This window comes from Coffea arabica, chromosome 1e, assembly GCF_036785885.1.
Source record: "Coffea arabica cultivar ET-39 chromosome 1e, Coffea Arabica ET-39 HiFi, whole genome shotgun sequence".
In the NCBI taxonomy this organism is placed as follows: Eukaryota; Viridiplantae; Streptophyta; class Magnoliopsida; order Gentianales; family Rubiaceae; genus Coffea; species Coffea arabica.
Genome location: NC_092311.1, coordinates 54,948,143 through 55,191,935, shown reverse-complemented (window position 1 = coordinate 55,191,935; position 243,793 = coordinate 54,948,143). Strand labels below are relative to the sequence as shown.

Below are 243,793 nucleotides of genomic sequence, written 5' to 3'. Positions count from 1 at the left end.
AATAGCATCGCACGATGTTGTCTCCACTGTAGTATTTCTCGTTTCCTTCATAAATCGAGTTTCCTGTTTCTGAACCATTTGATCCTTTGACGGTGTTAATAAATTGATCACTGGCTGAGCTTGAGGATGCTTTGTCCCAATTCTTTCTCGAATGCATTGAATTACAGTGCTTTTTCTACGCGGGTCTGCAAAAATTGGACAGCTCTCTTTGGTGCAAGAGAGGTAGTACCTAGATTTGGGCTTTACATCGATTTACTTTTTAATTGGAAAAGGCGCCAGAATGGAATTCCCTAAAATGCCCCTTTTGTATTGCACGATTATGAACCTAATGGAAATTATACGGTGGCGCCGCTGCAAAGATCCTTGATTGGAACCGATATATAGGTTTAGGGATCCAATTGGCTAGAAATAATATATAGGGACTAAATTGACGGAAAAAAAAAGTTTAGGGACTAAATTGGCGATTTTCCCAAAATAAACCCAGTGAACTTTTAGGAACAGTTGCTTCCGCAACTGCTCTTGCTCCTCCTCCCGTCGATTTTAAATTGGAACCGATGACTTGGGATCGGGACCATGTTTATTATTACTACCGTACTACTGTAGAAAAGGAAAGGAAGGAGTATGATTGGTGGTGGGACCGATGCGCTTGGATGGATCCCGTTCCCGTCTTCTTCTCTTCTCTTTGTTTTGTCTGTGTCTTGCTAAGGCTCTCCTTCCATGCATCTGATTTGCTGCTCTCCCTCTCTTGGTTGCAGTATCGTCACTCTCTCAAAGCAAATGTCTCCTACAGAATTATCCTTAAGCTGTTGATAGGGGTTAAATCCACTCCCTGTTGTATAGCTTTTTTTTATTACGAGAGGTGAAGTTAAATATATTCTAAAAATGTTAAACTAAATTACCTTCAAATGTATTGCTAGGGTTTTTTTTTTCTTTTGCTTCAAATTAATTTTACCTTTCAATTTGGAGGGATGAACACGGAGTCAACCATGAACACTTTCAAAACAAAACCTGGCACCATTCAATCCAAATTCTTCCTTTTCTCCTGGTTGGTTACGAAAGTCGTACTATACGAATACATTTTGTATCTCAGAAGTTTTCTTATTCGAACATCTCAACCAAATACTCGAAAATAAAAAAGAGAAAAGAAAAGAAGGGGGCCATCAACTCCAAGATCAGAAAACAGCCTCCATGAGAATGTGCTTTCGTTTGGGGTAGCCCAGCCCAAGTATGTGGTTCAGGTAAACCCTGCCGTCCTTGACGGTGGCTGCCGTGACAATACGATGAGTGGCACCTTTGGTCACGCCTGAGACCCTGGCGGTATCCCAGTCGTCGGTGGTCTCGACCAGTCTAGTCGGGTTGCCGGCGACAATAAGCTTTGTGGGAGACAACAACTCCAGCCCATCTCCGAATTTCAAACTACCCCCTTCAACAAGTTTTACCAACCTAACCACCGGGCCGGCCTCCTTCCCAGCGACAGCGTTAGTAGCAACCTTGTAGAGCTGGCCGGCCATGGTATGAACCACCAAGAAGTAGCCGTTGGGATGATAGATGATTCCTTTGATGCCAACAATTTGGTTCTGCCAGCCCGGGGGGGTAAAGAGGGGATTGCGTATGGTGGCCAGGAATTGGCCGGTCGCACCCACTTTCCAAATTTTGCCTCCTTTGGGGTCGGTCACGTACGAATTACCCTCCTCATCCACTGCCACGTCATCTGCAAATGCTTTCTCATCCTCTGCAGTAATAATAGTGCATGCAATATAACCATCATCGTCTTTCATTCATCATCAATCAAGAAGCCAAAAGGGAAAATTCATCAAAGGAGGGAAAAAAAAAAGAAGAAAGAAAAAGAAACGATTAACAAAGATGAAGCCCGTTACCAGCTTTAAGTTTTCGTTTTATTTAGGAATAATTTCAGAAACCTCCCCTGAGGTTTCTACCAATTTCATTTAACTCCCCTGAGATTTGAAAATTTTCACATAACTTTCTTATCATTTAAAATGACAATTTTACTTTTAAATATTTTAGTGAAATTCCCTTATTTGATATATTTATCCTTAGAATGAGTTTTAAAATTATTTTTTCATTATTTTTCCTTCTTATTCCTTTTTTATTTTTCACCAATAAAACTATAAAACTATCACTATTACCTCTAATTTCCATTATAACCAAATATCGAACTAGTGATTTTTTTGAAGAGTTAAATTTATACGATATCCAATACTTTTGCTAATTTTTGTTTTCTATTTTTTGATATTACAATTAACAATAAATTCAAAAGAAATAGCCTAAAAACACTACTAAATTATGATAATCTCACTACTTCAAAAATTCATAAATTCTAAATGAATTATTTCAATATTTTCTTTTCAATCTAATAAATCTAAATCTATAATAAAATACTATCAAAAGTATCATATCATATTGATAAAATTAGACATTTTCCTTGTAGAGATGAAAAATTTAACACATTTTCCTTATAATTATACTGAATAATCTTATAATTATATAGAGAAATAAATTAAAACTCATTACACAAGGGCATTTTTCAATATTCATTTAAAAAATTGACCAAATCAATATTATTTTAACATTTTATTACTAAAACTATCAAATCAAAGGAAATAAGTGTAATTTTCAAAACCATAAGGAAACTCAGTAAAATTATCAAAAACCTCAGAGGAGGTTTCTGAAATTATCTCTTTTATTTATTTAAGTGTTGTCGAGTACTTTTTTTTTTTTTTTGGTTGTAGGAGTACTTGTTTCGCATCATTAGTAAAATAAGACGCAAGTGAGAGAAATATTGTCCTAGGCATAGGAATCAAAAGCCGTCACCTTTCGTTGTTGACGTATTTTTTCAAGAAGGGAGTCAAGGGAGTATTTAGACCGGCATATTGATTATTAACGCCGTGCAAAAAGCGTAGGGTAATACTAATATATTCTCAAATTGGATACCCTCCACCCCCCCCCCCCCTCCCAAAAAAAACAAAAACAAAAAAAAAATTAAAAGTGAGCAGGCCCTTGAATTAAGTAATGTTTCAACTGTTTCCTGCTCATGTCATGGATAGGCAGTTGCGTAGTAACACTCTACAAATCTGTTAGTTATCACAACGCCGGACCAGGGAATTATGTGCATTTTGCACAGCGCATAATTTTATTTGCACATGACGTAATTTTATTTGCACAACGTATAATTTTAGAACAAATTTTTATAGGCCCCACACACGTTATTAAAAACGAGATACAAGAAAAGATCTGGATCATATATATATATTTTTGGGATAATTTCACAAACCTCCCCTGAGGTTATCTATTTAATATAAATTAAATATATATTACAGTAATATTCTCGCAAAAAGAAAATCAGTAGATTATCTATTTAATATAAATTAAATATTTTTAAAAAAAAGAAATGGCCCATAAAGTATTAATTTTTTTATGATTTTCATCCATTACATGAGTAAAGTATTAGCTCTTTATGAGTATTTTATCCTGAATCATTTAATTTATGCTAAATACATAAATATTTATAACTAAAATTGAAAAAATGTTATATTAATATTTCTATGGAAGAAAAACTGGTAGGTTTTTTATTTAACAAAAATTAAATATTTAAGAGTAAATACAAATATGTATTTGAGAATAAATATTTGTAATAAAGTAAATGTTTAAAAGTAAAATACCTGTAAAGAGCTGGTACTTTAAATAAGTAATACGTACTTGCCTATAAACTACGCTCCTTAAAGTTTATTAATTATTAATTAATTTGTAATACTTTGTCATTCATTGGACATGTAGCACAAAGGACAAATCAGGTACAAAATTCTAATTTCACTCTCTAAAACAATATTTTAATCATTTGGACTGAATTTGTAAAGGATTAGTAACCTCAGGGGAGGTTAGTGTAATTGTTCAAACCACAGGGGAGGTGAGTGTAAATGTCAGAAACCTCAGGGGAGGTTTCTGAAATTATCCCTATATTATTTTATCAAATCTTGACCATGAACAGCTCAGGACCGGTGAACCGTCCCTGCCCCATATCCCACAAAGCCCATTGAGGCCCAAACCTCAAAGTCAGATACAGATCAAACTTCCAGTTTAGAACTTAAGGTTATGACTTGAAAAGTTTTCTTTCTTTCAAAAAAATAAAATCTAAAAAACCACACAGGGCCGGGGAGTATAAAAGGTCAAAACAAAAAACAAAAAAAGGATGAAAAATGTTTTCACAGATCGGAATTAGTTAGAAGGGGAAAGAAAAAAAAAGCGATGAAAAGAAAAAAGAGTGTGACTAGCAACAACTTTTGGAGTGCCATTTATTAACACTTCTGTCATCTCAGTAATAATAGCAGACCAACTCCCCCTTCGATAAATAATAAATAATAATAATAAATAGACAAAACAAACCAACTACTGACGACTGACCAATCGCCGATCAAAATCGTCTCCAAGCTCCGACGTCCAACTATCCACCCACCCACGCACCACGTTTCACTCGCCAATGAACGCCACTTCACTTAACCCAATATTTACTTTTCTTTTTTCTTCTTTTTTTTCAAATAATAAAAAAAACACAAATTTTCGATTCCAAAATCATTTTATTATTTATGATATAATAAGAAGGGAAGAGAAGGAAATTGTTTTGGTTAAAGCAAAGACGTTGATTGATTGATTAATTGATTGGCCTGGCCCCTTCTAATAAACGTGAAAAAACAAACACACAACACAAATGCTACTACTGCTGTTCCTTCTTTTTTTTTTTTCACTAGAGATGAGAGTGAATGGCAATTTCAAAAAAAAGTATAACGGCACACTCAGAAACCGGTAATGAGATAACATCACAAAGAAAAAAGAAAAAGTTGTGTTAGATTATACTCCATACTAGTACTAGTAAAAAGTAGTAGCCGTAGAGGCTGACTAGTTAGTTGAAAGCATTGACTGAGTTTAAAATAAATTTTTTTTTTTTTTAAAAAAACGAATACCGGTTGCCGAGAAGAATAGAGGCGGGGGCAGCCTAACCTGGGCCACTGAGTTTGGTAAGAAAGAGGCGGTTCCAGGTGGTGATATCATAGGCCGCCAGGGCACTGTACCGGTTGCCCAAAATGTCAGCTATGCACACCACCACCCGATTCCGAGGGCGGTCGATGGTGAAGCCCAGAGTGGCGTTGCCGGCCAAGTCAGCGTCCTTTACCACCTGGATCTCCTCCAAGGCCGAGGCTTTGGGATGATGATGCTCGGGAAGAATCGGAACTACGCCCATACCCCCCTCGAACAACGATACGATGAATCGACTGTTGACGTCGTCCCACTTGCTGCACTCCCTCAGCCACCCAACACTCTGGTATTCGTACACTTGCCTGCCCGCCTTCCCAGCCGTCCCCAGCCTTATCACATATCCGATTGGCACGGCTGATATCAGGAACAACACCAACAAACACCTGGTGGAACAGCAAAGGGAGCGAGCCATGGCCGCCGTCTTACTCAGATTCAGATTTTCTCCCACCTCTTTCTCTATGCCTAAGCCCCGCCCTCTCCCTACTCTATATGTACGTATGGACTCTCTCTCTCTACCGTCTATATATATATATATACACATACACTACACACAGCAGGAGATATGCTACTGTCCTAGCCGTCTTAAGGGATAATTTCACAAATCTACCTGAAGTTTTTACAATTTAACTGAGCTTCCTTAAAGTTTTGAAAATTATATTTACCTCCCTTATCCACCTGAATTGATAATTTTAATCTTAACATTTTAATAAAATTTCCTTGTTGGGCGTGCATATACAAAGATATATATATAATAAAGTCACCTTTTAATGTCATCCAAATTTTATTTGTCAATCTTTTTTTCTTTAATCAAAAGGAACGCTAACCCAAAACTAAATGGTCAGAACTACGATGAAACTATATATGGTAATTCCAGCAATCTGAAAATTCACAAAACTCCAAAAGCAGTATGACGATACCGTCTTCTCCGGTTTAGAAAGAATATTTATCTCCTAAAGCACCACTAAAAGCATTCTATTATAATAATGTAGAACTATTGTCATAATTGCTCGTCAAACAATAAATATGGTGTTAAAAATTTGACACTCTTGTCTCATATTTGAGCTAACAATTGCTTTGAGAAGTAATTAAACTTATATTTTGGAGTATTAATTAAAATTGTTGATCAAGTCTAAGGTTTGATAATCACAAGTATCAAATCAAGAGAGATAGGTATAATTTTTGAAATCTTAAGAAAACTTAGTAAAATTATTACAAATTTTAGGGGAGTATTATGAAATTATCCCTAGTCTAAATATAAAAAGTTCTCTTTCCTCTTTCCTCTTTCCCCTCTCCTTCTAGATTAAGTCAAATTAAATGTCTTGGTACTGACAGCAAAAGAGGCTGTTGGCTGTGTCATGTATACTATGAGGACTGGGATTGGTAGCTTTGAACCACCGGGCCAATGGCTCAATGGCCACTAAGGTAGGAATTTAAGTCCCTTTTTGAGTCATAACACTCTTTTGATCTAGTTGGGTCTGTATACTCACTAGTCCCTACGACAGCCTCTTTAGGCTCCCTTTTCCCCTAAATTAGGATAGGATAGATTATACAAATGTATGGTTGCTGACAAAAAAAAAAAAAAAAAGGATTGATAGCTGGCTTTGTTTGGATCTCTTGTTTTTGGAGTGTTTTTCAAAAATTAGTTTTTCAAATACAATAAAAGTTACAACAAAGTACTCTAAAAGATAATCTAAAAATTAGTTTAAATTTTTTTAAAATTTTACCAAATATCTCATAATAAAGTGCCAATAAAAAATATTTCAAAATATTTTTTAAAAATATTTCAAAATATACTCTAAAAACTCTGCTACAGCAAAGTTTTTCAAAAATACCCTAAAAAACAGCTAATCCAAACGGCATTTGAACCAACCACGTAGACTAGCAAGCAAAAGACCAAAATCACAGCTCAGTTGAGCTGGCATTGGAAAATCCGAAGATTAAACACTAGGGGGTAGACGAGCCAGAGGGGCGGAGGCTACTTTTGAGTTTGGGTATCTGGCAACAAAGGACTCCACGGTCTGGTTCCTTCCTGTTTGCTTTTATTTTTTAATAATACTTTGATTCCGCGGTCCTTTTCTTTATTTATTGCTGGTATTTAAGCACACAAACGCACAAAAATTAGGGCCAGGCGCCAATGAAAATGCGGATCAGGACCTGATTACGTTCTATTATTATAATTTTTACAACTTTTGGTATAATTTTAGTGCAATTGTGAATTAGTTACATAAGTGCTTTTATTTTACATTAAATATTCTAAAAATTACGAGTTCATATGCATTAGGCGTTTTTTTTTTATATTTAAATGATCAGTTCCCATTAGATATTTTTGAAAATATAGTTTGAGTGCTTTTAGAATTTAAAATTTTGTTAGCATATTTTTAATTTTTTGTTAAATTTTGACCACTACCCCTCCCCTTCTCCACCGACACCAAATCTCCTCTCTCCTTCCCTCCGCTCCTATTTTCTCTCTTCCTTTTTTTGTTGCAGCTGACACAATTAGAGAGGAGGAAGGGAAGGGAGAGGTGTTGAAGGGGTGGGGGGAGAAGAGGGAATGGGATGGAAGAGGAAGAGGAAGAGATGAGGGAGGAGGAGTAAAATAGAGGAGGAGGGGGGAGGAGGATGGTGGTGAATGAAAGAAGAAAAAGGTGATAAATTTATTTTATTCAGTTTTTTATTTTTATTGTGTACTTGAAATTGCATGTATTTAATGTATTTTTAAGAGGCATTTTGAGAATATATTACTGTAGGTTCTAAAAATTAAAAATTTTATTTTTAAAGTACGCCTGGATCCAAGCGGAGGTAATTGGATGAAATTAGACAAAAGTTGGACTAGAGACGCCACGGCCCACGAGTCCGGTCCCCTACTCGTATATTGCAAACCAACCGGCTGCCACCAGATCTGCTGACTTGGGTCGGACACGCATTTCTGGTGGTGCATGCAGTTTTTGTTTTTCATTATTATACTCTTAATTCGCTCCAATAAAGTCCAATTGCGAACTGAATGGTCACTATAATACTAGCCTACCAGTATTACACGAGAGGGTATTTTCTTTTTTGCTTGTCAAATATTACGTGAGAGGGTAGGAAGTGGGACAATAAGCAATCAACCACCGAGGAAGTCAAAAAAACCAGTGTTAACTAGTAATTAATTATAAGAGCATGCCCTTCCAAGACAGCCAAGCTGGTCTCACTAAGAGTTAGTACACCCGAGATCCAGTGTTCGAGCCTTGTAACCAAAATGAGAAATAACCCAACAACCCGAATAAGAGTTGGGCTTGAAGTGGGGTCAAGTCCTTTTGTTTGTCAAAAAAAAAATTAATTATAAGAGCATAATTCCGGCAATCGATACGATAGCTTTTCTATTCTATTCCTATTTCTACTCTATAGTAAGGGGAAGGAGTGAATCCAAATGGACCAAGGAGAAATCAGAAGGGATTGAACTACCATCAAACTAAAAATAAATAAATAAATAGCTTTCCCGTGACAACAGCTTAGTTATGCGTCTCTTGTCATTCTTTTGTTTGTTTCCATAAATAAATAAATAAAATGTCACTTTTTCCTTCTCTTTTGCATGAACATGTGATAATCAATTTTTTTTTTTCTGTGATAAAATTTCTGTGCTACATTTTTGAATCCTAGTATTCGATTAAAGTCATCAACGTAAAGTTGAAGTTTATGCATTGGGTCACTAGAGGCCCACAGGCGTGTTCCCGAACCATTACCCCGAGCCCGAGTACGAGCGTCCCGCGAAAAACGAGGAGTATTAGAACCCAACCCAACCAACCACTCCTCATCTGATTCTGGCTTTTGTCACTCAACTCATATCACCGTCTATCGCCTCACGTCTGCCGTCAACCTCCTGAATCGCTGCTCAGGTCACTCCCTCAACCATAATTCCATTTTCCCCTCTGGTCGAAGACGCTTGATACATATGCGATTTAGTTTCTCTCTCTCTCTGTTTTTTTTTTTTGGGTATATGTCCTCGTTTATTCTCTTTCGGTAATAAAATTTGAAAAATGAAACAGTTTATATTAAGCTTGCATTTGCTTCTGGAGATTTCTGTATTCGAATATGAGATCCTTATTGGGTAGATCTGATACTCTTGGCCGTTTATTTTTCTTTTTCTTTTTTGTAGTTAAATTAGTCGGTTGAATCATACTAATATGGTCAACGTCTCGGGATGGGTTTTCGTCATATTTCTGGACGAGGGTTTAGAAGCCGAAGCCAAATGGTTTTTACTTTCTATCAGTGTAACAATTGTAAAGGCAGTTTTTTTTTTTTTCATAATTGTTTTGCTTTTTTCCCCATTTTTGACCTGTTATGTTCCTAATTCTGGAATTTAATTGCCATATCTTATGTATGTTGAAAAAGGGGGGAATTTTTGCCTTTTTGGATTACGTTGCAGCCATAGACTGGTCTGTTAGTTCTTTGGAAGAATCTTACTTTGATATCATTTTATTTTACTCGATTCATTGAATAAGTAGTTGAAAACCATTTGTTCAGCAGCATCCGAATTATAATATTTTTGGGCCCTTCCTGTACTGCTTGTGGTAACAGGCCAGTTTCCTTCCTTAAACTTGACATTTGATTTTTTACTAGAAGGGTAACCTATTATTCAGCTTTGGTCGACATTGGGTGGATGGTTAGCGGAATGATGAAATGATTGAATTGCAATACTTTTGGTTAAGAATAGACTAACAACAGATGGAGAAGATGAGAGAGTTTGAAGTTAGTCATGGATTTGGTTTTAACAATGTCGATTCACAAGTCAAGGGCTTTGATGTACTTCCCATTTTGTTTCCAATATATTCTCTTTCAGAGTTCTTTTTGAAGGGAACCTCCCTTTGCAAGGCAAGGCGGCCACCACATATCCTTACCAGTATGGAGTTCCATTCTAAGTGTAACTCCATTTTACTATATGTGGTAAACTTTATCTGCATATGTAACCAGATCATTGTGAGAGGGCTGGCCTATTTACATTACCTAAGTTAGTTGTTGGTGATTGAAGTTGGCTACATGACTAACTGACCTTGGAGGCCATTGCAAAACATAAGAGAAACTTGCCGAAAACATTTTTTTGTCTATTTGCAAAATGAGGGTTTTAAGAAATTGACCAAGACGAATTTATGGTAATGTCTGTGTTGGAGAAGACAAAGCTCAAGTGTTGTGCCACGGGGACTTGTCTAAATGAAAAGACACCAAGGATTTGTTAACCAGATGCTTGCTATTTTACTTGCGCATTCATGCTAAGTTACCAGTTTTCAAAATGCATTCATGCTAAGTTACCAATGTTAATTAGTTTTCAAATAGCATTCAGCAATTCCTTGTTAAACCACCCCCGCCCCCAAAAAAAAATGTAAATGAGTCTGGAGTGGTTTGCTAGCTTTTAACAACTAGAAGATAAGTTACAAATATTTTTGGTATTTGCAGGGACATTCTGCATTTAACTCAGAAGCTAAATGGCTGCCCATAAGGTCGCACATGCCACCTTGACAGGACCAAGTGTGGTGAAGGAGTTAATTTTTGGAGCTGTATTTGGACTAGCTGCTGGTACCTTGTGGAAGATGCATCACTGGAATGAGCAGAGAAAAGTTCGTGCATTTTATGACTTGCTGGAGAAAGGTGATATCAGTGTGGTCGCAGAAGAATAGTTTGTAACTTCTCTTAGTTTTACTATTGCAACTGCTGCTGGTGCTTCCACAACTTGTGATCTCATCAATTGGCTCTTGAAATGAGCCATGAGCATGCCAATTGTGGTTTCTAGAGAATAAGTTATTTTGTACTGAATTTTTCATGCAACATCATTGCTCAAGTTTTTTTTTAGTGTGTTTTCTGCCGTTGGATCAGTTTCTTACTTTTCTCTTATATATTCACACATCCATATGATAGAACACCAGATGGATAATTATGGTTCGTTAGTTTTCATTTTTAAAAAATCTGCAGAGTTTTTCTCCGTGCTTCCAATTGCTGCTGATGGTATTTGGGCTTGAACTGTTCCGCGTTCTGCTTGACCTTTGAGCTTACCTGACCTTGATTTCTGAATGCAGCTCTAAAATGCTGTTATATAAACATCTGTTCTGTGGACCGGATTCTTGCTAGATAGGAGTATTAACTTTGATTTCATGACACGAAATTAGAGTTCATGGTAGATGAAAATTCTGCTTACAAATGCCGATTGGTGGATGGTTCTAAGTGGAGTATTAGTAACCGAGGGCACAAGGGCTAATTGTCCTCTATTTCTCGTACTGTTTGCTATAGTCCTTGAATGCGTAATGGCTTGCACGAGAAGTGTAAACTTGGGCTTTTTCGCCTTCATTTCTGGAAAGACCGTTGAGTATTTTTTTTATTTTTTTTTTTAAAATTGTCAATCCGTTGTGTACGTCGAGTATCAGGAGATTTATTCTGAAGTTACAAGAAAATGTACAAGTACCACGTAATCAAGGGATGGGTAATTTAAATTCATAGAACTTTTTGGTTGTTCATAGAACTTTTTGGTTGTCCAGACACAAAAATGTGTAAGTGACACAAAAATGTGTAAGTAGCACATAGTTAACCGATGGATGGTTTAAATGCATAAACTTTCTGATAATGGTTGTCAGAAATGAATGGCAGTTAGTTACACTTATTCATTTTACACCACCAATCCTGTGGATTGCCTCGGAATGAAATGTCAATTTACTAGAGCGGCCTCCTGATGTTTGGGTGTTGAATAAATTGCTGCTATTGCGCAACACGAATACCTTGAATAGGGGTGGAGCTGAGTCAAGCTACTCGACTCGAGCTCGATATGTACTCGATCAGAAGCTCGAGCTCGAACTCGCTTCATCGAACTCGAGCTCGATCTCGAGCTGCTCGTTAGAGCTATCGAGTCGAGCTCGAGCTCAGAAATTTGATACTCGAGAGCTCGACGAGCTTTATCGAGTATCACATAAAAAAAATAAAAAAAAATTATATATAAAATTACTAATATAGGTAAATAAATTCTGAGAAATTACGGGTAAGTACCCTTATCGAGTCGAGCTCGAGCTTTTTAAGGACTCGATCGAGCTCGAGCTCGAGTTGTGATTCTCCGACTCGATCGAGCTCGAGTATAATTATATTATAGCCGAGTCGAGCTCGAGTATAGCGGTACTCGAGCTCGACTCGGCTCGAATACACCCCTAACCTTGAATGCTCCCCAGCTCCAGCTCCAAGCCCCAGCAGGGCAAAACCAAATACAGAAAAATGCAGAGCTTGCACGCTCTCCGAACACGATTCACAACTAAAAGTATTACCGTAGGGGTAGAATCATGCCCAGCAATATTAAATAAATTGGAGTACAGATCTGAGGGCAGGGACCCGAACCACAATCTGAAATCAAGGTTGCTGCTTTTATTCCTGCCGATTGACACCCAACCTCGGAACTCCATTAATAACAGGCTTTTAATGGGTTCTGCAAATCATGTAGTCGTTAACCAGGAAGCAATTTATTTCTTAAAAATTCATAGGGGAAGAAACAAAAGCAACCAGAGATGTTCGAATACTACAATCAGAAAACGGTAAAAAATCACATCTACAACTACACATATGCACAAACACAGCACGATCCAAACAAATCATGGAGGCAGCAAAATTGAGGCAAAACGGGAAATATCATGGGGGTTACGGCACATGTTATCTGGTTCACCCCTATCAGAACAAATTGTTGACATCTAGGCAAGGAAAGAAATAGTCGTTATAAGATCTAGTCATTGACAAATCAAGCAATTTCCATTCGATGATTAATGCTTTTCAAAAACTGGAAGGAAAGCTTCCCAAATTAAGTGGTTTAGGCAATTTAAATCGCATTCAATGAAGAAATCAGAAAATTTTATAGAGAGTAAAAACACGTTATTTATGTTTATTTTTGGCAGATATTCACGCATAATTTAGATCTCAATACAAAAGAATTAAAGCAAAGACCAAACTCAAGTACGGAACTCCTCCTTCCATCTTCCCTCTATAATTGATGTATAATGGACAAAGAAATTACCACAAGGATGATCTTTGGGAGTAATAAAGTGTAATCTTTTGTTGATCTTCTAGCTCTCTGACTCCTTCAGCTGCATCGACGACTTTGCTTTCTGAACCCTCTGTACCTTTAATGTTGTCTGTACAAGTAGTAGAATCAACACTACTATTCAGTACACAATATGTTTGCAGCCACCTGTCAGTCTCCCAGAGAACATGCATTATGCTTTCACGTGCAGCATAGCCATGACTCTCAAAGGGAAGAATAACCAGACGAGAAAGTGCACCATGTCCTTTCAAAGCATTGAAAAATCGATCGGACTGCATAACATAGAAGAAATCAAGAAAATCAAATTCTCTAACATTGGTGGTGAGGCCAACAGTTAAAACAAGAAAGCGGCTTTAGATTGCAAAAAAGTAGTACAAACTAACAGCAACAAGAAGAACAAAGGACACCGACTTATAAGAACACCGTGCAGATTAATCTTCAAAAGATATAAATATCTTTGGTAAAGAAAACTTTCAAATATAAAGTGGACTCGCACTTTTACCTGCATTGTTAAGGTTCCAGGATTGTTGTCCTCTTCGCCATGAATAAGCAAGATGGGCTTCTTAATTTTATGGGCTGACATGAATGGGCTCATCTCAACGTAGGTAGTTGTGGCCTCCCAAAGAGTTCGATCCTCATTCTGAGCCAAGAAAAAAGAAATAGGTGAATATACTGCCAAAACCTTTACTAGAAAAAAGTATGGAAACCACAGAGAAAGAAGTTCAAATCTTTCTCTTGCCCCCTAATTGAAATGAACCAAAAAGAGAAATACCATAAAATGGGAACAAAACCAACAATAGAATTAAAGCGTGGTGTAATGGAAGAACAAGGTAAACAACTAAAACCTCAACCTCTATTACCTCTATTAAGGACATCATTACCTGAAACCCAAAAGGTGTAAGAGTTCGGTTATAGGCTCCAGATCGAGCAATCCCACAACAGAAAAGATGCGGAGCATGTGCCAGGAGGTTAGCAGCCATGAATGCCCCGTAGGAATGACCGCCAATGGCAATTTTTTCTGCACGTGCCACCTTCAAAGGATAACAGTATGAAAATCAAACATATGTCCATGTCTCCAACTGAAATTGGCAAGGACAGTTCAAAAAACTTACACCCCTACATATAACTTCCTCAACAGCAGCCTCCGCACTTGCAACAAGTTGCTCCACATACCTAGTGAACATAGCTTTTAATTAAACTGACATTGACATTTAGGTTGGAAATGGTAATTTAAAGCTTTGTACTAATACTGCAAGCCAATATGTTCATGCATTCTATTGATGATAATAGAATATACAAGGTAACAAAGCCTGCACAAATAAAACATACTGAAGTGCAGAAAGGAGGAGTGCAAAAGGTGGATATTAAATTTAGCACAGGAAACATCCATCTGCATGACCTCCAGCAGGAAACATCACCCTTCGCCTCTTATTTCCTTTCACTAAAACTTTCATCAGCTAACCACTCTTTTCAAGTCTGTTATGTCTGATAAGCTAAGGATTCTATAAATCTTCCGTTTTCCAGAGGTTATGTTTGCACAGGTAGTAACCTTCACCAAATGACTAATTACGTAAAAACTTCTTCCACTAAAAGAGAATAGATTCTTATCCTTTTGAGTTTGAATGGAGAACCAACATGCAAAATCCGTATATATCATATACCTATCATTTGCCTCTTCATCTCCCTCACCAATGATGGGAATTGTCGGTCCAGACAAAACAGCGAACCTGCAAATCAGAGCAATCTTAGAGTTGTAAGATACAACAAATCTGATGACAAAAGTCTGCAGGTGCAGTATTGATATTCAATATACATAAATCATAAATAAAACCCAGCAAGTGAAGAGAAGAAACCCTGCCTCCTTGCCAACCAAAGTAGAGGGGACGTTGGTCCAATTCCAGCAAACTCATTAGGAGAACCACGGACTTGTCCAGCTGCATCTTTACTTTTAAACTCACCTGGATATGACCAAACCAGACATGGAAGGGGTCCATCTTTTGAGGGATCATAACCTGGTGGAAGGTACAGGGTTGCAGTAAGTTGAACTCCGTCCTTCCTTTGATATCTGATCATCTCCTTCTGTAATGATGCCAGCTGAGGGTATGGATGGGGGAAATTTGTAATCTGGCAGGGTTTCTTTTCTGGCCAACTTAGTATGAAATATTGGGTATTTTCAGTTTTAGATTCTTTAGAAGAAAGTATTTTCAATTGATTAAGATACAACTCCCCTTCATTCTGATCGGACATTAAAGCAACAATAGTTTCGTAGTATTTATCCTTATCACTTTGCCATATTCGTTCCTTGTTCCCTGTATTTCTGAAAATTCTCATTTCAGTATCCCAGTACATAAACAAAACATCGACGAAAAATCCATAGACGACACACAAACTCACATGTCAAACAAATCCAAAAATGGGATGTTCCCTTCTGGAGTAGCACCGATTCCACTCAACAGAACATAAATGCCTTCATCGTCAGAATTTTTCACCTTTGCAATCACATAAGTTCCAGCAGAAGTTCTCCGCAACATGGGAGAGCCAGGATCAGAGTAGACGTCTTCTGATGACCTATCAAATAGTATGCGTGGACTTATGTCCTCCCTGGACCCAGGAGAAATAACCCAGGTTCTTATCTTCCGTGTTTTGTACCAGGACTCGTACACCAAAGCAAGCGAATCATCGCACCAAGAAATCCCTCTGTTAAGATGAAAGGTCACAGATGTCGAGCAAGATTACGAGTTCTATCAAGCATGATTGCAATCAGCCAATAACAGAAATTATGTAGGATTGCCAGGAACTGAATTCAAGGAGCAATGCTTCGCTGTTCCAAAGTAAGCCGTCTCAAGAATTATCTGTTGTTTTTTATGCTTGCGAGTTTCCAAAATTCAGAAGACAATGCACAGGAGCATACACAAACCAAAGAAAGTTGACACAGACTGCAATTGATAGGAAATAGTGATCATACCCATAGCGAAGATCAAGTTTGTGTAATATAATTGGCTGTTCATTTTCAAGTGGCACAGCAGGTTGTGTATAGATAATGTCACGCGGAGACACTTCAACTTTGGCATCACCACCATCTTGCGTCTCAACCCTGATTTAATAACCAACACAAAAGCAAAATATCAAAACAGTACCGTACCACAACTGAAAAGCTACATATAGTAGCCAGTTTTTAGAAGTAGGCACAGACCAAGCAGCAGAGACTAGCAAGTATTCATAACTCTATAGTGTTAACAGGAAGAAAGGAAATTGTTAACCATACCTCTATAGCGTTTAGAATGTATTCATACCATTAATCACATAAAAAATTTGCCATCAATCAAAACATAAAAGCTTTCTACAGAGAGAGAAAGAGAGCGAATAGAAAAAGGAATTCAGTTAAAGACATAAACAGCAGCAATTTTTGGGTATACCAGTAGAGGGTGGAAGGTTTGTCAGCTCTCCAATTAATTGATCGCATCCCTTTCCGCACACTATTGAAAGTAATAGGAATGTCTTCAGCCAAGGGCAAATCACAAAGTTCTCTAACAAATTTCCCATTAGCTGTCCACACCTGGACCTTTTTGGGAAATCTTCCACAGGGTACAATAAAAGAAAATGGCCTATGAATTGAAGTACTCAAAATATATTGCTCATCTGGAGATGGTTCCATTGAAGTATATATGGCCGGTGGTCCAATTGGCTCCACTGACCCATCCAGAGAGGCCACAACAAGTTGTGTAGTAGCATAGTACTCAAATAAATCTTCATCATATTCGTCTTTGAGCAGATCTTGGAAGGTTCTCGTTTGAATAACATTTTTTTGCTCATTAGACTGAATCTTAGGACCAGAGGGAACAAAGCGCTTCTTTGGTGGCTCCCCACGAGATAAAGGGATTGTACAAACCAATAGAGTTGAGTTATTCACCCAGACAAAGCTGAGAAGGAAATCACTTAGTTACTAGAGAGAAGGAAATACAATTTTTTCAGTAAGTTGGCCCGACAGGAACAGTGAGTCATACTTATCAAAAACTGCATTAACATATACATCCGGCGAGTGGAACAATAGTCTAGCTTTCCCAGTCTCCACATCAGCAACCCAGACTTTGAGCTTACTGCCACTGTCATCATCCTGTACATAGCCAGAATCAGGAAGTCTAGCCAGTTACCAAAACAATAATTTACACGGGAAAAAGCATGCCGCCATAATATTGTGCCACTGATTTTGCAACCAAAGGAGGGAAAAAGAAGAGGAGAAACTGGTAGCTGCTAAAATTCTAGAGTGCCAAATTCAGGGAACCTTTGAAACTAGCAGTGCTTTTAGTTTGACCTTAAAGAAACGAGAATTCTCTACATGTTTGTCAACTCATGTGCTTTCAGTAAGTCAACCAAAGCAGGCAAAATGGTACAAGTCACCATTACGAGCATCCAAAGGTGTCGATGGAATAATTGAAGTAGCACAAGTTTAAATTACATCAACTACTTAAAATCCGAAAAGTACCTCATCAGCTCGAACACTGAAGGATAAATGCTGACCGTCCTTTGACCTTTTAGGAGCAAAATAACAAATCACAAATTAGGCAAAAGGTGCAGTATAAATTCACAGAAGGCTAAATGTCAACACTAGTCATCAACTTGAAAGAAAAAGAAGAGTCACACTAAAGGTCAGAATAGATCCCAAGTATAAAAACTGCAGCAGGTTGGCACAGAGCAAAAGACAAAATAGTAACAAATGCACCCCACTTTAGCAGTACCCTCAATGTCTTGTCCAAGCCCTCAGTAGATGCAGTCAAGTTATAATCTTCCATGAGCTCAACAAAATCATAAATTTTTTCTTTCGAGATGAGAAAGAATACATCACTAAGTGTAAGAAAGTAAACCTGGAAATTAACATTTCCTGGCAGAAGGTGATCTCTCTTCCCATGAGAAGTAGGCAAGCAGTGGATTATGTGGCATTTTGAGAAAAAGTGAAGAAAATGGACTCATGGCTTCAGAATACCCGAGTTTCATTACCAATCACAATAAGGTCAATCCTCTACGTGGTCTGAGAGTTAAGACTTAAATTAACGTAGATGATAACATCAAAGATGGATAAATTGAGTACATATTATCACAATACAGTAGAATGAGGGATATGGCCAACTGCCAGTCCGCACATAAAAATGAAATGAGAATGGGATAACAGCAATACTGAACTAGTTAAGGACTCCAAGAATCAGTGGGTTGTAAGTCTCAAGCTAAAAGTTGAAAGAGGGGGCGGGCATTACCAAGTAACAAAATTGATTTTAGCACCGTGTGGGAGGCCGGTGATCTCCTTCTCTGGACCTAAGGTACCATCAGCATTTAGCAAGTGGATCCCTATACCCGTGTAAAATGACCTGAGAAAAATGATGAGCGAAGCATATAGTATCATGCCATGTTAGACTTGCAAATACACGAGTTACTTGCAACATTTGGAGTCTAATTATATCCGTGATTGCATTAAGTGAGTGAAAGAAACAGCATGGAAGAATGCAGTAACAACAACAAAAGCGAAGGAAAAGACAGGAAAAATTCCAAATCACTCACATACGGCTTCGGGAATTACATTTTCCATCAATGCGAACACCAGCGAGCTTCTCCTCTGGCCTGGCTAATTCTGCCAAAGGAGGTAAAGATCTCCGCCTGAGGAAAAGTATTTTATCCCTCTGCGGAGAGAACGAGAGTGCAGGAAGAGGGGGAGCATCCACTATATCTCTAATTTCTGGGGGAGGAAATTGATATCCATTGGCGCCCAAATCTGTTGATTAAACGATAGAAGTGTAGGTAATGCAGCCAGCAAGTTTTTAAGCATTTCGTTGATTAGACTCATCCATAACTAATCGAAGTCTAGTAGTACTAAAGAAGAGGAGAGAGAGAGAGAGAAAGAAAACTAAAATCAACGTCCAGATTTTACATACCTATTAAGTAATTAGTACTAGTATAAATCGTTGTCTTAACCAAAAAAGAAAGAAAAAGAAAAGATTGGGCAACCCTTTTCCTTTATTGGTTTTTTTTTTTTTTTAATCTTAATAGTGGTATATTATGAAAAAGTTTATTTGAGAACAACCTTGGTTTTCAGGTGACGCAGAATGAGTGGGTTGATGAGGAGGATCGGATGCGTTGGAAGCAGCACCGTCCTCCACAGCGACGGCGTTTACGGGTACAAGATTGTGGATTCTGGAGGAGGGCATGGGGATGGGTTTGAGATGGGAGGAGGTATTATAACAGGTCCCGGAACTGGAAGTTGGTGAATGCAGGGCCGGAAATCTAAAGGGTAATGGGACGGCTTTGGGGAGAGGAGAACGGGAGGAGGAGGAGAGAGGCTTGGGGAGATGATGATGGTGAAGAAGAGAGAGGGGAGTGGGAAGGGAGTGGGAGGAGAATCGATGATAAACTTTGTGAAGCCGCATTTTCACTAGTTTGCTGCTGCTGCAATAATAACAACATTATCGTCCCAGCGCTACTGCCGCTCTACTGTTATCGCTAGTAAAAATGATTAGTAGTACACTGTAGGCTTGTTAACTACCACTACTGCTACTATTATCAGTAGCAGACTTGTTAGTCCCTTAAATAAATTTACACGTGAAGAAGTTATAAAAAGTGTTTACTTTCACCACAAAAAAAAAAAACATAAAAGGTCAATTTCCCCGGGAACGCAGAATATTTCGCGTTCGGAAATGGCCGAATCCTCTTTTTAAGTTGAGCGTATTTCACACGCTAGGTTGATATTTCCTTTTTTTTTTCTACGAATGGAGGAAAATTAGCCATCAATCATATGAATTGAGTACATTCGTTCACCTGTGCCTAACTTGATCCAAAATCATCATCATGACTCTCTGGTTTTTCCTCAACTAATTGAAAGCACAAAATCGATTCTCCAGTGCGAAACCAACCCGCAGATGAATATGTATATATTGACAGACGTAAGAATGAAATGCTGTGAAAATATCATCAAGAGCTGCACGTGGAAGGAAGGGAAAAAATAAAAATAAACTGCACAGATATTTCATGCCAACCGAATATATATAAAACAAAAGATATTTCCACAAAAGAAAAAAAAAAACAATTGGTAGTGGAATGACGTGGAAGATCTTGATAGGAAGACAAGTGATAAGAAATGTATGTTCAGGATTCATTTCACACTCCTGTTACTGTTAGTACTATATTATAGGAGCGAGCGTATGGCTTCTTACGTTATCTGGTATTATATAATAATTGCAAAGCTTACAGCCCCTACTGGACTGGAGCAATAAGAGCCGGGAGAGTATCAGAATTATAGCCATGGCAGCCATAGCTGGTGTGAGCCTCTCAACCCCACAAATATTGGCCAAGGCATCACACTCGACCCTCAAGTTCCCCTGCCTAAACCACCCGTGCAAGAGTTCCACCACCACCCATTTTGTGCACCGGGGACTCTGTGTCCGGCCCCTGGCTGCAGCACCGGAAAGGCTGTCGGACCAGGTGGCTGAGAGCGTCAAGCATGCTGAGGAAGCATGCGCCGGTGACCCAGAAAGCGGAGAGTGTGCTGCCGCGTGGGATGAAGTCGAGGAGCTGAGCGCAGCTGCAAGTGACGCCAGGGACCGCAAGAAAGAGACGGACGTCTTGGAGAACTATTGCAAAGACAATCCTGAGACTGAGGAGTGCCGTACCTATGACAACTGATTTCGGTCATGCTTGTTAGTTCCCAATCCCATGGCCCGTTATCTTTATCTTTTTTTATTTTTAGTAGTAAGTAATCATTTTCAAACCTCTGTACTGTTTGATTATGTTCGTTAAGAGTCGTTAAAATGGATGGATGGATGGATGATCACTTTTCATCATGTTTAAACGAGCATTATACCATATACTGTTGATCTTAGATTTGTTTGCAGAAATCTGTCGATTTAATTTGTTTCTATTCTTTCTTCTTCCTTTTTTTTTTTTTCAATCATTCTTGCAAAGTGCGAGTGTTTGGATTTGGATACATTCAGTGCTTGCTTTGAGAGGAAAATCATGCGGTTGCCAAAAAGAACCAACCAAAATATTTAAGCGAAACCAAGAATATCAAGCGTACAACTATACAGGAACGAGCGAGCTCGATTGGAGGTTAAAAGTCAGTGTGACAATAACTCATAATGTCAGGCCTAGCAGCCCAAGTTGCAGGAGGAGGAGGAGTCGTGTATAGAAAAAGTAACTTCATTGAGTTAGATTCCCTTTTGGAGTTGGGTTTCATATCTTGCCAAAAAAAATTTAGATTTGAATTTATTGACTAACCGTAGCCAATCAACTAATGTCAATTTAGATTAGATCTGCAAGCAACATCTACTCAAATTAATATGGACAAGCTAACAATCCAACATACTAATACTTGAAAGTGTATAAACAATCTCTAGCAATTACCATATCAGACACCCTAAAAAGCTGAAATAAGCATATCAAACAACTTCAAAAATATTACAATCAACTAGAAACTGACGACCAGACATTGACTCAACTAAGAAGTAACAAGTGCTTAACCCAAGATTTATTTCAGTCGAGGAAGTAATCAGCAGAGGCAGCAATTGGCTGATTCACACAGGAGAGATGCCATGGGTCTTGCAACAGTGGTAGTGGTTGAGGTAGAAAGGAATCCTGCTGCAATGGTTGAGGCAGAAATGGGTCCTGCAACATCGGCTGAGCCGGAAAGGGGAGCTGCCATGGTTTATGTGAGGTATCTGGAATTTCTTGAGTATCAATCGCCACACCATTGACTTCAGATGCAATGTGAATCACATCATTCATGGAACGCAAACGATCAGACAATTCATCAAACTGAGCCCTCAAAACCTTATTTTGAGAAGCCATGTTTTGATACATTTGATTGGTGCCATTGATTCTGTCCGAGTATGATTGATTTTCTTCCTTTAAGAGATTCACTTGACGGAGAAGCTCTTCAAGCTGCTGGTGCTTCTTATTTCGAGACCTCTGAGCAGATAAGCGATTGGATTCCTTTCTCTTCATCTTCTTCAAATCACACTTAGCATTACATGGATCCCCCTTTGACCCGAAATTCATAAATGATTTGTCTGGTGCCATCTTTTTTCGATGTATTTAATTGAAAGTTAAGTGAGCGTTTGGAGCGAATTTTTTGCTAAAGTTTAGACCAATTGCGAACCTGATGACTAATAGTTACAAAATTTTTGCCCGATGAAAATCAATTTGAGGGTTAGTTCATGAAAACACGTAAAACCAGTAGAGAAAAACTACTGAAAATGAGTGAAGAAGGCGAATCCGGCGCATGAGGACAGTGTGTGTCATGAAATTTTCTGAGGAAGAGGAAAACGTAGAAACATGATCGGTTCTTCGAAATTCCTTAATTCGCAAAACTTATTAATATTTAATTTTGTTAAATTTGAAACAAATTTTTTTGGGGTGGGGTGAGACAGCAATAGAGTAGATCTGCAAAAAAAGAAAGTAATCATGCAATTAAACAACTGTTCTGATTTCTGAATCAATCAATAAGCAAACAAACCAGCAAATCTAGGAATGCTGTAATCAGAAGCCAACGACATAGATTATTCCAAAAACATTAAAAAAAAAAGATAATATAAATGAAATCTATACTAGATGAATAAAAACAAAAAACAGAAAATAAACTATCTGAAACGAAACAAATAAAGAAAAAAAAAAAGAAAACAGCAATAAACAGTAAAGAAACTAAGGGAAAGGGAAAGGGAAATGAAAAGGGAAAACAACTAACCTGTGCGCAAACGAGGCGACGGGAGCGAAGAAGGTCGACAAGATCGTGGGGATGGGGTATTTATAGGAGAACATGGTGGCTTCAGCGTCTAAGATTAAGGGATTTAATAATAGAAAATTTGGAATATTCTAAAATAATTCGACCGAGTGGGGTCTCGTAGCCGTAGGTGCCTGCTGCAATATAACGACAGCAAAGCAATTGATGCCCATCGGTCATCTTTTAAGAGTTTTTTTTTTGTTTGGCCCATCGTTTTAGGTAAATGTTGGAAGGACCAATTACCCAACAAAATCTTCTTCGGTCAGAAAAAGGTCTTGTTTGGGTTGTATTTTTTTAGATTTTTTGTAAAAAAATTATTGCAACAATTTAATATATATGAGATAAAAATATGATTGAAAAATATATTTATCAAAAAGTAATAATTTTCCTTTGAAAAATTGTTATCCAAACAAGGCCTTGCCGATTTCTATCAACTTACCAAATTCCGTATCTGTGATACATAATTAACCAAATCCAGTTAAATTCAATACTTATTGTTTTGTTAGCAATACGAAATTGTTAAATAATAGGTGACATTGGGTGATTGATATCTTAAATTTTTCTTATGAACTATTTCTCTCTCTCTCTCTTTTTTTTTTTGGTTTACTATGTTCGTGTTATAATTTTTGTATTAATTTGGGTTCCTTTTATGATTTGTCATATTTCCTCCTATCCTCGCCTTTTCATACTAATCTTAAAACAAGTTTGAAATAAATTGATGGTGTTTGACGATGTCGAAAACCGGAAAGGTGTGCATGCTTTAGGAAAAGGTGCAGTCAATCCTCTAGTTACGATGCTGGCTGAATTCGCTGACCGTTTTTAAGGAAACAAAAAATACCAAATTGGAAAGTAAATCCACGTAAATTGATGCTCGCATCTTGGGACGCGTTTTGACAATCAATGTGAGGAGGAAAATAATTAAAAAAAAAAACTTAATCGTGAACTAGACAGCTTGCTTTGAAAGACCACCTAAAAAATTAGGGCCCATGTGGAAACTCTGAAGCCTTCTAGATGCTAATAGCTCTAGCCTGTAAGGTAAGGATACGGTGCAGAGACGGTATCAGACACCGGACAGTTCACGATTAAGATTTGGCCAAAAAAAATTATACGATTCAAATTTTATATTGTATCTCGATTTTAATAATATGTGTGGGATTTATAAAATTTTGTTCTAAAGTTACAAGTTATTGAAAGTAAATTACACTATGTGCAAACAAAGTTACGCTGTATGCAAAATGTACATAATTTTCAGTTGCAGTAAAGGAAAGTGCAATCGTTCCTGCCCGTGGTCCGTAAGGGAATTCGCTCTTGTGGAAACTCGGCAACGACTTCTAGCCTGCTAGGTACTAAAACACACTTTTTGATAATCTAATTCAATATTTATATTTAACAAATTCATATATGTTAATATATTCGAATGTATTTGATAATTAAAAATAAAATTTTAAATTAATTAAATGATACTAAATTTTTTAGGTAAACTTCATTTTAAAAAATAAGTGATAAATTATTCACTTATCACTAAATATAATATATACTCAAATGTATTTAATTTAATATTTAATAATTTAATGAATTCAAATTTAAATTTCACTTTTATCAAATGCATCTAAGAACTTTTGCCAGTAAATGAATTCTGATATGAATCATGTCCTGTCCGAACCCAAGGTGCAAAAGGTTATAAAAAAAAAAACTATTTGGGCAGGTCTTGTTCAATTCTACGACATGTAGTCTCATTTGTTCATATTGTAAATATAGAAGACAATTTTGTGAAAATGAGCCTCACACGCGATATTAAAACTGATATACAAGATCCGTTCTAATTCTTACATTGCCCAAATAATGACCGTGAACCATTTTAGACAGTGCTACCTAATCCTTGCCCCACGCGTCGCTGACTGTGGGCCCCACATAAATGAACGCCGCTGTTTTATGTGACACGCTTCAGTAGTTCACGCTACCATGCCGTCCAGAAAAGAATTTTGAGATAATTTTTTAACAGTCGTGGCTATTTCCACTGAAATTTACAAAATTACACTTACTTTCTTTTTGTTATGAAAAAAGAGATCATAACAGTTTTCACAAACCTTACAAATATTAAGTTAAAAAAAAGAGCTCAAAATGGAAAAAAGGAAAAGAAGATGATGATGAAGAAACCCTTTCCCACTGACTTTTTTTTTTTTTTTTTTATATCCAAAAGTTGTAATCCCATTTTATCTAGTACATTATTGTCTTCCAGTCCCAGTTCCACTGTATGGGCTTCTTGTTCAAAATTACAAAGAGTTGACCAAACAATAGAGACGTATTTGTTAAAATAAGTATCTTCACAAATTAATTAATTTTAAAATTTAAAAAAAATCCAAACACCAAAATAGGATGTCTTCAAAACATCTCGTTTTAGTTTCCGACAAATAACTTCATGAAAGTTTTATCATGTAAGTAATGATGATAATTGACTTCTTTTATTCATCTAATTTGTTCAATAGATCCAACAGGGGCAACATAATTAGATTTTTTGTACTTAAATTCCCAATTGTTCCCAGTATATACTTCTGAAATGGATTTTTTGTGGTATATTTAAACCCCTGGGAAGCTACTTCAACTGTCAAAAGCCTCGAGCAAAGGTTTCTAAATTATTCCAAGAATTTTCATGATAGTTAATGATTGATATGAAAATTAACTTGATCCTGTTCACAGTGTCAACTCAATTGTTCACAGTTTCCTTAAAAAAAAAAAAAAAAATCAATCATTCACGATATGAAAATTTAATAATAAAGTAAATACACGTGAACAAAAGTCGGGGTTACCATTCAACCGCTTTCCCATATTATTCTTTGAAATATTGCTTTCACTATGAGTTTTTACTTATATTATCCCTATAATAAATTATGAAGCGTAAAAATGAGATTACACAGGATGACAAAAAATGTTAACATTACACCATGCCTCGAGTTATTCCAAATATGAGTGTTTGGATATCAAAATTATTCCAAATGATATTTCGCTTGCATCACAAACACATTTCCCAACCTACCTTTTTATATTTTCAATCACCTTTTTATCTCACATACATCATATCACAAAAAGTGCTACAGTAATTATTCCAAATAATATTTCAAATAATACACTATCCAAACAAAATTTAGAAATTATTCCCCTTTCTTAGATAGACAGCTACAAAGAAAATAGTGCAAATTCGTAAAAATGGTAAAGCGTCTAGAATGGTAAGATTGGAAAAGTTTGTATAGCTTGGTGTTGTGAGTAGTGGGATGAATAATGTAATAGTTTGATTATATTTAAGTTTGTGTAGATAATTGTGCATATTAATTTTTCTTTTCAAGTACGTTATTGGGACCATTTTACTCTTCTAATACACGCACAAAAAATGAAATATAAAAAATGTACCACACAGTGATATTAAAACAAAAAATTCTCTAAAAAACTTATGCGTTTTTTAATTATTATGAATAAAAATGTAATCAACACGTGATAATTTCATTTCACTTCCTAATTCTAATAATATTTTAATGTTTGCTTTATTTTTCTTTAGAGTTTAATTCAAACAAAAAATGGATACAATCTGCCCTCATCTATTATTCTTTCCTTCCGTTTCACTCACCAGAGCCCTCCCTATTCCTTTCATTCCCTCAATCCAAATGGCGCCTTTGATTACTATCTTTTTTTTTTTTTTTGGGTGGGGGGGGGGGGGGGGGGGGAAATAACGGTGCCTTTAGAGTTTAGGCCGTACCCTTACCACCAGCGCCTGTTGTTGATTTTCAAGCAATCGCTCTATTTTACCTCTACTCTACTTAACCAGTTAACCGTGTGTTAATACTAGTATGAATTCAAGTCGGACTACGTCGTATTGGGGAAGTTGTTGGAATAAGACAGCTCGCTGACAATTTTCGCTTCGTACTACATAAAAATCTCACTCCGGCCTAACCCCCAGCACCGTCTCTCCCCGGAGAAGAACTTCCGGCGTCGAATTTATGCAGCTGTTGCGAGCACGACGAATCGATCTGTAGATTAAAAAAGACAAATGAAGAGATAGAGGAAGAAGATTAAAATAAAAACAGGTGCAAAAAATGGGGTCGGACGACGTGCCTTTGGACGACAAGGCGAAGAGAATGAGAGATCTGTTATCGAGTTTCTACTCTCCAGATCCTTCTTCGGCTTCGATGCCTGTCAACAACACTTCCTCAAGGTTTGCCACGCTGGACACCATTAATACCCCTTCCTTCGACGCCGATCAGTACATGAATCTTCTGGTATGCCTCTATCTTACTTCTCTTTCCATTTTCAATTCCCCTCGGATCACTGATTATTTGAGATTTTGATTTTGCTCGCTTTTGCGATAAGATAAAACTCTCTCCTGTTTATGATGCATGGTAAGCAGTACAGCTGAAAATTTTTGATACGCTATATGATTGCTAACGATATAGACAATCAGAGAGCTGTAAAGTTTTGATATAATTGCTATGTTCAAGGCAAACATCTGAATCAAATGACATTGAGATGGAAGCGAAAAACTTAAAAAAGAAAGTAACCACCAAAATGATTATAAAATGCTAGCCAGCACTGAAATTATTTCAAACTATGTTCTAATCCTTTGGAGGACAGTGCAGCTCCTCATCATAGTTGACTGTCTGAGAGTGGGTGGATGAGAGTTTTATACCATTGGTGCTCCGTCAAGTGAATTAACCTATGTGTGTGTCCTTCACTGGCGCTGAAAATTTACCTGTCTTCATTTCAATATTAGCGGTTTACATCTGCTGAAACTGGGCCTCGTAAAGTTGAACTGGTTCTTCAGTGGTTAAGGTCACTTGGCGTTGAACTCTTGAACTTTTTTGTTTGGCTTACTACATTTGTCATTCTGATGTTTGCTACCTTGGGTTCGCTGGAAGGTTGCATTGAGATGCCAAGAAGGAATGTTTGTTCTATCTTGCAGAAGAGTTGCTAAATGCTTTGGTATTAATTTTGTGTATAGCAATGTGCTGGCTAGTTATATTTTGGTTCTGGTTTGCCCTTTTCATATTAGCTTTTGGCATTATCTGATGTTTGCAGGAAAGCGTTTTAAAGGTAGACATCTTAGTAATGTAGCTTTTAAATAAATGGATTGCAGCAACAAATAATTCTCAAAGCTATTCCTCTGGTATTTTATATGATCACTTGACTTAGTAGTTTTCTCATATTGACTGTAGATTCAAAAGTCAAATTTGGAGGGCTTGCTTCAGAAGCATGTTGAAATGGCTGCTGAGATAAAAAATCTCGACACTGACTTGCAAATGTTAGTGTATGAAAATTACAACAAGTTTATTAGTGCAACAGATACAATTAAAAGGTAGAAACCTCTGGTCAATGATTTTTAGATGAGTTTGATGAACTCCTGTAGTTTCATGTTCCCAATTCAAAATCGAAATTTTGGTTGTTGATTCCTGTTATGTGTTTTAGCAGAGATAGTTTCTTTGTGCCATTGTTCAAGAACTTATGGGTGTCTATTAATTTGCAGAATGAATAACAATATTGTTGGTATGGAGGCCAACATGGAACAGCTTCTTGACAAGGTGCTGCATGTGCTATATTTCCTTTATTGGGCCTACTCAGCTTATGAAACATGAGAAGAAATAACTAATTAGAGCTTTTACAGATAATTTCTGTGCAATCTAGAAGTGATGGGGTCAATACTTCTCTCTTTGAAAAGAGAGAGCATATTGAAAAATTGCACCGCACTCGTAATCTTCTCCGAAAAGTTCAGGTATCAAAATATTTTTGGAAAATTTCAATTTCTGCACCTCTAGTGTTCCCTAATCAGACTCGTGTGACTTTTTAGTATTTTACTTTGGTATCATGCACTACTTGATTTTAAGGTCTGGTTTTAATGCAAGACCTGACAAATGGTTGAGAAGATGTGTAAATCATTCCTCATCTAGTCAATTTTTTTTTTTGGAGCAGTGATTGTTTTTCCCATGCATTACATAAGTCCACATTTTGACCATTATGAATCCAATTCATTTTCTTTGGAAAGTACAGTTCATTTATGACCTACCGACTAGACTTGGGAAATGTATCAGATCAGAAGCTTATGCTGATGCAGTGAGGTTCTACATAGGAGCCATGCCGATATTCAAGGTAATTGCTTTTTAAGAACCTTAGTTAATCATATGCTAGTTTGTGGACTCATGATTGTGAAGGAATGCCAGTTCAAGATCTCTACTTGACGAGTCTCACACTCTCTCCTTGCCTTTGTATTTCAAGGCCTACGGGGATTCATCATTCCAGGACTGTAAGCGAGCATCAGAAGAAGCAGTGGGCATTATTACCAAAAACCTGCAGGTACATTATCTTTTTTTGGTCAAACCTGTACATGTCTGAGAAGTCTGAAGAGTGAGTTAATTGAAATCTCTGTTTTCAATGCTAATACATGATGTAGCCAAAAAACTTATGAAATGTTTATTGGTTGATGTGTGGCAAGATATATCATAGGCATGATTTGCTTTAGATTACATTCCAAGTTGATTAGATGCTGATTGAAATTGATGACTGGCTTGTTGTAGCTGCATTTGGGATTTGATTTTTGAGCACATTAGTTGAAGTTCAATGGAGCAATTGCACTACATTTTATAATACTGAGGGAGGCTGAGTTTTACACACATGAATTTTGATGTTTTATTTTCTCTCCATATTTATGAATTGTGGGCATCTTTTCATTTTAGGTTCTCAAAAGTGATAAAAATTGTAATCTGTAACTCCTTTTGTTCTGCTATCTGGTGAGTCAAAGGATGGTGTTATCAAGATTTCAGCTGATATGAATAACCATTAGTAGTTAGGACTGTAGTCTATACAATTAGGCACTTATATCCATGGATGAACCTTAGAGTTATGCAGATGGTTTGATCTCCTTCCCTTGGTAAGTTTGTGAGTTGCTATAGAAGTAATGCATCATTAGGTTTTAGATTTTTTTGGTGAACTCCTGCCTGTAAGCGGGGCATCTGAATAAACAATTACAGTGGAATGATATACTTACTTACTATTACTTTCAGGGAAAAGTATTCTCAGATTCTGAATCTATACAAGCAAGGGCTGAGGCTGTGATGCTTCTTAAGCAGTTGAATTTTCCGGTTCGTATATGATTGTCATATCCATCGTTGCCACAAGAGCTTTTTAACATTAGCTTTGTCACCTTTAGTTTTATTAATCATTTCACAGTTTGGAACCATATATGATGTCTCGTTTAATGTCTTTGCTGCACAAGACTTTGTATACTACTTGATTCAGTGTGCGTGGTCCTGCTGTCATCTCCCTTCCCCAACCCCCGCCAACTACCCTTCTCACCCCCCCTCCTCCCTCATTTCCACCCTCCCTCTTCCTTCCTCCTCTTCCCCCTCCCTCTCCCCACCTGGCTCCCTTGCTTCTTGTGACCAGATATGGGGAGGGGAAGGAGCGGGGGATGCAGGGTGGGGGGAGGAGAGAAGGGTGAAGAAGGGGAGGGAATAGGAAGGAGGAAGGGGGGGTTGGAAGATGATGGAGGAGGGTGGGAGAGGGTGGCAGTGGGTGGGAGGTGGTGGTGGAGAAAGAAAGGTGGTGATTTTTTTAAAAATTTTTGGGTGTTTTTGTTAGGTGTGTCTAGGATGTTTTTGGGGTGTGTTTCTGTAGACTTGTATTTGACAAACTAGTTTTGGCGAACAAACTCTTACCCATACAGAGCCTAAGTTTCTATACAAACTCTTCATATGGTTCCCACGATATTACACCTGATGCTATTAAATAATGGTCATTGAAAACCTTCTCTTGCCATCTCTTGTACTCATCAGTTCTTGAATAAACTGTGGTATTCTGCACCCAAAAGCAACTTTACAATTACCCAAGCTAATTGTGAATTTTGTTAATTAACAAATGAGGAGAAAGTTTTGGCAGTTGTCACTTGCGTATGTCGGTTGTGTATTTCTACACGATCTTTGATAGTTTGTCTTTTTTTGACAGGTGGAGAATTTGAAAGTGAAACTGTTTGAGAAATTAGAACAGTTTCTTGTTGACCTTCATCTTGAATCTAAGGAAATTGCCCATGTTTCAGCTACACTTGATGGACCTAATAATCATGGAAATGTTACTGATCCAGCTTCTTCTGCTGCCCATGAGGTCAGTAGCAATCAAAATCCAAGTTGTAGTTTCTCCAATTTGATTGCAAATTGGGTGATGTCAGACAATGCTTGTGTGTATCGGGAAGGAATGCTAACCAATGTAAAATTGTGCTAGAAACCAAGTGATAGATAGTAAGGTTAGTTGTGATCCACTTAAATCTGAAATTAGTAAAATGCTGATTCTTCATCCAACTGAAAGGGACCAATGGAATAGAGGAAGATAGTTTCTTCTGGATAGGACTCTACAAGTAACTTGACCAATTTGTTACTCTGAAATATGTAAAACAATCTCACATTTTTGTGTACCCTTTGTTAACATTCGTAAATTATGTTTGGTAAATCGGAGTTTCTCATATTTCAGTCCTCTATTCATGAATTTGCGGAAGCTATTCGCGCTTATCGAGTTATATTCCCTGATTCAGAGCAGCAACTCGTACGACTTGCACAAGACTTGGTTAATATGTAAGTTTGCCATTTTAGTATTTTTTTTTATTACCTGCTTGTATTTGCTCATTTCTGATCAAATGTTTCTTATCAGATTTTACTTATTCTGACTTTTCTCTAACCACTAGGCACTTTGAGGCTGTCCATCGACATATTAAGAAGCAACTTCAATCTGAAGATCTTTTGGAAATGCTTCGTAAGTTGACTTTTACCTACCTGTGCTTCGTGACTTCTGTAATCCCCGGTAAAATAGAACCGCTTAGGCACCAGAGAAGATTTGGCCTGAAGCAGAGGCTGGCTTTTAACTTTTATCTGGAAAATTTAATCTTTGATTTCTATGCTGAATAAACTCTTCCTGCCTTCTCCTAAGCTTTTTTAGCTGTACTTCATTAGATTGATTAGGAAATTTTTTCTTGAATTAGTTGTTTACTCAGTTTAGTTATTTTCTTCTTTTTTTGTTATGTAATTATTTTGCTTTGTGATTCATTGCATCATTACCTTCTGTTCATTTGCGTAACTGCATTGGAGATAAATTAGGTTCATTTGCATTGGAGATAAATTAGAGTAATTATCCCAACTGGTAGGTGTCTCTATGTCTCTCTCTCTTAAGTCTTAAATATGTCTATTTCTAATATTGAGTGGGACTTTAAAGTCCTTTGTCTCTGTGTTTTCATTTCATTTTTATCAAGAAGAGGAGAAGAAAGAAGAGAAACTTGATGTCTTTGACTTTTTTCTTTCTGGGAACCATTAGCACGTTTCTGCATGATCACAAAATTCTTCGAGCATATGAAGATACCATTTTAAGTTTTAATGACACTATCTTATTTTTGTGAAACTTGTTCATGTTTAATATCTGTGCATATTACCTGTATTTTGTAAATTATGCTATCATAGTGTTATATTGACTCCACTACTTCTCACCCATCTTTTTTGCAGGGGTTATATGGTCTGATGTGCTTTTGATGGATGAAGTGTTACCAGAAGCTGCCATTTCTGATTTTTCTTTGGTGGTACTAATTTATGATTTCTAGCTTTGCAATGAATTGGATTTTATGCCCCCTTTCTAGATTAGCAATTTTTTGTCATCATTAATATACCTTCTATATTTTAGGCTGCTCGAAATGCGGTCAAGGAATATGTTGCTAGTACTTTTAGTCATCTTCTACTTGGCATTACAGGTGAGTTCTAGTGTTTGGGAAGCTGGTGAGGATTTTAATTCTGATTATCTGAGTTTACTATTTGTTGAAATTAGCTGAACTTTGAGAAGGATTCACTATGGGATAAAGAATCAGACCAGTTTAACTTACTAATTAAAATTTTTAATTGTGAGAACTAGTTTTTTAGTCTTTCAGTATTCTGCTTTTGTGTCTAGAGTAAATAGGATGCATTCTACTTTGAGATCTGAATTTTGAGAAGCCATGTCTTGCTGTTTTGAGTTCAGAAAGTATTTAAGGAGTTGGAATATTCAATAATAAACATTCATTTTCTGCTGCTAAAGGAACTTGATAGGTTTCAAGTGTTGGCCCTTCTGGGTAATCCTCAACAGAGTTTGGTTAAGTTAAAGGACATTATTCATTTAAATATGATGAATTAGCAATTCAAGTTTCAAAGGAACAGATCATTTGATGAAAAGTTGATTTACCATCTTCTTAACTGGCAGGTACCATCATGAAAGTCCAGGATAGGCAAAAGGTGGGTGTAGAAGAAGAATACCCTTTGCAGTCTGTGCTTGAAGCAAGCAAAAAAGCTGTAATTCAAGGCTGTATGAATGTCTTGCTGGTAAGAGCTGGTAGCTTGTGGCTTTCGGTAAAGCCAGGACTTCTGAAATTGCATGTCATTTTTCCTTTGAAAGTCTCTCAATAAAATTTTAAAATATGGGGATCAAAAGGAATAGGAGGAGCAAGGATGAGGGGTAATGAACAAGGTTGTCTTCTAGAATGCCTATGCTCTGATTATCTACATTTTCTGCTTGCCCCTACACTGTGTAACAAGGTTGAAGTCTCTTGATGTCACTGCCTACAGAGTGTTGTAGGACATCAATAACAAGGTTGTTTCGAGGATGGCGGGTAATGATCAAGGTTGTTTTCATGAATGCCTGTGCTGCTATACTTCATTGTAAAACTCTGTTTCTCTTTGTTTTCCCCCTTTGCGCTTGTGTGTGTGTGTTGCAGGTAGGGGTGAGGAGTAGGTTTTGTTGTTCCATTTTTTGAGTAAATATACCTTCACCTGCTAGCTTGAACAACCACAAATCCTGCCATCAATTGCCAATTATGAGTACAGAAAAAGCTACAATGTGGATTCTCTCTGTATAAAATACATTTCACTATTTTATGAATGCCATATGCTGGTAATGTGTTCCTACCCAGATTACATTGATTCAAACTCATTAAGTTTAACAAGTTTAGGGATTTATGCATCACGAGGAACAACTTTTGTCATGTGTAGGAAGACAAACTTATTTTGTATTGATGCTTAGTTGATTTGTGTTAAATGAATTGCTTATTGTAATGAATATGCTTGCAATATTGTAAAGCCACATCTTGAAGTCTATTGATGTCCTACACTGTGTAGGCAGTGACCAATTGTTGTTGCTTAACAGGTCCCATAAGTTGGTATTTCCATAATTCTTGACATTTTTCTCTTTTTTGGGTGGCAAAGGAGGCTTCGTTGTTTATTCTGCAATGCATGTTACTGATTCCATTGAACGGAAGATTACCTGTTACGTTCTTCTTGATTAGTTCTCAGTCTTTCCCATGGATTTCATATTTCAGGATTTCCGTCAGCTTCTTGATGAAAAACTTGAACTATCATTGAAGTTGAGAGACTTAACTATTGACTGGGTACAAGAAGGATTTCAAGAATTCTTCAGAAAACTCAATGAGCGATTCCTCTTTCTTTCAGGCAAGAGTAACTCAGGTAGTCAAGATCTAAGTTTGACACAGGGAGTGCAAGGAGAAAAGGTCCTTCCTGGGCTTGTTCTTCTGCTCGCTCAACTATCTCTTTTCATTGAGCAAAGTGCTATCCCAAGAATTACCGAGGTCACTTTCTGTTCTGTGTTTTTATTGTGTTTGTTTCTGCATTCTACTAGAGCATATGTCATGTCCATTAGATTCTGAAGACTTTCTAAAAAATCCTATCTTTAACGGTGTCAGGAAATAGCTTCTTCCTTTTCTTCTGGTGGTGCTCGGGGTTATGAGTATGGCCCTGCTTTCATCCCTGCAGTGATTTGTCGCACCTTCCGGGCAGCTGGGGAGAAGTGCTTGGACCATGTATGGATTTTTGGATCATCTTTTGCACTGCTTGTATCTGATGTTTCACTTTCTTGGTTTTCTAATTTCCCTACCCCTCTATTTCCTTTTGCATATGAGATTATGCTCTAGGGATCTTCCTTAAGGTTCTTTTCTAATTTCTGCTCACAACCATGTTTGACTATTGGACTTGATGGTAGCAAGAATATCATGTCAGCCTGAGCAACATCAGTAATTTCATGATTATTACTGCATAGGTTAATTGAATTTCAATAATTCAAGGAAAATGTCTTAGATTATTATTTAAAAGAAGCTGAATTTTTTGTTCTTGCTCAAAAACTTTCACTTTCTATGTGCAAAATTTTTATGTTTGTGTAGTGAAATTTGGAGGGCTATTAGCCTAGCTCGCTAGATTCGAGACTCAAAATCTATCTCATATTATTATTTCAAAGAAGCCAAATTTCTTGTTCTCATTCAAAACTTCAGTTTCTACATGCAAAATCTCTACTTTTCACATTTGTGTAGTGAATTTTGGAGGACTATTACCCTAGCTCACTAGATTCTGGACACAATCAGATCCTTTGAGGTCATATCTTGCCTAAGAGAATGGAAGATGAAAGTGGAATCCTTGCTTGAAGTAAATATAAATTTCTGAATCTGATGTAAAAAGTAGCCATTGAGTACTTTATTTTTTTCTTTCAGTATGTAAGATTAAGAACTCAAAAGATATCAGTTCTGTTGCGAAAGAGGTTTACAACACCAAACTGGGTTAAGGTTAGTTAATTCTGTAAAATTTTTGCAGTGAATAGTTCAAAATCTATACCCTTCATAAGTTTGGCTGATATTTTGAGCTTCTCCTATAGCACAAGGAGCCAAGAGAGGTTCATATGTTTGTTGATCTGCTGCTTCAAGAGGTAATTTCTTTCATTTTCTAACATGATCTTTCTGTTGTAAACTCTGATTCGTATCATATAAATGTTTTCTTAAGCTGTGATCAATTTCTGACCTCTTGCAATGTGCATATTTTTTATGAGGGAGAAATGAGAATATAAGATGTTGGAGCTGTCAGAGTGCGTGTGCGTGTGTGTGTGTGTCGCACAAAAGTTCAAGTCTGAGAAAGTTAACTTTCTTCATCTCATTCTTTCGTTGACATTTTGATAACCAAGGAACTTACTTTCTTCATTAATCTTGCTTTTAGTTCGAAGCCATAAGAGGCGAAGTAAAGCAGATTTTACCTCCAGAACTTAGCCGTAAACATCATCGTACAGACAGTAACGGGAGCACCACTTCTTCTCGCAGCAATCCTTTGAGAGATGACAGAATGAACCGGTCAAATACCCAAAGGGCCAGGAGCCAGCTACTGGAAACCCATCTAGCAAAATTGTTTAAACAAAAAGTGGAGATATTTACGAAAATTGAATTCACACAGGTTTGGTAGGAGTGCTTGTTGCTGGGTAATTTACATTATTCCCAAATAAAGCTGTGATAATATTGATATCATATTGCAGGAATCAGTTGTAACTACAATTTTAAAACTTTGCTTGAAGAGTTTGCAAGAGTTTGTTCGCCTCCAAACATTCAATCGGAGGGGATTTCAGCAAATTCAGTTGGACATTGAATTTCTCAGAACTACTCTTAAGGATACTTCTGAAGACGAGGCTGCTACTGATTTCCTACTTGATGAGGTAAGAAAGTGCTTTTAAGTCATGGTAGTGTATGGCTGCTTTTCGAATGAGATAGAATTTTGCAACAGAAATCACCGGGTTGGCCTTTGCTTTGATTTACAGGTGGTGGTTGCTGCTGCAGAACGTTGTCTTGATCCTGTTCCTTTGGATCAGCCCATCTTAGACAAACTTATACAAGTGAAGGTGGCAAAGACTTCAGAACAGAATCTGAATCCATAGCAAAGTGTACCCGGTGATATGATGAATGGTCGTGTTATTTGTGTAATTTCCCTTCCCTCGAGGCCTGTGATCGCTGATATGAATCCAACTGAGAGGCCAAAATATATATTTTGATGTATAAAGAAAATTGCTCCTCAAAGGCTGCTGATCTGGTTTAGAGGCTGATTATACCAGGCCATCCATATCTGTCCTCTCAAGGTTCATTGAGATTTTCTCGTTCGAATCAGGTTGCACGAGAGCACTATTGCTCCGTCTCATGGCCTGACAATGGAACGCATTTTGTACTGGTATTTTTTTTTCTAACTTTCAGTACGCTGTCGCTGGGAAGTGCAAAATGAATGTTTCTGTTGTAAAACATATGGGTTGGTTGTGAAATGATGGTCCGGCTACTACGTTGTTCTGGAAGTTGCGATTCAGATCAGAATACGTCATTGCTCTTTTGATGGCTCCGAAATCAGTTTCTTTTTCCCCGCCCCTCCTCCCATTTTGGTTTTACTAGTATTCAGTAGCATCCAGGGTGCGTGCCTAATGCTCGCTATGAAATTGTCAGGCCCCAACGTCTAAGGGATGTCGTTTGGTGAGGAGTGCTGTGCGTTTGGTGATTGTATTGCATAACGTCTTAAACGACGTAGTTAGATTAATTCAGTTAGTTAGAATTAGTTGCAATAGACAACAGAATTGTATAAGATCCCATTCATTTGCTGTTATGGGATCATCATAAGCTTAATACCAGAATCACTTTCTCTCTCTTCTCGGTTAATCTCTCTTGCCTTCTCTCTCTTTTCACTCAATTCTCTCTTCTCCCCAAATTCTTTTCCCAAATCTGCTACTGACCGAACTTGGCTCAGGAGCTCTTGCCTGACAATTGGTATCAAAGCAGCCGATCCTTGGCTGCTGGAGGCACTACCCATGGCTGAAAACACCAGGTATCGTTCTCTGGAGGAACAGCTCAAGAAACAAGAAACTCGACTTCAGGAGGTAATGGAGACCATGGCCGCAGTTCAGACCTCCTGCCAGAATAGCTTGCAGCAGAAACTTCAGGAGGAGCTTGGGCAGAACAACGCGAAGGTAGAGGCGATGGTAGGCAACCTGGACTAGAGGTTCAGTAAGATGGAAATGAAACTCAATGCGCTACTGAAGGTGATGATGAAAGAAAAAAGTATGCCGGAGACAGAGGCAGGCTCATCGGAACCACTCCTACCGACTCCTCCACCGCATTTTAAGCTCATGACGTCCACAGAGGTGCATGGAGCTCAACCGGAGGTTACAGCTAAGATTTTTACTCCCAGCTTGCCAAGACTTGAAATGCCTATGTTCGCATCTGGTAATCCTAGAGAATGGTTGAGGAAATGCCATAAATACTTTTTGAATTATCAAATACCTGAAAATCAAAGGGTAGATATGGTAGAAATGTTTTTAGAAGGGAGAGCTGATAATTGGTTCCAGGGAGTTAGACTGGAAAAACCTAGGTTGAATTGGTCTGAATTTTGCGAGCTGTTGTATGAAAGGTTTGCAGGGAAGTGGTCACGTGATGTGGTTGAGGAATTCAACAAATTACAACAAAAAGGGACAGTAAAAGAGTATGAGGAGAAGTTTGAGGAATTGAAAACGCTCATGTTGATCAGAAATCCTAGGCTGGATGAAGGTTATTTTATATCCAGTTTCATTAGTGGTTTAAAGAATGAGATTAAACCAATGGTCAAAATGTTCAAACCACAGACTCTATCCAAAGCGTTTGAGGTTGCTGAATTGCAGGAATGCTCACTGGAAACCATGTCCAAGCAACCTAAGACCTCAGGAAGGACTGCGGTTGAACCTAAGTATGGGATGTTTAGAAATCACAGTAATAGCCAAAACAATTCCAGCTCCTATAAACTTCCTGCTATTGATCCTACTAATAGGAAGGTTGACACTAGATCCAGAGAAGTGAGTAGGATTTTGGCTGAGGAAATGCAGTATAGGCGTAAGCATGGCCTATGTTATAGATGTGGGGATAAATTTGGAGTTGGTCACCAGTGTAAGTCTGGGGGATTGAACTGTGTAGGTATAGAGGAAGAGGATGAAGCTGAATTCGAAGATGCGGAAGGAGAACAAGATGAGCTGACTGGGAGGGTAGGAGAATTGGCTGAAGTGTCACTGAATGCTCTAGCAGCAGCAATACAGAGGAAATCCATTTTGCTACTAGGCAACTTAGGTGGAATACCTGTCAAGATCCTGGTGGACACTGGTAGTTCTGACAGCTTCATACACTATCAATTGGTTAAGTCTCTTCAGCTCCTTTATCAAACAGTCAGACCTTTTACTGTAACTTTGGCAGATGGCACTGACATCACTAGTGGCACAATTTGTCCAGGTGTTAGATGGTTAATACAGGACTATCAGTTCCAATTCGATCTGAAGATAATGGAGTTAGGGAACTGCGATATCATCTTAGGAGTTGACTGGATGTGTCAATTCAGTCCCATCACTTTTGATTTCCATGCACTCAGTATTGCTCTTAGTAGCAGGGGTGACTTATTACATCTCCAAGGCTTCATTAACCAACCTGTGATGAAACTAGTAAGAGGTAAAGATCTTAGAACATTTATACAAGAAAAGCAAAGGAGCTGTGCCTCTCTACAGGTGGACCCCCAGGGCAATCAAGAGGAGGATATTCCAAAACAAGTGGCCTCAGTCTTGCAACAGTACTCTCAGGTGTTTGAAACCCCTCAAGGACTGCCTCCTGAGAGGGAATTAGATCATCAAATTACCTTGAAGCCAAGAGCAAAGCCATTTAAACTTAAACCTTACAGGTACCCCCACGCACATAAATCTGAGATTGAAAAACAGGTGGTTGAAATGCTTACAAATGGGATTGTTAAGCACAGTTGTAGTCCTTTTGCTTCTCTTGTGCTGTTGGTTAAGAAAAAAGACAATACGTGGAGGCTATGTGTGGATTATAGGAAGCTAAATGAACTTACTGTCAAGGACAGGTTCCCTATCCCAAACATTGATGAGCTGTTGAATGAACTACATGGGATTAAGTATATGTCTAAACTAGACCTCAGAGCTCGATATCATCAGCTGAGAGTCAAGACAGCAGACATACCTAAGACTGCTTTCCAGACACACCATGGCCATTTTGAATTTTTGGTGATGCCATTTGGCCTCACTAATGCACCAGCCACTTTCCAATCTTTGATGAACAGAATATTTCAACCTTATATGAGGAAGTTCATATTGATTTTCTTTGATGACATTCTGGTTTATAGTCCTACACTGGAAGCACACGCACAGCATTTGAAGATTGTGTTGAGCATCTTAGCTGACAACCAGCTGTATTGCAAAAAGTCTAAATATTCTTTTGCTCAAACTTCAGTGGAGTATTTGTGACACATTATTTCTAAGAAAAGAGTGAGTATGGACATGAGCAAGGTGGAATGTATCCAATCATGGCCTACTCCTGGCACAGTTAAGGACTTGCGAGGATTCTTGGGGTTAATTGGATACTATAGAAGGTTTATTAAGGGATATGGGATCATCTGTAAACCATTAACTCAGTTGCTGAAAAAGGAAGGCTTTGTATGGAGTCACAATGCTCAGTTAGCATTTGAAGATCTCAAAAGGGCCATGACTACTGCACCAGTTCTCAAAATGCCAAATTTTGAGCTTCCTTTTATGATAGAAACTGATGCTTGTGGTGTGGGCATTGGGGCAGTGTTAATGCAGCAGGGCCACCCCATAGCTTTCATTAGCAAAGCCCTCTCTCCTCAGAACTTAGGAATAAGTATCTGTTGGAGCAAAGACTTACCCATCATTTACAGCACAAGTGGCTTACCAAGTTACTTGGCCTGGACTATGAGATTCAGTATAAAAAGGGGACTGAAAATGGGGTAGCTGACGCCCTGTCTAGAAGGAGGTTGGATGGAGGAAACGAGGAGCCAGACAAAGGAAAGCACCTCTGTGTGCTCTCAGCTGTGCAACCAGTTTGGGTGAAGGAGCTAGTGGGGAGTTATGATGGTGACATTGTAGCTTTGGATATCATGTCTCAATTGTTGTTAGACCCTAATGCTTGTTCAGGGTACCAGCTGGAGAAAGGATTGCTCAAATTCAAGGGAAAACTATATGTGGGAGCAGCTAATGGAATCAGGCACAGCTTGATCAAGGCTCTACACGATTCAGCTGTTGGGGGTCACTCTGGTCAAAGAGCCTGTCTACAAAGGATACAATCTATATTCTACTGGCCAGGCATAAAAAGGGATGTTGTACAGTTTGTTCAGGCTTGTGATACTTGTCAGAGGAATAAGCATGAAAATGTCCCTTATCCAGGACTACTGCAACCACTTCCAGTTCCTCAACAGGCATGGACACACCTGACTATAGATCTTATCGAGCAGCTGCCTCTATCTAATGGGTATGATACCATTCTGGTAGTGGTGGATCGTTTCACTAAGTACAGTCACTTCATGAAGTTATCCCACCCTTATTCTGCACACCAGGTAGCTCAGTCGTTCCTTGACCAGGTGTATAAGTTGCATGGTCTACCTGAGTCCCTTACCTCTGACAGGGACAAAGTCTTCATTAGCAAATTCTGGCAGGAGTTGTTTCGTGCCTTGGGGGTTGGATTGCAGTATAGTTCATCATATCGGCCTCAAACTGATGGTCAGAGTGAAAGGGTTAATCAGTGTCTTGAAAGCTACTTGAGGTGTATGTGTAGTGAATATCCATCCCACTGGAGTACTTGGTTGTCTGCAGCTGAGCTGTGGTATAATACTAATTTTCACACAAGTCTGCAGCTGACCCCTTTTGAAGCTTTATATGGATATAAACCATTGCATCTGCCTTTAGGACCCTTCCATGATAGTGTTGTACCGGCAGCTGTTGGTATGGTACAGAAGAGACTTCAGGTTCTAGCAAACATCAAAGATAATCTGGCCAAGACTCAGAATCGAATGAAACACTTTGCTGATCAAAATAGGACAGAGAGGTCCTTCCAAGTAGGTGAATGGGTCTTCCTGAAACTGCAGCCTTATAGACAGCAGACAGTGGCCATCAGGAAGAGTTTAAAATTGTCTCCTAAGTACTATGGACCCTTCCAGATTATTGAGAAGATTGGTGCAGCAGCTTACAAGCTACAGCTTCCGGAGAAGGCCAGAATACACCCAGTTTTTCACATTTCTCTGTTGAAGAAGAAGGTTGGGGTAGGCCAGGGCACTGAACCTACCCTGCCTGAGTTTGATGCTTCTGACCAGTGTATTTTACAGCCGGAGAGGGTAGTAAGGAGGAGGGTTGTTCTACGAAACTCTCAACTCATCATTCAATATTTGGTCAAATGGAATCATTTGCCAGAAACTGAGGCATCTTGGGAGGACAAAACGTTCATTGACAAGCAGTTTCCTGATTTTTCAGCTTGAGGACAAGCTCATTCCTTATTAGGAAGGGAATGTCAGGTCCCAACGTCTAAGGGATGTCGTTTGGTGAGGAGTGCTGTGCGTTTGGTGATTGTATTGCATAACGTCTTAAATGACGTAGTTAGATTAATTCAGTTAGTTAGAGTTAGTTGCAACAGACAACAGAATTGTATAAGATCCCATTCATTTGCTGTTATGGGATCATCAAAAGCTTAATACCAGAATCACTTTCTCTCTCTTCTCGGTTAATCTCTCTTGCCTTCTCTCTCTTTTCACTCAATTCTCTCTTCTCCCCAAATTCTTTTCCCAAATCTGCTACTGACCGAACCTGGCTCAGGAGCTCTTGCCTGACAGAAATTTATTAATGATGGCAGTCTAGCTATCCTAAGACTCATAGATTATCCCATTTATAATAACCACTATCATATACTATCTGGATTTGATGATTATGATTTGGCACAATTAATTATACGAAATTTTATTCCATTAATGGTCTGTTTGTTTGGGTGGAAAATATTTTCCAGATTTTCCAGTGTTTGGTAACCAAATAATTAGAGAAAATAATTTATGACAGAAAATAAGTTACATCCATGGGAGGAAAATAACTTCCTTAGCCTTTATTGTGAAGTTATTTTCCTCAGCCTTTTTTTCACAGCCTCGCAAGGATTTTCGACATCAACAAACAAATCCAAGGGACAATACCTTTCATTCCCGGCATCTCATCTGGTAAACTACTCCGGCATCTCTCTCTCTTTCTCTCTCTCATTTTTTTTTCCCTTTCATTCCCGAAGAACCCCCATTCCCGCTTCTTCCGGCGTCAGTCCTCAGTGGCGATCACCCCTTCCGGCGACACTATCTCGGCGGCTACCACTACATATTCTATATACTCATGAGTCATCTTCATTCGGCAGGTTTTTTTAACTCTCAGTTTCTCGTCTTCACGCATAAACAGCTTCACTGTGTTTGTATATACAATTGCACACAAATTTCGTCTGTTTCCTTTCAAAGTTGGATTTGAATGAATTTTTGTGGGTTGCTTTTGTTTTAGTTTGTTCTTACCTGATTAGAGTTACATTTGATTTGATTGATGCTAATGAATTAATTTGGCTGCTGAATTTTGGGGGTTTTATGATTCTAGAAATATGATTATTAATTTCACTGGCTTTTTATCTATTGGGAACTTGAACTTGCAATTCTGACTATCTTTAAAGATTTGGGGTGGAGAGTTGCTTGACTTAGGCATTTAGTTTGTTCATTTGGAGCAGAGTTTGTTCTTTAGGATATGGACTATTGAGGAAGTTGTAATTGAATATGTTTGTTACGGTTGTTGACGGATTATCATTTGTCCTCCTAAGCTTCTTGTGGATTTCAATTGTTGGCATTTGCCGGTGTTCTAGTGTTGTATACTAGTTTGTTTAGAGCAATGTCCTTTAATGATTTTTACGAAGCTGCGGAATGGACATGGGAGCTTGGACTGTTTCATTAAGCTTACATTCTTGTTTTTGTTGTAATCAGTGGTTATTGCTTGTAGTATGATCAGATGAACAAGATGTTGATTGTGACTATTTAAAGACACTAAGCAATTTTCTCTTGGTGGAAACTGACCCTTGGAGAGTGCTTTGTTTTTTCTGTCTGGAACCATAGTTGTCAAAAGAAGACATACTTGTTAGAATCAATGTTGCAGACCTAACTGCATAATGTTGGCAATAGCGGTGTTGGTGTTGCTGCAAGTTGTGTATTGATGTAAATTCCTAGGATAAAGGTTTCAGTTATGATTATTTTCTGATTCAAAAGGTGTGGGTATTGGTAATGGTTATACCGAGGTATTCTCCTTGGCTTGTTACTTAAGTTTATCATCTGCTTACGTCAAAGACAAATTATTCTTTCTTCAATTTTGTGTCTTAAATGATTGCATGTTTTGTGGTATTCTGCTTGGCTTGTTGCTTAAGTTGGTCCTTAAAGAAGATGATAATTAGTTTTCATTACCAGATACCAAATATCAAGTTGGTTGATGATCTGGCTGCACATTTTGTGGCAAAATTATTTATGGATTCTAATTTATACAGCATAAATAAAGGTTGATTTGGAGAGAAAATTGCACAGCTTCCTAAGTTTTGGGTTTTGGAGAAGACGGTGCAGCACTTGAGGCTGGTTGAACAATTTGTTGCAGATCGTTTCTGTGGCTGACAGTAAGATGTGCTTGCGATTGAACTTGTGCATACTAGATTCCTCATCAAGCTGGAGTAAAGAGAGAATATTTAGCAGTTTGGTTAGGAAAGAGAATTGGCTAATGTTGTTACTCATATCCAATGTATCATTGAATGCGTTCTTCCTCAGAATCCTGTTAAAAGTTAATGCTAGCAAAATAAGTTCTTTCACTTCTCCAGGTAGCATCCAAATGCTTTCTTTCTTCGAGATTGCTTATTTTTAAACATACACTATTTGGATCTGAGGTAAACTAAAAAGTTGCTGGGGTACTTGTCCCTGGAGTGGAGCATTTTTCAAAGCCCTGATCACCATTCCATAAATTTTAATAAGAAAAATGAAGGAGTTTTTAGTATTGATTCCATAGTGATTAATACTCACAAAGTGGTTAGTGACTTTAAGGTTGAGAACCATGCTGGAACTTGTGACGGTCGAAAAGAGTTGTTGCTCAGGTTCCTACGAAGAGAATCAATGTTGGTGACCATGTTCATCCCTGAGATTCACATATAGAGATCTCAAAGGAAATTTAAGTTTTAGATCCTTACACATAATTTAGGAAGTTGTGTAATAGGAATAAATATTTTATAGAAATGATAATATGATTATAATGGATAGAAACTAAAATTAACTTGTAATGAAATGAATGTTTTGAGAGTAGAAAAATATTTGCAACATATCAACAAACATATTAGAAAATATTTTCATTGACAAACCAAACACCGGAAAATTATGAAAAAAGGAATTTGGAAAATATTTTCACTTAATAACCAAACACTGGAAAATTATGGGGAAGGAAGTGATTTTTCAGGAATATGACTTCAATGGAAAATATTTTCCTAACCAAAGGAAAATATTTTTAGTCCAACCAAATGGACCCTAAGATTTTTAAAATTTTTTAGCAGATTTTTCCCACCATTTCACCGGTTTTTTCTCAGAAAAAATCCAAAGAAACTAATATCTTGTTGAGTAACAAATATCCAAGTTGCAATGAGCAATTCTAATTGATTATTACGTAAAGGACTGTGGTGGCACAAAAATGAATTGAGGGACTCGTATTGCAAAACCCATCATCCGTGTCTTAACCCCACATGTCACTTGACTGGGGACAATTGGTCTTAGAGACTAAGGTGACATTAAAGAAAAATTAGAAAGAATATTGCGAAGGTTGGTGTTCATGTCACAGCTGAGAAATTGTATTAAAATGGCAAGTTTACTCTTTTCAACATGGGCCAAATATTTGAGTTGTGAAGGGTATATTTATCATTAAAAAATTGTGGTGACGCTTCGTTTAAATTAGTTATTTTTAAATTTTTTTATTGTAACAGAGTTTTTATATTATATTTTAGAATATTTTTAGAATATATTTTAAAATATTTAAGAGCAATAAAATTTTTAAAATATTTTTTAAACATTAGAAAATTGAGATTACTTTTTAAAATTGTTTATAATATTTAAAAAACTAATTTTTGAAAAACTCAATTATCCAAATGGGTGGATGGCAGAAAATTACTTCAATACGAGGAGTGATATAGAAAAATCTAATGCTATCGTCGTCGTACTATACTTTTCCCGCCAAATCTCTCTAGGACGGCCATCTGTTTTGCCGCCAATTCTTTAGTCCTCTTTCAACCCATATCCTTTTTCCCTGCCCCCAGGTCCCTAGCTCCTCTTACTGGAATCCTCGATTTACTGTCAAGCTCCAGAAGATGGCGGCGATGGACAATCTCGACTTCGACCGAGATAAAGGTGAGATCTCTCTTCCCACCCCCCCCCCATCCCCGGCGCAGGGGAAGGGGTATGCGCATTGGAAACTGCTGCATCGCGGGTGCCCGAAATTTATCGTCTGTTTTGCTTAATCTTCAGATCTGGCAAAAGATTTTCTTTCTCACTTTGCGGATCCAGATGGAGAAGCCAAATACATGAATATGCTTGTGAGATTATTCTCCTCAGTTTTGTTCTTAATTTTCACCGGATCCCCTTATGCGCGTGTCTATACATATTTACATATATGATTATGTTTGTTTTTGCATTTCTCTCTTTCTTGGTAAATTTATGGATCTCTACATACGTGTCTTTTGAATTTCAGCAAGATGTTGCGAATCATAAAATGAAGGCCGTTCACATCGAGCTTGAAGATTTAGTGAATGTAATCTCGTTTGAAACTCTAATGTCCTATTCATTGCCTGTCATTTAAACTTGATCCTGTAAATTCGTTGTCGGTGATGAAGTTGTTTAAATATCAGTACAAGGACTTGGATGAAGACTTCCTTAGGCGGGTCACGGAAAATACCCGGCGTTACATACAAATTTTTGCCAACACAATTGATGAGCTCATGCCTGAGGCCACCGAGCCCTTCCCTGACGATGATCAAGATATCCTAATGACCCAGAGGTCCGAGGAAGGAACTGAGAATGCCGATGGTTCCGATCCCCAGCAGAAGATGCCTCCTGAAATCAAACGTTATTTGTAAGCTTCTACATAGCTTATTGTTATCCGGTAGCACAACTTATGCTTCAGTTCATTTTCCTGTAAACAAAACTAAAAATCAAAATATTGGCAAACCACTAAGCGTCTTTATTTGTTAGAATGGCACGTTCTTCTTAATTTTATTTCTTTCGGGTAATTTTCATGGCTACTTTAAATTGTCAAATATTCAAAAGAAAAATAATCTTTATCCTGAAGCGAGCATCTTGCTAAAGTCTGAATCTATACGGAAACAGTGAAGTTTACATCAGAGCATCTCCAAAAGGAAGGCCTTTCACAATCAGGGAGGTGAAGGCTTCGTACATTGGCCAGCTCGTGAGGATATCGGGGATTGTTACGCGTTGCTCTGATGTGAAGCCACTGATTCAAGTAGCTGTTTATACTTGTGAAGAATGTGGATTTGAAATTTACCAGGTTTGCATGCTTTCAATCTCTACTGGTATTTACTAGACCATAATGTTGAAATATTTTCCTTCTCTTTTGAAATGTACTTTGGTTTGTGCATTTGCTATTGCATGTTATGCTAAGTTTGCATCTTTGGTGTAACCATCTTTGTTCTCTCCATTATTGCCTCGCAATTGCAGAAATACTATTCTCTTGATTCTCTAGCAACCTGACACGAAACTGATTCCTGTTTACTTTTTTCTTCTTCTCACGAGTCTCTGAGTGGTTGTTTATGTGATCTCAGGAGGTTACTTCTAGAGTTTTTATGCCTCTGTTTGAGTGCCCATCCCAACGCTGCAAGATAAATAAAACTAAAGGCAACCTTATCCACCAGCTCAGGGCATCAAAGTTTTTGAAGTTTCAGGAGGTTTGTCAAGACTGAGTCTTATCTCTCGAGGATAGTTTTTCCGTGAGCTACATATTACATGGTTTCATACTGTACTTTCAGGCAAAAATCCAGGAATTGGCAGAACATGTCCCCAAAGGTCATATTCCTCGAACAATGACAGTCCATTTCAGGGGAGAACTCACAAGGAAGGTAAGCAATGAATGAATTCCTAGAAATTTCTCCTTATGAAGGACTCTTCCTGAACCTGTAGTTCTGCTGATACCAAGCTTGTTACTGTATTTGTGAAATCATGAATGTGCATCTTGGACAACTTCCAGTACTTCTGTAAATTGAAATCATGGAGTTGTAATATCCCGCGAAGTAGTTTTCTAACCAATTTGGTTGCTTAAAATATATGCCCAAACGAGTGTGCAGATTGTTATTTATAGAACGGAGCCGAATCTGTCTTATTCAGCTGATTGCTGTGTTTTTGGGAAACCCTAAAGTATTTTCAGTGCTTTTCCTGAGAGGACCTGCTTGGCCCGTTAACAAGTGCTGCCTGAGTTAAGGGACTGTTAATCAAAACTGCAAAAGGAGTCAATATTTAACTTATCCTGATTCGTTTTCATTGGATAGCTTCTGCAGTTTTTATACAATATTTTATTAGTCTGACATTGATCTCCTTCCGACCTTGTAGGTATCTCCTGGAGATGTGGTTGAGTTATCAGGGATCTTCCTTCCCATTCCTTACACTGGATTCAGAGCCATGCGGGCTGGTTTAATTGCAGATACGTATTTGGAAGCCATGTCTGTTACCCATTTCAAGAAAAAATATGAGGAGTAAGGCTTGTCTAATCTTAATGAATCAAATGTTTCAACCAGAGACACAAATATTTGTGCAAAACATGGTTCCTTATAATCTTCTCGTTTCTAAATGCAGATATGAACTCAGAGGAGATGAGGAAGAACAGATATTGCGCTTAGCTGAGGATGGTGATATTTACAATAAGTTGGCACGCTCTTTAGCTCCGGAAATTTTTGGACATGAAGATATTAAGAAAGCTCTTCTTCTTCTTCTAGTTGGTGCTCCTCATCGGAAATTAAAGGACGGTATGAAGGTAATGCATGGCCCACAGATTACTTTCATTGCTCCTGTTTCAGGAAAAATAATCCTACTTTTGTCAAGAACTCTCTACTAGGAAAATGATGCTGGGTATTGCTTAATGACTGCTGCAATGAATTCTGGATAACAGTAAATAGAATGATGGTACCTTAATCTTGTGTGCACAGATAATTTCTCAGATTACCTTTTTGCTTTCTGAGGAGAATCTTGAATTTTCTGCTCGCTTAAGGATCTAAAATTGAGTTTTCTTTCGTAAAATGCAGATTAGAGGAGACGTACATCTTTGTTTGATGGGTGATCCAGGTGTTGCAAAAAGTCAGCTTCTTAAGCACATAATTAATGTTGCACCAAGAGGTGTATACACCACTGGCAGAGGAAGCAGTGGAGTTGGTCTAACTGCAGCCGTTCAGAAGGACCCAGTGACATATGAAATGGTTCTCGAAGGTGGAGCATTGGTAAGAATATGGTTTGCTTTCATATGATTCTGTTTTTTATTTTCAAGGGGCAATCCAAAGAATTACGTGTAGAAGATCTGGTAAAGTAAAGTAAACCAATTGAAGATGGGAAATCAGATATGCATGAGCATTGGGTTGTCAAGCTTTGTGGGGTCATAGCCTGATGTTGTTGTCTCAGTTAATTTCTCAGAGTTTATTTTCTCATTACAAGCCGTCAAGGCTCTTATCTTATATTACTTTGTGTCAGGTTTTAGCTGACATGGGTATATGCGCTATTGATGAATTTGACAAGATGGACGAATCTGATCGAACAGCGATACATGAAGTAATGGAGCAGCAGACTGTGAGTATTGCAAAGGCTGGGATTACTACATCTTTGAATGCGAGGACCGCTGTCCTTGCTGCTGCTAATCCAGCATGGTAAACACTTGATACATCTTATATGAGTTGTTTCCTTTTCTTTTTATTTTCTATGCTTTTTCTGTTACACTTTCACATGATATCCTCCACAGTGACGCATGCGTCAGAAATAGAAAAGTTTATTATCATTTGGAATTTTTTTCCTTAGGGGAAGATATGACTTGCGAAGAACACCAGCCGAAAACATCAATCTCCCTCCAGCGCTGTTATCAAGATTTGACCTTCTATGGTTGATCTTAGATAGAGCGGATATGGATGCTGATCTTGAAATGGCTAGGCATGTTGTATATGTCCACCAGAACAAAGAGTCTCCTGCTCTTGGATTTACTCCACTTGAACCATCTGTCCTGCGGTAACATTAAACCTTGTACTTTTGGTTTAAAACTGGACATTTTGGGATGGGATTTCCTAGTTTAGCCTGGTCATAATGTACTGAATGAAAAATATGAGAGACCATTTTTCTAACTTCAACATGATTTGCTATGGATTTTTAATAATTGTTACCAGGGCCTATATATCGGCGGCAAGAAAACTGTCTCCTTCTGTCCCAAGGGAGTTGGAGGAGTATATAGCTACTGCATATTCCAGTATAAGGCAAGAGGAGGCAAAATCAAATACACCCCATTCGTATACCACTGTTAGAACCCTGCTCAGCATTCTCAGAATATCAGCTGTAAGTGGAGTGGCTAGATACTTTTTTATTTTTATTTTTGTTGGGGTTCTGAGGTGGCAAATTGTAGATGGCATGCTATATATTCCATTCTAATAACTGTCTGATTGACATGTAAACTCTCTCTCTCTTTCTGTTTATTGTTTGTTTATTTATTTATGTTTTAGGCACTGGCTAGACTTCGGTTCTCCGACGCTGTTGCCCAGAGTGATGTGGACGAGGCCCTAAGATTAATGCAAATGTCAAAGTTCTCTTTGTATTCAGATGATCGCCGAAGATCAGGCTTGGATGCAATCTCAGATATATATTCAATCTTACGTGATGAAGCTGCAAGGGCAAACAGGATGGATATAAGCTATGCCCATGCCCTTAACTGGATTTCTCGAAAGGTTAGCATGCGAAAGCTTAATACTTTTAAATTTAGCGAGGATTTCCCTGGAAACCAAGCGAAACTGGGAAAGCATAACTAACACTTAATGATTTGTTGTGTTTCTTCGACCTTTTTTTTACCATGACAGTTTAGTACCCTGTGCCCTGATGTGAGCTGTCTTTGTTGTTATAATATACCAGGGATACAGTGAAGGCCAATTGAAAGAATGTTTGGAAGAATATGCAGCCTTGAACGTGTGGCAGATCCACCCGAACACGTTTGATATCCGATTCATAGATGCCTGATCCTGATCCTGCTTCAGGAATTTGCATTACTGACTGTAGGTGCAAGTCTAGTCGAAATTGATAACGTTCGGGAGTGGGGACTAATGGGTCAGCGTGTTAATATTGTGTGTGTTGTCATGATTGGAAGTCTAAACCTGTACCCACTCCTTTTTTTCTCTTAATGTAGCGAGTAAAGCTTTTAGCTGAGACTCCCAGCTTCTGCTACTGTTGAGATGAGATTATTATTTCATTATACGGAGTAGTTGGGATGGGATGTGGAGGCCATTCGCCGGTGACTGAGTGAGTGCATTCTGTCTTCTTTTTTTTTTTTGGAAGGGGAGTGCATTCTGTCTTACGACCACGGACTGCCACAGCTCGAACTCATTCTCCTGTTTTACCAAATTCTGCATGACTTGACTTGCTGCTTTATTATTGTCATTTTTTTTTTAAAAAAAATGTTCATAAGAAAGCTAATCCATCATGTTTTGTTGTTGTTTCCTACGACTTTTTTTTTTCTTTTATTCTTGCCTGGATATGTAGTACTAGTAATTATACAACACAATAATACCCATTGCGGATGACGTTTGCACCATAAATATCACTCCAACCAACTTAACGCATTATTTAGTTGCTGTCACTGTCAAGAAGGATGTTTAAAATCGAACAAGTCTGAACTAACTCTGTATTAGTATGATTTATGAGCATGCGATGAACAGGCGTATTTGTCTTTCGGCCTCATTTTACTGGAAGTACTACTACTACTGTAACTGTTTCATCATTCATGGCGGCCAACAATCCACTAGTAAAAACGTTGATCCAAAGTTATTACTACTACTATCTCTTCTAGTACTGAGGGCACATTATAAAATAAATCAATTTTATATAAATTTTGTTTGTTACATATTATAAAAAATTTTACATGAAATTTTCATCAAAAGAACTTACTTTTGGTTTACATGATGATTATAGTAATTTGGTAGATAAAATAATTAGGGTGTTTTTTATATTAGTGAAATGTGTGATTAGCATAAAAAGTAATTTTTATAAGAGTAAAATTAAAAATTCAAAGATGACAAAAATATTTACACCAAATGCCATTCCTGAGGTATTATATATATTGTATAGATATAGGTTAGTGTATTTAGATCACCCTTAATTTGTTATATGAATTCGTATACTAATAATTATTATTTTATTTTACATTTATATTTTTTTTCTAATCAGCGTTACTTTTCAAAAGTATGAACGCCTGAAATCTATTGAGCACTCGTTGAAGAGACTGTTATTATTATTAAGAAAATATTACTGACACTCTATTTTTTTGTTATTTGTACATAAAATGATATAATTAAAATGAAAACTGTTATATAATTAAAATAATAATGGGAGTGCAAAAGCAGCAAAACTGCAAATGAGAAAAGATGGAAGTGCAAATAACGTTTTTCTTATTACGATTATTTCCAAATAAATCTGAACCCACCTCCCTTTTGCGCCGTCTCTCACGATCTCTCTCTCTCTCTCTCTCTCTCGGGGCAAAAACCCGTATGCTATTTGTTGTATCCATAGAGAGATGGACGGACATAGCTAAAAAAGACGAGGTGAGGAGAGAGGTGTTCACTGCGTTCATCTGAACAAGCTTGTTTTCGGATGCTAAAGAAACACCAATATCAATTCAACCATCTTTTTCTCCCTTTCACCAACTATTCTTGTAGAGAAAGGTATGAGAAATTATTCAACCACAGCATCTTAAGCATCTTCTTCCTCATTTCTTTTCTTTTTTCCTTCTCCAATTTGCCTTATATCAGTAACTCTTCATGAATGGAAATTAGGGTTCTTTGGCTACTGATTTAACTTCTTCTCCCGATATCTTGGATACATTTTGGACAATCTAACTTTCCTTTTTTTTTTTCCCCTCGCCTGTGCTCTTTTCTTTTTCCCTTTTCTTCGTCCTCTTATCATTTATTTCTAGTCTGGGTCGGTGGTTAACTTTACCAGCCTGTCAAAGTAGGTTTTAACTTAAGATTCATGTGTAGCGCATTGGTTGTTTAACTTCAATTTTTGCTTGACGGCAGCTGAATTGTGATTGAGGTATCCATTTGTCTTTCCTGTTTCATCTAGTAAGTTACTGGCACTCTTTTTTTTTTGTTGGTCCTTTTTAATCACTTGAATGATAGTTGAGTTCCTCTGAGCTCGAGGGAAAGATTTATATTGGCCAGTTCCTATGCGTTTGGAATTTCTTAACAGCTGTAGTTTCTACTCCTGCTAATAGTTTAGCACATTCTTTGTTTTGACTAATGCTGCTCATGGATGAAGATGGATAAACTTGAAAAAGGGATGATTAGATTTATATGCAGGGATTGTTTTGTAAGGACGAAGACTGAAACTATGAACGACAATGTTCATATACATATGCAGGTTTAGCAAGCCAATAAGAATTTGTGTCTATATGTTCATATTGGTAGCTTGAATTATCTCATGGTCTACAATGAATTGGGTTTAAAGGTCTTTCATTCTGAAGCTGGGAAAGATAATAGGGTTTAGGGTTGGCTTGTAAGCAGATGATTGACTGTTCAATTTAGGTTATTCCTTTGCTACTCTTAGAAACCATTCAATGAGATGAGAACATCCTTTCTTTTCCTTCACAAGCCTGTACTCTGGTATGGAACTCTTGATCATTACTTTTTTCCTTTAAACTGTTATTTCGAGTACAATGCGCAGACATTGTTTTTTTTTCCTTGAGAAGATTTTAAGTAGATATGTAAGCACCGACTTTCCAACCTTAATTTCTTTTTGGTTCGCTGAAAATGCTACTTTGCTATGACGTGGAGCATGTGAGCACCTGTTAACTGCTAAATTACAAAAACCCTTCATTATTGATTACATGGTATCATTGTTTTGAATTTAATGCTTCTTTAGCTATGAGAAGTTCACATTATGAAAGGCATATTCTTAATGTATTTTTGCTTTTATGGTTCTGCTTATGATAGTGTATGGATTTTCAGAAGTGCCCATCTTGGAGCGACGTGCCTTCTACAAAAATGGCCCCTTTGAATTTTGTTAATAAGGTCCATGCAGTCTCTCGATTGGAAGAGCAGGAGGGTTCTGATAATCATCTTGCTGCAGCGAATGTAGATGTTGACATTAGAGAAGTTTATTTTCTGATTATGCGATTTTTATCAACTGGGCCATGCCAAAAAACTTTTACACAAATTTTAGATGAACTTTTAGAACATGAACTTCTACCAAGGAGATATCATGCTTGGTATTCAAGAAGCGGAGCACAAAGCGGTCACGAAAATGATGATGGCGTATCTTTCCCTTTAAACTATGATAATCTCGTCAAGAGGTAAATGTTCATTGATTGTTTATTGGTAGCCTTTTCTGAATTAGTGTGCAATTGATAGACACTGTTTTTGTGTTGCTTGAAACTTGTATCTCTTTTAGAGATATAGTACGTGATTCATCCAAGATGCTGCTATTGTTCCTTTTTATCATTCTACTACTGTTTGCCATTTCAAGTTATGTCATAATGCATGTTAAAGCCTTACGTTTTTTGGGGGGAGGGGGGGGGGACAAAATATTTATTTCAAATCTTCTAGAAACCATTTCTGATATTGAAATACTGGTGCTGCTGTGGAATTTGGGCCATTGCTGTAAAATTTATTCTTTTTCTTTTTGCCTGCGTTTGTAAAGTTGTATTTGGTAATATACAATTTCTATCCTTGAGCAATTTCTTGGATCTTGAATCAATTGTAAAAGAAGAATAGTACAAAGAAACTCCTGAAGAGAACAGCCACTTTTCCATTCTTTTGATATCTGTTTCGGGAAGGTATAATCTTTGAATTTCTATGACAATTAGGTTTCCTCACATTGAAGATGATCACCTGGTAAAGCTGCTTAGACAACTGATGTTGAACACTTCGACTCCATTACCTTGCATTGTTGGAAGAACTGTTCCAAGTGCTAGTGATGTGCCCACTCTTCTTGGAACTGGCTCCTTTTCTCTTTTATGCAGTATGTAGCTTTCCTGTATTTCTTTCTCTCTCCCTCTGTGTGTGCATGTCTGTTTGTCTCTCTCCCCCTCACACACACACGTGCCATACACACACACGCCCACAAGACTGCAGCACAGATGTGTAAATTCACTTAGTTGATACTGAATTGCATCATTGCTTAGATTTTTTCTCTGCAATAGCTGATAAAGTAAGAATATGTAGAGGGAAATTTTTTGGGCTTGGTAGTTGCTTGTTAAGGATGGTTTTTGGATATCCCTCTATAAGAAACTTGTTGAACTTTAAACCATTATTTCCAATCATTTATTACAATCCTCACTCTTTTGCAGTGTGGGGGCTGATCTCATGTTGAATGATTCCTTGGGTAATATCAAAAGTTTTCATGGACTAGGTGCTGTTTAGTGCTGGCCGAATTTAATGTTGACCGATTTTCTGTACCATGTAAAGATTAAGGGAGAGCACAGAATACAGTAGGATAGAGGTTGAATAGAAATTATGTGGCTTAATATAGTTCCTACTAGTGTTCTTTGTTCCTCGCATATCTTGAGCAGCCATAGGAAGGCTGCCTTAGTAGCTGGTAGCTTGAAATTCCTCGTGTCCATTGCTGGCCCTATATGCACGTTTCTTCGCTATGGTTTCTTGTAGGGCATAATTGTCTATTTCTTCTCTTTAATGTACTTGATAAGTATTTCCAATAAGATATTTGGCCTTTGTTCTGACAATGTGTTTTGCTAGTCTTATAAGTATGTAAAATGTGGCTGTACTGTTTCTACAGGTGATAGAAATAGTGTCAGCAAGCAAGTAAAACATGTTGCTTCTTATCTCCGTTGGCCTCACATGCTGGCAGATCAGGTCCGTGGACTAAGTTTGAGAGAAATTGGGGGTGGTTTTTCAAAACACCATCGGGCTCCATCAGTTCGCTTTGCCTCTTATGCTGTAGCTAAGCCGTCAATGATGGTGCAGAAGATGCAAAATATAAAGAAACTAAGGGGACACAGAGATGCTGTGTATTGTGGTGTGATACCTCTATTCTGATCTTTGCATGAACATCTTATATCTCTTGAAATCATATTGTCTATGAAAATGACGTATTGTTAGGATTTTGAATGTTAAACTTTCACATATTGGCTCCTTTCACTGCTTGTCTCTCCTTCTGAGCTTCTTTAGTATTTTGATGTTAGCAAATAATGCTAATCTATATAAAGCAATTCTATTGACAACTTCTTTGTACTCTAGCAATATTTGATCGCTCTGGAAGATATGTCATTACTGGGTCAGATGATCGTCTTGTCAAGATATGGTCCATGGAAACTGCATTTTGTCTAGCCAGTTGTCGAGGTCATGAAGTAAGTTGGACGATGTGGATGTGAAATACTTTGCTGAAGTTTTTTTGACTCCTGGTTTGCCTTTGATCCAATTATATGTTCTCATAGTGATTTAACTCGTTTGTTTTTCTTATTAAAGGGTGACATAACTGACTTAGCTGTTAGCTCAAACAATATATTAGTAGCATCTGCTTCCAATGACTACAGCATTCGTGTTGTAAGTTTCTTCTCTATTTGAGTGATCTATCTTTGCTCAACAAAGAGATCTGCCATCCTTCACTTTTTTCAAAGTAGTTTGTCTTGTGTACTACAGTGGCGATTGCCAGATGGATTTCCAATTTCAGTTCTGCAAGGACATACAGGAGCTGTTACTGCCATTGCATTCAGTCCCAGGCCTAGCTCTGTCTATCAACTTTTATCGTGAGCCCTTCTGACTGATTTAATCTCTGTTCCTGATTTCTTTTCCATTTTTGATGATTAATCTAATCTCACTTTGGTAGATCCTTGTGATTTTCTTCCTTCAGTTAATACCAGATGCCTTTGGATGCTGTGATAGAGCATCCTCTCTGGTGGATCTTAGATCCTTACTGTTAGTTATAGACAAACCATGCAAACCTCCTAGGAGATGTATTAAACTTTAGGCTCACAAGAACAGGAAAGACTTGCGGGAATTAGGACCTGAATTTAAGTATTGTTGGCTCACATTTCTTAGTGTTTCATTCCAGGCTTTTAAATGGTTGATTTTTATAGATAGTTGTGTCAATTCTTATCCTTAAGAACTGCAATAAGATGTGGATAAATGACTATGTCAAAATGTACAACTGGTACATCTCGGCACCTATTTGGTCAGAGTAATACTAAAGGAGTTCTAGCTCTTGCAACTTGTTTCCATTTCTTATCATGATTGTTTAGTTTCGGATTCATTCCTTGTAAGCACTATTGTTGCATGTTATCTTTTAGCTCGGCGACGTTATCAAGACTTTCATAATGTGCTTTTGGATGTGTACATTGTGTTGAAATTGAAGTATTGACCATCTTTGGAATTAGTCTTTCTTCAGATTTATTCTGAATCCTCTCTCTCTCTGACTATCTATCTATATACCCACCTACCTGCCTATCTATCTAGTTGTCTATCTCTCTTTTTTTTTTTTTTTTGTCAAAATCTATCTAGGTGTCTATCTAATTATCTATCTATCTATATATCTCTGTCTCTATCTGTTTTACACACACACACCCACACAGAGCAGTTGGGCTCACATAGGCTGCCTCCTTTACTTTATCTATCTGGTGCTTGTCTTATGCCTGCAGTGAGATAGTTCTCATTTTGACACTTCATGGATGACAATGTGTGGTTGGGCAAGGTGTTCAGTGCCATTTACTTTCAACTGTACTATTCTGGAAGCATGTGCTTTTGCGGTGGCATCTTCTTTAGAAAATTATCATGTGTGAACAATTCTACTTTGATTGAAATTTATCTGCTGAAAAACAAACTGATGCTTGGAAGGTAATTGGTCTGGCTCACATGAGTTTCATTGTCTTTGCTGGTTTTTAATCTCTGTAGGTCTTCAGATGATGGGACTTGCAGGATCTGGGATGCAAGATCCTCAGATTGTAGTCCACGTGTTTACTTGCCAACGCCATTGGAAGTTGTTTCTGGTTAGAAGACTACTTTTTTATTTCTTAGTTGTATTTTCTATGCCAATTGGTTGCCAGAGTGTTCATTGTCCTAAGAATTGATGCAGGGAAGACAAGCAGCCTCCCTTTGGCTAATGTGCCTTCCTCAAGTAATGTATCCCAGTGCCATCAAATCTTATGCTGTGCCTACAATGCGAATGGAACTGTCTTTGTCACTGGAAGCTCTGATACTCATGCTAGGGTACAAAGATAAAAGAGGCTTATGTATTCTATGCTTTCATGTAGCCAGATTAAGTAAATAGAAACTGTCTAGTTTGGCTTCAGTAGTTGTGAAACTTGGGAATAAATCTAGTTGAAGAGAAGTCAGGAAACGCAACATGTAAATCTTGCAATTCTAGGCAATGTTTTACTGGAATTTTGAAGCCCAAATCTGAAGAGAAAATGCATGCGCTTTGTATTCTGGTGCATTGGGCCAGCCATCCAGCTGGTTCCTTAATCCTTGGTCAAAATGGCTGGAATACCTCTAATGCCCTGCTTTAAGAACACTTCATGTAAAATCACCCATCGTAGATGCCTTTCAGGAAATTTAAAGCAACTGTATGTGTTGGATACCTATATGTGCATGTTTACTTGTTTCTTTTTAGATAGATGCTAACCTACATGTGAAACATTGTACTTGTCTAGTCTAATGCTCAACAAGACTTTGATATTCCATATTTATTGAACAGCTAAAAATTTGTTCTCCATATTTTTTAAAGTTCTATTTGAGTATTTAAGATGTGGAACTCATCTGCGTTGACAATAATTTGTACACCTGTTACGGGCACTTAAGAAGAGTGAATTTTTCAAAAATACCAGACACATAATAAAAATCTATGTGCATTTTGGACTGTTGTTTTACATGATCATGTAGTCTTTATCAGTAAGCAGAGAATTCCAATGGATGTATTTGGATTGAAGTGCCCTAATACATGGCTGTTTCTAGGTGTGGAGTGCTTGTAAATCCAATTCAGATGATCCAGAGCAACCTAGTCATGAGATTGATTTGCTAGCTGGCCATGAGAATGATGTCAACTATGTGCAATTCAGGTTAGTAGTAGTTGTTTTCTCTCATAGGAAAGACATTCTGTCATACCCAAAAAAAAAAAAAAAAAAAAAAACTCTGGGTCTCACTGTCTGGTTTATGTGCAGTAGCTGTGCTGTTGCTTCCAGGTCTTCGGCATCTGATTTTTCAACTGAGGAGAACATTCCAAAATTTAAAAATTCTTGGTCTGTGATTACTTGTAATCTCAGATTTCCTTCCTTTACAGTATGCATTCTTATGGAAGCTGTTTTGCTTATTTATTTCTTTCATCTGCAAATATATGTGCTACGCACATTCTAAATCATCAGGTTTAGTCACGACAACATTGTTACCTGCTCCCGTGATGGCAGTGCTATTATTTGGACCCCTAAATCACGCAGATCTCAGGTCACTCCTACTATGACTGAAAGTTTGATGACATTTGGTGCAAGTCTTCAATTTTAGCTTCCCCTACCTCTTTCCATATATGCATGTGTGTGTGTATACATACATATATATATATGTATGTTTGTGTGTATGTATGTATAAGTGTGTGTGTGCATGTATGTGTGGACATATATATACACACACATATGTATACATACATACATACGTATGTATGTATGTATCTATATTGTTGTGGACTGCATTGTGTTTGGTTAATCTTAACTGTTTTGTCAATAACAACTACATCTTGCTGGAATTTATTCAAATTACCACTGGAATCTCTGACATTTGAGAAATTACATTCAGATTATCAATGAACCTGTAGGGATGTACAATGCTTCTCTGACACTTAGAAGTATCTTTAAAAGTGCTCTTTGACATTTTTATTAACTTAGGTTGGTTATTCAGCATAGACGTGGTTTCTGAGAAATCTTAAGTTGGAGCTCTTAAATGTGAGAAGCACTACACCAAAAGCCAATGTGCTTCTAAATGGACACATAATAATCATACAATAAAACATCTTATACTGTTATGAAAACATTTTATTAATCTGATGAAAGTTAAAAAGTTCCAGAAAGATTCATATAGGCGCCCATGATCTCAGTGGATGTCATTGTATAATTATCACGGTAGAGAAATTTCTGAACTAGAAAAAGCAAAATCTTGGAATATCACATTCATTATGAAGAAATGTTTGACCGTGTACGTTTGCTACAAGTCACCATTTTTACCCTCTTCCTGAGTTCCTTATTGTCTTCTTCTTTTTCTGTAAAGTCTTTGCACCCACAAACTTGCATGGCTACCCAAACACTGTTGTTTTGTATATGAAACAGAAACACCAAGATTGCACGGGCAACTTATAGCTCCATCTTCTTACTTAAAGAATTCAACTTCACTATTGGTGGTGATTGAGATTGCAAATGAGATTGTCGACACTATGCAAGGATTTAGCAGCAAGGAATAGTTGGGTTTTCTTTATTTATTTATTTTTTGTTGGGGTGGACCCGGGGGGGTGGTTGAGAGGTGTATAAGTGGACTTATTTTGAAGGGGAATTGCGTAACTTGGATGAAGTGGAGACATAGGTATGGTGGATGCTATTTGGAGGCTGCTCTGGTTTTTAAGCTGGGGATGTTGAATGATACTGTATCTTACTCACTTTGAGTTTGAAAGAGGCTTGGAGAAGGGTGGAGGTGGGTGTCAGCAATGGCAATTTTGGGTTTTTTGGGAGGCTGTGGGGAAGTTAGGATGGTGTTGGTTTGTGGTAAGATACAACAACAGTTTAGAGTTGCTATTTTGGGTGTTCTTTGTTTTGTGGCTGATATCAGGACAGGGGCTTTAGCTTGGTGAGGCTTTGGAGAAAACGACCCTCTGCCAGTTTCATTTAGTTCCTTTGACTATTTGTCACTCCTACAAGTCATCCATAATTTTTCTTTGTTTTCTGTTTCTAACAACAGTACTAGTATTGTTCAGCTATCCATGCATGTCATTGTAGCATGATTAGGTCAAAAGGCAGGTATAACTAATTGTGATATTTGATGCTTTGACCACTGATGACTTTTCTTATTTTTCAATCATGATTTGCAACTTTAGGGTAAAGTGGGACGTTGGATACGAGCATACCATCTAAAAGTTCCTCCTCCACCGATGCCCCCTCAGCCTCCCCGAGGAGGTCCACGCCAGAGATTTCTTCCAACTCCTCGTGGTGTTAATATGATAGTGTGGAGCCTGGATAATCGCTTTGTGCTGGCTGCTATTATGGGTATGCTTTGTATATTTTTGTGTGTATCTTTGTTTGCATGCATTTCCTTTTCTTTTGGGCGGTTAATTGCTGTAGTTATTATGTGCTTATACTTCTTCTGCATAATAATTTGTACTCTCTGTGCAATTATGAGTTAGACTATTATGTTCTCTTTATGATTGTGATAGTGGGAGTGAAAGACTATGACGATCTTAGGCCACTCGCTTCTATCTTGTGTCCCATGAGATTAAAGTCTTTCATGTGCCTAATTTACCAGTGCATTTCAATTGGGATGAATAATGGTTCAAATGGAACAGTAGTTAAGAAAGCGATCTTCTAGTCACATTAGCCTTTCTTTGGATTAGGGCAAGCTTTGTTGGAGAAATTTTATGATGCTCCATTCAGAACCAGGAATTCCTAGCTTTATAACTCGAATTATACCTTAATTCAATTATGTAGTGGCAGGAGTCTCTTGTTTCTTATGCATCGGAGTATCATTCTGTCACTATTGAGCCACCCTATGTGTAGTTTCATATTTTGTAGTTCTTTTTTTTTTTTTTTTTTTTGCTTTTTTAAATTTTTTTCATCTGTGAGCTTACTTAAGAGTATCTGAATTCAAATATCCTTGACTATAAACTCGTGAAAAGTGATGAATAGCAGCTAGTTTTCCTAGTTAACTTTGCGCAATCCAGGTCATCATGCTAAAGTCTGATAATTATTATAAGCAGAGGAGTTCATTGATGTCTATGCAACTGTTGTGTTAACTGAATTCTGTACATTGATTTGTTGTTCATTGAAACTGGTGGCCAGAATGTCCAGTCTTAAGGAATTCTGTTTAAACTTGGCTATCTAGAATTTCTTTCATTCATTAAACTACATCTATCATTCACTGAGATGAACGCATTTGAGAATGTTGTGGTGAAACTCTGGGATAAGTATATGTTTGTGGTGTATTTCTTCATCCAACAAAATAAGGATCTTGTCATTTTGTTTCCTTCCTAGCATTTTTCTATTAGCAATGTGATGATTGGCTTTTGGAAAGATATTCATGAGTTTAATTTGACGTACAACATGGTCAAAGTTGTACGAAACCTGCATTTACTTTATGCAAGTTGACCCCTAAAATGAGAATTGTTGCCTACCCTTGAGAAGTTTTGGTCTAGATGATGATTGGTTATTAATAACCTTCTTTTCTTTCCAAAATTTTGGTTTTTTTTTTTTTGTGTTTGGGGGGGGGGGGGGGGGTCCAGATTACTATCTGGTGTATATCAATATTCCCCCTCTTCCCATGAGAAGTTTGTTCTTGTACGTCTGATTGCTTGTCATTTACTTCTTCTTTTGATTGACTCCCCACATTTCTGTATCGGTCTATCTTAAAATCTGAAATCTTAGTTCTGGTTTCAACTTTATAAAAGTTGGAGTGATCCCACTATTCTATCTACCTTCTAAATGTTAGGAATTACAGCCTTTCCTGGTAGGCAGTAGACTGTCAACTTGCACCTAGAACTTCATGCTAAGGCAAGTGGCCCATTCAAAGACTATTCAGATAAGAAAAATCTCAGAGTGAGGAAAAGAATGTATGCAAGTTCTTTGTCTTTCATCTTTAGACAAATTTTGCTTGTCAGTGTTTTTTTTTTTTGGTAAAAAATTGTCAGTTTAGTCACGTATCTAGTTCCTTTACCATTGTGGATTTGCAGCCTTTGGAAACTTTTCTGGCATTTACATTGCTATGTTCCTAATGTAGCAATTACTGCTTGTTTAATTATTTGCACTATGCTGTGCAATCATACCTTATTCTTATTCATTCTGGATCTTTAAGTTTGTGATTTGGAAATTTATGGTCCTATGCAGATAATAGAATATGCGTTTGGAATGCTAGTGATGGTAGCTTGGTACATTCCTTGACTGGTCACACGGCATCTGTAAGTGGACCCTAAACTTTATGAAGCTGAGTTACAGTTATCCCTCAAATTTTGTCAAGTGCAGATTATTTGGAAAAAGCAAGTTAGTACCACAACAAAATGCGTCCAAAACTTGCAATAAGATGCATTGTGGCTTAAATGAGAAGCGAAGTAGACAACTGTACTATTCCAATGCAATATTGCCATGTGCATCCTTCATGATAACACTTGTTTGAGTAATTGCCATCTCAGAGGGTCAAAAACATATGCCGAAGAGAAAAGATGCTTACATGACAGCAGCTGCTGGACTTGATACTAAATTCGTGCTTTATCTCTGTATCTTTTGCAGACTTATGTTCTGGATGTTCATCCCTTCAATCCCAGAATTGCAATGAGCGCTGGGTATGATGGAAAAACTATTGTTTGGGATGTAAGTCTCCACCCCCTCTCTCTCTCTCTCTCTCTCTCCATGCTATCTCTTTGAAGTTCCCACTACCGTACTATGAATGACTTCTTTCTTATTGATACCTCTTTCATGCTCTTTTCAGATATGGGAAGGCATTCCTATTTGGACATATGAGATTGGACGTTTTAAATTGGTTGATGGGAAGTTTTCACAGTAAGTTATTGTGAATGACCTTGCATTTATCTCTTTATGTTTAATTCATTAAAACTGTATCTTTGGTTTTAGTGTTTTTCTGTTACTAAATGATGATAAACAGAAAATATAATTCCTTTTAAACATCCGATTTGTGCGATAACCATTGGCATTCCTTGTTCCTTTCTCAACATTTAAGAAAACTTGGTATACTGCACAGTTTCTTCTGCCATGCTAGTTAGCTAGATAGGCATCTGTAGTTCTGCTAACTTAAATTTGCAGTGCTTTGGCTTCTAGTAAGACATGTTTTTCCTTTGTAACTTAGAGATGGAACATCGATTGTACTCTCAGACGATGTTGGACAGATATATTTGCTAAACACAGGCCAAGGTGAAGCGCAGAAGGATGCTAAGTATGATCAGGTAGGTATTTGAAGTGCAGTCGTTTCTTCAGTGATGACTCAAGACATGAACAACTTCTATGTGATGGTTCTCACTGTAATCTGTCTAACAGTTCTTCCTTGGAGATTACCGCCCTCTTGTCCAGGATACTCATGGCAATACTCTTGATCAGGTTTATTGACTTTTGGCATAGATTTTGTGTAAAAGCAATGCTAAGTGCATGTTGGCATTATATTCTGTTAGTTTTATATATAACTTAATACCAGATGTATGTTTTACCTCATGCAGGAGACACAAGTTGTTCTGTATAATAGGAATATCCAGGACCCTCTTTGTGACTCAAGTATGTTGTGGTTTATTATCTCTATGGCTTTCCTTGGAAATTTGATCTTCTGGTGTGGGCATGAACTTTCTTTGATTGGGATGGTCAGGCTTGATTCCTTATCCAGAACCTTACCAGAGTGCATACCAGCGTCGTCGACTAGGTGCACTGAATATTGAGTGGTGTCCTTCATCTTCTAAACTTGCTGTTGGTCCAGATATTGGTTTGGGGCAAGAGTACCAAGTTTTACCTTTGGCTGACTTGGACTTGGTGGTTGAGCCAGTGCCTGAGTTTGCGGATATGATGTATTTGGAACCAGAAAATGATGTCATACACAATGAGACGGACTCAGAATACTACATTACTGATGAATATACTAGTGAAGATGAGGAGGAGCATTCAAGTGACAATTCATCTAGTGATCCAGAATCTAGTGAAGAAAATATAGTGGGAAGGAGTCAGAAAGATGGTCTTCGCAGATCAATAAGGAAAAAATCCTTGTCAGAAGTAAGATACAATTTTCAGAAATCAGTTGCTATTCTTTTGTACTGGCTACATAATAATCTTGCTTTAATTTCAGGTTGAGCCAATGTCTACATCTGGGAGGCATGTAAAGAAGAGGATTTTGCACGGGAATGATGTCCCCTTGTCTAAGAGTAAAAGAACAAAGAGGTCAAGAAGTGGCCGAAAATATACTTCAAAGAGGAAATCTGCGGAAGTGAAATTAACGAGGTCACAACGTTTAGCGGCAAGGAATGCAATTAATGGTTTTTCACATATTTCTGAAATTTCTACTGATGGAGAAGAGGATGAGAGCCCAGAAGGTGATTCATCAGGAAACAATTCATCGTTCCTCAGTACAAACATCAAGACCCAGCAACCTGTTGACTATCTGCTCAATGAGAAGAGGTATTTGGCTGGGGATCAAGGATCTTTAAATGAGTCCGAGGCTGCAGTCACGTGCCCTCGAACAAATGTGGGAAACAAGAAAAAGTTGGTTTTGAAGCTCACCCTTCACAACTCTAAGAAATCTTTGCCGCCAGAACATATCAGAAGCCAAAGTGCTGACCATACTGTCACAGCATCATATCCTTCAAAAGATTCAGGTTCTTCTTACACTGGGGTAACTAAACTTCTGGAAGGTAAAGAACTTGAAAACATTGAGGAGGACTTGACGACGATTGCAGGTTGTGAGCAAACCAAAGTTCATTTGGGGGAGGCGAAAGTTCAGTCAACAAACTGGATGCGTTCAGCTCATCCAGTGCCTGCAGATTTATGCTATGGTAGCAAATTGAGTTCCAATTGCCACTCTGAGACCTGTAGCATCAAACATTGTATCAAACCTGAGGATGACTGCAGCAATTTTCGAACTGGTTTGGAAATTGTAAACCATAAGCCGTTAAGTAAGGCTTACAATGAGAAGCAAGAGCGTGAGGCTAGTGTATCAGAGGATGCAGATGGTGTAAAAGTTAGTGACCAAAATCTTGGGAAAGGAGGAGAGAACATTTCTGATACTTATCCATGTAGAAATTGTGATTTGGTTGATGGCAAAAACCACTCCGGTGGTTTAAATGAAATCCAAAAACCAAAGCCAACTATCCTAAAGATTAAATCAAAGAAGATATCTGGACATTCCTTTCCTATGGAGCAGAATAATCTTCCCAGTATGCCAGAAGACTATAAAACTGCATTATACGAAGGTACTTGTGCCAGTATCTATAAGGGAGATGAATTTCCTGATATTGCTACTGATGAAATGCGTAGGAAAAGATCCTTGAGGTTGAAGGCAACGACAAGGGAGACAGGTGTTCTTAAGCAGAAAAGCATTGAGAAGCCATCTGGAGGAGCACTTAACCATCTTCCTTCGAGAGGGATGCCAATGTCAAAACAGACCAGCAACCATGGGTCTACTAGAAACAAAGGAGAAGGCTACAATAATGAAGACAGAAGTGCACTACATGCTTTACAGCAAAAATCAAATTGGTTGTTGTTGTCGGAGCAGGAGGAAGGGTATCGTTACATCCCTCAACTTGGTGATGAAGTAATGTACTTAAGACAGGTATATAGTTTTCACGTGCTAGAAATCTGATGCTTTAGTATCACTATCAAGTTAGTGAACTATTTTTCCTGTGTTTCTTTCTTTGTAGCAAATTAGCAGTTCAGATGATTTTATAGTTGATTGTTCTTTGATTTTTAGGGTCATCAAGAATATATGAAGTCTGTTAACTCATTAGAACAACCCCCTTGGACGAGGTACGGAGGAAATATTAGATCTGTTGAAGTTTGTTTGGTTGAAGAACTGGATTACTCAACAATTGCAGGTTCTGGGGAGAGTGGTTGTAGAATTACTCTTAAATTTATAGACACTTCATCAGAAGTGAATGGACATAAATTTAAACTCAACCTGCCTGAACTGATTGATTTTCCTGATTTTGTTGTCGAAAGAACATGGTATGAAGCCTCTATGAATAGAAACTGGACCTGTAGAGATAAATGTTTGGTTTGGTGGAGGGATGAGAGTGAGGAAGGTGGTAGTTGGTGGGATGGTCGAATAATTTCCATTAAAGACAAGTCTTTGGAGTTTCCTGACAGTCCATGGGAGAGATATGTTATTAAATACAAGAGTGCTTCAGAAGATTTGCATCTTCATTGTCCCTGGGAGATGCATGATCCATCCAGTCAGTGTGAGCATCCCTGTATTGATCCTGAAGTAAGAAACAAAATGCTGGCGTCTGTAAATAGATTACTGCAATCTGCAAGCAGAAATCAGGTTTTCATCTTTCCTTGGTGATTAATTCTCCTTGGTTATATATAAATGCTGCAGTTTGATATTTTTACGTTGACTGAGCCTTTGTATTTTCAAATGTTTGGTTTGGTTCTTTCAAAAAAAGTTTGGTTTGGTTTACAGTACAAGGGTCTTATTGTCACTTTATTCTTTCAGGATCAATATGGGATTCTAAAGTTGGATGAAGTTTCTCAGAAGGATGACTTTATAAACAAGTAATACTTATTTGGCTTTCCATTTTCTTTTGCTGCAAGTCATCTTTCTTCTACCTTTTGATGGTACCATGAGAGACAAAAATTAGTAACATGCTTATGCCTCGAAGATGGATGTGTTCTAGTAAGCTTGATAAATGGTCGAATGAAAGGTCATGCATGGTCTTTGTCTCCCTGGCCTGACTTGTTTAACTTTTCTTTTACTAAAAGTGGAGTGGTCTAAGGAAGAGAACTAGAGAAGTGGTGGAAATGGGACAAATTGGCACATCTACTGTTTAATAGGCGTCTGACTTGGTAACTAGCACACATAAGATTGTAGTTCTTAGCAGTGTGTTTAATTTAGGCCATGACATATCTGGTGGGTCAAATCGACAGATCAAGTGCGCGTTTAGACAAAATGGACATACGTTTCTTAAAATTCTGATTTTGACTTTTGAGACCAACAGTCCAAGTTAACAGATTTAAGGCGGCCTTTTTGGACATGTTAAAGATAAGGGGGAAAAAATATAGCCTGATTGAATATACATGATGACCCCACCTTATTTAATGGATGACCAAGTTTAGCATGCGCTTTAGTCATTGATGTATAAAGTAGAGAAGGAAAAAGAATCCGTGGATGGATTGGAAATTTATAATTTCTGCGGGTTGTATCTGCTGCAGGTTTCCTGTTCCATTATCACCTGACATAATCAAGTTAAGGTTAGAAAACAACTACTACAGGACCTTGGATTCTTTGAAGCATGATATCAGGGTGATGTTAACGAATGGTCAGAGTTACTTTGCGAGAAGCAAGGAGCTTTCGGCCAAGATGTGCCGGTTGTCTGATTGGTTTCACAAGAAATTCTTAAAGATATGATGTCCCCCTTTATTTTTATTTCTCTCTCTTTTTTTCAACTTCTATATTCTGGCCACGTAATTAATCCAATTTTTATCCAGTGAATCTTTTTTCCCTCTGCTGTGGGAATTGTAAGAAGGAAAAGCTTGAAATTGTTAGTATGACATTTGGGCGCAAATTTGGATTGTGAGAATCTCTCTCTCTCTCTGTCTCACTCGATTTTTAGCAATAGGTCATTATGTTACCGGAGCAAAAGATGAGTAGGCTGGCTGCGCATCGTACGAGAATTCTTGTTTCTGGGCTTTGGCAGACATTTGCTCTATAAATTATTTTTGCATGTACAATAATTTTGGTGACGAGAGAAGTTTTGTGCTGGTAAAATTACGTTGATAATATATTGGAGTTGATGCTCAAGCACATAATTGGGATACGCGCGCATGCTTTTGTCTTCTTTTCCTTGATCAACTCATGCGGCTAAACTAATTGCTTGTGCTCGATGGCTTTAACCAACTTCTCTGCCTACAAATCTTCAAGATGAATGCCATAGTTTAAAATAAATTGAACGTCTGTTGATTTTATATTTATATTATAGTCTCTTTCAAACTCCCAAGAGAAAGAAACAATTTGGACCCTGAGGAGTAAAAAGGGGAAAAAAACATACAAGGAGTGGGAGAAAGTGCCAACAACATCTTGGAATTTAAATTTGGGATAATTTTAAGTACCTTCCTTGAGTTTTTTGACAATTACTAAAATCTCTTCAAGAGTTTTGAAAATTATACCTACCTCCCTTGTTTTCATTGTTTAAGCAACATTTTAGGCCTAAAAAGTTAGACTTTTCTCAAAAATTCTATAATGCACAAGGGTTATAATTCACAACAAAATTAAAAGGAAAAAAATGGTTCATTGTCTCTATTTCATTCATTTTTACATGGAATCAGCATTGCCTATTCATCAAAATTTAAATCACCGCTAAATAAATACTTAATTTTGTTCTAATGGCCCTTTTTATCTAAAAATTTTTGGTGTAGACTATTGTATCAACTACAAATGCTGTATCAAATATCCAAAAGTTTACCTACAATGTTATATCACTCTCAAAATTTGCTTAATACACAGCAATATTCATTAATATCCCTTGTTTTCAATCGCAGTTTGCTGCCTTTTGAATACAAAATAGTCTAAATCATCATTATTAATATCAGCATCCAATATGCTCCATCTGCACGGAGTTCAAAATCAGTTAAATTCTTTTTATAAGAATAACATCACCAATCATTACAAATCAAAAATATAAACAAAATGCAATTATAAATATTTCAGGAACTTTTTTTTTGTTTCATAACAACCACAATATTATACTATTTATTTAGTTCTTATTTCACTTTTTATCCTTAATTTTTTATTTTTTATCATTGCTACTGTCTTCATCCTCATCTAGTTTGATAATGAAATTATCACTCAAGTTGTCATTTAACAATTTCAATTTGTTAGTGCCTATAAAAAATTGAAAACAAAAATGGGCACTAAGAAACTATTTAATAATAATGAAAAGAGATAATTGAGAATAGACACCAAGATAGGTAGGCACTGATTGTTGGCATGTATTATGGTTTTGTTAGTGATGGCAATACACACAAAATAAATACACAAGTTTAGAATGAAAACAGATGTAGGAGGAAGAAAATAAAAGAATTAAATGGGAAAGACTATAGTTTGAGTTATTGATTGACAATAAATAAGAAAACTTTAATTTTTCATAGAGTTTTTCAATGAGTTGATAATTAATGAAAGATATTGTTGTTTTTTTATTACATCAATGGAGGTCCTCACAATTATGTAAACCTCAGAGAAGTTGAGTGAATTGTTGAAAATCTCAAGGGGGTTTATGAAATTATCTCTTTAAAATTTACTACTACTAGTAGATGAATTTCTTTTCCGCTATAAAGGTTGATTGATTTTTTCCTAATAATTGCGTGCGCACAGGAGCTGCTCACAGTCCGCACAATTTTGGGGCCGGGCGACATATTGTAAAACTAACCACTGGCCAATGGCTCAGTGGCTATCAGGGAGGGGTTTAAGTCCCTACAAGTCGTCAGTAGCGAAAAAAAATATAGGATTGTGTCAGAGTATTATTTTAATCTAGTTGGGTTTGTATATCCACTAACTTCCTACCATAGCGTCCTTAGGCTCCCTCTCTCCCTAGATTAGGTTATACAAATGTATCGTTGCTAAAAAAAAAGAAAAAAGAAGACAATATGTCTAAAACTTATTATTGTAAAACTGGCCCGGCTCCAATCCTTGATTCCCGCCAAAGCTCCGTAAATTCCCGCCCATGCCTTCCCTTCTTCGTATCGTCCGTGCCCGGCCTCCTCTCATTCTCCTCCCCCAAACAGCCACAACACTGACAAGACATTCATTCCTCTGTCCTCCTCCCTGCTGCTGCTGCTGCTATTGAGCAACTACTCCTAAAGTTACTTCTCCTAAGTCGATCAAAAAATGGCGCCTTCTGGTCGTCGGACGAGCAATGGCCGATCACCGCTTGTCAATCAACAGCAGCAGATCACCTCTTTCTTCTCCAAGAAGACATCATCGTCGTCATCCCCATCACCAACTGCTCCCCCCTTATTTTCCACCCCCAAGCTCACCACTAAGAAACCTAGCCCTACCACTGATTGTAGCCCCAGCTCCAGCCCGTTCACTCCTTCACCTCTCGAAACCAGACCAAAGAAACCGTTACTAGTCATCCGCCCTTCCTCACCTTCTGCTTCGGCTTCTCCCATGAAATCCTACGGACCTGAGGTTGTCGATAAAAGAATTAGGGTTTACTGGCCGTTGGACCAGTCGTGGTACCATGGCTGCGTCAAACATTTCGATGAAATCTCTGGTAAGCATTTGGTTCTCTATGATGATGCGGATGAGGAATTATTGAACCTCGCCGAGGAAAAGATTGAGTGGCCGGTTGGGGAGGTACCTGTCAGGGGGAGGTTCCGCCGTTTGCGACGGATTTCAATTGTGGAAGATGATGAGGAGAACGACTGTGTGGAGAAGGAGAGCGGTGGCAATGATGATGAGGAGTCGGGATGGAATGCTGCGGAAAGAGAGGTGGTCGAGGATGTTCCCGTGGGCATGGAATTGGAGGAGGATTATGATGGAGTGTGTAGTGGAAAAATAACTAGTGGAAGAAGCAGTAAGCGTAAGATGGGTGGGGCGGCGAAGCTGGGTGCTAATTCTTCTAAGAAGATAAAGAATGTTGGAGATACCGAGCAAATTGACAGCAAGATTTCTTGTCATGTCAAGGGTGAAAATTTGATTGAACCTGCTGGGAACAATGTAATTAGTAAGTCAATACAGCTTTCAGTTTCTTCTTTCTTTACTCCGTTGGTTTATCCTTTTTCTCCAGTCGCTAATACTTATTGTAAATTAGGCAATCTGATTTGCCGCTAGTTCTTTTTGTGTCCTTTTGAATGATGTACTAGTGTTCGTCATCCAGTTCTAGATTTTCACTTAATTTGTTATAAATGCTTCTTATAAATGCTTAGAAATGGTACTTCACCCTTTTCTTATGCATAAAGCTCCAGGCTGTAGCATGTCCGCTTCTTAGGCATCACTGCTATGGCTGTTTCTTTTTTTTTTTCACCCTTATGGTTTTCGTGCTTGAGGTTTAACCAGCTATTCCAGCATTTTATCCAGTAGTTTTTGACTTAAGAATTATTGTCTTGTTCCACTAAAATGTGAATTGGTCACTAGAATCAAATAATTATTTTATGCTGAGAACTTGTTGGAGGTATGTAATAAAAAATTAATAAAAAAATATAACTATTAAAGAAAAGGAAAGTAAGAAGGTCCTCTGGTTATCCAAGTATGTGATTACGTTATCTCTGTTCTTGTTTTATTATTTCCCGTTGAAGTGCATCAACTGCCTGCAACTTTATATTTGGCTGTTGCAGGTGAGAAGGGTATTGATAGTTGTAGAACTTCAATAGATGTTGCCGAAGAAAGATTTGGTGCACGCGAAGCAGGAAAGCTGTGGTTCTTGGGGAAGTAAGTTCTGGTTTGAGTTTTCCAGCCAACATCTTTGTGCATAATATGAGTACGGAAACCAGTTTTTTTTTTTTCAAATGGTATAAAAAGGGGAAATTTACTAAACTTTTGGCACCTTTAATTGGCCACTATCACTGGTGGACCCACATGCTATTAAGTGGGTTTTTTTTTTGGGGAGAAGGGGGGGGGGAAGGATTGCCCTCCACTTAATTTTGAGAAAATGAGTTATTAAGCTTAGAAAAATTTATCGTAAAATTTTAAAGTTAGCTTCTTATTTGCCCACACTAAAATTTTACAAATTATCTTTTCCGTCTACATTGACCCCCCAAAAAATTAAAATTCATAATTGTTACCATTCACTAGAACTTTAGATGTACTTAAAGTTAATTGTGGAGGTTATTTCAAGAATAAATTCTTTCGAAGTTTCTAAATGTAAATATACAGAATGATTTTCACTTCTAAATTTAAGCACAATATGACTTCAAAACGTATTAAACTTACAAAGATATTACAATATAAACTTCAAAGCGTATTAAACTTAGAAAAGAGAATTTGTGTTTCACATAAATATCCATTAGTTTTAACTATACTATTTTTTGATTTCATGTGTTGTCGAAGATTGACCACCCTCACCCTAGGGTCTTGGCTCCGCCACTGGCCACTCTAGTTTACGTGGATTTAGTTTCTTTTGCTTACGAAAATTTGATGGTAATCAAGCATCTTTCTTTGCATCAACAGGGACCGTAGGGATGCCAATAGACGACGTCCTGGACATGTGGATTATGATCCAAAAACTTTGTACTTGCCGCCAGAGTTTTTAAAACGTTTATCAGATGGCCAGGTAATTCTTTTTTTTTTTTTTCTGGTTATTTGTTATGTGTTTGAGGTTACTTATCAGCTTTGAGAAAGTTAGTGTTGACTTTTTAATTTTTAGAGACAATGGTGGGACTTTAAGTCAAAGCACATGGACAAGGTTATGTTTTTCAAGGTATTTGTTTGGTTCAAAGATTGTCATTTTCTTAACTTTTTAGTCGATCATCTTACTCTATTTCCTAAAGCTGACAATATGACTTACTTGCTGATAAATCAGATGGGCAAATTTTATGAACTCTTTGAAATGGACGCACATGTTGGTGCCAAAGAGCTGGATTTGCAATACATGAAGGTAGTTATCGATGAAGGAAAGATGTAAAATACTTAATGGAAGTGCATTTTCATGAAGCCTTCTTTCGTCTTAAGAGGGATTAGTTAATAGACAATGTTGATTATTCATCATTCTTTATGCATTTTGTAGTATGAAATTTTTAGCAGCTTTTTGTCACAAAATTTTTGTAATTTGTGCCGAGGTTTATGTTATCTGTTTCCCTTGTTAGGGAGATCAACCTCATTGTGGCTTTCCAGAAAAGAACTTCTCAATGAATGTGGAAAAACTGGCAAGAAAGGTTGTGATTGCTAATATTTTTCAACTTCAAGCTATCATTCAGGCTTTTTGGTGCGGCTAATTAGCCTATATTGCTCTGCCTCTTATTTCAGTTGCTTTGACTGAGCAGGGTTATCGTGTTCTTGTTGTGGAGCAAACAGAAACACCTGAGCAGCTTGAGATGCGTCGCAGAGAGATGGGCTCTAAAGATAAGGTAATGATTACACATACAATATCTCTGGTGGACCTTAATGAACTTGTAGTTTATTTTGTAGGGCATGTGCTTCTCTAACAGTAGCTTTGATATGTGCCAATGATTTTCAGGTTGTAAAACGTGAAATATGTGCTGTAGTCACAAAAGGAACATTAACAGAAGGAGAAATGCTCTCAGCAAACCCTGATGCTGCTTATTTGATGTCAGTGATTGAAAACTTTCCAAGCTCAGGAAATCAGCTTGCACAGCAAATATTCGGTGTATGTGTGGTTGACGTAGCCACAAGCAAGATTATGCTTGGACAGGTGTGAGGCTGTGACTAGTATGATTGTACTTTTTATACATAAAGTGAAAAGTTACGGGAGTATATATTCCTTTATGTACTTTGGAATTATATCATAAACGACTTATTCATTGGCTGGCTGATTGATGTGTGATTACGTTAGATGGAAACATCACCTGGAACTGCTTGAATTTAGGTTCATGACTTAATCTCAACAGGGTCTGAGATATGGCCAATCTTTTAATTGGAGATGGTTATATATGCTAAATGGGTATGCATGTTTTGCATATATGCATCTGGTATAAACATTATTACAAAATTATGCTTGCATTTCTCCCTGTGTTTTGGCATCTGGTAGGCATCCCTTGTGTGCTTAAAAACCTCTTATCAGGCTGTACCGCACACTAATTTCCCTGTCCCTGATCATATCTTTTACAATGATACGTCTAACCATATACGTATTTTTGAACCAGTTCAGGGATGATTCAGACTGCAGCATCCTCTGTTGTCTATTATCTGAGTTAAGGCCGGTGGAAATCGTTAAACCTGCTAAACTGCTAAGCCCTGAGACGGAGAGACTACTTCTACGACATACACGGAATCCTTTAATTAATGAGTTGCTTCCTCTTTCGGAATTCTGGGATGCAGAGAAAACCATAAATGAAGTAAATTGTATTTTTCAGCGAATTAATAATCAGACATGTTCTTTATCTCAAAATGGTGCAGTGTCACATGCAATTCAATCTTCAGTTAAAGATGGTGGGGAATGCTTGCCAGACATTTTGGCTGAGCTTCTGGCTGCAGGGGAGAACGGAAGCTATGCACTCTCAGCTCTTGGAGGCATTCTTTTCTACTTGAAGAAAGCTTTTCTGGATGAATCTCTACTTAGATTTGCGAAGTTTGAGTCACTCCCGTGTTCTGGTTTGGGTAATATTTCTCAAATGCCATACATGGTTTTGGATGCAGCTGCTTTGGAGAATCTTGAGATTTTTGAAAACAGCAGAAATGGAGATAGTTTTGGGTATGAAGCCAGTTGGCTGACATTGATTTTCTTGTTTCATTTTAATCATTTGCGACCTTATGTTTGGGTAATTTCCTTGTTTATGAAGGACATTGTATGCACAGATGAACCATTGTGTGACAGCTTTTGGCAAAAGGTTACTTAAAAAATGGCTTGCAAGGCCTTTGTGTCATGTGGAATTGATACATGAACGCCAGGATGCTGTAGCAGGACTAAAGGTATGATAATGTTGGAAATGAACCTTGCAAAAGCATGGTCGTGCGAATCAAGTACAAACAGTGTTCTTTTGTCAAAACTGGGTTGGCATTGTATTGTACTTGTGCTATAAGATTGCGCTGCTTGGAGTTAGATGTAAAGCTGGAGAGGGGGGTGGTTGTTATATATGAGTCATTCTTCTTGTTGGATTTTTGTTCCATCATAATCGAGCAAGGTGAATTGAAAGGGTTATAAAGAAAAAGGGAAAAGAATGGGAGATTTCAGAGGTTTGATTGAGATACAATTTGATCTGAAATCATGGCATCATATGTTCAAAATTTTAATTGTGTCCTTGCTCTCTGAAATACGTTTTTTCCACATCTGGAAATTTTGTAAATTGAAGGCACAATCTGTTCAAAGCAAGTGAACTCAACTTCCATTGCAATCCAATGGTAACCAAAGGGGTCTTTTTTCATTTATATTGTTTTCCCTATATTTTCAATTACGACAACTGTCTGTTCAAGTTTAGTTGTCTCCATGCAAAACCTATTCAGTGAGATCATGAACTTCCCCTCCCCCTTTTTTGACTTCTTATATAATTTCCTTTAGTTCTGCTTGCTTCATATGTTTCATCATTTTGGCTGCTTCAGTTTTTATGAAAAGTGTTTTTTTCAGCCAACAATATTACCAGTTTTGTTTTAGTTGTTACACTGTTGAAATATACCAACAAAGTGAAAAATTTTTAAAATACAATGTATTTGATGATGCCTGCATAGTCATTTTTCCCCTGACAGTTTTTCTTCATAGCATTTGACTTGCTTTGCTTGTTGGATATAGGTAGTAATTTTTCTGAGGATATTGCCAGTCATTTAACCATTTTAGTTTCCTCTTTAATATTTATGTTCTCACAATTGATGACTTTCTGATGTCTATTTTGTTCATGTATTGAGAATGCAACTCTTCATTTTAAGAAACTTTTTTTTCCTCATTGTATTCTAGGGAGTTAATCTACCTTCCGTCCTTGAGTTCCGAAAAGAGTTGTCCAGGCTTCAAGATGTTGAGCGTTTGCTTGCACGCATCTTCGCAAGCAGGTAAAGTTGGTGCTGTTTTAGATGTTATATACTTTTGAAAGAATTTTGGTGATACTCTCATGTCATTTGTTTTGGCTTGCATGCAGTGAAGCCACTGGAAGGAATGCAAATAAAGTAATCCTGTATGAGGATGCAGCAAAGAAGCAGCTTCAAGAGTTTATATCAGCTTTGCGTGGATGTGAACTCATTTATCATGCATGCTCTTCACTTGCTTCAATTTTGGAAAATGTGGATTCGAGGCTATTACATCATTTATTGACTCCTGGTACAACTTCAATTTATATATTAGCAATGTGATGCAAACCTTGCTTTGGAATTTTTATACATGAATATCTTTTGCAGGTAAAGGTCTTCCTGATGTACATTCAGTTATGAAGCACTTCATGGATGCTTTTGACTGGGTGGAAGCAAATAATTCTGGTCGTATAATACCTAGAAAAGGGGCTGATAAAGAATATGATGATGCCTGCAAAAATGTCAGGGAGGTGGAATCTTATTTGATGGAACATTTGAAGGAGCAGCGCAGGTTACTTGGAGATGCATCTGTAAGAACCTGCCTGATGATGACCAAAGTATTGATATTGGGTTGTTTTTGTTATTTTCATCAGGTTTTAACATGTGCATTCTTTTTTAGGTCAATTACGTTACAGTGGGGAAAGATGCCTACCTTTTGGAAGTGCCAGAAAGTTTGTGCAGGAGGACTCCGCGTGATTATGAGTTACAATCATCTAAAAAGGTAGAACACAAGTTTATGTGTTCTGAAAAGATCAAAAAATTTTATAGTAAGTTTAGAGGTAAATGCTGATTTCCTGCTGCAATGATGTGACTTGCCCATTGGAGTTACACGATTCATATAGCTTTGAGATAAATTGTAAGGTTAATGACCATTGGAATAATGCTCTTATGATGTTAGTGACGGAAACTAACCAGTGGTAAAGGATTAAAACCTCAAGAGGGGGGGGGGGAGGTGGATGGGTGGGTGGAGTACAGTTACTAGTATGAGACTGCAACATGACCTTATGTCTGGTAGGATGGCAGAGCTATGTCTACATGAGCATACTGGTTCTGGTTGATTAAGAATCTGAAGTTCATCTGCTCCTTCATAATGGTGCTCAAAGCACCGCACTTTGATATCATTACATGGTGGGGAAAATCAATTTGATCCCAATTGTTAGATTAAGAATCTGAAAATCAATACCTTCCATAATAGTGCGCAAGAAACTGCACTTTTATATTATTCTTTTGGACTGACATTGATCTCCATATGAGTGATTAGCTCCTGGGTAAAAAACTTAATTATTGTGCTCAGGCCACGAAATTTGTAAGTTTGGGATTACATCATGTGTTCTGTTGTGCAGTCATCTAAACGTTCCCTTCCAAACCTATTATCCACAGGGTTTTTTCCGTTATTGGACCCCCGTTATCAAAAAGTTGTTGGGTGAGCTGTCACAGGCGGAATCTGAAAAGGAATCCAAGTTGAAAAGCATCTTCCAGAGGTTGGTTGGAAGATTCAGTGCGCATCATAATATGTGGAGACAGTTGGTTTCTACTGCTGCAGGTATAATCTGATCCATTCAGATGTTGATTGGGTGGTTGGTTTGCAAATCCTTTATTTTACAGGAAAATTTGTTCTGGTCTTTTCTGAGTCACGGGATTCATCGATTGAAAAGATAACTTCTAAGATTTTTGTTATTCTTTGTTTGTTTTCCTGTATGTTTGCAACTATGTAATAGCTTGTCGGAGTCTGCATTCTAGAATAGCAGCTTCCCAACCAAAAAGTTACCCAAAGGAAGCACATACCGTTTGTGAATACTTAATAACAAGACGCGAATCTGGAACAAGTATGTATATATGTATTTTCCTCTTAGAAGTACAAATTTTTGGAGAATCTTTTTTGCGCGTGAAGCTCTCAAGCACCAGATACAAAGTGGGAGTTTTAGAATCAAATTCTGCAATTCATTAGTCTCAGCCTTTGATTAGTAGGAAATTATGAAGCAGTAAACAGAATGTAGTTCTTGTCGAATTACAATTACTAGTAGACTTTTATATACCATGGTCTTCTGTTTTGCTTGGTTATTATCTGAAACACGTTAAGTTTTCATGATTGTAATTAAAAGAGATTTGTTGGCTTGAAATATCTTATACATGGTAGACATTGGTAATTTTGCAGAGCTGGATGTTTTAATTAGCATCTCTATTGCATGTGACTACTATGAAGGACAAGCTTGTCGTCCAATTATTACTGGCTCATCGTCTCCAGATGCAGTGCCCTGCCTTACTGCCAAAAGTTTAGGGCACCCTACCCTTAGAAGTGATTCTCTAGGCAAGGGTGGCTTTGTCCCCAATGATGTTACTCTTGGTGGTTCTGAACATGCCAGCTTTATCTTGCTCACTGGGCCTAACATGGGTGGAAAGTCAACTCTTCTGCGTCAAGTTTGCTTGGCTGTTATTCTGGCACAGGTGATAATTCGGTTATGTGGCTTGATATGTCGTTAGTTTGTCTATTAGTTACTTTGCTTTTGATTTTTCCCAGGTCGGAGCAGATGTACCAGCTCAAAGCTTTGTCATGTCTCCTGTTGACCGCATCTTTGTTCGAATGGGTGCAATAGATCACATTATGGCAGGGCAAAGTACATTCTTGACAGAACTTTTAGAAACTGCATCTATGCTGGTGAGATGCAGTTATATTAGTTGCTTCCTCTTTTAGAAACCTGTCTTAGTCTTGTGAATTTCTTGCATCCCACTTAGAGACTGTTATTATTGATTTCTGAGAGTTGTATCATTAATCAGTATGTTTTGGTTCTGCTTATATGAGTTACAAGAAATGAAGAAAGAAAAAAGAAAAGGATTCTTCGTGAACTAGATCCAAGTTGGTTACACAGAACAGTTAACCTTGTTCAGGGAACAAGTTTATGTTGAAACATTTGTTACTGCAGTGAGGCCATAAACAAATTGAAATTTGCTTTCTAATTGAGCCAATTTTGATGGTTAATACAGTCATTGGCAACTAGAAATTCAATTGTTGCATTGGATGAGCTTGGACGAGGAACGTCAACTTCAGATGGACAAGCAATAGCGTATGTACCAGTATGGCAAGAACATTCTTCAGAATTTTGGTTTGATGCTTTCATTCACATTACTTACTTTGGCCTTCTGTGTTTTCCTTCTGCAGTGAATCTGTTCTTGATCACTTTGCCCACAAGGTACATTGTCGAGGAATGGTCTCTACTCATTATCATCGATTGGCTATTGACTATGAGAGAGATCCCAAGGTATGAATAACTGTGGAATCTTGTTCAAGGATATTTAGCCAAGCTAACACAAATGAATTGGTTAAACGGAATTTGATCCAAGCGGTAGTTAATTATTGGCTGATTTATGATAAGCTAAGTTTTTCTCCAGTTATGATTATTAATCTAGTCTTTCATTTTCAAAGAACTAGTGATACATAGTCCAATTGTATCCTTGGTGTACAGGTTTCCCTGTTTCACATGGCATGCCAAGTTGGCAGAGGAATTGAAGGTCTGGAGGATGTTACATTTCTTTACAGGTTGACCCCTGGTGCGTGCCCCAAAAGTTATGGTGTCAATGTTGCAAGGCTAGCTGGTAAAGTTGTTTTTTTGGTTTCCTGTAAATAATTTAAGCCCAAAGACTCCCTCTTGGCTCCTGGCCTCTCCATCCTCCCGTGTCTTCCCTTCCCTCTCTCTATCTCCCTCCAAGGTGCCACTAGATGCAAGATCAGGCTTCTTTTGGGTCTGGTTAGTCATTATTTTCTGCTATTGATTGATTAACCATTTTAGAGGCAATTGGAGATTTTTTTTTTTTTTTTTAATTGAGTGACCGGTTATTGAAAGAGCAAGGAGCATCTGTGGCTTTATTAGCAATCACTAGCTGGTCTTGAATGAAAGAGAAATCTGAACAGAATTGTTTTCAAGTATTTTGATGGGTGGAAAATAGGCCTTGCAACCTCGAAGTATTCCATCCGAAGAGGGAACTTTCTAGTCTAGGAACCTTAACATTTTTATTTTTTGCTTTTCTGATTAGTTGTTTCTCGCTTCATTTCAGGACTTCCTGATGCTGTGCTCCAGAAGGCCACATTGAAGTCTCGAGATTTTGAGGAAACCTATGGGAGAATAAAGGGACCGAAGGACAAATTTTCAACTCATCAGAAAGAAGAGCTGAAAAATGTGATGAAGAATTTATCAACCATTGTGGCCAACAACAGTTGCCATCAAAGTGCGGTTTCTACGCTAGCCGAACTGCGAGGAAAAGCAAGGTTACTTCTAGAACGAAGTTAAAAAGGCAATCACTCCATTCTGTTGTACAGTATTGGCTTCTTCTGATTACTTGGAATGAGGCACAACCGGCCATTGGCAACTTTGCCCAGTTCTGAGATATTTATTCGGCAGTTGATTTCTCACCAGTTGCTTGGTTATTATTTTGAAAATTGCTGCTATTCCACGTTTTACCTGTTTTAACCTTGAAAGTGTGTAGCGTAGCGGACTTGTGGAAGCGGCAGCGCTTGCGGTCTAAATTACACGCAGAAGTTTGTTTCAGCGCAACCTTTTTGACTTTACCTGGCTGGCCCATCTTAGGTGCGTATGGAAATGGACGGGAATAACTTTGAAAGGTTATTTTGTCTTTCCCTTGCCATCTCAAAACCAACAAAAAGGCTGTTTGCGGTGCGGAGAGGAGAGAGAAAAAATGAAGGATCTATCTGACGGTCGGGGTTACTGGAGCCGGGGACATGATTTGTGAAATTTACTGTCATTTGTTGTTCGCATCTCATTTACCATGCATCTCATCAAGGGAATCTATAGCTAGATTTGATTGATTGTTTGATTGCTCACGAATAACACAAAGGACAGAGCCGGGGAGAAAGTAACAAGGAGGACTGTCAAGACACTTGGAAGCGACTGCTACTGCTCATCTCCGTTGCTGTCTGTCATGAAAAACTGGGTGCGTTTCTCCTTCAGAAACCTGAAAAAGATGAAATGGAGTGTGAAGTCGTGGTTCTTAGCTTGTGTTGTTGGGTGTGTTCAGATGCATTGGTGTATGATGACTGTGTGTATGGTTTGTGTTCTCTTGTTTGTTCATTTCACTCTATAAAAGTAAAGTTGGTAAGATGCATGGAGGGACGTGGTTGGTTGACGTAGCTAGGATTTGGCAACGAACCTCATAGTTACGGGTCCTCCTAACGCTGTTTTGGATTGCGGTGATTATCCGAATCAATATGTACATGGGCAATAGGATGCCGGTAGCCCGTATAATCAGCAACTGCAGAAGTGGATCGGAAAGTCTCGAGTTAGTTTTTTTAATTATTATTTAAGAAGAAAAAAAGATAGAAGGAAGGAAAATTGGCAGAGAGAGAGAGTTGAAGAATATGCGTCAGTCATGGTAGTTGCAATTAGCATCAGCAATGGGGAACGTAAAGGAGGGTGCTCACTGTGAGTAGCGTGAAAGGGTAATCCCCTGTTCCTCCGCTGATCAGTGCAAGCATGTGTCGCAGCAGGAGCAATGCCGTGAACTGCAAATTATAGAGTAAACAGTAATGCTAATAAACAGGAGCAGGGTGAGAAACTAGTAACCAGGGAAGACTTTTGGTATTAGGAATTTTTAGTTCACCTAAAAAGGCTTCTCAGGTTAGTTTAAGATATGGACAAAAGATGGGAAGGGAGGCTTACAATAAGAGCCACTGATCTGCAGTAGGAGGCAGTGGTGTCGGCTGCGGATGAGCATTCCGAGTACTCGACGTCGACCATTTCTTCCCCTCCAATTTCATGCTCTCTCTCTCTTGTTGGAGTTTCCGTGCTTTCCCTGATATTTGAAAATTTTTACGTTATAAAAAAAAAAAAATTTATCATAATTTACCTCTGCCAGCAGAAAAAGTCTGACGTGCCTTGAGACTATAATGATAACAAGTGACTAGCGAGGGAGGGAGGCCGCGGTCTCACTACTCACTGCGGAGACATTCCATGCTTTTTATTAAACAAAATTTTTAATGGTACAATTCTCTTAAAGACATAATAATATATTATTAGTATCGTCTACAATTTGATGACAACAACAAAAGAGGCAGCGCAGGTCCGATAGTGAGGCAGGGGTTTATATTTGTATTATTATTATTAATACGTGTCTATAGCAGCAAGCAGGCAGGCAGGCAGTGGCGGGTGCAATTTTGGATTGTATGTACGAATCAGCAGATAGATGATGTCAATTTATATGATTCAAAAAGCGGCCAATTAATAATAAGACCGACCCGACCCGACCCGGGGTGCGTGCACAGACAATTAGTCATACCTGATGCTTGCTCTTACTGCTGTTGAATCCATCAGCAGCTGGGCCTTCTTAGGAGGAGCTGTATACCCCGGTTCAAACTTCTGCAACCAATCCCAATTCAATTTACTTGCTTTTTCACTAATTCGTAACCCATTAAGCCACACCACATGCAATCAACCCTTTTCATCCATCCAAAATGCCCCCCCAAAAAAAAAAAAAAAACTGTTCTAAAATATCTGACAAGGACCAAAAGTTTGTTAGGACGAGAAAAAGAGAGAGAGAGGTGGGGAGAAAAAAAAAACCCAAAAAGAATTAAAGAGCAGTGAATTCGAAATGATAAGTGTGCAGAAATACTACTAGTTTACGATCATGCCCTCCTGAGAAAACAGAGGGTTGGAGCAGCTTACGATCATGGTCAAGTTTTCAACTGCTAATGTGGATACGGAGTTGTTGTTACTTAGGTAATCTTTACAAAATGCTACAACTGGAAGACGTCATGTGGATTTTATTATTGAAATGCAACAAAAATCCGATTGACATGTAATGTAAGTCGGAAAATGATTCCTTCCTCTGTGTAAGCTGATACTCCTATTTCATAAAGATTAATTTCACAAAGCACCTTACTGAGAGAAAGAATTAGGATTAAAAAGGAAACAACAACAACAACAAAAAAGCGGCTTAATCTCTATTAGTAATTGAAATCTTCGTCATGAACCAGAATGAAAGCAAAGATGAACTTGGAAAACAGAGACGATGGAAACTCTGAACCACAAGTACAAGGGAAAAAGCACCAAGCCCCCCCATATACCGTCTGCTAGAAAAGGAAAACCGAAACGATCAGATTGATAAATGATACTACTACTTACCACCTCCAGTGCTTTTTTGAAAAAACCAAAAAAGAAGGAATGAAATCCGAACCTGCAAACAAAGTTCACAAATTGTGTTCCCCTTTTCGTTGCACCATCTCTGTATGCAGTCTCTGTGAGCAAACTGAGAGAGAGAGAGAATTAAGACTCAAAAAAAAAAAAAAACAGAGTGATTGAGGATGCTATCCACAAGAAAAAAGGGGGGAATTTTCCCACCCAGAAAGAAATATGGAGTAACACTCAACGAGAAGAAGAGTAAAAGAGGTGATGGTGTTGGGTTTGAGAATTGAAAATGGTACCTTGACAGTTCCGGAACAAGCGCATGGAGATTCCAAGCTCTTGCAGCTTTCCAACTCTGCTTCGTGGCATATTCTGCATAAAGCCGAAGGTGGTGGTGGTGGTGGTGGTGAATGACAATAATGATGATGGGGTGTTGACATAAAAGCATCATCCTCCTCGTCCACCACATATAATGTCACATCTCCCATCCTTCTCCTTTTTTTCTTGCCTTCTAACAAATACAACTAAAATTAAGGGGAAAAAGTTGTGCAAAAAAATCAAACGGAGGAGACGGTGGTGGTCTCTGCTTTCTAATGAGTATTAATTGCTACAGTGCTAGCAGTTGTGTTTCTTTCCTTGTAGTTGTAGTGCTACTACTTCTTCTGGGAGGAGGATTGGTGTGTTCTGGATTGGACTGACCGACTTCAAATGCATTTATCGAAATATGAAGGTGAGAGAGAGACTTTAAAATCTCGGAATCGTCCTTAACAGTAGAATTTTCAGGGATCCTCTGTGCCACTATTCGGTGCCAAATCTAGCGTCAATTCCAAAAAAATTAAATAAATAGCACATGATAAATTAAATAAACATGATACTTGGTATAAATATAGAAGTGACATTGAATTGTCACTGGAAAAGTGGCACTGAGGATCACGTGTCTAGAATTTTATTAACTTAACAAGATTGGGAGTACCCTTTTTCTTTTTTTTTTTCTTATTGCAGTTGTGTAATAAGTACTACAATAATACTACTAATAAAATACTAGTACTACTTATTTTACTTTAATAAACCCCAAAAAAAAATAATAAAAATAAAGTAAATATGTTAAATTAATCCAGTTGGACATGATCAAGACGCGCTTTGAAGAGAAAGAAAACAACAAGATAGATGTCGTTTTTGACCGATCACCAATTTGTGAAGGGAGGGAAGGGGATTTTAAAGAAGCGGAGCCACTGTACCACGTCACTTTCATCGTATTCACGTTATCGGATTTGGCTTCAATTACTTGCAATCCTCCACCTCCATTGCCTCTTTTTTTGAAAGTTGACCCCCCCCCCCCCCCCCAACCCAATACACCAGGCTCGGATTTGATTTTCTCTTCTTCATGGACGCTGATCCAATAATCTGATGTGTTTCAACAATTTTTTTAGGTAACTGTTTTCCTGATAATATAGGAAATCTTTGATTTAAATTGAGACAATATATTAATATACTTGTTGTAGTGCTAGATCGCTGATTTGATTGTACACAGATCATTTCATTTGGTCCGCACTCATCCAGATCCTAGTGATGATGTGGGCAAAAAAAAAAAAGAAAAAAATCTACTTCTATACGAGATTTTCCATTCAATTAAGTTCAAAAAAAAAAAAAACGGTGGTATAAAAAAGAATATATATATTAGTAGTAGAATGGAAAAAAGGTGAGAACCACCTGCCAATTTGTTGGCACCAACTAACTGTCCCCAACAAGAGAACTTATGAAATTTGAAGTCGAAAAGTTTGAGAAATGATTCTCTGCCCGATATTCTAGCTTCTGAAAAAAAAGGAAAAAGAAAGAAAGAATTCCAACTGCATGCAGCAAGCTTTAGGTGGACGGAATCCTGGAAAACGAAAGATGGCCCCAGCAGGAATCGGTCAGTGCAAGCATATACTGCTGGAACTCTTTCGTCTGTTTAATTTTGTCAATTTTCTCTTAATCAATCACATCAAAATTCTCCAAAAAAAAAAAATAATAATTACTGCGAATCGGTACGAAGAAAAAGGTTCCCAAAGGGTTAATTACAAAAAAGAAAAAAGAAAAAGTTGTACGTACTAATTTTTGCTGTTGTTGTAGATCCGTGACTTCCACCAAAATTGTGCTGCTGCTGCTAGGCGCTAACACTACCACTAGCCAGTCTACTCAGCAGCAGAAGCCTTTTGCGAAAGATTTAGAAAAAGAAAGTGCCGATTTACGAATATTTTAAATTTATTAAGAATGGTCTAAATTCTTGGAGTCTTCGTAAGCGTATTCAGACATGCACGTACGCCCAAAGCACCGCTGCGGTCGGTCTGGAGTTCGTATCAGTTTTTTGAGTTTCAGCAAATTTGAAATGTGGGAATGGGGCCTCCAGCCTGCTTTTCCAGAGTTTGAACGCGAGATCGTTCATGTCCGATTGCTCGTTCATTAACGGCTCCTAAGAAAAGTAAAAGCGTTACGGCTACCAGAAGAAATTATAAAGACAGCGGAGCCCACGCTTCAAATCCACACTCTCCTCTCATTGTCAAACCAAAAAAAAATTTACATTCATCGTTCACGAGCATGATGATGTACAGTAACGGGCAGTACTGAAAGTCTGAAACTGAAGCGACACGCTCTCTTAGTCTTAGACTTAAAAAGAGTTAGCCTCCGCCCAATCCCTCTCCTCCCAATTTTGAAGAAATGCATCAACTTTTGCTCAGATTCTGTGGGCCAACAATTGACCTCAGCGATGTTTTATCGCATTATTAGTTTATATATATATATATTACCCCTCCTCCCCGGTCTCACTCTCTTCTTTGTTGTTGCAATCATTCATCTTGTACGAGTACCATACGGCTTAACCGACCGTCTACAAAAGAATTTGCCGCTCTGTGGAGCATAAGGTCGAGAATTTAAATCTTATTTCTCGTCTCAATTGACTTCTTCAAATTCTACGAGTGTTGTTGAGTCTCCGTCGATTCTTCAATAATGATCCAGTTAAGCCCGTCTAAAATAATTTATTTAGAATAATAGGAATGAAGTAAATGTTGTGCCTTCCTCAAAATCAAACACCAATTTAAGAGTTAAAATTTGAAGCAAAACAAAAAAAAAAATTTAGAACTTGCAATTTAGTTTTACACTTTTAAAATATACTTACATTTGTATCTTCAGAATAAAAGAATCAGGCTTATTTATTTGTGATATAAATTTGGATTGAATGCTGTTAACTTTTCTTTTGAGAATGTTTATAGTTGATTCGGTATTCATTCTCCAAATAAAAAATGTAAAAGTTGAAGCAAAAGGGCAAAAAAAAACCTGCAATTTAGTTTAATATTTTTAGAATATAGCCTTGTTTGGATTGTAGCTTTTTAAAGAAAAATTTTTATATTTTCTGTGAACATATTTTGTAATCACCTTTTTATCTCGCATATATTAAATCGTTATAATACATTTTTCTACAAAAACTCTAAAAAAAAAATTATTCTTTTTTCCTTGGGTAAGGCTTAGAGTACTAATGCTATCCTACCCCCTAGAGTTATTGCCTCAAAAAGGGTAACTCTTGGGCAAGGCTTAGAGTGGTAATGCTATAAAATAAAACGGTATTTTTGTCCAAAATTTCTTAATATATTGAGTTGAATTACTTATGGGGGTAAAGTGATTAAAAGATAACATTACGAGGTAAACTGATAGTAGTAATATAGTTTAAAGGAGTAAAGTGATAATAACCCTTTAATTAATTACAAGACTTAAGAGTTAAGTAGCAGCTTTGCTGTCTCTTTGTTTTTGTTTTTTTTCCTTCTAATAATCAGTTTAATTTTCCTTTTCTCTTTTTCGGTGGAACTGATTAGTCTAGAAGGAGCAGCAGACTACTGCTAGTACTAGTGATGTCGTCTCTTTTAATCATTTTTTATCTTTTCCTGGAATTGATTAAAATCTAAGAAGAGTTGCTTTTTTTTTTTGTTTGGATAATGACGTGGTGCTGTGCTGACAAATTGTGCTTATCCTATTCTTAATTCTTATCCTCCGTTCTTACCTCACACGTCTCTCTCACTGCATCTCTCTTTATCTAATTTGGTCATTTGGCCTCAAGAACCAACCCCTCGTCTCGTCCGTCGTAACTGGACTTGATTGGTCCCTGAACCTGATCAGATATAAATCTATTATACTTTCGGTTTTTTTGTCATTACTTATAGTTAATCAACGCCCCCAAAATCTCTCGCTAATGGAGCCAATCCTTTTTTTTTTTTTTTTTTTTTTTTTTTGTTTCCAAGATAGTCATGGTGCCAATTCTCGAGCACCAAAATTTTCTATGAACGAACAAAAATGAGGCCTTGGTGGAGCAATCTTTTTTTTTTTGGGTCTGTTATCACAATCTACACCTACTAATAATATTATTAAAATCACTATCAAATCATACATGTGCATTAAATATTTATATAAATCTTAAAAAGTCACATTAAATGATAATTTTTTATGAACGTCAAGATTTAAACCATTGATCTCCACTTCATAAGACGTATGGTGACCAAGAAGGTTATTTCTTGGTGGAGCAGTAGTTTGCCCCAAAATTTGAAATTTCTGTTGAAGCAAAATGTGAGGTTTCCTAATTTTCATTCTTCCCCAGCACCATGCAAATCATTAAAGTCTATTAACTGAGTTAGCATCCCGAGTACAAGAGCAAAGTATTACTGCACAGTAATACCCTTTTCCCATAATTTTCCAAGTCTGACAGAAACGATAAAAGACACTCTGTCAATACCTTTTTTTTTTTGGGCTTTGTTGAACCGTCTATCAATTTATTGTTAAGAGTGAGAAAAGGGAGAAGGCTTTGTTGGCAGTTAGTAGCAGTACGTAGAAATCATCCTTAATTAAGAGACCGATACCAAGAAAATGGACTTTCGTTGAATGAATAATTGAGGAGGTGGCGTGTGGGACTCGGGAATTTTGGCAACTCTTCTTCTTCATCTAAACCAAGCAGCCGGCGCCGCCCGGTTACAGGGTAGCTTGTCATCAACTGTCATTATATGCTACTGGCACCTTCGTCAATCTTCATCAATCTTTTTCCTTTCCTCAAATTCTGCTTTCTTCTTTGCTTACAAGCATGAGAATGTGCGTATAGTGTAGCATCTCCCTTTTCCCTAACAAATTTGTTGTGCTCCTGCAGTGCACTGCAAGAGTGAGGGTCTAACTTAGCCCGTGCTGTAGTAGTTGCTATTTATTCTTTGCCTCGGATTTGCGAGATAAAGAGTAAGAAAGTTGGCTCTATTTCTTTTTTTTTTTTCTCCCTTTTTTGTCCGACACTATAGATTTTATTATACATCTATTTCTGCTCTATATTAGAGGGAGGGGAATTTAAAGGAGTCAAATTGAGAACTTGGGAAACTAAATCACCACCAATCTAAATGAATTCCTATGTACCCACTGACGAAATTATTCAAAATATCCTGAATTTATAATATAGGTCGAGGGATTAAAACTTTATTGTTGATCAACTACTCTAGAAGTGGTTGGTTGGTTGGCTCTGTTTTGATTGATGTGCTTTTGAAATATTTGGTTTTAGTTTAAAAGAGTGATGTAATTGTTGGATCTCTATAATTAACAATGGAGATAAGTAAAATTTTTAAAACTTCGGGAAAAGACAGTAAAATTGTTGGAAACCTCAAGGGAAGTTTCTTAAATCATTTCAATTCTGAGGCTTTGTTTTGTTCGCAGGAAAGTTACATAGGAAAGTGAAGAAAAAGAAAAAGATTAGGGTAGTAAAATTGTTAGAAACGTCAGAGGAGGTTTTTTGAAATTATCCCCTTAGAATTCCACTCTCATCCCATACCATACAATAGAATTTGATTCATTTTGCAACTTTGGAAATGGAATGGATCTGTCCAACAATAGTCATATTTAAGTATAATTGTAAGAAAGCCCCCATTGAATCATTGATAGGACAGGCCTTACAAGCCATGACGCCCATAACATAACATTAGGGCAAAGTGTAAAAATTTCCTCTATCGTCATTTTTCACGTGTGAAAGTGTGATGAAGTACTCACTTCCACAGGTCTCTAGGTTTAGCACTGTATCTGGAAACGAAATACTACTAATAAGGAGGAGGAAGACTGAAGAATCATCATGTTCACAAAAAGGAAGAAAGACGGAGGTGGGCATGGTTTTATCGATTTTGCTTCATGTAGCAAGTAACACACCCTTGAGCCATTGCATACTTTTTATCCAATTTTTAAAGGGATGGAAGGTTTCTGACAATTGCAGAGAGTTACTCTCAAGTTTATTAAATTATACTTACCTCCCTTACTTTTATTGTTTATATAATAATATAGGCCCAAAAGGCTATAACTTTTCTCAAAAATCCTAAACTACCCTTTTTGTACAAAAATTAAACAAAAAATATTTTGCCAATTGCTTTCTTCTATATTTCAACCAAACCTACTATACTAACAAACTAATCTAACAAATAGTCTAATTTCGAATTCTAAACCCAAGCAATTTCATCATCATAGTCATAAAATTGCTTATCCCAAAGCATACATTTGATTATGAGGATTCGTTCTATTCTTCAGAAATAGTCTTACCACATGGTTCCATAGAATGGTCAAACTCACAATCAATTGCCTTTATGTTTCATAATTTTCAACATAGGATGCCATGATTTGGTTCCATATAAGTGGCTTAACTCCGACTATACGAGTCACGTTATGGCCCTGAAGAAAATCCTTAATGGAGATTTAAGCATGGATGAAATTAATCAAATTTAAGAGAAGGAAAGCATCATTATGACTATAAAAATTTTCAAGAAATTTATTTTGCCAAAAACTAAAATTCTATTTACAACTAATCACACCTTAAACTTCATACCTAATACTCACACTTTCTCAAAACAAAATAATATAACCTACTGTCAAATCTTCAAACATGTTAATATCTTAAATACAGAGAAGAAACTCTATTTTCACAGTGAAACCACAACCAACAATTATAAAGTATAACAAGAAATATAAATGTACTTGTTAACATATTAAAATGTTTTTTGGATGGATGATAGATAAATTGACAAATTTATCAATTTCAGTCCCTCTTCCTCTTTTGACCAATGATTGCATTATTTGTTCCATTATTGTTGTGTGCCTCTTCATCTCCTTTTAGTTTGAACATGAAATCAAATTTTACTTCAATAATCAAATCTAATATCTCAACTAAACTTGGACTTGGTAATTCCAAAGAGAAGAAAGAAGAAATTAGAATATATAGTAGAGTTTGAGAGATTACTTGTGATGTGATTGACTGAAATTATAAGTAATGGTTGGTGGTAATTTGAGAGCGAATTATAAGAGGAAAGGTTGATAGATGAGAACGGAATGATAGTAAGCGAGAGAAAATCGTTGTTGGTTGTAACTTGTAAATAAGATAACTGAATAAGTCATGTTTCTTTTTATATTTTTTTTTAAATCTTGTTTCATTATACTGTGAGTTATTTATTAAGTTCAGGTCATTATAGTTATTTTATTGTGATAAGGGAGGTTAGTGTAGTTTGTAAAACTTGAGGGGATTCGAGTGAAATTGTCATAAACCTCAGGGGAGATTTGTGAAATTGTCCCATTTTTAAAAGGTAAAGCGCATTAGGCAATCGTTGGGGGAAGGTTATGTGTGTAGCAGTAGCACATGCGGTCAGAAAAGCCCAAAACAATCTTTTCATTTAATGGACTGGGCTAAGCAGACCAAGATGAATAGCAAGAGTGTCCAAATAACAGACACAGACCCGCTTCGATGGTGTAAAAAAGTAGAGTCCCCCTGTTACCTTAAGCAAGCACGTACCGGCTAAAACTCATCAAAAGATTGATCATTTTCTGAGAGTTGCCGGAGAAGAAGCTTGAGCTTTTGCAATACTAATGGAAGAAAGTAATGGGATGAGAAGAAGATAATAGTAGTGGTGGCGGTGGACGAAGGTGAGGAGAGCATGTAGGCTCTTTCATGGTGTCCTTCGCAACCTCCTCACTACTCATCCACCTACAAAGAGTAACCTTAGTTCTCCTCCCTACGTTAAACTAAACCTCCTCCGCCTGTTTACTTCTCCTTGGATGCCGTCGGTAATCCTATCCCCTTTCTTTTCTCATCTTCTCCGTCGACGTTTTCAGTTAATTCCTAGAAACTAGTACTAGTATTTTTATACTAATACAGAAGGTTTTTCAGACCGACCATAAAAAGTATGCAGTCAGAACCGGAAAAGCATCAAGTTTCTTGAGATAATTTCTGTACAGGAGGAGGAAAGGCAGACCAATGTCACTTTATAAAGTTTTAAACCACATTCATTAGCTTCTTCTGCTAGTATTTCAAAATTCTAACTGGTAGTGACTTAATTATTGATTGGAGTAGCAGCTAGATGAGGAAGGGATAAAGAGAGAACGAAAGGTCCAGAAATCGAATGAAACAGACCCAATATCTAATCAGAAGCCAAACCACATGGCCCCTCGCTTATTTGCTAGTACCATCCATCAAAGTAGGTTGTCATTGCGCCAAGACAAGGGGAATGTAAACTGAGGGTGAAATAAAAGTCTAAAGATTAGAATACTAAAGTAGTGAATTTTTTCCAGTAACATATATATTATTCTGTGACAATTTGCTCTTCTAAGATGCAAAACTTTCTAATGGTCCAGAAAATGTATCTCACATGCAAGTCAAAATCAAGGGAAAAGCCTTCAAGCATTAGTACCTACCTGATCGTTTCGTTTGTAGTTTTGTGCACCATGGATGAGAAACTAGCACCACAACCACCGAAGTTGCACATGCAAAAGGAATCTCTTCATCTACAGTCCAGAATAGGTCCCCCTTTACCTAAGCTTTATGCTGAGGGCGATTCCGATTATTTTTGTATAGTGTCAGAACCAGATAGTCTCCCAACTCCCAAGTCCCAAGTCCCAAGGGCGATTGCAATTATATTTCCTGTTACATATATTATTATATTTCTTACTAAGTAAACAAAAGGATTACATATAAAACAACAAATTTAATTGGTGAATATCTTCTAACACAGTTGCTAATCTTATATCATGAGTTTTGCGAGAAAGAAGAATGTAGTTGAGTGTTTGCTTGTTTTGGATTTAGACCTCAGCCATTTCCCAATTTAGTACTCTGCAGCCTTGCGCAGCAGTAACTTGATAGCCACTGCTTGGTCAATGAGTGGATCTCCTGTACTTCTCTCCTTTCACGGCCTGCTGGTTGTCCGCAGCAATTACGCACCAATTCCCATTTCTGGGTTATCCTTTAGCTTGTGTATTGCAAACCTCAACATCTTGCTGCCTCCTGTTGTTGTTGGTAAGGGATCGTTGTTTCTTCTGTGCTCATCCTAGCTGCCTTTGTTGCGGCTTCCTTGTATTCTAGCTCATCCTAGTGCAAGTACGTAATAGGGCCGAGGGACGGTTGGGTTGGGGTAGAAATTATTACGATAATAGAAATGGGAGCGCACGTGAACCAGGGAACGGTCCTTTTTCGCATTTCAATACTACCGTAGTAGGATTATTAAAACCCCAAAAAGTTTTTTAAAAAAATTGCGTCGTAGTAGCAGTACGCACTCATAACAGGAAGACTGGTTTTGACACCAAAAAAAAAAAAAAAAAAAAAAAAAAAGGAAGACTGGGGGAGTATTTATTTATTTATTTATTACTGCTACTGCTAGTAAGTGGTAGGCTGCCTCCCTCCGAGTCCCTCCCTGCCTCAAAGCCCATCTCATTTCTCTTGTTCTCTCCAGGGGAGTCGGTACAGTCGGTAAAGAGTAAAAGGGGCAGAGAGAGAGAGAGAGAGAGTAAAAATACTAGTAGTGCTAGAGGAGAGGAGCAGTTAAACAGATCTCTCCCTCCTTTCTCTTCTAATTTAGAAAGAAGAAGAAGAGAAAACAAACAAACCAAAAAAAAAAAGAAAAAAAAGAAGGGAAGATGTTTCTGCTGGATTGGTTCTACGGCGTGTTGGCGTCGCTGGGTTTGTGGCAGAAGGAAGCCAAGATCTTGTTTCTAGGCCTCGATAACGCCGGCAAAACCACTCTTCTTCACATGCTCAAAGACGAGGTCCCCCCCCCCTCCTCCCTCTCATTTCCTCTTTCCCTCTTTTTCCATCCCTTCTCATTTCCTCCTGATTGATTTCTCTCTCTCTCTCTCCCACCTCTCCCCCACCCCACTTTTTCTTCATTTCAGAGGCTTGTGCAGCATCAACCGACGCAGTATCCTACGTCGGAGGAGCTCAGTATTGGCAAAATCAAGTTTAAAGCCTTTGATTTGGGAGGCCATCAGATCGCTCGCCGTGTCTGGAAGGATTACTATGCTAAGGTTAGCAACCCACCTCGTAGGTTTTTTTTTTTTTTTTACGGATCCCACCTTCCTGTTTCCTGTCAATCTGATGATTCTTTTATTACGCCCCTTTCTTATTGTACTTTCTCTCCACCCGCTCAGGATGGATCCATGGATGCTTTCCACTTTTATTCCGCAATTATAATTGTTGTTACTCTTTTTTTTTCACTTGGTATCTGAACCTTGCCCTCGTCATCAAATTTGCTACGACGCAATGAACGCATGTTGCTTTCAGCAACCAACATTCTTGCCTGATTTGCGCTCTGGAACTGTATCGCAATTGTCTTATAGTAGTAGCAGTATTTAAGAAAATGGAGCTCCTGAACAAATCAATTAATATCCTCCGTATATCATGTGGAATTGATATAACATTCATACATACGACTCTTATCTGCCTCTTTCTTCTTCCTTCTTCGTTTCTACATTGCTTTGTCAATCATGGCGTCAAATTAGATCTGGAATGTGGCCCTGGTCCAATTCATTGAGATCCCTAATTTCGTCCCTTACTCCATTGATTTGGAAATCCTACACTTGTTCTTGTCCATCAATTTTGTAAGTTGTACCATTCATCTGTCAATTTCTTCTTCTTGCCTTTCCCATTACAACAAAAGCACCTCTCTCATGAAATACTTTGTGTTCCTCTTACTTGAGTAATGTGCGGGAAGGGGAGGATTGTTTCATATTAACAGCGATCTGAAGGTAAGCAGACGACCATTTGCTTTGACATTTCTTCCAAGTTTATGAAGCACAAATCTTGAGGGCCATATGATTATTTCTCATGAAGTCTTACTTCCATCTTCTATATTGGTGCTCTATCACTAGTAATGAGAACCTAGATGCTGCTTTGTTCATCAGGTTAAAAAACCCCATTTTGTTAGTCTTTAGGTGTACTCGCCAAGAAGCTAGAACCAGTGATGAGATAACAATAGAGATGGCTCATGCTCAGCTATTTTTACTCAATCTTAAGATATTCTTCAAGGCAGACTTTCTGGTTTAGCTAATGCCTGATTCTAATGTTATTGTATTTTCTGAAGTTGATTGTGTAATTTTATTGTATTTTCTCGTTTACCTATGAAGTTGCCTTGAGGTTAGAATGGCTGGAAATACCTTGTTCTAATGTTTTTTTTGGGAGGTATTAATGGAAGTAATTGTCTTCTTAGGGGCCATAAGTTTGGTTCATCGATAGCTTTTCTTTTGAAGTTCCCATGATTGAGAGTTGTGTCCTTGGGTACTTCTTGTTCATGCAACATACTCTATTGTCCTATGAAGGAGTGTCTCACCTGACTGAACTGGAGAAGGAAAATGATGAAAGTGCAGAATATTTTTTGTATTTTTTGGTGGAGAAAATTCTATAGTTTCTTTTCTTGGGCAATCATTTGCCTTGTTTGGACTTAAAGGCAGAGGCACAAAAAGATGAATCTGAGCCTTTATATATTCTTGTAGGACTCTCATGTTTATTTTTATAAAAAAATATGGGAAATTGGATGTCTTTGAGAGCAGAATGTAGGAATGCGTATCTTGTTTGGATATAATGCTATTTTCAATCTTGCTATGTACTTTTCTTATTCATTTTTTTAATATCAATTTCTTATTTTCTTTACAATTTTAGTCTCACTTAATATCATTATTTAAAGATTGTTTTGTGTAGAATGAAGGTCCCTTGCTGTGTTTATATGCACATAACCCAGAAATTGGTAATCCTTAAGTTTGACTACATGCAGGGCTCTCTTTTCTTTTCTTTTCCCTTTTTTTTTTTTTTTGAGATTTTACTGGTTCTTTTTCTGTTTTTATTTTACAGCAACGTCCATGTGGTTTTCCATTTTGCCTTATAAAGACTTCTTGATGCACAGGTTGATGCAGTGGTATACTTGGTGGATGCTTATGACAAAGAACGCTTTGCTGAATCAAAGAAGGAATTAGATGCACTCCTGTCTGATGAAGCCCTTGCTAATGTCCCTTTCCTCATTCTGGGTAACAAGATTGACATACCATATGCTGCCTCAGAGGATGAGTTGCGTTACCACCTTGGGCTAACTGGTGTCACCACTGGCAAAGGGAAGGTAAATCTTGGAGAGTCTAACGTCCGTCCTTTAGAGGTGTTTATGTGCAGTATCGTGCGTAAGATGGGATATGGTGATGGCTTCAAATGGGTCTCTCAATATATAAAGTAGGCTAATCGTCAGCAATATGATAGCTACAGTCTTACTCTCCTTGCTGAGGGGAAGCAGACTCAATTTTATCTGTTCACTGTCCCAATTTATTACGTCTCTAGTTGGCTTAGATTTGTATGGTTTGTACTTTCAGTTTGCGTCAATTGGAGAATTACGCAATTCTTGATGCCGTGTAAAATTTACTTGTAGCCAGGACTGCCCAGCGTCTAGATTTGTCACTAAAACATTTTTCCCCAGCTGCCAATCTGCTCTTTTATTGTGGTTGAGATAAAACTGAGGCATATCCTCTACAATTCTCTGCTTGTAGGAAATAATACCATGCTGAGTTGTGGACACCTTCTAAATCCCAGCTTGTTTTGTGTTCTTGCTGATCGTAGCACTTCAAGAAACAACATTGCCAACAATGATTTTGTAATCGCAGGGTGCCATCCATCTCTTAGGATTAGTCTGATGGAAAGAAGGGGGGGTGGTGGTGTGGCTGCACATTGAATTTGATGGGAATAATGTTCGGAACAGGATGAGCAGTAGTTCAAGGCAATGTGCGGTTAATGAGCAGCAGTATCAAGCTTGTGTGTACCATTTGCGACTTATCTAAATTCAAGGCATGCCCAGTTTTGGCCTTGGTTTTGGTTTCGATCGGTACCCTCTTTTCGTGTCTCTGGATCACGATCGGGCTCAATGGAATTCGGTTTCGCCGCAGCCAGCTCATTACTGGTGGTAACATAAGCTGTCAGTCCAAACAGGTAGCAGCAAGAAGGATCATGAGTTTATAGCACTACCTTGTAGCATGTTGGATCCCATGCCAGTAGTTGCCAGCGACATCGAGTCAACCGTCTAATCACCTTTTTACTATAGTAATTATCTTAAATAAGATCTTATTCAAACTCTCAAGATCAAAGGCAACTAAGAAGTACTGTAAATAACTTTAGTAAAAGCTGAGAGAACAACAAAAGTAAAGAATAATGAAACATTAATATTGCAACGCAATTGTATTAGTAATTTATTGCATAATCACCCTAACACTTTTTAAAAATATTAAGTTTTGTAAAATTTAACAGAACGTATGAGAAATACGACATTCGAAGTAGATAAATTGACATTGGAGCATAAGAAAAGGAACCAAAATATAATACTCATCTAATGTCTGATACAATAATTCAAGAAAAAACTCCACGAGTTCATATAGTATTTTGACTCCCCATTTATTTTTGTTTATTTTTGGACTTACGTTCAACAATTAATAGAACTTGAAGAATGTTTTTTTGCAGATATTCGTCGAACATTTTGGATACCGCAAAGGAGGCTAAAATTAAGATTAAAAAGAAAATTGTGGGGAGGGGTTGAAGTCGAATCCGCTTGCAAAATCGAGTCAACCATGAAGTTCATTTTTCTCGGACTTTAAACTTCAAAGGAATCACTGCAGAAAACAACTTGAACCAGCTAATTGCAGCCTAGAAAATAAAGGAATGAAGCACTGGATCAATAACACTGGATTAAATGCAGGCTATCAAACTGGTCTTGAGCAAGGTTAAGGAACAAGGATGGGGAATGATCAAGGCCCACACTTCTTGCACTCAAGTTCTAAACCTGATAAGGAAACAAGTCTCAAATGACATCGGCATAGCTGCACATCTAGAGGATAATATTTAGGAAATGCTGATTTGATAATCCTTCACGTGAACTTGAGAGACCAAGTATAAGATTGAGTAAACTTGCAATGTCTTAACATGCTTTTGTATGGTTCAAATTGAGCCCTTGCTCGTATTATGTAATTTTACCCTATTACTCTCTATCGTTTCTGGAAAAAAAAAAAAAAAAATCAAGTAACCGTCTTGCAGCTCTGCAATAACAATAGTCTGGACCATAATTAAGAAAGTTGATTCTCAATTTTAGGCAGAGATGAACCTCAACTCAAATAGTCTATGCAAATTTGTTACTCCGTGAACTTCTTGTTGCAATAAACCCCACGAAAACAGTAACGAACGACAAGAAATAGACAGCGCCCAATGGGCAACGGGCAATGGCAGGCATTAAAGTAACAGGAGCAATTGCGGTTCAACTGCCCCTTCCCTCCCTTTGACTCTCACAATTCCTGGTTTGGTAAGACTCAGCATGCCATACCACTGTGGCTCCGCAAAGGCCAACTTCATCCAAACCATTAACCAACATAATCAACTCAGAAACTCCAATCTCAACCTTAGCCTGCTTGGAATTTATGAAGCCCGCTGCGTTAGATATGAATGAGGATTGAGGAGCAGGTGAATGAGCTTTTAAGTATTGATAGATGCATAGATTAGGGACAACTGACGCATATGTAACTAACCATGCCATGAAAATGAAGAAAAGGGCATTCCCAATCCCATCCACCTGTTATTCGGATCGGCACTTCCAAATACGCATATGTACTTAGGTGTTGCAATCAACCAGAAATGTATCCACATACGCATTTATTGTTAATGCCCAGTCCACCATTCCACCTATCACTAGATGGAGCGGTTTAACAAACACCTTCCTCCCGCAACTGACAACTAACACTTCGAGAGAGTTGACCGACCTCTTTAAAGATGCTGCTCTACCACAAAATTAAATTCTAAGCTTCTACTAGTAATTAAGTACTAGTAGAACTAAGTACTACAACAGAAAGGAAACGCATTTTGCTTTTACTCACAAAGGAACCCCTTTCCTCATTCAAGTCGTCATTAATTCTTCTTTTATTTCCTTCCCAAGAAAAAAGAAACTCCAATTCTTTTGAGGTCTCCCCAGATTCTATCCGACCCCTCCTGATAATTTTTTTTTTTTACTACATGGGGAATGCAATTCCAAACCGGCTTCCAGAAGCCGCCGCAAAAGTTATTCTACCCGATGGCACCATTCAGTACTATGACAAACCTTTGACGGTTGCAGAGCTGATGTTGGAGTATCCTCAACAAGTGGTGATCGAGTACCACCACCAGCAGCAGCAGCACATGATAATGAAGAAGCCTGCTCTGTTGCCAGCTGATAAAAAGCTGGAGATGAATAAGGTTTATCTCATGCTTCCCATGAGGAGAGGCAAACCTGCTGCTGCAATATTGTCATCCCAAGAAGCTCGCCTGCTTCTCCTCAAAGCCAACTCTATTCTGAAATCCAACTCCTTCATATCTTCTACAACTGGGTTTCTTCCGTTGTTTGCCAGGATCTGCGCAGCAGGCTCCGGATCAGAGCTGCATGATCTTCAGTGTTCACCACCGGAGGGGAAAAAGAAGCCAATACTATCATCAGGTATGGATCATCGTCATCATCCTAATAATAATGATAATGCTAATAATAGTTGCGGCAGGCAAACAGAGGAGGTGGCAAACTGCAAACCAGACTACTTCGGTGATGTATTAATGGATGGAAGACCAGTGTTTCTGAGCAGGCAAATGTCAGGAAAAGGAGGATGGAAGCCCAGTTTAGACACCATCACGGAGAAGACCGTCCAGACAAAGCTTCGCCATTGGTTGTTTTAAATATTTCGAAAACTTCGTTCCGCGTCTAGCTTTGTCTAGTTATTATAGTCGCGTTCGCGCATGTATTCAATTGGGAGCGTGTTCTGGGGCTTTGAAAGCGGGTGAGAGTTTTTAAAAGATGATACTAAGTTGCCACATTCCTAGCTAGCTAGTATTGTACTATTTTTTTTCTGATGATGATCATCTATGGAACGTGTTTTTTTTTTTTTTCCAAACGATAGCAAATCTATGGAACGTGTTTGATCTAAGAGATGCTGCCTTATTAAGGTTGTGTTTGGATTGCATTTTCTAGAATTTTTTGTAAAAAAATTACTGTAATAATTTGATGTGTACGAGAAAAAAAAGTAACAGAGAGATGTGATGTGATCACGGAAAACGATTCAACTTCTTTGTTAAACTTTTTGATCGCTTTTGGGTGGAAACAAAGGAAAACGACTCGGTGCGCTGGGGGTTCCGTACGATTCGGCATAGTTGTTGTACTTTTCATATTACTTAATGTATATTTACATTGCATTGTTATATTCCTAGTAAAAGTGGTATATATAAATAAAATATTTGATACATATTTAATATAATATTATAATATATTTGTACACAAAAAAATTGAATATGTACAACAATTGGACGAAACAACATAGAGCACGACCGCACTAAGTCCTTGTCCAGTAAGAAGCTAAACATATGAGAATTTTTTTTTCTCGGATTCCAATTCTATTCCAGGCGACAAAGCCCATCATGATTTTATGGAGTAAAAAATTTCAATAGATTTTCTCATGTCCTGCATTCTATTCCATTTTTTGTCCCTTTTTTTCTTATATTATCATTTTTTCTTCACGAATACTTTTTTTTTTTTTGAATTTTTCTTTATTTTCTTATGTTCCAATACTACTAACAGGGTGAAATATAAAATTCAACAAACTGAAAAAGATAAAACATCACAAAAATGGGAATGTTATGAATTTTCTATTATATGTTGTTTGTCAAGCCTATTGACTTTTGTGTTTTACCCTTTTGACAATTATTGGAATTTAAGAAAATAAAAAAGAATATTTGTGAAGAATAAAAGAAAATATAATGAAAAGTGGAAGGGGGTAATATAAAAAATGTAATACAAGATTTATTGCGGATACAAGAGAATAATTTATTTTGAGACTGCAGAGTTTAACACAATCTAAACTTAAATATGTACAAACATCAAATAATTTTCAAAATTTTGTGTGGACAAAACTTTAAACTTAATGGTATTCGCTCAAAGGTAGAATTTGAGTAATCAGTGAAAATGTTCATCAAAAAGGATAAATCCGACTTATGATACCATTATTATATGATAATTCAAAGGTTAAGCGGTTATTCTTTATGGTTACTACTAGTACATGATAACCCCAAAATAAAAATAAAAACTTTCAAATCTTACCATAAGTACCTTGCCACAAGTACCTTTTGTTTGGGTGTCTACGTATTTTTCGCTGAGCAAATTACCTATGGGCTGCGAAACGGGCCTCAGAAATGTATTAGTAGACCCATGAACCACACGACGAAACCGGCCGTAGAAATGAATTGCTGGAACCATACTTGAAGCATCATTACACACATGAACTCCACAGCAACGACAAACAACAATTCCCATCAACAACAATTCGATCAAGATTTTGTTGTATTTCAGAATGACCCATCGAAACAGCTGTTAGCCACTGAAATTAATTATGTGTTTTATCATAGGAGATAAATGATTGAGTGAGTTTCCACAAACCCACGACTAATTTACTTGCCCATCAGCACAAAGTTTGTGTTATCGCTGCCCTTGAGGCAACGATTAGGTGAGAGATCCGAATGCTTTAATCTTTAAAAGGATTTGTCTAACGCGGTGCAGAACGCTTTCGGCGAGTTGGTTCGATCAAAATATGAATATAAGCTCGCATCAACGAAGCTCCAGAAAGTAGCCTTGGAAGTGGAGAGGTTCCTTTACAACCCTGAAAGGGATGCCCAATCAGAGCCCGTTTGTTTCTTCCAAAATCAACTTTTCCAACAAACAAAAAAAAAAAAAAATCTTTTCTGGAAAAGGTGGCGTAACCAAGAGGCAATTCTTATTGGTGTTGATCTAAGAGTCTCGTCAAATGCCAGTGCAAGAGCTCACCTACTGATAATGATTATGAGCACATTAACAACCGAGAAAGAAGGTACAATGATAATAATAATCTCCAATTTTTCAGATGGGAGGAGGGTTTGCAGAGTATATGACAAGCATTGACGTTCACGGAGCAACCAGCAACAACACGCTATGATCTACACTATCTTCCTTTTCTGTGCTGCTGCACTGCAGCTTGTGTCAACTTATGAAAGAAAGCCTTACAACTGAATAATGGCTGTGTCAAGTTAATGATCATTTAATCAACTTGCCAATTTGTTGTATTCATCAACAATACTACTGTAAATTACTAACCACATTATTGCTTCAAGGGCCTATCAGTATTGGGGTACAGGTTCCATATTTCAATTACGACAAGACTGTATATATTAGTACTATTGTAGCTTTTGTCAGCAGGTCAACTTTAAATCATGAGTCATGACTAGGTAAAGAGCAAGCAAAAATGAAATCCACCTTATCCAACATCGTTATGCTGTCTCAACCAATTTGATCCTCGTCGGTTAATGGTTCAACCCAAGTTCATTTAAATGAGGTTATCAAAAATTCCTGTCAGTCTTGATTTCTAATGATTAAGTACTAATAATACGCTCTTGTAGAAGAATGGTGGGACGGTTTTAGGATAACCATTGTGACAGCCGCAGTCCCCCGTCCGTGTCATAGGCACACAATAAAGCTCGAAGGACCTTTTTTTTTTTTTTAATATATATATAGCTCGAAGGACTTTATTTCTTAAATCTCCCACCCCAAGGAAAGGAAAGGAAAGGAAAGGAATCGTAAATTTTCAGCAAGGTAATACCAATACAACATTAAGAGAAATGGACCGGTGGGTGATTCTCCTCACTTTCTTTCTGCTTCTTAAATTTTTGTACCTTTTCTATTCCTTCAAGAAAACGCATTATTGTTAACATGATGGATAATGCTACGTACGTTGTGTCCCTATTTTTTTTTTCTTCAAGGCAAAAAATACAAAAGCCGTAAACGTAATTAATGAAAATGAAATCCATATGGTTGTACTTATCACATACACTTTCTGGTATACCTTTTTTTTATTATTATTTGGAAATTAGAAAGGGAAGCTAGATGGATAGATAGACAGACTGGGCATCAGAATGAAGTTCCTGTAGTATCTGGAGCTTCCCTAGTGCAGCAAAATGTATCCATGCAGGGTTTAGAACTTAAAAATGCAGTACAAATCAGACCTACTGCTGCTTGAAATCTTTAGAAAGAAAGGGGAAAAAATGAACGGATAGGCAGACAAGAGACATCCTATTTATCAAAGGGGAGCTAAAATTTTGTCCTTCCACAAATGACAGATTTCAAGAATATACTTAATTATCTGGATTCGTTATACGCCAAACCATACAGGAGAGAGGGACAATAAATATTTTGGTAGCCTCCAAATCAAATCTCTTTGATAGTTGTAGTAAGCAGTAACAACTTGCAAGTTGCATGATGGGTTGTCCTGACCTGACATCAAGCCTTCTTTTTGCTTTAATTGTTAACTTTTTTTTTTTTTTTTTTGTTTTGCCCTCTCTCTCTCTCTCAGCCTCTGTTTCTCGAAATAATATGAAAGCAAATTCATGGGATGGGAAGAGGTCCAGTTGGGTGGGTTCTTTGGGATCGCACAGCCCATTCGCCACACCGAACCCCAAAAGATCGATCACCTATTTATACTCCCATCTTCTCACACCAGCCAGCCATCCATCCGCAGAAAACTAAAGATGGCGACAGTGGTGTCTTCCAAAATAAGGAAAGGTACGAGGAGCGCAGCATGCAACGCCAGTGCCCTATCCTCTCTCTGCTGTTTTCTGCTCATTGTAACTATCATCATCATCTTTGCTAGTGATGGGAATGCTGAAGGCCTGCGTCCAGCATTCGCTTGCGACGCGAGAGATGCAAGAACCAAAGGCTGGGGGTTTTGTGGGACTAATTTGGGAATAGCAGAGAGAGTGAGTGACCTGATTGGAAGGTTGACACTGCAAGAAAAGGTTCGGCTGCTGGTGAACAATGCGGCGGAAGTGGCACGGCTGGGGATCAAAGGGTACGAGTGGTGGTCGGAGGCGCTTCATGGGGTCTCCAATGTGGGACCCGGCACCAAGTTTGGAGGAGAATTCCCCGCAGCCACCAGCTTCCCGCAGGTCATCACCACCGCAGCTGCTTTCAATGCTTCATTGTGGGAAGAAATCGGACGGGTGAGATGCTCCGACAATGAATATTCATATCATAATCCTAATGATGCCGCATTCATTTGTCATTCATAGTATTTGAAATTTGCTTTTTAAGGGAACAGTCGTTTGTTCTTTTTCATTTTTTTCGCTAATTGAGCCACCTTGGGACTGGGACAAGCTGCACGGTTTGCAATGAAAACACATGTTGCCGCCCGAGGCAATCGTTAGCGTAATCATGTCGATTAAGCGGCCAACAAAAATATGCGGGGATTAGTTACCGCATCTGCTCCTGCTACAGTAAGCATATTTTGTTTGCGTAATCGTTACAGTTTCTAAAGAGCAGTGCAAACTGTAAAGCATTGCCGTCCCCGAGTCACGAAAGGAAAGAACAAAAGTGCAAGAGGCCTTAGACAGATGCCTTTTGTGGTTTTTTTTTTTTTTTTTTTTGTGTTGGTAACCAATCAAATTGTAGGATTGGATGAGAATTGGACTGCGGGACCAGTCCTGCAAGGTTGGACTCCTCGCCTATTGACAACTTGGTGCGCCCCAGAATGGACGGCATATGATTTAAATTGGCTAGCGTACCTTTCTCTTCTTTTTTTTTTTACAGTAAAGATTGGCTAGCGTACTCGGCTTTCTATATGTTATATTTGGTTTTAATTAGCTGCACTGCACTAGAAACGTGACCAAGTTTTGGCACGTCGAAGTGAACGATGTTATGGGTACAATTAATAACTAGTATTATTATTATTAGCCGTGCATGCATGCGGAAAAAAAAAGGCATATATTTATACATATAGGATGGATGCAGGTGGTGTCAGATGAGGGTCGAGCGATGTACAACGGAGGGTTGGGCGGACTGACGTACTGGAGCCCGAATGTGAACATTTTCAGAGACCCAAGGTGGGGGAGGGGGCAGGAGACTCCCGGGGAAGACCCTGTTTTGGCCGGTAAATACGCAGCAAGCTACGTGAGAGGGTTACAGGGAAATCTGGACGGCGGCCGCCTGAAGGTGGCAGCATGCTGCAAGCACTTCACTGCGTACGACCTCGACAACTGGAGTGGGGTTGATCGTTTTCACTTCAATGCCAAGGTAAACCGCCGCAAAGCGCGCGCACACCCGCTCTGTTCCCCCCAGGCCCCCCCCCCCCCTTCCCCCTTCTTTGTTTTCACTTTTCATGATGAGTACGTCGTAATAATTAATTAATTCCCTCAATCAATCAATTCGCACATATGACATTCGTCTTAATTTCTTCGGAGTTGGGACCATCCCCCCCACAAAAAAAAGAAAAAAATAAAAAAAAATACAGAAGGAAAGTAACTCCCCATTATCACTTCTAGGTGCTTGGATTAGATGACGTCCCTATTACTAGTAGTATTATTGCGAGACGTTTACACACGTGTGCTTCTTAATTGACGATCCCAAACGTCTGCACTGCATCTTACTCCGATTTGGATTGCTTTGGAAGTCGTACGACACAGATTGACTTGCACACTTTTCTATGACTCACCAAAAAAAAAATTTATTTTTTTTTTTGGGTTTTAAACTCCTCCACTTCTGACTTCGCTGTAGAATTAGCAACGAAGTGGATAACTAAAATACCTATTAATATTTTTTTTTTTTGATTATTCAATAATAGTACTAGTTAGTAGTATAATCTAAGTAAAATGCAACCAGTAGCAATTCTTTGAAGGTATGCACTTGTTTGTTTGTGACATCGTTGGGTGTTTTCTTTTCTGAGAGTGTGATGCATTGCATTGGAGTCTGGAACCACAAACGCGTGCCTCTGATATTTCTGACCCAACACAGAAATTAAAAAAAAAAAGTTTTTTTTTTTTTTGTTTTACTTCATTTGTTGTATCAGGCCAAATCAACAGAACAGACGTATTTGAGCCCAACCTATGACTGGGGTAGCAAGTAGTGTCTTTTTGTGGGCTAGCCGATGTGGTCTTTGGTTCGTGCTTAATTGACGTGGAGCGCAGCAATTGTCCAACCCAGGTTCCCCATTTATTTTGTGGTGTAGCAAAAAGTTGACTTTTGAGATGGTACAATTTGGAGATCCTGAGGCGGACCAAAACTAATTTACGGAACATGACTTGGCCCATACTAGGACTGTTGACGTTTCGAGCCTGCGATCCAAACCGATCCCAAGGATCTGAACGCGAGTCCGGTTAGATTAGTTAATTGCCTTTCCATAACGTATAACGGCCACTATCATCCTTTTTCTTTTTCTTTTTTTTCACAAAAAGGAATCAATTTTGATTTACTTTTTCATCACAAAGTACTTGGTCACGCACCTTATATATCAGACATTTTTTCTTTATTTTGGTTGGTAATATAGCAATTCCCTATATTATTTATTTATGCTTGGAGTTAAGCTTGCTAGAAGAAAGTCCAACGTTAATTATATATCTGCGTCCTGCGCCATTAATATTTTACGGTAATCTAACGTAGAATTTTGGGACAGGTGAGCAGGCAGGACATCGAAGACACATTCGACGTGCCCTTCAGAAGCTGCGTCAAGGAAGGTAAGGTGGCAAGCGTGATGTGCTCCTACAACCAAGTCAACGGGATTCCCACCTGCGCTGACCCTAAACTTCTCCGCCACACCATTCGCGGAGCCTGGCGTCTCGATGGGTAAACTATTCCACCTCACGCCCCTCCTCCTTCTTCTTCTTCTTTCTCATCTCGAAATCCACTCACCCCCCATGCATGCATCATTGAAAATACTTTCTTCATTCCCGAAACAGGTATATAGTCTCTGATTGTGACTCTGTTGGAGTTCTTTATGACAATCAACATTACACCTCAACACCTGAAGAAGCCGCGGCAGATGCCATCAAAGCAGGTCTGGACTTGGATTGCGGACCATTCTTGGGATTGCACACAGAAAGGGCCGTGCAACTGGGACTGTTGAAAGAGGCGGACATCAACAGCGCCTTGGCCAACACGCTCACTGTCCAAATGAGACTGGGAATGTTCGACGGCGAGCCATCAAAGCAGCCCTTCGGTCACCTGGGCCCCCATCATGTCTGCACCCATTCTCACCAACGCCTGGCACTCGAAGCTGCTAGACAGGGAATTGTTCTTCTTAAAAACCACGGTCCTTCCTTGCCTCTTTCCCCTCGCCGTCACCGCACCCTTGCTGTCATCGGACCTAACTCAAACGTCACTGCTACGATGATCGGGAATTATGCAGGTACGTAAGGACTGCGCCGGCTAGCATTATTAATTATGATGCTACGAAAACCAAGCTGTCCCGCTTCGTTATTAACCACTTGAAGTTGAATACCCATTACTCCCTCCCCCATCCCCCCTTGGTCAAACTGCCACAAGTTTTCTCAATTTGAATAGCGCGACAAGTAGTAAGTAACATAAAACAATCCAAATGTAGGCGTTGCATGCGGATACACAACTCCACTACAGGGAATAGGAAGGTTTGCGAAGACAATTCATCAACAGGGTTGCGCAGGCGTTGCTTGTAGCAGTGAGGAACTCTTTGGTGGTGCCATTGATGCTGCACGTCAAGCAGATGCAACCATTCTTGTAATGGGGCTAGACCAGTCGATCGAGGCGGAGTTCAGAGACAGGGCAGGGTTACTCTTGCCCGGTCATCAACAACAGCTCGTCACTAGGGTGGCTGCGGCCTCCAAGGGTCCTACCATATTGGTCTTAATGTCTGGAGGTCCTGTGGACGTGTCATTTGCCAAAAATGATGCACGAATTGGTGCAATTCTTTGGGTAGGCTACCCTGGCCAAGCTGGAGGAGCTGCAATTGCCGACGTCCTATTTGGAACCCATAACCCAGGCACGTAGTAGTAGTACAACATCCATTCAAATTAAATGTCCCAGCTGCTCCTCCTCCTCTCCGATTTTTAATTTTTTTAAATTATTTTTGTGGACTGAGGGAATCGCGTTTACAGGAGGAAAGTTGCCAATGACATGGTACCCGCAAGATTACCTTTCTAGTTTGCCCATGACAACAATGGACATGAGATCCGACCGACGTAAAGGCTATCCAGGCAGGACCTACAGATTTTATAAAGGCCCGGTGGTTTATCCATTTGGGCACGGCCTGAGCTACACCAGCTTTGTACACACAATTGCTGACGCTCCCACCGTGGTTTCAGTTCCGGTTGACGGCCACCGCAGATGGAACACCAGCGTGTCAAGCAAAGCCATCAAGGTCACGCATGCCAGATGCAGCAGGCTCTCGATTGGGGTACACGTTGATGTGAAGAACGTTGGTGGGATTGATGGTTCCCACACATTGCTTGTATTCTCGTCCCCGCCTGGTAGTGGTCATTGGGCTCCCCACAAGCAATTAGTTGCCTTTGAGAAAGTGCACGTACCAGCAAGGGCACAGCAGCGGGTGTTTCTGAAGATTCACGTCTGCAAGTACCTGAGCGTGGTGGATAGAGCCGGAATTCGAAGAATTCCCATGGGCCTACACAGTCTCCATATTGGTCCCATTACCCATTCCATTTCTCTCCAAGCAGCAGTCCTAGGCGTCATTAAATCCTAGAACTCATTCTTTCTTTCTTTCTTTCTTTCTTTTTCGTGTGGAAAACAATCCCGGTCAGATGAAATTCAGCATTTATTTGAAACTGCAAAAATGAAAGATCGCCAGGGCCATGCATCGATTTTCCTCCTGCCCTTCGTTGAACTTGGTTTGGTTTTTGTTATGCCTTCCATAGAGCCCACATACTTGAAGAAACTCTTTTGTTTTGTCGTTGACTGGGGTTGGGCTCAAAGCATTGAGCCTACCAATGAGCCCACAAACTTCAAAGAGCCCTACAGGTTGGATCATATCCTTTCATAAGCGTACGGCCTATAGTTTCAACAGTTTTCGACAATGGTGTGAATATACTAGTGCTGAGAGCTTATATGATTTTTTTTCAATTAGACTGATAGTTCGCTTGATAGTTATGTTGGGTGGTTTTGAGTAGAATTGTTAAGAACGCATTAGATTGAGTTAGTATTTTGACTTTTTTTTTAAGTCAATATTATCGGGAAAGGGTTGGGTTGAATGATAAGGTGAAAAAAATTACAAGTAAGAGATCATAAATTCAAGACATTTTACTGATTAAAAAAAAAAAAAATTTAAAAGGTGTCAGTCGAGTAATTGAGCATTTGTAATGAGTGAATTGTGAGGTTAAAGTTGAAATTATAAAAAGGTAGCAAGAAATGTTTACACCAAACATATTGTGTACTAGTAGCGCTTTGGTATCGTGGAGATATAATTAGCAGGCGAGTTATTTAGTTGAATACGTACGGTAAGAGTACTAGAAAAATGAAACGAAAGTACACCAATAATTCATCACGGGCAATAGTTTGAAGAGCGAGATCTTAAATACATAAATAGATAACCAAAAAATAGGATAACTAGTTGTTGGAATCAAATTTCACAATCACCATCACTATTGGTATAATAGAGTGCTCAAAGATGATAACCATCACTTTGATAAAAATCCATAGTGTGAAATGAATTTTACAAATTATTATTTTTCTTTTTCATTATTTCTTTTTTTTTTCCCACTTTTTGAAACGGAGGCCAATTAACTATGGCAAGGCATGCAGTCAAAGGCAACAAGAATTGAAGTAGCGTAGCTAAGAGATTCTTGGCATCAAGGAATGAGGTGTTCGTACAGATACAGCGAACGAGATGAGATGAGGTGTTCGTACAGATACAATGTACTTATGCTGTCGCAGAGCGCCTAGCGGTAGGAACCGGTCTTGATTTGTAGCTAAATTGATAAAGTTAACAATTATGTGATAAACGTAGCTCCCAATTTGCAAGGCTAGATTTGGTTTTGCCAATGTTGGTCCTCTCTTATTTAGAGGGTTGACCTGAGACGGAAAAACAATTCTATCGCAGCGTCGTAGAAACAAAGAGTCTGACAAATAAAAAGGAAAAGCCCATCAGATACCAACATTCGGTCGGTAGTAAGAGGACGATCAAATTAAACATTTGGTTGGAACAGCAGCGCAGCGCTGCGCTAACAACAACAATATGTAAATCCTCCATATTAGTAACAAGGATTAATGATTTCGCAGTGAAAGAAAGAGGAGAAACCCAGGGGTTGGAAGTTCCAGGCTAGCTGTTTCTTGGCTGTGGTTAGTGACGCGCACGACGCTGTGTCCCCGCCCGCCTGCACGTGAGCGAACTGGAATTTTGCAAGGGAGCGGGCACGTGAGCGTCCTGAATCTCCAAACGACCCAAGCTGATGGTGATGATTGGATCGGGCTGAATTTTAACCCCGCTACTCATTTATTAATCTTATTATTTATTGTATTCTGGAATAATTATGCCGTCAAAGCAGCATATAGGGCAGGTGCCCGTTGTATATAAGTATACTGGTTGTTACTACTACAGACTACAGAGGAGGAGGAAGTGAACAACCTCTTCTTCTGTAGTCTTCCTTTTATCTGACCTGAGTGAAGAATAGAGCTGAATTTGATTTTTTTTTTTTTTTTTGGCGAACTCCATACACTATTGATTAGGGATTTCCCAATAAAAAAACCAACTCCACACAGTACTGCCTCCTTGGATGCCAGCATGTCTCGAGAATTGAAGACCAACGGCTCCGTTTCTTTTTTATTATCCGCTCTGCTGCTAACTTTGTAGGCAGTATTATAATAACTGACATAAAACATGCATCTTTTCATTTCATGGAGTAGTAAAGTAATGCTACCACTACTACTAGCTAAGCTAACACAAGAGTATTAAGTAGTAACTAGGTAATATTAACATGGCAACTGGCATAATAAGGTAAGGTCGCCAGAGAGATAAGAGGTCTCATTCCCCAGTCCCCACCCTCTCCTTTAAATATGGATCATGCTGTCAACAATGCGTGTTAGTTGGCTGGGGAAGACTGGTGGTAGTGCCTCACATGCATTTCAAATTCACGATGAGTTGGAGGATTGTTGGATTCATCTCATCCCTCATTTTGTTATTCTTCCTTCTCCATCCTCCTTTGCAAATTCAACATATCCTCTCTCTCATTTTAGTATTATGTGTAAGATAAGACGTATACATACGGAGAGTCATTTCTTATTGTTATTAGGTCCACGCATATGGTGGATACCACGCAGGGTCAGTTCAAAAAACTAGTAAGAGATGCCTGTCCATAAAATTCCAATCATCCGCCTCAGTCAAAGGTGAAGCATTTTCTAACGCTTAAAAAGAAAAATTCCGCCTTGTCGGCTACGCTCAACCGTCATCATATTCGAATACCTCATATAAAGTCAACAAAATACTTGTTGGATCTCCAAATGTAAAATATCGCTGATGGTCTGCAACCAATCAAGGGCTGATTAGCGTTTTAGATGTATTCCGAAAGTAAAATTCTATACTAAAAAACAAATACAACAATTTAAGCCATAAAAATAAATTAAAAGAATGACCCATCTCGTTGATATTGAGAATTTTTATGTTTGCATGTGTCGCAGAAATGCCATGCGGTGACTTTCAATTGATTTTTGCGAGTGAACTCATTCGAAAATTGGTCGTTACAACTGCTAAATCACAATAATATGTTCCATCTAACCTCCACAGCGCAAGCGAAACGAGAATGACTTTGATAGTCGTATTCAAAACTCAATTGAAAGAGTCAATTTGTTGAAAACAAATTTTTATTGGAACGAAAACGATGGCGAAAGTGGCAGTCGCAATTGAGCTGTGGACCAATCAAATTCCAGCCTAGGATGACCACGCTACCAACGAATCAAGGCAGCTAATCCTCTGTTCTGTTGGGTGCGTGAGTGCGTGTGAGATATCGAAGCTTGATTCATTCCTGCATTTACGTGTATGTATGATTGTATTCCCCCCAACTCCAAGTGAAAGAGGTCAAATTCGATTACAGAAAGATGGCGACGCGGCATGTGTTCTGTACGCACCCACGCAGATAATAACTCGTTTCTTCTTGGCTTTGTTTTCCTGTGACAATAATAATTAAAGCAGATTAGATCTACTCGAACTAGGAGGCATCAGCCCTAGCAGCTGTTCCACACTTTTGGAGGGACGAGTACCTCCTAATTTGTAGCAAGACTTTCGTGATTTGACCACCAGTTACCTACCCTATCAACAGCATGAACTATTGAACAAAGTCATGGCCTTGGGTAAAGTCAAAGGTTCATGGATGGATGATGGCAGCTCAAGTACTCACTACGATCCAGACTTTCAAACAAACGAAGCCCCAGTGTGGTTTGTTATAGTATCATATATGTAGGGAGTATTAGAAAGTGGACTTTCCTTTGTCTGCGCCCCCAACAAACATACTTAGAAGAGGGAAGAGGGAAGCAAAAGAGGAACCCCCCCCCCCCACCTCTCTCCGCCGGGGCCCCAAAATTCATCATACTATCCACCGCTGCTGCAACGTTTGCTACATTATTACAGTACTGGTAGGAGATTAGGGACACAACCTACATGAATTACATGATATGCATTAATGATTCCAACCTAGAAATGGGCCACTTTTTCTCTCTAACCTGGAGAGCTTATCTGTACCGAGAATTGCGCATTGCAGATACTCCTATACACTATCAATTCATTCACTTTGACCTAGTGTACACAGAAGAATGTCCCTGCTGCACATTCATGTAATATACGAACAGAGCTCGAGTTCGATCGAATATTGAACGAGTTATAAATGTTGTCTGAATTCGAGTCGTTAATCTGTATAAATATTAAAGAGTTGTAATTTAAGCTCGACTCGTTAAACTAAGCAAATGGAATTCATGTGGGTGGATTGGGTCACTTCCACAATTTTGAATGCAGTAATTATTAGTTTAGTAAGTAGAATGGTTGTTGGGAGTTCTTGGTTGTCATATTCATTAAGGATGGATGGGCAAAAAAAAAAAGATGTCAATCTATTACGCTGGCCTTACGGGAGCTGCTTGGCTCCTTTCAATCCATCGGGTGATGGATTGGAGAGTTTCACGCATCGGACCAAACAGAAATATAAATGGTTGTGAATGTGTGGTCGATTTTGGTGTTGGAATTGCGGTCTGGATTATCCAGTTGGCATGCATCATGGTAGTTAGTTAAACAGGCAACCAGCTAATCCAACATTGCCCCATGATTTGATTTGATCATCATCAGTTGATTAAGATGTGGGACAAAGAGTGTACGAACTAGTAACTCATATTTATGTCTTTTTTCGTTCTCATAATTAGGGTAGCTAGTACTCTATAATTGTGGTGGACTTTGTGAATTATGAATTCAGATGCAAAAGCCTGAAGGATTAACTTGAGAGCCATATGGATTCATTATTGAGTCTCGAAGCTCAGTACCCTACTCTTATATATATATATATATATATATATATATATATATGTTCAGGAAACGTGGTCTTCAAAGACATATCGGAGTATCAGTTAGTATCTGTGCGTGAAAATTAACTCCTCTCAAATCATACGACTTGATCCGTAGGAGCAGTAAAACTATGCTCCCATTACAAAATTAAAGAAATGATAAATGAAAATTAGTTCAGTGATGCCCCACAATACAAGATGGAAGAAGAAGGATCGGCTCTCCGAGTCTCCGGCGGCTGGGGAATGATATTTATTAATGTTATTGATACGTTGTGGAGGAGGCTGAAAGAGACGGAGCTGTTCCGCTGGGAATGGTGGGACCGGAAGTAGAAGCCTGACACGTGGAAACGTTGGGTTTATCTGGAAATGAGTGATGTGGAAAAAAGGAGTGGGGCCAAACAAAGCACGAGATTATAGGAACTGTCCTTATTAAATTACAAGTACCAGTAGCAGTATAAAGTAAAGGGGCAGACTGGGCAGTGGGCCTTTGCGTCGTGGGGGGGTGGGAAAAACGAAAAAGGCGGGTTGGAGAGACTTTAAGGCTAAACCAGCTGCCCCAACTCCTTTTGGTTTCATAATTTCCTGTGCGTTTGTTCATTCATTAATCAAATGTGGGTGAAACGTAAAGGAAAGGAACCTCTGAAAGGGCGAATGGAAAAGCCCCACAAAAAAAAAAAAAGGCATGATTCGTGTGGGTTATGAGATGAGCCCCCGCTTTTCCCGTTGAATATGGATAGGATGTTATTTGGAATAATTACTGTAGCACTTTTTGTGATGTAATGTATGTGAGATAAAAAGATGGTTGAGAATATAAAAATGTGAGTTGGGAAATGTGTTTATAATGTAAGCGAAATATTATTTGAGATAATAGTAGTGCTATCCAAACACTCCCATATAAGTTTGTAATGGGAGAAATGAATTTAATGATACGAGAAAATGATTTGTAAATGAAAAAATTTTATGAGATGAGCCCCGCTTTTTCATTTAATAAATTAAGTTTGTAAGAAAATAAATGAATTGAATGGCATGAGAAATGATATGTAAATGAGAAATTTTAATTTTTAATTTTAATTTTTTTTTTTTTTTTTTGGTTTCAAATCATCCACTCAACTCACAAAAGTGGTATGTTAGTGGTCATTGGGTTAAATTTTGCCAGTTATATTTATTAATTTTCATTAGTTTCAAGTAGAGGTGGCAAATCAACCCACTTAATTAAATTTACCCATATCCGCCCATGAATAGATGGGTATGGATATCTTAAATTTTTGTATATGGGTATTATTGGGTAAACCATCAAACCCAATTAACCCATTTAGAATTCTCTTCCCCCAAGTCTCTTCTTTTCCCCCACCCATTTTTTTTTTCAAATTTTTCATTTTGTGATGATGTTAACTACTTTTGTTTCATTATTATTATTATTATTATTATTTGTTGGTTTTATCTTATTATTTTATTTTCTCTTAGTTTGTTAACTTGCTCATTTTTCAGTATTACTAATTTATGATAAATTTTAGCCTATTTTCTTATCTTTCTAAAATGAAATTTTAAATTTATATATGAAAACAATGTTAGGGGTTCAAAATTTTTGGATTAAGTTTTTATATTAATTTTTATAGTACTTAGTTCAAAATTTTACATTCTTATTATTCAATTATTAAATAATAGGTAATTTTGTGACATAGAGTATAAATGAAAAAAAAATGGTAATTAAGTTTATTGAACATTGTAAATAAATATTTAAAACTAATGATGGATACAAAGAGTGGTATAAATTGATAACTTAGTTTGCAAAAATGAATTTAAATGAATTTACAAAAAGTTAAAATAAATGGGTTATAAATGGGTAATTGGGTTACCCAATTCATTTTTTGACTTACCCATTTATACCCATCTAATTAAATGGATATAAATGAGTTGACTCACTTATACCCATTATCCATTTTACCCAACCCAAACCCGCCCAAGTCACCCATTTTGACACCTCTAGTTTCAAGGATGTTTGTGTCGATTCATGAAATTCGCATGCATAAAGGAGGTAAGGAGAGAAATTTGTGAAACCGATTGTAGTAAAGAGGTTGGGAAAAAAAAACGAATAGAAAAAACTATAACTGAGTAAATAATACAATACTACTGTTTTCTTGAATTGACATAAATGACCCTTAAAACAAACATCAAAATGCAATTTTAATAGCAAAAATTAACAAAATGACTATTAATGTACCATTTTCGTGACTTGAGTAGGTGATTTGGGGAAAAAAAAATTGAATGACCACAATGTACAGATTGGAATGATTCAACGGGTAACAGAGAGTTTTCTACCCTAATCTTGAAACAAGCACTTAAAATACAAACGCAGTTTGAAGTTTAAGTTACCCTCTTTGCATTTACTCCACATAACATCCAAACATGTCAGAATTTTTTATTTTTAGGTTAGTTTAAATTTTGTTGTACACGAGTAACAGATAAAAAAAAGAAAGAGCTTATAAGAAGGAAAAAATAAATAAAGACAAGGGCTCTATTTGATAACTCTAGTTAATGCTGAAAATTAATTTATTCAAAACTTTCATGTTTAATAACATAAATGCCTTGCTATTTTATATATTAAGTACTGCTTAATTTGTGTACAAAATATTAAGTGAAAATTTTTCACTAAATCTTCTAAATTAACTACACATATTATACTTCTTACACACATAACACACTTTTCTTCTCGCATGTGATACACTCTTTTTTTTTTTTGTGTCTACCACATATACATAGACACGCATGCGTGTACATATACTTTCTTACACACAACTACATATATTTAAATACTAGCTCTAAAGTATTTTATTATTTTCTCTCACACGTAAACACACATTTATTCTCTAAATACACAAATAAAGACAATTTTTAAAAAATAAAAACAAAATATTTGTGTAAATTTCAATTCAATATTATAGTCCAATTAGTTATCAAACAGATATAATTTAAACAATGTAGTAACTTAATATTTTTAGCACTCAATTTTTGAAATTCATAATTCAGCTTTCAAACTTCAAATTTGTCAAACGAGCCTGCATATACCCTAAATTCAGAACCCGCATTTCTTTATCAAATCACCACTTATTTCTACAAATTGTGTTGTCTAATGTGTCCTAAAACAGTAGATCCATTTGGATAGTGTATTGTTTTAGAGTTTATATAAAATTTTACTATAGCTTATAGTAGAATTGCTAGAAAAAATTTTGTGTACTCGAGTGTTTGAAGTATGTGTGAAAAACTTTTATATTTTTTTTGGCACTTGTTAGACATACTTTAGAGCAAAACATATCTTAAACTAATTAGAAAAGTAACAATAGTGATCACATTTAATATATCATATACATATTGATACTGCATACAGTTAAAGGGTGAGGAGAGGGTACAGAAAATAAAAATATAGGGATTGTATTGATTTTTTATTTTTGAAAAAACTTGTATTTCGAGTACAAGTCTACAATAACATTAATTGAAAAGCACTCTAAAAATAACTTAAAGCTCCTAAATACAATTTACTTTGTAGCTATAAAAAATAAAAATAAAAATAAAATATCACCGCATTTTCTTCCTCTACCACCACTACTCATGCCTGAATCCCTTACTATCATCCCTCTTCATCACTACCACTCTATTTCTTCTATTCTGTTTCTCTTCCTCTCTCCCCTCTATTTCTTAAAATTTTAAAATATTAGAGCAAAATCTTATATTTTACAAATACTCTCAAATACGTTTATATTGAAAAGGTTTCAATATATAAAGTTACAAAAATAACCCTAAAAATACGTAATTTATAAGGATAACTATTGAATTGAGAAGAAGTTGGGAAAAAAAATATAAATTTCATAAGAAATCGATTTTGAACATATAAAATTAAATTGGTGATAATGTATTTCTTTACAAATATCTTTTTATTTTTTAAATTTATGTTTTTATGGACTATAATTTTGTGATATGGTGGTACTATTAGAAATTTTTTTTAGATGATTTTTTTTTGGAAGTAAACAAAGTAGCTTATGAATATCTTTATTCAGGAAAACGAGCAAAATGGTAGTTTAGAATTTTTTGAAACTTTTGTTACACCGAATAACAAAAATAAGGGAGGTAAATTATTTTTCAAAACTTTAGAAGTGCCGGGCAACATTAACAGAAACTTCACAGGAAGGTTTTTGATACTATCCCTTAAGAAAATGGCGGTAGGAGTAGGGTAATTGATAGGGGGTTGCGGGGATTGGTGGGGATGGCACTAGGCAGGCATGAATAGTAGACCTATGCACTAAAAAAAAATGAAGCAATACATATTATAGAGATTATGGGTTGGCCCCGGGCAGAGAAGGGGGGGGGGGGGGGGGGGGGGCAGGCGGGGGATGTTTGTCTTGGAGAGTAATGGGAAAGTGAAACTAGACTGTGAGAATTGGTTGATGAGGGGTGGGTGTGGTGCCAGCTATGAGGGAGAGGATCAAAGGCTCTTTTTCCCTGAGAGGTCAAAGCTGGCACCTCCTTTTCGTTGCGTGTTGCGTTAAGGAGCCATGCCATTTTTTCTGTTTCCTTCTCATTTGACAATTAATGTTATTGTTGGCGTAAGTACATTCCTATAAACTTGCTTCTAAAGCTACAAATCTGACTGCAATTATGTACCTCTACATACATATTTTATTTTTGTAGTCTAATTCAAATTATAATTATGTACTTCTACATATATTATACTCAGACGTATACAAAATTCAATAATGAGAGTGTTTGAATACCTCTATTATTTCAAATAATATTTTGTTTGCATCACAAACACATTATTGTTTTGTTCACGTCTGTCCCCAGCCAAGGGGTTACAAAAGGCTGCAGCCTACAGACTTCTTGTGGGGTCCATTTATTGTAACAACTTATTTGTATGGATTTGAATAATAGGTGTGCACTAACAGTCGTTAATGATATTAATTTGTTAGATTAATTTATTATGCTCTGATAATATAATAATTTATTATATTAATAATTATAAATATATATTATATGTGCATAATTTAAATTTATATTATATAACATTAAATTAAACTTATTAGTGTAAAAAAAAAAAATTTGTAGACGGATACTCCATAAAAGTGTTGCTATTAGTTCAAAAAAGTACTCCATGTGAATAAATATAAAAAATGCAATAAATATGAATGCGGCATCTACGTCCATAGGATGAAGGGTAAATTTGGGGTAGATGAATGTGTGTACTTTGGGCTCCACTAGTGTTACCGTGCCTCGTTTACTTTTGGATTCAAATAAATACCGCAATGCCTCTTATTCTCTCTCCCACCAAATAGTGATGGGAGGGAACTGGGAAGGTGAAATTCGTGAAATCTCTTCCGCCGTCCTGCCTGGATCAAAGAAATATATATAAACAGGTACATTCCTGTATTTCTGAACTGAGGGAGGGCTAGCAAGAGAGAGAAACTAAGAGAGATAGAGGGAGAGAGAGACAGAGACAGAGAGAGAGGGTGGGTTTCATGTATTGAACGGGTTGACCCATTTTGCACAACCATCATGGCCGTCGCAGCACCATCCCTGACCTCCGCCTCCTCCTCCATCGCCGGAGATAATAGGAAGCACTGGTGGGTCACCAACAAGAAGGTTCGTTCTTTCTCTCTGCTTGCCTTTCTCATCCCAAACTACTAAAATTAAACTTCCTAATAATGTAGTAATTTGTGTTGTTGTGGTTCGGATTTAATGGGGTTTTAATTTGGTGGCGGTGGCGGTGGGACGTGGACGTGAAATTCAGATTGTAGACAAGTATTTGAAGGATGCCAAAGTTCTGCTGGGAACTAGGCAAGACCAATCCGAGATCCTCTCGGCTCTCAACCTTCTGGACGCTGCTTTGGAACTCTCCCCTCGTCTCGACCTAGCCCTCCACTTGAAGGCTAGGTCTTTGCTTTATCTCCGCCGTTTCAGGGACGTCGCCGATATGCTTCAGGACTACATTCCCAGCCTCAAGATGCTCTCCGACGACTCCTCTTCCGATAACTCCTCCTCCTCCTCCTCCGCCCACTTATCCAGAGAGCGGGTCAAGCTTCTATCATCCGACCGGCAGGACCAAGAGCCTACCTTTAAATGCTTTTCCGTCTCCGATTTGAAGAAGAAGGTCATGGCTGGCCTCACTAAAAACTGCGAAAAGGAAGGCCAGTGGAGGTAACTATTACGATAGAATTCCTTTCCCTTTTCTTTTCTCTCTCCGTCGCTTGTCTTCAAAACTTCTAGTACTAGTACTAGTAATGTTGCCGACTTCTTTTCTTAGACCTCACCAAAATTTTTTTTTTTTTGAATTGCTAATATGCAAAATCCGGGCAATGCAGATTTGCTTCCCAGTCCCCTCTGGTTCCCGTGTTATACATCATCATTCCATGACTTTTTGTCTAATCTGTTTGTATTCTGTCGTTTTACTGGCCGGAAAGTAATTAATCAAGGACGTACGCGGGACTAAGACTCTACTGAGGGAGGGAGTAGTGCTAATGATCAGATTTTCTTCCGTGTTAATAAACTTGTTCAAACTCATGACCCATTTTCCTTTTCCCCCCTACGCTTAGGTACTTGGTGTTGGGTCAAGCATGTTGCCATTTGGGCCTAATGGAGGACGCCATGGTTCTCCTCCAGACTTGGAAGCGCCTGGCTACTGCAGCTTTCCGCCGTCAGAGTATCTGTTGGTCCGACGATAGTTTTTTCTTTCGCGAATTCCCAACCTCAGCTGACCTTCCCGCTCCCATTAACCAGCCGGCTACGCCTCCCAAGACCGAGTCTGAGAGCATTTCCCATCTCCTTAGCCATATCAAACTCCTCCTCCGCCGCAAGACGGCCGCCATTGCAGCCCTTGACGCTGGGCTTTACTCTGAAGCCATCCGGCATTTCTCCAAGATCGTTGATGGGCGTCGTGGGGCCCCACAGGCCTTCCTTGCTGAATGCTACATGCACCGAGCCTCAGCTTATCGATCTGCAGGTAGAATTGCCGAGGCAATTGCAGACTGCAATAAAACTCTGGCGTTGGAGCCCTCTTGCATTGAAGCATTGACCACTCGAGCTGCTCTTTTTGAAACCATTCGATGCCTCCCTGATTCCCTTCACGATCTGGAGCATCTTAAACTCCTGTACAATTCCATTTTACGGGACAGAAAGCTGCCCGGACCTGCATGGAAACGTCAGAATGTGCAATATAGAGAAATCCCAGGGAAGTTGTGTTCACTGGCAACTAAAATGCAGGAGTTGAAGCAGGGGGTTGCCTCGGGAGAGACGGGGAATGTAGATTATTACGCTCTGATTGGTTTGAGGCGGGGTTGCTCCAGATCAGAGTTGGAGAGAGCCCATTTGCTTCTCACCCTTAGACACAAGCCTGATAAGTCTTCCAGTTTCATTGACAGATGTGAGTTTGGGGACGAGCGTGACATGGAATCTATTCGGGATAGAGCAAGAATATCGGCATTGTTATTGTATAGATTGATTCAGAAGGGGTATACCAGCGTAATGACAGCAATTATGGATGAAGAGGCATCGGAGAAGCAGCGGAAGAAGGCTGCTGCTGCATTGCAAGCTGCACAATCATTGCAGCTTCAACAAGCTCGTGAACAGTCCAAGATTGTTGAAACGTTCAACTCTGCGTCAACTGCCAAGGAGGTGTGTAATGGTGATAACGGTAGTAGGCTCGAGAGTAAGGGTGGTTCAAATGCGGCAGCATCTTGTTCGGCATTTCAAGGAGTATTCTGCAGGGACCTTGCTGTTGTTGGGAATTTGCTTTCTCAAGTGGGATTTAATCGTCCAATTCCAGTGAAATACGAGGCTTTAAGCTGTTGAAGGTAATTGAACGAATGAATGATTGATGATGATTTATGAGGCGTTATCAGGAACAACCGTGGATCATGAGAATCAGGTGAGCATGATTGAAACAGGAATAAGATTTTATCAGTAGACCGGCGGGGGGAGAATCTGATTACGGACGATCAACTAGTATCACGTAGCATGTTTGTACAAAGGGAAAATTTAGTCACCGTCAAAGACTGCCGGGGAAATTTTTGTTACCTACCTTCTCTTTCCTTTCCCATCTTTTAGTTTTTACTACAATGTACCTGTACAGAGTTAAATTCAGTCTTTCCCATTATTTACTTCTGAATATTTGTTAGGAGCTTTTAAGATTCGTTTGGTCAAGTTTCTTTGTATTTGCACCATTCTATAGATGGATGGAACAGGAGGGGGGTAAAATTAAAATTTGAGGTGGGGAAGCGGAACGGATGAGGGAGGGTTATTTCTGGTGTTATTATGGCTGCTGCAGAGGACGGGATGCATGAGAGTGGCTGTCCAGCGGCCATGGGTGCCACTCTTCCTTCTTTTGTCAGGCTTATCCAAGCCAAACTTGCCAAAGGGCCCAAAACCTGACACTACACGAGATTTCATTAAGACGCAGGCGCATTCGATCCTTTCAATCTACTAGGAAGTAATAATGATTTGCTCCAAATCCACGAGACCTTCATTCCATTCGATTAAATTACTCGAATGGCAACGAGAAGTACCATTGTACAAGTACTGCGGAAGACGGGGGGTCAACCTGAACTGCTCATTTGTTTCCTTGGGACTAGAAGCCCATATCTGCTTTGTTGGAGCAAACATTTCGCTGGTCACCCGTGTCTGGGATAAGTATGCACCTCTTATCCTGTAACATTTTGCATAGGCAAACGCATCCGAGTTACTCGTGGATGACTTTTGTTTGTTTTTCCCTTGGTTCAAATTACTACTGTATACACACTTTGCATCCAAAATGCATAAAAAGGGAGTACCGTATATACAACACAACACAACACTTTGCATCCAAAAGGGAGCCACGGGTATTAGGATGCCGGATGATGATGTATCATAATCCTAGACTGGGATCCATTTCAATATCATGGTGTGATGAGCGCTCAATGCTAGTACAGCGATGGCATTGCTGATGTAATGTGTGTCTACGGTGGGTGTATTTGCTGCCTTGTATATATATATAGTGCTGGATATAAATAAAAAGGTAATCTAAACAAGCGGTGGCCAAAAAAAATCTAAACAAGTTTTCAGGGTCAGACAGAAAGCATGCGTCTCTGCAGCCGGAAAGTAACTTGACAAAAGAGCGGAAGCATCCAAGACGATGCGTACTCAAAGAAAAGCTTAATCGCAGAAAAAGTGCGCCATAATGATTTCGGTCTGTGCTGCGGCAACCTCCTCAGAGGAGGGGCCGTACGCAACCTTGAAATTCAGCTTTTTCCAATTTTCTTTTTTTCTCTTACATGAAACATATTATTGATTCATTGTAAATATAAACCCCTAATTACGTGAATAAAAACTTATAAGGCCCGTTCGTATCGTCATTTTTCTCTAAATTTTTTTTTTCAATCATTTTTTTTACTTTATATACATCATCAACAAATAAATCGATTGTTTTTTAATGAGGAATTACTAAAGTTCCATCCGGCCACTGCAATGCCTTTCTCCATAATCAGACTTCCTAAAAAAGTCAGATTTAATGCTCACGCACAAAAACTTATTTGGCTGGTTTTTTTTTTTTTTTTTTTAAAAAGAAAGATTTAGAATTTAGAATTTTCTATTTACGATCCCACACACATTTGGCTGGCTTAATTAACCACGCTGCACAAGAAAAAGAAAAAAAAAAAAGAAGAAGCATATTTTAGAAGAACAATTAAAGTAGTAGTAGAGTGATTTCAGGATGATCATCGTACAAGCGAGCATATTTTGTTGCTTGTTGCGAGGTGTTTGGATGACAGAGAAAGAAAGAAAGGTGGGGAGTTGTATAAAGAGTCACGTGCAACCCAGAAAAAAAAAAGAACATATTACATACTGGGGTTTGTTTGAAAGTTGGTGTGTAAGGCATCATCAGCACTGCAGGCCTGCCATAAAGGTAGCAACAGGTAATGAAAAACTTTTAATCTCTGGGTTCTTACTCTGCTACGCATAAAATACAAATGCGGGATGTTATTAATCATCTTTGAATGCTCGGTGTCCACCACCAAAAAGGAAAAGGGGATGATGATCTAATCCCTTTTTGATTGAGTTATAGGTCGAGGGGTTAGAATTTCATTTATAGTAAAAAAAAAAATAATTTAAAGAAAATGTCCTTTTTTGGCCTTTTATAGGTTTCCACGTCAAGTAACAATAATAAGAGAGTTGGCCTTGCTTGGATTGCTGTTTTCCGTAGAAAAATTTCGTCATTTTCCGTGAACACATTTCTCTATTACCTTTTTTCCTCACATACATCAAATCGCTACAGTAATTTTTCCATGAAAAATGACGGAAAATGCAATCCAAACGAGTGGATATACATTATACTCTGAAACGCAATCTAGTCCCCTCTGCATCACGGCCTTTTGTGCACATACATTTTATTTTTATTATCAAAGGAAAAAATGACTGCCATTATTGATTGCGTTCTGTTCTCGAAAAAAGAAACAGATTACAACGCGGTCAACAAATTAAAATGCTTTTTTTTTTTTGCCCTAATCACAAGGAAGTATTATATTCATTGGAAAATCTTTACGCAATCGGAGCTTTGTTTCATCAAACGAAGCTCTTTTCTTTCAAACTAATTTTAATCCATATTCAATAAACGTATCCACTTGGACGGCATTTTCTTTCAAGTAGGAGCGAGGAGCATATCTTGTGGCGAAAGAAAGAATCGGAAATCAACGTCGGATCCCGGCTATCCGAAAAAACGCAGACTGAAGCTACGGATCACGAAATGCAACACAACCCGTTTTTTGCACTGTTTCCCACGCTTTCTTTGTTCATGTTCATATTAGACGGAGGAGCTGGAAGTCAGGACCCAGGAAGCAGCAGCACCTTCGCGTTTATATGTTTTTTTTCTAATCTTGCAAGCATATCGTCGTGTATTATTATTGTTTTCAAAACAGGAAAGGCAAAAAATAAAAAGGCTCACCGCACCAGCTGATGACAGTTAAAAAAAACAAAAAAAGTTGGGTCAAAATTCTTTCCCAACCCAACATTGGTTGATAGAAATTAGGACTTTCTTAGTAGTGGTGCAACAAATTGACAAATCTAGACATAAAGAATCTACTAGTTACATTAAATGTGCACTGAGGATGCTAATCTTCTTGATGCACCAGATACGAAGAACAGGAAGAAGTTGGGAATTGGGATGTAAGGGGGAAAAAAACAGGAAGTGGTGGTGTTTGTCTGTTGGGAACGAGGAGAAGTCGTGGCCAGATATGATGATGTCAGTGGCTGCATGTGACGGAATCCATCATCAACAATCATCATGTGCCATGTTCGACGCCTTCCTTCCTCTCATTTTATCAATTTATCCCAAAACTCTCTCTCTCTCTTGTTTTTTTTAATCAACGACAATTTTTATTTTTTATTTTTTTAAAAAAGGATCCCAGTGGAGACGGCCCGCGGATGCTGAGTACGACGACTGGCAGAAGAGCAAGGCTGTGTACAGTGTGTTGAGGATGAAAATTGTGAGTTGTCAAAAGCTGGTGGACCAAGTCCAAAACAGTGAGGTCTCCTTCCTTTAAATTAGATCTTAGCAGCAAACTGGAGTTGCTGACTAGTGACATTCAAATCTGACCGCCGCAAATAGGCTAATAGTCTCCTTAGATTAGATCTTAACAGTAAGCTCTCCCCGGCGGGAGATTTTTAACTATTTTACTGGTTTTCTTTTAGGTTTTAAAAATTATATTAATCTTCCTTCAGCTCTATCATCTTAGAACATTTATATCAAATCAGTAGCAATTGAAAAGTGGCAATAGAAGAGAGAATATAACATGATTTTACCTTTGCCCCTCCTTATTCTCTCTGTAATAGATAAGGGGCAATGATAGAATCATATTATATTTTCTCTTCTATTATAACTTTTTAATTGTTGATTGGACCTGAATGGTGCAAAATAATAAATATTAAGCGAGGTTAGTATAATTTTTAAAATTTAAAAAGAGGCCACAAAAATAGTCTGAAACCTCAAGGGAGGATTCTGCAATTATCCCTTACACTTTTCTTATCTACAGGCCTTCATGTACTATGCCCTAAGATGGGCCTGGGCCTCTTATGGGAGACCAAAAATTTGCGCTTCCATTGCTGCCCATCAAATCGCGGTCCACCAGGACAGGATGGGATGGAAGCCCACTTGGATTAATTTGGTTTAGATTAATATTGGACTAAACTCAAAGCGATTATAACAATCTCATCACAAAATCATAAACTGTACAATTCCAGGACGTCTCCAAAATGAAAACTAAAATAAAAACCAACAAAACCATTAAGATGGATATCCAAATTTGTACCAATGTTAAAACAATTATATCAATAAATCAAATTAGAGATTGTGGATGGGTAAAGACGGAGGAGAAGATTGGTAGTGTCGTGTAGAGTAGGAAAAAAGAGGAAGATTTAAGAGTTCAAAGGGTAATACAAAAGAAATTGAGAAAAATATGTATTAAAAATAAAGGAGTAATAAAATTGAATATACATTATTGAAGAGATTATCATCAGTGATGAGAAGATTGATTATACGCTATAGAAGAAAACATCATAAACTAGAAATTACAGAGGAAAAAAAAAAAGAGAGAGAGGGAAAAGAGAGTTGAAGAATAGGAGAAGCTGTCTAGGAGTGAATCAAGAAAGGGGTTAGAAAAATAGAGAGATTATTTTTTGATTAAGGTACTTTAGAAAAGAGTTAAAAGACCAATTGATTTGATTTTTTTTTTTTTTATAAAACATCACAATTTCATTAAAATCTGCACTCATGGCAAAAGTTACATTCTCAAATATGCACAAATATCAAAGAACAGATCTGAAAAATGGATATTACAAATTTGAAGAACAAATAAAAATTACATTATAAAGCTCCAAATTTTAAAAAATGAAATAAAATAATTATAACTCCACGAATATCTGTGTATACATAAATAAAATAATTGTAACTTCACGAACATCATCAAACATAATTAGATAAAATAATTGTAATTCCACGAAGATTCGTACATGTTTTCAATCATTAAAACATCTATGCTTGTTTTCAATCGTCAGATTTGTTGATTAACGGTTTCAAATTCAGATATTATGTGAGATTTATTGAATAGATCCAATAAATTACAGATCAGATAAATCAAACCCTGGAAAAGCTCAGATCTAATAAAAAGAAACATGAAAAAAGAAAAAGAAAAAGTAGGTGATTCGGAGCTAGAGAAGAGAAGAGAAATCAAGTGTCGAGAAGAAAATCATGAGCAGGTAGGATTTTTTGAAGTTATTAATGAGATAAAACTATATTCATACTTTCTCTCATGCTGATTTCGGTTTAACAGGAGTAAGTTGCCAAAAATAAATAGATTAGATAAGGCGGTAAAACGCTAAATTCATAGTTTAGGGGGCAAGCTACGAGTTAATGATAATTGAGTGGAGTATTTTACAAATAACTGTAGAGTAAAATAAAATAGAGGTTCAGCAGTCCAACTTCTGGAAGTGCCGGTACTAAGCGAAGTTGGTGGGTGGGTGGTCTTCCTCTTCGCCTCACTATATAATTGAGCAACAACCCACGTTTAAAAGAAAAAAACAACAAAATTAGATAAGGGAGAGATGGGTTGGATGAGCAGATTCCTAGCTGCAGTGACGTTCTTGGCCGTCGGGGTGATATTCTCCCCTGAAACCTTCGGATCAACATCCCCCCAGGATGGCCAGCAGCACCATCATCCAAAGCTTCTTTCCTTCCTCAAACTCGCCCACCTCCTCTGCTTCTCCACTGCCTGGGGGGCTGCCCTCTGGGTCACCTTCATCGGCGGCATCATTATGTTCAAGTATTCCACGGTCCCCACCCCAACACACCCACCCCACCCCAAAAAAAAAAAAAAAAAAAAAAAAAACTACTTCCTCCCACACCACACTCCCAACATCTCTTCTTCTTACTGAAAGTCTTGAATAGTGCCTACTAGTAGTAATCAGGGTTTTTTTGGGCCTCATTAATTTTTGTTTGTTTTTTATTAGGAATCTGCCCAGGCATCAATTCGGGAATCTGCAGAGCAAGATGTTCCCTGCCTACTTCTCCATGGTCGGGGTGTGTTGTGCGGTCTGCGTGGCGTCCTTTGCCTACCTGCATCCCTGGAAGACTGCCTCCATGGCTCATAAATACCAACTCGGCTTTCTCCTAGCTGCTTTCGCTTTCAACCTCACCAATCTTCTTGTCTTTACTCCCATGACCATCGAGGTTTCTTTCTCCCCTATTCCTTAATTATTTTCACCTATTCTTGATCGTGTTATCCGGTAATTTTCACCTTAGCAATATGTGTTATTCTCCCTTTCTCTCTCTCTGATAAAATAGTATCACGCTCGCGCCATCTTTTAAGTATCGGTACTATCCCCTATTAGTGTTATTAATGTCTTGACAGTCCGCGGGCTTGAAACCTGCCTAACACGAAAGTTCAATCTGCCGAGCTTTCCTTCTTTTCTTTGCTTAAACTTGGGCTGAGTGACGCACGGAGAAGCTACTTCATTCATTGCAAGTTCGTGGCATTCCGTTTTAAGTATTTAGAAGTCAAATGGCCTTCTTTTCTACCCGTCTCTCTGCACTAGGCAGAGGAAGATTCCCGAGATGGACCATTAGCTTAGTAGTGGAGAGTGCAATTCTATTAACTACCATGAAATTAAATTCACAGTGCTCCAGACTTTTTGGTTTGGATTGGAAACTCTGAATACTGAGCATGGTTATGGGAAGGCTACACATTTTTCTTTCCTATTGTTATTCTTGTAGAATGATGGACATTTGATACAGAAAAATCTGGTTAAGATGGCATTAGGATATTCATGACTGCTCAATCTTCTGACTTGAGAGAGTTTGGGTTCTCAGCCAGACTAGGTTCCCACTCTCTAGTGTTGCAATGATTGGTAACAACCTCTTTCATGCTTCTTTTCTCTAACTGCTTCTAACACCTTCCTTCTATAGGGGTATCGTATTGCACCTTTAATGACTTGCTGTGCATAGCCTAACATGTTACTGATAAAAATTGCTCTGATGTCATTCTTTCACAAGAACAAAAAGAAGTTAATGAATCAGTTTTATTTTCAACTTCACCTGTAAAGTTGCATGGCAAATTGTCTTGATTTGTTAAAGACTTGCAGTGGGTACTGTGAAGATTCATCAAAATGTAAAGGAAGCATGGAGGAATATATTTTGATTTAGAATATGTATAATATCAATATTGAATGAAATAGAGAGTTACAATTAGACGGTTACATACAGTGAAATTACATACCCTTAGAGACTAGAGAGGACGGGGAAAACATTACTCCTTGCTGTATCTAGCTTGTGTTATCTGGTACAATAACAATTTGTGGTTTGGCTGTTGTGGGAGGATAATTGGGGGATATATTCACATTGGAAACAATGTCCTTGTGGCTTCTTTTGGACCCACTGAAGAAGAATCAACGGATTAGCGAATATAGGATATTTGGGCATCACATAACTCGTTCAGATGCCTTAATCTATTTTTGGAGCCTTTTAGATGATATAGCAAATCACGACGTTGTCGTTAGGACCTTGTTAAACAAAGCAGGAGGTTTGAAACTTCTTTAACCAACCTCACTGGGCAACCATTTATACATGTGTTGGCACTGAAGTTGTTAATATAAAGTCCTCAAAACCGAGCTTAGATGGTGGGGGGATTAACCCGGTGTTCCTGATGTCCTTGGTTTGACCCTTGCTTCCCCATCTCCCCTTGGAATCTATATTTCACCAACGAGTCTGCAGTGCAGTATGCCAAAGGACTGAAAAGCCGAATTACTTGATGTCCGAACTTTCATTCACCAGTCAATAAAAGCCAATATACTCTAGAATTTGGACATGCAATATTTTCTTGTTTTATTTTATCAAAATGAAATTTTGGACTACTTGTTCCTTTTCTAGGTAGGTCTTGCATTTTTTTGGACTGTGTGCTTTCCTGTCGAAGACTCTGACTGTCTAATTAATAGCTCATGTAAAGCTTAACATTTAATTTTTACATGGCGTATACGACCTTGCTGAACTGTTTGTGCTGCAGAAAGCTAGCAGAAAATTTTGGTAGCAGCATAAAATTATTGGAATTGGTTAAGGGGTAAAACGCACAAGTAAATTTGCTTCTGGGCTGTTTGAGAGCCCAAGAGAGCTGGTACAATTTTTGGGGCAATGGCTGCAGCAGTACAATATGGCAACTTACAGGGCTACAAACATATTATGGTGTTAAAGTGACAGAAAAACTAAAACACCATTAATGGGGGCACATGCCTAGCGCATGCGCACCAACTACACAAAACAACTTTCAAAATTACAGCAATGCATAGCAACATAGATGACTAAAGACATACTTAATAACAACAGAATCTAAGATCAACGTGCTCCTGCCCTGGTTTATTGGTAATGTGACGAGCTGAACTAGTCTACTCTTTAGCCGCATTCTAACTACTGCATCTAATGAGAGATGACATTTTATTGTGAGGCAGATGATGAAACAAAGGCACAAGATAGAAAGAGAAGCACAAATTGGGGAAGAAGTCGGGTGGACGAAGAATCAGGAAGTTGCGAAGGTAAATCCAAAGCTTGCTGCCATGAATAAGAAGTTCGGCATGATTCATGGACTGTCTTCTCTTGCTAATATAATGTCTTTTGGGAGTCTTGCCATGCATTCCTGGTATCTGTCTGGTAAGATCAATTTTTAGGACACAGATTAGGAGAAGGTTTCTGGCCATTCTTCTACATTACATTCGAATGTGGACTTGTGTAAAGCTGGCTATAATTGACAATTGACACCAAATCTGTTGGTTCGGTGCCGAGTTATGTACGCTACTGAACAATAGTAAGAATAACGAATCCGCTATGTCATGTTTGTATTACTGGGCATCATTCTGAGGAAATACAAGGGCGGTATGTGATAAAAATGATTTTTTTTTTCGAGTGTTGGCGGTGGAGGACAGGAGGAACCGGTACTGTAGTGTTTCGAACTTTCCTATACATTTTTATTTTGCAAAAAAAAAAAAAAAAAAAATCGTCAGTTTTCGGTCATGTGATTCGTTGTGGTTTATCCAACCGTGGCGGCGTGCACCATCAAATCGAAAGGCGCAATAATGCTTTGCCTTGTATGTATGGTGCGGTGTAGGTGTACCGATGTCAGCACATCGAGCCGACACTGTTTAAGTATATTTAGTTGTAAAAAATGAAAATTAATTTGTTAACAGATTTTCTGAAAACAAGAAAAATATACGAGTGCTTATAAGCTAGTTACACAACTTTGGGTGGTAGTTAACATAATTAAAAATTAAAAAAAAAAAAAAAAACTTCAAAAGATGACAGAAATGGAAACAGCATAAGGGTTTTCCTTCATGCATTATTATATACTAGTTTTTTGCTCTGACGCTGTGCGTCAGGTAGCTGGGATTTCTTAATTTGCTATAATGGGTATTAGTCTGGAAAATTGGAGTGTGAGAGGAGTAATTAATTTACTACCGGAGGCACAGCAAAAACCAGGTGGTTCCTGATGAAATCGTTTTGCATGACAATATGGACAACTTGGAACATCAGGCAATACAGCAGGTTCTGTAGCTATTGTAGTTAATGGATCAGTCATAGCTCGTTTTCTAGACCGACGCTGCCTACGCAACGGTGGTTCACCAGCATCTAAATTAGTTGATGGAATCTCATTAGCACCATCAGCAATAGACGCACATACATTTTGTTCATTTTCCTGCAAACCAGCCAAAGCGTACTTAAGGACCATGAATTCAGTGTGCCTAAGTCAGTCAATCTGACTTATAATAGACAAAAACTAATATCTCACCCACTGGTTAGTCTAGCCGGTAATATAAGTAGTCTAACATTTATTGCAAGGGGTCTAAACAACAATCTTATTACATGAAAGATGCTCAAAATAAGCACAAACATACGGTTGGAAATTGCTCTACATTACTGAGCAATACTGCAGGCTCTGTAATTATTGTGGTCAATGGATTAGTCACAGAGCGTCTTGTACGCCGACGTCGCCTATGCAAAGATGGTGTCGCCTATGCAAAGATGATTCACCCGCATCTGAATTAGTTGTTGGAACCTCGCTAGCACCATTACCAGCAGACCTAGATACATCTCCTTGATTTTCCTTTAAAACACCCAAAGCATAGTTAAAGACTGTGAGTTTAGTATGCTTAACTAAGTCAAACTCGTTTGTCTTACCAAAGTACATGCTTAGGCGAAACCACTGTTAACATAAATAATTTAACATTTATTCCAAAAGATTTAAACAACAATTTATATTGCATGAGACATGCTCAAAATAAGCACAGACATACAGCTCGAAGGTGCTCTGCATTGTTCTCTGCAAATGGCAATACTGAGCCCGAACCTAATGAAGATTCAACGACGCCCATATTTGGCTGATTCACAGCATTTAGGTCATGTATATTAAAAGCCGTGACAACTAATGTACACACTCCTAATGGCGCATCATTCTTTGTCCCACGCCGAGCAGCAGCACGTTGCTCGCGGCTCCTTCGATTTTTCTCAGCACGAGCCTCTTCTAAACTTCCATATACTCTATTTCGACCCATTCTCAAAGCATATTATACACAGCTCAAGCGGAAACCAAACAAACGTCTAAAATGAACCATACAAAAGAACCACAGCAACAAAAATGAATTTCCAGCGAAGCCAATCAAACAGTGAAGTACTTTAAAACCAAAAGAAACTTTCTCAAGTTATTTCCGAAGCTGCGAAAGAAAACTAAGAAGAAAAATTAGAGCCAAAAAGAGATTGAGCTCACGGTCTAAGTTTGCTGAATAGTAAAGCACTTCAAAACCAAAAGAAACTTTCTCAAGTTATATTTGCTGAACAGCTGAGAACACAAGCAAGAAAATAATGAGAGCAAATTGGTGACCGAGAACGAGCAAAAGAGAATAAGAGCCATGCAGACCCACAAACCGCTTCGGACAGCAACGACCAACGACTCTAGAAAGAATGAAGACTCTAGAAAGCTTTTCAAGACATTTGCTGACCGCCCAACCGCCCACTAACTTAATAGTAATTGCTGACTACCAAAATGAAGAGCCACGCGGACAGAGCATTGCTGACTACCAAAATGAGCAAGGTTACAATGCAAGAGAGCCAGCGGACAAAAGCAAAATACCGGTAGAGCCACTGCCACCCATCAGCAAAGGACCAAAACGCCCCTCAAGCTCACACAAATCACGGCATAACCGGCTCATCCTGCACTATTCATAAGGCTTTGGACGCTTTATATATGTAAGATATACTAGGAGTAAAATTTGGGTGTAGGGATGAATGTAAGTGTGGGACGAGGAAATAAATTGCTACTAATCCATAAACAAACCCACCAGTACCATGCTCTCTATATGGTGAAGAGAATTAGTATGTTGCAGTTGACAAAATCTAATGAAGAAAATATATTAGTAGTAATACCCCAGACTACTCTCGTACATATATTATTTATTTATTTATATAATAAAGGGTGAAAGGGGCTTTGGAACATTTGACTGCAATTTAATTTCTTCCCGTAAAATGGCAATTTAATTTGTTTTCCGGCCGGGCAACGCAACGGCGAGTATGCTATAGACAATAATAATAATCTTTTCTTTCCGGCGTGTCCTTGTCGATTTCATTGCTTGCTGAAAACGTGACTGCAAAATCAAATATACGGACAAAAAATTTGGCATTTTGTTGAGCAGCAAAATTTCAAATGGTACAATAAATACAGACTAGCAAAAAGCAAACGGCAACGGTCCCTTGCCTCCTCCAGATTGCTAGTTTGACTTTGACAAATCTAGAAAGGCGTGGAAGCTTCCAGCTTGAGGTTTAGGTCAGAGAGGAGCGGGCATATCATAATTCATACTCCACAAATCTAGAATGACGCGCGGTGGGTGATAATGGCGAATAATAATAATAATGTGATCCACGCAAGAAGTATGTAGTAAGAGACTGAGGAGGGTCCATTGTTTTCGTTTTTGCCTCGTCGCATTGGATAATGGATAGGCTCTGCATTGAAAAGAGTTTAAGTTTTACGTATACATTATGGACTGCGGATTATTATTAGGAGTTTCATATTGGAGAGAATAATAATCAATTTTGTCTCCAACTTCATATTTTTGTTTCATATTGGAGATAATAATAATTTTTAAAATTTTTTTTTGATGCAAAAGGAATGGTGAATGGGTGGAAGTAATAATTTTTTTTTTTGAAAAAAAAAAAACAAAAAATCCAAAAAGATCTACTACTAGTAGTGCATCATGAATCTAATCTAATAGCTGTTCGCGGCGGCGGCGGCGACTGCGGTGGTTAAATGTTGTAATGGATGGAGCACGCCTACTTTTACTTGCCAAGCGCTTGATTGTCTTAGTATTTTTTTTATCGTCATTTTATTTATAATATCCTTCATACCGATAATACATAATCGTATGAGAATCACATATTATGATAATTGATTGAAAGTAAAATTTAAACTCTTAATCTCTTGTCCCCACCAAATTTTGAAGCCTTGATGGTCACCTAAGGCCCAAAGGGGCTGTTGGTCCATTGCCACTCTTTTAAGGTAGGTGACAACGAAGCAAAGTAAAGAATGTCGGCATAACCTCCATGTCAATTGTACATGGCTAACATTTTGTTCTCAAAAAAATCTCCGTCTGTCGTCCCAGACTGATTGCGGTTTTGATTTTTTTTCCGCACGCTACCCTCATTTTAAACGGAAAACTCTAAAAAGGCTGCCCCATTTTTTGTTTGTTTTTAATTATCTAGATTTCTCAACTCCCTGACTTGACTAGGCATCAAATCAGAAGAAACATATTATTATAGATGGCATCAAAACTCAAAAAAACAAAAAACAGAAAAAAAAAAAACCACCATCCATCCATCCATCCTAAAATATACATATATGGCATAAAAATTGGATTGGAGCAACACGTTTTCCCCGATCATATGGACTGTCTCACTCACCGAGCTAAACGGCCAATTACGTAAACGTTCGTCTCACTTAATGCTCGAGTTTCCCTTTCTTTTCGTTTGGTCCGACTCAACTGACAAATGAATGAAAATTCCCTCCCCTTTTCGTTTGGGGGGGGGGGTTAGTAAAAATCTCTTTTCAAGAATTAAATACATGTTATTTGTTACAAGCTTTCGAAATCAGTTGCATGATTTCAAGAATTGAATACGAAGAAAAAAATCAACTGCTTTCTTTCAATTGGATACTTGGACGATCATATTGCCCCCCCGTTCACAAAATTAAGAGGGCTTCTGAAGCTAATGGAATGAAATGCTACTTGCCACCGAGAACCAACGAACGGCCTACTACCAGTCATCAATGGAAACGGATAACGCTATGTGCCCCCATAATTAACAACCTTGCAGGCAACAAGAGCACCACAAGTAAATGCATGTGCTGCGATGCAACCAGCCTACTGAACCTTTTCACAGATTCCTTCCCCGTGTGAATGATGCCAGCGAAATTAAACAGTCCTTTCCCCGTAGTAATGAATTCCACAGGGCTGCCTATGATGATGCCAGGATTGACCCCCCGCGATGCCACCAGTGGCCACCAAACTTTGCGCCTGCGTTCTTTCCTCGCTTTCCTTGTGCGGTTGAGCTCTTCCTGAATCACCCTGCGTACAGATCTCAAGTACGAGTTCATGTCATGATCCCTTTGGATTGTCCCTCCAGAACCATATGCAGCCCGGTCGCTCAAAATCTCGAGTGGGTGTGGTGAGTTTAAGAAAACGGCCTGTGCAGCCTTCATCTGCCTTTCTGCCTCACTGCCATCAGTTGCTTGGCAGCTCAATAGATACAGGCCACTCCCCGAAGGAAGAAGATGATGGCTTGGTGAAAATTTCTCATCTGGCTGAAGAATGAGAAGCTCCCCCATTGGAGCATATAGCAACTTCTGTCGACAAGACAACATTTCTAAGTGTCCAACATTAACATGACAAGGGACTAGCAATGCTAAGATGAAGCAAAGCATTTACCTGGTTTGTAAGGCATGGTAGAGTGCGAAAATTTCCATTCACGGCCTTGAGAAACTCTGCAACGTGATTGGGATAGCCACAAGAGAATGCTCGGGGTACAATGTCGCGGTGCATGGTGATTGCCTTGACATGACTTCGAGGCAATCCAAGCTTGTGTAGGAGCCTATCTCCTCCACACATTACTGTTGGTGCTCCAAAAGTTATAACTGGGAGTAATGAAGAAGCGGGAACTTCTCCCCTTATCAGTAACATGAGATTAATAAGCAACGATAAGCTTCCTCCAAGAGAGTGCCCAGTGAAACGAAAAGTAGCTCGCTTGCATGATTTCAAATGTGAACGAACTTCAGGCAGTATTTGTTCATAGATCCCCTTGGCAGCCTCATATATACCACGATGCACAAGTACATCAAGACCCTGTGCAGAAAAGTCTATTAACTTCCCAAATATAACAAATCCCATCAAGAATGAGTTCAGAGAGGAAATGTTGATGTAAGTGACTCCAATGTCAAGTACATTATGCTTGTATTACATCCATTACCTCGAATTGAACGGGTTCAAAGAGTAGATTGGCCTGCCATGATGCCAGTGACTCAGATCCCTACAGTCATAAGCAATAAAACAAAGGTTAGCAAAAGAACAATCCAACTAATAGAAATAGCAAAAGTTATAGACCTAGCAATCCCATTGATGCAATTAACTTGTGTGGCGTACCTGAATTACGAAGAATCTCGTGGCACTCTGATCATCATCACAGATGAACCACTCACAGGGTGAGGAACGAGTTGAGTTCAAATCGTCTGCTACAGCTTGTTTTACTTCCTCCTTGGCAGCAACTACAGCTGTCACTGAATCAGTGGTTGCCATTACTGAGGCCACCTCTTCATTCATCATATTGACAACTTTGGTACTTTCAGTGTTGTTTTCAGTTACATTTTCATTCATCCTTGATTTGGATATAAATGGCAGTATGCTCTTTGTATGAGAATGCAAATAAGAAGCAGCGGAGGCAGCAATTTGATAAGCAGCAGCTGCACTTATCCGGTTCCCATCAATCTTCTCCTCCTCAAGTTGTACTTGCTTTTCCTTGTTATCTTTGACTTCTTGACCTTCGGCTGATGACCCATCGTTCCTTTGCTGGCCTTTAGCTGCTTCATTGTGGTTTTCATGAAGGTCTTCAGATGCTGCCTTCTCTTTATCAGCCTGCAATGCCTGTTCTTTCTTTTCTAGAGATGAAGTCACAAACCGCAGTCCACGATTTCTCAGGAGATTTCCTGGCTGCAAAAGCAATAGGATACACCAAGTTTACAAGGATGACTTCGCAAACTGAGACAGCAAGGTGATGACTCGAGGGACTGAAAACGAGTCAAGTAAAGGACATGAATCTGAATATCACCCAAAGCTGCCAAATTCGGTTGTGTTTGGATTGCATTTTCCGTCATTTTTCATGGAAAAATTACTGTAGCGATTTGATATATGTGAGGGAAAAAGATAATAGGGAAATGTGATCACGGAAAACGACAATATTTTCCGACGGAAACAAGCAATCCAAGCATGGAAATTTTCCAACTTGGCTCCTGAAACCAGCAAACCACAACCGTACCAAGTAGAGAATTTTCCTCAACAGTGAAAAAAGCAATTGCAGAACTTTGGAACAGATAACGAGTAGCAGGGGGGCTCTCATTGACAACATGGGGTTGTCGAGCATCTAAACCATGTAATACGTTCTTTAAATTAAAGAAGAAAAAATTCCATCAAACAAAGCAAGGAGAATCCGCCGTGATCCGATAAGTCCATTCAAAGAAAATAACTTTCCCACCCAACTATATAGCTCCTAAAAGGGAAAGCAGGTCCTTTCTGGCAGACGGCAGTTAAAGGTATCATAAAGGAAGCCCAAACAAACAATCTATCAACAGATCCAAGGTAACAAAAATTAAACAGACCATTATCTTCTAAGTTTTGCAAATCATCGCATAATAATTTTTTTTTTAAAAAGCAAAAAGGAAGGATTAGATTCTAGTACCTTGATTTGGGGAATGCAATAAGCCAAGTTTCCCAAATACGACATGTGAGCATACAATCTAGCTTCCGCCAAGGAAACCCTCCGCAGCAACTTTGTAAACGAATCTCTATCTAAATCGAATTTTTGGTCATCGCCATCATCATCATCACAAACTGTACAAACATCACACTCCTCATCAACATCACAACATCTTGGTCTCCGTTCATTCTCGTCAGAAAGCCCATTGTTTTCTAATTTTTCTTCTTCCACCGGTGTCCTCACCTCTAAATCTTCTTCTTCTTCTTCTTGCTGTTCTTGCTTCCACAGGGACCTAACGTGCAAAATCTTGAAAACCCAATTCCCATTTCGCCCATCATGATCCAGCTCATATTTTTCCTCATTATTATCGTCCTTTTCCTCCGCCAAAACTGGGACGGCGTCTTTCACGGATATGGCGGCGTCATAAGTGCTCTTACCTCCCTTGGGCCAGAGAGATCTAAATGGGTATCTAAAGGAAAAGCCCCAGTCCCTGTGAGAAGAAGACGCGGAAGGCTTGTCGACGGAAATAGCGGCGGACGATCGACCAACCGCGTTGGCGCAAATATGCGAAGGATGATGGGCTGAACGGACTTCCAAACTTCCGGCACCAGCGACGGCGATGGGGGGCGGCAAATTATGAATTCCCCCCTTCAAACAGAGAGTATCCATGGAGAAGGACTGGTATCCGTCCTTTTTTAAAAAATTTCTTTTGCTTGCTTGGGTGGGAATATGGGGGATATAGAAATTGTTGGTGATCGGTAGTAGAAGGATTTTAAAACTGGCTAATGCCAAAGGTCGAGTGCGGATGGAGAAGAAGAGGGAGGGGAGGAGGGGTTGTAAACGAGAAAAAACCAAAAAAGAAAAAAAAAACCCACAATCTTTATATTTGGAGAAGTCCTGCAAAATGCTGCTTAGAAGGAAGAAGTATTTGGGAGTTAGATTTGACAGAAGGAAAGTCTTTTTAAGGTTGAATTGAAATTTGAGAATGGAGGGGCGGAGACTCAGGACATAACCGGAGGGCAGAGAGGTTGGTTTAAGTTACGACGTAAAAGGCAGGCAAATAAAAATTGGTCACCAAACTTCTCCTTCCCTCTGTTTCTCACTTTATTCTCTGTCAGCTTTGCTTCGTCACGCCCGTACTCTCTCTCTCTCTCTCTCTCTCTGTCCTGCGAATTTTTTTTTTTTAAAGGCCAACGAGTGAATTTAAATCCCATTTTCCTGGAGCTGGGGTGGTCAACACGACTATAAGGGTGAATTTCAATTTAGCCCTTTAAATTATACCAAAGTCTTGATTCAGTTCCTAAAAGGTGAATAAATTTTGATTAAGCCCTCCAAACTGCATATTTAGTTCCAAATGAGCCATTTCCGTCAATTCACCTTTGGTGGCTCATGTTTGACCAAAGCTTCGGTAGAATAGTGAAACCCTACCAATTTCTTAGGAACTTTTTTGTAATTAACTTTCTATTTAAATGAGCTAAATAAGTAGTGTGTTTGGTTTGCACCTTATATACACACACTGACTTGTTTTATATCGTCAACACATTTTTGAATCACTTTTTTATCTCATATACATCACATAAAAAAAGTGCTACAATATATTTTAAAAAATTTATTCCAAATAATCTCTTATCCAAACACATTAAGGCTGCTGCACTAACAAAATGAGCTAAAAAGGATTAAATAGTGCTATTTTTTAATCAAAATTGGAAATTTTAAAATGGTATTAAAATCTTTAGCTCATTGATGCAGGAAGATAATTATTTTAAAGTTTTTCTAAAGAATTTGTATTATGTCACTTTAAGACTAAAGTTTTGTCAATTGTGTATTTGATAGTAGAGTTTGATTAAAACTTAATCAATTTCAAAATTGCAATAACAAAAAAAAGGAAAAAAACTGTATGAACACTTTGCATTAATGCTTTGATCTACTTTGGAAGGCTAAAGTGAAATGATGTTGGTAATGTAAATATTATTTTACACTATTAGACTTTCAAATTTGAATATAAATTTTCTACGCATCCAATGTAAAAGGAAAAATATTAGTAAAATTTTTTTACTTGCAAACATATTTTTTAAATATTTTGAATCATTTTTTTAAATATTAGACGAGGGGAGGTAAGTATAAATTTCAAAACCTAGACAGGGCTCGGGAAAATTGTTAGAAACCTCAAGGCGTGAGAGGAAAGGTTATAGTTGCATCGTTGATGCAAGAAAGTAAAGGGCAAAAAAATCAAATTCTGCATGCTAAACTGGGGCTTTTTCTGTGTTTTTGTTGGGTGTTCATCTGCATGATCGCCACGTCAGTGAGATACGGATGGAACTACAAAGGAAACGTGACGTATCGAGGAAGCTCACAATACCCGCACCCGCTGGCGTTGTACTCTTTCCACGTACGATACGGTGGGGCGTACTCGTAGAGCCGTCTTAATTCACTCTTTGGTACACGCATTTGGAACCGTTCAAATCTATCTATTCCCACGTTCAGCTGTCGCGATGCCTGTCCAACCGGCTCTGACTCTTACTTGTGCATGTTCTGCTGACCCCGCCGCCCGGCTGCGTGAGATCCAGCAACCAGTTTACCAATTTCCAGTCATCAAGAAATCACACAAGTTTTGATGCCTACGTGAGATCCGGCAAGTTGTTTCGTGTAAATTAGCCACCAACGAGAAAGTAAGAAATGATATGGAGTTTAAGCTTCGTACGTCGGTTGATTATATTTGTCTTTTGGTCCATCCGTCCAAACGTATTGATTTCAGTCATAAAGGTCGCCATTTTAGGCGATCCCTAATTACGAACTACACCATTCAACTGTCAACGAACGTCATAACTGCATTCTGCTATTTCTTTCTTTCTTTTTAAAATGTCATAACCACACTTCACTCTCAAGTTTTATTGCTGCTTCTAGTAATTTTACACGATACTTCTGCTTGAAACCTTCCCCCCCGCCCTTTTTTTTTTGTTCCGACAATTTTTGACGCTACTCTCCCCTGCAATTCTTCAACAAAGGCGTTACAAAATTCTTGCTGTTTGACCCATCCGTTTGATTAGCAAAATTTTTTTAAAAAAAATGAATCTAATATTTTATTTAGCTTGAATCATAAATACAATTTTCAATCACTTTTTTTGAATCTCACAATCATCACCTCATACAAAGTGCTTTAGTATTATTTTAAATAATTTTTTCAAATAATTGTGCAAATAATAGAAAGTATGGTTAATTGTAAAAATTACTTTCACAAAAATTAACATTGCACTTTGCAAATTAATTGCCTTAACAAATCAAGATATACAAAGATTTTTTTTTTTATATTATTCAACTTGCATTATAAACAAAACTTCTAATCACTTTTAACCTCATGTACAGCACAAAAAAGTGCTACGATGGTATTCTAAATAATTTTTTCCAAATAATCACTAATCCAAACACACTCATGCATATTACTTGCTATATTAAGATTTAAGATACCCACTTTGTCACGATCTAAACATCTCTTTTCACCAAACATCAAGTGCCAGAAAGCCCGAAGAAATATGATAATATACTACATCTGGAAAATCAGAAAACTACGATGGAAAATGGCTCATCTCGAAGAAGAACCTAATGGATGAACTAGAGTCGCACATGCTGAGTCAGGCTGACTATTCTGACCCAGACCCTGCCCATCGACCAGCAGCAGAACACATCAAGTTCGGAACGACACGACAAATATCAAATTCAAGAAATCTATCAGACAGCTAATTTACAAATTCGAGCTAAATACCACATCTAAATGCCCGTTGATTTAGTAGAGTCAGGACAATGCCTCCAACATTGAATGGGGGCGTTCTCACAGGAAAGCAGACAAGTTCAAGTATTATCGTTGTTAGATGTCCACAATGACCGGGCTAGCAGTAAATACCTCGGAGCGGCCGAAAACAATATGCAAAGAAAGTGGCCTACCGGAGGATACCTCGCATGGATTACAGCAAAAATTTCTTGGAAATATGATATACTAGTGACCCATCAGGGCCAAAGAATGCCAAACGCTAGGATGGCCTACCCCTAAATGCTTTCCTATTTTGGTGCAAAGCCTAAATGCTTTCATGAATATCATCACGCTACGGAGAAGCAAAGCAGGAGCCGCTGAAGATACAAAATTTAATATCTCATCTCAACCAAGAATTGCCTTAATCTGTGTCTTCTGATCTTCCGTTAGTGAAGTTGGGAACAGAACCTCAAATGTGACGTAAAGGTCTCCCTTCTTGTTACTGAAATGCAAGGGCATACCTTCACCCTTAAATTTTCTCACTTCCTTGGGCTTTGTAACTCCCTGAGCAATTAAAAATGTGAACAAAATAAAAATCAATGCAATTTGATTATTTATGAGTGCAATTTGATTATATCATTGACCTTCACGCAAGGTAAGCTACAGATCGATCTTATCTTCTACCAAACTTGCAAGAAATTTTCTACACAAACGGTCAAGATGCACTCATGTATCCTTTATCAACTTTGGCATGTAATATTTTGCACATATTGCATGGAACTATGTCCACTTGATTAAAAAATTTCTATCAAATTGGTGTAAGAAAGATTGATCCTTAGATCAAATCCAAAATGTACACAATATGTACTTACCTTTGTGCCAATGTCCACTAAATGATCATCAAGATGTTTGATGGTTTTCTCAAAACCAACAAGAGCTTGCACCTAAAACAAGTCCCAGAAATAAGCTCCATAAGAACTTTTTGATCTTGAAAGGAGAGAGCTAAACAAGTTAACAAAATGAGTAGCCAGAAACAAATCTACCATGGAATATAACATACAAATGATCATCTTGTTCATTCTTGACATATTTCTCACAAAGATTCGGCTATATAGACAAAGGGAAAGTTATATTCAACTTGAAAAGCCTGTCATAGGTTTCCTATTTAGATGCCAAAAGCAACTAACTGAGGCAAATAGACAGTTGCTCAGAAGTCCAAAAAGTTGGTCCTTCAATGGCCCTCTTCCCTACCTGCCACTTCTTAACCATTTTATGCTTAAGTTGCATTTGTCTCCTACGCACTAAGCAGCTTACATTCTTAACCCTTCTCGGGGCTTAAGATGAATTCATCTCCTGTATTCAGCACAACAGCAGATCTAGGATTTTGGGTTCTTATGAAAATTATGCCAATCTCAACATTTAACTTGGAGCAGAAAATGAAATTTCACAATTGAATCAATCAGTCCGAATGAAATAGACCAAAAGCTCATTTAAAAAATAAAAATCCATCTGTTAATCTAGCTATCAAAAATTTATGTCTACAATATGTGGGACTAATGGAAGGCTATGTCATTAGAGTTCCTACCTGTAACACTTAATAGCTACTTGCCAGTCAAAATGATATCAAGCTGGAAATGATAACAGTAGAAAGAGGCATCCACATTGCTTATGATCAGCAAAACAGAAGTGGAATGCCAATTCCAGCTTTACAACCCAACCAATTAAAAGTGGTGAAATGCATGAAAATCATGCTGAAAATTTGTTAAGATGATTATGTTGGCCAATCTGAAACTTAAGAATCATTTGGACGCAAATTAGCATCAACAAAATGAAAACACAGCAAGGAAGTTTGAAATACCAAGGTTATAGTAACAGTAGTGTGTAGATCATTGCCTTCCCTCCTGAAGAGGTCATGGGATGCGGTACGGATGCGAAACTGCCCAACAATAATAATAAAGGTATTTTGATCAGCTCTTTTTTGTAGTCATGACATCCTAGATATATTCAATCAGAAGCCAAGGATAGAGTCAAACCCTCAGATCTCCAGCTTCCCCATCAATTATGGGCTCACCATCCTCGTAAAACACCACTTCCTGTCAACAGAGCAGTGATAGTTACACAAGTCTTATACCAGAACATCTAATAAGTGGAAAATAGATGTTTGAATAACAGCTTAAAATACCTCAAAGAAAAAATTACTCTATGCATATCTTTACATTCAGTACCAAAGGTAAATTCCATCCAATGAGAAACAGGGTGGATACAAACCAGCTTGAGATTACTCTCAGCACAATATTGACATATTAAAGCAGAAGATATGGAATGCTTTCTGCATTCCGAGACGGAATTTGCTTTTTATCTTGTTCAAAAATATGTTTTCATATTTATTTGGATCCACTTGCCACTACTGCTAACAATGTTGCCATGTTAAATCTCAGTACTAAATGTATATGTGACAGACAAATGGCAATTAATGTCCTCCTCACTCTTGATGCTACTTCCTCATGTACATCTCCTATTTTTGACTGCTGCAATTAGATCCACAACAGCTAACTTTATAAGAAAGAAATGAAAGGGATGGATTTGGAAAATAGAAGCACAAAGCCAATACATCGTGTACTTTGCAGTATATTTGACACTAACAAGGACAAAATGTCAAATTGGATTTTCCAAATTACAACCATACGCCATTTCACAGACAGTTAATGAACTGTAGTTCCAATAAGGGGATCTTACAAAAATGTCTAGCGACAATTGCTTCATATTCATTACATCTGATCACTTAAAGCAGCCTGTTGGGTTGTAATGCAAGGTTCTGCTTTCAGAAGTAAAATTCAGAACTTTGCATCTTTTTCATCCAACCAAAACAAAAGCACACAAATAAGAAAGTTATACCAATCACATCTAGGAATTAATATTTATGAGAAGCCAAAGAAGAGTTAAACGAGATCATGCATGATCTCAATATGTACCAAAGTAAAAAAAAAAAAAAAAAAGATGCTTTATAGCAGTATCTAATTCGCAAAATGACAGTGAAAAGAAAAGTAATACTATTATTACAAACTTAAACACTGTCTTGAAGGAATTAGCAGTTGGCCAGGACTAGGAAACACTAACTCTATGTCAGTAGATGAAAATTTAAAGAGATCGATCATTAACATATACTCAACTGAATCCTCTCAGATATAAAGATTTAGAAAGTTGATAGAAGACTTGAACAAGACACAAAGACATACCTGCCCATCTTGCATCCCTTTCTCAATATCAACAGTCACAAAATAGCCTTCCCTTTCATACTTCACATTAGGGCATTGTTCACAGACCTGAAAGAATATGTCAAAACAAGTTAGGAAATATGACCTAGCCATCAAGCAAGAAGGTAAGGATCAGCCCAAAAAACACTAAGGTCAGAGGGCATACATCACCGAAGTGGTCAAAGAAAACTGAAACTATACCTGCTCAGTCATCTGCTGAAACATCCCTGGACCAATTTGCTTGTGATAAACCTCGTTTCGGCAGTTACAACGTCTCTTACCAGGGGCTGGCTTTATGACATTTTTCTCCCTCCATACCTATGAATTTATTTTAGAGCAAGAAGCAATAAGCAGAAAAAAAAAACACGGAACCAAATCTGAACTAGTGGCACTTGGCCAACTACATCAATTTTCAATTGCTTTTTTTTTTTTTTTTTCAAAGTAACTACCATAGAAATTCCTCATAATTCAGAATGATAAGATGGAAACTACACAATTCAAGAGCAATACCATTTCCAAGTCAGCAACGTCAGACCACACAGATATTCCAACTTAAGATACAAAATAAGGACTGAAAGCGTAAAATTTCAGAAGTCAAAAGCAACACTACACTCAGTCCTCAAAAATTTACAGAAGCAAAATTACCTTCAATGACCCCCCCATGTATAGATCTTCCAAAGTTGCATCCAATTCAACAATCACATCATCACCTTTAACAATCTTCTCTTCTTCTTCCATTGGACCTCCACCAAAGAACCTAGAAGTTTAAGTTTTCAAAATCTTTCAGCAAACTGTGTAACTTTTAAAATGTATTTAGTAGACAACGACACTTCCCAGTTCAGCATCAGTTATCCAGTAGAAGAGAAAAGAGCAATCACGGGGAAAAAGATACCAGAAAATAAATGTATGCAGAGAAATTGCTCATACATATTGCTAACATCTGAACTATTCCTAGCTAAAGATGTTCTCCACAAAGAAAAATACTAAACGAGGATAAGGGAAAAAACCATAAAGTCAAAGACTGAGTACAAAAGAAATACAAACACAAAGACCTCTCTCAACCACTTCTTCAGAGAGGGTCCAGAACTCCAGATTGTATAGTGTAGAACTGAGTACAGAACAGCAGTGAATTGGTGGGAAAAAGAGGAGATCAAGAGAAGTCACCACGACCAAAGTATTTGGGCACAAGTAGTTTTAAACTGCATTAGTTTGCCACGGATTTCAGAGATATGCATGATTACATGGACCTGTTTAGAAATTTATTAAAAATTGTTAAACATCCAAAACTAAAGACATAAAGAACCGGTATGAGATGGAATGCACGGTCCTTATTTAATTTGTCTAACCCAACTGCATGAACAAGTAGCTTCTTAAAGCTCAATCATCAGATTTTGCTTAATTTCATTTACTTCATGTTTTGATCTATCCCGCATGAACCGACTCAGTCTAACTTCAAGCCAATAATGTTCGACTGCACCTTAGCTTATACTGGCAAAGAATAATCACAACTCAGCAGAACAAATACGATGAAAAATGTTTGCACATTTCACAATATACTACTTCTGGAACACCAAAAATCTATAACAAGAAGGGTAATTAAAACCATGTTTCGACACGTTTCCACAACTCACGAGATTTTTTAACCCACTGAATACGAAATATTCAAACAATATCAATGTGCCCCATCTTATGATACCGACTCTATATTTTGTTTACGATAAATAACTATGGAGCATGACCTCCCGAATTAAAGAAATACGGGGCAAAGGCAAGACTAAACAATAATTCACAGAGAAAAGAAAATAAAATAAGAGTAAAAGGAATCCACTTACTGGCTAAATATGTCTTGAATGTTCATCCCGCCACCTCTGCCACCACTGGCAGCGTGCTGTTTGAGACCCTCCTCCCCATACCTATCATAAATGCTCCTCTTTTCGCTATCAGAAAGCACTTCGTAAGCTGAAGAATCAATCGTGGATCAGTAAAATATTTCCGAGAGAGATAGAGAGAGGGGGGGAAAAAAAAAAGAGCAGCTGCATAAAGAATGCAACAAATTTTCACCTACCATTATTGATTTCAGCAAATTTCTTGTTAGCCTCCTCGTTGCCTTGGTTCTTATCGGGATGATACTTCAACGCAAGTTTCCTGTAGGCCCGTTTCATCTGCTCGTCCGAAGCACCTCTCGGCACTTGCAGAATATCATAATAGCTCTTCCTGAAATCGCTCAATCAAAACGAAAAACAAATGAAAACCAAACAAATCTTGAATTTGAACAAGAATGAGGTAGCATGAAACGTACGCTGCAATGGCGATTAGAGAACAGGATAAAAAGCATAGCAGGAATAGCAACTTGGATGTTCTTCGGTGCACCATAGTTTCTCTGGCACAGATATATTCAAATTCGAGAAAGAGAGATTAAAGACAATCTATCTGATTGTCTCTCCCCTCGAAATCTAGGGTTTTGGAAGTGTGATCTAAAAACTTAGATGGAGAACGAATAATCTTCGATAATTTGCACCGGAGCTAAATAAAAATTCGCTTTAAATTTGTTCGTAAATGTCTCTTCTACAAAACCACTGAAGCCTGCGACTGAATCACGGGGGAAAAAAGGCCGAAAAGAGACTCTCTCGCTATTTCGCACGCAATGAAACGTGTTCTCTGGGGGAACTGACCAATTAAAGAGCTCTCCCACTTGTTCTGTCCAATAATCTGTAGCCACGTATTCAAGGCCCCTCTTTCTCCCCGCAAAGAACTTTTCTTAATAAACTTGAATGTTCAAGTTTGACCCCACTTCGGGTTTCAACGACTTTTTGAAGTCCTACATTCGGAGTTTCAATTTCAAGGAGGAAAAAGATGGGGAAGCGAACACACATACGCTCTTCCTCTTCTTTTTTTTCACTTTTTTTTTTTAATTTATAATGTGAGATGAAAAGTAGTTGAATTATATATGTTATTCCCACAAAATTATGAGTTTGTTCATTCATATATACAGCAAGTACTTTCAAAAGTTGTAATCCTTAATAAACGTATTCTCTCCATTTCTCCTCATACTTGGAGAAAATTTCAAAAGAATCTTGTTCTCCTTTCCTTTTTTTTTTTTTTTCTTATTTCAAAATCATTCCATTGTAGCTAAAGTTGGACAGAAAAAAGTACATTATTTCTTCCTCTCATTAAAAAAGAAAGGATTAATCTTTCCTATACTGTCGGTGTATAAACTATCAGCGTTGTATGAATGACAAAAATTTGAATTTGAAATTCAACTTTTGTACACATGTCATGAATCAAATGGTGATAGTGTATACATCGTTAGTGTATATAAAATTTATCCAAAAAGAAAATTACCATTTTATTCTCCCAAACCTTTAAATTTGTAAGCTTTAAAGGCCTTCCGTTTGTGCGGAGTCCAGTCGTTTCAATACATGTGCACTCATTTTGTTCGTTTGGGATTCATCTTCATTTTGGGCTTCAACCCCGTAAATGAGCCCAGTAGAAACAATATAATGTAGTCATTGATGGTTTGGATCCTTGTTTCCGCCTTAGTTCGTACAAGCCCAAAACTCACCTTCATTTAGTATGACCGCCAACCCACAGAGACGTTCTCAAGTTCTATGGAGAATGTAGATGCAATAACGAGTAAACAAACCAATGAGCCTCCTACGACACTTGTGGGGCCGTTACTTGCATACAAACCCCTGCAGCTGGTCGTGAAATGACATATAATCCCAATAAAATCTTGAACCCAACAATTTCACCATCTTCCATCCTCAGCACAAGAAGTTGGATGAATTTTTCCTACACGACATGGTACTCCAACTGCCTAGCCTTCGTAAAAAATTTGGTAATAAAAGAAAATTTAGCAAAATTAATTTTCTAACCAATACTTATATATTTTCTATAATAGCTATGTTTCATGAATTATCAGACGACAAATTCGATGGAAGAGGATTTGTTGGTGAATTATTTCTTTGACTTCCACATCCAAAGTCTCGGGCTCTAAGGTTGAAGGATCCTACCATGTTCTCATAGATTTGATCCCTTATTGTCAAGAGTGAATCTCTCAGTTGTGCACCTATGGCGTGAAAGACCTCTTCAAGTAACCCTATACTTAAAACTCCCTGGTATATATTTTCAAGAAGGCATTAAATATGATCATAACATGCCTCTATACAATCACAATGTGCATGAAAAAGATTCAAATTACTTTAATGTGCATCAACCATCATTACAGGAGAAGTCCACTTTGAAATCACATGATGCGATTACGGAAGCGTAGAAGACGAGGGGTTATGCGAGTACCCTTCGTACGAGAATCGTTGGTTGGACGAACAAAACCTAAAAATACAAGATTGTATTATACAATCTGCCACATTGACATTATGAATTAATAATTGAGAATTCGTTTCTTCTTGCGATGCTTCGAGACAAAAAGCGTAGTTAATTCTTTCAGTATCAATTTTGCCTTGTATCCCAAACTCGAACATCCATCCACCGCTTTCGTCTACAGCTATTGCTGCTATCTTTCTGGTACTCACCAGTCACCAGATAATCCCAAGCTTCCTCTCCTTTCCCTTTCGTCCGCCACCATCGAACACCAGTTGCATCGGAGGAGCAAGTGGCAGCGTCTATAAAGAGAGATTTCCAGCCTTCTGGATCCTATTTTCTGGTTTAATAGACTGAAGAAATTTCTCCTGTGGAAGTAGTCGTCAGTTGAATCTTCATCGGACCGCGTGGCCACCATCTTCTCCTTCTTGTCATCTTCCCTTTTTCTTGCAAAACTTAAAAAATATATATTTTTTTTAAAGCTAGTACATAAGTTTTGAAGAAATATCAAGAAATCTTTGAAACAAAAAAGTACGTAAGGAACAAGAGGAGACAACTTCTCACTACTTAATTCGCAGTGTCAACGTGATCGATCACAGACCTCTCCGTCTGTGGTTGAGGTCGTGCACCGGATCCATCCAAATTTTTCCTCCCCCACCAACAATAACAGGTTGACAAAGACTAGTTTGTCCTAATGCCAACAGCAAAAGGTTAGGCAGCCCATTTGCAAATAATAATAATAATAATGAAATAAACGCACATTCCTAATTCCTCTCCTTATTCCTCCTCAAGGAGGGAGGACCGCAGAGGTACGTAATTAAATCGAGGAGAGAAGCGAAGCGGCAGAGGCAGATGGAGGTAATAATGGCAGAGATGGGACTTGATTAGCTGATCTAAATTCTAAGGAGGACCGAAGGGAAGGGGACATACCACAGAGAGAGAGAGAGGGAGCGTGGTGGTACGAGGGATAATCAACGTGGGAGATGGAAGCCCCGTCACGAGGCTGCCGACGGTGGATGAGCCACGACAGGTGTCTTTCTATGTGGCCCTCGTGGCATCATCTTTCACCACACCAACTTGTATGTACATCACCGGTTGTCCCGCCTCACTGTTTTTGAGTCCTTACGCGCGGGCGCGGTATAAAACCCCACCTGCGCCTTTTAACCTTTACTCCAGCCCCCCTGCGCCAACGCACACTGGGTCTGGTCCAAACTCTATACATTGATAAGTCCTGCACCTCAACTTTTGAGACTTTGAGAGTGTGCAATAAAAACATGCATAAAAAGTCTTTGAAAGTCAACCGGCTATGCTAGGCTACAAGGTTTGTTGTTAGGCTCTTCCACCTCCTCCTTTAAAACGCAGGGCCCGTTTGAAAAGTCATTTTTCTTCAAAAAATTTCAGAAACTGGCAATTAGAACGGCAGCTCAGCATCTCTCTAATCTGATCTGAAACCTGAAGAATAATGGGAAGAGCCCCTTGCTGTGAGAAAGTGGGCATAAAGAGAGGGAGGTGGACGGCTGAAGAAGATGAAATCTTGACCAAGTACATTCAAGCCAGCGGAGAAGGTTCCTGGAGGTCACTACCAAAGAATGCAGGTACCCCAAGTTATAGTTATTTGAGCTCTCAATTATTATTATTATCATATCACCGACAAGGCCTGCCTGCCTTTGAGTATGGTATTAATACCTTTTTTTTTTTTTTTTTAAATAATGAGTCTCTTATCCGGCTACGTGTCCATTTTGAAGGACTGCTTAGATGTGGGAAGAGTTGCAGATTGAGATGGATCAACTACTTGAGGTCTGACTTGAAGCGAGGCAATATAACTGCAGAAGAGGAAGAACTGATAATTAATCTGCATGCATCTCTCGGTAACAGGTGACCCAGCATTCCTCACAACATGCACTACTATCTTTCTTCCTTTTTTCTTTTTCCCTTTTGCCCACTAATTTTTGTCCAACAACAAATGCAAATCAGATGTCTCCCTGTCCTAGCACTTATTTGGGGGAAAATGATGAAAAGGGTCCCCATCCAACCACTATTCTATTTTTATACTCATTTTCTTGATTATTTTCTGTGGCCAAAGTCCAATACATTCAAATAGAAACACAGATCTTGTGAGTTGAACAAGGCCGAGTAGCAACTAGCAAGTACTTTAAATATATCTTTCATTTACACTACTGCTTGCACGTGACCATCTTGAATCGTTCATTCTGAAAAACACCGCTTACCTTGGGAGTTGTGCGTATAAATTTTATTACCACTGATTTATGATTAATAATGATGAGGTGATTGTTAATGATGTCCTCTTTTTTATTTTTTTTGGTTCAAAGGTGGTCTTTGATTGCGGGACACATGCCAGGTAGAACAGACAATGAGATTAAGAACTACTGGAACTCTCATTTGAGCAGACAACTCCACAAATTCAAGAAGCCAGATAGCGAAAGTAGTGTACCACCAGGTCCGCTGCAACCAGCGGCAGAGGTGATGGATTTAGTAGTTGAGCATGGAGGCGGTGAAGTATCAAAGAAGCGAAAAGGCAGTCGATCCAACATGAGGAAGAACAGAAGCAGCACTAATCCATCGCAACCAAAAGAATTAGCGGGACCTGCTGCTGCAACGGTTCAAATGCCCCGTACTCCAACTCTTGAGGAAGAGACTCTGTCTAGTGCAGTCTCTTTGGAAGAGGGAGGTACGAGTAAATTCGTGGTTTCTAGTAGTCTTATGACGGACGCATGCGCTAAACGAGAAAGAAGACAAAATTTGGCAAGCACTGGTACTACTAGCGACGAATGCACCCCTGAAGTGGGAGAAACCAAGAGCAGCGTGATGTTGCAGCCTGAAGGTGGATTGATGACAAGCGGTAGTGATGGAGCTGTGGGGCTGGACAGCGGGACGTTTTGTCTTGATGAGATGATGAATATTGGGGATCCTGATGGGATTTTGACGTTTCACGGAAATACGACGAGTACAAAAGAAACGTGTAGTGAAACGGCAGCCACTAACGTGGAGCGACAATGCGATAATATGGACCCGGGCTACTACACTACAACTACAAGAGCATCAAATATTGTCGATGATCAGGAGGAAACTGATAAGTTGGGAAAAATGGACGTTTCAAACGGAAGGAATCAGATCGGCTGCACTTCTCCAGCAGCTCATGAAGATCATCACGACGGAAAGCTTGATGACTGGGATGATTGGCAATGGGATGAACCTGTAGTCCAAAACAATCTCACCACATTACCAGGGGAGGAAGCAGACTTGCTGTCGTGGCTCTGGGATTCTGACAACAACAACAACTACCTGAATTCAAGTGGGAATTTTGACGATGGAGCTGGAATGGACGATGAAAAGCACAATGCTATGGTTGCCTGGCTTCTCTCTTGAGTTTTCATCTCTTTATTTTATTTTATTCTTGTTCGTTTTGTGCTTTTTTAGGCTGAAAAATAAGGAGGAGGAAAACATATAATGTAGACCGTTTCCCGTGCATTAATTTTACCATATAAATGTCTTGGAAAGCGTACGTGGCAGATGAAGTTGGATACAGTAGTAATGAATTCACCACCGCTCTAGATATAACAAATGAAGTTGGATACATTGACGTTCAAATTTCGCACGTTAATTCTAACTGTGATGAAGCTTGCGCATATGGGAAAGTACACAGATAAAGAATTGACAAAAGAGGAGAAATATGGAGCATTTGTAGTAATTACCGTACCAATGTATCTGAACAAACAAACTCCTGCAGTAGTTTTTGATATTCATTTCTAATAACACAAGCCTTCCCAAATTTTGAAGACCAAGAGTGGTGTTAACGTTCGTTGTCTTTTGCTTGAAATTTTTTTTTTTTTTGGAAATGTTAAGGGTCTTTATCCTTGACTGGTTGACTTGGAAAGTGAACACAATATAAAAGGCTACATTGTTTCATCAAAACTAGGGGTGTTTCGCGAATCGAGCCGCTCGCGATCATCAAAACTAGGGTGTTTCGCGAATCGAGCCGCTCGCGAGCCGATCGCGAGCGGCTCGAATACGAGCTCGACTCGAGCTCGAGCTAATTAAGTAAATCTCGAGCTCGAGCTCGAGCTCAAAAACATTAAACTCGTTGGCTCGCGAGCTCAATTATATATATATATTTTTTTTATTTTTTATTTTAATAGTAAAATTATATATATATCCCTAATATTTTATTATTTGTTAAAAAATTATTGTTTTATTCATTTTTTTTTATTTTTTAAAAATAAAATAATAATTATTTTATTTTATTTTTTAAGCTCGAATTTGACTCGAGCTTGATATTTTGAGCTCGTCGAGCTCGAGCTCGAGTTCAAGCTTCACAAAATTAACTCGAGCTCGGCTCGATTAGCCAAAGCTCGGCTCGTTTGCACCCCTAATCAAAACAAGAAAGAAAAGCTCTTTTGTTATTTTTTGAAGTTGAAAGTAATTAAAGCGATGGGCATACTTTGAGGGGGGGGGGGGGGAAAAAGAGGAAAGAAAAGAAATGAAGAAAGGTGCTTCTTCTCGCATTTTATTTTGAAACTATAGAGATTTTAATAGCCAACTGACGACTGATATAAATGATTCATGGAGTCGCTCTTTAGACTGAAGTCACTGGACCACCCCTCCCACCGTGACACCTAATGGATGAAACTTGAAAGTTAGAGGAAGCTTTCTACAAATATTCCAAGCCTATTAATGTTGTACGGGTACAGGCAACAAATTCAAAAGATACATATCCATGTCATTGTACGCGATAAAATTTCAAGTCATCGATTCTTCTCTTCAAACGCTAATCCAAGGGCTTCGCAGCTTGCTTCTGGATCGACTACCGATTCCTTCAAATCTTGATATATAAGATTTGAAGAACTTTGAAGATATATGAAGACTCAAGCCTTAATATATGGACGACTTGAGGAACTTGATGGTGGAGGCCTTCGTAGCTTGGAGTTTCAAAACTTGAGTGCGTGAGACGTCTCTTCTTGTCCCTCGACTTGGTGGAGAGACCCTGTTTATAACTATGGAATGAGGTAAAGGTTTAAAACATGTATACCACTCTACTTGTTTGACAAAACATGCAGCCATATTATGACTGTGCTAACTTAAATATTATCTCTTCATTTTGTATTTACTAATAAAGAGATAATACCAATAAGTAATTCCTTGATTGGCCAGACTTGTAGGTACATATGACATGGCGCCATTTGATTGGGTGAGCTATTGCAGTATATAAGACATCTATATGGATTAAATAACTCTAGATATTATTTCTTTAATAAAGAAATAATTATTTAGATATTTATCCATAATTTTACTAAATTATATAGACATGTGACGTGGCGTAATTTAATTGACAGAAATATCCTGACGATTTTAATTGGTCGCAACACCTCATCTTGACATGTGGAGAGACATAATTGGCTGATGAATAGTCAAACTTCAAAGTGTGCATGACATATGGCAATATCCGATTGGATAAAAATAAGCCACAGAAATAATTTATAGACCAATGGTAATTTTTTAGAATTTAATTAAAATTCCATTGTCTACAGTCATATCCAAAAACTAAAAATAAAAAAAATTGTCTTATAGAAATTCTTCTAAAAATTATCCAAAAACTTGATGGGTTTCAAAGCTTCGGATGTTTGAAGTACTTTAAGTATCAATTGTCATATATCCTTCCAAGTACTTAAAAAGATAAGAATTATGTCTAACTATTTAATTACGTAATAAAACTTGTCTAGCTCAGGAAACTACCGACTCAATAATTCAGAGACAAAAATCCTATCAAAATGGTTTCGGAATTCAGATGCAATCCAATAATGCGGAATGATACTTGACTAATTATAATTGGTAAATTATGCATTATCAATCTTCTTCTTTTTTTAATAATGACAACATTTGTATAATCTAATCTAAAGAAACGGGCAGCAGGCGAAATTTTTGTGTCGAAGAAAATCATAATTAAGTGACGAGGTGGAAGGCAAGAATTGAACTCGTAACCTTCTACCCTGCCAAAACAACAATAGTCCAAGAGGCTGTTGGCAAATAGAGAGAAAGACATAAATTATGCATTATCAATCGCACTCGGTAAAATTAGCTGATAAGCAAGATAGCTGTTGCCCTGGATGAGGGCTACGTAGGTACAGTACAATCGTAAGGTAAGCGCCGATCTATGCGTCCAATCACCTTGCAACCGTCCCTGACAAATTTTCTCTTCATCAACAGCGCGTAACTTCTTTTGTTCACCGTGTAACTTTTTTTCCACACGTTGTATTTTCACAACAGATAGTGGTGGGCCCCACACTTAGCGCGGAAATCGAGTTACCACTTGTTATCTGAGCCGCACATTTTTTCATGGTCCAATCTGGACCATGAACCGTGCAGGGACGGTCATACTGATGACCGTCCCTGCCCCAAATCCAAGACGGAGCTGCAAATTGCCTGAACAAGAGGTAAATAGTTGTAGTAGTACATCAATGTCGGTATCTAGTACAAGACGAATCACTAAGGTGCTTGAGGTAGATTAATTTGGATCAAGTTCTAATTCGTGTCAGTCTATGGGTTATGGTCAGTAAAAGTTTTAAGGTGTTTGTCAAGAAAAACCTACCTTTCCTTAGTGCAAGAGTACAAGCTGTGCACGCTAGTAGAAGGATACATATCCTTAGTGCTGCTATAGTAGAAGAGTATTCAGGTATCAATTATTCGATCCCAAAGGAGATTAATTTATCAAAACTCTTCAAATTACTCAATTATTTAGACTACACTATTAAGCAAGAGACCTTTTTTTCATAATTTTTTCCCATCAAGGGAGGGAGTAGACAAATTTGAATAAGCAAGAGATTGATAAACTACCAAAAGACAAATAAGGAAAAGAGCAAAAATTCACAAAAATCAAGAATTAAAAAGTTTTAACCACAATTTTATATTGGTCAATTGATTGATTTTTCATGCAAAGCTATGTTAAATCTCTTGATATTATAAAACTCGCTTTTGCTAGTGATTTACATATATCAGCAATCAAATTTTAGTCTACTTTCGTAACCTAAATCCAATCAAAATTTCAGTAAGGTCGAGAGATTATCGGTTACCCACTAAAAGCTTCTCTAATTTCGTGAGTTATTATACTTTATGATTAAGCATTAATTAATAACTTTTTATTAATTAAATAACACCAAAGATGCTTTACAATTATGTGCACTTAAATTGCAAATATTAAAACTAATGGCATAAAGTAGCAACTTACAAGAATCACCAACCAATCAAGGAAAATTATGGACTATGGATCAATAGATTCGATCTAACCTTCGAAAAGAGATTTAGCAACTCATAATTATAATAAATAAGATAATAATTAAATTAGAAAGTATAAACTTCATTAATATTAAAGTAAACAAGAATACGACTAGAAGATCTTAGCCAATTTGGTGAGATTCCCCTATTTGCTTCTTGTAAAACTTGAAGTACAACTTGAAAACAGTAAAAAGTAAAATGAGGGTGTGTTTAATAAAACTAAAGTCTAAAAATTTGAAATTTGAATCTATTAAGTTATTGAATTGTTAACTATTAAATTAAATATTGAATTAAATACATTTGAGTGCATATCACATTCAGTGATAAGTGAATAACTTATCACTTAATTTTGGGAGCAAGTTTTGTCTTGAAAATTCAATGTCACTTTATTAATTCAGATATTTAATTTTTTATTATCAAACGATTTGAATATGTTAAGATCTGAATTTGAAGTGTTGAATTGAGTTATCAAATACGATCTTAGTTTATACTAAAACTACTCTAAAATTACTTCTATTTATGACTTAGCCCTTGAAACATTTTCATAATGGTCCATTTTATACATGAAAAAAAAAATTGGAGGTTGAGTGGAAATAGGTAGTCTTGTAAGCAAAAGAATTAGATTGTTTAGCCCCCAAATTTAGATGTAAATATCCTGATGAAGAAGGTCGGATTAGCTCTAGGACAAAAAAGAAAAATTGTAGAAATTTGAATAAGATTTCCAATGGCTTATGAATCAGCTTATTTGAACATCTAGGTGTGGAATTATGCCTGAAATAAAGTTTTCAAAATCATAGTTACAAAAAAATCATTTATGTGATTTAAACTTTTGGATAGGAAATTGGTGGAAGCCCTTGATTTTAGTTTCAAAACTCATTAAGAATCACCTCAATTTGACATTTGTAACTCGAGTTATGGCTAAAACATTGAAATGTGGTAAACCTCAAGGGAAAATCGCCAATTTAGTCCTCAAACTATTTTACTAAAGCCGATTTGGTCCCTGAAAGTTTTATCGCACCAATTAAGTCCCTTAACTAAAATGCTTGTGCCAATTGAGGACTTATACGGCGTCGCCACCCAAAACTCATGTATCTGCACAGAAAACAACGGCCAGGCAAGGGCCTTTTTGGAAGTTCGCATCCTAATTTATACGGGAAGCAAGACAGAGCCTATTTTGCATCCGAATTGGGGAAACCTATGAAATTAAGGGTTTTCCAAGACAGAAACCCATTTTGCATGCAAATAGCGGAAGAAATTGGGGGTTTGAAACCGATTCAAAATTCCACACCGTAGGGAGATAAGATGACGAAAACAGAGCGGAATTCCCAAATTGGTTCGCGGGCAACAGAGCAGCGCAAGGAAAAGCTGGAGGATGAATATTCCGACGGGATGGCAGCGAGGATTTCCGGTAAGTCTTGGCCTGCATGTGCGATGGTAAGTCTTGGTCTGAGACAGGACTTAGTACATTTGCATGGTAATAAAGAAGATGCTGGAAGGAACTTCTATCACAGTTCTGTTCATGGTGTAGGATATGTTCTCCCAGATTTTGATAAGCTCCGCTTACAACAGTTTTTTTTTTTAAGGTGTATAGACAATTCTGTGGGGTCAAAGGTGAATGTGAAAACCCAAACTAATTCATGATCATTAAAATAAACATGCATAGTTCTGAGCTACTTAAAAGGTTTCACTCGGAATGATGAATAGGTACTTGAATGTTGTGCTTGAAGAAAAGTTGAAGTTATATCATTATCGAAGAAAGAAAAGTTGAAGACATATTATCATTGAAAATTTTAAGAAAAGTTGAAGATACATCATCATTGAAGAAAAAAATATCGTGGCAAAGTCTATTAGCATTTCAAATTGCTTTTTGGCTTACTAACAGGGCAAAGTGCATTTGCATGTGTTACTTCTTCTTGCACTGTTGTTAACAGTATTCTCATTTTCATTTTATGAATCTGAGAATCAAAACATCGGAATAGTAGGTTTCTTATGTTCTAGCATACTGGGCACATGCTGCTAAATAAGAAGTCTTTCATTTTAAGCAGTTTGAAAGGTTAAAAAAATCCCCCTCCCCAGCTTTCTTACTGATTTATTAGTGTTGAATCTGTTTCTTATATACTTTGATGTTTTGGACCAGAAGCTTAGATAGAGAGAGATGCAAGTTGCAAACTCAGAAAGGATTGGATATTTTCACTGGAAAAATGCATCAAAATGGTAGAACGTAGATGAACTATTTATTACCACTGATGCTAGCAGCTATATTCTGTCTTGGAAAACTCCTAATTTCACAGGTTTCCCCCAATTCGGATGTAAAATAGGCTCTGTCTTGTTTCCCGTAGAAATTAGGATGCGAACTTCCAAAAAGGCCCCTGCCTGGCCGTTGTTTTCTGTACAGATACATGAGTTTTGGGTGGCGACGCCGTATAAGTCCTCAATTGGCACAAGCATTTTAGTTAAGGGATTTAATTGGTGCGATAAAACTTTTAAGGACCAAATCGGCTTTAGTAAAATAGTTTGAGGACTAAATTGGCGAATTTCCCTAAACCTCAATCAGATCTCTTTTGGAAATTAACTTCCTTAACTTGTTACTCGACCTCATTAATTTTGTATTTTAACTTCAAACCATATTTAAAACACAAAAACTCTAATAAAACCCTAAAATGAATTATTTTAACACATAAATACATAACAAATGGATTCAAACACACATACAAGTAATGTAAAATACGACGCTTATTACGATTAATTTACATGAAATAGTTTAAAATTTTAACCTTGAAATGTAAAGGGTTCGACGTGGATGACAATGTTAGAATCTTATTATGAGTTTATCACCCCATTTTGATGTACGTCTTACCCATAAGACACGTAATAGAAAAAATTTTATCGTATACAAGTGAGTCAAGGCACATAAGAAGCGAACATAATTTCAAATTTGTATTTTCAATTTTAAGGTCAAATGTAGTAAACTATCACGTGTCCTAGTGACACAAGCTAAGCATACAAAATTCAAAGAATGAACACAGTATTCACCATAAAACTCTTACAATGCCAATTACACCTTAGTTGCATGCATTTTTTGCATAGTTAAATAAAAACTTTCGCAGACAAAATAATATTATTATTGGACTCGTCCTTTAGGTGGAAATAATAGAATAACCCATCCAGTAATAAAATTATTATGCCAATTTTGGTCAATAATTCTGTTGGATGGTTTGAATTTATCAAAAGGTCTTTAGTTATTGCGTATTTGGTCAGGAGGAAATTTGAAAAAAACGGATGGACTTTGAAGAGAAATAATTGGTCAGACATTAATTTTGATAACCTACTATCATTCAAGTGGAGACTGGCCTGCTTGGATTCCTTTGTTTTTTTTTAAAAAAATGAGTATATTAAGTACAAATTTGATAACCAAAACATCCCCAAAACACTCTAAAAATATTCCAAATACGCCTAAAAAAAAAATCTAATCAATTTTTTCTTTTTTCCCTCACCACCACCCATCATACTGCACCACTGTTACTTCTATTGTCAGCACCCCTCTCCTCCCCTTCCTCTACTATCGTCACCCCCCTTTTCCCATCCGTCTTCTTTCCTCTCAATTCCTTCTTCCTTCGTTTCCCTTTCTTCTCCTACACCCTTCCCTATTTCACGATTAGGCTTGGTTTCGAAGAGGAAGGGAGGGGAAGAAAAGAGGGAGAAAGAAGAAGGGAGAGAAGGGAAAGAGGAAGAGGGAGGGAGGAAAGGAAAAGGTGGTGACGCGTGATGGGTCACGGTAGTGGTACGTGAAGTATTTGAATGCACTCCAATGAAGTTTTGAATTAAAAAAATTCTTAAAATACATTTACAATAAAAATTTTTGATATAGTACAAAGTTACAGTAACATTTTTTGAAAATACCCCTAAAAAAATCCAATTCACATGGACCCAAGAATCTACATGGTGAATGTCATCTTTTTAAACATTCGAGGACCACATAAAAAATAGCGAAATCTAACCAACAGCAGTAATTTTAATTTTCTATGATGGAAGAATAAAAATCAATTTAGTCAAGGGTGAGTACTCACAATTTTCTAAAGTTACGGTACAATAATAATGTGTTACAACTTTTAAAAATAATACTAATAAATAAAAAAGGGATATATCGAGCGCCTCCAACTGGAACACCAGAAAGAAAGATGAGGGAAAGATTTTAGGGCGACAGAAATAATATGTTGGCGGTGAGCAAAGTTGATGGTGTTTTCCGATCAGTATCCGAGGCAAGGCAAGAGAGCAAGTTTGTGTCTGGGTATCCATCTTTTGTAAGTATACAACTCAACACTCCAGGCCCTGCCTCCAATACCCAATGAAGTCGAGACTCGCTGCTTCAGTTTATCCGCTACTCGTTGGTTCGGCTCTTTTCCTTGTTAAGTGCGGAGTAAATGAATGCTAGTACTAGTAGCCCCAAAATCCATAAACTCACACTTTAGCCACCTACTGCAGGTGAATGGAGAAGAGACGTTTGTAAATCCATTTCGCTTGCTTCAATGTTCCCCACCTTCAATGGAAGATGCCATTTTGTGAGCAGGTAAACTTATGTCCATTTCGTTTAATTGTCCTTTTAGTACTGAACATATATATCCCTTACTCATGTTAAATTGATTGGTGGATATAATGCGACGGCACTGAATTTCTATACAATTCAATGGAATCTCTGCTTTGATGTACTGAATGAGGTTTCTAGGAGTGGAAGTAAATGTACGACTGGATTTATTTCTTGGTTATGAGAGGAAGCTTTTTAATGCTGGATGCAATTTTCTATTCTGACTTTCATCTTTATCTATTTCTTACATTTCTCTCGCATTCTTTTGGGCTTTGATAATGCGACTAGCTGCTTTCTCATTTCCTTCGAATTTGTAGTTACTAGGGCATAAAGGTCTAAATCTGGCAGTTCAGCGCATGGTCCTCAGATTAGCCAGTTAAAAACCTTCTCTTTTTTTGACTCCAGCGTGCTTACATGTTTATTAGGTCTGAATCATCTCACTAAGCTTACTTATATACTGCTTCGGCTGTGTGTTCTGATGAATATAAGCCATATAAATTCTTTTAAGCTGCTTGTGGATCAATGAATGAAGTCATTAAGTTCATAGAGTTATAATGGTCTTTTAGGGGGAGCTATATCCATCCATACCACTTTTACACAGTACTTACCAAAGTCACCGCTTACAGTTTGATTACAATCAGAAACGAGTTGATAAATCTATGTGTTTAGTTCTGACAATATTTGTTTTTGTTTTTTTTAAACATAAGACTTTTTAGTTTCTGGAATTGCATCTACCACAAGTCTATGGTCTTTACATTTTTGGGTATCATGTTAGTTTCATAACACTTATCTTGCTCTATTTAGACATTTGAATGGCATGGTGTAATGGCATCTCTTTGATTATTGAGTTGCAACATTATTTGATTAGCAAATCAACTTTTTCTCTTGAAAACTGGATAATTTGCATTTCAAATTTGACCAGGTTCTGCTACCTAGGACTTCAGAGCCCAGTCAGGGCAATGCATACTTCCAGTGTCGAAGATGACTTCTCAGAATTAGGCCCACCTGTGGCTGGAAATGCTGCTATGCCACTGAAATTGGTCACAGAGAAAGTAGAACCTTTTTTGGTATGCCCATACTCATAGACTAGTCTGCTAGATTCATATTTCAATTGTAATATGCATGCAGAGCCACTCTGTGGATGGTTTGAATGGTTTTCTATGTGTTGTAATCGTCAAGTTCTTCTGTTTGTCAGCGTAAAACTGACTTTGGAGGCAAAGCATCACTGAGCAGGTCTTTTCCTGCAGAATGTAGATCGGGCATAAAGGATACTAACCTAAATCTTCATAAATCTTTTCAAACGTCAAACTTCAAACTTCAGGACAACAATGATGTTTCTACCTTAGCAGTTAACCACAAGGGTTCCTTACAAGTACATAGTACAACATTCATTAACCAGAAGGGGAGAAAGGATAGTTCTTGCTCTATTTCAGTTCAGAATGTTCCTTCAACTCTTAGCCTTTCTGATCTGGTTCAAGCAATTTCAACATTTGGAAAGATTTCTGGTGCATGTATCAGGAGTTCCCCTGATGGCTCTACTTGTTGCGTTGTTGACTTTGAGGTTTAAGTTGCTACCTTTTCAGTTTGGTTAGTTTTCATTTTTCAACGTAAGAATGCACACTGATTGTACAGTTGGACTTTTTTGAAGAATTCAGAATCAAGCATGAGAGCGGTTTTGGCTGGTGGGATTACAGTTGAGAGTGTTCATCTTTCAATTCGTCCTTTACATTCCCCAGAGATAGTTAGCATCCGAATTCAGGGGATTGGCAAAGAGACTACTGATCCAACAATCCATACTATCTGTAAGTCAATTGGTGCACTGGAGGGATTGGCTAAGGCAGGTAAGGATGCTGTAGATGCCTTCTTTAGAGTGGAGAATGACGCAGAGCTGCAAACTATAGTAAAAAGGCAAGTATAGCTACAAATTGGTATTAAGGCTTTTCTGATGCTTTTCTGCTCTAAGTCCTTTGTCCATCGCATGGTTATTGCTTAGATTGACTTGATCACCTCCATGCCAGTGTTCACTTCCATGCTTTTGGAAAATTTCAAGTTTCAGTAGAATAAATCAAGTTGGTAGAGACATTAGTAGAGATGGACTTGGAGAGTAAGTGGATTATGTGCTCGTAGTACTCTCTGAAAATTGGAGCATTTAGTTGAACACTTGAAACGTATTTAGATATTGACAATATAAAACTCCACTTTCCATTTTAGATACCGAATTTGAGTTTCTGGAATTTGTGTTGTTGTTGCACCAAGAGTACCAAGTTGTGTAGTTTGTTTTCTGTATTGGAGGTTTTGGTAAATTAAAATGAACAGCATGCTTGCCTGTTTCCATGCTGCTCATTCTAACACCATGATCTTAACTTAGGGGCTGTTTATGTCGCGTGTTGGTAGGGATACTTATAATCGATCACTTTCTACCCTGCTCTTTTTTAAAACAAAAGACAGAAAAGAAATCCTACCAATCCAATGGATATAGAGAGAGAGGGTATGCGTGAGTGTAATGGGAATATAGCTTTTTAGACTGAGTTGGATGTGAATCATTGGCAGCCTCCTTTACCTATCCGCTTTTCCTTCTCATCTTTGTTAGACAAGAGAACAAATTCTTCTGATGAAGAGATGCCATTAAGAGGAATTGAGATTGCTAAAGTAGTTATCTTATTGTGTTGCTGTCTGGAAGAACTCTACAACAGACTTGCTAAAGAGTGAAATTCCTTTTCATTAGTTTTTTTCCTTCTCGTCCCAAGTGCAACTTTTCTTCTGACTAAAGAAATGGTGCAACCTTATTGATACTCAGCTATCTTTATCATTTAAAGATTCTTCTATTTCATTGCTTCAGTATGAGCAAGTTTGAAAATGTGCTTTCTTTCTCCCTGTTGCTAGGTTAAATGGCATGAAAATTGATGATTATTGCTGGTCTGCTTACCAACTTTCAAGTAACACTACCTCAAGTATGATTATGGAGAGAGAGGATGCCAAAAGCAAGTTGGGATTGCTAATGAATAATCGCCTCTTTGAATTGAAAGGGCGATTGGATTGTATGAAAGTGTACTCTGAGGATTTGCAGCTTCTGCATCTTGGAATACTCCACCTTGAAGGGTTGCCTACCATGAGTAATCCAAGTCAAACTGACTGAGTTTTGCTTTTGTTGACCCGAGGTATTCTGGTGTTATGACATCTATTTTGATGCAAATTCTGATGCTTCGAGTTTGCATCATACAAGGTATCTGCTAACCTTGAATAGGGACTTGATCATTGCTGAGTCAGGTTACTGCGTGATTAATTCATCATAGTGCCACTAAGAAAAATGCAGTTGCATTATTCTGAGGGGCACAACGTGTTTATTTGCTTTTAAATATTTAAGGGATGACGCTAGCTCGAGCATCCTCGACCATGCTTGTTAAGGTTAGAGCGACTATGAACCGCCTTTCAATTCTCAATACTTTTCAAATCCAATTGCACATTCTTAGTGGATTTTTTATGTCTTTTCTACGAGTAAATAAGTGAGCAAAATCGTTCTACTCAACACATGCTGATATCTTTTTTAATACAGTCACAAAAATTGCTTTGATATCTGTCTTGAATGATGCAATATATCATCATTATTGCTGTTATACTTAATGTAAAAGTATAGTGATTAGTGATATTCCTAAATTAATGTAAGGGTATTTTAAGAAAACATTAGGTAAGATTTATTTTTTCAATAAAGTTAACTAATTTTTGTGAGAGAAAAAGAAAATCAAGACCATCAAACTGGAATGAAAGGAGCATCTTTTTTTTACCTTGAGAATAAAGTGCAAGATTCAAACGGTCCCCAAAGTCCTTTTGCCACCATGACACGATAAGCAACAGCTAAAGGAGAAAAAATAAAAATGGAATGAAACAGTAGTAATGTCAATGTGGGGAACAGGCGAAAACCCAAAAGCAGACCATTAGTAATGCATTTCTTTTCCAGACTACCGGTTTGCGGAAACACCAGAGAAAAATCCTGAAGACCTGCTTCTAAGGAAAAGAGATATATGTCCTGAATGAGTGATCATAAATCTGTCGTTAGAAGCACTCCCCTTCCATCAATGCTGCCTTTACTGTTTGTGGCCATTGGAATTAACTGCCATCCTTCTTATCCAAGGAAGGGGAAAATCTGATAACTAAAAATTGGCAGAATAGTCAAAAGACGGTTCTCTATCTTTTTTCTCGAAAATACTTTGCCATTATACCTTGTTTTTGTAAGATGAAAGTTGTACTCTCATGTTCCCACTTCCCCTCCTTGCCACTTCGCCCCTTCTTGCAACGAATTCAATTACTTTGACTAAAATGAGGAGTAACGTTTACACCATCTTGTTCGACCCAAACGAGCAGAAACAATCTTCAGACTTGGCCTTCCCCACGTGTGTGGACATTGAAAGTCCAAGAAAGTTCATCAACTCGTCTGTAATTTATTCCCCAGGATCGTCTCTTCTCAAATTCGTGTTAAAAGTTCCACAAGATTTTTCCTGGTTTTTAGGCTCTATCGTCAATGGGGAGCATTCTTCAATCTGGTATCCCGTATCATCTACTAAAGACTTCATATAAGAACATGGGCGATCTTCTGTTTCCATATTATGCCCAGGCTCCTGAACTGAACTCGACGGTGGATCAAATGATGATGACCCTAAAGGTTGTGTCCTCATTTGCACGGAACGTAGAAGTGCAGCTCTCCTCAAATCTGCAGAGTGGCATATATCACTGGGTGATGATGGAAAACGACCCTCAGAATCTGAGCCTCGTTGACGAGATTGTGAAGACGTGGCAGGTGCAGAAGGACAACTATGTGCAGCATATGATGTGGTGGGAAGGCCTGAAGAAACCCCAATCAGCTGTCTTTGGTTCCTATAAGGCGATACAGGACTGGTTGGTCTGCTCTCAGGCTGAGCCAAACAAGTATTGATCGAAGTTTCATAGTACCGAGAGTCATCAGAATCTTCAGACATGGGAGAGTATTCCAAAGACATCTCATCCCTGTAATGGATCAAATAAAGACGGGATTCATGCATGCGCATATTAATGAATCAACCAAAGCTAAAGAGGCATAAAATAATATTTTAGTTACCTTCATGGCAGCTTATGCCAGTGCGACGATAATGGCATAATGGTACAAACAAGTTACAACATAACCACTAATTCAACCTGGTACATTTTCTAAAGATCTCAGTAAAAAATTTGGAGTTTCTCAAATTCAATGGAATTCAGGTTCCCAAGGGGTTAAGTGCATCAGCCAGATCAACTATTGAGAAAACTTTTTAGCATTTCAAGAAATCTGATGCATTTTGAGCTGGGAAGAATTACAGTCCCAAGATATTCCATTCTGCTGTCATTAACTGTTCATAGGATGTGTAATTCGAAAGCTTTCATGTCGCATTACATCGATGGATTTCCTTCAGCAATAACATCAACGCTCCTCAATAAAAAGAGGTTGAAAAAATATTAAAACTGACATCACATTTTTCAGCCAGAAGACCACCTTAACCTCCATCCCCTCTTAATGAAGTAGGTACAGGTGAAGCCCTTCTCAAGGACTTTCAAAATATGCTCAGTATGGCCATTATGCTCGCCAAATGGTGCTAATGAAAGCTATCCTAGGTAGTTGCTTTTCTGCAGTTCTCCTCTAAAGATTCATAAGCAATTACAGGTGCCTAGCCTCCTACAAATGGTAGGGTAAGTTAATTGTCGAAAGCCGAAATTTTAGCTATGTTAGTACAGCTGATATGTCATGCAAGCTTGATAAGCTAATCCCATGATTAAGAGGACAACATGTCTAACAACTAACACCTAATAACTGGAAACATCAGTACTAGCGAAGACTAATATTAAGTGATCCATCTTCTTTGCATTGATAGAATTCAAGCAAGGGAGGTCTAGGCTGAGTACTGTCCATGCAGAAAGTAACTATCAGCCTGATCTGATTCAAGCCCTCCTCTTTCACCTTACTCGAAATGGAGACTATATAAAAAGGAATAAACTAAACCTCCTGAACAATATGAAAGAGCTTGATTCTCGGCATATAGATCACCATACAAAATTTTCTTGATTAATAAAATTCCACTGAATGGAGAGCTTGTGAAAGACAGGAGGGTTTTAGCACAGGACTCTCTTGCACTGAATAAGTAGTGAGCTTCCCAAAAGACTGCAAACTGAAAGACTGTTTTAAACTACAAATATACTAATAGATCGATAATAACATACTTGAGAGAAACCTCATCCATCCAATTTTCACAAGCCAGCTTAAATCTTCAGAAAAGAGGCATGAATATTGAGGCTCACGGGGAACTTTAGAAGCAGAATAGTGATCATCTCTTCCACATAGACAGCTTCTAACCTACTTTGATTTGATAGACCAACCTGACAAATGCAAATTGAATTAGAAGAACCAACCATACAACATTAACTGTAGCTCTTCTTTGTTGTAACTAGATTCATCATTCATTGATACAATTGCATCCTTCAATACCCTTATTTTCCCCATTGTTTGTCTTCCCACTGTAGAACTATTAGCCTAGCTGGTAGCTAGTATATGATCCGAAAAGCCACTTCTTCGCGGACATAACTAATCTCTTCCAGCTTTATTTGAAACTAGTAATCCTTTTTATCCCTCTTGATATACCTCGAAAACATGTTACCCAGTATAAAGATTCGTTTGGTTTGCAGAACATAGACTTTAGTCAAATAAATTAAATGAGATTCACAACCAAGCAGCATGTGGTATGCTACCAATATAATTCCCACATCATTACACCAAAGTATTTTACCAAAGGAAAGGTTCACAACTAAGTGCAGCATATGTTATGCTAACGATATAAATCCTACATCATCATGCCAAAGTATTCTAGCAAATGAATGGTATAGGGCCTGTAGGCAACAACAATTCTTGTACACTACTTGAGGACCTTGCGAACAATTATAGACCCAGGGGGGAAAGAGTAAGGTGGTAAGGAGGGGGATGACCGCCCCCCCCCCCCGGCCCCACCCCTTTTTTTTGCAGATTCTTAAACTAGTAGAGTATCTTGTAGAATAGCTTAGTCGCCATATCATTAAATTAGCTGAACTGATAAACAGGCAGATACAATAAACAACCAAGTGCCAGATTAAAAGTATCAGGGAACAAAAGGAATAAAAATTAGTACCTCAAATAGAAAATGCTTTCAGACCTTGCAGGGGAATCCATGATATTATAAGGCAGGTGATCACCAACTGTCAACCCATTCAAACTTGAGGCCATTATCTGCAAAAGTCCCAATTTTTATTTTCATGGAGGTAAGCCAGGATACTGAAATCCACCAATGCAGGAAGGAAGGCACCTTCCAATTCATAATGCCATCAAACCACAAAACGAATCTTGAAATATCAATTACAGGAGGACAAATCCAGTCATCTAAAAGAATTTTTCTCATCCATTTCAAATTCAGAAAATGAAATTGTTTGATGTTTCGAGGTATCAAAAGTACACATAGATTTCAAGAATTGGGTTCTGTCCCCAAATATTATTTGGAAAAATAATAATTTGAAATATTTCAAGAGTACGCATATTAATTCCAGAGGAACTTGAATAATCCGGCATCAATCAAATGAAGAAAGGATAACGAATGCAGAAGAAAAGGATGAGATAGTAATGGATTGACCTCGCTGAGATAACGCTTGTGGGAATGGAGATTGTCAAGATAAACCTCGTCCTCGGGATCTCTACTTCGTTTCCCACTAGGAGACCCCGCTGCCGCCACCGCCGCCGATGACGCAGAGGAGGAGGAGTTCGCTTCCGAACCCATATCAAGTAATTTCCCTTTTACATCCTGAAAGATACCAGCCACTGCTACGACGAAGTTACAAGTTAGCACTAACTTCGTTACTGTTTGTAGCAATCTCGTTCTTGACCACCGCTCTGAACAAAGATTCAATAACCACCTTATTCCATGTAGTAATGACTACAAAACGGAATATAGGATAGAACCATAACAAATAGATACTCCGGCGGTCCTATCGGAGTGAGGAAAAGGATAGTTGATCGGAGTGAATGGTCAATTTCTAATTCTGTTACGTGCCGCTGCACGAGGATGTTTATCTTCGTTCTTCACCGGTTAAACCCACATGCCAATTTGGTCCAATCCATATTTACTAGTGCTTAAAACACGCTCCAACGTGTGTGCAATTAACAAAAAAATATATTTATCACAATTATCTATTTAAAAAACTTTTTTAATGAATTTTATGGATCAAATTCATTATAATGTAGATTCTAGAAGTAGGGAAGATTCTCGAATTAGCATGAGGAAGTTGTACTTAGTTGACAATTGAATAGATAACTACTTTTTTATTCGAATAAGTAACTGTTATTGAGACAATTTTGCCTTGGTATATTAGAAATTTTAAAAAATGACACTATGTATTACACTAAACAGTGACGTTCTCCTTTTTATATATTGTATAGATAAGCGTTAATGGATAATAGGGATAAAAATAAATTTGAAAACACGCAAAATTAATACTAAGTTAACTACTTACAAAGGCTTTATTATTGTACATGACTAAAGGTTAATGAATAATAGAGATAAGATTAAAACTGAAAACTTACAAAGTTAACACCAAATTAATTACCTATATAGGTTTTATTATTGTAAAAATAATTTGTGGATTACTAGTTAGATAATCTCCGAACAAAAACGTGTCTGTCTAGCATACTATTGACCTTCAACAGAGGGAGGACACGCAAAATATATTGTTCTTGATTCATTTCTTCAATTTCTTACCCTTATACCCTTAATTGATGTTGTTTATTTCTTTAAATCTTATTGTATAATAAAAATATTCTAATGTATGTATCTAGCAAAAAAAAAAACTTACAATTTACTTTTGATACTTTGGATGGCCTACCTTTATTAACATCTATAATGTTCTATATATAAAGGGAGAGGAGTTCGGTTATTACTTTACTATCTAAATACAATTTGCTAAAATAACTACCTGTAATTAGTTTTAACCATAACTCATCTAAACACATCTTAACAAAATAACGGATTCTAAACATTATAACTGCTAAAGTAACCATTATTTGATGAGGAAAAAGGATTAAAATACCATCACTATTTGCTTCAGTGATTTAAATTTTATATAAAATCAATTCTTTAAAAAAATATTTTTGAATTGCACATACATCGCGTGTGCCATTAGCACTAGTGATTATAAAAGATTAGTAAAGACAAATGTATAATTCAGCATAAATGAGATATTTTTTAAGTTTGTTTATATGGATATATACACACAACTATCAAATTAATGTACTCTCTCTCTCTCTTTGCCTTTGTTAAGACAAGGCTAAGAAAATTATTTCGAAGACTAAAAGACTTAGCAAGCTTTGCTTTTCAAAACTTTTGAAAAAAATACATAGCTCTCACAGTTTTATGTACGTTATGTTGAAAGGGCAAAACTTGGGTAAATCTAATTTTCAAAGACACAACGGCACCACCAAATCATTGGATTTTTTTAAATAAGATCTATCCAAATGTGATTCATGTTGAAATAGCAATAAGATAGTTAAAGAAAATAGCAAGGTCCTTGACAACTCCAAAAAGCCACTAAAGAAATTAGCTCAAATACAAGACTAGATATCCAAGGCATCTGTTGTAGCATAATGGCTAAATCTTGGGTAGATTCAGTTTTCAAAAATTCAATGACTCAAAATTTACAACATCATTTGATGAGATGGTGTGGCACGATTTAGATCATTAGATTTTCAAAAATCAGGCCTGCCCAAATGCGAGTCTAGCACAATTTTGAGTGCACGAATTGGTTTAGTTTAACCATATCTATCATGTATTACAAATATTTCATGTATCAAAACATTTTCAAGGCAGACGGAATTACATGACTGCACTCGTAGCTTTACCAAGAAAGTACGCACCCCAAAATTCATACAATTACATAAAGAAAAGTATTCTTTCCCCGGACACATCTAAATGTTGTGTATATTTCTTTTTAGCATCTTGTCATTGTTTTCCTCTCTGCTTTTACACCCATTTTTAGACAAAAATTTAACTTAAAAAAAATATAAAAGAACAGTGGAACCGAAGAAGCGGTTGCAAGGGATATTAGTAATATGAATTTATGTAATCAGATTAGTTTTTATGCTTTAAGCATACGTATGGATGAGGAGAGAACCTTTGTTCCTCCTTAAGTGTCATGGTACACTTGGTACAGTTAGTCGAGCTGTTGCTCAAATATTGTAAAATCTCTAATTTCTATGAAATATCATCTATCGTTTCCGGAAAAAAAAAAAAAAAGAACCGAAGAAGCGGGGAAGAAGCAGAGAAATTAAAACCTAAAACATCTAATTTCATAAATAATTCAGAAATAATCCATCACTTTCTCAATATGTTTGGATAGGGGATTATTTGAAAAAATTATGTGAAATAATATTGTACCATTTTTATATGATGTGATATGCATAAAATACAAAGGTAGTTGAGAATATTAAAAAATGGGTTGGAAACGTGTTTATAATATGAATGAAATAATATTTGAAGAAAATATTGACTTAAATATACCTTGTAGATAATCAGATATTAGTTTTAGTTCACCTTTCGTATTCATGAAATATACAGAATACCCCCGAAATGCAATTCTTATTTCGCGTAAACTAAATTCCATCATTTTCAATTACATATTTGTTCAGTCTTTGATTATTTTAGTATTCTGACGCCAATAGACAATTAATTTACCAAGTTTAGCCTCCCATTGAGTTGCTTCCTTACCTCATCAAAAACACTCCTTGGTAATTGGACTGATATCTAATGTTTTGGGGGGAGGGGGCAAGCGGGAACAACCATTATTGAACCTATTTTTAAAAATGCGTGTATTATCTTATTTCCTAATAGCAGAAATATTTATTATTATTTATTTGATTCTTGCTCTATTTTGGGTGTGAAATGTTTTGAGTGTAATTTACTTTTGCTAGATTAATTTTTGAAGCAACTAAAATTTTTAGAGTTATTCACTCTGTTTGGAAAGGAGGAACAATAAGGGCAAATTTGTCATTAGATTTAATTGTTAAAATTTGGGATCATTCACTTTAAGTCTATTAAAAGACAAACAGAAATTGTTCTTCAAGGTATTTTGTAAGCACGAGGTGTGAATTGAAGTCAATATTTAATTACAGGGGCAATAGGTATTATATCCAAACACAATAAATTCAACGTGATTAATAACTGTGAGTCTCGAGTTTTTGTTAAATTGTGTACTATCGAGAATTCTTGTTAAAGATTGAGATGGTGAAGAAGAAAATTAGACAAACCTTGGCATTTATAATACTCCATTAATCTCATTTTAATAGTTGAGTTTTCTTTTTCATCCGTTCCAATATATAGTTCACTTTTCAATTAAAAAATATAATTAACTTTTAATTTCTCTAAAGAAAAAATCATTCAAAACATCCCTCACATTTTTTAAAATATTTTTTTTTCGTTTCTCACTTTTAAAAATATAATTTTACATCTCTTATAAATTGACATTGATCAAATTTGATATCTACCTAAGCTTTCGACTAGATTTTGGTCAGGATTCATCACGTACCTTGCATATGATTATTTTTTGGGGCAAAATTATCAAATCAAAATTTACATAACCCGATCTATAGTTCTTGTAGTTTAAATTTGAAATTTCAATTTACCACTTTTAAGACCAACAGTTGAATTTTTTGTCATACTTTTTCCTTTTTTTTTCTGTCCAAATTTAATTAAATATAAATAATTGATAATGTTTAGAATTAAATGTCTTTTTTTGTTTTCAATTTTCGAGTAAAAGAAAATGAATATGAGTGAAAAATTAACAATTTTTTAAAATTTCTATAAATATTTATTTAATTTCACATGAACGGTATATATAGGCGAAATCAAATAGAGATATATTACATGCTATTCGTACTGTTCAAATGAAATTAAATAGATATATATATATACATATGAGTTTAAAAAAAAGTTATTCGTAAACATAATCAATAAGTGATGAAAAATTTATTTTGTAAAATATGAGGAATGAAAAAATTCATTTTGTAAAATGTGAGGAATGAAACAATTAATGTTGTGAAATGTGAGGGACGAAAAAATTCATTTTGTGAAATGTGAGGAATTATAGACCGGATTATGTAAATTTTGATTTGATAATTTTGCCCTAAAAAAATATTTATGTGCAAGGCATACGGTGGATTTCGAACAAAAACTAATCGGAAACATAGGTAGGGATCAAATTTGACAAATGTGATGTTGTAATGGACGTAAAAGTACACTTTTAAAAGTAATAGATGAAAAAAGTCATTTTACAAAATGTGAGAGATGTTTTGAACGATTTTTCCTTTTCTAAAATACCCTTATTTAATGTACTTTATTATCGGTGATGATAACTATCTTATTTATTAATTGTTTTGATTCATGTTTTAAATTGTGTAACTTGTCATCAATATTATTGTTACCATTAATGTAAAGGTATAATGATTAGTTATGTGCTAATATTAATATAAGTGCATTTTAAAAAAATAGTAGATTAGATTTACTATTTCAATAATATTAAGTAAAATCTTTTATGCTACATGAAAAAAAAACTAAAACTATCAAATGGAAAGAGTAGTAATATAACAAGTATCTAGTGTGTGTATATATACATATTTATAATAATAAAGCGTGTGTGGAGTTAATTTGATATTAATTTTATCTATTAATCCTTAATTATCAAGATAACTATCAATTCATTAAAAAAAATTTCACAAAAATTAATTTATTCTTAAATTGCACACACATGGGTATACTTTTAGCACTAGTATCTAGAAAGGGGAGCCGTTGAGTATAAAATAAATGAAAGCGACTTGAGATCACAAATTCACAATTGATGGTGTTTTCTACAGTCGGTCAGACTCAGACGATCATATAGGGCGTCGACTCTCCCCCACTCTGTTTCATGTTCCTGCTCGGGCATTAAAACAAACATCTTGCATGCACGTAGACAGCACAGCCAACCGGCGCCATAGCGGGTCTTGGACTTATTTACAGAGTATAGGAAAAATCAAGAACCTCCAAAAACCATCCGTTAGAGCGGTTTTAGAAAAACAGGAATGAAGTACGTATTAGTTACCGGCGGTGTCGTCAGTGGGCTGGGCAAGGGCGTAACTGCTAGCAGTATCGGCGTCGTTCTTAAAGCTTGCGGCCTTCGCGTCACTTCCATTAAGATCGGTTTGTTTTCTTCTTCCCTGATTTCTTGGATGCCCACTATATTCCGATTCTTAATTCCTTCCTTCACTTCTTTATATCCCTCAAATACGATCATGTTGATCACCCTAGAAACCCACTGTTAGAGTATTATTCTGTCTGCCTGTTCCTTTTCATTGCTCAATTTCTTGCACAAGTGGTTTCTTTTTTCTTTCCTTCTCTTGGTTTTGAATAAATTAGCAGTCATCTTCAATGATCATTATCTGATGGTGAGCGTTTTTAGACTTGGTTGATTCTTTGCTGTTGCTAGTTCTCTGCTGCATATACTGCTTAAGTTCCGACTTATAAAATTCCATCACACGTTTCTTCCTTGTGGCTATTTTTAAAATTCTCCTGTGTATTTGGGGTATTACTTTAAAGCACATCTTAGAGTCATCAAATAAATTTTTGTGACTGCAGATCCATACTTGAATACTGATGCCGGTACCATGTCTCCTTTTGAACATGGGGAAGTTTTTGTTCTGGATGATGGAGGAGAGGTATTAACTTTTGCTTTCTCATTTGATACTGAGATGGTAATTGTTGATTACTGTCAAGCAGGTTGTTTCATGTCAAAATATGCATATCTTCATTTTTGCTTTCTTTATTTGATTCCACGTTGGTATTTCTTTTTTTTACTCTGAACCGCCTTCTTTTATGTCAAAATATGCTTTTCTGATTTTCCAGATCGGCCTATTACTTTCATTGTTTTTGAAGACTATGCTATTCTGCTTGTGTACTGTACTAATGCCACAAAGCATAATGCTTTAGATGTTATTGTACATATTCCTCCATTTTATCAACAATCTCCCTATTACATACATACTTTTTCTGTGTATGTGCTCGTGATTGTAACCTTGGAATCTTTTAATAGGTTGATCTAGATTTGGGGAATTATGAAAGATTTTTGGATGTGACGCTTACAAGAGACAACAACATTACCACCGGGAAGATATATCAGGTTCTTATTTTTTATAACAATCAGATGCTACTTTCAGTGCTTAGATTCTGGAATTATGCTATTTTTCTCGGGGAACTTGATTCTGTTTTTTCTTAGTCTGTCCTTGAAAAGGAACGGAAAGGAGATTACCTTGGGAAGACAGTTCAGGTTATACTTTGTACATTACTTGTGCATTGTTCTCATGGCTGTATGATGTTGATCACCCACTGCTTTTGCATTTTTACTGTATTCCAGGTTGTTCCACATGTCACTGATGCAATTAGGAATTGGATTGAAACAGTTTCTGTCATTCCTGTGGATGGGAAGGAGGGGCCTGCTGATGTTTGTGTCATTGAATTGGGAGGCACTGTAGGTATGGTCTGTAGAAGGTTTTTCATATACACTTGGAAGCTCCTGATCCTTTGTATTGAAACAACAAAAGAACCCTTTTAATTGCTGGAATTAATGTGCACTTTCTTTGTTTAGGTGATATTGAGTCTATGCCATTCATTGAGGCTTTACGACAGTTATTCTTCTCTGTTGGTAAGGATTTTTTTACAGGTGGTTAAAGAGAATTTGACTCCTTGAATCAATTATCAGTTGTATTGAGTCAATTCTGGGATCTATTAGATGATCTATTATATGACAGTGTTTTTTCATCTTCAAATCTGTTGAAAGGAACAAAAAAGTAGCTTATAGTTTCTTTGTCAAGATCAATAGAATGAAATATTCGGTTTTTACTTTTAAAATGTGGATCTAGTAGATAAATTCGCTTCTTTACTGAAGACTGTTATGGGATTGCATTACATATGCATTGAACTCAATGTCTCTGTGTAAAATGTGTTTTTAGCTATAGTTACATCATTATCACGGTCCTATCCAATTTACTCTTTTATCTTCTCCCTCAGGACAAGATAACTTCTGCCTCATCCATGTCAGTCTTATACCTGTTCTTGGGGTTGTGGGTGAGCAAGTAATTACTTTGTCCCATTACTTTTTGATTGGTCTGGCATTTGACTCTAAGCTGTTCTATACGAATGTTGTTTGATTTCTCCAGTGACCAAGTTGACTCCCCCCCCCCCCCTCTCTTCTTTTCTCTTCCCCCTTTACCCTGGGCTAATTCTTTTTCCTGCCTTTTTTTTCTTGTTTGCAGAAAACTAAGCCTACACAACATAGTGTAAGGGAACTAAGAGCTCTAGGCTTGACACCTCATTTTTTGGCATGCCGTTCTGCTGAGGTATTTTTTGTCCATCTTCTCTGCAGTAATATAATGTTGTGAGAAATATTGCATTCAAATGGATGAAATTTGAGACAACTTTTTGTTAGTTTTTACGTGGACTTGAACACTTTGTCCCAGATTCTGTGACTTGAAAATCGTAGTTATGGTATTGCATTCAAATATATTTTTTTGTTTGTTTCACCGTGGCTTTGCTAGTGTTGGTTATAGTATTGTAACAAAGTGTAGTTGTTCAACTTCATTGTGTTAAAGAGTTATACTTTATCATCATGTTGAATTAGTTTTTTATTTGGAATTTTTCTGTGTTCAGTTCTCTAAATTTGGCAGAGTAAAGAAAAACGGTGATTGTTCAAGATAATTTCTTAGTTAGATATACTGTTGTTTCTTTGCTCTGCTCTAAACACATGTAATCTATTTTGCCTTTTGGTTATGTTGCAGCCATTGTTGGAAAGTACGAAGCTGAAGCTTTCCCAATTTTGTCACGTAGCTGTAAGTATCTTTTTCCTTGACTTTGCTTATTATATTCCTATATGAACTGTTCTATGTTTGGAGTCTTGCTGCTTTGATAATAGTCTCACCTTCATGATGTTTCAAACATGTGGTCTTTTTTAAGGATGGTAATATACTCAATATCCATGACGTTCCAAATATTTGGCACATTCCTCTTCTGCTTCGGGTGGGTGTCAACAACATTGAATTCCTTGTCATGTTCATCCTTTGAATCCTATTTTCTGATGCTGAGGTTTTTTTGCAGAATCAAAATGCTCATGATGCCATTTTGAAACACCTAAATTTGAGGAGGTAGTTTTACCTTTAACTGTTTCAGCTATTTGGCCTCAGAATTTGGGTTTTTAAAAGTATAATTAGGCCCTTTCTAAAGTTGATGAATCACATTGCGCTAGTGTTGATGGCTATCTCTATTAGATTTTTGGTGCAATGGTAGCTTTATATTGGATTAAAAATTCCATCATGCTGTTGTTTAGGGAAGCATCAATAATGAACTGAGGTTACAATTTTTGGATTAACCTTCTGCTAACTTTTACTATATATCTTTCAGCGTTGCAACACCTCCTGAATTACAGGAGTGGACCAAGAGGGCTGAGACTTTTGATAACCTCCAAAATAGTGTTAGTATGACATAAAGTATATTCATTTACTTCTAATTTAATTGTTTGTATTTTATTGAGAGGAAATTCCTTTTGTAGGTTCGAATTGCGATGGTTGGGAAATATGTTGGTTTACCAGATTCTTATTTATCTGTAGTTAAGGTAACATGCTATTTTGCACTCCTTGTATCCTTTGAGCTCTATGGAAGTAACAAAATTGTTGTTGATGCTATACAGTCAAAATCTGTTCATCGTTTAATATACCAGTGAATCCTGATCTTCCATTATGCACTTTTGTACTACTGGTTAAGCCAGTGACTTCCTTTTTGCCCTCTGAACATATTGTTTTCATTTTCTTTGAGTCTTTGGAAGGACCGCTTTAACAAATTCTAAAAATCTCCCTTTTTTAGAAAAAAATTTTAAATTTGTGGATGATGGTTAGGCCGTTCGTTTTGTATTTCCAACTTTTCCTTGGATGATTTCTGGGTACCCTGATACGGGAGTGTACTCTAATTTGAGTTGAAAAGAATCCTGCACTAAACAAGAAAAAACATCCAAAGTGTTTTATCATTGCTTTCACTTTTGTTACCAAATTATTTCATTTGTGGAATTCTGTGAAGTACCATTGATAGCCTTACGGTGGATGCTTCTTTTAATTAACAAGATACCAATATAAATGCTTTGAAATTCAATGTGGATTACTATACATACTTTCCATTACTCAGAACTTCTATAGCAGAGGCATATAAATATATTACTTCTAGGTCCTGAACCTACATCTTGTTCTTTAGTGCTTAGGCTGCTCTGATTCATTTCACCTTTAGGCTCTTCTGCATGCCTGCATTGCTCGTTCACTGAAGCCATCAGTTGACTGGATTGCAGCTTCAGATCTTGAAGATGAAAGTTCAGAATCGGTGCATCATTTTTTCCTAGTTTTTCATTTATGGTTTTTGTGGTTTAGTATGGGTAATTTGACTGTTTGCTAATACTTGTGCTATAGACACCAGAAGCTCATACTGCTGCATGGAGGACTCTAAGAGTACGTTTTCACCTCTTTTTGTAATCAATGTACTTAAAATCCTCCTGTCTTCAACTGAAACTAGTTTGTTGAAGTTCCATACTTAGAAGTTGAACATAATCATGTTGTTCTCCAAATTGTTTTGAAGCCTTTAATTAGGTTAGGATAGGGATTTATGGCTTGATGAATACAATTGGAATAAAAAGAAATGGTTTAAATGTGACAGGTTAGGTACTTTTGGTCTGGACAGGTTTAGGAGGGAATGGAGGTATCACTTAAGTTTAAAGCTCAAGTTTGTATTCAGCTAGGAAGGGCATAAATGGAATAGAGCAGGTTATTTGATGAATTTATCATGGGGTTTTCGTTTCATTTAGGAGATTTAGCGTGCAGAACGCATATCATATGGACATACGTGTTTGATTGAGTAGCAGATGTTTGTCATTTTCTCTGCACTCTTTTGTACTGGCAAGTTCTTCTGACAAAATAATTGTTGGATGCCCCCATGCAGAGTTTGATTTATGTAGAATCAACTCTGGATGGATGTGATTATTATCACAGATTTGGAGCTGGTAATTTTTTGAACTGGAATTAGAATTACTGGTCATTGTTTATCCTAAACCTATTCTTTGATAATCTAATTTTGGAACCCTCTATTTCTGTACTGTTTGTTTATTTTGCCCTATTTTGGCCTTCTTTCTTATGCCTTCTCTCTCTCTCTCTCTCTCTCATGTGTGTGTGTGTTCTTTTTTTTTTTTGGGGGGTGGGTGGTGGGGGATGATAGGGGTTTGTCAACATAAGTTTTGCATGCGAACAATAAGATTTACTTGTTATAGTGTCCTTGAACAGAAAAAATAGAAAAAGGGGGGAGGAGGAGTAGGCAATTGCATGATATTTCTGTCTTCCAAATTCTCATGAACAGCACCTTTTCCGTGAAGAAGAAGGTTTACTTGCTTGTCGTATTGTCCTTGAACAGAGGGGGGGGGGGGAGTTGGGAGTTGAATGATATTTTGGTCTTCCAAATTCTCATGAAAAATTCCTTCAGGAGGCAGCATGTGTCTTAGTACCTGGTGGGTTTGGAGACCGTGGTGTGAGGGGAATGTTGTTGGCTGCCAAGTATGCAAGGGAGAATAATGTTCCTTATCTTGGGATTTGCTTAGGCATGCAGATTGCTGTGATTGAGTTTGCAAGATCTGTAAGCCACTCTCTTTAAAACGTAATCCAGGTTTTTTTTCCCCCTCACAGTACAGTTACCTTATCTCATATATGCTGTCAAGGTTTTGGGTTTGCAAGGGGCAAACAGTACAGAGTTTGATGCTGATACTCAAAATCCGGTTGTAATTTTCATGCCAGAGGTATTTTATGCTTGAATAATTTGATTGACATGCACTGTCAAATGCATTTGACTAATGACTGGTTTTTTCATGTCTTATAGGGTTCTAAAACACATATGGGAAGTACCATGAGGCTTGGTAGTCGGAGAACATTGTTACAGACTCCTGATTGTATCACTGCAAAGCTGTATGGCATAGTTGCATGATTTGTGTAGTAAAATGCATAAATGTCAGATCCTGAAGTATGATTGTCATTAGAACTCCTCTAATACAAAGAAAAATTTGAAAAGAGATAGTTTCTAAATCCTAGAGCAATGATAGTCATTGGGTGATGGTGCATCTCTTTTAGTTTTAGGATACTAATGTTATGGATATGCCTTTGGGCAACTTTGCCTTGTGGCATATGAGAGTTCTGACCAAGAATGCCACCATACTGCTCATCCACAATTTGGGGAAAAGCCTTACAAAAACTAAATGTTTGCTCATATACCTTGTTGGAAAGATATATCCTTGTCTGTAGGTTCATAGTTAGGCATGCTGGTAGATATAATCTAGAAGAGGAGATAAACCATTTTCCCATCCCTGGTAGAAGGATTTTTGAAAATTAAAAATCATTAAACTGAGCTTTACTCTATGTAAGATCTTCTGAAATGCATTAGATTTTCTACACACATTTTAATGCTTTCTTTTGGCAGGTATCATAACTCAGAATATGTGGATGAGCGACATCGACATAGATACGAGGTTGACCTCTTAAAATGTTCAATGCATGCTATCATGTGATTTGCATGGATATCTAATTATCTCAATTATGGTGCAGGTGAATCCTGAAGTAGTTGGCATTTTGGAGGAAGCTGGATTGAGATTTGTGGGAAAGGATGAAAGTGGGAAAAGAATGGAGGTCAGTTTTGGATAGAATTTTTCAAAAAATTGATGACTGTTGCTTGTTGAATGGTTAAGCTGGCTAAATGCTGGGGGTGGGGAGCGAAACAACGAGGTTCTTTTTAATTGCTATAAAATGGACATGTAATAAAAGGTTTTTTAACTTCCTTGTCCTTGTAACAAGTATTTGGCATTTTGGAGGAAGCTGGATTGAGATTTGTGGGAAAGGTTGCAAGTGGGAAAAATATTGAGGTCAGTCTTGGATAGAAATTTTGACAAATGTGATGACTGTTGCATGTTGAATGGTTTAAGTGGCTAAATACTGGGGGAGGAGCAAAACTATGGGATTGGATTAGCGTGATGTAATATATACAAGTGAGAGAAGATTTTTGACTTCCTTGTCCTTGTAATTTGATTTTTTCTGCCTCCTTGAGTTCTTAACCTGTCCTCCATCCTGGTTCATATCTTTTACTTTGTGCAGATCTTAGAGAATCCCAGCCATCCATTCTATGTGGGTGTTCAATTTCATCCAGAATTCAAGTCACGACCAGGAAGACCCTCAGCTCTGTTTTTAGGTACGTAGAACTTTTCTGTTTTTCTCTATGAAATGAACTGTTTTTATTGAAATTTTATCCTATTCATAAGCAGATTTAGTATTACTGACACAAGACAAGATAGTGATGCCCTTTTCTAGCAATGTTGTCGTAATGTCTGTATTGGGTAATTAAGGAAAACATTTTGAATTGCATTTTCAGATTTTTATGCTACCTAAAAATCTTGGGTTCTCCGTAGGGTTAATTTTGGCGGCCACCGGGCAATTGGAAGCATACCTTACAAAGCAACAGAATGGAAGCCTATAGTCATCATTTTGGATTGTTGCTCAACTTTACTAGGTACTTTGCAATTTTGAGAGGACTTGGGTAATTAAAGGCCTACGGAGTGCGGCTGGAAATTGTTAAAAACATTTTTAAAAGTAAGCAGTCGTTCTGACATTTGCCCAATTTTACCAAATGTTATTATTTATTGCAGTAATTTGCGCATCAATTGCATATTCATAGTAAGGGGTTCTTGTTTTGAGATTGTCGATCTCTCTTAGACTGAGTGATCGTGATGTTTTACCAATTAGTATGGGTGAATTAGCCTTTTAGATTTGTAGTGATACACGAGACAAAACACAGTAATTGTACATTTGAGCTTCCACTCCCCAGGTATTGATGTCCGCAGTATCCTGTAAAGAGCATTTGAAGGTGATGAAGCTGTGGATAGGAAAATGCTTGTAGACGGCCATATTTATATTTAGCAAATTGTGAGGTGCGGAACTTGGAATTGTATGGCGAAATAGTGAACTGAGGGGTGAGCTATAAACCCTTTCAATTCAATTGGGGGTCTTCTGGGTTGAGCAACGAGTTAAAATACTTTTAACATTAATTTTAGTTTGGCCGTCAATAATGTTGACAGTAAAATGTTTCAAGTATGTGACTTTTCTTATTCTTTGTACTTCCTATACTGCTGTGTATATGCCCCGACACCTTCTGTTTTGCAGTTCTTTTGACGATTTCAGGCAGGTTTAGCTGGTGTAACACATACGTTGTTATGGCAGCTGTTTTAGGCAAATACCGTGGTCGGATTATCGGATACGAAAATTCTGAAATGAAAGTATAAACTGGAGGGTCAGGATAATGGAACAATTGGCAGACGGAAATACTCGGAATGGAAAGGGTAAAACTTAAATGGTAACACTCATTAGTGGCTGATGATATGCGGCGCTACAGAGCTGGCAAATGAGTTGGACTTGGGTGTTATTTACGCCCTTGCTGCCTTATGACCCAATATTGCCAGACAACCTTAATAAAGATATGTATGATAAATGAATTTTACGTGCAAATTTCTATTACTAGTAAAGAAAATCTTAATCATCTATATTATTTTGACTAAATGAGTGTTATGTTGGTAGTTACCACTTTGGGCGGTTACATATTAAAGAATATGTTTAAATAGTAGATGAAGAAATGCGTATCAGTAGTTATCTTATCTTGGTAACATGTCTTTGGGTAATTAAAATTAATTTTTTACAAGGATAAAAATGGAGGTACATAAAGTGATAATAAAATGTTTGCACCAAACCCTTTCCTCTTCCTTTATATATGGTATGAATATTGGCATAAGTGTAGTATTGGTATGTGTATTATAGTGCCAATATGTTTATATAGTTTAAATATTATTGTATATTGGTAGTTCTAATGCTTAGGGTTAGTCATGTTGAAAAGTAAATAGTTGAAGTAAAACATGTTTTCAAGATAATTAATCATAAATATGTCTTTAGGTAGTTAAAAGTGGTTTTTATAAGGGTAAAAATGAAAGTTCAAAAAGTGACAAAAAAAATGTTTACACCAAACCTTCCACCTCTCTCTTTAGGATTAATTTTTTTGACACCGACAGTGTGCATATGTGTCAATATTGAATGAATGATAATTATGCAAAATTTGAATTTGATATTCAATTTTGTACATATGTCATAAATTCAATGATGATAGTGTATACACTATCAGTGTTGCTCCTATTTTTATATATTGTATAGACATCAATTTTATTTTCTTGGCAGATGTTAATTGTTGGCGTATCGTGATCTTTATAGTAACTTCACATTTTGGCAAGGAGCAAACACTAACAGCTTTTTAGATCTACCTCATCAAATCTCACCTAACATTTGAGCGTGAATCATTTCATTAGTAGATTTAAAAGGAAACAAGCTAGAAACATTGCATAGATGATTTTAGGGCAATAAATGTTTTATTTTTTAATATTTTTTTGGAGATTTGTATTGTAATATTCTATTGATTTTTCAAATCTGTATTATCTACTATTTGTTGTTCAGATTTGTTTTCATCTATGTATGAGTGATGTAATTTCTGTCATAAGTGCAGATTTAACAAAATGATGATGTTTTTATATATATATATATATATATAAAAAGTTCTGGAATTTGTTTATTAAGGTGTCAACTAGGCGCATTTGACTATTTAGTTTTTGATTTGTATGTGGAGGTGCCGGTAAGCGCTCATCGAGGGCGGTTACAAGTATTAGCTTTTCAAAAAATATAAAAAAAAAAAATTTATAAAAAAGATATTAAGTTTTCAAATGCTTTGGTATAACTGTATAAGTTTTCAAATGCTTTTGTATAACTGTATAAGTTTTCAAATGATGCTTATGGGGTGGCAGTTGGATCCAGCTGCGTAGAGCCAGTGTGCACGCGCCAGCCAACCGCGTATTTGCCGAATCCCGCAAACTTAAAACTTTACTCCCTGACCGTGTGTACATCCCTATTATTTGAATTTCTGTTTATTAGTGCTGCGTTATGACAACAATATAATTAATCATAATGTAATTATTCTCTAGTGATAAATGTTTGAGGGGATAATTTAAGAAACCTAACCTCCACAAAGGTTTCTGACATATTTTATTTGGCACTTTCAAACTTTAAAAAAAATCTCACTTGTTTTCCTTACTTTAAAATTGTTTTTATTTTAACATTTCAAAGTATAACATTACAGACCGCATTTCACATAAGAGAATATAATCTCATTCTAAATTTACACTTTTCTCGTGGCCTCTTAATTGTTATGACACACTAATTCTATTATGTCTCAATTGTTTTTGTAAATTTGGTTGATGTGGCTCTTTAATAGAAATTTAAAAGTTAATAACGGAGTTGAAAGGCCATTTAATTGTTTTGTTTCATTGGTTTGGACATGAAAGATGAAAATTTAAATAATTTATAATACTCATAAAAATAACTTCAAATATTTCACCAAAATAAAAATAACTTTTTTTTTGTATCAGTTAGAAACACCATAAACAAGTTAAAGTATAATTTTTAGCATTTTGTGTATTTCTAGTTTTCGGACCATCGATTTGGATAAAAAATAGAAAATTCAAACAAATAAATGATTTATAAAACTCATTAAATTAAGTCAAAATTCTTTAAAATAAATAAAATAATATTTCTTGTAACTTGATAAAACCTCAAATAAACTTTCAAATGTCAACTCATTGCATTTTAAAAATGAACTATATTTTGTCTCATTAGAATTAAACCTTCATTTTTAAAAATTATTGTCAATATAATCACATTTTTGTTTTTTTTGGAGAAAAAATTATGCTCTCTCCCAAAATGAGTTTTTTAATGTTATATTTTGAAATAGGTTACAAATGTTATAAAAATCTTAAAGTAGGGGAGGCAAGTGAAATTTGTTAGAGTTCAAAGGTCACAAGTGATATTTTTAGCAAAGCTCAAGCAAATTATCCCATGTTGACGCCTCCCTCCCCAAACCCCAACACCAACTGAGTACAACTGTACAACAGTCCAATGGTCCCATCATCAATTTTAAATTCCACCGGACCGCGTTTCGCATCGCGTACATCACCCACTGTACCTTTTCCACGACGCAACACAAATTAAGCTTAAAGCTGCTGCTGCTTCTTGGCTTATAAATACAGCCTTTTCGTCTTAAACTCAACAAATTCCTCCACACCTCCTAAATCACCATTCGCTTTCTCTCGTCCTAGCTAGCTACTTCGTGATCTCAACTCCAACAAAGTACGCCGTGTACCTTGCAACCAGAAAATTGGAAATAGTGCGGTCAGCTGAGCCTATAGCACATTCCAAACCAGGAAAAAGAAAAGAAAAAAAAAAGCAATAAATAAATAAATAAATATGCACAAGCATAAATCAGCAGTAGTTGCTCGAAGAGCCTGGAATTCCCTCCGGCTGGCCTTGCTATGGGCTAGAAGAGGTGAACATTTCAAGAACAGGCGGCTGATGGTGGATCTGCGTTTACTTCCCAAGTTCATCAACAGAACCCTCGGAACCACCTCCTCCAGCAACGACTATTATCGTCATCGACGGGGTGCTCTCCATTACGGCGAGCGGCAGCTTTCATTCGACGATACTCCCGTCATACACTTCAAGATGCATCGTCCTTCTTCCCTGCGATTCAAGATGCCCAACATTCCCTGCATTACTGGTGCCCCCCAGGTGGATTTCGACGACTATGATTTTGATCGCCACGATTGTAGTGGTACCGGTCATGATATGTACTATCTTTCTGAAGCCCACAATGATGTAGCGCTCTCCAGGAAGAGTATTCTCCTAAAGGCAGCAGGCGATTACATTACCAGTGACGAAGAAGAAGAAGGAGATGATGATGATCGTTCCAATACTATGGTTTGTGATCATCAAGAAACCAACGAAACTCCTCGTAGCTGTGACGATGGAATCGATTTGAAGGCGGAGCAGTTCATTGCTAACTTCTACCGACAAATCAAGCTCCAGAGACAAATATCGTATCTGCAATATCATGACATGATTAGTCGGGGTGCGAGCTAGAAATTGCTCGGTGAAACAGCTGTCGCCTCCAATCTATTCCATACCCGTCGACGCCACCCGCTGCTCAAATTTTTTTTTTTTTTTTTTTTGACTTCACACATTTACACCAAATTCCTTTCTATAATAGTTTACTCCGATGAGCATACTAGCATGTGTTGCGGCATTATTTTTGTAGATAACAGAGGCTTTTTGAATAAATGTATTTTCTACAATAACAGAAGGGAAATTCATTGGCTTCCAACGATAATGATATGTTTTCTTGTTGAGCTCTTGCCGTTGTCTGTCGAACACAATCATTAAAGATCGGGTAAAATACAAGAAACCCTCTTGTGGTTTCGCGAAAAGACACCTTACCCCCTATCGTTTAGAAACCTTCACATAAACACCCCAAACTTCATAACTAAAGTAGAAATTGACCTGTAACCGGGCGTGCGATCTAGTGACGATAGATACGCGAGATTTCTTTGAAAAGACATTGAGTTTCATTCCCAAGCTACCCTTCAATTGCTATATTTCATTCCCAAGCTACCCTTCATGAAGGCTTTGCGGGCTACAGCTGGAGCTGTTGTGTTTGCTGCTGCCTTATGGTTCTTGTTAATTAGCATAGTAGCCAACAATGCCTCTGATAAGGCAGCAACAAGAATTTCATCGACCAGAAACCTTAGCATTTTGACGCTGATAGCAAGTAGAAGCCGTCATCTTCCTCGAAGAACTAAGGTGAAGAGCACTCATCATCTGAAGAACTATACCGCTGCCTTTCGGGAAAGGCACTGGAAATTGGCTGCAGATTAGGATTCACATTCACTGGAATTGGAAATTTGTGAGTGGAACCAACTATTGTTCGCTCATTTATCATTCCGACTTCCTTGCATACCCGATCAAGAATTGATAGAAAGTCTCTCACAACCATGAATATTCTCTGAAAGGATAAGCCTCTTCCTTCGCTGAGTTTCCGTGAAAATATTATGTGATCTCCTTCACCAGCGTCAGTGCAACACTTTCTTGAGCTTGAATTCTTATAAGCTCCTCCTCAGCCATCTTCATGAAACCACTCATTGATTCAGAAAATTTCTGGCTGTTGCCCCCCGCTGACCCTGCTGCTTCAATTGATCGTACAACCTCAGCAATATTTCCAATTCCTTTCGACAGCTTCTAGACATCACTATTAAGCACTTTAGAATCCATAGCAGCAGCTTTCTTGACATTTACAAGTTCTGAACTAAGGCCCGAAACAACCTGAAGCCGCCTTAACCAAGAAAAAATTGTCAGATGCTATTGGTCAATGTTTCTCTAGTCGCAATCTTCAAGTCTTGGAGGTACACGGTCCACTGCCCAATTTCCCCAAGTACGAAGCCCAATACATGTATGCAAGCCTTCTTAAATTGAAACTAACCACAATGGGGATAGAGGAATATTCCATGGAAACTCCGGAAAGGCTTCCTAATCTCCGGTCACTTCACTTGCGAAACCTAAATATTCTCGGGAAAGAGATGAGGTACAAGGCAACAAGTTTTGGCCAACTTAGATTTCTTCGTTTTGAATGTCTACACAACTTAGAGAAGTGGAATGTTGATGAAGGAGCCATGCCCAACCTTTCGGTATTAACAATTGTATATTGCCCAAAGCTGGAGATGGTTCCGAATGGATTGAGATTCGTTAAAATGCTGAGAGAGTTGAACATTGCATCGATGCCAAAGGAGTTCACAGATAAAAGAGATAGGATTTTGACAAAGTCAGCCGGTAACTCAGCCGGTTCAGAAGGTAATTTCCACTTTAGTTATGAAATTTAGGGTGTTTATGTGGAGGTTTTTAAACAATAAAGGGGTAAGGTATCTTTTCGCTAAACCATAAGGGGTTACTTGTATTTTACCCTTAAAGATTATATGCATAAGGGCATATCGATTCGTGTCTCGTAGGTTAGTACATGTCCGCCATTAAAGCTGAAGAAAGTCATAAAGTGGATATCGATTCGTGCCTCAGTGGTTTCCAGGTGGATAGGTGGGTTCCCTTATCAACCATTTTGGAAGAGGCTTATGTTTGGAAAAAACAACGCACCTAAGTACGTTGCAAATTTTAAGTCCCCGAGGTCTTTGGTTCGATCTCTATTATTTACTATAGTTGCTGGACATCTGTGGGGCGGGCTCTCTCCTTAGAACAAAGGGTTTGTATGTTAATTAATTTTCTTCACAAGAAAAGTGTTGATTAATCATTCGTCCCTACGGGTTAGTTCCAGCGGTCCGCTCCCCCTAGTTAGGGTATGGCGACCAAAAGGTCCTGGCCAACCAGGGTTCGAGTTCTGCGTGCAAATGCTCGGTGTGGAGTGGGGTTTCCTTTCCCGGATCGCAGGGGATTAGTCGGGTCATTAGGTATTACCAATCCGAAAATCCGGATACCCCTGTGTGGAAAAAAAAAATCATTCAATCATTTTAATTGTAATAGTGTTTAAACAAACATATTAGAATATGGCATATTGGTATTGGAATAGATACGGTATCTTTTTTTTTCTCCGAAAATTTTATCGTGGGGTGATTACGTGATATTTTCAGAAAAATGTTTTCCGCCAGAGTCTTCTAATAACAAGAGTCTTCCACTGATAAGGTAACTGCCATCAGAAAACGAAAATTTAATAATGTGATGCATGAACTAGGCTCCAATTCTCATTCTAATGCAATTCCAACTCCGATAAGAAAAAAAAGGTTTAATTCCTATGGAAACTCTAGAAATTTATAGAAGTTCAAATTAGGATGAACAACTGTCCCTGGAGGGATTACAAGCTGAAGGTTGAATTGGAATAGGAATCAATTGCCTCGAGAGAAGAAAATTCATGAAATCCCAGCATGTATTGATGAATGGTAATTCCACCCTATATCGTGAATAACAAAACAAGAAGGAAAAAGGAAACAAAGAAAGAAAGAAAAGGCGAGTTTGAATCAAATAGTCAGTATAGAACTACTACCTTCTTGTTTGCTACGGTGAACGAAGGGCTGTCCGATGCTGTTGGTGGCCGCCGCGGAAAATTAGCGGAAACCATTTACGTGTCATTGTAGGATCCAATGTGGGGGGTCATTTTGGTAAACGCGAGTTCTTGTATTCCGGAATATTCCCTTTGATACGGGAAACTTTTAATAGGGAAAAAAAAAAAAAGAGGTCAAAACCAAGAAGAAGAAGTAATATTACTAATATTCGTGTGGGGTGGCATTTGCTGTTGGTTCCCTATATAACCGAAAAAATGGTGGGAGGAAGGTTGAGCAGGCGCGGTGCTGATACCAAAGAGAGGGATTTTCTCTCAAAGTATCGCCCTGCATTCTTGCAGGGTAGGTAGGTAGGCCTGCTCTGGTCACCACCAACCAGAACGAACAAAAAAACTCCCCACCCCAGTTGATTAAACATCCTTTCTCTCTTCTCAATCCGAACCAGAATTCTTTGCTGGTTCATCCATTGGCATTAACCATGCCCATGCCGGTGCCGCTTGAAGAAAACTTCAACGACAACACCACCTCTGGCGGCATCATCAAAGAAGATGGCGTTGCGGCTAAAGAATCGGCATTCATTCCCACTGCCGATACGGGTACGGCTACCACCGTCGTTCCATCAATGAATAAAAATGGGAAGATGAACATTAATAACAACCGTAATAAGGAGGAGGAGGAGGAGAAGAAGAAGAAGAAACGCCCCTTGGGCTTCTTCAGAGCTGCATTAATGTTGCTGCGATCTGATTCCAAGTCCAAGAAAAAACCACCGCCCGCTCCAGACGTAGTGGACCCTGATGATAGGATCCACTCCAAGACGAAGTGGGAGAAGATGGTGGGATCGATGAGGCCGTTGCATCTGCAGGACAACCGCTCCCTCTCCCCCGCTTCACCCCCCCGGCCAGGGGTTGAAAGTTTGGAGTCGGAGGATCTGATTTATAACAACAGCAGCGCCATGATGAGCATCCATCAGTACCAGCCCTCCTCCCCATCACCATCCACCGTCTCCTCCGGTGGCACCATGAGCCAATACGCTTCCGCTAGCAATCTCCAAGAACTCGAACAAGACTACTACCAGGGTAATGATGACGATGATCCTGATGAGGTTTTTGATGCTCTGTGCGGGGATGAAATGATCGACGCCAAGGCCGAGGAGTTCATCGCTCAGTTTTACCAACAAATGAAGCTTCAGCAAATCAATTGACGACATTCACCAATCACCACCGCTGCGATCCCATAAATGTCAATCGTATTGATGCTGCAGGCGTCAGGTGCCCCAATAAAAGGATATTCACCACTCCCTGTTTCTGCTCCCCACACACACACACACACATTGATTTCATTTTTTCCATGCATTTTCCCTCGAGTCTTTTAACTTAGCTTTTTCATGGGTGTAATTAATGTTGCATAGGCCGACAGATTTATAGCTTCTTCAGTTCTAAATCACTTATTAATGAAGAAAAAAAAACGCAATGTAACTGCGAATTACGCAGATCGCAGCGCAAAGAAGAAAATTGAATACCACATTTGTGCTATCTCCGGGGTTTTTTCTTTTTCTTCTTATTCTTTCTTTTTTCTTATTCTACTGTGGATTGTATTTACACTGACACACACACACACGCAGAGAAGGGTGTTGGCTGGTTAAAAAGGTTGTTGCTTTTAGTTTTATTACTCCGTTGAATTAAAAGTTTGTAATTTCTTAACGAATTCCTGCCTCACATTGGCAAATCATTCTCTGTGAGTACTACTTTTCTTTTGCATTACCACTTCTTACCTAGCTAATTAATTACTGCCCATGTTTAATCTACTTAAATAAAAAAATCCGGGGAAGGGAACCATCAAAAGCTGGAGTCATCAGGCATCAGGCATTGATGCCTGAGGTTGGAGGAGTCATCAGGCATTGATTCATTTGCTCAAACCCCAATCTTTAAACATCCGCCAATAAATTTCCCTAATTCGAGAACATAAAGCACCAGAACTGCATAATGTCAGAAATTAATGTCGAAGATCGTGCCAGCGTAATAATAACCTCAATCTAACAGATTGTAAACACTGGAACGAACCCCAAAAAAAAAAAAGAGCATGAAGAATCTGCGTCCAAATAAGCAATCCATCACTGATATTAGCACATAAGCATTAAAAGAAGAATGAGAACATCCGAGAATAGGAATTGAGAGTAGGAGTAGCTAGTAACCGTGAATGATTTCGGAGCACTTGTTCTTAAGCCAGCGAAGCCCATTCTTGATGGAAGCCTTGACCCTGCCTTCGAGGCTATACACTTTGTACTTTGCTATTCTCTTGCGTCTCTTCATCTCAGCATCACCGAACCCCCGCGGCGGCTTAGACAGTAGACTCCGCCTCACGATAATGATCATGAGGCGACCGAGGCCGGCTCATCGCGTAAACCCCCTCCTGGTTAAACCCTCTTCCGCTCACGATCTCCACTCTCCGCTCTGACCCACCTCGACCACCAAAACTCGGCCTGTGCTCCCCCATCGTTCTCAATCTCGCGCAGCAAGCTACAAAACGGAAACTGAGACAGAAAAGGAGGAAGGAATGAAGGAGGGGTATGATACGTTTTAATGCTTTTTTTTGGTAGTACGTGTTTGTTTGGATTGAGCATTATTTACCCAGTTTTATTTGCTAACATCATCATTACAATTTTCAATACATCTTTTTATCTTTCCAATTACCTTTTTATCTTACATACATCACATCACAAAAAGTGCTACAGTAAAAATATCCCAAATAATCCCAAATAACTTACAATCCAAACAAACCTTCGGGAGGCAGATGTCAACGTGTTTTTCTTTTGGGCATTGGGCATGACACAGCAGCAGAAATTTGGCTGGAATGCTGCTGTATTTTGTGTTTCTCTACATTCTATATATGTTATTTTGGTGGTCTATCATCCTTGTACCCTCTTTAATTTTTTTTTTCCTTTTTTTTTCGATAGTAGTAACATGCCAATATGGCTTCACTTGGTTTAGGACATGCTATAACCACATGGGTTTCTTATATACATTCAACACTTTTTTTTTTTTTACATTATTATTTTCACATTGCTATAAATTATTTTAGAAAAATCATTCAAAACGTCTGTCACATTTCGTCAAATGAATTTTTTCGTACTTCACCTTTAAAATGGAAATTTTGTATCACTTACAAAATCAAATAGGCAATATTTGATCACAATCTAAGTTTTCGATCACATTTTACCATCAATCTATCACAAGTCCAACGTATGATCATTTTTTCTTATAAAAAAAAAAAACATATGGTCATTTTTTTTAGAAAGATTAGATTCTATTTGTAATTAAATAAATGACCAAATCCATGTTTTTTTTTGTCCCTAAAAAAGTAAGATATGATCAGAATCATATTTATTTTTTGTTGAAAAAGTGGGATCAGACCCCATTCATATTCATTTGTTTATCTTTTTTTTTCTTATAAGTATGAAATCTTAAATTCAGAACCTCCTATTTATAATTATTTCCACCTTACCATTCGACCCAATCCGTTTCCAAATTAATATTTCATTTTTATCACTAAAAAAGTGGAATCTGACTTTTTTGCTTTTTTGTACATAAAAAACATATTGCATATGCGGTGATTTTAGGCAAAAAAATAGTAAAAAAATTAGGTCGGAACTAAATTTTGCTAATTTGAATTTATAAAAGACGTAAAGGTAATATTTTAAAAATGAAGGACAAAAGAATTCATTTGAAGAATTATGAGGAGGGATGTTTAGAACAATTTTCCAATAACTTTCGATATATAATGCTCATAGAACTATATATATATATATACACACACACATGTACTGGTATGTCAGTTGTCCAGTAGTGTGTGTGTATATATATATATATATATATATATATATATATTTGAATATTACAGCAAGTAGAAATGTCACCTACGGAAGCAACTCATACCCATCGTGCCAACCTCGATGTTATCGAGCTGTCATTGCCGTGAATCATCACTCCTTTCCTTTTCTTCCTCTGCTTCCTTCTTTTTTCTCCTACATATATACAAGGGCTTCAATTAGGTTTAGTTGCTGAATATTCAGTGCTGGTAAAGCCCATTTGTATCAATGTTTTCCAGTGACGTCTGATACTTGACATTAATGTTTTTCTTTTTCGATCGTTTCTTGCGCAGGCGTTTATTATCTTTTCTTTGATTGCATCTCCAATTGCTAATATCCTAATCGTTTCCTTGGATGGAATGGCTTTTAGACAAATTAAAGATCGCACCTACTTAAGCTCCAGACTGTCTTCTCATATTGTTCATATTTCTGTCATTTCTTCACAACTACTAAATCAGATCAGCTTCTCGTCTAGTTTTAATGCATCCATGCCTTGCATCCTAAACCTCATATAACTCCAGCTCTTTTTTCATATGTTTCCTCGAGAAGCTTTTTGTGTCAAGCAATTGGCGAAAACAATAAGATCAATATACTAAAATACCTTCAAATTCTACTAAGATCATTAATTTTTTTTAATAAAAACAAGTCACAATTTTATGAAATAATTGAAATTTGCATTAATGGCAGAAATCACATCATGCATGCATAGATACAAAAGACATGAAGAACACAGACACTACAAGATTTGAAAAAATAAATAAAAATTACACTATGAAACTCCAAACACACTAAAACATAAAATAAATCATTGCGAAAATTTAAGATAGGCAATTGTCTTCCCTAAACTCCTGGAAAATTACAAAATTGTAAAGAAAACTTCCAAGTCCTCGAATGTTTTTTAGTTGCCCCCCGTAAATTTTTCAACATTGTTCTTTCCCTTAAATTGCCTCCTTAAATTTTTCAATATTGCATTTGTCACTCAAATTGCCCCATAAAAAAAATTATAAAACAACTTCAAATGCATTTTGTTTTGCACTTTACAATTCAAAATCATGTTACAAGATTGCAAGTAAAATCCATCAATCTTTTAAACTGAATTATTCACATAATCAATGTTCTGGTATCGTCCTCATCATATTTTTCATTGTGAAATATGTAATTGAAAATAACATTTTCATATAACTTTGTTTTTTGTGTATTGTCGACATAGTTTTTCTTTTGCTCTTCCATCTTTTGCCCCCACTGACTTCGAATCTTGACTCTATCACTAATTGCAGTTGAATAATATCTGTGTATACTTTCAATCGCCAAATCTGCTAATTAACTACTTCAAATTCAAAAATTATGATCATATTTCACAAAATAAATCCAAAGAATTGCATATTTGAAAAAAAAAAAAAAACTCGGATCTAACAAAACAAATTGGAAAGTTAAAGAAAACTCTTACTGAATAACGTCGGAAGAGGAGAAAACTATGATAAAAAGGGACTAATTACATGCAAAAGAGAAAGAAAGAAGGCTATGGAAGGGGAGGGAGATCACGAGATCAATTGCCCTCCCTCTCCCTCCCGACGAGGAAGAGATTCTATTGGCAACTCGGTCTGTTTCCAAGCTTGAAGCCGTGAAGGAATGAAAGCAAGAAAAGATATCACTCAGCAAAACAGAAGAAACAGAGATATTATAGGCCCGCTGAAAAGTGAAAGCTATAATAATAAACCACTGAAGAACACACTAATCAGCCTTCCAAAGCACAAAAAAAAAAGAACACACTAAGGTGGAAACCCACAAATGCTTTGACCTTTGACCGTACGAGGCAATGGGCAGGACCGGGGTGGGAGGGGGAGGGGCCGCGGCGTGGTCAACAAAATTTCTTGGGAAAGTGTATCGGACTGTCAAAATCAAGAGTGGCTTTCGTGCTTATTGCTGGTTTGCTTTCGTCGCATTTAATTACGACTCCCATTGGAGGAGCAAGATTTGAAGACACAAACACTTCCGTCACTTCCTAAACTAAGAAATACTCCAGACTGAAAGGCAACCTGCATTTCTCTCCAACTCGTGCCCAAAATACATATTCTGAGCTTACTTGAAAAAAAAAAACCGCAAATAAGATATGGGTAATAAGAAGGCTACCGCGGCCGCATCCACCACGGGGAATTTCTCGTATCTCCTCTGGGACGAAATTGTTGTACCAAGTGAGGCTGGTCTTTGAATTTTAAATACGTATCTAGTTTTTAAAAAAAAAATTTCAACTAATTATTTAATGTAGTAAGTCCAAAACTTGGACCCCCGCGTGAATGGGCCAGCGGTAGCACCTCCCACCGATAACCGAAAGGTCCCAAGTTCAAGTCTCTGCTCTGCTGGATTCCTCCGCGCACATATCGTGCTTGGGTTGGGTTAGGGCGCCTGGCCGGGCCGCAGGGGATTAGTCAGGCCCCGTATGAATTGATCCGGATACTCCTGTGTAGACAAAAAAAAAAAAAAAAAAGTCCAAAACTTGGAGGGGTGTGGACCATGTAGTAGATTAAATCAACTTAATAATTACCGTAATTAGCCGGTCAGGTAAGCGCTAAGAAATAAACGAAAACCAATCATTATTACTATATATATACATATGTATATTATTTTTTGGTACGAAGAAAAAGAGTAGTGTCAGTACTCAGTCCTTGCTGCATTTCGTTGATGCTAAAAGCCCCGTTCTTGAGAATCTACGGCAGAGAAGAGCAGAAAAGTCATTAACGGCTGAGATTGGAGGAGAAATCAGAAGTGGGATTCGGAATTTTGGGGGGGAACGAGAAGGTCAAAGTGGTAATTTTAAGAGCAGGAAGGGGTATCTGGGTCTTGGGGGAATAAGGTAGGGTTTGGCGTCCACCAGAGCAAATTTCCCAACATTCAGATACCAGAGAAGATAAACTTAGCCCAGAAAAAATAGAAGGGGGGGAAGGGAAAAAAAAAGGAAGAAGGAAAAAGGCGAAAACACACAATAACGGCCCAACCCTTACCACAAACAACAGCGGCAGCAGCAGCAGCAGCAGCAGCAGCAGACGACCATTCCTGATCTCTTCCTTTCTCTCTCACTCTCCCACACACCTTCCTCTTCCACTCCCCATTTCTCACTTCAAAGCAAAACCCAGAGTAAAAGAAAAATCTGAATCTGATCACCTATTAGCAGTCATTACCATTAGTAACTAGTGAATGGAGGAGTGGTAAGAGTTAGAACTGGTCCTTTTGGGTTTTTATTTTCCTTTGTAACCACCATACGTTGCCTACCTTCACAGTTTTTTGTGATTTGCAGATTTCTTCGTCTTCTTCGTCTTCTTCTTCTTCCATTTACTGCCTGATTCAAATATTTAGAGGGGGAGAGGCTGAGAGGATCGTCTGTGATTAGATGATCACTAACGTCATCAAGTAAGGTGCTGCTCTTGGGACTTGGAAACAAGAGAAGCGGAGATTGGGGATCGAGTGATCATGGATCTGAAAGAAGAAAAGGTGAGTCCATTAAGCCGTGATGAAATCGTGATGATCTATAATAGAATGATCAAGTCCCAGCAGTAGAGATCAAGTTGATCTTTATCTTCATTCCTTCTTTTATTTTATTATTAATTTTTTTGGGGGGTATAAACAGAGATCGGATTCGGAGAATGCAAAACGTAGCAGCAGCAGCAGCCCTTCGGCTTCCGGTTCGAAGCAGTTGAAGAGTTGCAGTGATTGCCATACAACTAGAACGCCTCTGTGGAGAGGAGGTCCAGCTGGTCCCAAGGTGCATTATCTTCTTCTCTTCTCTTCTATATATATCCAATCGTCTCTCAATCTCTATATACTCAAGGCTACCACTCTTAGCATTTCTTGATAATAGAGAGTGTGTGTTTTGTGTTTTGTGTTTTGTTTGGTGGAGTATTTATTTACATATCCTTAGCGTTTGTTGTTGTTGTTGCATCATCAGTCACTGTGCAATGCATGCGGGATCAAGTACAACAAGAAGAGGAGGGAGCTTTTGGGACTGGACAGGGGTAGAAATGACAAGGGCAAGAAGAAGAGGAAAAGCAGTAGCGGCGGCAACAAGAGTAACGAAGGAGGCGGAGTGGGGCAATCGCTGAGGATGAAATTAATGGCGTTGGGAGGAGAAATGATGCTACGGAGATCGGGAAAGCTGATGGGGAAATTAAGAGAGGAAGAACAAGCGGCTATACTCTTGATGGCTCTCTCGTGCGGATCTGTCTATGCTTAATAACAATAACTTACTAGTTTAGTAGTAGTACAAAAACTCAAAAAAGATTTATTACATGCTTCTCTCCCCAGTAGGCCGAGCGAGTACTGGTAGGTATTTACTACTACTTAAAACTAGGCAGGCTAGATGAAGCAGAAGAAGAAATATGTGTAAAAGCCCCCTTAATCTCCATCCATGATCCAACCCCCTTTTTTTTCCCCTTTCTGGGTTCAACTCTCCGACCTATGTCATCCCATCCCCCCAAGGAGAATCGCTGTGACTGCACCCTTTCCTCTTTTTTCGTGATTGAATGCATGTATGCCGATTAGGAATCAAATATCCTTGTAATGAACGAACTGACTTCCTTCCTTCCTTCCTTCCTGAACCCATTATTTATTTATTAAATTCTTTTTTAACCATTTTTGATCGACTTATCAGTCAGTACCAGTACCAGCGCTCGCTGTAGTAGCAAGTAAATCTTCGCCTGCTAAAGAAATGTCGATTTCTGGGTTTGTTTAATTCAATCCACGACGAATATTCGCAGTACTCCCTGGCATGGCATTTATATTACTAGTACTTTGTTGTAAATGCTTTCATGCCAAAAATACCCAAAGGGAAAGGGGAGGTTCGTTCAACTTCAAAATTCAAACGCTCTGCTGAATCCACTCCAGAAAAATCCCTATAGGTCCTGTAACTGTAAATGGACGTTGAAATGATTACCAGCAGCGCTAAAGCTGAGACGTGAAAGTTGAAAGCGACTTATTAACAATTTCACGTCAGCGTCGGCCTTGAGTCACTACAGTGCTCGAAGAGGGGGAAATTTTTGGCTTTTACAAAAACTAACCAACCTTTCTTTTTCATTCATTTATTTTTCCTCTAACCAACTTCTTTCCCTGAGATGATTTATGCTATTTCGAACCAGCTTTAGATATGAGTAGTAAATTTGTGAATATAAATGATTTGAATCCGAATGCACGACGCGCAAGGCAACTGTTTCCATTGTGGTCTAACAGTTGGATTTAGCTGTTGAGTTGAATTGCAAGTGATTGTGCTAACTGAATCCGGGTTTATACTGCCCATTACCAATTTCTTTTTGCTGCCGGGTCCATTTTCGCAAGATATATATTTCCGTGCAGCCGGATTTACGCATTTAAGTGCCATGCCGCTTCAATGGTAAATCTTGTCAATATTGAGACAAAAGTCCAGACGATAAATTTGTAACGCAAAAAAAAATACCCGAATTAAGCGCCAATAAGGACACAAAGTTAGTAAAATCGATCCGCGGTCAAATACACTCCTTTTCTAGCAATTTATTGGATCATAGGTTACTAATGTAGCTATAATTTGTCCACGTTTACATGTAAGATTAATGAAAATAAAATACTTTTTAAATGGATATAAAATATTGATGTTAATGTATATGTATATTGTCAAGGTATATAAAATATGAGCTTATATATATATATATATATTTTTTAAAAAAAGATCTATCTAATGAATGCATGCCTATTGGGTACTCATTAAAAATATGTTTCATGTATCAAATGTAAGATTAATTAGAAAAATTAAAAAAATATAAGGGATAGTGGTTAAGACTAAATAGAAAAAGTATATAATACAACAATTATTTGTATGCGTGTATATATATATATGATAGGTTATATATGTTTTAGGTGTCATAGCGAGTGTCCAATGAGGATTTGTTAGAAAAACCCTTAAAAATTCAAATAGTTAGATGTTTAGAGGGGACGTGAAATATGATTAGAGAACCCATTAATGAGTCTAAAACCAATAAAGAAAGAAGTAAAGAAAGCGCTCTTTATCATTACCAAGTGGAGTACAAAATATGAATCACAAAATGGGATTTGGGACAGGGACGATCATCAGGCGGACCGTCTCTGAGCAGTTCATGGCCAAGATTTGGTCAAAAAAAATTATACGATTCAAATCTCATCTTGTACCTTATTTTTAATATGTGTGGGACTCACAAAATTTTGTTCTAAAATTACACGTTGTTGAAAATAAAATTATATAATGTACAAACAAAATTACGCTGTATTCAAAATATACATAACCTTACGTGCAAAATGCATATAACCTACGACCGTTCCAGCCCCTGATCCCATAAAATGCAAGAGGAGATGACCCGCATCTCAATTTTCCCTTGGCCTAATGGAACATGGCCCGCTGTCCCTCGACTCAAAACGAACGAAAGACATTAGTAAAATTTGAAAGTTGCTTGGGTTGTTTGGTTCTAGGCTACTCTGGGCTCGCCACGGATGTCGCGACCATGGAGGAGAAGGTGACACGAAGAGTCTAGGAGTTTGTGGAAACTGCCAACAGTTGCCACCTCATCAAAGTGACACGTGTCTTCTTCTTCTCGATCTGACTCGAATTTTTCTGCTTTCCGTCTAATCCATTTATGATAGCTTTGTCCACTTTCTTGTTTGCTGAAACATACTCATTAAGAAGCCGAGGCAAAGCAACTTTGAGTCTGAGCTTTGAAGTTTGAAGTCATCCAGTTAGCAATCATATTACAGAGCGGTAGAAAACGGGGTTTCCATTTTCTCACATCCGTGAGGAGATGATGCAATCCAGATTGGCGGCCGCAGCAGCATCAAAAGTCCACCGGCTCCTCGTCTCTGCAGCAATATCACAAGATCATCAAGTTTTCCCTCCAGCTGCAGCACCTGGTAGACTTGCGGCCTCTTCCATTTCCGGCGGTGGACAAACTGCTGATCCAGCCATCCACGCAGTTAAGCCCGAAGAAAAAGCCAAGGCCGCCAGTTCCACTAACCAATCAGAGTTCAAACGGGCCGCCACCAAGGACGAAGACCCGTATGTGCCCCCCAAATCACCCTGTTACCCTTCTTCATCTCCTCAGATACAGAGCACGGGCGTGAACCAACCCCAAGAACCCATCAACCAACAAAAACGCTATTGCACCTCCACCACCAGTAGCAGTCCTGCTCCCGTTACCCAGTCAACAGAGGCGGTGAGCTGCGCAGGCTTGGACGGCTCCCCGTGGCCGCCGGAGGGCAAGCAAGAAGGAGAGGACGACAAGGCTTACTTTGAGCACCATAAAGCCTCACCGTTATCTGAGCTGAAGATGGTTGATACTAGGAAGCCTATAACAAGGGCTACTGATGGGACGGCAGGCAATAGTCAGGGGGGTTACTACGGTGGAACTGGGGTCATAGTTTGGAGGCCTGAGCAGCTGGACACCGCCGAGGATTCTCTCAGCAGAGCTACGGAGATTTGGAAAAGTAATGCGATGAGGGGTGACCCGGATTCCCCCCATGGCAGAATTCTCAGAGCTCTTTGCGGGGAGTATTGGTGATTCTCTCTCTTATTAGCCTTGCGTACACGAGCTCGATAAGTAGTATACTACAAATTAAATTCTCTCGCACTTTTGTCTTCGTGAACTTGAAGCGAAGCTTGGGGACCTTTCCGAAATGTGTGTAATTGTGGTACTAACTGTTAAGCCATTTATAACTTGACAATAGCAACGAGTACGTACAGTTGGCAAAGCTTGCCTTTTAGCCATTTTTTAAAAGCTTCCTTGTTGAAGCTTTTGCTTCTTGATAAATTTGGACCATACAATACATACAGGGCTTGTAAAAAAAAAAAAAAGGGTTTTAAATGGCATCCAAAATAATTGTTTGTGGTACCGGTTCCGATAATCTCGGACGCAGTTAACTGCAATGATCTCTCCTGAAGATGGAGAGAGAAATCACTCCTTGTTTTAAGTACCTTATGAAAACTTTTCACGAGTTAGTTCAAATGATTTCCCTTCAATTATAAGAAAAGGGAAGGTAACATGTGCGCCTTCATCATCCATCGTGGAAGGCGTAGAGTAGGTGACCAGCGCTGAGTCGCGCCTTCAATGGGTTCCGCCTCATCTAATGTGTCTTGATGGATATTGTCATAGACGCGTGCTTCTTTTTTTTTGACGCTATATCTTGGTTTTCATTGGATGGTACTCTGTTTTCTCTTCGCAGAAAGGTAATCATCAGCTTAAGAAATACTAGTAACTTTTCCTGGGTAGCAGCATCTTCAACTCCGGTACCGGTGCCGGTGGATATAAGCATGACCTACGTATCCTGAAAATGACTTTACTCCTCTCGAGAGCATTTAAGCGTTCTGCTCCGAGAGCTCAAGCAGTGAGTAAGTAGTCGTAAATCCTAAGCCATGACCTTGTGCGCAGATAATTGGCGGCATGGAGATTATTTGAAATAATTAATATTTTTGTAACACTTTTTGTGAAACCATATGTATATTAGATTTAAAAAAAAAAAAAGTGGTTGAAAATAAACACTTTTTGTGTTTATGATTGAAATTAGATAAATATTTAAAAATATTTTTTTTCCTTTTACAAATCATGCGAACCAAACGCAGCGTTGATCGTTGCTCTACCATCACCATCCCTCCTCCGTTGGCCTTGCGGATGTGGCAGCTTCTGTGTCTCGGTGCTATTGCCAAAATGTCCAGCAAACGAACATGACCAACAACATCACCTGCCCCCTGCAATTGTCCTCCTTTCATTCAATCCAAAAAATATTAACGAATCTCCACCCAAGAACGAACGGATGAATTGCTTCAATTTCCAGCCTACACCATATGTTCACCGCCGACCTCCGCCTCATCCAAGTTGAACTCCCATTCTTCCACTGTCCTCATCGGATATCGGTCTCCTCAACTCTTATACCCCTTTTTTCCCATTGGACCCATTTCGAATTGGTTGTGCTAATGTTTTCTTGACGCAAATGAAAACATTTTCCTGGGGCATGCTTTAAAGGAAAAGAAAGAAAGAAAAAAAATTCTGAAAATGTTCGTGTACGGGGTGGCAATGCTCATTTCTTCAAGTAATCTTACTTCCCAATCCGATTACTGAATGGGTTCTTCGATTAAGTCCGTCTCCATGATACACCTCAAGATTAAGGTAGCATGCGGATTAACCAAAAGGGACTAAATTAATTATAGCCACGGAAATCGACAGGTAAACTGGGAGCAGGGCAAAGAGTGGAACGCTGCCTCCAATTTGGAATACATATAAACCATGCCGTGTAAAGTAAGTACTAATCAGGACAAATTGTTGAGCTACAAAGTCTATGAACTCGATCGACAGCCGGAAAAAGAAAGCAGTAGCTACCACCGCGATTAGAGTTAGAGTCACGCGTAAATAGAATTATTTTTGTGGCGCAAGCAAAGATTACTGCTAGTCACATCTTTATTATTCTACCACCAAGCATCATTATACAACAACAGAAACAGAAATAGAAATACGGGGAGAAGAATGATGGATAACCTCACAACAACAACACAATAATATGTGATGATATCATATTCCTCGAATAGGGACTCTACTGTACTTGATTACGGCAGGATGAAAGCTGTCTTCTCCATTCATCCTTTTCTCCCAGGATGTTGTGTCGACGTCTATTCTCCCAGGTGCTCCTTTATACTGATTGGATTGTGCTAAAACGCACCGAAATTGCATCAACATAACAGTAACAGTTACGGTAGCTGGCGCTCCTCTAGTTTAATTAGTTTGGCAACTTATGCTCAAGTCACCAATATAGAGATGAAGACGAAGGGGAGAAAAATAATTGTAAGCAGACAAAGAACAGTGGGTTCCCTCTTCAATGCTACTGAATTCGATGGTGGAGCGCTGTAATTGTAATATGGATAGTACGGAACAGCTTGGTTCGGTGGGGGATAGTAAGAGCCGCCAGGTGGCCCACCACCACCTGCAGCCGGGGAGGGATTTGAAGATTCCCCTGGCGGAGGTGGTGAGTAGTAGGATGAGCCAGAAGAAGGGGGTGGTGGAGGGCACTCAGGGAGTAGCGGGGGTTGAGGAGGCGGCGGAGAGTAGTAGGACTCTGGGATTTGTGGAGGGGGGGAAGGAGGCGGGGGAGAAGGTGAAGGTGGCGGTGGTGGTGGGGGAGGAAAGATTGGTTGACATGGGTTGTTACAGGCTGAGCACATTGTGCAAGAGATTTGGTCCCTAGCCATGGCAGTTACAGTGGACATGGCTTCAGAGACTCTGCCATGCGTAATAATAATACCAGTCAAGTACACAAGGGCAGTGAATGATAGGCTTAGGCTCCCCATCGTCCAAAATGTTGAGACTTTCACAATTCAATTCAATGAAAGGGGGGGTTGAGGTCGTCCGTCTGTCTTGGTAGTATATTCGATACCGGTATGAGATGCCGCACTACAGAAGGGCCCTAGCGGGTGGGAGGAATGCGGAGGTTGGAAAATGGAAGTAGAGAACTGAGGGAGGTGGAATGGGTAAAATTAAAATTGGGTACTCACTCCTGGGAATGTGGTGTAGATTGTCTCGATACATGTGCGAGTGTTGTTGGTGGGGAGGAATTGAGTTGACGATCGGAGTTGTCAACATGTGTGCGCAATAGAAATTAGAAAGAGCGTCGTCCTGTACCAGTACAAAAAAATAATTCAAGGCACAGCGTTCGTCCATATCTGTTTTGGTATCATCTACGCCACCATTTCGTTATCTTCATTCATCCTGGCAGGCCTTCGTGAAATTTTGTTGTGACATCAAGTCTGTCGGTGCACCGACATCCTCTATCATTTTTTTTTTTTTTTCCATTTGGATTCGATTTCATCGATGCAACAAAGTTGTCGAGGCTGCTTCACTTCTCATGCAACTTTTTATGTGCCAAGTGTGACGTTACTTGCCTCGCCAATCTTAAAAAGCCAGAGCTGCACTCATTCTTTTACCCCTCTTTGTCTAACATTTTTCTGGGCTTAAACGACTAGGGGTAAGGGAACAGAGATTCAACGACACTAGTGAAGTTCTACGCTTCCGCCAATACAGAGGCCAGGGAAAAGAGAATCATCAAGAGACAAAACGAAACCAGTTCTACGCTAGAGATTTGGTTTCAACTAGTTCAAGTGATCAACAAGCTTAGAGCCATGCTGCTTCCGGTTTCACTTTGATAGTCTTGATATATTTTTTTCACACAATTTGAGAAAAAATAGTTAACTTTGTTGAAAAAGTAAATCTAATCTATTGTTTTTCTAAAGTACCGTTACATTACATTAATATTAGAAGTATGATTCCTTATAATACTAATGAAAAGTTACACTATTTATAGGTTATAATCACTAATAATAAAGCACATTAAACAAAAGTATTTTAAAATAAATTACAAATTAACTATAATTTTTAATTAAAAATTAACTATAATTTCAAATGAACGAAAAATAACGTTGAGAACATCGCTTAACTAGGGGTGTGCATCGAATTCGAAAAGCATCAGAGAATCCAACCGAATTCGATTTCAAATTCACCAATTCCAAATTCGAATTCGTATCGAATTCAATTCGAAATTCAGTAACTTCTGATTTGGGAAATTCTATATATTATATAAATTTTATTATATAATATATATATTGAAAACGAATTTAAAATTGAAATCAGTATTCGATTTTCGATTATGAATTGTGGATTCGAAATCGCAAATTTCGATTTGAAAACTCCATTATCGAATTCGAACCAAATTCGAAATATATGAATTTGGAAACCTGAATTCAATTTCGATTTCCGATTTATCCATTTCAAAAATTTTAAATTTAATTCGAATTCGATTGATAAATTGAAATTTTCTGATTTTGCACACCCTTACGCTTAACGCATTGAGGAGGCAAAAATACGGATTAAGTGTGCGCTGTTTCTCCAAAAGACGGAGGTCATGGCCTACACTGCAAGTCCGTGGCCTTCAAATGCATGCATCTGCTAGGCAATGTTTTCAAACCCGGACCGGACCGGCCGGGTCGACCGGTTCGACCGCGACCCGGACATGTGTCCGGTCCGGTCTAAAGCTTATGTTGACTTTTATAAGAAACCGGTCAAAACCATAAAAAATCGTTCAAATCTTCAAAACCGGGTCGGACCGTGAACCGCGGTTTTCCAAATTTTTGAGTCAAAATTGACAAAAGCTTCAATTTTGACCGATCCCTAATCTTCATTCTTCACTTCGCTAGTTCGCTTCAGTCTTCCTCTTCGCACTTCACTTCGACGCTTCGGTCTTCCTGGTTCCTCTCTCTACAATTGCCGAAATTGCCTTGCCTGCCATCTCTATTTCCTTCTCCCCTTAATGGCTTAACTCTAATCCCTTCTCCAAAGTGTGGTGTGGATCACTTTTGGGGGAAACGGCGTAGATGACCACTGGTTGGCGGTGCTCGTTGTCGACTGTGGGCTGAAGGTGCGGCTGAGCAGGGTGATTGAGGTGGTGTAGCTGCGGTGCAACTGGTGGTTTCTTGATTTTGTGGGAGTCTTTGCTTACTTTAAGTGGAGCTGGACGTGGGCTCTGTAGTTCTCTCCTCGGAGACGGCTGCCGTCGGTGGAAAAGGAATCAGCAAAAAGGAAGTCCAAACTCTGTAGTTTTCCGCCTGCTGCTGCGATTCTAAGCCAAAAAAAAATTGTGGAATTCAAGCTTATCTACTAATAATGGAAGTCCAAACTCGTTCACACTTCACACCATTTTCATCAGCTTTTCTCGCAACCCTGTCTCAGGTATTTTATTTCATACGCCTGCTGCGCTTCTATCTTTTTTTTCAATACGAATTGGTTTACGGTACTGATATTGGGTAATGAAATTTGCATGTGAAACTGAATTGGTGAATTATTTTTCTTCATCAGTTCTTACCTTCCAAGATTTCCACCGACACCAGATCAAGCATGTAGCACATAATTTAGTTTAGTAGGGTAATTCAAGATAAGATCCTACCCCAATATTGGAGTAAATGAGAAATACATTTTTGGGGTATAGACTGAAATTGCATCCAATTAAATTATGCTGTCTGTCCATCGCAGATTTTTTTTTTTAAATGTCAGTTGTCATCTGGAAGAATTGAAGCATATTTTTCTGCACAAAACATGGAAAATGGGATTAGTTGTTTCTGCACAAAATATTTCATGTGTTCGATTCTCGTTACTGTGCGGATTATAGTTTCATTATATTCGTTCTTTCCCTTACTGCGTCTAAGTTCTGCACTTCTTCAGCTATGTCGGTGGCATGTGAAAATATTGTCCTTCTTATTGGAGGACGAAATTTTATTTCCGCAATTTCTTGTTGTTGAGTTTCTATGATATTGGTCTCACGAGGGATATGGGCACAATCACAATATAATTTATTATTAACATAGGCTGTTGTTTATGGAGCAATTAAGTGAAGCTTAAGCATTGATTAAAAAAAATTTTAAACAAATATAATACACTATATAGCACAAGCACCAAGATTTGCATATTAAGTCTAATAATAGTCTAATAGTCTTAAGCTTCATTTATTTGGGAACTGAAACTGTCACCAACGAAGGCCAGAAAGCCAGATCAGAATCACACGAAATACATACTGATGCTTGACAAAGTTAACCCTGACCCCTGGAAGCTTCGAAAACCCAGGCCAGATTGTGTCATTAGGCGTACGAAAAATTTTGAATATCTGCAAAACAAAACGACAATGATCTTTAAGGCCACAGAGAAGAAAATTAGCTTGAAATCCATACAAAAATCTACAGTAACATGACAGATGAAAGTTATTTGATGTCTTTGAAAGTTATTTGATGTCTTTAAATCTCTGTGCTATTATTTAAAAGTATATTTGATGTCTTTAAATCTCTGTGCTATTATTTAAAAGTATATTTGATGTCTTTAAATCTCTGTACAAAACCCAGTTATCGTGAAGATACTTAACACCCTCAAGAAATGCACAAGGCTTAGGGAATTAACTTCATTCGTGCTAAACGGTTGTTTCATTGTCTCCATTAACCCTTTTAGATCTTTTGGTGACAGTTTCAGTTCCCAAATACGAATAGCCTTAATAATTTGTTTCAGTTTTTGTATATTAATTATTTGTTAAGACTAGTTATTTTTAAACATCTCATTTTAGGATGGAGGCTGGTAGCGGTAGTAACTCACAATGTTCACCGGGGGGAGCATTCAATAGTGAGGGATCTGCAAGTCAGCCCCAAGGTCATAGGCAAAATACAGATATAGCATGGGGATATGTTTTTGAGGGCAGAAATGCATAAGGAAGAAAAACCATGACATGCACTTATTGTTTTAAAGTGTTTCATGGGGGTGGCATCCACCGAATGAAGCAACACTTAGCAGGAGTAACGGGCAGTGTTACTTCATGTCCAAATGTTGATCCAGCAGTGAGGCTTGCAATATTAACATGTTTGCAAGAGAATGATAAAAAATCTAAAGAAAAAAGAGGAGATTTTGGGGTCGAAAGTCCTTTTGGTCAACCACTGCACGAATTTGTCGGTGATGAAGTGCAAGAGGTTCCACCTCCTCGAATAAGGGAAATTTCAATGAATGAGGCTGGTACATCATTAGGTAAAGGAAAGAGAAAAGCCACTGCCCCTACAGGTATTCGTGCTTTCTTTAAGGGTGGACGTGATAGTGCTAAACCTACTATCAAAGCTTGTTTGCAAAGTAAGGATAAATGGAAAAAATACTGATATGGCCATTGCTCTTTGGTTCTATGATGCATGTATTCCCATTAATGCTGTTAATTCTCCATTTTTTCAAAAAGCTATCGATCAAATTGCATCAATGGGTCATGGTTATAAAGCTCCATCTTATCATTCTTTGCGAGTCACTTTGTTGCGAGATGCTAAGAAAGATGTGCAGTTAGTTGTTGATTCATTTCGAAATACTTGGGCTGAAACTGGATGCACTATAATGGGTGATGGATGGAAAGATAGTAGACAAAGACCATTGATTAATTTTCTGGTTTATTGTCCTAAGGGTATATCTTTTATCAAGTCTATAGATGCATCGGACATTGTGACAAATGCAGAAAATTTGTGCAATCTGTTTGTTGAAATTGTTGAAATGGTTGGTTCAAAAAATGTGGTGCATTTAGTCACTGATAATGCTAGCAATTATAAGGCTGCTGGAACTTTATTAAATGAAATATATCCAACTATTTGCTGGTCTCCATGTGCTGCCCATTGTATCAATTTGATTTTGAAGGATATTGGTGAAATGGGTACTGTTAAATCTCTAGTGGCTCTTGCTGCTACAGTAACTGTTTTTGTGTATAATCATAAATATGTTCTAAATTGGTTGAGAAAAACAAATGGTTGGAGGGAGATTATTCGTCCGGGGGAGACTCGATTTGCCACCACTTTTATTGCACTAAAGAGCTTACATGATCACAAAGACAACTTACAAGCTTTAGTCACTAGCGGAGATTACAAAAAGTTCTTGAAAATGAACAAAGGAAAAGAGGTCAAACAAATTGTTTTGGATGATAGATTTTGGAATAATTGTTTGATTACGGTGAGAATAATGGGTCCTATTATTCGGTTGTTGAGAGTTTGTGACACTGATGAAAGGCCTTCTTTGGGGTATGTGTATGAAGGTATGTTTAGAGCAATTACTGGAATCAAGAAGTTGTTTAGGAGTAGTGAAAGACTATATAAGCCTTACATTGATATCATCAATGACCGATGGGATAGGATGTTGAGGAAAAATTTGCATGCTACAGCATATTTTTTAAATCCCGCTTTTCAATATGACACTGCCACATTCTCTACACATCCAGAAATTACAAATGGTTTGTTGGATTACATAGAATCAAAGGTGGATTGGTGTAGTGTGAAAAATTTAACAAGAGAAATTGGAATGTATCGAGAGCGGGAGGGAAGTTTTGGCAAAAAACTTGCTATTTTTACTAGCAAGAAAGATAGACCAGGTAATTTATATTTTTCTAGCATTTGAATCTCTCTAATATATATAAATATATCTATCTAATTTATAAATATTTTGTTTATATTTAAATTTTGAATATGACAGAGAATTGGTGGAAGCTCTTTGGTTGTGATGCTCCCAACTTACAAAAACTTGCAATTCGGGTTTTGAGTCAAACAGCTTCTTCTTCAGGATGTGAGCGTAATTGGAGTGTTTTTTAACATATTCATACTAAGAAAAGGAATAGGTTGGAGCATCAAAGGCTCAATGATCTTGTATATGTGCATTACAATTTGCGTTTGCAGTATAGGTATATGTAAATGGTTTATTTTTATAAATGACATTTCATTCTTTTTAAGAAAATATTTTAGTACTAACTAAGTGTATATGTTGTGTGTATATATATATGTTGTAGGCATAATCAGCAAAAGAGATCGTATGATCCCGTTGATTATGAGTCAATTGATAAAACAGAATTTTGGGTGGTTGAAGAAGAACAAGAAGGGGAGCTTGATTATGAGGAGTTAGAGGAAGAGCTTGAAGAACTTCCAATTCATGGGCAATGTTCAAATTCTGAACAACTTGAAGGTTAGTTTGACATAAATCATTAGCTTGATGCAAAAATAAAGCTAGTATGATATGATATTCAATTGTTGAATATGCATATAATTAAATATGTTGATTTTTTAGATATTGAAGATGAAGCAGAAGATGTTGATTTAGAAACATTTCAGCGTCGAAACTTTTTTAATGATGAAGATGATGATTGGCATTAAATGTTCAAATGGTAATTGGTATAGAATTATTTGTACTCTTTTATTTTTATTTTTAAGATTTGTATCAGTTGGTGTGATAAAACTAATATGATTTTATACTTTATCACTTGTCAGTGATTCATATAATGGTTTTGGATGATGATGACGGCTTATCAAGATGGCTTTTTTTGAAGCTTTGTTGTCCCAGAATGACAAAGAAGATTATAGAAGCCTCGGAAATTGGACTTGTTTGGACTTTTTGATTGTTTTCTAGACTTGTATTGTTTTTTGTTAATTCTAATATTTAGACAATTGAACATGTAAGTTGGATAACTATGTTAATTGTGTGTGTTAATTATTGGATATTGCTTTTATAGTTTTATGTTAATTGTAGTTTAGCATTTATATCTTATTCTGTGCATAGGTGTGTGTGTGTGTTTCCTGATATAGGAAACTTGCATTTACATTCAACTCTAATTCTGCTGTTCGTGGAGAGACATGTAGATAGTACACTAACAGGAGATGCAAATTAGGATATATATATATATATATATATATATATATATATATATATATATATATATATATATATATATATTATTTATTTATTTATTGAACCGGGGTTCAACCGGTCCGACCGGTTGAACATCGACCTCAACCCTTTCACTTCACCGGTTTGCTTGACGGTCCGGGTTTGAAAACATTGCTGCTAGGATGACAATTTTTTTAAAAAATATTATTTCACTTGAATTATAAATATATTTTTATTTTTAATTAATCTTTTATTTTACATACACCATATCATAAAAATATTATAATAATTATTTTAAATAATCTCTAAACCATATACACCATTAAATATTTTCATATGTATTCCAGTTTAAAAGTTTATTTGATAATTCAACTTAATGCTGAACATTAATTTATTCAAGATTTTTTGAAGTCAATATATTTGATAACTGAAATTTTTAGCCACTTAATATATTAAGCAAGGCTTAATTTGTGTATAAAATTTTAAGTTAAATTTTTTTACTAAATTTTCTGAATTGATCATATATATTACATTTCTCATTCGTATAACACACTATTATATATGTTTTTGCACAAGATACACATTTGCTCTTGTTTTGATTGACACACGCACATGCAAACATACATACAAATATACACACTTAAGTACTCTCTCTCAATTATTTAATTATTTTCTCTGGCAAACAAATAATTTTCTTTCCTACCAAATATATAAATAAAGACAATTTTTTTAAAGATGAAAGTATAATATTTGTGTGATATTTCAATTCAGTGACATAATTTAACTAGTTATCAAACAAATATAACTCCATCAATTCAACAACACGTTTTTCAGATATCAAATTTCAGTTTTCTCAAACTCACATATTTAATTTGTTTCTCACTGTAAGCATAATATATAATACATGTCAAACATAACGGTAGCAAATGCAGGAAATTAAAGATAAACGAAAGTTTAGGTTGAGGTCTTCATTTGAGAGGTTGTCTTTGACTCTTCATTGATTTTGGTAAAAAAAAAAAAAAAAAAAAGTAGGAAATAAATAATATTCATTAGTGTTCATTTCCTGAAATGCCAAATTTGGTTAGGCTGATTGAAAGGTTAGGTCGAAGCCAAAGGTTTGATCCCACCAACCCACGATTTCGCAAAATCAGCATCCAGCCGTTGGATGATCAAGGGCTTGCCGGCACATCAACTCTTTATTTCGAACTAGCAACAAATTTTCCGCCATTTTACTGTTTTTGAACATTCAAAATGTTGTGCTGTTTTAAAGACAAAACAAAGCACAATCACAAAACACACAAACCCAATACACAGTATATAATCATCTGCGAGATATTCTAATTCTACTGTGCCAAAAACCGCCATGGCACCACCAAAAAAATACTACAATCACGCAGAAATTGCAAATGCATCCTCAAATCGCCACCCGCCTTACTTTCAGGCACGTACGTCTTCAATTTTTCCGCCTTACTAATATATTCTGCTCTTAATTGCTTTATATTTCCAATGGTTTTTTGTTCGTGTAACAAATGTCAGATGATAAGCGAAGCCATCACCTCGCTGAAGGATAGACATGGTTCGAGCCAGCCTGCCATAGCAAAATTCGTTGAGCGAAAGTACCGTGAATTGCTTCCACCAAATTTCAAGAAACTCCTGTCTATTCAGTTGAAGAAGTTTGTGAAATCAGAGAAGCTAACCAAAGTGAAGAACTCCTATAAGATCTCTGCTCCCGAAAAAGTGGTCGTAAAATCTGCAAGGAAGATCCAGCCCGAGGCAACTGCTACGAGGAGGGCTGCGGCCAAGAAAAGCAATGCTCGTGGACATGGACCCAGCACGAACAAAAGGAGGGCAAATGAGAAGGCCTTGAAGAAGATGAAGAGGCTGAGTCAAGTGGAGACTCCCGAGGCTTTGGAGAAAAATTCTAGAGGATTGGTCACGACCGTCAAGGGGTCCATTACTGGAGCAAAGATGAAGCGGTTGCGTCAGGTGAAGACCCCCGAAACACTGAAAAAGAAGAATGCAGCCAGCATTCCTGCGAAGAAGATCAAGTTATTACCAACTCCATGTCTTCAAAATCACCAAACGCTGCTAGGCCCGATTGCCAAGAAAACTAGGAAATGATCGTATTCATTTCATATGGTAATTATAGTTGAATGATTGTGAACTAGTAGTGCTACATACATCTAGTTGGAGTGTCTGGTTAGGCTAAGTATTTCTACGGTTAATTGCACTTTGCATACCCGAATTATTTGCAGTTGGCATTTTGCCCCGTAAGCTATTGTATGCTGTCTCAAAAGTTCAGCCTTTTTTGTTTTGGGCGTTGCAAAGAAACGATTTGAATACCAATCAAATTAGGTTATTAAAATACTGTACAAAATACTTAAGAGTTTGAGAGCCTATGTTGCTAAAATCGATATTAAAACATTTTTTTAATTTATATTACCAACTACCAATTGAGATTATAAGTAATTACCAAATAACTATCCTTTTAGAATTTTTACATCATTAAATTCTTTAAATATTTAGTATAATAACGTAAAATCAATTTTTATGAAAAAGTTTCTACAGGTACTTTTTTTTTAAAAAAAAAATTAATGACATGTACCTCTGGTGTGCCTACATATCTTGTAAATTTAATGCATAGGGAATTTTTTTTTTTTTTTGGGTATCGAATTGCTAGTTTCGGTCCATATTCAAAATGTGGAATTTACAACCTGTACGTGCAATTTGAAAAAGTTTTCTAATTAAATCAATAGAAATGTCAAAAATAAAATATGGAAAAGTAATATGTATGATTGTTGCTTTAGTCACGCGTACATTTATAAATAAGTACGGAGTACAACAAAAGTGTTGAAGTAAAATGATCCGATGCCATATGACTTCAAAAGTGGGGAAAGATAAAAAGCAAAATTTAATACAAAAAAATTCAATCTAAACGGGAATACTTACCCCTCAACTCACCATTAATTGGTTCCGATTAAACGACACAAGAGGTGTGAGTATCATCATCATTAAACATTTGGTCGCTCTCAATGGCATGGATCCTGTGGACCAAAGTTGGAATCATCGAGAACCTCTAATGTCCACTCATCCGCCCAACAGATCATCTCGAGGATAAGAACTGCATATATCGACTCGAGCAGCAATACCGGTTCGCATTTTCTTTTACCATCTGGTTGGGCATGATGACGTTGCTGTCTCTCCATCCATCTTGATGGCAAACACGCTTCTAGCTCTCTCTCTCTCTCTCAGAGCCAGAGGATGGAGAAGGGCGGCGAGAAATTTTTAGCCTTTTAGCTGGATCCGGTTGTCATCATGTCTTTATTTGTCTTTTTCTGCGGCTCTTATTAAGAAGAAATGTAACATTTCATCCCACTGGCGGCGAGAATTTGGCCCGTCTAACAAGCAGCGCCAATAATCTAATCAGTTAAGCAACTTAACTCTAAGCAAGCTAAAATAATTACGGTATGAAGAAACCTTTTAGTATTTTTTTTTTTTTTTCTCAAACGCCAAAATCGATCTCACTCCTAAGTTATAGGGGAAAAGAAAAGCCTAACAACGCCGTCTGAAAAAATAAAGGTTGGACGTTTCAAATTAGACAGGTGCATTACTACACCATCTAAAATTTTTAAGAGAGATAAACCTAAACATCCTGACGTATCTGCACCACCGAGCGTGAACCCTCATCCTGATGTTCTCGGGAGCGACTTTTAACTATTTAAGAAGTCATCCCTCCCGACCAAATTCTTTAAACCGTGTTAGTTAAGGAATGAAGCTTGACATGATTCTGCAGATGCCATTTCGGAGTCATTCAGGTAAAAATCTTCTGCGTGGATGATCATGGTCGTAAGTTCATAATCCCATTTTATGCCTTTTATAATAATGACAAGGTAATAAATTAAAACTTATTCGTGGCTGGCATATTCCATTTTCGTTGGTCCGTTGCCTGCATCTCATGAAGAGCCAAATTTGTTGCTTTCACCAACCAAACATGTCATGTCTAGCCTAGCAGGTTTTTACCATTTTTTTTCTTCTTTTTTCATTTTTGCCCCCGACCGGACCGGATTTACACGACACAATTATACTAAGATGATGTCGCTTTTCAATTCTTCCAAGCGAGGTGAGGATTCAAATTTCACTTGCATCAAAAAAAAAATTTAAGAGTAGTGTCATAACACTCCTTTGATTTAGTTGAGTCTTTGTACCCATTAACCTCTAAAACAAGCCTCTTAAACTTCCTAGATTAAGATAAAGTAAGTTATACAATGCATCGTTGTTGCTGATAAAAAAAAAAAAAAGTTAGCAACTAACGCGGAACGGTACATGATAAACGCAACCGAGGACATGTACACGTGCATGGCACTTGATCCACTGTTGCAAGGATTTACGTAATCGATTGATCAGTCAAATCAACCATTATTATTAACTAATTAGTAGTAATTACTACCCCATCCCATTCGCTAGCGTAGCGTAACGGGGATGGACTACCCAGCCGCAGCAGGACTGCTGGAGGCTGCAAACTGCTGTGCAAAGTCAACAGCTTCAGGAACCGACGCCGTTTCTGTCTTGCGTTCCCCTGCGTAGATAAATTAATCGCTTCACTGGTTCGCGCGTGAACTATTCCCTTCCGGCAAACTGATCGCATACCCCACGCCTTTGGTCGACAACTGACAATAATATAGGCCCACCCACGTCACTCCTGCTCATCGATCGGCGGAGTTCGTGGGTCCCAATTCCATCAAGCCAAAAGATCCTCCAATCGAAGGGTCTTCATTCTCTTAATCACCGCATATATATATCTATATATATATATATATTGATAGTGCAACGCTGCGCATTCATCTTGCTCTTATTAAAATATCAACCAGAAAACGCATCTCACATTTATGATAGGAAAATGTGGCTCAGTCCAATGCCACAATTCCCTCAGTCCCTGACTCACCCTTGTACGCATTACATATACTACGACTCGCCTAATAATATCAAATTTAGTGGGAGTACTGATTTATAACCTATCTTCTAGTTTAATCAAACTACATATTATATTTACCCTGAGATCTAGCCATATTACAAGAAGGTCCTTCAATTGGAAAAACCTATAACAAATGGCCCCTTACCGTTACTTTATCAGGGTTGACCGTTAAATGGATAATGAGTCAACATGATATTTTTAATGAAAGTCCTACATTACCCTCAAAACCTATGCTAGCCCCTCTTCATCCCCTCTTCTGATATTTTGTTTTCTTTTTTTTTTTTTTTTTTGGTTTTTAAGGGAAAAGCATACAAAGCTATTGGTGAAATTTGCTTGATGGTGGCAAGCTCTAATGGCGACGCCTCCGACTCCCTATCTCCTCTCCACACTTTTTTTCCTCTTTCTTCTTTTCGTGTTATCTAATATCTTTCCTTTCTTTTCTTTTTTTTGTTTGTTATTTTCTTTTTGGAATTTTAGAATTTGAGTGGTTGAAGATAATGATTGATGAAATCTTTTAATGATTGTGAGAGTTGCTAGAATTTTCTTTTGCTTAAGGTGAAGGATTGTGGTGGAGGTTAATCATGTTTGTGAAGGAATGGAAGTGGCTTGAGCCTTGAGGTTTTTAATGAAGTTAAAGGACTAAGGATGAATGTTGAATTCAAATAAATTTGGAAGAAAAAGTTCATTTTGATAATGGCCATCATATGTTTGCTAAAATGTCTAGCTTTACAACTTCATCTTACATGTAGTCTTTTTTACCATCCAATATATGCCTACTTTTGAGAGAATTTCTCCAACCAACTAATCTGATGTGGTAATTTCGTCCAAGCGGAACAAAAATGAAGCTGGCAGGAGGGTTGATATTTTCTTTTGGCTTTTAATATCTTCTCTACCGTTTCCTTTTACTGTTTTGAGAGTTATGTTTCATGTGTGAAACGCCTATATGTGAAAATTTGCACGTTAGCAGCGAATGAAATAAACCAACTCCCTTATGAGGAGTTGACCACCACATTAATTGTGAGGTGGGAGGTCAAAGGTTGAAACCTTGATTTTCATCAATATGTTTCTAGATGAGATTTGTTCTAAATTCATACGGGTACAAGGTACATTCGTCTGGTTTGATGATAGTTCAGTCCCTATTAGATTTTTCCGACCCAATTAGACCACCCCTTAGAATAGGCTCCTCTAGTAGTAGTAGCAATAGGTTATATTAGACTAGATGTGCCGTTATGTTAATAAAAAAAAAAAAAAAAAAAAAAGTAGAAGCGAATGAAATGACTGGACTAGTGCCCAATTGAACGTCGCTGAAAAGGAGGAACTAGCGGTGCTCGTTGGTAACAAAGAATTGCAGCTCACATTCCATTTTTTTTAATGCCATTTTTGTAGTGGAAGGTATTACCGTCATTATAGTAATTCCGTTTGTTGGCCCTAAACCCCACCATTTGCAAGGGGGTGGCTGTAATATGGTCAAACCTCAAGGTTTGAATTGTAATTTGGCTAAACCTCTGTGAAGTAAATGTAATTAATCCTAATTTATAAAAACCCACCCACCACCTCGTTCATCCCACGTTACATTTCTTCTCCAGAACCACCACCGCTCCTACTTTCCATCCTCATGAATAATAATTCAGCTTCCGCACTCCAGGCCAGCATTTAATAATCCCTTCCCCTTCATTTCACGTGTACATAACCCCACAAAGCATCTCTTGTTCTTGTTTTCGTTTTTTTTTTTTTTCTCTTGGTTGGTAATTTTATATATAGGAAAACAAGCACAAGCACGTAGCCAGTAGTACTACTATACTAAAATGGAAGGGGTAACAGCCACTGCTTACAAGGGCGTAAAGGGTTACTGGATGAGGAAAGGATACGAGAAACTAGATGGGAGCGGTAGTCGACGGAGGAAGAGAAGGGTGGTGGAGTTGGGGGCGGAAAACGGGTCAAGCCGGAGGAGGCGCTTCTGGAGGATAAGGTTGACTCCCAGGCTGAAGCTGAAACTGAGATTAAGATTCTCGCCCAAGAAATTTATCCTGGGACTTCGGGATGCGTACGTTAATCTGATGACCAAGCTGGCCAGCAGCCGGTTCGTCAACAGCGGGGTGGCCGGATATCCTGGGGAGGGCATCAGCGGGTTTGGGTTGCGCCCGCTCAAAGAGTACGACGAGAAGATGATCGTCGAGATCTACAAGTCTTTGGTGATGGCTCAGGGCCACCAATTGGTGAATCCCGGCGTCGCAGTCGCAGTCGCACGCCGCAAAATTCCCACTCTTCCTACGGTAACTGAATGCTGAGAGACTACCAATAAATTCCATCCCTTTAATAATACTCCACACACACCCCACCGATTAGTAGCAATTTTTGTTTGCCCACTACGCCAATCAATCAATTTTACCTCTGGTAAGCTGTAGTAACTGTTACAGTCAAATGAATACTTTGGTCGTAATAAATTTAAGTCTGCTTTGTAGTTTGTAGTTTTCGTGTGAAAATCAACGTGCCAGCCATTTGATTGGCACCCAAAAGGATTAGCTTAAGCTCATTGACAAGATTGAAAATGGATCATCCATGCTACTGTTCTAATACTCCGGAGCGAATGCTATTGACGGACCAAAGTTTAAATTCCACTAATTGAGCGCCCACCGCACATTCCCGCAACTTTTTATTTCCGTTTTTCTTTCTTTTCTCGGCCGGGCGGGGGCCGGTGAAACTTCAATTTTACTTGGTTAGGGAGTCGGCTTCATAAAATTGGTTCTTGCTTGATGCGCAAAATTGTACATGGGCTTATGTAAGCTTAATCAAATTAGGGTAATCACCGTTGTTGGTCTGGACTCTAGGCTCTAGAGGAATGTGGTGTAGAGCAAAACACCAATTTAGTTCCAATACTCTATTTTGCTGAAGTCAAAATGGCGTGTTTGAATAATAATTATTTGGGATAATTTTTTGAATAAAAATACTACTGTACCACTTTTTTGATATGATGTATATGAAATAAAAGGGTAGTTGAAAAATGTGTTTGCATGGTTAATTAGGTTCTTATTTGGCTAATCGACCCAATTTTTTTTCAACTCTTTACACTAATAATCAGAGATCAAGTAGGAAATCCAATCACTGCCTTGTTTAAACAATAGAAAAATCGAAATGTGTCTAGAAATCAACAACGAAATTAAATCATTTGAAGAGCAAAGAAAATATATAGATTTTTAGGGAGGAAAAAAATAGAGCTGATGTCCAAAAAATTTTCACATGGATCGAACTCAGTCCATTAAATGGTGAAAAGTAAAAATAACAGACTATGATTATGCAAACAGTTAAAAAAACGTGTTATACAATTACCCTTATAAAGTTAAAAGAAGGTAAGTTTTTTGGGTTTGCATGTGATTCAATATTGCCGATTTCTCGAAATATATCTGTTTTTCCATTAAACTGGAGTGCAATAAATGAATCTCAATGCTTTGCCATCCTTTTCCGATTTCTACATGTGAGCAGCCAAGTTTCAGCGGCAACTTAAAGTTGAACGTGGTACCAACATGTTACTCGTTAAAATCCACCTAGCCACGGCCCACCCTAAATCCGAACATTAGGCTATAAGACCTCTCCTCCCAGTTGGGAAAGAAGAGTTGAGGACATTTTTAGTGAGAAGAATAAGATAATTGGCTTTAGAAAGAGAAGTAGAATATCATAAACTTCTATTCATATAAAAATTTCGAAATTTTATCCTTGGGGAGGGGAATTCCAAGAGGCTGGACACTAAGCTTTGTTTTTATTTGATTTGATTTGATTAATTAGTGAACCAAAAAAAAACCTTCGTGCAACCGAAATTGGTTTGAAAATGAATAGCATGGCTCATGTTACTATCCGCCCTTACCGGACAAAATTATTAATAACTTGTGAATTTCCATATCTTTTTCCCGGATTGAGAAACTCTTCCACTAACTCCATTTAATGCCGAAGGATAGGTTAGGTGGTAAAATTGGAGAAATTATAAGTAAAAGATTCTGAATTTAAGATTCTCACTTATAATATACATATGCATCCATACATACATACATACGTTTACTGAGCCAAAGATCAAGTCACAATTCACCCCTATGGGCCGACATGGGAAGTTTGTCTCTGCAGGATTGCTGGATTGTTGTCTTCTGTGTTCAATCATGGGCCTAGTTTCCGTGTGTTTCGGTATTACCTCTGTTGCATCCGGTCCTCTGTTGACAGCTTCACGAACTGTTCTCATATGACTAAAATCCACTGCCAAAGGCTAAATTGAACTTTTTTTTTTTTAAGGCTAAGTTTAAGTTACTATTGTACCCTTTTCTCATGAATTTTAGGTAAATCACATTGCCGCCACTACATTTCTCCTTGATTGTGAGATGACACAGTGACCTGTAGCTAGGAATGTTCATCGGCTAGTAGTCAAGAACTCGATAAAAAATTTTCAAAAATTGATAGGAATTGATTCCCTTCTTCATACCTCTTGAAACCTCATTAGTTAATGTCCCTAAAACCCAACTTAACTAATATGGACATAAGCTAAGTGATTGCGAGCTTCTTGATTTGACTTTCAAGTCTCCTTTTACCTTGTAAAGATGGAGAAAAAAAATAGGTCCAATCTATGTGAATTCGTGCAGCATAGATGCCGTTATACAGGGTGAAACTTTTACAGCCAAAACATGAAGTGAGGTAAACGTAATTAGGCCTTCTAAAACGACTGAAATTGGTCAAAATCAAGAATGATCGACGGATTACTGTATTCATCTTTTAAATTGGCACAATCTCTTGTCACGACTCCATGCAAGCGTTTGTAAGATTGTTACCGAGTCACTAGATACTTTTGTTCCCAGTCCAAGTTCGTAGATTTAGGAGGAGGAGGTTGGGAGAGAAACTTAAAAATTTTCCGAGGAACTTAAAAATATCAAGAATTAGCTAAAATGATAAACATAGACCCACATATCATGGCTGAATGGCATTATTGATGCATTCTTCAGAAAAAGGAAAAAAAAAATGAAATGACGACATCGATATACTACTAATTAATATCTGCTTTTACCTCTAGTTGCAGATAGTGATGAGTGCCAGCCAGCTTACAGCCTACAGGATCAGGAGTCAATAATGTTCAAGAAACCAACAAAAGCCCATTTCTGATGTTTCGGGACGGGGATCGACTTTGGTTTTGGGTTGTGGGGGAAATTGTCCTCCGCTCACTCTGTACTCGACTCAGCAAGCATGCGCATGACTAGCTCAGCTGTAGTTGTAGTACCATTACTGCCATATGCAGGTGTGTGTGTGTGTGGGGGCGCGCGTGTGTATATATATATATATATATATATATATATATATATACATGTATATATGTATCGGGCGGAACAGGCAGGAGGCAGGGCCAAGGCCCTTCATTGGTTGGTGGTGGCTTCCAACATCTTTTCAGAGACCAGACCACTGCATCATAAAATGACAAACTAGGACAGCTGGCATCAATAGATTTTCAGGACCCAGTCGAACGCATCACCTCCTTAGTCTTCCTGCACTTCTTTTACTTACCTTTCTTTCGGCTTTTAGTCGATCGATAGGAAGGATTAAAGGAACAAGGGCTGAGTGCATTTTTAATCTCCATTATTGATGAGTTTGATCCCTTATCCTCATAGAAGCAAAACGGATTGATTTTCTCTAGGGATGACAGTTGATCTGGTACCATCTAATAAAATGAAGTGGTTAGTTGCTCGTTTCTCTTTAAATACTCTGACAAACAATCCTAATTGCCCTTCAAGTATCCCACCCAAAAATGGAACCTGTAGTTTTTAGAAGATTTAGCGATTTACAAGCACAAACAAGAGCTTTGTTTGGATACCAATAATATTATTCCAAATAATATTTCGCTTGCATCATAAATACATTTCCTAACTCACCTTTTTCTATTTCCAATCAACTTTTTGTCTCACATACATTACATCACAAAAAGTGCTACAGTAATTATTCCAAATAATATTTCAAATAACACTCTATCCAACTTTTGCGTTACTAATAATATTTCAAATAACACTCTATCCAACTTTTGCGTTTCAAATAATATTTCAAAGGTTTGCGTTACTAATTTGAATGAATCTAAATCCAACTGATTTATATTTTTGGATGGTAATGACACATAACGTACTTTTGATCTTGTATTTTGAGTAAACATCATGAAAGGGCGGCTATGAACATTGAGGAATATTGAATATACAAACAGAATATTCTTGGATTGGTGTCATATCGATCCTCTCCTATATGTATTTGTTAAGAATTGGTACGATCAACAACGTGTAAGAGGATTCAAACATGAATAATATTGGAAGTTATGGCGAGGCAGAAGCATACTATTCTCTTAAGATTACTAGCAAGGCTTTTGTTTTCTTCGCATATTCTTTATCATCTATCCTTCTATACATGATATCAAATGGTATTCATTGTTTTCGAAGGTAAGTCATACTTTCAAGTGCTAAACGTTTCCATATTCGGAAATAACAATCAACTTTGAATATAAAAACTTGTTCTTGGAGGATATGAATGAAGCTTTGTGGAGTTGTGGCGTGTTGATGGGTTTAGGAGTTTAACAGATTGATTTGGCTTTGCAAGGGGCAAGAATTTAAGTGTAGGATGATTTTTCTTTTCTTTTTTCTTTGAACCTAAATAGGGCAAGATGGAGGGTATTGCAGCTAGTAAAGGGGAATGAGGTTAAAAAAAAAGGGATAGATCCTGATTATGCTTAACATAAAACATTCAACTTATCAGAGCAGAGTGAAATCCTCGAGGTGGCTGGCTCTATTTGTTTGGGCTTGGCCAAACTGGACCCGTACTTATTCGTACGGATAAGCATTTTTAACCAGCAACATATGATGGTTTACCTTTAGTATTTTTTTTTTTCTCATTTCCCTCCTTTTTTTTCTCGAGAAAAATGTATTAAGACAACAACAAATGACTTCATGAGCTTGTCCTGGTAAAACATAAAACTAGCCATCAAACAGGAAGATGATGTGAGACCGAGGCGTGGGCTGCCAACATAAAATACTCCAACTGTAAAGATGCCGAATAGAGTTGCAAATGAATTGAATCGAGATCGAATCAAGTTGAGTCTTGACTCGATTTCACCAAACTTGAACTCGACGAGCTCTCGATACAAAGTTTGAGTTTGACTTCAAAATTGAATTAAGTCGAGTTTGAATTCGAGATTACTCGAATTTAAAAATAAAAAAATGAATAAAATAGTAAATTTTTCTTAACAAATAATAAGATATTAGATATATATATAATCTCACTATTAAAATAAAAAAGAGTGGCACATGAGTTAATGAGTTGAGTTTCCTTATACTCAAATTCGAACTTGACCTCAACTTGATTGACTTGAGGTCGAATTAAATTTTGATCGAACAAACTTACAAGTGTTCACAGGCGGCTTGATTAGTTTGTAATCCTAACGTGTAGCGTGACAATGAGGTGATGTGTGCGATAGACCTCGTAAAACAATTGAGAAACTTCTTTTGCCTTGAAATGCATGAATCTGTTGTTCTAACATCCTCAGTGCATCATGCCGTCATCGGCAATCTCCAACCTGCTGCTTTGCAGCTGGTCTTGGTTATTGCTGTTCATTTTGTTTTTTTTTTAAGGTAACCATCGGCTGGCTGGTCTTTTCTTGGATTTGCTTCATACTACATTACATTTTTTGTTTTTGTTTTGTATGTTTCTTTAAAATATTTTGTACTCTCACAGTATGAGGATACAGTTTCTTATGGAAAAAAGTCCTCATACGAAACAAGAAGCCCAAAAAAAAGGGCACAAAGAGAAGAAGGAAAATACAAACAATTAATCGCAATTACTGATGTTAGTTTCGGCATGGGTTGTAGTTAGTTTGTTACTTGTGTTACAAACCATATGTAATTAAAAATATTTAAACACAAAAATAAATTTTCAATGTTATTAATTAATCAATTATTCTACAGTGATGTAATAGGTTAGAAGTGGCAAGATATAATGAAAAAAGGTAAAAATAAAAAGAAAATAAGAGTGAGAAAGAAAAGAAAAAAGAAAAAGGAAAGCAAAATAACAAAAATAAAGGTAACCTTAAAACAGTAGGGAGAATCTGCCTACAAAATTTATGAGAGAGAAAAGCAAAATTAGGATCATAAATCATAAGAATAAATTGAAAATTAATATTTTGTTACGTTGAAAATGAGGACAATTTTAAAAGTTTAGATGTGATTTAATTGTGAAACTTGATTTTGATTGATGGAGGGGCTAAGCGCTTAAAAAAATAACAAGAGGGAGTAAAGAACAAATCAACCAACGTTAAGGGGTTTAATGCCATTAATCTTTTTTTCCCTAATGGAAAAACGTGCGCAAGCAAAAAAAAAAAAAACGGAAAGGTTGAGAAAATAACTCGCCCGAATCGAGAGTTGTGGAATTTTTTTTTTTTCAAAAATTTTGTTATCTCATCCTTACTAATCCTTCGGATGGGTCGTGGATTCGTACGGTGGCAAAGGCCAAAAAAAAGAAAAAAAAAAAAGTTTTGAAAAAAAGATAGATAAAGTGGACAAAATGAAATTGGAAAGGGAAAAACTCAAAAACAGCAACTGCAACAGAAACCTCTCGCTCTCGCTCGCTGGCTCCAATTAGGCTTCTATTAGGAGCAGCATTGTTCCTCAATTGCCCGTGTGAGTTTGTGCTTTGCTTTCCACCCTTCTCCCTGCCAAAGAAGAGGGAAAACCCAAAACAAATAAAAAAAAGAAAAGAAAAGAAAATGAAGCTCCCCTAGAATCCCTGTTCTGCAGAGAGAAGCCACAACGGGAGACAACTACAAGTAGTGTGGCAGAGGGGGGAAGACAACTGCGGAGCACGTCGGCGCAATTCAGTGCCAGCCAGGCAGCCCTAGGTGGCGTTGGTTGTGTTCGTTTATGGGTTCCTCTCGCCTATTTCTCTCCGTTGGACTGGCGGAGCGTTCTACGGTATCCTCCTCCTGCCGACTGAATCCCGTTGACGTTACTCTGAGAGAGAAATAAGAGAGGGGGAACTAACAACTGCCGCAAGTAAACCAAATCACCTTATCCTAAACCACCACCACTCCCCCCTCCAAAAAAAAAAAAAAGAAAGAAATTATTGTGCTGTCGGTGAGAACAGAGGAAAATTTTTTTTTCCCCCTTTATCTTCGTCTGTCGTTAACTCTGGCGGACATAAGAGGAACCGAAGCGTTCCTCTTTTCTTCCCTGTATTCTCGATTATTGGATCGTTTGGGTTTCAAATCCAAGAAAAAGAAAAGAAACCGGTTAAAGATGCTGTGGATTATGAGATTCTCGGGTTTTTTCTCCGCGGCCATGGTGTGGATAGTTCTATCCCCCTCCCTGCAATCTTCCCAACCCGCAGAAGCCATTAGATCCTCCCATCTCGACTTCTACCTCCGATTATCCACCACCCAGATTCCGCCTCCCTCTCCCGATCGTTTCTCCTTCCGGAAAGCCCCTCAATACCGCAATGCGGACGCCTGCACCTTCAATGTTGATTCTACATTGGGGGAGATTGGCGTCTGCGATCCCTCTTTAGTCCACGTAGCCATTACCCTGGACGTCGAGTACCTCCGGGGATCAATTGCCGCCGTGCATTCCATTTTGCAGCACTCCATGTGTCCCCAGACTATATTCTTCCACTTCTTGGTGTCGGAGCCCGGCCTTGAAAGCCTAGTCCGCTCCACTTTCCCTCAGTTGAATTTCAAGGTTTATTACTTCGATCCCCAGAGGGTGCGGAGCCTGATCTCCACCTCCGTCCGGCAAGCCCTGGAGCAGCCTCTGAACTACGCCAGGAACTATTTGGCAGAACTTCTGGAGCCGTGCGTGCGGCGGGTCATCTACCTGGACTCTGATCTCATCGTGGTCGATGATGTTTCCAAGCTCTGGTACACCAGCTTGGGGACGAAGACCATCGGAGCCCCGGAGTACTGCCACGCCAACTTCAACAAGTACTTCACCGCAGCTTTCTGGTCGGACAGGAGATTTTCGGACACGTTCTCCCGCCGGAATCCCTGTTACTTCAACACGGGGGTCATGGTGATGGATCTGGTCAAGTGGAGGCGGTTCGGGTACACCAAACAAATAGAGAGGTGGATGGAGATCCAGAAGATGAATCGGATCTACGAGCTGGGTTCACTGCCGCCATTCTTGCTGGTGTTTGCTGGACACGTGGCGCCCATAGAGCACAGGTGGAACCAGCACGGCTTGGGCGGGGATAATGTCAGGGGAAGCTGCCGGGACCTCCATCCGGGTCCTGTCAGCCTTCTCCACTGGAGCGGCAGCGGGAAGCCGTGGCTGCGCCTCGACTCCAAGCGGCCGTGCCCGCTCGACTCCCTGTGGGCCCCGTACGACCTCTTCGGAAATTCGTCGTGAATTCCAACCCCATATTTTTAGATTTTTTTGGTTTTCTTTTTGTACTCGCCGGTAAATTCCTCGATTCAACTGTTTTTTTCCACTTATATTTTTTTTTCCAATCTTTATTTTATACTATCGTCTCCTACATATATTTTTTTTCTTTTTGGGTTTTGGTTTGATTTTATTCCTCTTCTCTTTTTTTTTTTTTTAAAAAAAATAATAATTAACTCGCAGTATTAGTATGATGATGACTATTATTATACGTTGAAGGGAGGCGTCCAGTTCCATCTGGTAGTTTTGTCCTTGTGAAAAAAATAAAAATAAAATATTGGAGGGAAAGGGATATTCGGTTCAATTCATGTTTTTAGTTTTTGTACGCTAAAGAATCAACCTGGTGGCGAATTGGAATTGGTTTTTGCGTTGAATGGCGACAATTTAATGGTGTTGATATGTACTAAACAGATGTAGGAGTATTATATATTATGCATAGCTCTGTAACTCACCGGAAAATCTTTTTAGTTGGGATTTGATCGGATTGCTTTTACTTTGCACTTGTCATAACTACCCTTCACTCTGGTTTATCTTCAGGGAACAATAATAAATATTTATGTGTATTTGCAGCTATCGGCTGCTGATCTTCAATTTGAATTTTTCGTTACAAATTGTGGCGTGAGTTGAGTGATCAATCCTCTGTGGATATTGATCCTTTGTTCTTTTTTTTTTTTTCTGTGAGAGTTTAACTTTTGTTGTTGCGATGGAGGGAGGCGGCACCGGTGTACGAATTATTCGGTATTCCTACTACCATTTGCTGCAGGGATTTTGATGCAGCTGATAGTCTGCGCCTTGGGGCGGTCTGGTGGGGGCAACGGCAATAGCAACGGCTGGCAAAGCATTGGGTGCCCGCCGGCGGTTATGGTGAAGTAAGTGTGCGTTGGAAGAATCTGGATTGCGAGTTATTAGGAGAGAGGTTTTCTTTTTTCTTTTTTCTTTTTTTTTTGGCTTTCGGGTAAGAAAGGATTTTGGATATGTGGACGTGGTGGATTGGATGGTGGATATGGATGTGGATGCGGGTACCCATCGGGGGGTGTCGGTGTGCTTTGGTGGCAGCGGCGGATGGCTTGTGACGTTGTGAGTTTTTTGGTCTACTTTGACGTTCTCGTGGTGTGGGCATAGGTGGCGATACCTTCAATTTCTTTTCTCTTTATTTTGGTTTAAATTTTATACTTAATTGATTCATAAGTAGCAAGTATTATGCAGCAGCAGTAGTATGGCAGTAGTGCAGACTGCAGACGCAGAGTATATATTTGTTTTTTTTTTTTTGAGTAACGGCAAATAATTGGTTTAAATAAATGAATCGTTGTTGGGTTGCATACAGACGACATCACATGACAATCCGTGTTTGATGATAAAAAAAAGGGGGGCAGTTTGGGGGTGGTGGTCCTCCGCCCTGCCTGTCGACGTTGCGTAGAAGTTGTTCCGTTCCGAAGAAATGAATTGGGGAAGGGGCCCATACCTTTTGCCCTCCAATCCCACGTGCCCATTTGCGTTACCACCCACACAACACTCCTCTAATTCCTTTTTTTTTTTTTTTTTTTTTTTGTTGATTTGTCGAAACGATAGTTATCACCAGGCTCATCTAATTTATTTGCCTGCATTCTTCCATTACTGACATTTCAGATTAGTTTCGGCTCCTCCTCTCTGTGTCACTGTGTGTGTGTCTCTCTCTATATATAGATATATCTATATATGTGTGTATATATATATATATATCCGGATTATTAAAGTTTTTTTTTAAGCACAAACTAACCACTACTATAATGTATGCAAAACTGACTTTATAGTGGAATATTCAGCCTTCATCTGGGCTTGCTCTTTTTTTCTTTTTTTTTTTGTTCTTTAATAATTAAATTTGGGATAGCATAGACGGTAGATTGAAAGACTGGATTGTGGATTATCGATCGGAGACTGGATTGTGGGATATCTCACTATTATCGATCGTCTTTTTTTTTTGGGTTTTGGTTTTTGGGGTGCTGGTGGTTCATCTGCACTCCCTGTGTAGGTTATGGTTGAAAACTAACTAGGTGGTTGACACATCGCTATTGCCCAATTCTATTGAAATTAATTCAATTAGAAGACCAATCCATTGCCTTTCACTGCTTTGTTGTTGTCGTTGTAGAAGAAAGTGGTGCTGTGCGGTGCGGTGCCTGGACTGCTCGTAGAAGAAGCCCCGGGAGTAGGTTAGGTTATTCATGTGAATGATGCTCCAACGTCAAATGTGTCCGTCAAACAACACAAGCGAATGCTACTAGTTAGTTGCCACAAACTTGGGGTGGGGCGGAACCGTCGTTTCTTCTGGCATGCGAGGTGAAGCCGTAAAAGGGAAGCAACATATATATACTACTACTATATAAGATTTGCACAAGTCCCCCAAATACAAATACCAGGGGACGAACGCCTTTCCAAGTCTTCACAGCTGGAAGTATTAGCCAACAACACTAAAAATGAGGCATTCGTTGACAATGCTGGCAATAAACGAGGAGGAGGAATACATTTACAGACGTGAAACGGCCACACTTCCCCACTTCCAAATATGCAGAAACTTCATCATGCATGCAGCTTGCAGTTTAGGCATTGTTTGGAGAACCTCATGAGCACTTCGAACGCGCCAATCTCTCAACTTACATTGGGCTATCCCTCTAAAACTAAAAGCACCTCTTTTTGTGGCACAATAAACTTATCTCCCACCTCTCTCGTACGTGCATTCCATAGCCGGTGACATCTTCATGTGTAAATCCCACACCCCACGCACTTCTGTCTGTACTGAATCTGCCTAAGCTGTTGTATCTAAGGAAGGCTCATGCTACAGAGCAACAGAACCACCTGGCCTTCCCAAGAATCCCTTTCGTCGCAATTCTTCAAGCAGCCTTTCCCCAAGTTCAGCTATTGCATTAGACTCGACCAGGAAAACAGACAGTTCTCAAGCGAGTCCTTGCTTCACCATCATCATTTCCATCGCCGAAAGTAGGTTAGAAACTGTTTCTACCTCCTCTTGATTCTTTGGCACCTTTGGTTTCCTCTTCAGGAGCATTTTCATTTCCCCTCTCCCAAACCATCCATCGCAGTCTGTTCCTATCTACATTGGGCTGTGCAATAGTCAAGAGCCCACATACTCAAATTGAAATTTTTTAAAAAAACCACTGTATTTAGGTTTGCATACCGACCGTTTGGATCAATCCCTTCAAATCTGTGAAAGAGTTGAACATAACAAATCGTGTCGCCATCTTGGTTTGTGTAATATGTATGTATAGAACATTCTCTTGTTATAAAGACGAATAATATAACCTTTCCGTTTGATAAAACTGAATCCGAATTCTGAAATCTGAATACTGAAACAATTGATTTGCTGAATTTTAAGCACTGAAAAGAAATATATGAATGTCTAAATTTTAATGCTAAATCTATTTATACTGTTTGATAAACATTTATAACTGAATGCTTAATCAGTTAAATTTGACAATTTTACCCTTATATCTTTTCATCCAAAAAAAAAAATAGAACCTATGATTTAATTAGTTTAAAATTGTTAGGTATGAAAATGATAATATTTATTTTTAAATCAAATTAATATAAAATATGAAATATATTACATGAGAAGTATGGAGAAGATGTAAAAGTCATTAAAAAGGGAGAAAAGAAAAATAGAAAATCATTAGATGGAGAATATTAGATTGTTTAATTATATAAGAATTTTGAACATAATTAACAAACAATAGTAGATAAGGTAGTTGAAGTGATTCTATTGATTCTTATCAGAATTAAGCATTCAGTTAGGATTATTGTGTTGAAAAAAATAACACAAATTCAGCACTACTTAATAACTTCAACAAATAAATTTTCATTTATCAAACATTCCAAACATTTGAATATATAAAAAAGTTCAGATTTAACACTTTTTTATGTTAATTCATTAACTTTTGGCATGGAGAATTAATTTGCTATTTTGAACTCCATTCAAACTAAAATCTCATATCCAAAGACACTTGGGAACAACCTTCCTTTTTTTTTTTTTTTAAATATAAGTTGGGGAACGACTTAGTTAACTTCACTTATTCATGCAATGCTAGTAAATAAGAAAGAGAAATACCATCCAGCCACGTACCGATACAAATTGAACCAGCGATAATGAGGAAACAATCTAGGGAAAGTGATATTTACAATTGGAAACAAGTTAATTGAATATTTATATACCCTAATTCTACGCTCTTCCAAATTATGCGGAAATATCAGCTGACGATGCGGATGGTTCAAAATGAGAATTTACTTCCAAATTGTCCATCGCCCCAATTGCTGAAATCAAACAATATAGAAGATCTCGTAAATTAGCTTAGGAGGAAATGATTCCGTTTGGATGGTGTGTTTGAGAGATTTTTGAAAGGTGATCCAATGTGCATTATTATTGGATTAGTTAATTGCGGAGTGTAGTGTAATGATGATGGTTATACACTTGTACAGTGATAATTACATAGGAGCATAAAGTTTATTTTAAATATAATGTAGATAGTCAGTCGTTCATGACAAATGTTGAAAGGGTATTTTTAAAATAATAAATAATAATATTTTTTTTTAAAAAAAAATACCAAACCCATGTTTAAGTACGTCGAGACACACAAGTACTTTTTTCAAGGATTGCTTTAGCAGTTCTATTTGAATTAACTGGTTTTAGAGGTATTTTTAAAAAAATTTATCGTAATAGTGTATATGAAAAAAAAAAATTTATAAAAAATTTTGATATATTATATAAATAAAATATTATTTAAATTATACTATAACATTATATTTAAAAAACTTATTTTTTAAAAAATGACCAGAAGGACGAGCGGGTTGCAGAATAATAAATATGAAACGCGGGAAGCCATGGTGTGAGCAGTGAGCCCATGACACGCACGCGACGCCATCAACTCCAATTTTGGAATTGGACCCGTGTCTGCCAAGAATCCGTGTGGTAAAGGACCCGGATCCACCACCCGACGAAAAGTCCAAGTTATTCTCCTGTATCGTGTGCGCGTGCATCCCTTGTATTGACCTCGGCTTCGCTCTCCGGCAATCTCTCTCCGTCCCTCCTCTCAGTCTCTGTTGAAAAGGCAAAGGAGGGCAGTAGTAGACTAGCAGTCGCAGCAGCAGCACTAGGATAGAGTGTTTTTTTTTCTCCGGTAGCCCGTCATATTGAGACTTTGGCGGGCTGCCCAGCCGAGAGATGCCCCATCCTCCTCCTCCTCCTCCTTACCAGTAATCCGGGTACCCGCCTTCTATAGTACATACTAATAATCGCAATAACAAAAAACCCGCATATTTTTTGCACCCTCCTCAAAAACTTAGATGGCCGATCTCGACCAGGATTGGGAAATTCGGATTTCCACCTCCTCCTCTTCTTCAAAAAAGGGCACTGCTGCTTGTCTGCCTCCTCCTGGTCAGTATTATTAGTCATTTATTTTAAACTTTTCTTTCTCTCTTTCTTTATTATTATTATTATTATTATTATTATTTAGGGGTAGGGGAGGGGGGTTTGAGTTGATTGATTTTTTATTTTAGAGGTTATTAATGTTGGAGCAGACAGTTATATTGATGTTGAAGAGGAGGAGGAGGAGGAGGATGCTGAAGAGTACGATGACGACGTCGATGATGACGACACCGGCTCTGATGAAAAGTTGGGATTGGCATGCCCCTTTTGTTCCGAGGATTTTGACGTCCTAGAATTATACTGTCATGTTGATGTCGTCCATCACAAGGAGGCCAGAGCTCAAGTAATTCCACTCTTTCCTTTCTGCAATTTTTTTAAATTTATTTTTTGGGTAGAAAAAAGTATTGTAACAATGTTGTTAAGTTCGCGCCAGCGCACAGCTTAAAGACATTTCAGTTTAGGGGAATTTATTTGTTTGACCTACTGAATTTCATTGCTAGAGACTAAAAATTGGGAATCTAAACTGTGGAAGACTCTTATGTAGTCCTTTGTCATTACTATCTTTCAAAAGTTTCAATTTTTTTTTTATAATCTGCTCATTCCGAGTTCGATGATTTATCTTTGTTTTTACAAGTGAAGGTTGTTGTTAATCTCATTGGTGACGTGATCAACAGGGTCTTTGGTTGGGTTTATTCTGTATTGGGCTCCAAATCCTACTATACTGCTTGTGTTGAGCTTTTTTTTTTTTGTTGGGTTTGCCGGGGGGGGGGGGGGGGGGGAGGTGTGCTGGTGTTTGGCGTAGGGAATTTGGGGTTAAGAATGCTGGAATTTCAGGTAAATTTTCTTTTTCAACGCAAAGGATTCGGATAGATGATAGGTCCATAATCCTTGTGGCCTGTTTTTTTTGCTCTCAATCCAGTTAGGTTGCATCTGAAGTCTTTTGTGTATCCAGGCATATGTACTGGCATGCACTTTGTATTGCTTTGCATTCTGATTTTAATCATGCTTTTGATGGAGTTACTTTGTTTTTACAGATTTGTCCAGTTTGTGTTTCAAAGGTGGAGACGAACATGGCTGTACATCTAATTACTCAGCACGAGACTATCTTGAAGATATCCTTTACAGTTTCTTCTTCTTACTGTTGGTTATAGTGTTTCCCTTATTTATCTTGCAGCAATTTCGTTTTTTTAGAATTCCCCAGTCATCGTAATTTAGTGGATCTAATTTTCATATTTTTCATGATAATCATATTGTACATGTGAATGTTTTTCACGTGAATGTTTAGCTGGATTTTTCTTTTTGCAGGTTGTGAAGAATTTTTCTGTGGCGATAATGTTTTAGTGGTTTAAATTTTTGTGCACCTTGACTTGGTCTTACATTCTTTGCAAAAAGAAATTCCGCAATGGTGGGTCTCATCCAGCCCTTTCTTCCTTGAAAAAGGAGTTATGGGATGAACATTTGCACTCACCTCCTAAGGGTTCTCGCGTCAGTTCTTCTTCTGCTGTAGAATCTGATTCTCTCCTTTTACCGTTTCTCTACAATCCTCAACCTGAAATAGTTATACCTCTGATTGAAGGAAGCTCATTAGGGAGCGATTCACCTGATAGTAACTTAGAAAGGTATGACCAGATTGTTTTTTTGTTCGGTTTTCAAATCCGTTACCTCATTTTATCTATTCTAATTGGTTCTGCTTCGGACCTGGTTGGTTGACTTGTACAGCCTATGCTTTCATCTCTCTTGAACTGTAACATTGGGATTGAGTTTTTAGATCATTATTTATCAAGATAATCTATATCTTCTTTCAAAGGCATATTGATGAGGTTTTGGAAATAAAGATGGCCTGACAACATTGACTATTTATTGAAGGTTTTCAGGTGTAGCTTGGTAATATTTCACTTTTTATTGACATTCATATCCAGCAAGCTGAAAAATGAAAGCAATAAGGATGAATCTGCTTATAGAAACGGGTGTTGCCCGTGTGTCTGTGCTTTTAGCTTCTTGTGAACTAAATGGGCAATGATGGAGCGGAAACAAATTTGCAGGATCCTGATACAAAGTGCTGAAAATATCATGAGAAATTTTTTATGGATAGAATAACATGTATAAAGGGTATTCAGATACTATATGGCTGGTACATATTGGGGGTAAGATGGTGTAGACTTGAAACTTTTCATTGTGTTTGGAGAGTAAATTATTTGAGATAAATTTGTGAAAAATACTGTAGCACCTTTTTGATGTGATGTATGTGAGATAAAAAGGTGATTGAAAAATGTGTTGATGATACAAGCACGTCAGTGTGCAGGTGGAAATAATATGTAATCCAAACACACTTGTACTGTGCAATGTCATCTCTTTCATTCAGACGATAGGGGTTCAGTGCTTCAATTTTTTTGAACAACTGATTTTATCTTTTGATTTTGAAAAAGCTAAATACATTTTTTATTTTCAATTGCTTTTCAAAACCTGCTTTTAGGTTTTCTAGATGCCAAAGATCTGATAATCATAAGCAGCAGAAAATCTACTTCTAGGTTCTAATTCTGCTTTCAAGAATCAGAAGCAATTCAGAACAAGGCCAGAAAATTGTTAGGATGTGAATTCAAGCTGTTTCCTTCTTTCGTTCTTGTTTTTCTTTTACTTTTTGGTGAACACTATGGATGCATAACTGTAGAGGGCTAGCTCACCAGATGATTGATAAAAACAGCATGCTTGAGATATAAGTAGTTTCATGTATGACTGCTTGTTAATCTTCAGAATAGCAAAGTTCCAGTTCTCTTCTGGTAAGTACTCAGTGTTTCTACATATCATTGCTTATTAAAACAGTTTTGATGATTGGCGTTGTTTTATCAAATTGTAGCAGCGGAAATGTCAACTTGTCTGCTCTTCCTGACAAGGATGAAGAGAAGGCTCAGAGATGTGAATTTATACGTGGCTTATTGGTTTCCACCATTTTGGGCGACCAACTCTGAGCAGGAGAATTGGATGTCTGGTTGTCATTTCTCGAGTGTTAACCTAGAAGCCTGTGACTGAAGCTGCATCTTTTTGACGTCATGATGGATATAACAAAAAGTATTAGGCTTGAATTAGGAAGCTGCTGATGCATGTCATAAGTCAAACACCATCTGTTTGAGCTATGGCTAGCTGGCCTTGCCTTTCTCTTCTTTAGATAGCGCTGTTGTTGAGCAACAGTGAAGAGTCCTAGGTGCTGTTACACTTTAGTCGAGTTGTGAGCGGTCATTTATGTAATATGAGCAGCTTGGATGATCAAATTCTTTTAGTTCAAGGTGTCCCTAGTAGCACATTGTTGTCCGTCCTTGTAGTTAGCTGATACTTATGAATGTAAATTCATCTGTCTACATGGAATTCCCAGAAAGCAGGCTTATATCTTTACTGTCAGATTCACTTATCTATAACACTATATTCTTCAGATAATCAGTTTTACAATTGAGAATGCCTTGATTTTTTAACCTTTTTTGGGTGGGTGGGGGAAAGGGGTATTATATTAGATTGCTCCACAATTGGAAGAGGAAGGGTACATTTTTTTTTTGGGAAAATTGCACAAATCATCTCCCACATATTAGCGATGTGAAAATTTAATCCCTGAGAATGAAAATGAGCATTTTTAGTCTTTTACAAGTAAAAAATGATCAATTTTGGTCCCTGTTAGCTTTTTCGTGTGAATTCTTGACAGACCCAGTCATGAGAACATCACGTGACCAACTTTTGAGGGACAAAAAGGGCAAGTCATTCAGATCTCGACCAAAATGTAGAGGACCGGTATCTTTCTTCCTTCAAAGCACTTCAAATCCCTAAATTTCTTTGAAGTTGCCATGGGAGAACCACCAAACTTACTTGGAAGGCCAAGTTTCTGAGCACCGGCGGACTGACACTAGTGAAGAGGTTGGGACGGATTTCAAGACGAGTCAACTCACCCAGTTGGCTTGGTAACTCGCCGAACAACTGATTATTGCCAAAGTCTAAGACTTTGAGCCCCTGAAGCGAAACAATTCGGGGTGGCAACAAAAATCAGCAAAGAAAAAATCCCATAAGTTTAGATTTTGGTTAAGATGAGTGACTTGCCCCCATACCCTGCTGCTGCGGCTCCTCCTCCTCCTCCCACAACCAAAGGCGCAGCCGTTGTTCGGAGAGGAACGGGCGTAAGAAATCCAATATTCTTCTGTTCGCATCGCAGAGGAACGGAAACCGATATTCTTTCGGAGACAAAACTAACCTACCCAACAATGGAGGTGGTGTCAAGGGCTTCAATTGCATTGGTGGCTGTCATTTGCCTCGTTTTAGCCACTGCTTTCCCCACTGCCGCTGCCATGGCTAATGCCCCTGCTCCTGCTCCCACCAGCAGCGACGGTACTGCGATAGATTAGGGGATAGCCTACGTTCTGATGCTGCTGGCATTAGTGTTGACATACATCATTCACTAAATAATCTTTGGCGTGCTTCTTCATCAATTATCATCTTTATCACAACCTTCATTCAGAATCACTTATACAAAATCTGAAGGAAGAGGGAAAGCAAATGGAAGAAGCAAATATCCAATTTTCAACCAAATTCAACATTGATTTTTGACGGCACATTAGACAGAAGAGGCAGCATTTATTCAAAAATTTGGACTTGGTTGATGATTTTTATTTTAGTTTTTTTATCCTTTATCATTTTCCAGAGTAGCCAGATTTTTTTTATCGGGTTTTTGGTTTGTATAGTTTCTTCGTAGTTTTCTTTTCTTTTTTTATTTGATTTCTGGGGTTTTTTTTTCCAATTTTTATTTGGTCTTTCAATTTTTTGTTTAAAAAAATATAAAAAAAAAGATGAGTGACTTGCCTTTTTTGTCCCTCAAAAGTTGGTCAAGTGATGTTTTCATGACTGGGTCCGTCAAGAATTTATACGGAAAAGCTAATAGGAACTAAAATTGACCATTTTTTGTTTTTAACAGACTAAAAATGCTCATTTTCGTTCTCAAGAACTAAATTTTCACATCGCTAATATGTAAGAGACGATTTGTGCAATTTTCCCCTTTTTTACATGGATGTCCTCATCCTGGCCCGGGAATACTATACCCACTAACAGGGACCGTGTCAAATCCTGCATCATCATCCGGGTGCGGCCCATTATGAATGGACGGGCCTCTCCTGATGCTCCTGAAGTCCATTTTGACAGTCCTGTTCAATGGGCTCCATAGGGTTTAAACACTCTGTGCCTGGGGGAGCTGGGCTCGAGGAAGGCTTTCTTGTTCTCTGTGCGTGCTAAAATGAAAAATTGATTGGGACGCGCCTTGCTCCACTTGTGGTGTTAGAATCTCAGGGCAAGTGATCCAGTCATTAATCATTGTGTATTGTCCCTCCCCTATAAATACTGTCACCAACCTTCATTAATCATTGTGGGGGCGTTTGCAACTTTGCCTACTTGCGAAGTCCGAAATTATGGGATTTGGCAAAGACGATTTAACAGACGGGAAAAGGAATCTTTATTGACCGCCTCTTACTGTAGTTGATTGGGAATGAACTCTTATGTCCTTAGTAATGTCGCTACCAATTAGGCATGGAATATTTACTACTTTAATTCCTTTTTAGAATGGATTTTGTTTAGGAAGGATTCTAAAAGTAAAAGGAAAAACAATTTCTGTATAAAAGGAGATTAGAGCCTTGGAGGGACGTTGTTTTTGCGATAGCTCTATCCCTCTTTCTTTCTCTCTCGTAATCTTATTTCTTCCGTACTTTTCTCTTGCTACTTTCTTCTCCAGTTGAAGAATAATCAAAACTTTTGATTCTACAATAACTGTGAGATCTAATTTAGTTTTATTGTTTTATGAGTTCATGAGTATTATATATTATTTGTTCATTTTCAAGATTTTTTTTGTATAATTAAATAACTTATCACTATTTGATTGTCAGAATGATCTATTGCCATCTGAAACATCAAATCCGTAATTGTTTGATTGTTTTAGTATTTGTGACAAGTGATGTAATTTAATTGCATTAGGGATTTTCGAATATATGTCACAGGAATATATAATCTAATTTAAATAAACTGAATATGTATATTAGTTAGTTAAAATTGAGTTTTTCTAATTCTTAGCGATGTTAAAGGCTTAAATTCTATGATTGTATTTAGGGTTATCTTTTAATTAGAGAAGTAACTAATGGTTGTATTTTAATTGTCGAGAAAGCAAGGAAAAGCTAGTTGTTTAGAATTTATCAACAATCATAACCAATTCATTCATGAATGTGTGAATTTATCATTGCATCAATGGTCAATTAAAAGAATCAAAGCTGAAATTAATCCTTTGACTAGGAATCTAATTATTGGCATTAAACATAAAGAAAGTGGACATTGCAATTATTAAACAACAAATCTTGTATAGACAACTTCGACAACAATCTAGTATATATAAAGGCAACAGGTATGGGGTCTATATGTGCAAATCCATGAATACATATGGTTCAAACTTTTTCATTACTGCAACAATAGCTGTCAAGTCTCTTAATACTGACTAGAGAGCAAGATTCTGTAACAATGCTTTGATTACCAAAAGTTTCAGCCACCCAAAGAGGCGAGACAACAAGCCATCCGAAATTAGAAGTTGCCTGTGTTTCTTCTGATATTTGCTCAGAAGACCAACCCTAGCACAAAACAACCCGTGTCTACCTGTAAATTGCTAATCATCTACAAATAATCTGGCGCATTATCAACTCCTTGCTGAAGCCGCGAGGACATTCCAACTCTTGTATGCTACTTGTTTATAATCCACATGGGGCAGGAGGTTTAAAGACACCCGCGCACCTTTTTCTTGTAACACTTTCAGTCAGGTGAGTGTTTCCTGAAACCATTTTAGTTCCCAAAATTGTTTGTCCCAAGGGGGACTTCTGAAACACTATTCATTAGGAAGATACATGTAGCACATAAATACATCTCCAGCGTTATCATCTCCACTGAGAGTAATGAGCACGGAAAAATTGGTAATCGGGAAGAGCAACTTGCAACTGCTGAAGCCAATCACCAGCGGCTTGCAGAAGAGAATTCTCTTGCTCACATTCATGAGGTCCACATGGATTCAAAATTGAACCTTTCAACTTATAAGAAGCAAGTCCAAAGACTGGTAAAGAAATTTTTGAAGATGCATCAGCAAATGGATGGACTTTCCTACAACTGGAACCATGAAATTGTGGCTGACTATTACCTGAAGAAATCAAGGGAAGAAAAATAGTTGGTATCAAGAGGCAAGCAGGACAGCACAAAGAGAGAGCTCCAGGAAAACAAAACACACATACACAGAGAGAGAGAGAGAGAATACTTCTAGTGTGTGTTGACAGGTAATGGAAGGTCAGAAAAGATGCATCCAGATCCCGTAATGTTGGACCCATGGGTATTCTATATATTGGGTACCTGCACCAAATTTATTTTATATAGTGAGAGCAAGAGCCAAAACACAACATTGATAAAACAAGCATTATATGTTTCGACAAACAAGAATTTACCATGCTACAGAGATCCAACTAGAGGGGAGTAAATCGCAGCTCCTACACTTTCTCAGTTCTGGAAATTGAGATGCAAGAACTGAAATCTGTGTGAATCAGGAGAAGGGAACAAGAAAAGACCAAAGGTAGAAGTTTTAGGCACAGAAGTGAATGCAATTGACTTTGAAATTCAAGAAGCCAAGTAACCTTATCAACTAATGGTTTACGACGATGCGGCTGCTCTTGTTCCAAATACTCAAACAAGAGTTGTCCAGGTGAATTACAAATTTCAGCATCATCACTTGATGAACTCGTAACAGATTTTTCTCTCAATGAAAGTCGATTTAGTCGTCGGCTATTCAAGTTTGCGAGGAGGTGCTGATTCCGCAATCCTTCAGCTTTGGATCTCTTATCTGCTTCACAGTCGCTGCTGCCACAGCTACTGTTCTCCCTTGATGACTCAGCATCACTCTCCTCACAGGTCCTCCTGCCAAAAAAAAAATGTATGAACAGTCTTTCAATGATGTCTCCTATAAGAGGAGCTAATCATCTATAAAAACAATAAAAGCATCATATATAAAGATACCATTACATGCATCAGGCAAAAAACCAATTGGTACATTTTACGACCAAGATTTGCAGCACAAGGCACAAAACAAGAAAAGCCTCTTGAGGTGGCTTTTTTGTGAAATCAATTGCTCATAAACATGTGCTTCATATATTTATCACATCTTGTAAACATACATAGTTTAGTGCATGATCACTGCTAATTTGTAGGTTGTGGTGGACAGAGAAAACTACACCAGCAAGTATTGACCCATGTTGTTGAAGACGTGCATCCAAGTTGCACTGATAGCACTAGATGCTGAAAGGATTCAAAAAAGACTAGTCTCACAAGTTCAATGTCAACTTTTCTCTTTAAGCGCAATTAGATGACAACAAATGAATCACAAGTTCTCCACATCATTGCATTTAGCAGGAGAAAGCATCAACATTTTCATCAAAATCCATAAAATTTTCCATAAGAGTGAAATAAACTATATCTGTCAGAGGAATTCACGACACAATCAGTTTGAAGAAGTATCTAACAAATAATTACTTTCTAATGGTGTAATTAAAGAGGACGTGACAAGAATTAAAAAAGTTTTCATGGATGTAAGCTACAGTATCTCCATGTAGCATGCATGATTTATGAACATATTAGCACCATCATGCCTGGTGGAACTAGAATCTCAAAATACTGAAGCAGAATATGACAATCTGCTATAATTTACTATGGTAATAGCAGATCCTATATAAGTAGAGGATATAAGTAGAGGAGTGCTGGAAACATAGAAAGCAAGTTTAGTCTGTTTGTAGCCTGTACCATCAACCTGCAAGCGTGAACACAACTTAGGGAGGTAGATAGGAATATTTAACACATTGTAGGGGTAAAGCCTAGTCCTAATCAGGAAACACGGTTTTTCCTGTAAACATAATAAGAAAAATACTTTCTTTCAATTGACTCTTGTGCAAGTTTGTAGTTATTCAAGCACACATATATGTGCGGACAAACAATCTTCATGACATGCTATTCTCCTACTTTGTTACATTTTATCAACATGTATGCAGATTCATACATACACACATCGATACACAAAACATGATCAACCGACAAACAAAAACATGTCATGCCATCGTAACCTTCTTTTTATTTTCCCAGTTTCTAATTCATCAACAACTCAGGTCAACTCAAAAGTGTAATTTAAATAACATAGATTTCAAAAAGTTTCAGAATTATAGGAGATATGTGGAAATTTTTCCAATGGGCATCTGCTATGAGACTAAAAGTATCACAGGATGAAATATGAGCCACATTTAGCACATGGATTTGGTTGTCATCTTAATGTAATGATGCAAGTAACAGGAGTGGGGGAAAAACTATACCCATTAGATACATGTGCAGTTACCGCTTTGATTAGTGCAAGCAAAAACCAAAAGATGTCACAATGTCTTTAATCAGGGACCAACAAATGTAATGCCCACTTGCATAGACTGCCATGACTAGAAAAAACTTCAACCATAAAGTGTCAAATGTAGGAGGCAGAAATTTTTACGTAGATTTTACCCAAAAATTTTGCCTTTACTGTCAAGAACGCTCCGGTAATTCTCAGTGAATTACGGCCAGCCAAATCTATCAATCAACTAAAGTGGACGACGTTGACGAGGAACATAGAAAGAAGATAGAATTATAATCACTAAAATAGTTGCGGATTTTCTTCAAACTGATTCCAACCATTCCTCTTTCCTTACTACTATATATTGTGTTGACAATCCGCGAAATGGTTTTGATGTCCCAAGAGACATATGGAGTTCCCACTTGTCTGCTTTTCACTATGACTCTCTCAAGATAACCAATCAAATATGGTCAAAAACAATGGCCCAAAACAAATCCCTGGGACAAATTTTACCTGGATGTATCTATAAGAATCTGATTGAAGTCGATTATACTAACAAAATATATGTTGTCTGGGCCTCTGACATACTTCAAATCAGTTTACATGAGTGTGAGATGTCAAGAAAAAAATATATCAATTAATTGACTCTCGCAATTAGTTGACTCTCACAATAAGAGCAGCATCAGCCCAATTACAGCTAGATACCAACAAAACATGACGAGATCAACAATGATCAGGTTCCTATAGCATCCTGATTAAGAGTAACAGTAAATCACAGCTGCAACTGCTCTCATACCGAAAACACTAGCAACAGTATTTGGCAGAAAGAAGAAACTAATAAATTATAAGCAAAGATCTAGGCAAAAATAGGAAACTCATAAGCAAATGTATATTAAACTCATCTAATATCTGTTACACAATAGCTTACCTAATGGTTGAACGGGGCTTCAACGGGTCAACATACAATTGTATACCCGACAGGAAGGGCACATAATATTGTTTGACATGGTCTTTCCCGTTCAACAACAATGGCACTCCAACTCCATAGACACTCCACTCATTAAATGATTCCCATAGATCCCCGAGGCAATAGAAAGGATGCAGCTCTGCTTCCTTGGTTCTCCGTACCCTTGCGTATGCCTGTTGGCACAACATTGCCACGAATTAATAATAAGTAAAACAAAAAACTGCAAATGCAATGATGCTTAGTTTCAATTGGAAAAACGGATGGCAGACACCTAAGCAAAGCAAAAGTCACAATTTATGCATTATATGACCCAAATTAAAAACTTTAACCTTTGCACGCTGTTAGCTAACATTACAGATCAATCGAACAATACAAAAAAGAAAAAATGAGATAAAAATTGTAGTTATGCTCAGGATGTGGTCCCTCTAAAACAATCTGAGCATGGAGTTAATACGAATTTTGGGTTATCCTAACTCGTTTGTTTCCAGCTGCATTTTCTGATAAACCAAGTTCTTTTTTTTTCTGGGTTAATTTTTACCTCAGACGAGTGGTGGGCGGTAATGAAAGGGGTAACCGACTCCAAAAACCGATCCAAGTTAGTGACGCTGGGAGCTGGAGGTATTGGAGGCGAAGGGGAGCGAACTGAGGACGGTTTGGACAATGTCGGCAAGGAATCGTCGGAGTCGGTCCGATTCCCGGCGTCCAGAGATGTCGCCGCGGTAGCGGCAGAATCCGACTTAGATGCCCTTTGCAGCTGAGCCAGCTGCTGCTGTCTCTGTAAATGCTGTAGCTGCTGCTGCTGCTGTAAAATCATCTGCTGCTGCTGCTGCTGCCTCATCGCTGGGGGATTATAAAATCTGTCTCCGCCATGGCTCCGCGAAACGGCGAAGCCTCCGGAACCCGACATTGCTGTAAATTGTTATACACGTTATGAATTACGAAAGTATCTGAATAGATTGGAATAATTAGGGTAGTGATCAAAACGATACTGAAATAACAATGGAAATCAAGTGAGAAAATGTCAGTAAATTTTGGAGGTTGGAAATAATTAGGGTTTTGGGGGAGGTTTTGGAGGGGCATTCAACTCTCTGTCTCTTTGAAGGGGGGAAGCCCAAAAGCTAAAGGTACAAGTACACCAGACTGCTTTGCAAATGGCTGCCTTGAGTTGTACTTTGCTTATAGATAGTAGTACAACCTTTTTTATTAAAAAAAAAAAAGGTTTTAACTTTGAATACTCATAGTACAAGTCATTGATGCATTAGACTTAGGCTTCGTTTTGGAAGTTGAGAATTTGGACAGAAAAGAAAAAGGAAAGATGAGAAAGTTTATTTCCTTTGTGAGTTTTTAGTAAGAAAGAAAAAAACGGAAATGGGAGGAGCTTTCAGGAGGATGAATAGTAGGTAAAAATTTTCCTCTCAAATTGGATGGAAATGGAGGGAGAGTTTGAGAAAACTTGTGAAATTTTTTAAAAATACCTATTTTATCCTTAAAAAGGTCTTAAACAAATATTTAATATCTTTCATATCTAAAATCATTCCACTAATTCTCAAAACTTCCAAACAACATAACAATCCCTTCTTTTCTCTTCTCTTCTCTCATAACTTAAGTTTTCCCTTCTGCTCTTTTCTATCCTAAACTCCCAAACTAAGCTTTAGGGGGTAACAAAACAAGAGAACGCTTTTAGTAAAAATTGTTGCTACTTTGGATTCATTACAGGCTTCAGCGTCTAAAAATATGATTAGTTGTTCAAATCAGATAAAAAAAATTGATGAAAAGGAAAAAGAAAATGAAAGACAAAAAAAAAAAAAAGTACTAATTGATGAAATATCTCCATCCCAACAAAACGTACCAAGGAAATCCAAAGCTGTTGGTGGTATAATAGCTGGAGGAGTACTTTGTTATAGTAGACAGCAAAAATTTTTTTATGGAATGAGAATTCAGAAGTTGTGTGATGCTTAGTAGCTTAATTTGATATATAATTGGGTAAGGAGGAGTTAATTATCGTGGAGAAGTAGTTTTGCAGTTATGTAGTTTAAGGTATTGTGGTATATTGGCACTTGTGTAATTAAGTTTTAGTGATATACATGCTTATTGATTAATAGTTAATTCAAAAGATAAGATTGGAATCACAAAAAATAACACTAAATTGTTTACACCAAAACAAACTCTTGCTCATGCTTTATTATTGTAGAGGAATAAGAAAAATAAAAACAAGCAAATGAAATGATTGGAAGTAGATGCAAATGAAGTTTTGAAAATAAATACTAGAAATAGTTGATAATAGTTCTTTTTCTGAGTTCACAATATCACATTTAATTTCTTGAATGTTAATTTTATTATTTAAAAATAGAAATTGAATGGTACTTATGTTATTTTGAGAAATGAGACAAGGACAGCCGTCTAGAAAGATTGACGCCCATGATTTGGTTAAAAAAAATGTAAGATTTAGATCACATCCTGTACATCGATTTTAACATCGTGTGTGGGAGTTACAAAATTTTGTCTTATATTTATAAGTTATTGAAAGTGAGTTACATTGCTGAACAAAATGAGTTATGTCATGTGGAAATGAAACAAAACCAAGGCCTGAACTGCGTGTTTTGGTATATTATCACTGTGCATGTGTTTATTACTGTTTATATCACGGGAGCAACTTTTTTGACAACTATTTAGGCTCATGATCTGTTATTTTGAGCTCTATATATTTTTAAAATATTTTTACTTCAATTTTTTTTTATCATATGTTCACAAAATATCGACATATACCTGTTGAATACCTAAATCAACGTCGAGTTCGGATTTACTTTTTCAGACCATAACAGTCCATATCTAGGTCTAGGTTTACCCAAAATTTAATGGATTTGGATCAAAGGGATCCAATCCAAACCCTATCAATTGATATATATATTATTTTTTAACCAAGAAAAAAAGCTCTTACAAAGTCCAAAATATGCAATATAAACACACCCTGGATTCCTACATTTGCCCTTCTAAATTTTACCCACAACATGGCAGCTCAAGGCTCCGGAGGTGGGAGTTCATAATAAAAATTGTGTTACAAGTTGTCCTGCAACTTTGAGTCAATGTCTTA

The 243,793-nt window shown here is 37.7% G+C and overlaps 32 protein-coding genes and 3 long non-coding RNA genes across 57 annotated transcripts; 24 read left to right on the top strand and 11 right to left on the bottom strand.

Annotated features, from left to right (window-relative positions):
* Positions 1–1,017: 1,017 nt before the first annotated feature.
* On the bottom strand, positions 1,018–5,572 carry LOC113718722 (uncharacterized). Its single transcript, XM_027243627.2, has 2 exons — positions 5,014–5,572; positions 1,018–1,732 (listed from the first exon to the last, which is right to left on the bottom strand). The coding sequence occupies exons 1-2, from the start codon at positions 5,459–5,461 to the stop codon at positions 1,173–1,175; spliced, it is 1,008 nt and encodes a 335-aa protein (XP_027099428.1). The 5' UTR covers positions 5,462–5,572; the 3' UTR covers positions 1,018–1,172.
* Positions 5,573–8,784: 3,212 nt separating this feature from the next.
* LOC113718729 (cytochrome c oxidase subunit 5C-2) lies at positions 8,785–10,895 on the top strand. Its single transcript, XM_027243638.2, has 2 exons — positions 8,785–8,924; positions 10,480–10,895. The coding sequence occupies exon 2, from the start codon at positions 10,509–10,511 to the stop codon at positions 10,698–10,700; it is 192 nt and encodes a 63-aa protein (XP_027099439.1). The 5' UTR covers positions 8,785–8,924; positions 10,480–10,508; the 3' UTR covers positions 10,701–10,895.
* A 715-nt stretch (positions 10,896–11,610) lies between these two features.
* Positions 11,611–19,574, bottom strand: LOC113718706 (probable glutamyl endopeptidase, chloroplastic). Of its 3 annotated transcripts, XM_072065790.1 has the most exons (15): positions 19,158–19,573; positions 18,638–18,848; positions 18,337–18,447; positions 17,571–17,616; positions 17,092–17,201; positions 16,504–17,007; positions 16,053–16,181; positions 15,482–15,784; positions 14,946–15,404; positions 14,749–14,814; positions 14,200–14,260; positions 13,969–14,118; positions 13,590–13,727; positions 13,061–13,359; positions 11,611–12,481 (listed from the first exon to the last, which is right to left on the bottom strand). In XM_072065790.1, coding segments are annotated over exons 1-15 (2,931 nt in total). In that variant the 5' UTR covers positions 19,501–19,573; the 3' UTR covers positions 11,611–12,480. The 3 variants fall into 3 exon arrangements, with proteins under 3 accessions (XP_071921891.1, XP_027099405.1, XP_027099415.1); XM_027243604.2 differs by lacking the exon at positions 11,611–12,481 and having other exon boundaries at positions 12,881–13,359; positions 19,158–19,574; XM_027243614.2 differs by lacking the exons at positions 11,611–12,481; positions 19,158–19,573 and having other exon boundaries at positions 12,881–13,359; positions 18,657–18,795.
* Positions 19,575–20,278: 704 nt separating this feature from the next.
* Positions 20,279–20,948, top strand: LOC113718697 (calvin cycle protein CP12-2, chloroplastic-like). Its single transcript, XM_027243594.2, has one exon. It carries the CDS (start codon positions 20,372–20,374, stop codon positions 20,750–20,752), a length of 381 nt encoding a protein of 126 aa, XP_027099395.1. The 5' UTR covers positions 20,279–20,371; the 3' UTR covers positions 20,753–20,948.
* A 431-nt stretch (positions 20,949–21,379) lies between these two features.
* On the bottom strand, positions 21,380–22,884 carry LOC113718689 (uncharacterized). The gene is made up of 2 exons (XR_011821358.1): positions 22,809–22,884; positions 21,380–22,507 (listed from the first exon to the last, which is right to left on the bottom strand). It is a non-coding gene; the product is annotated as an uncharacterized lncRNA (long non-coding RNA).
* A 3,858-nt stretch (positions 22,885–26,742) lies between these two features.
* Positions 26,743–36,983, top strand: LOC113718675 (vacuolar protein sorting-associated protein 51 homolog). Of its 4 annotated transcripts, XM_027243565.2 has the most exons (20): positions 26,743–27,112; positions 28,046–28,185; positions 28,354–28,408; positions 28,492–28,599; positions 28,875–28,973; positions 29,100–29,177; positions 29,885–29,962; positions 30,825–30,980; positions 31,344–31,444; positions 31,555–31,622; positions 32,363–32,436; positions 32,538–32,604; positions 33,087–33,205; positions 34,198–34,464; positions 34,579–34,695; positions 35,377–35,448; positions 35,538–35,588; positions 35,873–36,103; positions 36,183–36,359; positions 36,462–36,983. In XM_027243565.2, exons 1-20 carry the CDS (start codon positions 26,930–26,932, stop codon positions 36,576–36,578), a joined length of 2,358 nt encoding a protein of 785 aa, XP_027099366.1. In that variant the 5' UTR covers positions 26,743–26,929; the 3' UTR covers positions 36,579–36,983. The 4 variants fall into 4 exon arrangements, with proteins under 4 accessions (XP_027099366.1, XP_071921882.1, XP_027099374.1 ...); XM_072065781.1 differs by lacking the exon at positions 28,046–28,185 and having other exon boundaries at positions 26,974–27,112; positions 28,916–28,973; XM_027243573.2 differs by lacking the exon at positions 28,046–28,185 and having other exon boundaries at positions 26,974–27,112.
* A 705-nt stretch (positions 36,984–37,688) lies between these two features.
* On the top strand, positions 37,689–39,950 carry LOC113696455 (uncharacterized). Its single transcript, XM_027215869.2, has one exon. It carries the CDS (start codon positions 37,689–37,691, stop codon positions 39,948–39,950), a length of 2,262 nt encoding a protein of 753 aa, XP_027071670.2.
* A 5,813-nt stretch (positions 39,951–45,763) lies between these two features.
* On the top strand, positions 45,764–51,154 carry LOC113718665 (DNA replication licensing factor MCM7-like). The gene is made up of 15 exons (XM_027243557.2): positions 45,764–45,919; positions 46,037–46,104; positions 46,260–46,319; positions 46,417–46,640; positions 46,895–47,072; positions 47,347–47,469; positions 47,551–47,640; positions 48,128–48,270; positions 48,371–48,548; positions 48,817–49,008; positions 49,256–49,428; positions 49,577–49,780; positions 49,936–50,101; positions 50,266–50,487; positions 50,669–51,154. The coding sequence occupies exons 1-15, from the start codon at positions 45,880–45,882 to the stop codon at positions 50,771–50,773; spliced, it is 2,166 nt and encodes a 721-aa protein (XP_027099358.2). The 5' UTR covers positions 45,764–45,879; the 3' UTR covers positions 50,774–51,154.
* Positions 51,155–52,230: 1,076 nt separating this feature from the next.
* On the top strand, positions 52,231–68,221 carry LOC113718634 (uncharacterized). 5 transcript variants are annotated; one of them, XM_027243539.2, is made up of 24 exons: positions 52,231–52,470; positions 53,755–54,098; positions 54,612–54,766; positions 55,541–55,780; positions 56,002–56,111; positions 56,230–56,307; positions 56,404–56,510; positions 57,652–57,746; positions 57,833–57,966; positions 58,711–58,814; positions 58,917–58,994; positions 59,118–59,196; positions 60,827–60,995; positions 62,826–62,896; positions 63,225–63,305; positions 63,424–63,494; positions 63,799–63,895; positions 63,987–64,046; positions 64,163–64,217; positions 64,306–64,703; positions 64,777–66,255; positions 66,394–66,966; positions 67,138–67,196; positions 67,854–68,221. In XM_027243539.2, the coding sequence occupies exons 2-24, from the start codon at positions 53,791–53,793 to the stop codon at positions 68,047–68,049; spliced, it is 4,797 nt and encodes a 1,598-aa protein (XP_027099340.1). In that variant the 5' UTR covers positions 52,231–52,470; positions 53,755–53,790; the 3' UTR covers positions 68,050–68,221. The 5 variants fall into 5 exon arrangements, with proteins under 5 accessions (XP_027099340.1, XP_027099332.1, XP_027099325.1 ...); XM_027243531.2 differs by having other exon boundaries at positions 52,332–52,470; positions 53,740–54,098; positions 58,920–58,994; XM_027243524.2 differs by having other exon boundaries at positions 52,332–52,470; positions 53,740–54,098.
* Positions 68,222–70,442: 2,221 nt separating this feature from the next.
* On the top strand, positions 70,443–80,716 carry LOC113718615 (DNA mismatch repair protein MSH6-like). 2 transcript variants are annotated; one of them, XM_072065754.1, is made up of 21 exons: positions 70,443–71,365; positions 71,976–72,069; positions 72,808–72,910; positions 73,004–73,057; positions 73,160–73,234; positions 73,443–73,511; positions 73,620–73,703; positions 73,814–74,008; positions 74,460–75,007; positions 75,096–75,225; positions 76,202–76,293; positions 76,380–76,558; positions 76,636–76,838; positions 76,928–77,029; positions 77,689–77,851; positions 78,464–78,753; positions 78,827–78,964; positions 79,291–79,370; positions 79,466–79,565; positions 79,770–79,854; positions 80,359–80,716. In XM_072065754.1, the coding sequence occupies exons 1-21, from the start codon at positions 70,525–70,527 to the stop codon at positions 80,589–80,591; spliced, it is 3,858 nt and encodes a 1,285-aa protein (XP_071921855.1). In that variant the 5' UTR covers positions 70,443–70,524; the 3' UTR covers positions 80,592–80,716. The 2 variants fall into 2 exon arrangements, with proteins under 2 accessions (XP_071921855.1, XP_027099310.1); XM_027243509.2 differs by having other exon boundaries at positions 79,770–79,899.
* A 381-nt stretch (positions 80,717–81,097) lies between these two features.
* LOC113718625 (uncharacterized) lies at positions 81,098–84,143 on the bottom strand. Its single transcript, XM_027243516.2, has 7 exons — positions 83,738–84,143; positions 83,491–83,562; positions 82,594–82,673; positions 81,978–82,110; positions 81,740–81,820; positions 81,469–81,570; positions 81,098–81,273 (listed from the first exon to the last, which is right to left on the bottom strand). Exons 1-7 carry the CDS (start codon positions 83,924–83,926, stop codon positions 81,220–81,222), a joined length of 711 nt encoding a protein of 236 aa, XP_027099317.1. The 5' UTR covers positions 83,927–84,143; the 3' UTR covers positions 81,098–81,219.
* Positions 84,144–90,523: 6,380 nt separating this feature from the next.
* LOC140014659 (uncharacterized) lies at positions 90,524–93,042 on the bottom strand. Of its 2 annotated transcripts, XR_011821357.1 has the most exons (3): positions 92,544–93,042; positions 92,154–92,379; positions 90,524–91,973 (listed from the first exon to the last, which is right to left on the bottom strand). It is a non-coding gene; the product is annotated as an uncharacterized lncRNA (long non-coding RNA). The 2 variants fall into 2 exon arrangements; XR_011821356.1 differs by having other exon boundaries at positions 92,154–93,042.
* An 83-nt stretch (positions 93,043–93,125) lies between these two features.
* On the top strand, positions 93,126–96,580 carry LOC113718606 (small COPII coat GTPase SAR1A). Of its 3 annotated transcripts, none has more exons than XM_072065735.1 (4): positions 93,126–93,497; positions 93,624–93,755; positions 95,627–95,836; positions 96,369–96,580. In XM_072065735.1, the coding sequence occupies exons 1-4, from the start codon at positions 93,369–93,371 to the stop codon at positions 96,396–96,398; spliced, it is 501 nt and encodes a 166-aa protein (XP_071921836.1). In that variant the 5' UTR covers positions 93,126–93,368; the 3' UTR covers positions 96,399–96,580. The 3 variants fall into 3 exon arrangements, with proteins under 3 accessions (XP_071921836.1, XP_071921838.1, XP_027099303.2); XM_072065737.1 differs by lacking the exon at positions 96,369–96,580 and adding an exon at positions 96,255–96,282; XM_027243502.2 differs by lacking the exon at positions 96,369–96,580 and having other exon boundaries at positions 95,627–96,282.
* Positions 96,581–98,002: 1,422 nt separating this feature from the next.
* LOC113718597 (uncharacterized) lies at positions 98,003–99,642 on the top strand. Its single transcript, XM_027243494.2, has one exon. It carries the CDS (start codon positions 98,752–98,754, stop codon positions 99,436–99,438), a length of 687 nt encoding a protein of 228 aa, XP_027099295.1. The 5' UTR covers positions 98,003–98,751; the 3' UTR covers positions 99,439–99,642.
* Positions 99,643–103,144: 3,502 nt separating this feature from the next.
* On the top strand, positions 103,145–108,596 carry LOC113718589 (probable beta-D-xylosidase 2). The gene is made up of 6 exons (XM_027243486.2): positions 103,145–103,776; positions 104,564–104,845; positions 106,221–106,390; positions 106,504–106,952; positions 107,148–107,561; positions 107,677–108,596. The coding sequence occupies exons 1-6, from the start codon at positions 103,165–103,167 to the stop codon at positions 108,276–108,278; spliced, it is 2,529 nt and encodes an 842-aa protein (XP_027099287.2). The 5' UTR covers positions 103,145–103,164; the 3' UTR covers positions 108,279–108,596.
* Positions 108,597–118,471: 9,875 nt separating this feature from the next.
* LOC113718579 (uncharacterized) lies at positions 118,472–121,212 on the top strand. Its single transcript, XM_027243477.2, has 3 exons — positions 118,472–118,699; positions 118,848–119,254; positions 119,650–121,212. The coding sequence occupies exons 1-3, from the start codon at positions 118,613–118,615 to the stop codon at positions 120,902–120,904; spliced, it is 1,749 nt and encodes a 582-aa protein (XP_027099278.1). The 5' UTR covers positions 118,472–118,612; the 3' UTR covers positions 120,905–121,212.
* Positions 121,213–126,549: 5,337 nt separating this feature from the next.
* LOC113718572 (uncharacterized) lies at positions 126,550–129,961 on the top strand. Its single transcript, XM_027243471.2, has 3 exons — positions 126,550–126,897; positions 127,085–127,304; positions 129,572–129,961. The coding sequence occupies exons 1-3, from the start codon at positions 126,680–126,682 to the stop codon at positions 129,785–129,787; spliced, it is 654 nt and encodes a 217-aa protein (XP_027099272.1). The 5' UTR covers positions 126,550–126,679; the 3' UTR covers positions 129,788–129,961.
* Positions 129,962–130,596: 635 nt separating this feature from the next.
* Positions 130,597–132,125, bottom strand: LOC140014636 (uncharacterized). The gene is made up of 2 exons (XM_072065716.1): positions 131,408–132,125; positions 130,597–131,217 (listed from the first exon to the last, which is right to left on the bottom strand). Exons 1-2 carry the CDS (start codon positions 131,663–131,665, stop codon positions 131,077–131,079), a joined length of 399 nt encoding a protein of 132 aa, XP_071921817.1. The 5' UTR covers positions 131,666–132,125; the 3' UTR covers positions 130,597–131,076.
* A 2,023-nt stretch (positions 132,126–134,148) lies between these two features.
* On the bottom strand, positions 134,149–138,279 carry LOC113718558 (phospholipase A1 PLIP2, chloroplastic). 2 transcript variants are annotated; one of them, XM_027243456.2, is made up of 5 exons: positions 137,103–138,279; positions 135,794–136,357; positions 135,621–135,680; positions 135,083–135,496; positions 134,149–135,000 (listed from the first exon to the last, which is right to left on the bottom strand). In XM_027243456.2, the coding sequence occupies exons 1-5, from the start codon at positions 137,787–137,789 to the stop codon at positions 134,422–134,424; spliced, it is 2,304 nt and encodes a 767-aa protein (XP_027099257.1). In that variant the 5' UTR covers positions 137,790–138,279; the 3' UTR covers positions 134,149–134,421. The 2 variants fall into 2 exon arrangements, with proteins under 2 accessions (XP_027099257.1, XP_027099263.1); XM_027243462.2 differs by having other exon boundaries at positions 134,189–134,997; positions 137,103–137,938.
* A 2,579-nt stretch (positions 138,280–140,858) lies between these two features.
* LOC113718551 (dnaJ protein ERDJ3B-like) lies at positions 140,859–146,765 on the bottom strand. Its single transcript, XM_072065708.1, has 10 exons — positions 146,419–146,765; positions 146,185–146,333; positions 145,952–146,078; positions 144,765–144,876; positions 144,321–144,437; positions 144,102–144,188; positions 142,899–142,958; positions 142,724–142,801; positions 141,738–141,809; positions 140,859–141,429 (listed from the first exon to the last, which is right to left on the bottom strand). Exons 1-10 carry the CDS (start codon positions 146,490–146,492, stop codon positions 141,271–141,273), a joined length of 1,035 nt encoding a protein of 344 aa, XP_071921809.1. The 5' UTR covers positions 146,493–146,765; the 3' UTR covers positions 140,859–141,270.
* A 1,532-nt stretch (positions 146,766–148,297) lies between these two features.
* LOC113718545 (uncharacterized) lies at positions 148,298–149,130 on the bottom strand. The gene is made up of 2 exons (XR_003454597.2): positions 149,004–149,130; positions 148,298–148,894 (listed from the first exon to the last, which is right to left on the bottom strand). It is a non-coding gene; the product is annotated as an uncharacterized lncRNA (long non-coding RNA).
* A 230-nt stretch (positions 149,131–149,360) lies between these two features.
* LOC113718535 (transcription factor MYB12-like) lies at positions 149,361–151,969 on the top strand. Its single transcript, XM_027243437.2, has 4 exons — positions 149,361–149,760; positions 149,841–150,034; positions 150,185–150,314; positions 150,770–151,969. Exons 2-4 carry the CDS (start codon positions 149,902–149,904, stop codon positions 151,824–151,826), a joined length of 1,320 nt encoding a protein of 439 aa, XP_027099238.1. The 5' UTR covers positions 149,361–149,760; positions 149,841–149,901; the 3' UTR covers positions 151,827–151,969.
* Positions 151,970–159,769: 7,800 nt separating this feature from the next.
* Positions 159,770–163,793, top strand: LOC113718524 (uncharacterized). The gene is made up of 6 exons (XM_027243427.2): positions 159,770–160,114; positions 160,209–160,293; positions 161,231–161,375; positions 161,504–161,869; positions 161,957–162,216; positions 163,192–163,793. Exons 1-6 carry the CDS (start codon positions 160,072–160,074, stop codon positions 163,442–163,444), a joined length of 1,152 nt encoding a protein of 383 aa, XP_027099228.1. The 5' UTR covers positions 159,770–160,071; the 3' UTR covers positions 163,445–163,793.
* A 269-nt stretch (positions 163,794–164,062) lies between these two features.
* Positions 164,063–168,478, bottom strand: LOC113718511 (uncharacterized). Its single transcript, XM_027243415.2, has 3 exons — positions 167,964–168,478; positions 167,469–167,566; positions 164,063–165,306 (listed from the first exon to the last, which is right to left on the bottom strand). The coding sequence occupies exons 1-3, from the start codon at positions 168,105–168,107 to the stop codon at positions 164,745–164,747; spliced, it is 804 nt and encodes a 267-aa protein (XP_027099216.1). The 5' UTR covers positions 168,108–168,478; the 3' UTR covers positions 164,063–164,744.
* A 4,707-nt stretch (positions 168,479–173,185) lies between these two features.
* Positions 173,186–182,017, top strand: LOC113718499 (uncharacterized). 7 transcript variants are annotated; one of them, XR_011821355.1, is made up of 23 exons: positions 173,186–173,552; positions 173,988–174,067; positions 174,442–174,528; positions 174,625–174,675; positions 174,763–174,880; positions 174,994–175,050; positions 175,416–175,480; positions 175,661–175,744; positions 176,183–176,233; positions 176,358–176,420; positions 176,499–176,545; positions 176,802–176,871; positions 176,950–177,012; positions 177,675–177,764; positions 177,851–177,889; positions 178,911–179,060; positions 179,143–179,220; positions 179,301–179,386; positions 179,895–179,943; positions 180,020–180,100; positions 180,266–180,456; positions 180,563–180,656; positions 180,874–180,931. XR_011821355.1 is itself a non-coding variant. In XM_072065692.1 (22 exons), exons 1-21 carry the CDS (start codon positions 173,435–173,437, stop codon positions 180,939–180,941), a joined length of 1,776 nt encoding a protein of 591 aa, XP_071921793.1. In that variant the 5' UTR covers positions 173,186–173,434; the 3' UTR covers positions 180,942–180,974; positions 181,625–182,017. The 7 variants fall into 7 exon arrangements, 4 of the variants coding, with proteins under 4 accessions (XP_071921793.1, XP_071921790.1, XP_071921784.1 ...); XR_011821354.1 differs by lacking the exon at positions 180,266–180,456 and adding an exon at positions 181,625–182,017 and having other exon boundaries at positions 174,625–174,880; positions 180,874–181,054; XR_011821353.1 differs by lacking the exon at positions 180,266–180,456 and adding an exon at positions 181,290–181,569 and having other exon boundaries at positions 174,625–174,880; positions 180,874–181,054.
* A 2,588-nt stretch (positions 182,018–184,605) lies between these two features.
* LOC113690107 (uncharacterized) lies at positions 184,606–185,615 on the top strand. Its single transcript, XM_027207929.2, has one exon. The coding sequence runs from the start codon at positions 184,796–184,798 to the stop codon at positions 185,465–185,467; it is 672 nt and encodes a 223-aa protein (XP_027063730.1). The 5' UTR covers positions 184,606–184,795; the 3' UTR covers positions 185,468–185,615.
* A 2,981-nt stretch (positions 185,616–188,596) lies between these two features.
* On the top strand, positions 188,597–190,196 carry LOC113690097 (uncharacterized). Its single transcript, XM_027207917.2, has one exon. The coding sequence runs from the start codon at positions 188,918–188,920 to the stop codon at positions 189,638–189,640; it is 723 nt and encodes a 240-aa protein (XP_027063718.1). The 5' UTR covers positions 188,597–188,917; the 3' UTR covers positions 189,641–190,196.
* Positions 190,197–195,016: 4,820 nt separating this feature from the next.
* LOC113718492 (GATA transcription factor 15) lies at positions 195,017–196,880 on the top strand. Its single transcript, XM_027243398.2, has 4 exons — positions 195,017–195,507; positions 195,597–195,790; positions 195,927–196,061; positions 196,245–196,880. Exons 2-4 carry the CDS (start codon positions 195,770–195,772, stop codon positions 196,527–196,529), a joined length of 441 nt encoding a protein of 146 aa, XP_027099199.1. The 5' UTR covers positions 195,017–195,507; positions 195,597–195,769; the 3' UTR covers positions 196,530–196,880.
* A 2,043-nt stretch (positions 196,881–198,923) lies between these two features.
* Positions 198,924–200,038, top strand: LOC113718483 (uncharacterized). The gene has a single exon (XM_027243388.2). The coding sequence runs from the start codon at positions 199,093–199,095 to the stop codon at positions 199,846–199,848; it is 756 nt and encodes a 251-aa protein (XP_027099189.1). The 5' UTR covers positions 198,924–199,092; the 3' UTR covers positions 199,849–200,038.
* Positions 200,039–204,518: 4,480 nt separating this feature from the next.
* On the top strand, positions 204,519–209,000 carry LOC113696438 (uncharacterized). Its single transcript, XM_072072939.1, has 5 exons — positions 204,519–205,053; positions 206,429–208,246; positions 208,348–208,552; positions 208,658–208,830; positions 208,933–209,000. The coding sequence occupies exons 2-3, from the start codon at positions 207,007–207,009 to the stop codon at positions 208,461–208,463; spliced, it is 1,356 nt and encodes a 451-aa protein (XP_071929040.1). The 5' UTR covers positions 204,519–205,053; positions 206,429–207,006; the 3' UTR covers positions 208,464–208,552; positions 208,658–208,830; positions 208,933–209,000.
* A 1,718-nt stretch (positions 209,001–210,718) lies between these two features.
* LOC113718458 (uncharacterized) lies at positions 210,719–211,790 on the top strand. The gene is made up of 2 exons (XM_027243363.2): positions 210,719–210,970; positions 211,066–211,790. Exons 1-2 carry the CDS (start codon positions 210,893–210,895, stop codon positions 211,648–211,650), a joined length of 663 nt encoding a protein of 220 aa, XP_027099164.1. The 5' UTR covers positions 210,719–210,892; the 3' UTR covers positions 211,651–211,790.
* A 4,268-nt stretch (positions 211,791–216,058) lies between these two features.
* Positions 216,059–216,969, top strand: LOC113718451 (uncharacterized). Its single transcript, XM_027243356.2, has one exon. It carries the CDS (start codon positions 216,307–216,309, stop codon positions 216,787–216,789), a length of 483 nt encoding a protein of 160 aa, XP_027099157.1. The 5' UTR covers positions 216,059–216,306; the 3' UTR covers positions 216,790–216,969.
* Positions 216,970–223,037: 6,068 nt separating this feature from the next.
* On the top strand, positions 223,038–225,034 carry LOC113718443 (probable galacturonosyltransferase-like 7). Its single transcript, XM_027243349.2, has one exon. The coding sequence runs from the start codon at positions 223,789–223,791 to the stop codon at positions 224,890–224,892; it is 1,104 nt and encodes a 367-aa protein (XP_027099150.1). The 5' UTR covers positions 223,038–223,788; the 3' UTR covers positions 224,893–225,034.
* Positions 225,035–229,746: 4,712 nt separating this feature from the next.
* Positions 229,747–233,725, top strand: LOC113718425 (protein DEHYDRATION-INDUCED 19 homolog 7-like). Of its 3 annotated transcripts, none has more exons than XM_072065657.1 (5): positions 229,747–230,341; positions 230,485–230,675; positions 231,367–231,446; positions 231,712–231,951; positions 233,187–233,725. In XM_072065657.1, the coding sequence occupies exons 1-5, from the start codon at positions 230,251–230,253 to the stop codon at positions 233,296–233,298; spliced, it is 714 nt and encodes a 237-aa protein (XP_071921758.1). In that variant the 5' UTR covers positions 229,747–230,250; the 3' UTR covers positions 233,299–233,725. The 3 variants fall into 3 exon arrangements, with proteins under 3 accessions (XP_071921758.1, XP_071921755.1, XP_071921752.1); XM_072065654.1 differs by having other exon boundaries at positions 230,464–230,675; positions 233,190–233,725; XM_072065651.1 differs by having other exon boundaries at positions 230,464–230,675.
* A 2,955-nt stretch (positions 233,726–236,680) lies between these two features.
* On the bottom strand, positions 236,681–241,849 carry LOC113718406 (uncharacterized). The gene is made up of 6 exons (XM_027243317.2): positions 241,241–241,849; positions 240,664–240,875; positions 238,006–238,285; positions 237,820–237,905; positions 237,636–237,727; positions 236,681–237,521 (listed from the first exon to the last, which is right to left on the bottom strand). The coding sequence occupies exons 1-6, from the start codon at positions 241,607–241,609 to the stop codon at positions 237,265–237,267; spliced, it is 1,296 nt and encodes a 431-aa protein (XP_027099118.2). The 5' UTR covers positions 241,610–241,849; the 3' UTR covers positions 236,681–237,264.
* Between the last annotated feature and the right edge of the window lie 1,944 nt (positions 241,850–243,793).

Excerpts from the sequence above, each read along its gene's own strand:
- LOC113718524 (XM_027243427.2), top strand. The coding sequence starts at position 160,072 with ATGAAGTCGAGACTCGCTGCTTCAGTTTATCCGCTACTCGTTG. Across the intron at positions 161,376-161,503 it reads AGAAAGTAGAACCTTTTTTG|CGTAAAACTGACTTTGGAGG; the intron begins GTATGCCCATAC and ends TCTGTTTGTCAG. Across the intron at positions 162,217-163,191 it reads CTGCAAACTATAGTAAAAAG|GTTAAATGGCATGAAAATTG; the intron begins GCAAGTATAGCT and ends CCCTGTTGCTAG.
- LOC113718551 (XM_072065708.1), bottom strand. The coding sequence starts at position 146,492 with ATGGTGCACCGAAGAACATCCAAGTTGCTATTCCTGCTATGCTTTTTA. Across the intron at positions 146,334-146,418 it reads TCTCTAATCGCCATTGCAGC|GAAGAGCTATTATGATATTC; the intron begins GTACGTTTCATG and ends GAGCGATTTCAG. Across the intron at positions 144,877-145,951 it reads ATTCAAGACATATTTAGCCA|GTTCTTTGGTGGAGGTCCAA; the intron begins GTAAGTGGATTC and ends TTAAACTTCTAG.
- LOC113718706 (XM_027243604.2), bottom strand. The coding sequence starts at position 19,500 with ATGCGGCTTCACAAAGTTTATCATCGATTCTCCTCCCACTCCCTTCCC. Across the intron at positions 15,785-16,052 it reads AAACTTGATCTTCGCTATGG|AGGGATTTCTTGGTGCGATG; the intron begins GTATGATCACTA and ends TCATCTTAACAG. Across the intron at positions 14,261-14,748 it reads GATGAAGAGGCAAATGATAG|GTATGTGGAGCAACTTGTTG; the intron begins GTATATGATATA and ends TATGTTCACTAG.
- LOC113718425 (XM_072065651.1), top strand. The coding sequence starts at position 230,251 with ATGGCCGATCTCGACCAGGATTGGGAAATTCGGATTTCCACCTCCTCC. Across the intron at positions 230,676-231,366 it reads ACAAGGAGGCCAGAGCTCAA|ATTTGTCCAGTTTGTGTTTC; the intron begins GTAATTCCACTC and ends TTGTTTTTACAG. Across the intron at positions 231,447-231,711 it reads CACGAGACTATCTTGAAGAT|TCTTTGCAAAAAGAAATTCC; the intron begins ATCCTTTACAGT and ends TTGGTCTTACAT.
- LOC113718579 (XM_027243477.2), top strand. The coding sequence starts at position 118,613 with ATGGCCGTCGCAGCACCATCCCTGACCTCCGCCTCCTCCTCCATCGCC. Across the intron at positions 118,700-118,847 it reads GGTGGGTCACCAACAAGAAG|ATTGTAGACAAGTATTTGAA; the intron begins GTTCGTTCTTTC and ends CGTGAAATTCAG. Across the intron at positions 119,255-119,649 it reads GAAAAGGAAGGCCAGTGGAG|GTACTTGGTGTTGGGTCAAG; the intron begins GTAACTATTACG and ends CCCTACGCTTAG.
- LOC113690097 (XM_027207917.2), top strand. The coding sequence starts at position 188,918 with ATGCCCATGCCGGTGCCGCTTGAAGAAAACTTCAACGACAACACCACC.
- LOC113718443 (XM_027243349.2), top strand. The coding sequence starts at position 223,789 with ATGCTGTGGATTATGAGATTCTCGGGTTTTTTCTCCGCGGCCATGGTG.
- LOC113718558 (XM_027243456.2), bottom strand. The coding sequence starts at position 137,789 with ATGGATACTCTCTGTTTGAAGGGGGGAATTCATAATTTGCCGCCCCCC. Across the intron at positions 135,497-135,620 it reads TTGAACCCGTTCAATTCGAG|GGTCTTGATGTACTTGTGCA; the intron begins GTAATGGATGTA and ends TTTTCTGCACAG. Across the intron at positions 135,001-135,082 it reads TACCATGCCTTACAAACCAG|AAGTTGCTATATGCTCCAAT; the intron begins GTAAATGCTTTG and ends TCTTGTCGACAG.
- LOC113718483 (XM_027243388.2), top strand. The coding sequence starts at position 199,093 with ATGATGCAATCCAGATTGGCGGCCGCAGCAGCATCAAAAGTCCACCGG.
- LOC113718458 (XM_027243363.2), top strand. The coding sequence starts at position 210,893 with ATGGCACCACCAAAAAAATACTACAATCACGCAGAAATTGCAAATGCA. Across the intron at positions 210,971-211,065 it reads GCCACCCGCCTTACTTTCAG|ATGATAAGCGAAGCCATCAC; the intron begins GCACGTACGTCT and ends AACAAATGTCAG.
- LOC113718535 (XM_027243437.2), top strand. The coding sequence starts at position 149,902 with ATGGGAAGAGCCCCTTGCTGTGAGAAAGTGGGCATAAAGAGAGGGAGG. Across the intron at positions 150,035-150,184 it reads GTCACTACCAAAGAATGCAG|GACTGCTTAGATGTGGGAAG; the intron begins GTACCCCAAGTT and ends TCCATTTTGAAG. Across the intron at positions 150,315-150,769 it reads CATGCATCTCTCGGTAACAG|GTGGTCTTTGATTGCGGGAC; the intron begins GTGACCCAGCAT and ends TTTGGTTCAAAG.
- LOC113718451 (XM_027243356.2), top strand. The coding sequence starts at position 216,307 with ATGGAAGGGGTAACAGCCACTGCTTACAAGGGCGTAAAGGGTTACTGG.
- LOC113718697 (XM_027243594.2), top strand. The coding sequence starts at position 20,372 with ATGGCAGCCATAGCTGGTGTGAGCCTCTCAACCCCACAAATATTGGCC.
- LOC113718492 (XM_027243398.2), top strand. The coding sequence starts at position 195,770 with ATGGATCTGAAAGAAGAAAAG. Across the intron at positions 195,791-195,926 it reads TGGATCTGAAAGAAGAAAAG|AGATCGGATTCGGAGAATGC; the intron begins GTGAGTCCATTA and ends GGGTATAAACAG. Across the intron at positions 196,062-196,244 it reads GAGGTCCAGCTGGTCCCAAG|TCACTGTGCAATGCATGCGG; the intron begins GTGCATTATCTT and ends TTGCATCATCAG.
- LOC140014636 (XM_072065716.1), bottom strand. The coding sequence starts at position 131,665 with ATGGGTCGAAATAGAGTATATGGAAGTTTAGAAGAGGCTCGTGCTGAG. Across the intron at positions 131,218-131,407 it reads ATGCAGAGCACCTTCGAGCT|GAAAATCAAGGAGATGTATC; the intron begins GTATGTCTGTGC and ends GGTGTTTTAAAG.
- LOC113718634 (XM_027243524.2), top strand. The coding sequence starts at position 53,743 with ATGGATTTTCAGAAGTGCCCATCTTGGAGCGACGTGCCTTCTACAAAA. Across the intron at positions 63,495-63,798 it reads GTTGATGGGAAGTTTTCACA|AGATGGAACATCGATTGTAC; the intron begins GTAAGTTATTGT and ends TTTGTAACTTAG. Across the intron at positions 64,704-64,776 it reads GGAAAAAATCCTTGTCAGAA|GTTGAGCCAATGTCTACATC; the intron begins GTAAGATACAAT and ends CTTTAATTTCAG.
- LOC113718722 (XM_027243627.2), bottom strand. The coding sequence starts at position 5,461 with ATGGCTCGCTCCCTTTGCTGTTCCACCAGGTGTTTGTTGGTGTTGTTC. Across the intron at positions 1,733-5,013 it reads TACCAAACTCAGTGGCCCAG|AGGATGAGAAAGCATTTGCA; the intron begins GTTAGGCTGCCC and ends TTATTACTGCAG.
- LOC113718675 (XM_027243565.2), top strand. The coding sequence starts at position 26,930 with ATGGGGTCGGACGACGTGCCTTTGGACGACAAGGCGAAGAGAATGAGA. Across the intron at positions 29,178-29,884 it reads TTATTACCAAAAACCTGCAG|GGAAAAGTATTCTCAGATTC; the intron begins GTACATTATCTT and ends TATTACTTTCAG. Across the intron at positions 32,437-32,537 it reads TTTCTGATTTTTCTTTGGTG|GCTGCTCGAAATGCGGTCAA; the intron begins GTACTAATTTAT and ends TCTATATTTTAG.
- LOC113718625 (XM_027243516.2), bottom strand. The coding sequence starts at position 83,926 with ATGGGAGATGTGACATTATATGTGGTGGACGAGGAGGATGATGCTTTT. Across the intron at positions 83,563-83,737 it reads CTTGTTCCGGAACTGTCAAG|TTTGCTCACAGAGACTGCAT; the intron begins GTACCATTTTCA and ends TCTCTCTCTCAG. Across the intron at positions 81,274-81,468 it reads GGAGGACCCGTAACTATGAG|GTTTCTGAAGGAGAAACGCA; the intron begins GTTCGTTGCCAA and ends CATCTTTTTCAG.
- LOC113718511 (XM_027243415.2), bottom strand. The coding sequence starts at position 168,107 with ATGGGTTCGGAAGCGAACTCCTCCTCCTCTGCGTCATCGGCGGCGGTG. Across the intron at positions 167,567-167,963 it reads ACAAGCGTTATCTCAGCGAG|ATAATGGCCTCAAGTTTGAA; the intron begins GTCAATCCATTA and ends GGACTTTTGCAG. Across the intron at positions 165,307-167,468 it reads GAAAGCATTTTCTATTTGAG|GGATGAGATGTCTTTGGAAT; the intron begins GTACTAATTTTT and ends GATCCATTACAG.
- LOC113718729 (XM_027243638.2), top strand. The coding sequence starts at position 10,509 with ATGGCTGCCCATAAGGTCGCACATGCCACCTTGACAGGACCAAGTGTG.
- LOC113718572 (XM_027243471.2), top strand. The coding sequence starts at position 126,680 with ATGGGTTGGATGAGCAGATTCCTAGCTGCAGTGACGTTCTTGGCCGTC. Across the intron at positions 126,898-127,084 it reads GGCGGCATCATTATGTTCAA|GAATCTGCCCAGGCATCAAT; the intron begins GTATTCCACGGT and ends GTTTTTTATTAG. Across the intron at positions 127,305-129,571 it reads TTACTCCCATGACCATCGAG|ATGATGAAACAAAGGCACAA; the intron begins GTTTCTTTCTCC and ends ATTGTGAGGCAG.
- LOC113696455 (XM_027215869.2), top strand. The coding sequence starts at position 37,689 with ATGGAAATGAAACTCAATGCGCTACTGAAGGTGATGATGAAAGAAAAA.
- LOC113718615 (XM_027243509.2), top strand. The coding sequence starts at position 70,525 with ATGGCGCCTTCTGGTCGTCGGACGAGCAATGGCCGATCACCGCTTGTC. Across the intron at positions 71,366-71,975 it reads TGCTGGGAACAATGTAATTA|GTGAGAAGGGTATTGATAGT; the intron begins GTAAGTCAATAC and ends TGGCTGTTGCAG. Across the intron at positions 78,965-79,290 it reads TAGAAACTGCATCTATGCTG|TCATTGGCAACTAGAAATTC; the intron begins GTGAGATGCAGT and ends TGGTTAATACAG.
- LOC113718665 (XM_027243557.2), top strand. The coding sequence starts at position 45,880 with ATGGCGGCGATGGACAATCTCGACTTCGACCGAGATAAAG. Across the intron at positions 46,320-46,416 it reads AGCTTGAAGATTTAGTGAAT|TACAAGGACTTGGATGAAGA; the intron begins GTAATCTCGTTT and ends TTTAAATATCAG. Across the intron at positions 48,549-48,816 it reads AATTAAAGGACGGTATGAAG|ATTAGAGGAGACGTACATCT; the intron begins GTAATGCATGGC and ends CGTAAAATGCAG.
- LOC113718499 (XM_072065692.1), top strand. The coding sequence starts at position 173,435 with ATGAAGTACGTATTAGTTACCGGCGGTGTCGTCAGTGGGCTGGGCAAG. Across the intron at positions 175,745-176,182 it reads TGGCATGCCGTTCTGCTGAG|CCATTGTTGGAAAGTACGAA; the intron begins GTATTTTTTGTC and ends GTTATGTTGCAG. Across the intron at positions 180,657-180,873 it reads ACCCTCAGCTCTGTTTTTAG|GGTTAATTTTGGCGGCCACC; the intron begins GTACGTAGAACT and ends GGTTCTCCGTAG.
- LOC113690107 (XM_027207929.2), top strand. The coding sequence starts at position 184,796 with ATGCACAAGCATAAATCAGCAGTAGTTGCTCGAAGAGCCTGGAATTCC.
- LOC113718589 (XM_027243486.2), top strand. The coding sequence starts at position 103,165 with ATGGGATGGGAAGAGGTCCAGTTGGGTGGGTTCTTTGGGATCGCACAG. Across the intron at positions 104,846-106,220 it reads GTTTTCACTTCAATGCCAAG|GTGAGCAGGCAGGACATCGA; the intron begins GTAAACCGCCGC and ends ATTTTGGGACAG. Across the intron at positions 107,562-107,676 it reads ATTTGGAACCCATAACCCAG|GAGGAAAGTTGCCAATGACA; the intron begins GCACGTAGTAGT and ends TCGCGTTTACAG.
- LOC113696438 (XM_072072939.1), top strand. The coding sequence starts at position 207,007 with ATGGCCATTGCTCTTTGGTTCTATGATGCATGTATTCCCATTAATGCT. Across the intron at positions 208,247-208,347 it reads TAGCAAGAAAGATAGACCAG|AGAATTGGTGGAAGCTCTTT; the intron begins GTAATTTATATT and ends TGAATATGACAG.
- LOC113718606 (XM_027243502.2), top strand. The coding sequence starts at position 93,369 with ATGTTTCTGCTGGATTGGTTCTACGGCGTGTTGGCGTCGCTGGGTTTG. Across the intron at positions 93,498-93,623 it reads TTCACATGCTCAAAGACGAG|AGGCTTGTGCAGCATCAACC; the intron begins GTCCCCCCCCCC and ends TCTTCATTTCAG. Across the intron at positions 93,756-95,626 it reads GGAAGGATTACTATGCTAAG|GTTGATGCAGTGGTATACTT; the intron begins GTTAGCAACCCA and ends CTTGATGCACAG.
- LOC113718406 (XM_027243317.2), bottom strand. The coding sequence starts at position 241,609 with ATGTCGGGTTCCGGAGGCTTCGCCGTTTCGCGGAGCCATGGCGGAGAC. Across the intron at positions 237,906-238,005 it reads GTAAACCATTAGTTGATAAG|ATTTCAGTTCTTGCATCTCA; the intron begins GTTACTTGGCTT and ends TGATTCACACAG. Across the intron at positions 237,728-237,819 it reads AGTTGGATCTCTGTAGCATG|GTACCCAATATATAGAATAC; the intron begins GTAAATTCTTGT and ends AATTTGGTGCAG.
- LOC113718597 (XM_027243494.2), top strand. The coding sequence starts at position 98,752 with ATGGGGAATGCAATTCCAAACCGGCTTCCAGAAGCCGCCGCAAAAGTT.